Here is a 253,454-nt window from a genome sequence, read left to right on the forward strand (position 1 = left end):
AGTTTTCTGCACACTCAAGTATACTCAGTGATATTACAAGTCACTTCAGTATTTTTCTTTAATTTTATTGATTTCGGCTCCGATTTTCACATGAGTCAAATTAGAATTGCAATTGGCAATCGTTGTTTATTTGTATAACTTAGTGATAGTATTGTTTCTGGTTAGGAATTAGAAATCTTTTCTTAAGAAGTTCTATTAATTTTTTTATTTTTATTTTTATTTTTCTTAAACTACTCTTTTGTGAGATAGTAATGGCATCTTATATAAACACTCATAATCTGTTACATAGTGCTTGTTTGTCTAATTTTGTTTAATGCATTACTAGTTTTTTTAATGATCCCTTCTTTAAGTCCAAAGAAAATAATTTTTTATTATATTTTTTTATTAATCATATATATATGCAACTAGGTAATGGTGGTCTTCTAATCACCCTTGTGTCTAAATATGGTCAAGCAACATGCAATAGAACTATCATTCCCATTATTAAAAAATAAATAAAAATAATCAGAACCATAGACATTAAGTTTATAAATAGGTAATAAAATACCGCAATTATAATTGTAGTAAACTTGTTTAATTCATTCATTTGTTGTATTATATAACTTGGTTATTCATGTAAACTTGTTTTGTTAATTCATTTGAATTTTGTAATACGAATTTTAGTTTTAATTTTTTAGGTAAATGAATCAACTCAACAAGTTGATTTGTAACATGTCAACTAATTGAATTGTAAATGAAATTCACGTAAAAACTTATTTTGTTGTCATTTATAGGGAGCAAGAATATATTTCTTAAACAATAATGCAAGAGATTTTATTTTTTATTTTTTATTTTAAAATCTGATGTCATTAGTTTTATCATATTTATTCTTACTTATGGAAATATTAGTGCCAACTTTGAGGATTGATTTTGAGATCCAATTTGGTCAATTGATTAGTTTATTTGATTATTAACTCATACTATTTATTTTCGAATTAACATTTTAATTAATTTTAAGTCAAAGATTCAACATAAGTACTCATTGCCAGTTTATATTTTTTTGAAATAAGATTTGTTTATGTTTAATGATTTGTTCTATATTCTCTTCTTTTTAATTTTTTTCATGTAGTGCATATTGGTAATGATTTAGAGAGGAATTGAAATTTCTTGGAAACTTTAATTGGCTTCTTTGTGCTTCTAATTTTGTAAGAGGTCAAAAAATATAACTTGGATTTATGCCTATTATTTCATCATAGTTCAAGTAAAATGAAAATTTCACTTAAGTTGAGCTCAATTGTTTTACATTACTACTACAATTAATTAACACAAAAGTTCGAATTCTCTATCCAAAACATTAATCTTGGTTCAAATTGAGTCATGTCTTGAGGTGTAAATGTCATATGCCTCTAAAAATATTGGTTTAAATCATGGTTCATTGTATTATTGTAAAGGCATAAGTGATGTCTATTGGATTGGATCTTAATAGTTCACTTCACAACTTTTTTTGAAATTATAATCATGAGTTGATTTGAAATTTAAGATCAGATAGGCCCTGTAAACCTATTTTCATTTTGTTTATTATGATTTCAATGTTGTATTTTCATATATTATTTTTAAGGTTGTAGAATTTCTATACACTTATTTTCCTATTAAGCAAGCGAGATTAATTTTATTATATAAAGATTTTATTTTTGCTCACCAAGGGTTTGCGTGTCTCAAACGGTTGGCCGCTAATACCAAAGTCAGCTTGTTCGAATGGAATTATGAAACAAAACTCAGATGCATACTATAGTTTGTATCCCTCATTGGTTTCAAGCACACCTCACGGTTCTACATTGACTATAAATGTATAAAAGAAAATCACTACTATGTATGAAGCTTGCAATTTTTCATTGTAAATTATTTTTGATTCAAGATTATATGATCATAATCACAATTATAAGCAACTATTGAAATTGTTTAAATAAACTGTTATAAAGTTTTGTAATGTTTAGATTATAATCTGACACAATTACAAGCAACTACCGTGTTCTGATCTTTAATTGGTGTTTGATAAATAATATAAGAAATTGGGGTGTCAAATTCATTATATATATATGGGAAATGTTCAGCACGAAACATTTTTCAAAACTTCTAACCCCATCAAAAATGGTTTACAAAAAATGGACGGTCCACGATTTTTCAACTTGTAAACATAGGGCTAGAAGTTTTGGAATGGGCTGATTTTTGGTGAAGATGATCTCCTCACCGTAGAGATCATCCTCACAAAAAATCAACCCATTTCAAAACTTTTAACTCATGTAAGACAAAAATGGTTGGCTAAAATGTTTGGTGCTGAACGGGACCTATATATATATAGGGTCCCGTTCAGCACCCTTAGTTTTACCACACACTTTAACAAACGTGTTTTGTCTTACATGGGCTAGAAGTTTTGGAATGGGCTGATTTTTGGTGAGGATGATCTCTATGGTGAGGAGATCATCCTCATCAAAAATCAGCTCATTCCAAAACTTCTAACCCCATCAAAAATGGTTTACAAAAAATGGACGGTTCACAATTTTTCAATGTGTAAACATGGGGCTAAACATTTCGGAATGGGCTGATTTTTGGGGAGGATGATCTTCTAATCATAGAGATCATCCTCACTAAAAATCAGTCCATTCCAAAACTTCTAACCCATGTAGGACAAAAAACGTTTTTTAAAGTGTGTGGTAAAACTTAGGGTGCTGAACATTTCCCATATATATATATATATATATATATATAGGGAAATGTTCAGCAACAAACATTTTGACAAAACATTTTTCAAAACATGGGTTAGAGGTTTTGGAATGGGCTGATTTTTGGTGAGGATGATCTCCCCACCGTAGAGATCATCCTCACCAAAAATCAGCCCATTCCAAAACCTCTAACCCATGTTTTGAAAAATGTTTTGTCAAAATGCTTGTCAAAATGTTTGTTGCTGAACGGGACCTATATATATATATATATATATATATATATATATATATATAAAACAACCACTAAATGTGTTTAAAATAATATTAATTAATTAATGAGTTTAGGAGTTATTATTAAACTGTCTGTAATGGCATTTTATAAAATTGAATATTGTATTTACTAGCAGTTTTATGACTACCACAATAGTTTAAAAAAATAGTTGGAATCATATCTTTACAGGTGATTTTTCAAGAGTCAGACTAGGTAGAATATTAGTGGTGGATCATAAAATTATTAAAAAAATTGCCCCCAAATAGAATTATCGACCCTGGAATTAATGACAATTCCTTAAAATGCCAATATCCACTTCAAGGGTGATTATATACCCTTCACATGTTGTTTAAAAAAACCCCAATTTTTGCATTTTTTTTTTTTTTTTTTTTTGTAGTGTGTGCTAGAATCATAGATTCTTTTCCTTTTGAGATACTAAATTGCACATATTTATGGGAAAGTGTAGTTGTGTATCGTAAAGGGTAAAATCTATAATTCTAACCCATGCCATGATGGGGGCGTATGGGAGTGTGTGTCAGAGGTGGCATTAGAAAATCACTACTCTTTAAATATTAATGTAAATTCCTTAGAAAGAGTTGTCTTTGTGGGAATATGCATTATTTACCTACTCACTTGTATTGGTTTCTGACACATATATCAACTTGTTGAGGGTCTTTTGAGATTTTCCAAAGAGTATGATTTGATTGTGATTTGAAAAATATTTTTGTGACTCTTCCTTTTAATCATAGAAAATAGAATCATATAATTCATTTACGCAAAATGATCAATTTGAAAATTTTATAATAAATGAAAACTTACTAATCAACGAAAGGGTAGAAGATCCAAATATCCAACTTATTTGCTACAATTATTTCATGATTGTAACAATGCGTATCTAGAGCCCCCAAAGACCAGGACACCGGGTCAAAACCTCCCCTCAATAACTACGTGACATGACAGTTATGACTATCGAGTCTAAGGGATGCACATGGTAGATCTTCATTGATTATTGAGTCAAACCCCTTTAACCATTAATAATAATAATAATAATATACTAAGAAGAAGAAGAAGAGCAGCCCCAAACTAGCAAAATTATTAGCATTTGCAATTTATTAGGGTCTCCAAACTTGGGTCCATGTGGACACCACCAACAATAAATACTAAATGAGTAAATAAACTTTAGTTCCTATTGTTCACTTCTGATGTCGAGTCCGACTTTGAAGTGGTCAGCCAGCTTCAAATTTTGAAGAAACCCTCTTCATTATAAGACATGTGGTATTTTTATTTATTTATTTCACACTCTTACAGTATCACTAAAATTTTAAATACGTCCTTGAAATACCATGTGGAATCCAATGGAGAGGGTTTCTTCAAAATTTTGAAGCGGACTATCCACTTCAAAGCTTATTTAATAGACTGTTGATTTTGTAAAACGTAATTATTTTTTGACATCTCTCTGACATATGCCCCCATCAAGGAATCATAAATCGTTTGCCTTGGGATATGCACAATCATAAATCTTTTTCTTATGTATCCTGAGGCAAATGATCTACGATTCTGTGATGGGGGTATGTCTGAGAGGGCATTGTGTGAAAACTGAAAATTTTGACAAGAAAATTCGATGGGCCAAAACCCACAAATTTTAGAAAGGGAACTTTGATGGCCTATAGCCGTTGAAATTTTTGATGATCTCCAATTCGACGGCTTAGAACCATCAAATTTCTCCCATCCTCCATTAATTTAATAGTTTCGATCCGTCAAAAACAAAATTGACAATGAAAATTTTGACACCTTGGTCTATTAAATTTTATGATATTTGACGGCCTTGGATGGTCAAATATAGACTTTTTCACTTTGTGAGGGTGTCATATTATCACATCTCTTTTGTAAATTCAACCTGATAGAAAAACTCAAAAATTCACCGACGTGACATGTGCAAAGAATCGTAGATTTCCTCGAGATACACAAATGTACATGTTTATGAGGATGTGCAGTTGTGTATTTGTATCTCGAGGCAAAAAGTCCACGATTCTTTACACATGCCACATCGGCTCAGTGTTGAATGCAGTGTCGAACGAAGTTACTGTATTATGACTTATAAATAGTGTTGGTCCTACGGGTGTGTGTATCCAGTATTGGTAAAGGCAATTGATTTGGGCCCTAATGGTCCAACATTCTTTACATAATTGCAGCCCAATAATTTCCATTATGGGATATATCATATGAGTCGTGCTAGAGTGACCTTAGCAGGGGACACACGGGGACACCTTGATGTGGTGGCGCGTGTATGTCCATAGATACATTTTACTAGTATCTAAGAGAAAATGCATCTACGGGAATGTGCACGTTACACGTCAAGATGTCCCCGCTGAAGTTACTCCAACATTAATCATATTATAGATAAAGGATCTGTTCCATGGACTCAAGAAACAACACATAATCCTAACCGTGTAGAAATGACACACAATCCTAACTGTGTAAGAACAACATCTGATGGTTGGGATTCTATGAGTATCCCAATAATAAATATCCGATGATACTTATGTGTTTTTCTAATTTCAAGAAAATTTTTAAGAGGACATCAATTATAAATTAAAATGGGGATTTAGCTTAAATGGGTTATTTTCTTCCCTTCTTATTTCTTTACTTTTTGACCAGATGAAACATCAATTGAAGTGATATAAAGTAAAATTATTGGATGACTTGAACCTTAGCTTTAATCAAATATGGTGGCTTATGTTCTCCCTTTTTTCCCACCAATTTCATCTCAAGCTATGATTATGTTACTATTTCACACATTCTACAAGTCCGGCACATGATTTAGGTTATCTGATTCCCTATTAGCAATTTGGAATACAGCAAAAATTAGATACGTGAAAATTTTTGGGTTCTATTTGATTTTAGATTGTAAAAATTCGATCTAAAATTTGATAAATGGAAAATATTCAACATATGCCTCATACATGTATTATCTGTCTCATTTCAAAAATTCCAAAACCAAAAATTCGATAATATGATAGTGATGATAATAGTGATGGTGATGATGAAATTGGTGATGTTAGTGGCGATCATGGTGATAATGAGAGTGTTGAGATTTTTGCTCCACTAGTTTATAAAAGAAAACCAAAGTCAAGGACAAATCATCAATTTGGAAAATTAAAGTATAATCTCAAATAAACATAGGGGGTCACGTCATTATTTTTTTAAAGATAAAAGGGACATTTGTCAACAAAAAAATGTGGATTCCTCCAAAATTTTGAAGTATGACTACTTCAAAGTCAATTTGTGTTACACGTCATAACTTACAAGTTTACACTTTGCAACATACAACAAGTTAACATTTTTTTCGATTGAGTTTTATAAAAATTTGAAAAAGTCGTAGGATTCGCATTTTATTCTTTTTTTAACTTAAAATACATGAATTAAATAATCTGGAGAATAATACTTTAGTTGAAAAAAAGAATAAAAAATTTGTGAATTTTTCAAGAATTGAACGGGAGATTACTAACAAGGGTCTGATTTGCCAAACCATTGGCTGATTGGTGATTGTTAGTGCTTGTAAGATGCCTGGTATTCTTAAGTTGGACTTCAAAAGGTTAAATCAAGAGAGAGTACTTGTAACCAATATTTATCATTGATAAGAGATTGATCCCCCTCTCCTCCGTGGACATTCCTTGCGTTCTTTGTCTACATGAGATGTGTTTCGTTTTTTGCGTGCGCGTGGTTGTTTCAATATGATTCTTGTTCTTGTTCCGCTTCTGCACATTATAAAATCTTGGGCTTAGAGTGGGCGTTATAAGCAACTATATGCTTTTTTTTTTCCTATAATGGGGGTGTCCAAACTTATGTCCGACTAAGGGGATGGGATGAACCAAGGCTAGAACCAAGGCACATGGGACCTTCCTTCTAGTATGTGCAACGCCTACATATCACATGCACCAGGTAAGTGAGGAAACGCCCTCGTGGGTGGTCTCGATGAAGTATTGCTCACATTGGGTGTCGAACACGCAACCTACAGACTCTCAAAGCTTATTGAATTCGAAATTATCATTGAGTCACCCCCTCGACATTAAGCAACTCTATGCTTGATTTTAATGGACTCACGAGTTGATTAGGATAAATCAAATATAAAATTTTAAAAATAATTACAATGATAAAAATTAATAGATTAAAATATATTAAAAATATTTTAAGAAATTAAAAGGATTAGACATCAAACTTCTTTTTTTGGGGAGGGGTCAGGACAAAATCTCATTTCAAAAGTGACGCGCAGTTGAAAACAAGAGAAAACACGAGAGTTGTTGCTCTTACGATAAAAGTTCAATTGAAAGAGAGAAATTAGATTTTATTTTGTTTTGTTATCAATAAGATCAAATACACTCCTAGTTAGAAGAAATATTTAAGGTGAATATCTTGAAAACTTAGAGAAAGACTAGAAAAAAGACTTAAATGGAGACCGTGAATGTAGATATTAACTCATTTAAAAATACTTAATATTAGAAAGCGGTAGCAAGATTTGTCTAGCTAATCTCAATCTTTGGGATAACATTTTATTGTCATTATTCTGAGATTTGTTTTTTGAGTTTAAAGGGATTAATGTATTACAAATCAAGGTTTTTCTTTTAGGAAGAATGATGGACGTCACATGTTGGTCAATACTAGATGAGTTGTGATAATATAACGCCCCCTCTTCTGAGGCATGCCCACATCATAGAACCATAGATCAGTAGTCTCGGGATATACAAGAAAAATATTTATGATTATGTGTATCCCGACACAAGTGATTTATGGTTCTGTGATGAGGGCGTAGGGGGGGCGTATGTCAAAGGTGGGTGTCAAAAAATCATTTTACATATTAGATATGCCCAATATGTGTTTCGTGCTAATGATCTAAATGGCGTCATTTGTAAGCTTTAATTGATTTTCTCCACAAAAAAAAATTGTAATCTTCAATCTTACGATAAAATGTTACTATAATACATTGAAGACGATTAATTAAATATGTTAAAAATAATTTGAAAATGAAAGAATTTTCCCTTCGTCTTCAACATTTAAATAATTTTTTTGCGAAAGAGGATATTTTACAATACATTAAAAATAAGGTTGACTAATTAAGTTAAAAATAATTTACACGAGATTAACAGCTTGAAGATTATAGACTTTGTGAGAGAAAGATGAGAGGATTTTTGTTTTACTAACACTTTCCTTACTAATGTAGTAAGATTTTAAGCGTTACTAAGGGTTGTTTTGCTCAAATCAATAATCACATTGGCAATCTCACACCACTACCCTCTAGATTTTATGGAAAAACTCTAATAAAAAAAGAAAAATCTTTGAACTTGATCCAAGGTTTTGAAAATGGACAGCTACCGAACTTCCACCTAACTCCCAAAATTAAAATTAAAATTCAACATTGAAAAATAATTTTGTTAGAATTATTTTTCAAAAATTCATAGAATGCTATCCTCTTCAACCCTGAAGCATCGAATCATGATTTTGGATGCCACAAGTTGAGTCCAAAGACCCTTAGTAAGGTTGGTCGAACACTTTTTATTTAGAGTCGTGATTTTTAGATTTAAAAATTTTCACTTGGTCTGTACATGGCACGGGTACAAAACCATAGATCTTTTTCTTCAGAATACAAAGAAAAACGATTAATGATTTTATGCCCTTGCCACATCAGCTGAGTACGAAATGAGTGAAAATTTTGAAATTAAAAAATCATTAGTGTTTTGCTTAAGGTTGAAGACAAGGACATTTAAATCATTTTATGTTAATCTCTTAGACAAAACCTATTGTTAAAAATCTTTTTATTAGAGAGAGAGAGAGAGAGAGAGTTGAATGGAAGAAGAGAAGTGGGTCCAAATAGAGAGTGCACAAAGGAAAGAATGGGAGCGCCGCCCACCCATCACGAAACCACGTGCTAATAGTGGGGGGTGGTTTAGTCTAACAAAAACGCGTGCAACAATGTACCCATAACAATAAAAATGCTTATAATCTGTCCCCATTCAATGTAACTCATGAGATGAGACGAAAACTCCCCCCTTGTGCTTCTCTCTCTCTCTCTCTCTATTTGAATGTTGGGAGAGAGGTCTCTGCTTCCTATGTTCCAAGTTCTTTGTGTGTATGTGTGTGTTTTTTGGTTGAATAATGGAGATGTTTTGCTGTGAAGGTTGGCTTGCTTTTGCTTTATCTCTGCTTCTTCTCTTCTATCTTCTTCTTAGTCTAGCTGAAGTTTCCTGGAAATCTATGCCTTCTTCTCTGCCCTCTGATTGTTGCTTCCCAACCTCTATTTCTGTTCCTGTTTCTGGTTGATAGATCAATAATTCTAATTGGAAAGTTGTGTGTAATATTTATTTAGTTTTTTTTTTTTTTTTTTTTCATTCCTTGTAGTTTTACTTAGAAATTCAAATAAGTTGTAAATTACTTCAACAACATGTATACTGCTGGGATGTGAAGGAACCAAAACTTATTGTGATGACGGGTGAATTCTTTTTTTAGGGAATATGATTTCTTAGTAAAATTGGTCATAGGAAATTTTATTTTCTGGAAAATGATTTTGAACTCTACTTTATGATTGCACTAAAGAAAATGTCAAAAAGAGAGTGGGATTTTAGTTTAGGGGGTCTTGGAGGAGGGAAAATCATTTTCCCAGGGGAAAATCTCTTTGGGAAGGAAAATGAATTCCATGAAAAATGTACAATCTTACACATGGAAATTGCATTTTTATTGCAAAATCATTTTCCTGCCCTTTGACATTGACCAGAGTGAGAGACGTTAGTTAAATTAAAGAACTGCTATTGGCACCCAACTTTTACTTTTTATACCCCTAGTTAATTATTTATCACAACGTCATTAAAGATTAAAAAACACTATTCAAACATTACAAACGTTAGGTTCAAGTAATGACCTCAACATTACAAAGCATTATGATACATTCAAACAATGTCAACAATTATTTACAATTAGGATTATGCTCGTAAAAAATCCAAAATCTAACAAATAGATATCTAAGGAGCGCATGATTTTAAAACTTGTTTTGACATCTCGTCTTGTCCACGAACGAGATCAAATTGTCTTGGATGAGTTTTTTGATACATTTGAGTTGTTTCGTTCAACAATAAGACAAGTGAACCATGATTTTAAATCTCATCCAATATGTTTGACTTGTATATCTGTCTTGTTGGTGGACAATATCGAGACATATCGAACCAGATTTAAAACTATGAAGGAAAGAGAGACCTAAACTTTTACTTACTCTCGGCCATGGACTATTTTTAATCAAGACATAATAAATTAAAGATGGGGTGCCAATAGAAACTCCCTAAATTTACAATGAATATGAAGCTGTTTGCTTGGAAGCTTCAACATAAGGGGTGCCCCATATGCCTATAGAAGGGGGAAAAAAAATTCCCACCTATTCGTGAGAAAATTCTTCCTTATGCCATGAGTAGCATGAAAAATCTCTAGTTAGATGGGTCGATCTATTGGGAGAGGGTTGCTTGAGGCAAGGGCAAATTTGTAAAAGAGTCGTGATAATCTAACGCACCCCCTCTCACATACACCCTCATCACAGAACTGTAGATCATTTGCCTTGGGATACAAAAGAAAAAGATTTATAATTCTATGTATCCTGAAGCAAATGATCTACGGTTTTGTAATGGGGGTGTATGTTAGAAGGGGGTATCAGAAAATCATTATTCTTCTTAAAATTGATAAGGATTTATGTACTTTTGCAATTGATAATTGCATCGAAAAAAAAAATCCACTTTGATTGCCCTCACAAGAATTTTTTTAATTTATAACAATTTTAATTGTTCCGAAGTAAATAAAATTTTGGCTTCACCTCTAACTTGAGAATTGCGTTAAATTAAATACTGATGGCTTTTGTTTTAGGAATCCTGGTATTGGGGTGGTGGTGGTAGTGTTGTAAGGGATCAAATGGAAATATGTTTGATTGCATATAGGTTTTTTTTTTTTTTAGATTAATTTTCCAAAAATGTTTGGGCCTTCCACAGATTGTAGGCTAGGCATGGGTCAAAACTAATTCCGGCCCATGCCCAAATGCACCCACAGTTGTACCTGTTTGACCTGACAGGCTCTTGAGTCTTGACCTCTTGACCGTTTAATTAGTACTTGTTTGGACATGGGTTCCTAGTTCCAGCTTCCAACTCCTATGGGAATCTAAAAGTGTTTTTCAGCTAAAATCTGCCTTCTTGGATCAGCTATCAGCAGAACCATATCGCCGTTTCATAAATTCTAAAATTTTCATTCTGTTTAAAATTGATTTAAGTATAAATTAGTTAAAAATTATAAATCTCAAAGAAATGGGTGAGTGCCCAAAAAAATGTACAAAAATTTTTAGGCATGAAAATCTGAATATTTAATTATGAAAATTAATCATAATTTATTCATTTAAAGAAGGGATGAGTTTGGTTTTTTTTTTTTTTTAAATCCATGTTTAATCCTATAAAAAAGATTTAATCCCCACTAAACACATTTAAAACAACCACTCTCTCTGTCTCTCTGATTAGAGAGTTTAACAATCTTTCATTTTTATTGCCAAAACAAACAACAGAGAACAGATATGAATTGATTTGAAAAACATAAATAAGTTAAAACTTAACAAAGTGTATCACAGATATTAAACTGCTTGAGTCCTAGATTTTGATCATAAATTCAAGTTCAATTTTTTTGTTTCCTATTCACAAATAGACAAGGAATCTAAAAACCAAATGAGATATCAAAGCCATTATGATGAATTAAGAGAGAAACTATCGAGGTGATGACTCCGATAACTAATTGAGATCAATATCGACCCGTTCTGGGGTCCCCCTTTCGTTCTGTTGGCCGACAAGTTCTACACCTAACTGCCCTTTGTCCCCAGCACCGAATGCATATAGCTTCCCAGATTCAGTGAGTGCAAATGTGTGAGCGTTCCAATATATCGAATTAGTGAGGCTGATCTGCACCACCCGTTCCTTCACTTGCTTCAACGATGTCACTATCTCTGGACTCAACACGTTCGTGTGCCTATTTCCCTATACATACCGAATACACGTAAGTAATTCTTAATGGAAAGCAGAGCTCTACAAAAACTAATTAAAACACTCTTACCACATTATGTTTATTAATTAGTCTAGATTCCAAAAACAAGTCAGAGCTTTTGAAAAGCGAGATTAAATCATGATTTTTGTAAGTGTTATTATATCATTTAATATATGAAGTACATATTTATTACATTTTTTATACTTAAAAAAAGTATTTTATTTTTAGTTTTATCTTATATTTTCCCGAATTTTTCCAAAGCTTTCTTTAGTCGAATTATTCCCAAACCCTGACTTTGTCCCTATGATGCCAAGAACATGACTCAAAATAATTGTCTCTTCAATTAACCAATGGAAGTCTTTTGAAGAGTTCAGAGCTAAATAAATATTCAGTATAAGGTTTTTCATTTTTTATTTTTGGATGGGGAGAGGTATATAGGAATCATAAAATAACCTCAAAGTTGGGAATAAAAGTGTGCAATTGAACTACCAGAAAATTAAAAATAAACAAAGTCGATTAGATGTAATAAGGAAACTAAAAGGACTGAGTGGCAAAAATGGCAAACCTGTCCTTCGGCACCAGAATTGTGTCCAAGACTAGAGGATTCTCCACACCCAAATGAATAGACATCACCATCTTCAGACACAACAAAGGTTGTGTAATCCCCCGTAGCAACATGAACCGCTTTGACATTGCTCAATGCTTCCACCACCTTGGGAACCGATTCACACTCTTCGTTCCCATGACCTAAGCATCCATATCGCCCCCAACCCCATGTGCAGACACGCCCGTCCCGTCCCACTACAGCCGCGTGCCAAGCACCCGCTGCAACTACCATGGGCTGAAGCTTCAAAGTTTGAAATTGTTCGATCAACCGAGGGTACTTCTCATCAGTTCTTGATCCATGTCCAAGCTTTCCCCCCAGACCACATCCAACAGAGTACACAGACCTGATATGAATCAAACCGAGAGATACAAGGAAATTAAAATCTGGAAATCAAATTATACCATAATTAGCTCATGGAGTTGATAAACATAGTAACAAAAACCTCTATTTTTTTAAGAAATCAGGTTTAAAACATGTTTTCAACGTTTTAAAGGTGTTTTTACGTTTTAAACACATTTTTTTTCAAAAAAATAAAACAAAAACCTATTTATTAATAAGCATAAGGTTAATTTTCATAGCCTTATTGTTGTGTATAATTTGGTCTATAAATGTTGCTTAATGTGGGATTTGATGATAATGTCTTGATGTTAAGGTTTTCAAAAAAATTCAAGTGTTTTCTTCTGCTCAAAAGATATGTTGATGGTTAAATTATTTTAAGAATCATGTGTGGAGAAACGTTATCATGCATAGATATTCAATAGTATTTTTTTACTCAAAAATAGATTGAAAACTTAGAATAAATGTCCAATGTATCATATATATTACATTTTTTCTTTATTTTTATATTTCTCGTTTCTTTTCCGTTTTTTCCAAAGTTTTCCCTTGCTGTTTTATACCAGTATTCCAACTTGGTGACTACGTTGATAAAAATTCAAAATATAAATAGAAATGAATTAATTCGGGGAAGAAATCTTACATGCCACCAGGTTGACAAGCCAAGGCTAGAAGATAACAATAACCAGCCGCGATCTGAACCACGGGAATATTTTCTAGTGGGCCCAAGAGAGGATGCGGCTCCAGATCACTAGGATCAGTTTGATGACCAAGTGTTGCATCGGTGCCCCAAGAAAAAGTATAGACCCTCCCTTCTCTTGAAAGAATGGCAGTAAAAAATTCCCAATAGCCGCTTGAACAACAAATATGTGCTTTAACGACTCAACTTGTTGTGGTGTCGTAACGAGTTTACTTCCCTGAGCCCCATACTCGGCTTCTCCGAACGATTCCTTCCCAAAGGCATAAACCCGTCCAGCATCACTGATTAGCATTGTCCTTCCGGCACCAGCTGTCGCTTGTATAATCCGGATTCCTTGCAGAGAACTGTGCAACATTAATAGAATTTGTTTTAATGACTCAATTTGTTGGGCTTTAAATGTGCAGAGGAATTTACGGACCTGATTTGGCGAGGCCGCCATTCCTCATCCAACGTTCCATGTCCAAGCTGTCCAGAGCTGTTGGAACCAAATGAGTAGACTGCCCCTTTTGAAGTGACGGCAATACTATGACCCGGACCTGCCGTTGCTTGCGATTTCTCCCTCCTACAACATGCTTCGCCAGCCAACAAAAACCTCAAGACTAGCTTCCATGATCCCCCGCACCGTTCCTTCAGAGCCATCCGTTCGTCATCCGTCATCGGCTTAAATATGGCTCTCTTTTGGCACATATCAAGAGCGGCGAGCTCTGATATGGATAACGTGAAATCGGGGGCAAAGTTTGCTGGCTGCCTAAAGAAGGAACATGTTGCCTACAACGACACCCAAAGTAATTTAATCAGCAGCATTATCAATTCTAATAAAGAGAAAAGTTCAACATTATTAAATTTAACCGAAATAATGTACTTGCCTCGAGTTTTGCAAGATCTTGAGGATCCAAATTACATCCTGTGAGGACATGAAGAACAATGGAAGGGTTGGTAGCTAAGGGGAATTCGCCCGGGGTGGAATCCCCGAAGCAATGACGTTGTTGGCGAAGAAATGTTGGTAAAGGTGAGACAATAAGAGAAGTAATGGATTGATCCACGATGTTGTGGTATTGTAGCGACGGGGTTCCACTGGTGGTGGTGTCCATGGGCACTGCGAAAGTTTGCAGTGCCCGAGCTCAGTGTATGATAATAAGATCTTTGATTGCAAAGTGAAAATGAATATCACCACATTACTCTTGTCCACCAATTCGCTCAAATTCTCCTAAAATTCTCAACTTTTTTCTTGTTTCTCGTATTAAATGTAATTTCCGGGGCAGAAGTATCAACTGAGTGTTATTAGCTCATCAACTTATTCCCATTTTCAAACCTATAAACAGAACACGAATTGCAACATTGTCACCAACTTCACCTCGTACAACAATGACAATAAACACGGAATAAAGCGACAAATATTACAATTTAAACTACAAAACGAAGATAATAATTGAACTAAGCACCGGCTAATGTGTAATTTACAAGATTGTGAGAAACCCATTTTAGAAAGGATGTTTAAGATGTAACAAACCCCACCAAATAGAAATCTATATCGAATTCGATGAGAAAAACCAAATCATGTTGAAGAAAATAGGGTAAATTATCAAATTATCCTAAAAATCCTACCTATCAAAACAATTAACTTTGCATGATGTTTGGTGACTAAAACATTGCAGACCATCTAAATCAAGAACAGAAGAGAAACCCAAAACCCCAAATCAAGGATAGAATTTACAGATATCATCAAACACGTTAAGGAAGAAGAAATTTAAAACAAAAGAAAGAATATTCTCAAACTAAAAGAGAGACAGAAAGGAAAGAAACGAATTTCTCCCAGAAAAAAGGATGTTTTTCTTCAATTATTCAGTATAAATCAGAAATTCCAGATTAATCCAACATAGCATAAAATCATCAATTAATCAAAGATTAAATCAAACAAAAAGGGAAACAAAGACCCAAAACAAGGGGGCAACGTTAAAAACTAAAACAGGGGAACTAAATTAATGATTTTAACAAAGAAATTAGCCAAAACCAAACAAACCCAGATAAAAAAATCGGATTTTTAACACATCAAAGATCCAAACACCATAAAAGAATCCCCATAACAAGGTGAAATCAGCTTCCCAGAACTTCACGTAATCAAAGAACCTATCAACAAAACAGATCGATCTCTACATTTTGATCGTTACAGATCGATAAAAAAATAAATCAAAAGCAAGAATTACATCAAAGAGACGAAGAGAATTCCCGAAATCCATCTGCATCTGTGAATCATCGCCAGAAATTTGCGTTTTTTCTTAGAAAAAAGAAATGATTCTGGACTTGAATTGACGTATAAAAGGGTGAGAATCGGATCAGAACCGTTAATTATTCTGAATTTTTAGTCGATCTCAAGGAATTGAATTGTGATGAAATTCGGAAGAATTTGACAAAAAAATTTATTTTTTCGATAACTTTTTTTCCTCTCTTTCTGTGTGTGAGAGAGTACCTCTCTTCTCTCTCTCTCTCTCTCTCTCTCCAAAGCGTTTTAAAAGAGATGAGGTGTCCGCAAAGAGGTGAAGAATCAAAGTTATTCCCAATATATACGCAGCTTCATCTGCCACGTAAGCATTCTCTTAACCATGGTTAACATATTTAACTAGAATGTGCGGTTAAACGCAAAGGATGGCAAGTGAGGTGAAATTCCACCCTAGTTCAAGATAAGAGGAGGGGGTTTACATCAATCATACTTGTCCTCGCACATGGAATTTTACTTGCTTATCTGTATCAAAAGTTTGATACAGATATACCAATATACTTCAACTCATTGTGGATCCTCATTGAAATGGACATTGGCCTAATAAGGAAAAATGTAATTCAACCAAGAAATAAATCAAAACAAAATACAAATCACACATAAAAATATAGAGTTTTACATGATTTCTTTAAGATTGAGATACGTTCACGAATCACATCGATTTCACTATTGAAAAAAAAAATTATAATTACAAATTACACTCTTTCACTTAAAAATGAGAAATATATATATCACAAGAAATCTAACTAAGGTTATTAATAATATTAATGAAATTACGAACCACAACAAGATTAACAGTACCTCCTTATTGGCCAGTACTATTAGGCTTCACAAATCACAACAAACCCATTATCTCTTGAAAAATATAGGTAAAATTAGAATCGTGCTACACTGACATCCTGCAACACTGTTTAGCCAGAGAACCATTGATTTTTGTCGAATGTACAGTACATGTATCTCGAGAAAAAGTATATATGGTTCTTTCTCTGTGCACACCTGCACGTTAGTGCAATGCTAGGGATAGTGTTGTAGAAGGTAAGTTTAGCATAATTTGTAAAATTATTTAATAAATCCTTTTTCTTGTTTGATAAAGAAGCGGGGGTTTGTAAAGTTTTTCAAGGAGATTTCCTTTGGTTTAATGCTCTTGAACTTTAGATCTTTTCTTAGACCATGGAGCATTTTGTTGAAAAAAAATTAATTGTGTTGACTAAGTTAATCAGTTGTCGCTCAAAAATAGAGATTATGTCGAGGAAAAAATTTCTATATTAGGATGTATTAAGTAATTTTCCCAAGAATACACCACAATACCATAATTCTTTCTCACACTCTTAGCTCAAATGCAATGACTATAAATCACCCATGAAAATGCTCAATTGAAAAAAATGTTGGGTGGAATATTTTCGGTGGATGAAATTTCGTGTGGTCAATACGAAATCATTTCCTCTTTATCGTTGAAAATTAATTTATTCTATTTTTATTCTTGTTTAAACTATTTATTCTTCTTGCATAAATATACAATATTTATAGAGTATTATTTTTATTTTTATGATGAAAATTAAAATCCACATATACATTATAGAGAACAAATACACAACTTAGAATCATGCACAAGAGAATATAACAAGGGTAAATTACCATTTCGTGACCAACTTGTGACGAATTTACGATTCCGACTTTATTCATTTTAATTATCAAAACGAGATAGTGCAAAATCGCAGGTTTTTCAAGTGATGAGATCACGGATTTAAAATGACTCGTTGATATTTTCGCCTAAAGTGACAATCTCATTAAAAGTAGCGAAACTTGCAAGATAGTCACTTGAAACCTGCAAAATTGTCATTTTAAACCTTTGAAATTGTCACTTTAAAACCTCCGATATTGTAACCATTCACATTTTGGTAATTAAAATGAACAATGAGCCAAAATCGTAATTTCATCAAAAGTTGGTCATGTTTTCATGAATATCTCATATAATGATCACGTCTTGTTAATAAGAGTAGTCGATCGACTCCAAACTTAGACGAGAATTTTATCTCATTAAAAATAGGGATAGAAGAACATAAAAGAGTAGATGACTTAGAGAAAGGATCCCACGCCTCTCTCAATATGACCCTATGTTAGGACCTTTGGGAAGGAGAAGGCCCTATTGGCATATGCATGAGACTTGTCCCACACCCTTCACATATAGTGGAAGAACAAATCCAATTTCTAAGTAACCACAAACCCTTCTTGTACAAGAAAAATCAAATTTTCTACCTTTTAGTTCTATTTTGACTGAAATTTTAGAAATAAAAAACTTTTGAAACACATGTTTTTGGTGTTGGTACTTGGCTTTGGCGTTGAAATTCTTGTGTCTTCTGAGTTTCCAAATATGTAGAAGCAAGCAAATAAATTTATTTTTAATGTTGGCCTTCTAGCTATTTTAATGTATTTTTAATCTATTTGATCACTTTCTTACTTAAAAAATTGTATCTTTGGCAGATTCATCACGGAATTGATGTTTTTGTTATTTATAAAACATAAAACATTGCTTGGGTGACTGTTACGGGATGAGCTGGGTTACATGGTAAGGTGCAATTGAGTCACGCTGTGTGTAAGAGACTCCGAAGATTTCGGGGACTACTAATTGGATTGTAATTTATCCAAAATTAAGGGTTAATTACCATTTTGTGAGATGAATTTAACAAATTTACGATTCCGATTAACTGTTCATTTTAATTACCAAAATGTGATCGGCATCTAGTTCGTAGGTTTAAAGTGTGACTATCTTGTTGACAATAGCGAAACATGTGAAATAGTCACTTTAAAATCTCTGAATTCGTTATCATTCACGTTTTGATAATTAAAATGAACAGTGAGTTGGAATTGTAAATTCGTCAAAAATTGATCATGTTTTCGTAAATATCTCAAGATTTAAAATCTCGTCTTGAGGTATTATTTCTATCTAGAAATATTTTATGATATTCTAAGTGTTTCAACATTAATATTTCATTCCAATCTCAATCGAAACTTGGATAAACAAAAATCTCGAGCGATGAACGCAGATACACACTTATAATTCACAGCATACAAAGGTTAAGTTTCTCTTCTCAAGCTCTCACAATATGCGTATAACAATAGAAGTAACTACTACTGATCAAACAATTGAGGAAGATAAAATATATGAATAAAAAATATAAATAAGTGAAATAATAATTTTGTAATTAAAATTTAAAATGGATTTTAAGTATTTTATAAACGAGAATTTTAACGTCCAATACTTCATGTGGAGATAAGCATTGTCCAATATATATATTTTTTTAATGCTACTCATCATCATTTTGTCTTTTAGTAAAAAAGATAAAGATTTATTAGTCATTTATACAATAAATGCTTGTTTACCTAATAAATACTATAGTATTTAAATATTTTGAATTAAATATTTTTTTTTGGAAAATGTTGGAATGACACAAACGGAGACACAAAGGTAACAAAAATGATGTGGTGGCGCACACATAACTGTAGATGCTTTTTACTCGTATCTCGTGGAAAAGCATTTACAGTAATGTGTGCAACTCCATAGCATTTTGTCACCTTTGTGTCTCTGTTCGTGTCACCACAACACAACTCTTTTTTTTTTTTTTTTGAATGAATGTCTTGACAATCAATGCCTAACATAATAAATGCATTTATTAATGACATAATGAAAAAGACTAACATGCCCTTACCTTTTTAACTAAAAGATAAAATAAATAGAAGTATTATTAAAAAAAAAAATGTTGGACAATACTAACATCCCAAATGACTAGTAATAAATCAAATCCAATCCAATTTAATTTTATAAGTTAGGATCAAAAAATTGGATTGGTTTTGAATCACCCATATCCTGACCCACGACTGATCTTACATTTAGTGGATCGGTTCCGAATCGACCTTGATCCCATCAAAATCAAATCCATTTGACATCTCAAATAACAACATTATGAAGAAGAGTCGCATCAATATGTTCACTTGACCCAAATTTTAGACAAGGTCCCCCCCACACCCATTATACCATGACCCTTAGAGCAAGTCACGGGTTGAGAATTGTGGGCCATGTTATCGTACTACATGCCTTTCTCATCAATCATCTGTACACCACATTTGGTGCCCATATATCATTGATGAAACCAACTTTATCAGGGAAGATCTCCAAATTACTAATTTAGATTTTTAACATTAATGGTTGAACAATCAATAAAATTATTAGATTAATAGTCCATTAATCAGATGGTTAGGATCGTTCTATCGTTCAATTAACGTAAATTTTGGGCAATCGGCATCATGAGTAGGCCCATCAATAACATGGAACATCTCCATGTGCATATGCATTGATGTGGAAAATGGAGGACATTACGCTATATATGACATTGTTGGTCCACCATACCTTCATTAATGGTAACAAATTGTTGGCCTAATTTGGGAACATTTTAAGACAAATTAAAGTCCTTCAAAACCACCTGTGACACTCCTTTGGCATGCTAAGATGCATTAAAACATGAAATTTGATGATCGCGTACACCTATTTAACAAAAAATATCGTTGGTATTTATTTTTACCAATTATACAATCAATTTGCTGAATTTACTTATAAACCCTATATGTGAATTTTTCACAATGTAAAAGTAAAATCATGAAAGAGAGTGGGTAGCCTTTTCGGTAAAAGAAATAAATACTAAAAGAGTCGTGATTTTCTAACTCAAAAATTTTCACTCGGTTAGTACGCATGGTTAGGGCACATAACCATAGATCGTTTTTTTCGGGATACACAAGGAAAAAGATCAATGGTTTTGTCCCCTTGCCATGTCAGTCGAGTATAGACCAAGTGAAAATTTTCGAGTCAAAAAATCATTGGCGATACAAAAATGGGTTCATAAAAATGAGCATATACACTTTTGACCCATGTTAAAGGCACCCCAATTCTTAGTTAGGACACCCATCTTAGTAAGGGCACTCTTTTAACTTATGTATATGATTTGGGCACCCCAATAGATTTCATCACTCCACTTTCTTTCTTCTTTTTTTTTTTTTTCTCTTTTGTAATGTCAACATTGACCAAGCAATGTCCAAATGCCATAGTGTCGACATGCCTCCTTCCATGTTGACATAAGTGGGGTGTTTTAAGCATGGTAAAACTTAAGCAAAAACTTAAATTTTCAACAGTTTGTCGGCAATTTAAACATTTTGAAAATGTGACTAAATTGGTAATTTTTTAAAAATGCTCCCATATTTTTTTTTAAACACCCCTTTTATCAGTGTCGTTGAGTTGTATTATTAGGAACAGACCATTACTATTATCAAGAGAATTTCAAAAAGATAAAAATACTATTGTAGTTTATATTTATTACATAGAACATTTTGAATATATTAATAGATATATCCAATAATATTTTTGTAATTTAAATTATTATTTTTTATTTTAGATTTCAATCAACAATAAGTATTAGATCTAATAAAGGAACAATTTTTTAATTAATGGTAACGACTATCGAGTACTAATTTTTGTTCCTTCGTTCACTTCTTTAAACAACATTTTCTTATTTTCTCAAAATTAATAAAAATAAAATTTCACGTCCTATATTTATTTAGGATTATACAAATATTTGCATTTGATGTGTACTGATACAAACAACATTCGATGGGTGGCACTGAGGGATGAATTCTAACCATCAAATCACTTACCACAATTACACGTCATCCATACTATCTATTAAAATTCCTACTCATAATGTCCATTTAGATATGAGTCCAACTTTGAAGAGACCAGGCCGCTTCAAAATTTTGAAGGAATCCTCCTCGTAACTTAACACATGGCTTCTTGTGATCATTTCACGCCCCTACTTTTTGGTTAATATTTGGGATATCTCTTTGGAGACACCACATGTAATCCAAAAGAAAGGGTTCTACCGAAATTTTTTGGTCTAGATATCATGTTACATTACCTAAATATGCAATAAATTATTCTTACAAAAAGTTTAATTCACTCTCACATTCATAATGTTCTAGAAAGTTGAGTTTGAATTTGAAAAAAATGAATTGTTATTTTATGTCATTCTTTGGTGATCACCCAAGGTGTTATCCTATGGCCCAACAATTGGGAGTACATGAAACCTGAAATCCAACCCAAAAGCAACCGGAGCCCATCTGGGATTGGCTAGGGTTTGGTCAATTAAGGCCAAATAGAGGCTTCGGGCTAGGCTAATATGCAGCCCAGCTCTTTAGGTTTGGGTTACGACGTCACTCGGCCTGAAAATAGCAAAATGGCATATTTGTGGATCAATATTTCCAACTCTATAGACATCTATTGCTCTTCCACTATCGAAATTCTCGATATAATCATCCTTATCCATGCAAGAGATCAAAATTTTTTAGCTGTCACTATGTCTAAAAATAGTCATGCTAGAGTGACCTCAAGCTGAAACTCATATTGCACTTCTTGACATGAAAGTGGATATGAATCATAGAGGCTTTTTCATTCGTATCTCGATGAAAAGCATCTATGGTTCTTGTTGAGTGTTGTGTTATCCACCTCTGTTCCCGAGTATCACGTGCTCACGTATCATATCCTAGTTTGACTCGTGACCCTCTTATATTCATAGTTGCGCCTTCTCCATCAGATTGATCTTTTGGGGTAAATGGTTGTTAACATGGTATCAGAGCGGGTAATCACAAGGATGTAAAAGACACGTTACATGTGAGGGGGAGTGTGAGAAATAGTCTCACAATTCGTAGGTATCAAGACCTTGGGCTATGTATAAACCTGGAGCAATCTTCACCCTACAAGCCGGTTTTGTGAGGATGAGTTAGGCCCATGGACTTTTACAATTCCCATACACTTTCACGTGAAGAAGTGCGATATGAGATTCCAGCCTGAGTCACTTCAGCATTATTCATGTAAAAAAGCACCTAATTTCTTATGGGGTGTCCCTAATGACTCACTTATTTCCATAATGTCCCTTGATATATATATTGGGGTAATTAAGCATAAAGTCCCTGAATAGTGTAAGACTCTTTCTACTTGTATAATTTTAAAGGTATTTGATTTTTTTATTTGTGTGCAACGACATTGGAAGCTATAATTATAACACACCATTCTTTATTAAATTAAATGATTTACAAGAATGAAGATAGTGTACATTCTTTTCTAATATGACACCCTAATTTTTCTTCTTGTAGAAAATAAACAAATACATTTTCTCTTTTTTTCTTTTTTCGCTTATCGTGGGTATCCCCATCTTTCGGTTGAAATAAATCCCACGATCACACACACCACCCTCTTAAAAAGTGCTACGAACAACTGATTGAGTCGAGGGGCAACCAGACCTTGGACGGTGGCCCCAAGGAATTCAGTGATTCGTGGGGTTTCGAAACGAGAAAGTAGAGAAACCAAACCCATTAGTTCTCCTTCCAATGTTTTCATCAATGACATAGTGGTTGAGTATTTCACGGGAGGGTTGGACCTTTTTTAATGAAAAACAAGATTTTTTAAATATGGTGTCATACGATTTCTTAAATCAAATTTATTTTATTCCTCTCCCTCTTCTTTTTTTTCCACCCTCAACCCTCCTTCCCATTCTCTTTAGATTTCTTCTCTTAGGTGTCTCTTTAATCTTTAATCTTTAATCTTTAATCATATTGGTGTGTAATATGTAATTTAATTAATTGATGTGTTATATGCAAAAGTTCAGTTTTGGTAAACGTTTTGTATATAAAAAATGAGGGATGCATCTTTCCCACACAAATAATAAGGTGATTTAAACATGCTCCTCAAACTTTAGATAAATATTAGAGAGGCTTTGATGACACAAGAGCATTGGCAAGATATCAAAACAAAGCTGATTTTTGGTGTGTGGGTCCTCCACATGGTTTTAAATCTCGTCCAAGTTGTCTCAGCGTTGTCCACCCAAGAGACGAGTTGATAAGTCATCTCAAGACATGGTTTGTTTTAATTCTAAGGCATTTTTTTTTAAATTTTGTTCGAGACGACTTAAATAAATTGGATATCTCGTCTGAGAAGACTTGGTCTTGTTCATGGACGACGATGTCAAAACAAGTTTTAAAATCGTGGTCCTCCATCAAGTATCTAAAAAATCGATGGGTCATTGAACCCTTTAAATTGCAAAGTTCCACATTTTTTTTATGGTATTGTATTATCGAAGATTGATTGATAGAATCATCTATTTTAGGTCTATTTTCTGTCTTTGGGGAATTCATAGATGGATCCTATAGAATTGAGATGAGTCTTGAATTACTGTATACTCTTCAATATGATTTGGCATGAAAATAAAATTCCTCTCAAAGAAGGTAAAGTATCTTTTGTTGTTGTGTATCTTGAAAAGAAAATCTCTTTGGAAAGCGAAGAGCTAATCTTTCACACTTCCATTGAAGGTTTTTGAGTAAATATTGATGTTTACATCCAATTGGAAGATTGTTGAGGTAGGCAATGTCATGACATGTGACTATTGTAGAGTCTCTACCATCGACATTATGGAAGTAGATTAGCACTTTTTCCTGTAACTCTCTGTAGCACTTTCTCTATAGTCGTAAAGGTGACTCATTGATTAAAAAAAACATATTGGAGGACTTACATTTAAGATTGAATTTAAAATTATTAATAAAAAAACCTTGGCATTGAAGATTAATGATCACCGACCTCACAAATTTAAATGGTTGGATTTAGTTGGATCAATGATGTTGCACTCTATCAACAATTGAAAGTTATAATAGGGAACTACAAGAAAAAAGTACTACATATAATCCACTCCCCAATATTATATAAAAGTCATATTTTTATGTCTTTTATTTATAAAAAATATTTTTTTAATAATTAAAATACTTATTATCTATTTATAACATATGATTCTCTTGTAAAATAAATTCATAAGTGAATAATGCCACAACCACAAAAGCTCATTTTATTAAGTGTGAATTTGTAACAAAGTCACTTTTATATAAGGTAAGAGTTTCTACTAACACATCAACTTTTGCTTATAGCACACCAATTATAGGTTAACACTTATTTAATTTCAAAAGGATTGGTTTCTTATAAAGAAGAATCTCTATTTTATTATACTGGGTAATATAATTAGGGACCGACTAGTTGCACACTACCCATTATCAATTGCACTCTATCACTTAAAAAATCCCCTTTGTACTTTTTTTAGATGATTATACTCTAAAAATAATTTAAAAAATTTGCACTTAATTTTTTTTCTTCTTCTTTGTCAACTATAACCAAAGAAATTATTTTTAGTTCAATAACTTTTATGAAAAAAAAAAAAAACATTTTCGTTTTGAAATTATTTTTACAAAATTATGTTTTCTTGAAATACACAGATTCGAACTAAATTTTGAACAAAAATTAAAAATTCAGTGCCTTAATTAAATTGAAGTAAAAGAAATACAAATAAAATCAATTATAAAACATGATTAAAGTAAAATACAAGCAAAGAATACAAAATTTGAAGTTAAAATAAAACTTAAACCCTAAACAGTTAGGTATTGAAGTTCAAATAGTAAATTAAAATAGTGGTCACAAAAATACAAAAGAAATAAGGGATTTTTAAAGGTTGATCTGCATCTAGTTGGTCTCATAATTACAGCAATTATTTATTAGATTTGATGTTATATTTTAGGTATTTCATTTACATAAGCATGACGTCATTAGCTCATATAGATGGGACATAAAAAGTGAAAGTGAAAGATACTTTTGTCCACGTATGCAGCTCAGTTGACATGTAAGCCAAAAATGTATCAAAAGTGGACGACAATGTGGGCCCACTCGTTTTATTTATTAACCACTTTTTCTGTTGCAAGAGCCGTGCTAATCTGATTCAAAAAAAAAATTCAAACACACTCAACTGACGTGGATTTTTACAGAACCATAGATTTTTTCCTCGAGATAGTAATGGAAAATCTATGTCACATGCACATTCCACGTCAGCTGAGTTTATTTGAGTCAATATTTAAGTATTATTGTTGTTGCAATGTGGTGGTGGTTAGCGACTCACTGGTCACAACCCGCAATACATCCAACATGATAACACGTATACGACTCTGCCACGCCACTTGGAGAGTTAGTTACACTAACTAGAGTTAAAGTACTTTAATAAGCAAATAATAGTAAATTATTCTGTTACTTTTCTATTATTTTAATTCTTCTTCAAATTATAAATGGAAGATCTATCTTACCTAAAAAAGAAATCCATCTTCAACTTACCTTTCCCAAAAAATGCTTAAAATTTTCAAAATGATATTAGAAAATGACCAATTTGACAAATTTACGATTCTGAGTAATTGTTCATTTTAATTATCAAAATGTGAACGTACGAAATCGCAGATTTTTCAAGTGATAGATAGTAGGTTTAAGATGACAAACTCGCTGATTTTCCCCTTCAAAGGAACAATCTCGTTGGTTTGTAATTGTATAGTGACGATTTTGTTACAAGTAGTGAAATCTATGAGATAATCACTAGATACTTGCTAGATTGTAACTTTAAACTTGCGAAATTGTCACTCTAAAACCCTCAATATCGTTATCGTCCATGTTTTGGTAATTAAAATGAACAATGAGTCAAAATCGTAAATTCCTCAAAAGTTGCTTATGTTTTCATAAATATCTCTAGAATATTTTGTGATAATTACTCAAACTAATTTTTTTTTAAATTTTATTATTATTATTATTATTTATGACAGGGATGTCCGAACGTACATTTGACGAAGGGGATCGAAAAAGCCAAGGTTGGAGACAAGGCATATGGGTCCCTCCCTAGGCACGTGTAAGTGAGGGTGCACCCTTGCGGGTAGCCATGAGGAAATACTACTCATACTGAGTATCGAACTCACAACCTACGGACTCTCACCTCTTAGTGGATCTGAAATTGCTAAATCTACTATGTTATTATTATTATTATTATTATTATTTACCAAAGGGTTCATATTCTCAATTTCATAGTTCTATTTTTGGATAGTTGGAAGGGTTGAAAACTAATTAAAGAAAATTCCTCATTTATAAAAATAAAAAAAATAAAAAAAAATTGCCCGTCGTTGTTGCACAAATTTTTTTTTTTTAATCAATAAAAAGAAACAAGAAGATTCTCTCTCCTCATATAAATTATTTTATGTGAACATTTGGTCATAGAATCAATATTTGTCATACTAACATCACCATGTCAAGATTGTAATACTGTGTTTCATCAATCTATATTTGTTTTAATTATTTAAGTTTTTTGAGTACTTAATTTAAGACAACTTGATGAATTTTATATGATATCTCATTTGAGGCGCATGTATAAGAAAAAGGTTTGGCCCATATCCTTCAATGATAACGTCACAAGAAGACACTTACTCAAAATACAAAGAAATTAATTATTAAAATGAAATTGTGTATTAAATAGAAATAAATTTAGTCACTCCTCATATTCTATAAATCATGCTGCATAGAAAAGGAATTAGGACTTGTCAGTGCTAAACAACTCCGACTTTCAAATTTCGAAGGAACCCTCTTCATTACAAGCCATGTGGCAATTTATATTAATTTAAGGCCCTTACATTTTCATCAATATTTAGATTACCTCCTTTGAAATGCCACGTGAAATTCAAAGAGAATATGGTTCCTTCGAAAATTTTAAGTGGGCTGGCCGTTTCAAAGTTTTTTTCTGAGCTGAAGTAGTATCTTGATGAAACACATTTATGGTTCTATACATACATCCACGTCAACAATGTGAGAATCGATGTCTATTTTAATATTACTTCGACATTTTCCTAAAAATTTTCTGTCACAGCCTTAAAAACTTCTTCTCAATAGAAGGTTCCACTTAGCTAAGTGGTAAAGGTTTGAGGAGAGGCCATCCCATAACCTAGGTTCAAATCCAGCTGAACACACATTCACCTCCCTTAACGACGAACCACTTGCTTGCCTAGATAAAAAGGAAAAAAGAAAAACTCCACTACAATAGTAATATCACCAATAATGATATAAATAATAATTTTATGAACATTTTGGAACGAGGCTAGCCTTACCAACTTAATTAGTAAGATTTAAAAACTACTAATCAAAAAGAAAGATTTAAAATCTTATTAAGGGCCTTTAAACTCACCTTGTGGCATCCAAAAACATGATCTGATGCCACAAGGATGTAGAGGACAAAATTCTATGAACTTAAAAAAAGGGTTATTTGTCATTGTTAAATTTTAATTTTAAATTTGGGAGTTGGAGGGAGTTCAATAGTTGTCTATTTTCAAAACTTGGATCAAACCCAATATATTTATATATAGGGGCAGATAATGGGGCATAAGTAAAAAATATATGTAAAAACAATCATTTTTCAAAATATAGGTTAGAAGTTTCTGATTGAGTTGATTTTTTTGTGAGGATGATCTCTACGATGAGAAGATCATCTTAAAAATAAAATAAAAATCAGCCCAATCTGAAACTTCTAACCCCATCAAAAGTGATTTAAAATGTGAACCATCAATTTTTTACCAAAATTTGTAAATCACTTTTGATGGATTTAAAAATTTTAGATTGCGTTGATTTTTTGTGAGAATGATTTTCTCATCATAAAGATCATTCTCACAAAAAATCAACTCAATTTGAAACTTTTAACCCATATTTTGAAAAATCATTAGTTTTACATATGTTTTTTACTTATGTCCCAAAATCCGCCCTCTGTATCTCTCCCTCTCTCTCTAGGCCCTTAGTAAGATTTAAAATCTTACCAAGTAAGGAATGTGTTTTCCAACATTTTCTTATGTAAAAATATTTTATTATTAATATATAATGTTCTTCTTAGCTATTACAACGAGATAAGGTGGAGAAGAAGTGGTTCAACACCAAATTTCGAGTGGCTATAAATACCTTCATTTTTATATTTAAATTTGGGAAAGTACCAAAGTTATTCTGTAGGACACTGCATTATACACTGTGTTGACGTGGAGGTGCACACGGAAAAATAAATGTTTTTCCTTGAGATATGAATGAAAAAATCTATAGTTCCGTGTGCACCTCCACATTAACCCAATGTGTAATGCAATGTCTTATGGATTCATTTCGACACAACTCTTAAATTTAATATAATTAGAGTCGTTTTGATCAAAAACAAAGAAAATTGTCGTTACTAACCCAGAATGATGTTGGATGCTTTTCAAAATTACAAAAATATCATTTTTCCTATATAATCTATAAAAACCCTTTAATTAATATTTAAAAGAAAAAATCATTTTCATACGCATGTGTTTGCACATTCCACCATCTAGTAGTCAATAAAAATATTGTTGGTTTGAATGTTCGAATAGGTTTAATAGAATTTTATAATAAAATGATAAATGAATCATTGATTTTTACGAATTTAAATAGAGGTAATTAGGGGTGTCAGGTTCCCTTTTATTAGAACCTATTAAAGCCGGATCTAAAATGGAACCAAGCTAATAGGAACCAAACTGATAGGTTCAGGGTCAGAGCAAGGATTTTGCCATGTGGGGGGCAACCAAAAGTAGAAATATTTTGTGAGGACGACTAAGAGTGAAAAAAAATAGTTGTGGGGGGAAACCAAAAGTAGAAATATTTTGTGAGAACGACTAAGAGTGAAAAGAAATAGTTGTAGGGGGCAACTAAGAGTGTAATTTTATTTATTTATTTATTTTTTATTTTTTATTTTTTATTTTTATGGAGGCAAGTGCACCGACAATCCCCAAGTGTAACTCTGGCCCAAGTTAGGTTCTATTCAGAATTGATTTATTTTATTATTTTTATATACTATAGATGATTTAAGGTTTTCCCACATTTTAAAATTAATATCTATTATACAAAGTTCTTCGATTTTTTAGATAAACTCTAAATTAGAGTTTAAAATGATTCATCTCTTCTAAAATTTAATTACTTATAAAGAAGATAAGTTTCTATTTTTGAAGAAAATCACTAACTCATATTTTAGTACACAAATAATAATTAAGATAATATATTATTTTTTTAAAGAAAAAAATATTTTTAGGAACTGAAAAAAAAAAAAAAAAAAAAACTATATTAATAACAATAAATTGGCCAACCAAATTAAACCAGATCTAATCGTAGTGGTTTAACTTTTCGGTCCAGTTTTTTCATAAGGAAAATGCCGGAAAAGTTACGAAACACGTGAGTATCGTTCAAGAAAAAAAAAACTTACTGTCACACTAAACGCGCATCGAAGCACTGTACGATATCTACAACTTTCCCTGCAAAACCCATCACTGTCAAACAGAAATCCGGATAACAACATAATCTACATCCATATCCAATTCTACTTGCCACGTGTCATAGATTTGACATCCTTCTCCCATCACTCTCACTGATTAGAGGATTGGGTCCCCTCTCTCTCTCTCTCTCTCTCTCCCCACCACCAACTTCAGAAAAAAAAAAAAAAAACAAAAAAGTTTACATTTTTTCCCTCTCTTTCTTCTTCAAGCTTCACTCTAAGAGAGAGAGAGAGAGATTATGAAAAGCAAGAAAACTACCCTTTCCTCAAAATCAGCTCGGAAAACCAGAAAACATAAGTACATCAGTCTCCGGAGAGAACTCTTACAACCAAACTCACCGGATTCCGGCGAAATTACCCAAAACCAACACCAACTCAACGTATTTCCGTTACACCCGGAAAACTACTTTGAAGAAAAAGAATACAACAACGGAGACAACGTGTCGTACTTGTTCGAAGTCGAAGATAGTGCTAGCTTGAACGGTCTTCTATCGGGAGGGAGCGTGGTGTACTCTAAGGAGGAATCGTTGTCTCTGTCGCTAACGTACGCCTATGGGGGACAGGATTGTGAGGAGGGGGTGAGTTGGTTGGAGAGAACGGCTTTGAGGCATAAAGAAAGAGATGCGAGTGAGGAAAAGTGGGTGTGTTATACGGAAGTGGTGGACAAGAAGGAGAAGGAGAAGGTGAAGGAAGAGGAGATGACTAGCTGCTCCGCGGAGTATTGTAATAATCAACATCGGATACAAAAAGGGTTATCGTTGAAGCTTGATTATCAGGAGATCATGAACGTTTGGTCTGATAGGGCCCCATTTTATATAGATGGAGAGTCTCCTTGTGAGATCGTTCCAGATATCTTTGATGATGCCCTTGCGAAGATAGCACCACTGTAAGAAATTATCTTTATCTTATATAAATATTACTAGTTTCTAATGCTATATTTTGTGAATTTGATGTAAACGATCGTGGACTGGTTTTGAAGACCTCGAGATCCGTATAATTGGAACCTACGAGTAGTGAGGAAGCATGAAGCTTCATGCTTGTGCGGCAGGAGGAAATACTATTTTCTCTCCGGCAACTTGCACTTCATGTTGTTGGATTCGTTTATACACTTTTTGTCCTATTTGTGAGGGCCATGTAGCCACAAAATTTCAACTGGCACTCAAGGCGCACTTTAGCAAACACTAACAATTTCCTCACTAACAACATAGTGAAGAAGAAGTCCTTACTAAGCCTCATCCACCCTTAAAAAGACCTCGAGATGAGTAAACAAGACCTTGAGATTTGTTACGAATCCCATGACTTGTTAACAATCTCGAGGTCATTTTGTTAGTAAGGTCACTATTTAGCATATGAGGTCCACGGTGGCCTTAAATCTATACACTTTTGATGGTGACACAAGGCCTACTACACCTATGTTTTAGATGCAAGATCTAGGGCTGTCAATGGGTCGGTTCGGGTCGGGCTGGATTCGGTTAAGACTTAATCCCACATTAGAGGCATGGTAAGAAAGCTCGGATTTTATAATTATTTCAAAGGATTTCAAATCGGTTGATTCGAATGTTTTTAGGAAAATTTTGGGAAACATACAAATGATGTTTTGGAGTTTATTGTCAAAGTCCTTCATCTTCAGCACCCTTTAAAACCTATCTTGTTCTTGAGATTTAAATGTTGAAGAAAATAAATTTTGAGGGTAACATGTAAAAAAATGTTATTATATTTTACGGTCAAGCAATAAGTGATTGATTAATTCTTCGACTCATTGAATTATTCGATTAGTCCCTTATCCAGAGAATTTTATGATTTTTTGAAAAAATTTGAAGAATTTTGTGACTATGCTAAGAGGATCATGTTGTAGCTTAGACTAGTCTTATACCTCTATCGGGCCTAAATTGACTAAATTCAATCCCCAATCTAGTGGTCTCACTAATGTTTAGGGAGTTTTTTGGTGCTATAACAAAAATTAAAATCATGCATTTTATGAAATTATTTGCAGTCATTTGATATTAATTTATATAAAAATAAGGGGTTAAAAAAACAACTTATTAATTTATAACAAAATTAATTACAAACCTAATTATACATTTATGAAGTATAATAACATATTGGAATAGGTATTGTTAAGCTCGATTATGGTCAAGGTTAAATGGGTGTGAAACTTTTGAATGTGACCCTACCTTTTGCGTGCTCAAGATCAAGGCTCTAATCCTTAGTTATTTTCAAGTAAGTCAAATAATGTCTTTATAGTAACCATCATGGGTTAGCTGACATGAGAAGACTGACTGGATTTGCTCCTCAAGTCATGCCTTTAAATCTCTATATGCTCCTCCACAAAAAAGATGATTTTTTTAATGTTGTACATGTGTTGGGTGTACGTGCGGCCTGCCAAAGAAAAATCAAATAAAATAAATGAAATCTTTATAGAAGACAAGAAGTATATATATATATTAAATTAAAATTTTAAATGTAAGGCTGAGATTCATCTGATTTTGCTTAACAGTTTGGGTTGTGATCATGTGTTATGCAGGAGTTAGTTGAAATTGGGAGTGAGGTAAGTGTACCACTGATGAGAATCATCGAGAACAGCAGCAGCAGCACGATGGAGGGTGTTGATGGAGAACAGCAAAACAGACTCTTCTCTAAGAGGATCAGATACCAAGTTAGAAAGATCAACACTGAGAAGTGCCCCCACAATGAAGGTTTGTCCCTTTGACTTTGACTACCCATTAGCTTCTTAGGGTGATGCAAATGATGGGTACCACCGTGATGATCATGTATAAATGACATGTGTGCGGCCGATCTCTGCGTGTATCAGTTCATGATGCCGATATGGTACATTGATCAGCTGCTTTTTATTTGATTTTTCAGAATTTTTTTTATTCAATAGTTTTTTCTCTCTCGTTTTGCAGGGTAGTTTTGTGAAGAAAAGTTAAATCGTATGTTTCTCGAAGAAAAATGGTTAATGAGATTAATGTGATCTAAAGGTTTTTAATTGTATTTTTTGTTGTTTTTTTGCATTTCTTCTATGGTTAGAGGCATAAATGAATTATTTTGCTCATAATTGAAAGGTGGGGCATATTTTTCTTTCTATGTGGCCAATTTTACAATTTTGGGTCCCAAACATTTTTTCCCTTCTATGTTTGTTCACTCCTTTGGGAATTTCACTTTGATTACTATTTTTGAATTTAATCTGACATGTGGTGGTGACTTTGATGCCATTTGATATTAATGCATCTAGATTATATTGGTGTCAAAAGTTTAAGCTTTTATCTCTCATGGGTCATTAAGGTGGTAGCTTGAGCATTACTTTACTGAACTCGATTGATGAATTAATTCACTAAATGGAATAAAATGAATATGCAAAAATCAAACCTAGATATTTAGGAACTCTCCATCATGACCGAAATTGAATGTCACTGCAATGTAACGAAACCCAATCAAATCTCCTAACCATCCCATCTATTGCATGCACTTTTTTTTTTTAATGATTATTTACTTGTGCGCACTTGAGCTTCCACTTATTTTTTCTAACCTTTACTACACAAGTAGAACACAATGTTATATAAAGACAAATCAAATCTTTCTCGTAGTCGATGTGGGATTAAAAGTTTTAAATAACAAAACAACACTCACCACTTGTGTTTTGAAAATATTCAATAGCATCATGATTTTTTTATGCCCCCTCTGACATACAGTCCTTGACATGGCATGGGCTAGAATCGTAGATTTTTCCTCTGGATATACAACTATACATCCCCATATATATGTGAAGTTGTGTATCCCAAGGAAAATCTATGATTCTAGCACATGCCACGTCATGAAGCATATGTCAGAGGAGGGATCATTATTCGACTCAAAATAGTTAAAAAGGAAAAGTACATAGTTCAACATGTTCATATATGCTTTTCTCAATCATCCCATTTATCTCAATTGGCCAAATAATTCTAGTCTTCTTTTCATATGATTAGCATTAAATATAGAGTAAAAAAATAATATTTTAACTAAAAGACCCCACAGACATTCATTGATTTAATTGCAATGACTATTGCCAAAAACATTCTTCTTAGATGTGACCTACGTTCATGTTATCGTTCTCGAGATCAGATATAGGAATGAGTTCCATTATGTTGACGATCGGCTTAAAATTTTATAAATTTTTCAGGATGACGATCAATATGACGTAGGTTAGCTCCATGTTGTCAAACCTTAGTCCTTGACAAAAAATCGAGTTTTGTCTTCCAGAGAAGATCATTATCGAATCCAATTTTCCACTTCACGTTTTGGTCAATGGGATACCCCTTATATTTTCAATTTGACGACAGCCTCCTTTGAGAGATGAACATAAATAACCTAAATGCCTTCATCTTCAACTTTTATCCGAAAACCCTTGATTTTTCTCTCATAAAATCTATCATCTTCAAATTGTTAGCCTCTAGGGCAAACTATTTTTAATTTATTCAACCTTGTCTTCTTTTCTCATAGAAAATCCTTGATTTATCTTTCCAAAAAATCATTACTTTACTTCTCCAAAAATCCAATCTTGCTCTCAAGATTTGAAGGTTGAAGGAGATAGAATTATAAGGTTGAAGACAAGCGTGAAAACCTCTATCCTAAAAATAAGTCATCTTCTAGAAGTTAATCTCTACTATGAACTATTTTTAGAGTGTTCTCCCTCATTTTCAATTTCTTGTAGAAACCCTTGATTTTTCTATCTAAAATTCTATCTTTCAGCTTCTCCAAAACACGGGTAGCTATTATATATTAACTAAAACTTTGAAGGGCGTTTCTAAATCACCCTATACAAAACTAAAAGCAGGAGAATTCCACATGAACCCTTGGATCCTTTTCATTGAAACCATACCCTGGAGTTTGAAAGTAGAAAATTGTCCAGTGAAAACATACCATTTAAAACTTTGAAATACTCAATAAGTCAATATGACATGTGGTATAATAGATCTTAATAGTACAAGGAAGGCTTTAACGACTCCATTACGTTCCATGTTTGGCTCCTTTTTATCCAAACAAAGAAAAAAAGCAAAAACATAAAGGCGCTTTTACATTAGTTTAATTATTATATTTCGATGGACAACTTTCTATATTAAAGTTTAAAGCAATGAAACTTTTAGGTTAATGGGGGTAAAGCAAGGAAACTTTTAGCTTAATGGGGGGTTCTATGGTACAACAATGAATTTAACATGACCTAACCTTCACGCACACAATATCAGACTGATTGATGATATTTGGCCATTTGATTTGAGCAACTTTTAACTTTAGATTTGGTACTAAAGAATGTACAATTATAGATCATGATAATTAAGAATACATACATTGTAATAATGTGCATGAGACGCATTGTGTCATTGCTACTATGTTAGTGAACACTTTTGAGTCTGAAAACCCAATAGGACTAATTTAACCTAATTAAGATTTCAACAAAATTCAATTTCTACATTTGGATACATCCCCAGGGCTTGTTTATAAAACTCATCATAATAATAATAATAAATAAAACATAAATAAGGATCCAACAACTATGTTTTGGCTTGCTTACTAATGGTTGGCAACATAAGAGCCTATTGCCTCATCCAAGGCTTAGCACACCTGGTTGGTTCAAATTCATTAGAACATAATCACATGTTCGCCACAAAACCTACAAGATATGTGTAAGGTCTTCTACGATATAAACATCTGGTTTCAACAATTATGGCAAAAAAAAAAAAAAATCTAATTAATGTTCTTAAACATATGCAGTATAGTATTTAATGTCTTTTTCTTTGTCTTTGTATATAGTTTTGATGAAAAAATTAGCATAGCCAGTGTTCTAATTAAACCCAATTTAGAATTCAAAGTTTTTTCTTTCTCTCTTTGATTGTTTTAGTAATAACAAGTAGGTTCAAAACTTAGAATTAAATAATTAACCAGATAATTGTACATATTAAGTAGTTATGAGTTAAAATCATCAAAATTAATGTAAAGGGTAGTGTTACTTACCTTCATTCAGTTTAAGAGTACTAACAAGAAGCTTCGAAGAAATTAGTTAACAGAAGAAGAGAGAGCACAAGACCGCGCAAACGCAAGCACTTCGTGCGTGTGTTCAGTTGTGCTCTCTATCTTCTGTCAACAAAAACATCAACTTTCTTAGGCCTTCTCCATGCTATCCCTATAACAATTAACAAAGGAGAAACAACTCATCTAAATCAACAACCATATAGAAGGAGAGACAAATATTAAAGATAATTAAAGATGACTAACCTTAGATAATATAATTATGTTCAATTTCATTAATATGAAAATTGAGAAAGATCTCTCTGGTGCAATTTGAAGGTTTTTAAAAGGCAAAAAGAAGTTTCGACATAAGATTCAGAGCTCTAGATAGAGTTGAATGGTGAAAAAAGACTGAACCCAAATATTGGATAGAGTAGCTTTACATATATATATGTAAAAAAGATGGAAGAAACTCTTTTAATTTCTTTAGTTGAGATAAGACTTTTAAGAGAGAGAGAGAAAGAAAGAAGCTTCAAGAGGGCTCCAAGTTGTTGAAAGCTAGGAAGAATGAGCCTTCTTATTAGGTGAGAAGGATAAAGTAATTGAATTCGACTTGTTTTTCCTTTAATTAAGTAGCTTTAATATCAACTTCACAGGTTATGTATCTACAGATATTTTAAGGCTATCGTTTTCTTAGACGATAAGCTTTATCCGTGTTGGTGCATTTACATTGGTCTATCAAACACAATTGCTTGTGGGGTGGCTTGTTTAGTTTGACTAATTGTAAAGTTGACAAGTTCTTATGGTGTCTCTTCTTAGAGAGTTGCTTTCGAGACTTCAAGACTTATTGGTAAGAACAGTGCTGGGGTGACACAGGATTTACTGTGATTCTCACAATTCTGACGTGGACATGCATACATAACCGTACATGGTGTTTACTCATATCTCGAGGAAACACATTTATGGTTATGTGCACATCCCATGTCAGACTTGTGAGAATCGCAGTAAATTCTGTGTCATTTCAGCATTTTCCTATTGATAATGCACTTTGAATTGTTCGATGTATTTGGTTGTGAGTTCTAAGAAGTTAGATTTGAGTTTTGACATGCACTAGGTCACATGCCTAATTCATGTTGAGGATGTGGATAACGCGTAATTACATGTCTCCCTTTTGACGAATCTTAAATGAGTTACCAAACACCATTGACTTAGGGTCTCCGATTAAGTATCACCATTAAAATTCAAATATATGACGTCTACTATCGTTCAAGTGTTAGCTCGAATGGATTCAATGGTCTAAATTAATTCCGAATGTTGACAAGTCAAGCAAATTGTGGCTGGAGTCATCCTAAGCCGGTCAACGAGTGGGTTTGGGCCGAGTTTAGTTGATTCCTAACCCAATCCTAAAGAGGTGGGTTGTACCATAGACCAGTCGTATATCTTTATCAAGCCTAAGTTGATTTTTGAGTTTTATAAAAATGTAAATTCATGCATGTGTCGGGTCTTTCTCTCACTCTTTTAAAATCCTAAATTTTAATATTACTTCTAATTAGAATTGTATAATTGACATCGTTGAACAAGTCAAAACCATTTGAGTAAGCTTTCTTTCAATTTATTACCTATGGGAGTTGTTCCATTTGTCTGACCCACTATCCAATATAAATGAAATAATGACCATGGGCCCAATCTTAGTTCTAGTATTTATTTTCTGTCATTTCTTTCTCATATTGCATAGATAAGATTCTATACTCCCTTGATATTGACTTGGCCAGCAAATTCTCCTACAACTTGTAATGCTGCTTTTGACAAAACTTCTATAAATGATGAATTAAACGACTTCGGTGATTGATAGAAAAGTTTAGATTCCATCTTAGGGGGCATAGAGGTTAGTGTATAAATCTTATATTAGTGTACAATTGTGATGTCTTAATTTCTTAAGCTCCCCTCGTTAACACTGCCATTTGTTCTATAAATCAATGGTAATAATCATCAACCAAGGTCAACTGTTTCACTTTGAATTGATTTAAGTGGATCCAATTGAATGGTGGACCTTGACCTTGACCTTTGATAAATGCTTGGCTCACTTCTTGGTTGACCTAAATAACATATCAGAAGGATTGGTGCTTTCTACTGTAGGATTCCGAAAATTTTCATCATGGGCTTTATAAGTGGTAAGTGAGTGTGAATCCCACAATGAAAATTCCTCATGTCGAATGTCGAATGGATGGAAATCAACGATCAGTCTGATTTTTGTTTTGTAGGCATATAAAAGGGTAGGCCAAATAATCATGGGGACTGGACCCAAAAGGACTGCCCTTTGTCATCTTCCAAGATTCAAGGAGCTAATTAAGCGTATTTATGTTTACAGAAAATATTTTATTATCAAAATCAATTTCTTTTTGAGAAAATACATTTTCTCAAGAAATATTGGCTGGTCACATAGGAAAATATGAAAAAGAGAGTTGACTTTTTATTGAGGTAAGGGGTAATCTTCATGGGATAACATTTGGGTTTTCCTTCCTGACAATCATTTCTCCAAGGATGTTGAATGTGAGATTATTTTCCTGCCAATTAGAGAAAATCATTTTTTTAGAAACTAATTTTCTTCTACAATTCGCTTTTTTCCTCCGATTTTCCCATGAAATCAAACAGATCTTAAGATATTCCACTGTTTTGAACTATTGAGATCAATACAAATTTCTGTTCTAGGCCTTAAATGTATCCTTTGACAATATTTGACTTCTCCATTAAATTAAAATTCTACTGTTTTGGATTTTTTTTCCCCCAGCAATTGTTCTAAATTGAGCCAAAGTATCTCCATATATCTGCTTATAAAGAAATGACCAGTCTTGTAAAAACATAGTAAATCCTTATAACGAAGTAGAAGATCTATAGCCGTAATTAAACCCTTGTTTAATGGTTAGTACTTAGTAGTAAAATACTAAAACGTAACACAAAATCTTAATTCAAATTTAAACACTAATGGTTGGACATGGTTTCCCAATAACTTGGTTTCTTGCCAAGGCATGTAATTTCCTCTCTTTAATAGCTGGATCTTCTAACAATATCACCTTGTCCATGTCTTTAACCCCAACCATGTGTAAGTAATCAACATCTTCTCTTTCTTTCCCTCTAAACAAAAGTCTTTGCTCTCTTGGCTCCAAATTAGTAACCAAAGACAAAATCAATTTCAATTCTCCTGAAAAATAAAGGAAAAAAAAATTGATTAATACCCATTTAAATATAATTCATATTTGTTAGATTCCAAGCTTACCCATTTGTAAAAACATTGAGAAAAATATGAAAGATTTTACCAAAAGTTGAAGTTGATTCAATGGGGATATCATGCCATTGTGAACCCATTGAGATTCTCACAGTGATCATGGTTTCTCCCACACTTCCTTCATCTTCTCTCTTTTGAACAAGCATGCCGCCCGGCCGAAGCTCCCATTTGATCTCACCGCCACCTCCGTACCCTCTATCAACGACTCCATCACCACCACTACTAAGCTTAGAATTGCTCCTGAAAAATCTCTTTGATCTCAACTTAATCATCTCTATCTTCTTACTTTATCTCTAAAATTCTAATGAGGGTGTGGGAGGGAGAAGTTGTTGAAAGGGGGCTAATTATATAGAAAAGGTTGACATGCATTAGTACAAAAAAAGAGGGAAATTAAAAAATCATTCTAGGTTAATAATTGATGAATAAGATGGTGCCACGTGGAAGAATATGGGAGGAGTTTGTAGAGGCACATGGGGGATGGATACCTGCTAACATGCTTGCTTGATTGGCGGGCCATCAATCTTGATATATGAAATATAAATGTTGGAAAAGGGAGGAAGATTAGGTATTTGTCTTGATCACTTGGTTTGAAACTTCAATTTTAGATTCCTCTGATAAGGTTAGGGCTGTCAATGGATCGGGTAAAACTCATATTAGGGTCAATTTGAACCAATAAGGTGAGGATTAGACCCATCGATAAGAATCTTATTGGACCTTTATCGATCGGGTTTTTATATTGAATCTTAAAAATAAGATCCAAATCTAATTCGATAATAATTGGATCAGGTCCAAATTGGATAAGATTGAATTCTATGTACAAAGTATAAATGAACTTAATATATTACATAAGTTTCTTATATTTTATTGGATCACAAACTTATAATATTGGGATAAGATTGTTCCAGAGCTGATCCTTCGAAATCCAAACCCTTGATCCAGATCCAAAGTTATCAGATTGGATTTAGAGTTTGACCCAATGCATTGACATCCCCAAACGGGGGAGACTTTAAATGGCCTTCGTGGGTCAGGTAGGCATGACTTGTATCACTACGGTCGTTACCCACATCAATCTCACCAAACCCCAATCATTTACAATCAAATAAGTCTTGATTGATACTGATATTTAGTAGTAATAAATATTTAATATAACGGTTAAAATTTTCTTGTACTCGAATGTTTCAGTTGATTTTTCTTTAACTATTGTACACTATTATTGTTTCCTTACTAGAATAATCATCAATTTTTGTTACAATCATTGATTTTAGCATATAAAATATCATATCTGTTAAAAATACTGATATAGTAGGTAATGTAATATATGTAGAGGATTTCAATATTTTGGTAGAAAGTTTTGGAGAAATCAACTCTCATAGAGTAGGAATCAGGTCTAAGTACAGGAACAACACCCCTAATAAGAGGATGTAATTACCAATATCAATTTAAGAGTGCAACATGTTTACTAGTGTTGGATTACATAAATAAAAGTTATGGATTAAACATTGTATTTAAATAATTTAGAATGAGACACATATTTATGTATACTACTAAGTTTAAAACTTTGAAAGGATTTGACATACGAACATAAGGTTTTCTTTTTTTGTTATCAAGGGTGTCCGAACTTATGTCCGACTTGGGGAATCGGATGAGCCAAGGCCGGAACCAAGGCATAGGGACTCTCTCCCAGGCACGTGCAACACCCGCACATCACAAGCACCACGTAAGTGAGGAAACGCCCTCTCAGGTAGCCCTGAGAAAATATTGTTCATACTAGATATCGAACACACAACCTACGGACTCTCACCACTTATTGGATTTGAAATTGTCATTGAACCACCCCCCTTGGGGTTATTTATGTATAATAGTGAGTTTAAAACTTTAAAAGAACGTTGCATATGAACATAAGGTGTACATATCTCTTGGAAATAGAATAAGATATATTCAAGGTAGATAAAAAAATAATAATAATAATAAGACTGGCCACCTCCGAAGTTGATAGAAGACAGGATTTAATGGGGAAATATGTTTCATAATGTCACACCTAATATTTGGGATAAGAGGACCACATTGATAAGGATGGTGAATAAGGTTAAGCACAATAAATATGAAGTTCAACACCTTCAACAAGGTGCTAAACTTCAAAAGAAAATCCTGGATTATTTTCATAATCTAAAAGGAATATAATTTGATTAGACAGTTAGATTTACTATCAAAAGAAAATCTAGTTGATGAGATCTATAAAGTGGACAATTTTAAAGTGACTTTTATAATCAGCGATGATAGTGGGTAATTTTAAAGTGACTTTTATAATTAATGAGTTCGCTAATAAATCACGAGCGAGATCGTAGATAATGTTAAAGTCAAATACCCATGATATTTCTGATAGCGAGTTCGTTGCTGTTTTTATCAACGAGATCATCGATTATAAAAATGATAAATTCATTGAAAAACACGTTTTAGGAATTAAAATGAACAGTATATTATGTATCTGATTTGGAATTTCGTCATATTTAGTACATGAAATGGTAATTTGCACATATGTAAACATCTGTTTAACTTCAAAAGAATTGGTGTGTAAATAGAAATGGTAATATTGCAAAATAACAAAGAAGTAAATCCAAAATATAGTAAGTAAATCAAAGAGATAAGAGGAGTGAAGAAGAGTCTACATGTGAAGAGATGATTATGTACGGATGGGTGTAAGCACGCTCGAACAGAGGCAAGGCACGAGATTGATCTTTTCACGTGTTCACCTGATTTGCTTGCTTGTAGTCAAAGATACACATACATGGGGTCTAGTTTGGGTTATCTAACCAAGAAAAAGAAAAAAAAATGTGGTCCATTGCAGCAGAATCCACCATTTTATGGGTCCACCTAGGAGACCACTCTGGTCAAAAATCATCCCCTCAAAATCTGGAGGATAATATTGGCTACAAGCCTACAATCCACACAAAAAGAAGGAAAAAAACAAATTCTTTGTGGATCATTTAGACATGAGAGTCCAAATTTGATAATTTAAAGTTCGACATCCAATGATCGGGATTTATATGTATCCTGATAATACATATCCAATTGATACTTATCTCAAGAACAAATTATATACCCATTTGATTTTGTTTTTGAATAATTACGATACCTCTTGTGTTTTAAAATTAATGATACGATAGGAGACAAATAAAAAAATGATCAAAAACCATCATCTTCAATCTCTTGTCAAAAAATCTTGATCTCTTCAAAGTTTATGATTTACATTCTTTAAGCTAAAATGTTTAGTTTATTAGCCAACTCTTTAGTTTTTGAGTCGTAGTGTTCTAACTCTCTTTTTTCATACGCTCCCATCATAGAATCATAGAATCCATTGCTTCGGGATACTCAAGAAAAAAGATTTATGATTCTGTAACTGCTAGTTCAGGGAGCGTACAAAAGAGAGTCAGAAAATCAATATTGTTATTTTTTCTTTAATTATTTTTAATTTTTTCCCCCAAATGTCCATATTCTTCAACCCCTTTACTTGGCAAAGTCATCTAGGGCGAAAACTTTACTTGTTTTATTTTTATTTTTAAAAAACAAAATATTATAAATTTTTTGAATAATTGATTAAATTTTTGGGGAAAACAAGTGAAAAATTCATCCACCAAAAACCTAAGGTTGAAGATGAAAATATTTCTGAATAAAAAAAAAAATTAAAGATTTTAACAAGAAATTAAAGATAAAAGGATTTTGGTTGTCTTTTGTTAGTTCATCAGAACTACTACCGTCATCAATTTGAAGACATGAGTATCTCAAATATTCAGCAAAGCCAACTTGGGGTATGTCAAAATTGTCAATTTTCTTTACTAGGGTTGTCAATGGAATAGATAAGATTCAAAATCCAACTCATTCTAGTCCAATAATTTGGGTCCGGATCAAGGATTGATAATTCAAATTGAGGGCCTGTTCTTCATTCGATTTGTATCCCAGAACCAATAGAGGGCGTTTAGGTCAAATTGTTAGTTTCTAATAACAAATTGTCAGTCACTATAGAAAATAATTTTCTAAAACTCAAAATCTTGTTTGACTACACTTTCTAAAATATCATTTACAAAATATTGAATTCTTGAAGAAAAACACTCATATCAAATGTATTGTGTTCATTAATCAGGCGAATTTGTAGGTTTCACTGATTCAAAGTTTACGACATTTTATATGAAACTAAGGAAGAATACCCAAATTCGGCAAAGTAATTCTCTTTTTATTAGATATTTATTAATATATTTTGACCAAATTGGTGCTACATTTATTCATATTGGGGATGCTAGAGCTGCGCAACTCGAATCATGGATTCTTCTTTTGGTACTTAGTAGAGTCCTTATGTTGTCCTCTCTTTCGCATGCCAAGAAAGTAGTGAAGAAGACACCAATTGATCAATGTATCAGGCAATGCACGAATCATGCTCCCTTGTATAGAATGTGGCCAATATGGCACACACACGGACTCGTATCCGATCCAACGTAAGCTTGCTTTGCTATACATCTCAGGTGATGGTACAAAGAGTGAAGATCTCCTAATCGATGTCATCTTCGTCGCCACGAGCATGGGTATCTACAAACTTATAAGAATATGTTACTGAACTTTAATAAATCCAGGGTAATATATGAAAATCAATGAATTCTACCTTCGAGAGCATCCATATGCATGCAAGCTATGAAGAGCAAAATAGGAGTTATTAAAGTGTGATATTTGTTGTACCATACAACACCAACAACCAAACATCATCCCAAAGACCCAAGTTGGTTAAAAATGGTTAATTTTATTCCTTCTTTCTATTTGTCAAAAGCCAAGTATTCTGTTAATGAACATTGGTAACTCTGCATTTTCAAACATTTTAATCATTTTTTTCCCGAAAAAATCCAGTATGATAACAACCAATAGTAGTGCTATTATTTCAGGGCTGTGATATCACCGCACCATTAAAATATGAGTAAGAGTAGCGATAAACTAACAAAAAAAAAGCCTTTTGAAATTCACTCGCTGACATGGCATGTGCACAAAATCATAGATCTTTTCCATAGGGATACACAATGAAAAGATCTATGATTCCGTACACACATTTAGGTCAACGAGTGAGTTTCGAGTGACTTTTTTTTAGTCAAGTTCTCATTAGTCTATGAGTAAACCCATAAGTGAATTTGTTATAAAATCACATCATGAGTGAATGGCGATGATATAGTCATAAAATCCCATTCATTTATGGTGTGATTCTATAACTAAAATCACTTATGGGGATTATTCATATTTTTATGGTGTGGGAATATTATGACTCTTATTTAGGCACTTATTTAATTTTATGATTTTTTTTTTATGGTGTGGTAATATTATGACTCTTCGGTTCTTTTCTTGTAAGTTGTAACCAGTCCCCTTAAGAGTTCAAAGGGCTCTTCTCACCCAAGTAGAAATCCAATTGAAAAGCTTCTTTGAAAAATATGAAGAAATGAAAAGGGTGTGTCCATTAAAAAATAAGAATAATGATTTTTTTACACCCCCCTCTAACATACTCTCCCTAACGTGGCATGTGCCAAAATCATAGATTTTTTTTTCTCGAGATATACAACTGCACCTATTTAGGGGGATGCACAGTTGTGTATCCCAATGAAAAAGATCAGTGGTTCTTACCCATGCCACGCCAAGAGGCGTCAAAAAATCACGACTCCAAAAACAAAACAAAAAACCGGTTGCATACAACACAAACCCCACTCTAAGTGCATTAGGCTCGGAAGTAACTGAGCAAGAGAGTAAATGTGATTTGCTCAACACATTGAGTCGTATAAAATCCAAGATGATTCGCCCGATATTATGAAAAAACCAGGCCAAATAGACCATTTTAATGGCTTTAAATATAAAATAATAATCAACTTTCAACAATTTAAATTAATTTCTATCAAACAAAATTGTGTATGTTTGTTTGTATTATAGAACAAGTTGGTTGGAGCAATATAGGCTCCTTTTAATTATGCATGGCTCATATTTCCATCCATGTAACACACAGGACAAGAACTAAACCTGGCACTGGACATCAATCCCATGTTGCTTATACTCCAAAGCAATGCTTCTCGAGAACATTTCCAAGTACCTGTAAACATGCATGTAAGATATTTTGCAAACTCTGTACCTTACAGAATTTAATTCTGGAGTGTCACTCCAGATATTACTTACTTTAGTATATTAGAGTTATAATTCAGAAATACCCCCTCCGACATGGTGAATATTTGAGATACCCCCGTGTTTTCAAACTGATGATGACATAACCCTTCTTAACAGGAAATGACAGAAATATCCTCATCACCTTATCTAACCCTTTATTTATTTGACAAAGTTGTATTGGATAAAAATTTCCCTAGTTTTCTTCTCATCGATTTATTTGGTTCGAAGAATATTCAAGGCTGAAGATGAAAGGCTTTTGAGAAAAAAATAAAAATAACAAGGGCTAATGTGGTCATTTTGTTAGTCTCTCCTATAAGACCATGATCAAGGGTATATGTTGTCAGTTTGAAAACCTATTGAGACTCGCATGCATGAGAACCATGACTTAACAAACTAACGGCTTTTACGCCTATCTACAAGTTGCATGCGAGGCTAACCGAGTCAGCTAATGTCAACTCGGCCACTCACCACCATGACCCAATCCAACTCATTAATCACCACCACCCCTTCACACTGATTTAAGAAAGAAAGAGAGCTTACGCTTTCGTTGTAGCATAGACAGTATGGAGAGGGTAAGAAGGAAGGAGAGTTGCAGATCCAGAACCAATATTGATAATGGCACCCTTCTTCTTCTTCAACATCCCATGAATCACAGCTTTAGTCACCCAAGTTGCACCTTCCACATTCACCCTTATAACACTATTCATCATCTCCAAATCAACTTCATGAAAGAATCTCGCGTAAGGGTACGCCATCCCCGCATTGTTAATCAATATCCCGACGTCGACTCCTTCTATCTTTTCTGCTACCTTCTTCATCACCTCATCTCTAGTATCTTTCAAGAAATCAATAACAATGGTCTTAACTTCAATTTTTTTATCATATTTTTTCCAAATTTCGTTTGAGATATATTCAAGGTTCGACGGGTTTCTGCCGACTAAAACTAGATTGAGACCTTTGGAAGCCAATTCGAAGACGAGGGCCTTACCGATTCCATTTGTAGAGCCAGTGATCAGAGCCCATGAACCATAGTCTTTTAGATTCTTGGGTTGCCTGAAGAATGTGACCCAAACCCACGTTGAAAATGTGACTAGGGTCTTGGTGAAGGAGATGAACCCAATCATAGTCGTTAGAGTAAGGAAGAAAGCTTGTAATTCCATATTTGTGAGGGTTGTTTTGTTGTTATTTGGTGAAAGTGTGAGAGATGATGTATTCTAGTGGAATCAAAATTTAATAGGAGATTTTATAGTTGATGGGGTATTGAGTAGGTGAGGGCCTTTAAACAATAATGAATCCAAAACAATCAATATGGAGCGCTGGGTCCAACTCATGTGGTCCCACACACCCAAAGTGTGCCTGATTGGTGATTTTATAGGTATTGGATTAGACCCATTTTCATCTTGGGCAGAAACTTAAATCTTTTTAAAAGCATGGGAATTACATCTGTGAAATCTCGATAACTTGATCATAACTAACCAAGGTTGATTGTAGAAACAATTACAGAGAATTATATTGGATTAGCTCACATACTGCTTCTCCAAAAGGCTTGCACAGAATGCCAAGTCAAAACGCTCCTCGGGTGGATCTCCAATACAATCAAAGACGGCATCTGCGTTCAAGAAATCCTCATCTGCCGTGTAACTGCAACCAACAATAAAGAAGCCAAATGTAAATAAATTATACTAAAGTACTACATGATCTTCGACCAAAGAGAAGTACCATATGATCTACTTATATTTAACCTTAGTTTTTTTTTTTTTAAAGAGGGACAAAGAGCTCACCCGCTTTTTGTTACGATGCATTTCATTCCAGCAGCTTTGGCAGCTGCAAGACCTATGGCACTGTCCTCTACCACCACACAACTGAGTAAAAAATGAAGAATTAATTAAATATCTAATTCATTATGGGAAATGGAACACCAAATATAAGACCCTCCATAAACTCCATTTAAGGATTTAAATGTATAAAATGGCACAGAAATAACATCAAATTTTATATTATCTATTCAACCTAAAGAAAATTACATGTCTGCCTCATGGTCTCACACTTTCGAGGCATGCTGTCACAGAATTGCAATCCTACTTATATAACTATTGTGAAAAAAAAAAAAAACTAAATAGCAAAGACAACAAAAAAACACAAACATAAGGATTTTCGTGGTTTGGCAGTGTGACTACGTCCACGGATCAGAACAATCACTATTTTCTCTCAAGTTTCACAGCCCTAAAGATCTCTTTATAAAGCTGGGAGTTACTAAAACGTGTTTATCTCCTCAAAACAAACAACCCCCCCCCCCCCCCCCCCCCCCCTCCAAAAAAAGAAAAAGAAAAAGAAAACCCTTAAGAATTTATTACACAATTTCCCTCTTCATAACACTAAAAAATTTAAGCCAGTGGGACCCCCAGCAGGGGTGCTGCACCCTCGCAACTCTACGTAGTGCAACAGAATACAAGACATCTCATACACAATAATCTCCACCTTGGCAACTTCTACTTGTGCACATAGGCACATATGTCATAAGCAACAAAAAATAAAATTTTGTATAGGCCATCAAGTGATACCTTGATGGCTCAACGCCAAGCGTGCTGGCTGCTAATAGGTAGATAGCCTGCCAAAAAAAAACTGGGAATCAGTTTCAAGCTTTCAAATAATTAAACACAAAATTTACGGAAGAAACTTTTGTACATAAATTTCAATCATTAGAAAACTGAACCATATCAATATGTCAATAACCAAAATGCAACGAAAATTTTACTGGATCAGGCTTTTTACGAGGAACCACATCTCCTGCAAATATATCAATCTTCTCCGCTCTCTCGGGACCCAACAAGCAAGAAACTATGGCAGAGACCTGTATTTTCGCAAGTATGTTGGAGTTGTTAAAATGAGAAGTATACTAAGAAATAAGTTTCGTGTAACTCTTCAATGAACTCATTCATTAAGAATAATCAAATTTTAACATTATTCCAAATAAAAATTTTGCCTTCATGACATTCAAAGACTTGATACTATGTTGTTCAAAGTGGCATCTTGTGAGGTTCATTTTTTTCTTCCAGGCTTTATTCTTTTAGTTTGGTTTTTAAACATATAAAGGAGGATTCAGAAGCAATGACACAGACCCTCCTAGACAAACTACCCTATGCTCAATTAAAATAGTAGGACCTGATTGTGCATACCGCCTTCTCATTTGAAGTACTACATACGGCAACTTTGACTCCTTTTGACAAAGCTTGATCAATCAACCTGATTCAATTCAACGATAGAAACTCATCAGATCAGATATGAACTTGGGGAATTAGTCTCGGATAAAATAGGAAACTTCCGAAACATAGAGAAGTAATGATCAAGAAATGTGTTCAGTTTCCGATACAAGTGTTTTTTAATTGAAACATAGAGAAGTTATAACTCAATCAGTAACTCACTTTGCAACACCAGGACGGAGAGGAAGCAACTTCTTCTCAATAAGGGCCATGAACAGTTTTGTCTTCTGCTTGTGAAGTGAAGCTATGAATTCCTTTCTTTCTTCTTCACTTTTTGGAGCTTTTTCAGGCCAACCTGTCTTGTTAAAGTAAGCTGTCATCCTAAAAATACCATGATGGAATCAACAACCAAATCATCCCATAAAGTTAGCTCACATTTCAAAAATAAAAATTCAAGATTTTTTGTATGAAATGTGAAATCATATGGTCCTTTCATAAATATGGGTTTCCGAGATCAGGTTTAGTAATAGTCCTAAATTGTGTGAAACTTAACGTTCAAGTTTGGTGTATCCCCAATTGGTCTCCCACTCCTATGCGAGTGGTGGGTGTTGGTGGGGTAGGGTGGGGGGGAGCTGAGAAATATCATATACATAAAGTGGGAGACGTCCCACATTTTTACCCGTGTATGAAAATCTCATCATATTGTGGGGTATGAAGAGATGAGGATGAAGTAAACTATCCTAATATGATGATGTGAGATCATAAAATTAATTGTTGAAATAATAAGGGCCCCTCCCATTACTTCCTCTTGTTTAGTTTTTTTTTTTCTTTATCTCTAATAGCTAGCGGGGTGACCGTTGGTTTCCAAGTTGGATTTGCATCACATGTGAAAAGACAAGATTAGATTACTACAAGATATCTCAAGGTACACAATTAAAGTGTATTCGATATGTTAATCATGCTAGCTTCATTCTAATTCACGGATTGTTTTGTGCTTCAAATTGTTCATTAAAGTTGTATAACATCATACATGAACCACTAAAATAAGAAAATGCCAATCTCCATTAGCTTAAAAAATTCCAAATAATTAAAAAAGAAGTCCTAACTTCATTAGGGGGAGTTTACCTCTCTTTTCCACCCCCAATTTTGAGCAACTCTCCATACAAATCCACATCCCATGTAACACCCAATTCCCTCTGTGAGACCATTCGACAAAAAGTTAAAAGACATAATTTAATTCACAAATTTAACACAAAATACCAATCCAAAAAATCCCTTTACGGGTCAATCAATCGAGATAAATATCTCGAACCTGAACAACAAAAACAGAACAAATGGAGCAAAATTGCAAATTTAAACTATTCCCAACTCGAAAAACATGAAAATTGAGAAACAAAATTTGCAAGAAATACTCTCAATTAATGTACAATTTTCACTCTGAGACTAACAGATAGAGCAAAATCCAACATTTGTTACCCAATTCTACAAGCAAAACCAACACCCAATCCTGAAATTTTGAAAAAAGGAACAGCTTTTTTATTATTAAAATTGATTTAAAAAAAAACATGAACTTGTAGACCAAGAGATCTTACTTCTGCGAAAGTATCGTTGAACGAAACGCGATGACCATCCTTCTCCGTGTCGACGAGCACACCGTCACAATCGAATAGTAAAGCCGATGGAAGAGTAGAAGAAGCAGAACAGATCACACTCTTACGTGAACTCAGAGGTGTAGTTGTACTTGTGTATTTAATTATACTTCTCCCTCTCAAAGAATTAGAAGAAGAAAAGCTCCTTTCAATGTGAGGAAAGTTAGAAATGGAGATCTTTGAAAAGGGTAGAAGAGTTGTTGAAGAAGATGCAGAGCTTCTTGTTGGAATAAGAGTTCTGGAAGAAGGAGAGACTATTGTTGAAGTTGTAGTCGCCATTAGAAACCCAACTGAGAAACCAAAACTCTCTCTCTCTCTCTCTCTCTCTCTCTCTCTCTCTCGTAATTGTAACGGCTTTCTATCCCAAACTAACTTATCCTTCAACCCGCCACAAATGCTATCGATGCGCATTGCGCACCCTTGTAACTGTTATACAATTCCGTTATCTTCTACATAATTAATGCTCCATCCGTTATACATCCCTTTTACCCATTTTTACTTTTACCTTTATTATAAGCCCCTTTTAAAAATAAGCTGTATGCATATTCTAGGTAAAAGAGACAATTGAAAATGGCGAAATCACCAAATTGTATTTTTTTTTTTTAAATCTCCCCCAACTCACTTTAAAAATAAAAAAAAATTAAAAATTAAAAAAGCTTAAACTTTTTGTTTAATAGTAAGCTATTGAAAATTTTCATTATGATTCGATAGCATCCTGCCAAATCTAATACGATAGGTAGGATATTGAATATTTTTTAATTGATACAATAGAAACCTATTGAATTTTTGTTACAAAATTTGGTATCGACCTATCGAACAGAGCAGGTTTACAGTGGAGGCACTTGATCCCACAAGTATTTTTAAAGTCTATGGATTAGTAAGTTATAGCGAAAGATTTTAATTGTAAATAAAAAAATCGGTCACTATTGTCCCCACACAAAAAAAAATCCACTCTTAATTGCCCTCACAACTATTTTTTTCACTCTTAGTTGTTCTCAGAAAAAAATTTCTACTCTTGGATTGCCCCCCACATGGGCAAAATCCTGGCTCTACCTTGCCATCGAATGAAGTTTTCTTTGATCTTTTTTTTTTTACATTTTCTAATTATCATTTATACCTTACTTTATAAGATTTAAGGATATTAGTTCTTACATTACAAAATTCATGTTCAAATCTTATGCAAATAATAAGAAGAAAAAGAGCATATATCAAATTGTCAGCTAACTTAATTGGTAAAGTCTTTGGGTGATGTTACAAAAGATTTGGATTCAATTCCCACTAGCATCAAGTTACTGAACTCATCAAAAACAAGTTTGTCAATCGAAAAAAAAATAAAGAAGAAGATTAGAGAGTAAGGTATATGATAGAGAAAGAGATGTAAAGAGAGGAGTAAGGTCGAGGATATAGCAGAAGATGTAGAGAGAGAGAGAGAGAGACAATGAATGAAGTTAAACAGAGATGGTAGGTGCAAAGAATACACAAAAAAGTTCGATCAAGCTCATGGGTGTGTTCAGACTAGAGGGATTTTAGGGAGGTACAAAGAATACGTAGGTGCATGAAGTCTAACCTTTAAATGATAATAATTGAATCAAATATATCTAGATGATAATCTTCATCTACTAGAATTTTCTTTGAAGAAGAAATCCTAGAAAAAGAAGATCTCTATCTATTTTTCTTCTTCAAAAATCATAAATAAATAAAAAGTTGAAAATCGTAAGTGAAAATAAAATCACTTCATCTCTTCCTGATTGATCATCCAAAATAAATTTATCTCAATCTGATCGACAAACACTAGTTAAATATTGTATTCACTACTTACTCCATTTATTTGATCTCTATTCTTCTTTTTTGAGAACCTTAGAACTTTCTTCTTCTTTGAAGATCTTTTTTTTTCCTTCAAAAAAGCATCTCTCTCTCTTAAATTCTTACAATTTAATTGCAAATTTTTCTAAAAACAATTCTTATCTAAAATAAAATCCTTTCTTCATGCTTTCATTCTTCTCTTAAACTCTCATTCTTTTTCCAGATTTTTAACTCTACAAATGTGTTTATCTCTATCTCTATCTCTATCCCCTCTCTTCTCTTCCCTCACAACCAATTATGAGTTTGAAATAGGTGGGTGGTGAAAAAAAAATAGTTATCCCCATCCTTTAAATATGTAATCACTTATATGTATGGTGTGTTATGAGAAATGTGACGTGACAATAAAAAGCCTCTTTAGAATAAAAACGGAAGCAAATAAGCAGATCTTCTATCTGCTTCTGTAGCTCACTTTAAATGGTTGGATGAGCGCCACATCAGTGATAAAATTAGATCTTACACTTAAAATTTGGGGATTTCATTAGCTTTTCATTTTTAAAGACAATGATTTGCATAAAAAACTTGTTTTTTTTTAATTTTTTGATTTTTATTTTTAATCAGATCTAAGTCATGATCACAAGAGGTTGAGATGTTAAAACATTTTTTTTTTTTTTAAATACCTCTCTCTTATCCTTTGAAAGTGTGCTACAGGGTTGCTTCAGGAATGTGTGCTATAAAGAATCCGCTTCCAATAATAATAGCCTTTCAATGATTTTACAATAAATTTTAGCAATTAAACAACTTTTCATAAAGGACGGACGATAATCACTATACATATTTTTTCACTATCCACACATATCTTTAAACCTCAAAACTAGGGTTGAATGTGGGTTTTTTTTTTTTTTTTTTCTTCTTCTAAGGTTTATTGTTTAAGTAAAGAAGAACAATTTTGTAACATCCCCCTCTAACATACACTCCCATACGTGGCATTAGGATTGGCAACAGATCAGTTTACTACCGTCAGTGCCACTTTGATTCGATCCGAACAGATTAATGAATATGTGAACCGAATCCAATCCGTTTCATTTCATCCTTAATTTGAAACTGATCCGGTCCAATCCAAACACATGCCTTATTTTCAAATTGTCAATGTTCAAAAATTTTAAAATTTTAAAATTCAAAAAGACTAAAACGTTTTATCTATATATATTTCTATGAAATTAAGAATAAAAAAATAATTGGAATATGTTCGGATTGGATTGGAGTAGATCCGAATCCAATCTAAAATTATTTCGGATCAAAGATTTCAATCCAAATCTGATCTAAAAATCCAATTTTTCATATTTTTCGGATCGGATTGGACTGGTTTGGACATCGGGTATATTTCAGGTCATTACCAGCCCTACGTGGCATGTGCAAAAATCATAGATTTTTCCTTGGAATATACAAAGGCACATATTTATGGAGATGTATAGTTGTATATCTCGGGAGAAAAAACTATAGTTCTAACCTATGCCACGTCAGGGAGAGTATGTCAGAGGTAGCATCAAAAAATCATAGACTCTTAATTAAATCCTATTAAATAAAGATTAAGAGAGAGAGAGAGAGATCAAATATTCATTTAATAACACTAACTTTTTCTTGTACCACACAAACAAAATGAATTTAGATATAAGACATCAAATAACAATAAATGATGACTAAATATCTCTAACTCCTTAGCCTTTTCTATCCGAGTTTTCCTTTAGAAAGAAATCCTACAAGAATTAGTTCCCTTTCCTTCGAAGGAGAGTTCGAAATCTAAATGATTTTTCTTTTTTCAAAATCACTTCTCTCTCTGACTTTGGATTTGAATAAGTCATGCAAGGACCGTGAATAAAAGAAACAATCAACTACTCTAATGTGATAGGTTTGGGAACCGTAGATCTGTGCTCCTTGGGATACATGGCTACACTTCCCCATAAAAAGTGTATCTCAAGGGAACTGTATAATCTAAGGAGTGCAAATCTACGGCTCCCAAACTTGTCCCGTTAGATAGTCGATTGAGTTTATCACGACTCTTTATGTAATTATGTAATTTGGGTGTTATAAGGAAAAGTTGTTTACTAGAAAGTGGTATGTTCAAATGCACATGTATCTAAAAGGTTTATTTGTAATTTAAAATAATAATTAAAATGTGATTTTAAAAATTACATAGGAAAAAAGATATTTCTATAATTTTAAAATTAACCAACTTAATATTAGGGATGTGGGAATGCAATTTTCTTGATTTTTTTTAACAAAGTGACCTAAATTATATTAAATTTAAATGTTAAATTAAGGATATTTCTGAAATCCAAATTTTGATGTCCAACCACTTCTGCTCCACTTTCTCTCATTATATTTGTATAGATTGTTATTCGGTTTGTTATATTTAACTAGTGGATAGCATGTGCACATGCAAATGTACATGTATTACAAAAATTAAAATTTAAATAGTGTCAAAATTAGTTTAGAAATTTTAAATAGATAATTTATTATTATATCATTTTTTATAATTTAATATATTACAAGATTAATTTTAAAAATCAAATTATAATATTAAAGAATAAAAAGGTATTTTTGCAATGAGTCGTGATAATCTGACTACCTCATGTGGCACACTCAAATGACTCTCCTAACATAACAAGTTTGGAACCATAGATTTTTATGCCTTGGGATACACAATTTTATGGGGAAGTGCAATTTTGTATCCCAAGTCATACAAAATTACGATTCCCGACCTTGTCACATCAGGAGAGTCAATTGAGGTTGTCACGTGAGGTAGTCAGATTATCATGATTCTTTTGTAATATCAACAAATTAACTTTGCAAGGTGTTTCTTTGTTACAAGAATTCATGTATTTGCCTCATGAAAAAATATTAAATCCACTGAGAAATCATATGGTGATTAGCGAAGAGCCAAGAAATGAAGAAAACCATATATTATATTTTAAATTTTTTAGAAAAATTGCCACACCAACTCTAACTTTTGTTGTGCTTAATTTTGAGTCACCACCACTACAACCACAATGAGAGATTTTTTCCTCACAGAATTTTGCGAGTCATCTCGGTCTCATTCAACAACGATACAGATATACATTGTGTCTCAATATTCACATCATCTCACGAGATAAATGAGATGTCTTAGACGATATTTTGAAAATCTTGATCGATTCAGTAAAACTCGGTAGAGTCAATCGGGATTTGTAGATTTTAATTAAAATAATTAATTTTTTAGATTTTAAATATTATTATATAAAAAAATTTAATTTAAATATGTGTAAACCAATCAATATAAATCAAGTTTAATGGATTGTCTCACCGAAACGAGTTGATTCGTTTCAGACAACTTGGTCTCGTCCATAGATGAAACAAGATGTCAAACCAAGTTTTGAAACCATGCTTGGGATGGACTAATTATTCTTTGACACAAAATAAAAATTTGAACTTCAAGATGTGAAGTAACACATGTTGACTAGGTGTCAATGGATTGGTTCTAATTCAGTTCCTAAGGTATGTAGAATCATAATCACTATATTTATTTCGATTTCGGTTCTTGTCAGTTTTGGATCCAAGTCCGGGTCTGGTTTTAAAATAAATATAATCGAAATCCATCGAGTCCGATTCTCAAGAATCAAAGGAGAAAAAAATAATATTACAAATCATTATAATAATAAAAAATTCTTTTCAGAAAATTAGCATATTATATACAAAATATTAACTTAGTTATGATTGTTTAAATTAAACATACAAATTAATAATTTTTTTCAAAGATAAAAATTTAGCTTAGTTAAAAGCAATAAATTTTTAGAAGATAAAGCTCATTTTAAGTTTCAATTGATAATTTATATAAAAAATTGAATAATTTTACATAACATGCATTAATTTGATATACGAGAATTCCTTAAATCATTTATAGTATGAAAAAAAAAATGACAACAAATCGATTTCAGTTTTTATCAATTCTGTTCTATTTTAAACCCGACACTAATCAATTCCAATAAAAAGGGAATCGGAACCAGGTTTTCAATTTTGGATCCAATTCTGGTTTCGTACGATTTCGGTTAAATGGGTACCCAACACCACTAATGTCAACCAATGCTCAAATACAAGATAAACCCATCTTGGTTTGGAGTTTTTTTTATTTTGTTTATGTAATCAGACCTGACCCGTTGAGCCTAACCGTTCGATTTCAGATATTTCATCAATGTTTCCAAAGGGACCCACCATTATTAGTTCGTGGGTTGAGAGTTTAGCAACCCATCATCCATGATTGGTTCCAACGTACTTATTATCTCTCTTTCCTCTTTTTTTTTTTTTTTTTTTTTCTTTTTATTGGATCCAAACATTGCCTCAACCCACGTTTGACGGTTGGAAACTAATCTCTAGAAAAAATTTCTTTGAACTTCTTATCTTATCCGTCGGTTTAATCTGGAGCACGGATCGTGGGATGAAACTTAGCAAAGTCTTCTTTCTTTCAATATCTGGTGGACCAAGTCAAAGGTCAGCTATCAGCACAGCATCAAACCGTTACCTCTCTCTCTCACACTCACACTCACACTCACACCCCCACTATCTCCACATCTCTCTCTCTTTCTCTCTCACATAGTAACTAACTCTTAACTTCCCACTTCACCTCACAATCTTTCCTATTAAACCCAATCTTTAAAAAGCCCACAAATCACTCAAACGCACACACACACAATCTCTTACTCACTCTTCTCTAAGAACTTAGAGCTTCCTCAGAGTCAAAGCTGAGAATGGCTTCTTCTCTCTTCATCATGAGTTGCTCTAAACCAATTCTCCTCCTCTTCATCACCTTCTCTTCTCTTCATTTCTTCTATGTTTCTTCTCTTCAGTTCGACGTTGGTGCCACCGACGGTTGGACTGTTCCCCCGGCCAACGACACTAAAATCTACAACAACTGGGCTTCGAAGAACAGGTTCCAGATCGGTGACTCCATTCGTAAGTAGTTAGCTATATAGATTATTTGATGAATATGGTATCTAGGCATAGCTTGATATATAATTAGTCCATTAATTTATTCTCTTTACAATGTATGTCTTTCTTTACTAATTTTGCCCTTAAATCATTTTTATCCATACAAAAAACATTTATAAAATTGTCATTTTACCCTTTTTTTTTTTAAAGTTGAAGATGTTTATTTATTGGTTCAGATTTCAAGTATGGGAAAGATTCAGTTATGTTGGTGACCGAATTGGACTACAAGGAATGCAATTCCACACACCCCTTCTTCTTCTCCAACAATGGCGATACGGTTTTCAAGTTTGACCGTTCGGGGTTGTTTTACTTCATTAGCGGAGTGTCGGGACATTGCGAACGAGGACAGAAGATGATCATCAAGGTGATGGCACCTGAGGACACTCCATCAAGTGGTGATGACGATTCCTCTAGTTCTAGTGGTGTAGTTTCTACTTCAATGGTCATTCTTCAGTTTGCTTTATCATTTCTTGGATCACTTCTTCTTTAGTTTGTATTTAGAATTATTGAACATGTTTTTAAGTCTTTGTAAGTTTAGGTCTAGATATCTGTCTTGTTAGTCTTCTACTTGTTCTCTCTAGAAAATATTAGGGTGATTTTAAATGTTTAAATATGGGAAATTTATGAAGGTATTAAATGGGTAAAATATTTGGATTTTTAAATTTTTATAATTGGTGGTCATGACTCATGAATGAAAATGGACACCCATTTTGATGAGCCACATCAAGCATGGCCAAGGCAACTTGCATGATCTCTCTCTCTCTCAAGCAACATTGAATCTTGGTTAGGAAGAAAACCACTTTAAGTTGTTCATCCAAGAATTGTTCCACAAATTAAAATTTTCTCATGATTTATATTTAATTGGACCGCATAAACATTGATGAATGTAATGTGATATAAATCAATCACCAATGCACCATTCACCTACCCATTGAGGCATATATGTTTGGATGAATTATCATTTCGTGAGTTGAAAATGAGTTATTTACTATTTTGACTAATTATTTATATTAGTTACCAAAATGTGAATTATCACGTTTTTCTTAAAAAGGAAATTCAGACCAATAACAAATTCGATGATTTTAAAATGATTATTACAAAGGTTTAAAGAGATAATTTTCGATTAGTCACTTTTCTAGTTATTTTAAACTTGTGAAATTGTCACTGTAAAATCTCAAAATTTGTGTTCGTTCATGTTTTGGTAATTAAAATGAATAATGAGTCAAAATCATAAATTCCTCAAATTATCACGACTCTTTCGCTTCAAAGTGTGAACATGCCTAATTCAAGATCAATGACTTTTCTATTATTCTAAAAATAATGGTAAAATAAATAAAAATTGGGCTCGACTTGGCTTTTGTATTTTTGATTAATAAATAATAGTTTTTTAATAATTAAAATATTATTACTTATATGGAAATATAATTTTGTGACTTGATAAGAAAATATTATAATGAAATAAAAATAATAATAATGGGAGTTAAATGGTTTGTCTCGTCTGACACGAGATCACTCGGAGAGTGAACTCGGGGTGTGACGAGATACCGGGGCTTAAAACCATGTACACAGCGCGTATCTCGAGTTGCAGAGGAGTCGGCGGCCTGAGTTCGTCTCTGAAGATGAAACGATTCTTCCAACCAGTAGAGAAAGATGGATCGTTCAAGAAACCCACTCTCTCTTCTTCTTCTCCAACACCAAAATCTGAATCGGAATCGCAGCAAAGAGAAGGAAACACCATCGAAAAGGAAGAGGAGAAGAAGAAAGAACCATTAAAATTCCTAACTTGGAACGCTAACAGTTTTCTTCTTCGCGTCAAAAACAACTGGCCCGAGTTTACCAAATTCATCGAAAAGCTCGATCCCGACGTCATTGCAGTACAGGTGATTCACCTTTTTTTGATTACCGATTTTATTTAATTTTTTTCATCCCTAGATATGACAGAGAACTCTGAATGTGTGGTATGTGAAATTGGCTTTCGTGTTAAATTTTGTTGTTTTGGGTGCTTAGAATTTGATGAGTTTTGCAGTTGTGGAGCTCTTAAAGATGGGATTTTGGTTATGGATTTCTCTTTATTGTTGTTTTTGGTAAATGGGTTGTCTCTCTTTCTTGTACTGAGGTAGTTGTTAGCTGCATTTTGTGCATTTGGTGTGGTTTAAGGGTGTGTGGAGTGAACTATGGGTCTGTTTGGTTTGTGTGAGTTGTATTCTTGAGAGTTAGACTTCTGAAGTTAACTTCTGAGAGTTTGCAGTTGTAGAGATCACAAAGATGGTATTTTGGTTTATGGGTTTGTCTTTATTGTTGTTTTTGGTAAATGGGTTGTGTCTCTTTCTTCTAGCGATGTAGTTTGAGCTGCATTTTGTATGGTTTAAGGGTTTTTGGAGTGAACTATGGGTTTGTTTGGTTTGTCGAGTTGGACTTCTGAAGTTCAACTTCTTTGGTTGCAACACTAGTAACTTCTGTGAGTATCCAAGTTTCAACCCCAACTCTCTGCTTCCAAACAGGCACTATGTGTTTTAGGTACTGATATTTTTGTGGGTTTTGTTGTAATGAGGCTTATTGGTCTCCTACTTCCGGTTAGGAGTTCGTTGGATCCTTTAGGATTGTCCTTACAATTGTGAATTTTCTTTCATTTTTGGCTCTTGGTTTGTTACTTCACTTATTTAGTTTGTATTTTAACGTAATTCTTAGCTTGGTTTAGTATGGTTTAAAGGCGTTTTGAGTTGGATTTGTTGTTATTGAGATTAAGGCCCTACTTGGTATGAAGCAAATCATTTCCAAACGCAAATGCTTTGTTGGAATCTAATTTACAGATGCTTGGTAACATCCGGAAGTTTTTTTGCATTGCAAATTATTTGTATGAACTCTTAAACCCTTCACAAAATTCTGCAAATAGTTTGCAGCTCAAAAAGTGCTGCAAATCATTTGCATGGTACCAAGCAGGGCCTAAATGAGATTTGTCGTAGGAATAGTTATAAAATATTATCGTGATTTACAATTGTGTGTTTTGGTTGATGGGCTTAGCAATGTTCTTGTTTTTGTTTGAAGTTTTAAAGTATATAGGGAAGATCAGCAAGGTTCAATAATACACCCAATATACAGACATTTGACCTGGAAGGCTTAGAAATCTGGTTTGACATTTTGATCTAGGAAGGTTGAATATTATTACGGTACTTTCCTTTCTGAGTTTTGTCTTCTTACTAACTATTTTATATTAACCCATTTAGGATTGAATGTTAGAAATTGTATAAGTTATGATCATGAAATTTGAGGTTATATGGAGTCAATTGAGATTGTTTGGTCGTCTATAACAAAGACCAATGACAACACCCCTGGGTGGTTAAAGAGTAAAAAAATGGGGAGAAGGAAAGTTTTTTTTTTTTTTTAAAGTGATGTCTGCTGAGGTTTTAAGAAAAGATACTGAGACTACTGGGATAAAGTGAATGGAAAAATGGGATTCATGTTTCCAACCCCAAATATTTGAGAAAAGCCATCACAGAAAAGATGACGATGAAATTTGAGGAAATGGAGACAGTAGATATGCAGTATGCTTCCTCAATTATTATGTATTGATGAGATGACATACATTGCTACAATAATTTTATTTTCCATAAAAATTACTTGTTCAAACCCACTTTTTTCTTGTAACTAAAAACCCTTATAATAAGAAATCAAGGATAAATTGAGCATAACTGAAGAGAACCATTTAAGGGATCGAGTTTGGGTGATCATAGGACTGGTGATTGATATGGTGCCCAAGGATCTTGGATACATTATATCCATTTCCATAAAAAAAATTAGAAAAAAATAATTCTGGGATACATTTCAATTGGCTTGGACTTAAAGAGTATGTTTGACGGACCAAGCACGCACTAAGGATGGCGAAAATTTCTGGTAGATACGATACAAGAGTAGCATAATTCAATCTTTCTAGTTTAAAAATCTTCTTGAAAGAAATATGATGCAATTTTCAAAGGCTACCTTATGAATGGTGTGTAGATAGGAATCCCTATGAAACTTGCAAATTGTCTTCTATGCAATTTAAGCTTTTTTGGTTTGAAAATCTTGTTTAATGTTCTCTCTCTCTCTCTCTCTCTCTCTCTCTCTCTCTCCTCCCCCCCCCCCCCCCCCCCATGAAACTTTTCAACATGTAAGCTACAGTTCTCTCGATAAAGCAAGTAGTGACGCCAAACTGTTTAGTTGGGTAGTTGTGTCTATAACAGTCTTTCTAATAGTGTGTGATGGTAGGAAGTAAGGATGCCTGCAGCTGGCTCTAAAGGTTCACCTAAAAATCCAGGTGAGCTGAAAGATGATACAAGCTCTTCAAGAGAGGAAAAACAGGTACACATGGTTCCATAGAACTATTTCCTTTTTCTATTTTGGATTCTAATTCAGGTACATATATATGCACATGTTTGTCTGTTTGGGCGTTGTTATTCATATTTAAAATGACAAATCAAAGTTCTATAAATTATGAAAATTTTACATCATATTAGATCAGGGTGCTAGACTATTATTAATTGCCTCGGGTGCATCTTCTATTCAATGGTTCCATGTTTTCTCAACTGAAATTCCAAGATAGGTTTAGATTTTCGGTTGAAGTGTTGATGTAGGAAAAACAATAGTCTAGCACAATGTGATGAACTTGGGTCGGAAAAAAACATGTGCATGCCATGTAATGGCATTCAGCCTCATTACTTAAACGGGAAAATGCGAGTTGTTTCTTTATCCCAGTTGACAGTAGCATGATTTTCCTTGGCTTTTATTTGATGAATGAGGGTTATGTAGCTCTTAAAAGGTTGAAGGGCTTGTTGTAATAGGTTTTGCAAAATATCGAGGGATCAACCCGTCTCATGGAGGAATTTGAAATAAATGTTTATGCAACTTCTGCGTAGATTTAGCAAAATACATATGAAGAATTAAATTGTTTAAATCATGTCATTAAGAGTTGTTATTAATGATGTCTGGTGTTTGTTTTCCCAAAACTATGCAGATATTGATGCGTGCCATTGCAAGTCCTCCATTCCGGAATTATGATGTCTGGTGGTCTCTTGCAGACTCCAAGTATGCAGGGACTGCTTTATTTGTTAAAAAGTGCTTCCAACCAAAAAAGGTCTCATTCTCGCTTGACCGAACAGGTATTTTTTTCATTAAGATACTCGATGACTGCCTAGTACTAAAGTCTATGTCAAGATGTAAAGCTGTAGACTCGCATAGAATTTTGTCTTTTTCACAGTTATAATTATTTTATATATGGTTTAAAAAAATGATTACACTGAACTGCATGTGTACTTGTTCTACATGTCCATTAGCTTTTTAAATGGAAATGCCGATATGTAGAATTTGGTTGCAAGTGTATGTATTCTGACTTGAAAAAACAATAATGTACATAATTAACCTCCTTATTACTGTTTTGTACAGAATTAAAGGAGTTTGGAGTTGGGATATCGAAAGCTAATTTATCTTACTTTCCAATTATCAGTTGTTTGATTTAAAAATTCTAATTTCTGACTCTTGAGGGCAACCATATGCATAAAAAGTTCCTAAAGGAAGGGATTTGAAGTTATTTTTATTTGTTCTAAATGAGGGACCAAGGAGAAAAGAACAAAATCTGCGCCTTATCTGTCCTTGGGATATCACATAGTGCCAAATGGTACAATCTTGAAAAATGGAGCATCCTTGTTACATAGTTTGATTATATATGTAAGAAGAATTGTAATCGCTTTAACTTATGTTGGCTTTTGTTTGTAGCTTCAAAGCATGAGCCAGATGGCCGGGTAATTTTGGCTGAATTTGAGTCGTTCCGTCTACTGAATACATACGCACCTAACAATGGTTGGAAAGAAGAGGAAACTTCATTTCTAAGGAGAAGAAAATGGGATAAAAGAATTCTAGAATTTGTTACTCAGTCTTCAAATAAGCCTTTAATATGGTGCGGCGACCTGAATGTTAGGTAACTACTTTCTGGTAAATTCTTTTTAACAAATTTATTTCGACACATATATTCTATGTTTAAAGTTCCAAACTTTTTCTTCTGTATTAGAAACATTTATTGTGGACATTATTGGCTTGGTATTTTAGATTACAATTGATGGTTTAAGAGGATATTTTAAATCCTGAATAAAGTAGAAAGGATTTCTGTACAGGTCATATATCATTTATTTTTTGTGGTTTGATTATGTAAATATACCTATATTAAAAGGGAAGACATATAATAACTTATTTTCTTTATATATATATAATAGCGTAGTAGTATAGTTAAGTATAAAAATATAGCTACATATCATACAATATTATAATGCATGATTCAGTCAAAGTTTCCTCAACATTTCCTTGAAAATTGTATCATCTTCCACAATGATTCCAGGTTGACTGAAATAGACACTGAAACCAAAATTAAATAACTTGCAATAAACAATAGTTAGATGTTTACTTTTGCAATAGAAGTCCAACAATCTCACCATCAATTTGCACCATTCTTCTCATTTAGGCCTTACTACTTCCAATTCTTATAATGTGAGGACATTCATGTCCTGAATATTTACATTTATCCTTGTTATTTGCAGTCATCAAGATATTGATGTGAGTCATCCAGATTTTTTCAGTAGTGCAAAGCACAATGGCTACGTTCCTCCAAATAAAGAGGTATTCATATTCCATAAAAAATAAAATAAACATTGTCTGACATTCTTGATGCATAGCTGACAAATACATTCTCGATGCATCCAAAGAACCTTTTTTTTTTTTTTTTTTTTTTAAATTTATAAGCTTGATTTGAACCCTTGACCTCAAAAAAAAACTCTTAATTGACTTGCAAAGTGACGAAACAGCAGATTTCTTGTGTCTTAGAAGATTCTCATTCTGGAATGCAAATTTTCTGAGAAACAAACAAACCCATGGTACATAATATTTTCATATATAAAATTGGAATAATTTATTAAAGTTACCCTGATTTATTGGTGATGCAGGATTGTGGACAGCCTGGATTCACGTTGAATGAAAGGAAGCGATTCAGTACTATATTATCCGAGTGAGTTTCTGTTTACATGTTTCTTTGATTCTAGTATCTTCACATGCAAGACTAAGAGGGTCTTGTATCCAACCGAGTTGATTGGTGGCGTTGAGTTGGATTTAGAGTTCAAGAATATAAATATTTGTTATATTTTGTAATTGTTAGATTTTTTTATATTTCCAACTTTTACTTGGCACAAAACACTCAGGGTACAGCTGAGCCATGTCCAACATCCCTATATCGTCCTGTCATGTTGTGATATTGGGGTAGATTCATGTAGCATATATCATGTCCCGTGATCTTTCAAACTCTTATATTATTTATTCCTTTTATCTCCCTATAATAAGTATTTATAGTTTTTAATCCAATTGAAATGTAAGATTTTGATCTTCTCTTTACTTTTCTTTTTTTACCTATAAATTATGTTTCTAAATACAATCCATGGTATGAATTGCTTCAAGTATTTTGCATCATTTTTCAGAGGAAAGATGATGGATGCATACAGATTCCTACATAAGGAGAAAGACATGGATCATGGTTTCTCATGGTCAGGAAATCCTGTTGGAAAGTGAGTGAAATCTTCACTCATTTTATGTATTTTTATGGTGCATTTTATTATCAATATATTCTTTGATTAAGAAAATCTAAGGTTACTGTTGAGTAGATTATAAGAAATAGCAAAGCAGTCCTCATGGTGCACATTTCAATCCCTTTCAGATTTTTCTTCTCGGTTTCTCATCCAAAATTTTCAGGTTTCTTCTTTATTAATTGTTGGTCAGTTGGGCTTGGGCTTTTGTCCACTTGACCAGTAAATGTGTCCCTCAATGTTAAAAAGGATGAAAAACAAATTAATTCAATGTTTGGCCTATTTTATTTTATTTTTGATAAGTAAATGTGCATATTATATTAAACTAGAAGGGGACATGTGCAAACGTACATAGTAAAGTTAAAAAAAAGGATATTTTTATAATTTTGGAGACTAACAATGTGATTACAGAGCCGTGGGATAGCTATTTTCTTGTTTTCTTGACCAAAATGAATGTAAATATAAAAGTGAGGGCATTTATGGCCACTCAAATTTTGGTTTCGAACTACTTCCACTCCGCCTTGTCTCATTATAATAGTAAAGATGTGGTAGAGGTTCTCAACAAAAAGTAAAAAAGACAATTTTACAAGAAAACCTGAGGTACATTCGAGCCTTGAACTCATCAAAGGCTTTTTACACCAACAAAATAAAAAACCTAAAAGACTTTGTCTAGCCGACCCCAAATCTTTTATATAAAACTTTGTTATTGTTTATCTGCTTGTTTTGGCTGAAATGCATTTTATACGTATTGTAGGTATCGAGGTAAGAGAATGAGGATAGATTACTTCATAGTTTCAGAGAAATTCAAAGACAGTATTGTTGGATGTGAGATGCATGGACAAGGGATTGAATTAGAAGGTATGATTTATTTCTTACATTATTTTTTTTAACTAACTTTAATATGCCAATGACGGCGACGTAATTAATGATATATGTGTCTACTCCTTGAACTATATGTAGGATTTTATGGAAGTGACCATTGCCCTGTTTCCCTTGAGTTGTCAGAAACTAAAACAGATTCCAGCCAAAGCTAGTTTACTCTTTCTAAGATAGTTTAGGTGACATTTTAAGGCCAAATATGCCACCCTACCCTCTTTTGTTCTTGGCTTATTTGGTATTTTTCTGAGACTGGTTCTGTAGAATTATCTAATTTGGATTTTTCATGTCACATGTGATCATTGTAAGGCAATTTTTTGTGAAAAACTTAAAAATTCTTCTAATGGGGTAGTTAACACCATTTGTACTCTCTCTCTCTCTCTCTCTCTCTCTCTCTCTCTCTTATTTTTTTCTAAAAATCCATCAGACCCATTGTCTTCAATTTTGATCCTTTTTTCAAAATCATACTAAACACTTTTTAATTTTTATTAAAGGAAAAAAATCATTTATTATTTCACTTGGACTCAAACTGGAGTAAAATTTTATAATTCCTGAATTAAACCAGACAAACTTCCTTTCAATCTGATCTTGTTTACTTTGAGTGCAAAACCATTGATAAATATAGGTGCCCAATTAAGTGGAATCTTTGAAAAAAATGAGCAGATTACACATCTACCCTAGTCGAATTACTCTTTGCCCCCACCATCTAGTCTACCGAATTAAATCCTAACCATCTCACCTTCTTCTCTATTTATTCCCAATCATTCACTTTTTTTTTCTTTTTTTTTTTATTGGGTGTAATGGGTAAAAGTTGAGGTGCCAATGGCAATTCTCAAAGTAAAGTAAAGAGAACTTCCATTGGCACCTCAACTTTTACTTATTACACATCTCAATTAAATTTTGAAAATGAAAAATTAATTGGGTGAGAAAATCATTCTCATTTTAGGAAATAATATTAGATTTGAATACTTTCTTCTCTTTGATGAAGAGATACGGAAGAGCACAAGATCAAGATGATCATCGTTGGCATGTCATTTTGTTCCTTTTTGATCAATAGGCGCTTTTTACCTCGTGTTACGAAGAAAATTTTGATGCAGAAATGATGTTGAGTTGAGGATGGACGTTCTCTAGATCTATAAATTAAATAAAATTAATTTGACTAACTTATAAAAAGTGAACATTAACTCATATTAAAAATCAAAAACAAAATTGTTTCTCAAACATTCGATCTTGTCTTCCAAGTTATACTACAAACCCTCGTTCTATATCAAAATTCATTATCCTCAACTTTCCACAATAAGCCCATTTTATTCTTGAACTACAAAATTTAAAGATATGAAATTATAAATGAAATTTTGGTGGAGCATAAAAATAAAAATATAAGGTTGAAGTGTCAAGTTTTGGAGAGAAATATGAAAGTTTTCAGATGTAGTATTGGATTGCCAATGTGGACCCAAAGACCCCTTAGTAAGGTGTGAAATCTTATCAAGTTAGTTAGGCTAGCCTGACACTTTAATATATATATATTCTCAAATGTAAATCAGTTAATAATAAATTATAAAATATGAAATAAAAAGATTATGTACATAAAACTAAGTTGAAAATATGTTAAAAATATTCAAATCAAGATCATTCATGATATTTTTTAGTATGTCAGTCCATTAAAGGATGCATCCTGTCAAATAATTATAAATAATCTCCATGTATTGCAGAATCTAATGGTTAAATTAGGGATCCTTCAAGTATTTTTAACTTTATGGTGTCGATTGACATTCAAGGTTTTAAAACTCGTTTTGACGGCTCGTCTCGTCTATTAATCAGACCGAGAGTCGTCTTGGACGAGTTTTTCGACATTAAATTTTAAAGGAGTCTATTAATCAGACCGAGAGTCGTCTTGGACGAGTTTTTCGACATTAAATTTTAAAGGAGTCTATTAATCAGACCGAGTCGTCTTGGACGAGTTTTTCGACATTAAATTTTAAATGAATTGACCGTTAAGCATAACACTAGCTCTGTTGTGACTTAAATTTTAAATTAATTGACCGTTTAACACCATTTAAAACCGAGTTAAATTTAAAATTAAGAAGACTGAAGAAACACCATTTAAAACCTCCTGCCTTAAGAAGACTGAAGAAACACCTTTCACTTCAATTTGTATATTATTTTTTAAAATTTATAAGCACACCCCTCCTTTTGATAAATGTTTTGAGTTCTCCTTGTATTTTCCAACAGATTGCATGGTCCTTTGACCATTGTCATATATATATATATATATATATATATATATATATATATAGATATAAAATGACCTAAAAATGAATCAACTTTACTCTTAAGAGTACATTATTTAAAGATATGAAATTAAAGTCATTTAAATGAAATTTTAATGGAGGATGAAAAGAATTTAAGATTGAAGAATGTCAAGTTTTGGAGAGAAAAATTAAAGTTTTTGAGTAGTGGCTGAAGACAAGGGCATTACATCATTTTTTTATTAATTTGTTACAAGCCATCAGTTTGAGAACGCATGGGATTTTATTAGCTATATCTACATCACTCCCTTTCCCCTCCCTCCCTCCACCCCCCTTTCTTTTTTTTAAACTCTAATATTTTAACTGATTCTGCTGCCCCTTCCCTTTTTATCAAAAACAAAAAACAAAAAGAAAACAAAGAAATTTATTGCGACACCAACTTTTGATAATGCCACTCCAATTCCTGTGTAAATCACCAAAGAATTGCACACAGTTGGTGTGGCAATAGTAGCTCTCCAAGAGAATTAACCTTTCCCTTTTTATTAAATTAGTGTTAGCTACGTATCCAGAGTTGAACAAAGCAAAGTTTCAAGTGAGATGCAATTTAAGTACCAAATAAGAACAAAAAACCCGAACAAATTTACAGAGGAAATAAAACTCATATCTACTGTTTAGAACAGTTAATCAAGTCTCCTATTTTGTGAAAATGAAATGAGAGTGATACAATAGAGAAAATTTTACAATATCGTTAAAATTCTAGCACATCTATTTTTCCAGTGACACGACATGAATAATCAATCAAGACTGAACATTGGCCTTGTTTCCAGCAAGGATAATAGAGATCTCAAGGCCACGGCTGAATGCTTGGTTGAAGAGAAGACGAGACTGAAACGTTGATACAAATGGGAACCATGACAACATCGCCACTGGTGCAAATATAATCATACCCATACCAGCATCGTATAGTCTGGCAACCTCGCGCACTGCATCCCATAGTCCCAAACTCTTCACAACTCTCTTCCATGTGATGGATAGCTGTGTCAACAAAACAAAACGTAAGATGTCTCATATGCATAGCTAGTTCAGAAAGACATACAAGGGCCCAAATACAAGGAGCCCTGCCAAAGTGATCCATCCAGGTTAACAACAGTCTTCAAACAGAATCATAACGGGTGATCTTCAATTGTTTGCATTTTCATTTGACCATCAATGAAAAATCTGATTATCGCTTAGTTGAATTATTAGCCAGTTTGGCATATTTTTGGTCCAGAAGGTCCCCCCTATGGGGGTACAGACTTAAATGACGAATCCCAACTTCCCCTGCAAACTACATCAACCACAAAGGCAAGGACAGATATTCCCATTGAAGTAACTCATTCCAATACTCCACATGTTTTTCGCTGTTAAAAAGTGTAAGTAACTCTTTCCAAAACATTATGAAGGAACCGATGTGGATGCAAGCAATGTTTATTGACTTACACAGAGAATGACCCAGCCCGTGGCAATAAATGCCAAGATGCAAGCAAATAAGTCTGGTATCGACAGAGGAGTGAAATAAATGACGAGGCAAAGGGCTGCAAGAAGTCCCAAGGCTGTGACTCCCTGTATTAACCGCATTATTAGCTGAAAACTGTTGGATTTTTTCTGGCTAAAGGTGAAGATCTGCATGGAAATATAAGATACAGACACAAACCGTAAGTATGGCAGCAGAAACCAGCCAACCAGGGAAGAAAATATACAAATAATTGTTCCAAAGGAAAACTCCAAGCAAACATAAATTTCGTACAAAGAAGAGATAGATACATATGTACTAGGATTATAAAATAGGGAATCATCAACAGGAGCAGAAGGCAGACCTGGAATATCATGACAAGTCCAAGCAGCACGACCCATGAGAAGCCATAGATCTGGAGAGAAATGAGGTAGCCATAAGCCAAAGAAAGAGATCACACGTATATATCAAAAGCACAATTAAACAATTCCCTATAGTAACCAAGTATTCATATACCAATCTGTATAACGTCTTACCAATCCTAGAACCCTAAGTGTATGCAAGTATCTTGACCCGAGTGTTCCTTTTCGGTAGTGCCATTTAAAATGTGCTAAGGGTTTCATCTCCGTGGCTACGGGACTCCACAAATGATTTGGTACTAACTTCATAAGCTTATGGCATACCCATGAAAATGTGCTAAGATAATTCATTCTAATGTGTACATCAGGATATTTAATTTAAGTAGCTTTTCATAATCCACACATAAGGAAATTTTCTTCAAGCAGTTTACCATGGGTCAAAAATAGAAAACCATCTTTAGGATCATGTAGACAAGGTGAGTGAGTGCTGGATTAGCATGAGTGGATTCCTAATGCTATTGGTCAGAAATACAAAGCCAACTTCGCCAGTACAATCAATAAATCGGAAATAGCGGAGACCCAAACATGATAAAAGTTGAATGATTCAATCCTTCCTGCTTCGCAAAAAAAGTCAACACAATATATGGTACTATTCAAAGTTGCGGAGGGATCCCAAATAATGACAGGCATCTGTTTATTGTAGATTCCATGTTATAGAACTTTAGAGAATTTTCATACATTAAATCCAGTAAAAGGCACCCATGGTTTCAAAATCTGGTATTTCATATCGTCTCACCCCCCATCAATATTGAGTAGACTTGTAAGAGTCATTCTCATCTCGGAAAAATCAAACCATTGATATTTATCAATTTAAACACACAAACATTAATAATAATGATTTTTTTCTTATTATAGGGTGGATTATCACACACACACACACACACATAATAATAATAATGATTTTTTTCTTATTATAGGGTGGATTATTGGATGATAAATTACAAGATTTTATTTTCATATGGATAGCAAATATTTAAAAAATTGAAAAGTTAATTATATTCTATCAAAAAACACAAAACAGTTGAATCGGCCGAGTTTATATAGATTCGGAGGATTGGACAAGACATCTCGAATCTTGTGGAAGATTCATATTGACCCTCTCTCTTGGTAGCCTCTAAGACCGGGATGACTTGCCCAAATCATCTCGATCTCGGACGAGTTTCCAACCAAGGGCATACCTAGGATCCTATTATTTTCACAAGCATCTTACCCCGATTTAAAACGCACTTATCAAGAAATAATGATTTTCTTCATTCGATATAATGAGAATGGGAAATGTTCAGCAACAAACATTTTGGCAAAACATTTTTCAAAACATGGGTTAGAGGTTTTGGAATGGGCTGATTTTTGGTGAGGATGATCTCCTCACCGTAGAGATCATCCTCACCAAAAATCAGCCCATTCCAAAACCTCTAACCCATGTTTTGAAAAATGTTTTGCCAAAATGTTTGTTGCTGAACGGGACCCAATGAGAATATATGAGCCTTGTACAACACATAAATTGATTGTAGGCATATGAGCTGTGGACAACACATATAAAGTGATCATGATCCCAAGCTTGTCAGGACTTATTCAAGCGCATAAAACATAATTAAGCAATTACTGCTTGTGCATTGCAGCAAGGACCACACACAACAATGATCACAATTGGCACGTTTCAACCAAGAGATATCATTGAAAACAGTACTAACACAAAGAAAACAGTGCAGAACAAGAAGTGTACCGCCAATGAAGTATTATTTCCAGTGAGATGGAGTTTGTAAACAATGCCATACTGAAATATGAGAAACCTCAGAGTCAAGATTGTTTCCAGGATTTGACCTCTCCATGTTTGGATATGCATCTGCAGAAATAAGAAAGCATGTTCAATCACATACCAATCTAAAATGAAGCTTCATACAAGGGCGATAGATGAATTAGCGGAAATCTTTGTTCAACAAATTGGCAGATACAAACATATTTACATACAACCAGTGCAATACATCAGTGATACATTAATGGCATAAATTAGCAAAGACTTGATCTGTTGAAGAGCAACATTAGCACTTATAAAGAAATTCAAAGCTGGATAAATATTTGAAATTTTAAAATGAATAAGTGATATTCCAATCTGAGAACACCTCTCAGTGAAAGAATCCAGTTTTCTAATTCTATTAATTAACATAAAAATAGAACTGAGAAAGGACAAAAAGGATTCTAACAATTCCAGACATGACAGAGACAACAATCATTAATGAAGAGAACATTAAGAGCTCACGAGAATAAAACCAAGAAGATGGTTGTCAGTATCTGGGAGAATGAGCTTAAAGGTGAGATATAAGAAAAAAATAAATAAATAAATAAAGCCTTTTGAAAATAATCAGGAATAACAGAGATATATCATTAATTAAGAAAAAATTATATGGAAGCGGATCTTATGCGTACTACAAGGAATGAAATATTATAGTAGTCAACCTGTTCTTCATCCCACCAAGATTCCCAGCTATTTTCTCCCTTCACCCCGACACCACCTTTATAAAGAAGCCAACTTGTCCAATTATCGAAGTCCTCCACAGTCCTATGCACAGAAAAATTTCACTCACTCAGCGAGGTATATAACGCCGCACGGTTTCAGTTGTGTAAAAATAAATAGGTGACGCCAAAACTGAGAAAATTTGGAAAGGGTAGTGCAGTAAATTCACTTTGGGAAAGCAGCATTATGATTATCAACATGTCATTGACTTACTTCTGCCACTCAAATCCCGAGGGATTAAAGATATAAGGAGCAAAGAGCCATGAGATGACAAGGAACCAACTACTGATGGTTACCAAGATAAAAGTAAGTGCACCTCCCTCTGTAAAACCATAAGCTATATAAACTATAAGGAGCAGTGCCACCTCAAGCCTGCATAAAAGTTTGAAGTTCAGAAGAAAAAGAAAAATAACTTTTTCATGCCAAAAAAGAGGGGGGGAAAGATAGAAGAGAGAGAGAATACATACGCTTTGACAAAATGACTACGAGAGTAAAGCCTGTAATTTTCAGCGAACTTGATATGACGAACAACGAAGCCTCTGCCAGTTGCTTTGTACTAATTCATAAGATTTTAAAACATATTTATCAATGTCCTACCATCCAGTCAAATAAGGCATAAACATCTCTACAAAGTAGATTACATACCTTTGCACCTCCATGCAGGATTGTTCGTCCGAAATAATGAGTTTTGGTTCCCAGTGAGAATGTAAAGAAAACAGAACACAACTGGAGCTGCATGGTAATGAAACTAAATACAGCCTGCAAAAAATAAAAGAAACATTAATAATAACAATAATAATAATAATAATAATAAAGCCCCCAGATAGAAGGAATATGTGAAGTGAATGATCTAAAGAGTGAGTGGAAGACCAAACTGAACATAGATTGTAGTAAGACGTCGACATGAACGTACTAGAATTAAGAGAAGACATGGCTTCAGAAAAAATTGACTGGAAGAACAAGATTCATTTATCCAACCCAAAACTTTTGGGATAAGGCTGTGATGATGATTAAGGGTAAAAAATAACAAGTATTTCATGTTCCTGTGAGAATAAAACTGTTTTTTCTCTGATAATTATGCAAAAGATATGCTGCAAAAGTTTTAAAAAAATCACATAATGCAAATGAAATGCGAGTCATCCAATAACCTTAAAGCATGAGTTAGAATTTCAAAAACCATGAAGCATGAGTTAAAGTAATGGACAATCATTTGACTCCTACGGACCAAGTGTCAGACAAGGTATTCTTAGAGACTGTCCAGGGGACCCGTGCAACTTCAAAAATCCAAATTTCCAAGGTAATGCTGGTGTTAGATTCTGTTCAAATGGGCCCCTAGGAAATCATACAAATGAAGCTAATTCAATGTTTGGAGAAAAACAATGTCTCAGTGCACGCAAACCTTCAGTAGTCCCTGTTCAAGTATAAAACCAATTATCATCGGGACTGCAGTAAAAACCCCGATCTGGACCAAGAATTGAGCATTTAGAACTGCATCCAGAGAAGCATTACCCAACACCTCAGCTTCTTCTGAAATCGCACTATCAAGTCCAGAGAAAGCCTGAAAGATTTGGAAGCATTTGAAACCGAGTCACAATTTTGAGGGAAATCATGTCAAAGTGATTAAAAAGAAAACATAATCAAAGCAACATAAATTCATTAACACTTGGAAGTGAATTACAGCATAGTAAAGAAAAAGTCAAGATAAATAAAATCCATTTGAAAATTGCCTCGGAAACACTGGTAATCAAAGAGAGAAGACAAGCTCATGGTATATGTGGACTTACCAAATAAACCCTTCCATATAAAAACACATACACAGTAAGAACAGTCATCTGCATTATAACAAAACTTTTGTCATACTAGTTATATTACAATAACATCAAATATTGGCGTGGACTGTACTGAGAAAGGAAAGAAAAGAAACTAAAAAAGAAAATGCATACCATTGTGCACACATAATAACCAACAGTTGTGAAATAGAAAGAGAGCATTCTAAAGAAATCAAAAAGTTGTCCAATCCGGTATACATCTCTGCTTAACACTTGTTCTCCATTCCCACCAGCAACTTTACCCTCAAACAGGGCAATTTGGTTCAACCCAACATCTCTCCCTTTTCCAACCTGTGTGGAAAGACAAGACATTAAGAACTTAATGAAAAATTATGTACTTCAAAGAGAGCCGAACACAAGATTCTCTAATATATGGAACCTGAATATATTCATGGTGTGTAATGTTGCCCTGCCTCAATGAGGAATTAAACCCTGCACAAAAATCAAAATCTCAATAACAGAACCAGGAATCTAGAGGTACTAAAACAGGACAAGAAAATGCAAACATCCTTCGAGCATACCTGCATATATATCTTCACTAATATTGATAACACGAGATGCCTTGCTAATTCCACCTCGAGATATATGAAATATCCTGTCAAACACATCTGGATGTCCATAGTGCATGCGTACCCTGTAAGAAAAATATATGCTTAGTACTTCCAAGTTTCATCCAGTAAAAGTCTTTTGTCCTTTCTAAAAGAATTGTCTCACCATGATAAATAGGACCACGTATTAATGGACCGAGGTGAAACAAAACCATAGGAAGGTTAACAAATGAATATTGTTGATCAGTCAATGAATGGAATAACAATATTGTGGGGGAAGTTTATGAACAGAATCTAGCTAATATATTGGCACAACATTCAAATTTGGCAAACTTCATTGAATCGTCGAAGAGTTATGACCAGCAGATGCAAATTTTACACGTAAAATTCCGGAATTCCACTTGCCCAAGACCGAAACTTCAAAAAGATGAGAAGTGTTTTTTTCTACTTTCTTTTCATAGGTGAAAATACACTCCATACTCCATAAAGGTTTTTGGGTGAAAAACAACATAGAATGGTTAAAATCAAGAATAAATGCTCGTTAAGTTGCCTAATTTTAAAATTGTTCTTCACTACAAATGTTCTCCATAATTTCATGTTTAATAAATTTTTTTGCATATGTTACTAATTTATCGCAAATCTCTTTCTTAATGCTCCAATTGCATTGCATGCCAGCAACAACAAGGAACAGAAGAGAAGATAAAAGAGAAGAAGAAGAAGACGATGATGATGATGAGAGAGAGAGAGAGAGAGAGAGAAAGCAGAAAATGCAGTAGATATATAGTTTTAAGAAAAGGGAAAAGATAATTTATGTGGAAAACATACGCCTCAGCTATTTTTACGTTTCTTCCTTGCACTTCAGAGCATTTTTAATGAGCACTTTGAGATGTACACCTCACGCACCTTTGAAAACACTGGTTCCACCTACACCCTTTAATCCCATTTCACGAGCCTCTTTCAGCATCAATTTGACTTTTTCCTAGACCAGTTGCATCTTTTTTAATAGTTGCCAAAAATTAAAACCTCTAATTTGATAAAGGGAATACTACAGAGTTTGATCCCGTTTGCGGTTTGTTGGGGTGTCTAGATGGATAGATACATGGGTTTTTACAGGGAAAGAGCAAGCACCCTATGAGGTCATCATCAACATTATAGGGCCTATTTTCATTTAGTGCAAATTGTAAATCAATTTCAAGGGTCCATTCTTCAAGGATTTCATTTTCAGATGGGAGCTTCTTTGTAAGAATGATATGTAGTCACGTGTTTTGTCCTGTGTTTTTCTTGTCTATTGTCCTTGAAGCCAGTCTCTTCAACCTCTTTTGTGTGCTTCTTACACTTAAAAAAATAAAATTACATGACTTATTAAAAGTAAACTTCAACAAAAGTACATCACCCAAAAAAGAATTTCTATACATAAACCTTAGATTAAAATCATCAATTCATTATTATCTCCAACAACTTTTCCTTCCTAACAGAATTTTTTTGTGCAAAAAAACATATACAAGAAGAGAGTTCATGTGACCTTGATCTAAAGGATTGGTATTGAATAAATATGTATGAGGAGTTAAAGTTGTAAATAACTTACTTGAGAGGATTTGCCAGAACACGTTGACCCAAGGTAACAAAACTAGTTTCTTGATTTGACATAAACCAAGCTAATGAAGAAACACTGCAGAGGTGCCATTTTTCTATAGATAAGATATATTTTCAAGAGAACGGAAACCAAGAAAAGCAATGTGCTGATAGATAATCCATGTCCAACCTTCCCGTAAAGACGTGCTCTCTTACACCAAGAATAGTTGGAGGTCGAAGACCATGATTCGCTCGAAACTCCTCCAGAAGATTTCTCATTTTCATAGCCTCTTCAAGATAGTTGTCCTGTATACCAAAACAACAATATGTTTTCTTAGCAACCACACAGGTCATTCTGTGCTAATACTATAGTAAATGAATAGAAAAACGACAGTGTCAAAAATATACATATCGATCCTGTTTGGAAACAAACAGCAAGACAATATAGTAATATGCTAGTTAAAATATTATATGCAGACAAGAGAACAGAACTATACGTGAAATACAGTAGAAAAAGCACTTATTTCCACAGACATTGTCTTATCACCTGACAAAGGTAAGGAGATAACATAACCTGATGATCAATGACAGGATAATTGCAATTCTCCTCATCTAATTCATGTGATCATGGGTTGCTAGCTCTTTTTTCCCTTTTGCAGGTTAACTTTATTATTTGATTGTCTTGTTCACTACAGAGTTACTTGTACTTCTGTGCCATTCCCTTATTAATACAATCACGTTTAATGAGATACCAGAGTGATCACCTGATTCATGTCAATAGTTTGAATAGCTTCCCCCCGAGTGAAAATTATAGCATGGTTTTGGTTCTCAGGCTTCCCTTCCCCAAGCTTGGGATCTCCTGGAAGCTTGATGGAGTATATTTCCTAGATAAATAAAGTAGATATGAATATTAAATTGAAAAAAGAAAAGATGGTAACCATTCCATAATTCAGAAACAAATTTGTCTACCTGATCCTTTCCATGTACATCAGCTTTAACAAGCTTTGAATAAAATTCCTTCGAAATCTTTCCATCAACTGCACCACTCTCCTCTACATGTATGAAAGCAACTCGAAGTGCCTCATTCCTGGAACAAGGAATGCCAATAAGTAATCAACAACATACAGGTCGCATAGAAGATAAATAGTTCATTCTTCCAACCAAAAACAAACAAACAAAAAAAAAGTGCTAAGAATAAGTAAGCATATCAAATTCCATAATCTATTGCATGACAAGCCATACGACCAGGAAAGAGTGTTTGATGGTACCAAGAATAGTTTATGTTTCCTTGGCAATTTCATAATCCAAATAGGACAATCAGGCTGGAGCCCAAAGACTCTAGGTCAAAAAAAAAAAATCAATAAATAAATAAATAAAAATAACACGCTAACCTCTGCAATAGAAGAGCAATATCAGCTGCCTCTGGAGCTTTCTTCTGTTTCTGCTGCCCATAAATTTGGCACGATACTACGTAAGTAAATTTTAGATCTGCTTGTGCCCGAGCTTCACGAGACAATTCAAATTCTTGCATAGGAAAATTCGCTCCTGAATAGCCATCATTTGTTTCTGAAGAAAGAAAATGGGACACTTGAAATATCGACAAAATACCTTAAAATAAACAATAATAACAATTGCAATTATGATACCTCCCAATGCTCTCCTTTCTAAATAGCTTTGTAGCATTAGAGCCCTCCTATAATACATCATACCACGCACTGCATTTGGATTCAAGAGAATAAGACTGTTACAGAGAAATATCACACAGATACTGGCTAAAGTGCATCTGTAGTAAGCACAAACAATGTCCTGGAAAATAAAGGAAGAACAAAAAAAATTGTGGTTCAATGTCGGGCATTTCTAACCTGTTCTAGCTAATGTCTGGCCTCGATAAGAAGCCCAAAACCTAAGCTCCAAGGAGTCACTAGAGCTCATCTTAAGATCCTCATCCCCAGTTGACTCACCTCGACCAATTCGTTCCAAAAAATTCGCCCATTCATCTGAGAAATGAAATTCATGTAAGCTATACAGCATTAAGAAACAGAAAAATCAACAATAGGACATCAGAAGCATACATAAATAAATGAATGGTCACCGATACTGTTAAAAAAGAACAGGATACGTTTAACAGTATATTTTCCTATCAATTCATAACTTCTCTATAAGTATCCCAAAAGGAGATGCACGTGTAAGCTCTAACAGGAGTTATCAAAAGAACTCTATCGGAATATGTGCAATAAGGGTCTACCTTCTATAAAAGGTATCAGAGTTTTGATTTTATGAACTACTATTTATACATGACTAGAAGAGTTCAGCATAATTATTTAACAGTAAAATCATATTTCGGTTCCAACTGGTAAGTTAACAAATAGTGAAACCTAGACGACTCATGATTAGCAGCTACTAGCAACAAAAAGAAGTGGATAGCAGTGGATCATATTTACCTGGTTCACAACTTACTCACAATCACTAATTTTTATTCATGAAACCATGGGTAAATGCCAAAATTTGGAAAGTGTAATGATTTTCTACCACCCCCTACACCCCCATCACAGAGTCGTAGATCATTTGCATTGGGATACACATGACCATAAATCTTTTCTCGTGTACCCCGAGTTAAATGATCAATGGTTCTGTGATGGAGGCATGTGTCAGAAGGGGGTGTCATATTATCACGACACATTTGGAAATTTAAATCAGTCAGGTCTGTTTGCAATTTGTGAGGATTTTAGGGAATTAGTTTATAAAGGTCATTATTTGTAGTGACAAGCTAGGCTCCATTTACACAAAATGCATAAAAAGCTCTTGTTTACCACCAAGGACATAATTAGGAAGTATGATACCCGGATACTTACAAATAGCCCCGTATCTGTATCAAGAAGTTAGGGTATTGATGCTAACACTAAATAGTGCATGTATACTTCTATGGCACCACCACATTTCCTATTGTACTATGTATTTTTAACTCCTAAGAACTTCCTTTATTAATTTTATCATAAATTAGGAAAAAATACAAATAGTAAATTTTAGCATATAAAACTTGCCATTTTTGGACATTCCCTTACATTTGGCATGATGTGAGAATTAGAAAATAATACTAGATTAAAAAACTAAAAATCAAAGGATGTGGTCAAAAAGAATGGAATTCCCCCATATGTATCGATGTTGTGGAATTCAGGAAATGAAGAGTTGTATCCCCTATTGCCATATGAATGTCCACATCCATAATCATGTCAAGGAAACTAAGATCAAAAGTCATACATCTGCAATTATTCAGTTATATCATACTATTTTCTGTTTAGAAAAGTAATGAAAAATTATTATAGAAAAAAATATTTCACAAAAGACTAGGGGAGAGAATTCCAAATATGCAATGAGTCTTTCTGTACGACATGACTATTTAATGCTATATATGACCATCACAATGCTCTGAAAGTGAAAACAAAACATTAGACACAACGGAGCAGGGATAAATTAGTATCACATTACCTGGAAATATCTTTTGAAGGTAGAAAAGAATAGAGATGCCATCCTCATTTTCAACCCGCAACTCAGACGAGCTATAGATCACAGTCTCGCTATAGTACGGAGTGAAGACACTATTTTCAAACAAAGCAGTAAGTTAAAAAGAATATTTTATACACAAAACTAAAGAACACTATTAAAATCCAAATATTTCTTCAAGAAGGTAGTGAAGATAATTGACATAATTTTTGTGGAAAAGATGGATATATGGGGAAAATTATCACTGAAACTAAAACATATGAGAACACACTCATTGGTCGCAAATGATAATAAGCAAGCATATGAAGTATGTCTTCTTTACATCCTCCATCTCAACTAGATTAAAAATCCAGCTTATGGACATTCCAACCAAGACCTATACCCACCCCCACAAAAAATAAATAAACAATACTTGTATAACCAATAGTGGCTCGAGATTAATCTTCATCATCATCAAAGCCTTATCCCAAAGATTTGGATTTGGCTAAACGAACCTTGTTCCTTAATTCACGTATTATTATATATATTTTACCTTTAAATGTGTATGAATAAATTACTAATATATCCAGCTAATTAGAAAAATGAATGATTATATGTGTGTTCTTATTTAAGTGCAAATATACTTAAAATACATCAAAATAAGATGATATATATAGATACTATACCAATCATAAACTTATTTCTACAAATGAATGAATATTATGTGTAATTTAAAAATCCCTTCTACAAGCAATTCATAGTTTTTCTTATTTTATTAATATTTTAAAAATAAATATATGTTTATCAAAATTTACTGTGTCTCAACATACTTACACCAAATCTTACATTTTCATACCTGAAATTTGATTATTCTGTTGAAATCTAATGTTCATCAAAGTATTTCACGAAGGAAGGTACTTTCCTCCAAAATAGATACTAAAAGAATTGGCAGTTGAATTTCTTGTTAAGGATTGTGGAAATGAAAATATCCATGCTGATATGTCAAAATTCAGTACCAAGACTTCAATGTATATATCTTCCTATGTATGTACCTGAATGGAATCATTTCAGAAACTGGCTTTGCTGAAGGCATATCCATAAAGAGAGAATTTGTGAAAAACTCTAATCTCCTTCTTGCTTCAAGATTCTTTGGAATATTCGCTGCAGAATCCTTTACAGTGAGAAGTAGGTGCAATCGCTTCACCAGCTCCTTCTGTAAAAAGAAACACATACAACTGCTACAGTTAATCATAATCGACACTTCAAGCTTAAATAACAAAAATATAAGGCACGTACAATTTCAGGATCTTTAGGCCATTCTATCCTGGAAAATAGGCGACCTTCATTTCTTGCTCTTGCTAAAATGTTCCATGTATCAAGCTGCTCCCTGACACAGTAAGTTAGATGTCTCAATTATATTGTTGTGGCAAAAACATGTACTTGATATTATCTTTGCAAGCAATAGGGCGTCCCCATGTACCTTAAATCAGATGACAGCAGATCATGTGTAACAACTTCATATAGCTCATACATAGCTTGTGCAGCACCTCTTGCACGTTCAGGAGTCTCATTCCATATCTGCACATCAGTATTTTGTACGAGTAATCATATAGAACTATTACAATGAATACTATAAACAGAGAACCGAGAACAGAAAAGCATGGGATCCATTTCTCAGAAATTGTTATTAAATGGATAGTTTCTAGATAACAGCTATTTCAAATAGTATAGATACTGAATAGCATTAAAGCAGATTTTTTTATTGATAAGCAGCTGAAGGAAGTATTTGATCCCAGGTTTGTGTTATATTACCACTCACAGGCTTTACCAACTCACCTAGCTTGTACCTTCAGAATAAAAATAAAGCGATAGAAACACTACCAATTAAAAAATGTTACCCCCCACCCCACCTCTCCAAAAAATATATATATATAACAGAAATCACACACAAAAATGGCAATATCAAGAAGTGGTCATTATTGTTGCTGATGTTATGACCATGAACAAAGGACTAGTGAAACACATCCTTGCAAATCTCTAGCATTTTCTGCCTCAATTTAGTCCATTGTTATACCATATCACTAAAGCAAGACCTAGTTGTGGAAGAATTACAAAAATCAAATACTAGATGATTGACTTAAAATAATTTAAATTTAAGTACACTTGTTAAAATGAAGAAAATGGAGACACATTAAATCTGTTTTGTTTTTTTGGAGGGGTTTGGTCATCTCGACCACCCTTTTTCTTGTTGTAGCTTTTTCTTCCATTTATCTATCAAAAAAAAATGGAGGCACATTTATGCAACCAGTTGCCAAGGGAAACAAATGGTCAAGTCCAAAGGATCACACCGAATAGAGTGAAAACACAAATATCACTCAATCATGGCTCAAATCCTAACCTATGTAAGCTTTTCTTTTATGAACAGTAATGTCAATTGTACATTGCAGTGCTTACCATTAAAAAAAAATAGAATTGCATTATGTAGAAGAGGTATTACAACTCTTTGCTAAAGAGTTGGGTGACCCTTTTGCACCCTACGGCATTTGCCCAAAAAATAGCTGTTCAACCTCTAATAAGTTATTAAAGGTTGAATTATGTGCTAAAAGTAAGTTCTCGTGTGATCCATCTCAAGCACTAGACATCAAGTAGGATCCTCCGGCCTATTGAACCAACTTATGGCATTCCACACCTTCCACCACTGGTAGTCCAAGAAAAATGCTTTAAAAAGTAGAGGTGACAAGTAAAAATAGCTTCAGTGTCCACTTCATTCAAGACCCCAGTCTCTAATCCCAATCAAACCCAAATAAACCTTCGGTTGATCACCCTTTTCAGTCCTAAAGACCTGACAATTTCAACTGGGGGAGAGTGGACAGCACTTCAGTTAAAGTGATGCATTACCAAACCTCAATCCGAACACTTCCAACGGATTGGTTTCCTAGTCCTCAACGGCAGCACAACATGAATTATGCTGATTTAATTATACTGTGAATATGCCACTTTAAAATCAAAATCATGTATACATTTTTCAATTAGTACCTTAAGGAATTAGTTAAGTCCTTCCCATACATACCAACCGAAGCATAAGAAAGTATCATCTAAAGGATTTTACACCTTTGATGACTGCATGTGCACCAATCAGAACAGGACCCAAGCATTTTAGTTCCAATGAAAATCAGAAACTCGCAAATTTCATTTTGATTTCAGACAATTTCAAATTTTTGATATTTAAAGCTCTTCATCAAATTTTCCAAGCACTGTCAGATTTTCAGGATTTCCTTTTGATTTTGTCCAAGACCAAAATTAATATCAAAGACAAGATTTAAAATCACTTCAACCACAAGAGAAATCGAGAAATTATATTCAAGAAAATTCTGATAAAACCGTAGCCTAATAAAAATTTCCTAGTACAGTACAACAGTAACACTACTTGTATTCCTGCAATTATGGGAAAAACATAATATTAAAAAAAATTACCAGAAGCCCAGTTAATGCTGTAAACCTTGACAGCACCAGTGGAAACTTCTTAAGATTTAAGGTAATAACAAGTGAACCCTCCACCATACTGTTACTCATCTCACGGAAAATCTTTTCAACCCTGCAATCGAACAGGTAATAGGCAAAGCACAGAATTTACAAATGATAGAAGGCGCTATTCTACGCAAACTATGAATTTAGTAAGGAAATAAATTCAAATTGATTAAAAAAGATAAATGCAATGCAAACAGATCCATACCAAAGTCTTCCTTCACCATCAACTAGAGAGTGCAAAATCTTTTCTACACTGTAGTAGCACTCTTGAACAGCATATGCCATGTATTTGTCCCTAGATATTCTGTTCCACAGATCTGCTTGTGTATCCTTGCAGTCCAAGGCCAAATCCATTGCCAACAAGATCTGAAAGATCAGAAAATAATAATAATAATAATGAGGTGGGGGTTGGTTTTTTTACTTTTTTTTGGTGTCGATTTGGGGGGGGGGGGGGGGGGGGGGGGGGGGGGATTATAATGCCAAGAAAGAAATGGACATCAACATATAAATGGTGCCTTGTGCAGTCACAAGGTAATGTCTTAACAATGCACACCTTACTGCTTAGAAGAAACAAAGGCCATTGAACCAATTTCAGAGATCCAGAATTGCTTGGAATAGAAAGCAAGTCCTTCTCCCTGGAAGCAAGTAAAAAAGAAGAGAGACCAATAGGTATGAAATGTAAAATAATAATAATAACAACAATAATAGCTATAAAATAAATTAAAGACCATGAATTTCTTGAGCATGTGACTTACCGATTACTTATATAATCTTCTTCACGCAAGCTTTTGATGATCTCATTCCAAAAGGGAGAGAATATAGATGCATATGCCTTGTTCATCTCCTGAGAAACCTGAATTATCCAAATGGAAATTCTATCTTTATTGATTAAAACACAAATGCCAAACAATTGGTCCAAAATAGAGTGCATGGCCCATCTTGGAAGAACTCAGAGAAGGGTGAGCTAAGCTCAATTTTGATGGTAGCAGCCCCCAGCCAGAATTTTAGGACCTTTAGGAATGAAGATGAGGAGATTCCAAAGGCGTATTTGGGACTACTGGTGATGTCAACTCTACCAAAGCACAAATAAAAAATTGCAACTACAACAGCCTCAAAATATCCAAGGACAAATTTTGGGGCCTCTTCTGATTGAAGGAGAGTAGGAGACTCAAAGAAAGCAATTTAGGTGGGTGAATGACAAAGTAAACTGTTCAAAAAACAAACAGTAACATAAAGCATAATAGAAGATAGCAAATGATATTAATCACAAAGAGAGGAAATATACTATAAAAAATAAAAATAAAATGCAGAGAGGGGGAGGGGGGTATTCATTAGGAGAGAATATTGTATAAAAGTAAACCACCAAGAACAACTAAGAATGAAGGGGAGAACGACTAAGAATGAAGATGAAATGCATTTGGAGAATAATCGTATAACAACCAACACAAAATCAAGGGATGGACTTTGATCTTTCTCAACACTTCAAGGGGAACCAATGATTTGGCTAGTACCCTATCCAAAAAAACAGGGTTGAAGGTAACCTTTTTTGCATGGGGAACACTCTTTCTTAATCAGGAGAGGAAGCCAAGAATGGAGTCCAAAATAGGTTTCTTCATAGGTAGAGACCTCTGGAAAGATCTACCATCTCAAAAGGCGCAAGCCAACAGTAGCATAAGAGAGTCCAGAAAAACGTTGAGGTATATAAGTTTACACTAATCTATAATAATAATAATAAGAAGAAGAAGAAGAACACCAATGTAGAGCCCACACCTGAGATGACTGAGATGATTCTCTATCAAAAGGCATCCTGTAAAAGCACATAAGCAAGGTATCACTCAAAAAGATGTCAGAAAAACATTAAGTATAAAATCTATTACTAAATTAATGCAAATATTCATAACCACCTTTTTGCATTGGAAGAGACAAGATTTTTAACGAAGGCTCCTGGAAAGCTTTCAAATCTTTTATGCACCATTTCAATTGAGCGTATCTGCCATGAATTCAGTATAAAGTTATTTGTGGGTATTCTGAACAACTAGTATAAAGGGGGGAAACGCATTAGGAGAGAAAAGTGTACAACCAATAATACACGAAGGACCTACTGCAAGAAGAAATAAACTCAAAAACTGTCAAGGATAATATCACTACCTCTCCTAAGCGAGCCCGTGCACCAATCACACCACCAACAACAGCAGATAAGAGTGTGTACCATATGTGAATATCCATAAGGTAGATCTGTGACAAACAAAACAAGTAAAATTGTCAAAAGCTGCAGAGGTCGAGAATGTCCATAATGTTTAATACTAAAATAAGCACAAAGTTTCAAATTTCGGTGAAGTTATTAGGGATTATATTAAGAAAAGTGACCACAAGGACAACAATGTGAAGATAAGAAGGGGAATCAATATAGATGCCAATAGGAGACTTCCCCTAACATCAAAATAACAAAAGAAAAGAACAAAAGTAAGGACAAGAAAAGAATTAAAAGAACATGACAAAGGAGGTGAGCCCCAATGGACAACGATGATGATGACCACCATTAGGAAGGCAGACCAAGAGTAATGACAAGAATAGCCCATATTGTGGGATGAGTTGCTCCATTATCTTATTAAGAGATTGTTTTATCGGTGAAGTCCCTCTTCGAGTCTTGGGCGAGTATGGGAGGGGCAAAACGAATTCTGTGATCCATTATTCCGTTTGCAGTTTGTTGGGAAGTTTGGAAAGAATGGAACCATCGAGTGTTTGACGGATTAGAAGCTTCTCTAGAGGAATTTTTTTTGTTTCTATTAAAGGTTTTCTATACTCTTGGTGTAAAGTTTTTGTTGAGTTTAGAGGTGTCTTCTTTGAAGACTTTAAGGGGGAGGTGGGATTGGGTTTGTAGATTGCCTTAGTGTCCGGGCAGTTTTTTTTTTTTTTTTTTTTTTTGGGACTCTTTCTTGTTGGTCTCCTTGACCAAATTTTAATACAAGTTGCATTTACCTATTAAAAAAAAAAACAGGGAGGGGGGGTAAGAAACTAGATTGCATCAACCCTATTGCCTTTACATAGAACATTACAACACTCCAAAAATAGATAAAGAAAATCTAATGAACCTAAGATGCCTTATTTAGAAAATGCTCATTATTATGACACTAATTAGAAGATTCTAAATTATATGAATTGATGTACTAACCTACTAAATAGATCTAGCATCCTAACTTTCAATTGTTTTGTTAATAATATGTTGTATCACATTCACAATTATGTGATACATCTCATTTTCTAACAATGTGCAAGTTGATGAGTCTCAGTCACACCATCTTTCTCGGATGAGATTTTGGACAACTTCAACACTGGATGATAACAACTACTCATACAGTATATTTCCTTTCCTCATTCAAAATGGAACAAACCCCCTTCTTCCATTCATTCCCTATTTAGTAGTTGGTCCTCTCATGTGTTTGATGCTAAAGGCCTGACTTGTCAGAAAATCCTCCATTTTTGCAGTTTGTTGTACTATTTGGAAAGAAAGAATAGAAGCACTTTGATGAGAAGTGAACCTTCGTGATCCATCCTAATGGAGAAAGCAAATTCATTTTTTGGGGAAAAATCCATGATGAGTTTGAAGGCATTGTCTTTGAGGATTGTGTCTTCATTCATCATTACAAGGATATGGATAGGCTTATGTTCTATGTTTTTCTTTTGATAATTCTGTTCTCTTAATCCTCGTAGGTTATCTCAACTTACAGTGAGATTTTTTTTTTCTATTTGAATAAATTTACCACTTCTATCAAAGGAAAAAAAATAGAAAATACTCACAGCCACAACTGGCGCCCATAGGCTAACAACCGTCAAGGTATTATAATTGTCTGTCATAAAAACATCACAAGCATGAATCAGCAAATGGAAACTAATATCTTTCAGCAATCTAATAAGAAGATTATGTGCATAAATTGATATTCAATCAAGAAATGGCAGAAAATAACAATAAAAGCAAACAATCATCAAGACAGACATTATTGTCTGAATTGAGACACGCTAAGAGGCAACTGTGATAGAGTAATCAACAATATAACAAAAATATGTACACGCTCCAAAGGAAGGGACGAGTAAGGAAAAGATACCAATCCTAACAACCTGCACCAACTGAAGATACATTATTTATGTACCTAGAAGAGAAATTCAGATGGCAGCCTATATCTTAGAGTTAGTATACAGAACATAAAATGTGAAATTAGGTAAATATGCTCCTATCTTGTACTCCTATTTTTCTTTCCAGTCAGCCTAAAGTAGATGAGGGAATATTGATCATCACCAAGTTTGAATACTCGATGTTAACTTAATCTTAGGTTGTGTTTGATTAATAGAAATGTAGTCTGCAGAGTGAACAATTTGCCGAACTGCTCAGCAAATCATTTGCCACTGTTTGATCACGCATGGAAAACCGGATTCCAATGAATGACTGATCAGAATTGGGGGAATCAAAATAAGAGAGTCAGCCTCAAATTTTCTTGCCCATGGGAAAATCGGTATTGGTGAGAAAGTCAAATTCTCGGCAAATGGGGAAACAAACGATGCAAATTGTATTTTCCCTGGAAATTAATTTTCCCACCGATCAAACACACCTAGGGTCTGCTTGATTGCATGGAAAGTCATTTTCCATGGAATTTGAATTCCATGAAAAAAAAAAAAAGGTGATTGGAAATGGGTAGGGTTGGAAGATCAAATTCCATTGTTTGATTGCACCTAGACAAAACCAGGGAGGAAATTTTAAGGAAGTAGGAGAGAGAGAAAGAAAGGGAGAGAGGGGAGGAGGGAGGTGGACAGCAATGACGCCGAGGGAGGTGACGATCAAATATGATAGTGGCTATGGTGGTGGTGTGGTGAAGAACAGTTGAGATTAGGGTTGTGATTTGAAGAATGAAATTGCAGGTGGATTTCATTTTCCCATGATGTCATCTTCCAATAGATATAGGTGGGAAAATGAAATCCACATTTTGCTGGATTTTTTGAAGAGGGTGGAAAAATATTTTCCATGACACAAACCAATCAAACTCATGGAAAATGCACGATTTTTCACCCTATTTTCCATGTGCAATCAAACACACCCCAAGTGTTATTCTATGGCTTCATCATATTGCTTTAAGGGAAAATTTGTATTCTTCAATTAATCAACAACCATTACTAGAATATCATTACAATTTTCATGAAATTGACTATGGGGTTGTTTTGAATAACACAGTTTTGCCTTGTTCACGTTGTATCGGTAACATTATTCAATGAAATGTGGAATTCTATTATGATGAGATTGGTATAGTGTGCTTTCAATAAAAACAAGATAATAACTTGGATCTAAAAATTATAAATAAACAAATAAACAGAACTTACTTTTTGAGAAGAGATCATGCCATGAGTATTTCAAGGATGGGAGGTCGTTGACAATAATATGTGTTGGCCGTACTAGGGGTCTAATCTGGAATAAGTGAATAATAAAATCTAATTGTTACTCACAGGTACAGTCCACCGCAAAATGTTTGACATGAGACAGCAATAAAATAAGGACAGTTGAAAATTTGAAATTAAATATAGAGCTAAGGCATTATGGCTTGCCTGGAGAAAGTAGGCAAATGTAAATTTACATGAAAAGATCACCAACCAGAAAAGCACGTATCTGCATTTTGGGACAATACTTAGTTCAATATAGAAACAAATAAAATTTTGTAACATGAGAAATTAGCTAAGAAGTCTTTATAGTAAGATCTTGACAATATACATGACTGATATTAATGTGAACAAAACAAATAAGATAACCACAAGAAGTTAAAAAGATAGCCCAAAAAATAAGAATAAAAATATTATCATTTTTTATATAACCAAAGAATTTATTAAGAAGAGGACAAGGAGTCCTCAAAGAAGAACAGCTAAAGAAGAAGAAACAAAAGAGAAAAAAGAAATAAACAAAAAAAACAACAACCAGACCACCCATCCCCCACAAAAGGATCACCCATTACAAGCAAGATCCCACCTAAACAGAAAGTCTTCAAACCTGAACCCCCTAAATTCGTGAAATTGCTTACACCAATAAAACAACAAATAGTGCTAAAGATTATTTTTACAGAGAATTCTCCTTCCCATCAAAGATTCGCCCATTCCTTTCTTTCCAGGGGCCCCAACAAATAGCCAACGGAATAAAATTCCAAAGAATCCTCTTTCTTCCAACAAAGTCTTTGACCTCCAACAATGAGCAACACCATGACTGCGAGAGGGGCACACAAAGAGAAATTGACCAAGGAAAGGAAGTAAGACCAAAACTGATTAGCCACCCCACAAGGAATGAGGAGATGATTTACAGACTCTCCATTAGACTTGCAAAGAAAACAGAAATACACAAGGACCACAACCCTCGATCTAAGATGATCATGGATGAGAATCTTATCCAAAGCCAATAGCTATAAGAAGGAATTTTTTGAAGGAAGAAACGGGGGCCAAACCGAAGCTACGGGAAAGATTTGTCCACAGAGGCACCAAGATGGGAACAAAACGACTTCTCATTAAATTCCCATTGGAAGTGCCCACCCAAGTCCAGGTATCCTCCGAAAGGATAGGAGACTAGAAAGAAGGTAAAAGTTTAAAAAGTAATGTCACCATTGGAATCTCCCAATCATTTAAGTTTTTTTCTAAATCTAAAGTCCCAAAACACATCATAACCCGTTCGCAATAGAAAGGAAGAGACAAGCATCCTTTTCTCTAAGGGGAATCACCGCACCATCAATCTTACCAAAACCTAACCTTGTCTCCTATCCCCACCTTAAACCTAATAAAATTCTCAAAAGTGGGAGCCACTTTTTGAATGTCGTTCCAGATCCCACAACCATAAGGCCTACTGCAGCCACACTACTCCAACCCAATGGCTCCTCCCCCTACTTTGTCTTGAACTTATTATCTAACAAAGGGATACTTTAGCCCCTATCTATCTATCATTGTAGCAAAGGCTTTAGGAAGAATGTAGTCAAGGGAAGAAGATAACAAGGACATATCAAGCTTTGCAATTGATAGGAATAGTCTAGTAGTAGCTCATCTACATTTTGTCGATGACATGCTTGAACTTCTCGATGCCTCGCTTAGTCAGTTGAGGTTCCAAAGTGGGGTTCGATATTGTTTTGAGGTAGTCTCAGGGCTAGTATTAAATCTTCCAAAGAGCAAGGTATTTGCAATAGCGTGAGTGCCTAACGTGGAGATCGTTGCAACTTCATTAGTTTACCAAAGTTTTATTGAACCTTCCAAAGAAGAGTGGGTTTACAATAGGAAAGATTCAAGTACAGTTCTAGGAAAATAGGTGGTGCTACTCTGCGAAGATAGGTGGAACAATTCCCAATGTTATGTCTCAGTAGAAAGATTTTGAGGTTGTTACCTTCCTTATCAAGTCGAGTGAGAAGGTTTCATGGGATTTTGGTTTTAGAAGGTATTTTAATGATTAGGAGGTCGACCTTGTGGCTTAGTTGATTAATTGTTTATCTTAAATACACCTCCATTTGGAAGAGGATTAAAGGTGGCTATGGGATGCTAGTTGAGATGGGATCTTCTCAGTTAAGTCTTTATATAAATCCATTATGGAATTGCCTCCAAGAGAGGTTTCGTCCATGAGATCTTTCTTTATTTGGTCAATGATGTTAGGCAAGACCCTCATGTTGGATCAACTTCTTTTTCTTTTTCGATAGATAATCGAGACGACCAGCCCAAAACAAGCAACAAAACAAAATTACATCAAGGAAAAACTACAAACGTTGTCTCATCTCACTAAGAAATCTTCAAAGAAAAACCCCCTTTGAATTCTTTAAAAACTTTTCCCCAGAAAGACAAACCCAAGATTGATATTATGAGACTTTGCTCGTGTTGCTCCTTTCCCTCAACTAATTAGGAAGGGTTCCACTATTCTAACCTTTGCCTTTTGTGTAAATAGATCGAGGAGTCAGTGGTTCATATTCTCATCCATTGTAAGTTGACAAAAGAGATCTAAAAGCTCTTTTTTGTCTCTTTGGCACTCCTGCTTGTCTAATAATGACCATAAGGTCCATGTTTGAAAGTTGGTTGCATTTAGGCTTTGCCTTCCAAGCAACTACAAGGATTTTGTGGAGCTAAACCCCTTTCATTGTGTGTTGGGAGATTTGGAGGGAAAAAAATTATCGTGTCTTCAATGATTAGGAGCATTCGGTCCATGACATCATTATCTCAATCTTGGGGTTCTTTTTATTTTGGAGTAAGATATTTAAGGAATTTATGAAATTTTATGAGGATATTTTGGGTCAATGTGATAGGATGTGCAATATTACTCTTGTGGGTTTGGTCATCCTCCCTTCCTCATTTTAATGAATTTTACTTATCAGGGGAAAAAAAATGGCGGCCCCAAAAGAGCCCTTGTTAAGATATACACCTAATCAACTTCTCTGCAGTCCCAAAGATCACCAATCACCCTACCATTCAACTCCTCGAGATTTGACACTTTCCATAAGATGATTTTTGTCTTATAGTCCACAAACACCTTTTTGACAACCTAACTCCAAGACCTCATGTTTTGGCTCCAAGACCTCATGTTTTGGCCTTAATCATACCACGTGAAGGATTCAAATTGTAAGCTACGAGTATACTCACCTCCCTTCTCGGAACTTACCCCTACACCATCCTCTCCATCTCCCCCAACTTCCTCTCTCTCCAGACATCTCCCTGACCACCCATTTCCATCTCCCTATTCAATCGATCCCCATTTAATTAATTACAGGGCATCCTCCACAACGTACTGATTTTTGTGAGAACGATTTCTAAGGTAAAATCATTGTCACCAGAAGTCATCCCTTGATCCACCCTCAGGTGAGCCCCATAGAACAGTTTCATGATGGTGTGTGTGAGCATTCTTGGAAATTCCTAGGTGTAATCGTGATAGCTTCATCATTTCCATTGATGAGTTATGCCAATAAATGAATTTATTCGAAAGAAGTCTCAAGGAAATCAAGCAATAGAAAGGAAGATTAATACAATGGCCAAAAAATACTTAAAAGGCAATCAAGGTAGGGTGTACTATGCATCAGGTTTTCTTTGCTTGGATTTCAGGATGATAAACTATCATTCTCCACATGCTAGTGCCTGAAATTCCTCTAGCAGACAACACTGCAGAGCGTCAAGATAGGATTCTCCTAAATATGGGTATATTGATGATCAGCAACCTACGTTTCAAAAGATTTTAACTATACCTCGCTCCTAAGCTTCATGTGAAGACCAAATGAAACATCACTAGAAAAGGCAACTACAGAAGAACTTTATAAGGTAACAAAAATAAAACCCTGGAGGCTGAATATTTCAAATTAATGAAGTCCAACAGCTGAGAAGAATTAAACAACAAAATCTTGAGGTTTACAGCATCGCAACAAACCTCATATAATCTCTTGTACTTTCAAACAATCCACGACCTACATAGTACCGCTCCTGAAAATGACCACAACATCGTTCAACAAGCACATTCCAGATCCAAAGTATAATTTGGTGAACATTCTTCACACAAAAAAATTTGGACGGCAAGTACCTGATATATCCACTTAAAGAATTGAAAGAAGGACCATCGATCAGACATATCTGACAAAGCATGACAAGCTGGAAACTTAAGCAACAATGACAGGAATATGCGTATACCGGCATAAACACCTAGCACTAGAATGTAAATCCGAAAATAGAAGGAATCTGAGTTCCGGTCATTCCTCTCTTCCAGAAGCTTCCTGAAATTTATTTTGGAAAGCAAATATTAAATACAGAAAATCATTACATGATTACAGGAACTGGGAAGTAATAATGAAGTTTTGGGGAATTATCATCAACAGATGACTTTAAAAAGTCAGAGACTCACAGATAGATGAATGTTACAAAAACTGAACTGATGCCAAACCAAAAAAAACGAATAAAAAGCCTTGAGATCGCCATGCCTCTTGCTGTTGTGTAAGCCCCAAATGTAAGCATGACGTCTAAACTACCTACAGATAGTGAACATACCAATGACAAGAAATAAAAATAAAAAGAAAGAAACCAGGGAAAATATTAAATAAATAAATAAAAAAGCAATGAAGTAGTGTGTTTTGTTCAGCCAAAAGAAACATACTCTCCAGAAAGTTCATGATAGCAAATGTCGGTCCAACGCTAAGTACTTCCTTGAAGGTATCAAGGTTTACATTTCCATGTTTGAAAGCTATAATTGTCAAACCCTGTACTTGATACAACCAAACACATTTATTCACTTGTCCAATAGAAAACCAATATTCAAGAGTAGCAAACTAACATGTGATGAAAGCACATAAATAAACCTGGAACATTAAGATCAAAAAGATCCATAGACGATGAAAACTCCGATATAAGTGAAGATACGTCCGATGCTCAACAAAAGTGCTTTTCCCTGTCTGCAAATTTTCAAGGGGAAAACATGATAAATGATTTTCCCTCATAAAATAGGTAAACATCAAACTTAGAAGAAGAAAAAATACAAAATTACAAAATTTGTTGAAAGGGCCCAATAAGATAATATAAATCTCATTTCCTCTGTATAAAGAACATGTGTACAAACTACGAAGCATTGCCACATCAATATAACAAACAAATATACAGAAGACACAAACACACATAAAACATGTATATGTTGTGACAAATTTCGACTCTCTTCGTAAAGCCAATGGGAAAGATGTCCATCATATCTCATCCATTGTTCCTTTGAGTCAAAAATTTCTTCTCTCTTTTTTTTTTTTTTTCAATTTGATTGGGTATTTCCACATTCCATTTCATCATTATTCCAATCTTGTCAGTCCTTGGCGTTTCTCTCAAAGGAAAGGATCTTATGGAGTATGAATCCTTTTGCATTTTGTTGGGCCATCTAGAGAGAAAGGAATAGCCAGGTTTTTTTAAGAGGAGTACTCAATCCACAAATCTTTTCTTTTGGTGTAAGGAACTTGAGAAATTCAAAGGTCTCTTCTTTGAAATGTTGTTTAGCTGGGATCGGGCTTGGGTTGTTTCAGAAATATTAGGAATTTGGTTTGTATGCTTAATCAACGCATGTATTGGCTCTATTTTTTATTATTTGTAGGTTGCAGCAGGTAGGTTGATCGACCTCCTTTTCCTTTCTTAATAAAATCATCTACTTATCTAAAAAGAAAAAAATAAATTGTATAAATACCACAAAACATTTGCCAATGATGTTGGCAAGTTCAATCATATAAGTAACCATCACTACATGCAGGATATGAAATTGTTTGCTACTAAAGGCTAACGTATGAAGTAACGAGATACACTCAACACAGTGTTATTTCATTTTCTCATGCGGTCAAACCCAAACAGTTTTGACAGTGTGCTAATCACATAAAAAAAGTTAAAGTTAAATCTCATAATTTCATTACCAACATAAGCAAGGAATAAATCTACATATAAACATAAAATGCAGAAACAAAGACATGTCTTATCATGACATAAGTAAATAAACAAACACTGTTCGGAATATCCAGTTACCAAACTAACCTATGAACCAGAAAACATGACCACTAAGCAATTGTGAAGTGTACCAGGCAAAGAGTAGAACAGATAACATGGATTCAAATACCGTCTTTAAATGGTCAAACTCAAATTCAACTTCTTTTTTATCTCCATAAGCAATGGAGTGCAAATTAAAGTGGGACTTTTAAATGGAGCATGAATAATTGAACTCAAACATAGAACTTGAAATGTGTGGCATCAGCAAAATCCAAAGGAAAAGAGAGGAGAATAAGATGGCATGTCATTCCAAAACACCAACCCTTTTCCGTTTATTAGGCTTCATCAGAAATGAAGAATCCTTCTTCGGTGGCCAACTCAACTCAAAGCAAGCAGGTGACCTAAAAACACATTGGGAATGAGACCACAAAATTGTATTTAAGTATTTAAACATTAAAATAGAACAGCAAAGGCGGTGAACAAGAACCAGAAATATTCATTGAAGTCATCATAATTCCTCCACGCCGAGTGTGCAGCTTTCCCATTGTTATTTCTAGCAGCCTCCTGTAAATATAACAACGGATAGAATAATAATAAAAAATGTCAACAGAAAGTAAACTCTAAGAGAGAGAGCTGGAAGAACCACATACAAGGTTTTCAAAAGTCAGCCATAATTTTTTGTAGATTTTTAATCTCTTAAGGATTATGCATATTGGTCCTGAATCTATATGAAGTTTACCATCTGGCTTCTAAATAGGTGATTTCCAGTCATGTTCATCAATTTAGAGAAAGCATTCAAGGTGCATTCCAACAAATACTAGGCAACAGCATAAGAAAGTGAATAGAATAATTCACTACCATAGCATGGTTAAGGGTGATTCATCTTAGTCGACCTGAAAAGCACAACCACGCTCATGAATCTCACCTTAACAGTCCTTGGAAGATGGGAATTTCACCAACCATGGTCAGCAACATGGTTATATTTATAATCAAGACATACTATAGCTGTAGGTGCTAATATTCTGACTTTCAACATGGAAGTCATTGATGAGTTTACAAAGCAACTAGATAATGTTCGAGTTCTTTTGTACTTGCACTAAAACCAGAGAAGTAACATAAAGAAGGCACTGACCGCAGCCATTGTCTCGTAAATAGGACAAATGATTTGATCAAGATAAGACACGGAATCATTTTGATTAATACAGCTAGCAGCTCGTTTAGCCTCCCCGTGGTCTAATATTGCATCCAACTCCTTTGCCATCTGCATATCACATAATGGATACCCTTTTAAGATTATAATAAAGCTCGTTATGGATAAAGATGCATAAAAAAGCTTATTATGGTTAAATGTCCATGATGTGTAAATATAAACCAAACTGCCAAAGAAATGAGGGCTTACGGTTCTAATAAATACCCCTAAAGGTAAAGAATAAGAGACTATTTAGTATCTGAGCCCAGTGAAATAAGTAAAACCTAATAGATGCTTATGTTTATCTCCAACTTGATGAAGGGAGGGTAATACCACAGATTCACAGCTGTGATTTTTCACATCAGCTTCAAACCCCATTGTAACTTAATAGTTACCACTAGTACCTATGGTATGAGTACCCAAGGAACACAAAAAGAGTTGCAAAATCTTAATCGGAAGTGGGAACTAGTAGTTTATGTTCCTTCCTAAGAAGCGGTACAGTGATTAATGAATATGCAAAGGAACGTACAACAAATGATTGTGGGGTAAAGGATCAGCCCATGACAAATGTCAAGCAAATGGTATCAGGTCAGACCAATGCACCAAGACCAAACCATTTCTACACCCAGAAATGTTCAGATTGACAGATCAACAACTTCTTAAGATAATGGGTATTGTGTACCATAACATCTTTAATTTCATAAAAGAGAAACAATTTGATAGGCAAGTACAAGAATCAAACAAATAAGTTATTAAAATTCAGAATGGCAATGGGGAATCGCAGACTAACCAGCAATCTAAGATACTCACATGGTGAAATATATAGCAAATGCATTCGGGAATAAATCGAACATTTGCAGCTTCACCCCAGATGAGAAAGTACAAAGAAACCAAAATAAGCTTCCTGTCCCTATTGATTGCTTCTAAACTGCGGAAGTTGGCATTTTCGATTTGTTAGTTTATGGAAGGATAGAATATAAGATTGCCGAAAAGCAACTAAGTATTAGAAACTACCTGTTCCATGCAAGACGTACATGCAAGTATTTGCACCATTTGATGTAGTTATCCAGAGCCTTCAGAAAAACCTCCGTTATAGCTTTCTCATCTATCTTCTGTATGTGACAAATAATAACAGAGAGATTGTACAATTTAATTAGTATCCTCACCACTCCCTCCATAGCACAAGGCTAGCATAAGGAAATTTTAAATATGAATGCACAACCATGCATAGCATTTTTTTAAAGTTTCGTAAGTATAAACTTCATTAATAGAAAAAGAATAAACAACTCACATGGGAAGAGAGAGAGTACCAAAGACAACAAGAACAGGAAAGAATTATATAACCGTAATTCCATGTGATACTACCTAAAAACAAAATCCTCAAAGAATAACCCCTAGCACTCGGTACCCGTCTTGGACCAGCTGTAGCAAAATCCTAATGTCGAGTATAAAATTGATAATAAGAATGAAAAAAATTATTTGAGGTCAAACTGTCGAAGCATAAGTGTGCCAAATACAAGAGAGATCAAACACCAATCTATAAGAACCCAGGTATTCCAAGTGGTCAAAAAGAAGGCCTAATAAAGGAGGCCATTCACAATGATTTTTTTTTTTTCTGTTATTCATTTATATAAGAAAAAATCAAAGGAGAAACAAAGGAAGTCAAGGCAACCACTCAAAGATGACAACAAAAGGAAAAGAATAAAGAAGAAAAAAAAAAGGGGAGAAAACAACCTCCTGCAAAGTACACACAAAAATCTTACCCTACTCAGAAGCCATATATACCAAATCTCATCTAAAAGGAAAATCTTCAAAAAAGAAACGCTTAAGACACTGGAAAGGCTTTGCTCCAGAAAAATAGAAACTCAAGGATGTTGATGATAATCTCTTGAAACGAATGCTCCCGACACTCAAACATAGCCAGGGCACTAATCTAATATGCTTTCCAACTCACGATATTCAAACAACCCAATTCCCTTTCCAACTAATCACCAACCCCAACCCCAAAGACTCACCTAAAATGTCTTATGCCAAATATTTGGGGTGGGCTAAACGAATCTTGTTCCCCCATTTGGCCATTCCACTCTATCCATAGCCAGGGCCTTTGTTATTTAAAATGAGTTATATCCAAGCCCAAATATGTGGGCAAGTAACGAAAGAAAAAGCGGGAAAAAAGGAACAATTACCAGGAAAAAAGTAAGAAAAAAAAATACTTCGCAACAAAAATTACAAAAACCCAGATTAATGATCCTTTTTGAAAGATTAATCCTAAGACCAAATACTTCACTCTTTTTTGTTTTTTTTTTTTTTTTTTTTTTTGAGAAATCTCCTAATACCAGATACCAACTCAAAAAAACAAAAGATGCCCCTCAAAATCTCATCTGATTACAGGAAGCTCCTAAAAAGTGGAGCGATTTCTTCCCTCCAGATGATAGATTTGACAACCTTGAACCTCCTATCTCAGATAGAAACAAAGCTGAAGAGGTACACAAATTGCCATTTTTTGTATCCAAAAAAAAATAGTAACAATAACAATAATAATGACAATGTGAACATGCAATTTTGGTGTAATACATGTATTTACATTACTTGTAAAAAGGACTGGTGATGTTATGGTATGGTTATATAATTCCAACAATATAGCACACGATAGTTCTACCACTAAAATTCAATATTTGAAGTTCTACATAAATAGAAATCTTCTGGAAAAAATGCAAGATGAGTCAAACTTTTAAGAAATGGATTAGAGAATGTAGGAAATGCTCACCTCAAGAACTAAATCAAATCAATGTCTTTACTAAATCACATCAATTTCTGAACCTAGCATTAGTTACACATTATATCTCTCATGTAGCCCAATTCAGAGGGCTAACTTCAAGACATAATAAATTATAAAGAAATGTATAATACTGATCAAGTTAAAATATCAAACATCTATTCAGATCAAGTGCACTACTCACTGGTTCATTTTGAACAGGTATGCCAAGATGAGATTGGGCATTTGCGATAGAGAGAACTACATTTTCACGCTGGTTCCTGATATTGTCCTTCTGCAAGCAGAGAAGTTGAATGCATCACTGTGTCATTAACCAAGAACCCAGTAAAGAAAATACAAATTACAGAACCACCATACTGTAAATATATGTACTAATAATTATATGGCCTACTAGAATCCACGACATTATTGAATTCTGCACCTTTTTCGTTGTTTGGAGTGACAAGCATTTTTTCAAATTGAGATGCACTTCAATGGAAAAGGCATAGTCAGGCAACAAATAAAATAAAAGAAGAATAAGTACCTTATCTTCCTTCTTTTTCACTCATTATTCTCATACAATTAAAAATTCCCACTATTTCTAATAATGCAATATTGAAAATTTTCCATTCAAATAGGAACAAAATTTCATTAGGATGTGTAAAAAAGGCTAAATTAGAATCTTCTTTCAAGATCTTGCCATCAATCCTAACTATTGTCTCGTCCTTGGGAGTGTCCAAGCTAAAGTTGCATTGAATCATGTTTGGGCCCTAGTTACTTCTAAAACTAGTGTTTTGAACTACCCCTCCAAAGCTATAATTTTCCCTTAAAAGTCCCATTGATCAACACAACATATGCAAATAACACACACCATCAATCAGATATGCTACAGCTAAACGGATACATCGTGTCTGTGCGCACTTGTGTTTATGTACAAAAGTTCATGAGTACAAAAGAGTACATATGTTATGCAGGTACAAAATTGTTCTATGCTCTATATCAATATATCATAACAGCATTTTCCACCACAGGAAAGAACAATAAGCACACAATATTTGGAACCAAGGCATGCATGAATTGATAAGCAAAGATCAGAAGGTACAATATACAAACACACAAACCTGGAAACCAAACACAAACTCCAACAAATCAAATATATCCAGATTTCGTAGCCTAGGCCTCTCAAAATCAGCAGGCAACCTCGGAAAGTGCTCAGTGTATCTTATGGCAAATATTGCCGCTCTAACCTGCACAGATAAACAAAGTCAACAAGTTTATTTTATTTTTGATTAATCAAAAATATCATATAAAGACTATTGTTATAAAGGGAAAAAAAAATACTACTTTCTTTCCTGTCCTTTCCTTTATTGACAGTATAAACTATTCAGCTAAAGAAATAAAAAAGTAAAAAAGCAACAATATAAACTATCACGGATTCCAAATAGTTAAGAGAGAACCTCATGCACAGATAAAATTATTGCACCACTTCTTGCAAACGAATATACTAAGTCATTGAAATTGTGAATAAAGGCATCACATGCATCATGAACTGATTATATTTAGGACGTCGAGTGAATAATATGTAAGCAAGATCTTGGATGAATCCAGCTAAAAGAACACCCTTAAACCATTAACTACAAATCTTGTACTAAATGAGGTTGACACTGACCTCTGGGAAGGTTCCAATAGCATTGGTTAAGGATGGTGCATCCAAGGGTACAATGTTGTATGGTATAAGTTCTCCGGTCAATGTCCCATCTGATTTCTTGATCCTTTGTAGCTGAAATAAACCATAAAAGGCAACTGTGATTACCAGCCAAGAATAAATTCATAACAAATTCCAGCTAACAAATACAAAAGGAGCCTGGCAGTTTGAATAGAAACATGATATAATGATAGAGATAACCTTCAAAATCTTTGAATTCCCCCACGCACGCCGGCCCACCCCCCCCCCCCCACCACACACACACACACACTCTATGACATTCAGGTTATATGAGCTAATAAGCCAAGAATGGCTCACAGGAATCAGGACCAGTGAAGAGCATCTTGAACACAAGATTTGGAAATACATCAGTTCTATATATAGCATAAATTGTGAAAACTCACTATTGAATGAGACAAAAAAAAAACGCTAGAAAATACCAGTCACTAAAAAACACATTTTGCATCTTTGGCGATAGCATTTAAAAGAAAATCTCTTACCTTTCATCCTAAACACATTTTACGTTTTAAACACGTTTTTGTATTTTTTTTTTAAATGGGGTCTTATGGTTGTTTGTGATTTGGTTCATGAATTTTGTGATAAAAAAGATAGGATTCGATGATTCATAAGGGATTTAATGATAGTATCTTAATGTTCTGGTTTTTAATTTTATTCAATAGCGTGTCATTTTGAACAAAAGATATGTTGATTTAACTTTTTTTAGCATTCATAACTATAATTGTGTGAGAAAACACGTTATCAAGAATAGATATTCAACAATGTGTTTTCCTTATCAAAATGATATCAAAGCCTTGGAATAAATATCTAATGTATATTATATGTGTATATATATGGGGAGCATCCGAAGGCCCTAAAGAGAGCCAAACATTTTTCAATATGGGCTAGAAGTTTCAGAATGGGCTGACTTTTTTGTGAAGATGATCTCTATGGTGAGGAGATCATCCTCACAAAAAACCAGCCCATTCTGAAACTTCTAACCCCAGGTTACAAGTTGAAGAATCGTGGATCGTCGATTATTTGTAGACCACTTTTGATGGGGTTAGAAGTTTTAGAATGGGCTGATTTTTTGAGAAAACGATCTCCTCATCATAGAGATCATCCTCACAAAAAATCAGCCCATCCGAAAATTCTATATATTGAAAAATGTTTGGCTCTCTTTAGGGCCTCTGAACGCTTCCTCATATATATACACACACACACGCACTAGAATTTGCTCGTGCCATAATCGCATCTTCTTTGACGTTAAAGGGGTAAAAGAGGAAAGATAGTAATTTAAGGGATATTATTGGAAAAGGGAGGAGGAGAGGAAAGATGATTAAATTGAAGAAGGGTTAAGAGGAAAGACAATAAATTGCGTAGTATGGACCCCACTCCACTATAGTTGGAGTGAGATGTTTATCCCCTACAAAACTGCAGTAGAGTGGGACCCACTCGTGCTATAGTTGTGAGGGATAAACGTCCCATCCAACCACAAGTTTGCCTTTTCTCTTCACCCCTTCAACTTTAGTGTATTTCCTCCCCCCCCCCCAATTTTCAATAATATCCCTCGACTTTTACCACCTACTATCTTTCCTCTTTTACCCTTTTAACCCACTTTATTGTCTTTCCTCTTTTCCCCCTTGCTTAATAATACCTCTCCAACTTCATTGTTTTTTCTATTTTACCCCATTAACCTCAATGATTTTTAATAATACCCCTCCAAAAACAAATTTTCTTTTTTTCGTTTTTACCTCCTTAACCCCATAAAGGATGCATGTGTCGTAGGCACGGGCAAGCTCTAATATAAATATAAATAGGATCGAGTTCCAATGACTCAAGAAGAATGACTAATGAGAAAACACATGTGTAAACACAAAATCCAATGAGTAATGTATTTTTTATTGTTTATTGTTTATGTTATGTGGCTTCTTTCTCGTTTCCCATTTTTTTCGAAGCTTTCCCTAGTTGTTTTAAACTTGTACTCCGACTTTGTAACCATGGGAAGAATACAATTTACTCTTGCATGCTTAAATGTGTACCTCTAAGCAATAACTCAAGAACTAGAAGCATACCTCCTCCATAATTAGTCCCCCCACCCCATCAGGACCTGCATCTTTGCTAAGTGCCTCCATCACCTCAATTAAGGCCCTCAGAGTAGCAAAAACCCTTCTCATTTCCAAAGATCTAAGTTCCAACCTGAAACAAGAAAGAAAAATAAAAAACAACTAAAGAAAGATCCATAATATTTTCTTTTGAAACATACCCCCTTAGAATACAAGACCTTAAAAGAATATTCTCTTGCACTCCTTAAAAAATCATATACTAGAGGAATACTAAAGATTGTAGGCTGCATATGATATTTTGGAGATATCGTTGCCTTCAAAAGCCATACAAACCTTCAAAAGACCCCAATAAGATTGAAGAAAAACCTGCAATGCGCCAGCTACAGCATTCATCCATAACAGAAAGGAATAACATGTAGGCCACATTGAATTGAAGAAAAATACAACACCAAATTCTATGAACAATAGGACAAGGGAGAAAAATATGATTCAAAGCATTCCTATCACATAGGGAACATAAATTTAACACACAAAAGTTCCTTAATCTAAAGTGATCAATGGTAGGGATTTACAGAGGGGTCCAGTCCGAAGGGGGAAAAACCTACCTTGGATGGGATCATAAACTCCAAAACAACAACAAAAAATAATTAAATAAAAATAAATAAATTGGGGTACCTCCCAAGAAGGTCAAATCTCATCAGTTACAGAAACATCTAAGGTAAAACACACCTTGATAAGCCATAAATCCAGGATCTCTTATCCAAAAGATAAATATTGATTAAAACTATAAAGCAATTTGGGATAAGTAAAAAACCGATTTAACTCCCAACCATAATCCTTCTTTTGAAACCAAATTCTCAAGACATATTTTCACCATTCCAAATGTAAAATTCTTAATAAGAAGATCCCTCGTAACCAAGCAAAGGGTAAATGGTTGCGAAAGCACCCATAAGGGGGGCCTCACCACACCATCTATCACGTCCTAGGATCTGGAATCCTTCCTAGCTCTCAAGGTGCAATCAATTTTTTTTGGTAAGTGAATATTATTTATTAACAAGAAAAGTATGGTCGATATGTGACCATAAAAAGGACAAGAAACAAGACACAAACAAAGGAAAAAAAGAAAAAATCAAGTACACAGTGATGTTGCACACCCAATCCCACTACTCAACAAAATCCTGAAAGAAAATTCCCTTTGATTTCTGAAACACTTCACTCCAAAGCAATGAAGACCCCAAAATGGAGAGAATAACGTCTTGCACCGGGTTTTCTCTCCCCTCTGAGGTCGTTATGTTCCTCTCCTTCCAGATCCCCCAAGAGATAGCAGCAGGAGTGATGCTTCGAAGTTTCCTCTTGAACGCTGAGAAACTCATCCCAATAGTTAACCAAACTCCACCAAGCCACGAAACGACCTTGACAGGCACCAAACAACACCAAAAAGGTTCAAGAAACAAGACCAAACTTCTCGAGCCAACTAACAATGAATCAAAATATGATCTCCTTGTCAACCTTGCAGAAACGGCAAAAATTTACTGAGATAATGTTTCTCTTCATTACATCGTCCAAAGTCAAGATTTTCCCAAAAAAGGCCACCCAGATGAAGAAAACCACTCTAAGGGACCCCAAACCTCCACTTCAGGAAGCCTACTCGCTAGCACCTTGGTAATAGCACTTGAACAACCCGCCTCTATCAAGCTCCCAAACATGAGAATCCTCCTCACCTAGGTAAATAGTCACAATCAAGACCAAGTTGGCCACTAAGATGACTTCCCAATCATTAAAACATCTTTTGAAGCTGAAGTCCCAATCCACACTATGACCCGAGAATGACAAAAAGGAGGAGATAGGAGCCTACTTCTTTGAGGACAACTCAAATAGTATCAAAAACTGCTCCTTAAGGGGAACAACACCACACCAACAGTCCTCCCTGAACCTCACCCTTGACCCATTCCCGATCATAAACCTCACACTATCCCTAAACAAAGGGAAGAATCTTTTGAATTCCCTTCCAAACTCCACAACCAAAAGACTCTTCCCCAAATTTAGCCACAATAACCAATCTCCAAAGGCTTTGATTAACCCCAAACCTCCATAACCACTTGCCCAAAAGGTGCAATCAGCACATCTAATAATCTTATCTTATCTCGATTTAGAAACTCAAATCAAACTTTTTTCAACGAAATATTTGGCAGTATCTCCTCCGAATTATACGCTCATGGAGTGTGGATCTTTAATTCAAAATAATCATATTTCCATACGACCATACATATTTATATAAAACTCCATTCACACAATTATATAATTCTCTGAGCAACTATTATAAATATTGATCACACCGTCAGTCCAGGTAAAAGTCCTAAAATATACTATTGAGTGTAATCGTAAGTGTTTTTTTTTATTTTTTATGAATGAAACAAATATGCTAAAGGGCAATGGTCGAGATGACCACTCCAAAAGAAGAAATACAAACAAGAATGAAAGGAAGGAAAAAAAAAACTTAAAAGTTTCTCGTTCTATTACAAACCCACTCTCATTTACCCACGAAATCCTCAAAGAAAATTCCTATGGCTTCAGCAAAGATTGAACTCCAATAGAATAGGAAACCCAAAACATCCATGATGATATCATGATCCTCTCTCTTTTTCCTCGAACACCCTCATGTAACTCATGTTCCTTTCCTTCAACACCCCCCAACACAATGCAAAGGAACGAGACTCCACAATCTCCTTGTGAACACTAAGAAGCCCTACCCACTTGAGACCAACTCGCGAAAACCTCCCACATGGAGCTTGGAAAACAACCTGCCACTCCAAACAAATCAATAAAGTATGACCAAACTTTTGAGGCCACCACACAATGCAGAAAAACATGATTCAAAAAATTCCCTCTCCATCACATTATCCAAAGTCGAAATGTTTCCTCTAACCATCACCTAGATAAAGAAAGTGGCGTTCACACTCCCATAGCAGGAAAACTCTTTAAAGAGCTAGACAAAACCCGATGGAAGGAACGAAATGAAAAGCATTTTTTCCCCAACTCCCAGACTCTGACATCCTCGGCCGAGAAACCCACGAATGGAATCAAATTCCCAATTATTGAATGATCTTATAAAGTCAAAGTCCCAGACCATGCCCCAAGAAAACGAAACAAGGAACTCAAAAATTTTAGTACTTAGTGTACTCCTCAATTAAGTACAAAACAAACTAACAATCCCCCAAAATAATCCAAAATGTATTTTCCTCTGGATATTCTTCACACTTAAGATGAATAAATAAGGGTAAACTTAAAAGCTCAATAAGTACAAATCATGTGGCGAAATTCAATTATAAAAATAAAGCACTAGAAATATATCATATGAAATTACTTACCAAATATATATACATATATGGGTTATGTTCAACAGACAATATTAGGGAGGTAATGTTTGTCCTATATGGGTTAAAAGTTTCGAAAATGGGTCTGGTTGACCCTTGACTCAACCAGTTGCACGTAAGACTTTTCGAGGGGGCAGTGCGTGTAACCGTGGGACTAGTCTCACCTGAAGGTGGGGGTATCTACGATAAGAAAATATATATATTGAAATCATTAGATTTTCATAAAATTCTGAGTTATAGAAGACATTTTCACCGACTCACGTGATAAACGTCTAAATCTAAAAATCATGTTTCTAAAACACATAACCCCATATTGTACCCCGAGTCTTTCAATGGACATATTAGTAGTGTCAAAACTACAAGTCTACAATAACTCATCAACGTACCGCAACCAAGTTTCTGAAAATGTTGAGAACGCCCCTAAAATCATCAACATGACTAGACATCTAATATAACTGTCCAGGCTAACATATAGCTAACATCGGCATCGAATACCTAAGTGTTATCATATACTAATACTCACATATGTGGATCTCACCAACCTCTCCCACCCTAATATTTAGTCATTTTGAAGATTTATGATAAGAACAGAAAACAAAGCTTCGAAACAACATGGGAAAGATCTAAGATTCCTTGGAGTTGAGCAGATGGGATATGATCAAGCTACCACTATCCAAAGAAAAACCTTTCACCAAATTTAAGGCCAATTATTTATTGGTACATTTAAATATCGTAGGAGGCAGAAAAGCATATAAAACGAGGTCAAGAAGACCTATCTTGAAAAACAAAACAAATCCCAAAGAAAGGGAAGGGGGACCAAGCGATAACATTAATTACATTACTCTGAACAAACAAGTGTGCACCTAAAAAAAATCATAGAAGAGAAGAGACTTGAATTCTTCGAAGAGTACGCACAAATAAAGAGCAATATATTGCTGAGCATCTCCTAAACCGGAAGCTCCTTACCATCAAAGGCCTATCCATTCCTCTGCCTCCAAAAGCCCCAATAGGCCACAAACAGCATCAAATGCCACAAGATTTTCTTTCAGAATAAAATGAATTGGAACGCCAATAGTGGAACAACCAGATGATTGATCTAGGTAAAATCCAAGAGATACCAATGCGACAAATAAAATGGGATTAAATAGCTTGAGCAAACTTGCATTTAATGAGAAGATAGTTAACAAAGCGCCCACTTGATTTGCACATGTGGCAAAATTCAATAATCCTCGTACCGAGAAATAAGATGATCGACAATCAAAATCGTATTTGAAGAAGTAGACAAATAATAAAGGTAAGGAAATGGGATTCGAGAAACCCAAATAATGAAAGCTGGAAAGTCGGAAGTGCACGAGCAAGCAAAAGAACCCCAACACCCATTACATATACTCTATAATACAAGTTTGATCCCATCTCCCCACAAAATCATCAAGAAAGACTCCCCAAACTCCCTTAACGCTTTACACCAAAAGAAAAACAAACCCAAAATGGATAAAACCAACTCCCGCATGACTTTTCCACATCCCAATATCATAGTCCGATAGACAGACTGGGGTACCCAATAAGCTGTTGATAAGGCGGAGTATAAATTCAAGGATATAACAAGCGAGCAGGTAAAAGTAGTGGGGAAAGGAGGGGGACAAGCATGGGAGAGAGAGGGATCAACCTGACACAAGTTTTCAAATTTAGCAAGTGTGCAGTGATTGTTCTCTCTAACAGCAACAATATCCAATCCATTAAAAACATCCCATCACAGGAACTCAGAATCTTCAAATCATCCCATAATAATACTTATTGACAAAATTTATCATTAAAAAAACAAAAACAAAAAACTATGAACAAAAAAAAAGAGAATATTTTCCAACAACAACAACAACAAAAAACTTGAAGGTCAAAAACACGAGTTAATAATAGCGGTACAACCATGAAAAGGGTGTTGTATGTTGAGAGACATAGGCTTTAGACAACATAAAAAGGCTAAGAACATAAGAAGAAATTAGTAACAAGTGAAAATAAATAAATAAGCTTCCAACTCTATAAGTTTTGGTCTTTATTGGAATTTGTAGGCTCGTTTTTAAGGAATTTGCACATCTCATATGTCTTCATGATGAATGATGCACAAACTATTGTTCATTTTTTCTTCTTTTATTGATAGAGAAAAGATGTTTATTAGTAGACAGTCAATTTCAAGGAAGTTAAATTAAGAAGAAATACATAAAAGCTACACGTACTCTCCCAGATTGGCACTGAATGTTCCAGATTCCCTCCATTTTTGCTCCTCTCTTTGGATATCATCCACTCTATGTTTTCTCTTATAGAGCTGGTAAAATTTCCACAAATGCTCAATATCACGATAACGATCGATTCTTTCCCCCTCTCTCTTGGCGAGTTTTTGCTGCACAATGTCCAGCAAATAGCTAAAGTCCCACAAGTTCAGCAAAACATATGAAGCTTAAATGAAAAGTGAAGCTTGAATAAACGAACCATCCGAAAGCTTATCAGATTTTACGTATGTACAATGACACCAACAATAAACATGTACAAAATCTGTATATGAGACAATCAATGTCGAAGTTGATTACTTGAGGAATACCTTAATCACAGACATTAAACCAGTCTTGAATTGAAGTACACCTCTACCAGCACTGCTGGGGTCCAGGCCTTGCGCCATTGAATATGCTTGCTCGCATACTAATCATCAAGAGAAGTGATTTAGTGAAAAATACAACCATAATTTTATCAAAAGTACAAAGAAGAAAAAAACATTTTAATAACAAAGCCAGCGAAGAATTGCACAGAAACTAGACTTCTATGTTATAACGTTCAGTACCAAAAATGAGTCTAAAAAAATTGACAATTTGTATAAATGGCATAGAAATACCAACACAAGAGTCATCTGATTGCTGAACCCTGTTGGATCGTGGTTTATTTTGTGAGGACTTAGTATTGAATAGGATATATTATTGTAGGGTGCAAATAAGTCTTTGATACCTAATTGCTGACCACATCTGTCTTGCTCGTATATCTATGATCAGAAGTGCCCAAGTGTTTAGGTTGGATTTCTCAACCACCTAACATTGTATTTTGGCTTACTGGTAATGACATCTATACACATAAAATAATTACAATTACAACTGCAACAAGCCACACTAAACTGGAGAACCAAATTAAGAATGAACACTAGCAAACTCAAAGAATTGTAAAATTGGTGAAAGGTAAGACAGTGCCCAACCCGCTCAGCAATTAAACATCAAATTGAGCCAACACCAACAGAGCAGATGTCCTGTGTCGGAAAATAATTGCAGCAAAAAAAAAAAATATGAAGGTGGATGATAAAAATGTTATCATATTCTATGATTAATTGAGGAGTAGTTAATTAATTCGTCGATTTGCTCTGCTAACACCTAATTTGGAGAATTTTACGACTTTTCTGAAGAATTGGGAGAATTTTGCGACTATTGTGGCAACCCTGGAGCATGGATCTCATCATACAGCCATCACCCCACTTTGATTAATGATCACTATATATACTTGGGCTTTTGTTCTAATGAACTATAGGAGCTATTGTTTTGTATATTTTCTTTCTAGTTTGGATAGCTTAAATGCTTGATGGTTCTTTGCTTATATGTAATTTGTTGGTTCTCTTTTAGTCTTTATTGATGTTCACTGAAGAGTAGTTAGTTTTTAATATTTGGTTCCTTAATTCCCCATTTTTATCCAAATAAAGCTTCCACTTTTAACAATAAAGAAACCAATCTCATTGGACAACTTATTATCCACTAGAATGTTAGTTCTTTTCAACCACGCTACTGTATCTGAAATCTGAAATTCGAGACAAAAATAAATAAACTTACAGGCCCAAATAAAGCTTCCTCTTTTTTTTTTTCTAATGATATCTTTTTATAAATATATAAAGCTTCATCATTTACCACTAAAGAAACCAAACTCATTGGACAACTTATTATCTAATCTACTAAAATTTACGTTCGTTTCAATCACACTACTGTATCTAAACTCTGAAATTCGAGACGAAAATAAATAAACTTACAGATCCTCGCAACATTTGGATCTTCGGGTTGTATCTCGTCCGCTGCCTGTAAAATTGCATCGATGTTCGTCGTCTTCTTCAGCGAAGGAGGGACAGCACCAGCAATCCCACTTGAAGTTCTTTCGTGACCTTGCCCAGCACTACGAAGCTGTTCTCTCTGTAAGGTCGCTCGAACCAGTCTCTCCCAGTTGCCTCGAACCCTCGCCATTGTTACAACCTTGAATCCCTAAATTTAAATAAAATTAGAGCTCCGGAGTCCTCGAAATCCTATGTTTCCATCGAATTAGAGCTCTGGAACCCTAATTTGACCAAAACTGGAGCTCTGCAACGGATTCTAAATCAGATCTAAGACGAATAGTATTGAATTGATGGTTTCGAATGTGGAGAGATTCTAGTATTCAGGTTGACGTGTTGGAGAGAAGAAACGCGGCTTAGAAACTAAGCAGACAACGCGGGAAAAAGAGATCGCTGAAAGAAACTTTCGGAAGAAAATGGAGGGAGAAACAAAGCAAAAAGTGACGAGGTCTTCGATCTTTTTTTTTTTATGATTATCTATGACGAAAACTGTATGATTTCTTAAACGTCGCGTTCGAATATTCTCAGACGACAATGCATCATTATATCTCTCTCCCCTTTACACGTTGAAGGTCTATCGAAGAATCCAGGTTGTGTATATTACCAAATTGGTCATTCTTTCTATAGTTATATCTGATTTCGTAATTATATTATTTTCAAAAAAGGTCATGTGATCAATATTATTTTTCAATGGGAGTAAGGATCAAATGAAATAAAATCTGAGCTATCCAAAAATAATATATATATATATATATATATATATATATATCTTTATTTGGTTTTAAGGTTTGGTTTCTACCGATTTTGATTCTTAATCTATTAGATTCCAAGAGACCGGTAATTATATTATTTGTGAAAATGGTCATGTGATGTATGATCAATATTATTTTTCAATAGGAGTGAGAATCAAATGAAATAAAATCTGAATTACCAAAAAAAAATTTCTCTTTAATTGTTTCTAAGGTTTGATTTCTACCAATTTTGATCCTTTATCTATTCGATTCCAAGAGATCGACCGTAATTATATTATTTTCGAAAACGGTAATGTGATGTATGATCAATGTTATTTTTCAATGGGAATAAGAATCAAATGGAATAAAATCTGAACCACCCAAAAAAAAAAATTATCTTTATTTGATTCTAAGGCTCGATTTCTACCGATTTTGATTCTTAATCTATTCGATTCCAAGAGACCCATAATTATATTATTTTGGAAAATGGTTATGTGATGTATGATCAATGTTATTTTTCAATGGGAGTGAGAATCAAATGGAATAAAATCTGAACCACTCAAAAAAAAAAAAATTCTCTTTATTTGGTTCTAAGGCTCGATTTCTATCGATTTTGATTCTTAATCTATGATTCCAAGAGACCCGTAATTATATTATTTTCGAAAATGGTTATGTGATGTGTGGTCAATGTTATTTTTCAATGGGAGTGAGAATCAAATGGAATAAAATCTGAACTACCCACAAAAAAAAAATCCTCTTTAGTTGGTTCTAAGGTTCAATTTCTACCGATTTTGATTCTTATTCTATTCGATTCGAAGAGACCTGATTCTAATCGACTCCAGTAGAAAGGGTTGGATTCGGTTTTGGATATATGGGTAGCAATTGACATCCTTGTCAAATTGCCATCGTTGTTCATCATACCAGTTCAATACCTTACAAATCCTGAATCAAGATCCAATCTAATGGATCAAATACATTGATTGGGGTCCAATATTATGAGATCATATAATCCTGTCGATCCTATAAGTTTTTTTTAATGGATCACTCTATTAGCACCAATGTTTTGACGTAAGTGCATCACCTTAATATAAATAAATAAATTATCCAATGTCCCACAATTTTTTATAAGTGCACCAACCGCATTTAAAAAGAAATCCCAACATTCTTGTTCATGTCTCACGTATAAAAGACGAAACGAGTAACTCACATTTTTGTATTTTCGGTTCATTCCTCGTCTCTAAAACTTTCAAGGTTCAGATTTTGAAAATTACATCAAGGGATGTTGATTTTTACATAATTTTATTTTGATTTTTGTAGACATAAAAATGGTTTTTTATTCCTGTGTCACAACCACCTCTTGATATGGATTTATCGAGGTGCCTATCAACATAGACAAAGCCATGTACGTGGTGCCTATCAACATGGGATTTTTATTTATTTTTTCCCAATATCAATAGACCAATGTCGACATAACCAAAGTTATGTCGACACTGGAATATGGAATATTGACATAGTTTTTTTTTTCTTTTCTTTTCTTTTCTTTTTTTTTAAACCATGTTTAAAACGGATTGAGTTGATCGTATTCTAAGGATATTGATTCTTGTATCATGAAATCGTCATTGAAACCGTAATATATGCAAATAACAAGAAGCTTGAATGAATGAGAAAGAGATGGAGAGTCGAGAAGAACAAGATCAAGACTACGTGAGAAATGTAAATCCGTATAGAAAAGGATTTGGTAGGTTAGTGCACCTAGTACGAGAGGTGTATCCATTCAATTGCTATAATTTATTAAAGTACACTTACATCAAATGGTGGGTGTAACAAGAACTACCTTTTTTTTTAAATATACAATGTTATCAAGATAATGAATGTAGTCAAAAGAAGTTTCATATTTCATTATATTCCCCCATCCAAGTTCGTGGCCGTGTTCTTTTGACATTTTTCATTTGCTTTTGGATCCTTCGGGGTCAGTGAAAAACTCTTGAAATGGTCTCAAGTCCCTACACACATTCAAATTTCAAATGTCGTTTCTTTTATCCATGAATTTTCAACCCAACTTTAGTGGACTATCACACTATAATGATTTATATCTTCTATATTTGTTTTCTCGAAGTCCTTTAGATACATACTTTGAATCCTCATTTTGATTCACAATGAAAAAGCAGCGATGACCATAAATCACTCGTTAATGTGAAGGTCCGCCATGGAGTGGGTGGGCCAAAAGTAAATAGATCAATGACCAAAGGAAATGCATGGTGGAACTGGTAATGATGGTCACAACTAAAAACTTAGCACCCTAGGCTATCATTCTTGTTTTTATTTTCCATAACCCACATGTCTTTTACATTGCATGGGGCGGATCGTAATTCATTCAATTTAATAACCACAATTTTCTAAACATTTCAAAAACTCAATATCTCTATATTTTCGACCAACCAACCTTATGGTGGTGGAAAAATATTTGAAAAACCAATATGATCGGATATTTCCACATACATTCTACAATGAAAGTCTATTGAAATGATTTGATCATGTGTAACAAAGATTTGCTACAATCAATCAGAGCATTGGGTGCAGTGACCAAGTATCCCTCCCACAAAGGTGAGGTCTTGAGTTTAAACCCCCTTGTTGGCTACCCATATGTATTTATCTTCCTTATCTGATATGTGTGGTTTGTAGGGGGAATTGGGATATGAGGCTGGATCATGGGACATGTGTAAAAACAATAATTTTTTAAAATATGGGTTAGAAGTTTTGGATTGAGTTGATTTTTTGTGAGGATGGTCTATATGACGAGAAGATCATCCTAAAAAAAAAACCAACTCAATCCGAAGCTTCTAAGTCCATCAAAAGTAGTTTACAAATTATTGGTAAAACATTGACAGTCCAAATTCTAAATCACTTTTGATGGGGTTAGAAATTTCCGATTGGACTAATTTATTTTAGGATGATCTTCTCATCATAGAGATCATCATCGCAAAAAATCAACTCAATCTGAAACTTTTAACCCATATTTTGAAAAATTATTATTATTACATTATTTTTACGTATGTCCCATGATCCATCCCCTTGGGATATTGTATGTACCTAGGGGATTCGGGTAGGGTATGGTGTTCTAAGCATGGTTTTTGAACTTGTTATCGCGTCTCGTCTCGTTCAGCTCCAATACCAAGTTGACTTGGACAATACGTATCATCTTGTTTGAGTTGTCTCGTTCGATATTGAGATGATGGTTTTTAACCATTTTAAAATTTTGAAAAAATTCATAAATGATTCTTATTAAAAAATGAATCCAAAAAAATATATAAACAAAAAACAAAATTTATATTGTACCTATCAATTATTTGGAGGTGAAATAATTGAAAATTGAGGCAAAACTCGTTTATCTCGTTCATCACTCGAGTTTTTTGAAAATATCATCCGAGACGACTCGCTTATCTTATGATACGCGGTTGTCTCATGACACATTGTGAGCTGGTCTCGTTAGGCTTTGATATCGAGTTAACTCGGATGATACGTCTCGATCTCGGACGAGTTTAAAAATCATGGTTTTAAGAGGCCAATTGCCTCACCCCTCTTAGTCAGACCAACAAATTTGAAACCCCTGGCATTAGGGGAAGAAGAAGAAGAAGACAAGCTACACTCATAGTCAGAAGAAATATATAGTGAAGTTTATGAAACAATAGGAAGATCGACGAAATAAAAGATAAATAAAATTGTGAAAATGGGATATGAACATATTAGAATTAACAAAAGATGCATCTTTAGATGTAATGAAAATGGACTAATTAGAATCGTCTAGTTGACTCTAAAATTTTCAGATTTGTCCTTGACGATGAAGATGGTACTAACAAATGATAAAAAAACATCAATGAAAAATACACAAAATAGTTAATGGTGGTATTTATTTCGGGGCTGTGATATTATCATATTGGTAGGTTACAAATAAACATCATAAGTGATTATATTGTAAATTCACACAATATAATAAAAAAAAATTAATTATCTTAGAAAGAATTTGGTGCGATGTTCAGGGATTTATTCATTAATAAAACGTGAAGGTGGCATATGCAAGAGTACATGTATCTAAGGGACTCATTTATAATTTAAAATATTGATTAAAAGATTTTTACGATTGCATAGTAAAACAAAAAATGATACTTTTTTTAACTTTGAAAATTAAGTAACTTCATGTTGGTTGCAATTATTTTTATTTTATTTTTATTAAAATGACTCTGATTATCTTAAATTTAAGGAAAATACAAAAGCAATCAGTCTTGCTAAGATCACCCCAATATGGAGGTTAATACGAGAGAGCTGTTATTGCCGCACTAACTCTTACTGATGGCGCACCAATTCCTACAATAAATTACCAAATAATTGTTTTGGTGTGGTATTAGCAACAGTTGGTGTGGCAATAGTAACTATCTAATTCTATCATATGAATTGGAGTGCTCTTAGCAAAAAAAGGAAATTTCGATGCAAATTGCGTAAACGTCTTCGTGGTATTTGTCTTTCCAACAACTGTTGTGCGACTGCGAGCAAACCACGCTCCAAAATCAATTAAGGGATTGACAGACGCCACGTAGACATATAACAGCCGATAAACAAGAAAGAAACTAGTGAGAGAAAGAAACTATTAAGGTTCAAATACCGAAACAACCCCTCCAATGCCTTTATTATTACTAGTTTTATTTTGCTGCAAAATAAATTTTAAGATTTGTTTTTCTTAAGTTCTCTAACATGCCAATGAGGGGTTTGATTGGACGAGTCAAATCCTATAAAATTCATTTAATTTTGTTAATAAGTATTTTTTACATTTAAATAATAATTATTTTTTATAAATAAGCTAGTATACATTTTATTTTATATAGATCATAAAATTTTAATTTATAATATTAAATATTTTATATAAAAGTAAAAAAATTAATTGATTGGATTGGCATTTTTAAATTAATAATTAAGTCATCTTCGACGAGATATTTGTGAATCAAAATGACTTCCTCGCTAGATTGCCTTCGATATTAAGATGACTCAAGCAAGTCATCTAAGTTGATTGAACCCATTTGATAGTAAGACCTCTCAATGTTTATGAATTTTTTCTATTTGAAGAAGATTTTCACCTTGGAACTGATTTGAACTTTAATCGATTCATTCTCTAAAATATTAGTCATTCTTAAAAATATTATTCATTCACTTGAAAAAATTGAAATGAAATTAATAGAAAAATAGAAAATAAAAATAAAATAGGTAGTTAAAAAAGATGAATAATAATTTAGAGAAACCCTTCAAAATTTATTCAGTTCTTTATATTTTAAGACATGAATAAGTATATAGAGGGAGTTTCTCTAAAATAGAGATCGATTGAAGTAAGGTTTGGATATCTACCCTATAATTTTAACAGACCAGTTTCCTTGTCCTTGTTGGTTGGGTTTACGGGTCTAAACACGCCTTCATAAAAAATAAAAAAATTACATTATTAGTGATTTTCTAAAAACAAAATCAAATTATACCATGATTTTAAAATTTGGTTTTCGTCTCGTCTCATCCAAGCCCGATACCGAGTCATCTCAAACGAGGTTTTCGATATGTTTGAGACATCTCGTTCAAAAAATTAAACATAATATATTAAATCTCGATAAAAAAAGTAACTTGTGAGTTGGTCTCGTTCAGCTCTGATATCGAGTTTGCTCAAGCGATATGTCTCGGTCTCAAATGAGTTGTAAAACCATGAACCATACAAAATGAAATTTTGTGACGGTTGCATCCATTCCGTCTTCGATCCTGGTAATATATAAACGATCCTTTATTACTTTATTCATTTATTATTTTAGGTCTGTTAATAAGAAAATAAAAAGGTTACTTTAGTAATTTCACATATGAGAACCGAAACCCGAACCGCCTATCATTTTCCTTCGTTATTTGTTCTCAAAAACACGTTTGTTTCTCCAATTGCTGAAGTCACTTGCAGGTGCAGCACCTCTTCTTCTTCAATTGTTTCTCTTAGTTCTGATAATCTCCGCAGCCATGGCGAGCGGTCTTGTTCGCAGAGCAATTTCTAGGCTTTCTGCTCCAACATCAAACCTAATTAGGGTTCGAGCTCACGCATCCGAAGCTCAAGCCCAAAAAATCCAATCTAAAGCCGAAGGCCATTCCAAGCTCAAGACCTTCTCCATCTACAGATGGAACCCAGACAATCCTTCCAAACCTCAACTCCAAGACTTCGAGATCGATCTCAAAGACTGTGGACCCATGGTTCTAGACGCCCTAATCAAGATCAAGAACGAAGTCGATCCATCGGTCACCTTCCGTAGATCATGCCGAGAAGGGATCTGTGGGTCTTGCGCCATGAACATCGACGGTTGTAATGGCCTCGCGTGCCTAACCAAGATCACATCTGGTACGCCCACCACTATCACACCATTGCCACATATGTTCGTGATCAAGGATTTGGTCGTCGACATGACCAATTTTTACAATCAGTATAAGAGTATCGAGCCGTGGTTGAAGAGGAAGAACCCACCGTCGGTGCCTGGGAAGGAGATTTTGCAGAGCAAGAAGGATCGAGCGAAGCTCGATGGGATGTACGAGTGTATCTTGTGCGCTTGTTGCAGTACGTCATGCCCGAGTTATTGGTGGAACCCCGAGTCGTATCTCGGACCCGCTGCGCTACTCCACGCACACAGGTAATTTGATTTCTTGGCCATTTCTGTTTGTGGGTTTGGTTTGGTTTGGTTTAATTTTGTTATTAATTAAATATTGTGGTATGAGTGGCATTAGTGGGAAAATATATGTTTTATAGTTTATGTTAGACTTTAGGGTAGTTTTGTTAAATTCTTTATATTTGTGGAGTTCAGGGTATTTCTTGTTTTATCGTAATTTTTAAACTTTTGGTTTTGGTTTTATTTTTGTTTGGTTTACCATTACATTGACCAATACCCTGAAATGTGAGATTTTATGGTCGATATTTGCTTGAAATGCCGTAAATCAATAAATTTGTGATTATGGCATTCTGATAGAGTGGAATGGAGGAACATTCTTTGTTTAAATGATCCCAAATTATTGAGATGAGGATTTGAGGATGATTATGGCATCATTATTTTGTGTTTCTTTTATGTTTAATTTGTTGAAATGATCAATTATTTTTTTACACACATTTTTTTGTGTTTTATGAGAACCCAATGCATACTCAAAAGTATCTAGGTGTTAGTTGTGTGGAAAGTTAAGCCCATACTTCTTTCGGATCGTAACACACCTCCACGCTCACAGTTGACGTCGCACGTCTCACATGTCTTTCATTCTGGTACCCTTATTTCGGGTCGTCAGGTAACTTTCTACAAAATTATGTGTCTGCTTTCATTCAGGCATCCTTCTCAAGTTCCCAATTGACCATTTCCCCAGGTTGGCCCTTCTACTGACTTCATCGGTGGAGAAGGTTGCCCTTTCTCTAGATAGCTTCTTTTGAGGTTTATACCAGAGAGGTGGCGCTGGCTCTGATACCAAATGATACAAACCCAATCAATAAATCAAAAGCACCTTGGTGGTGCAGAAAGTTAATCCCATATCTCTTTGGGATTGAATCAATGTTGTTTGATGGGGATAATTAGGAAATAAGCATCAGTTGGTTTGGTACTTTTGTAGATTTGGTTCTAATGAAATAGAAAAGATTCTTTGTATATCATTCTAAATCCAAACACTGTTTTTTATCAATCTTATGTCATCGAGTTACTGGATACATGTATTACCTTGTATCTATGAATAAAGGGTTGGAATTTAGTTCATTCATAAATGGTCATAAGTAAGTTCGAGTACTATCCATGACCTGCTTCTTGATTTCATTTTTATTCTAAATACCATTTGCTTGGGTTGTCCATGCTGTTTTTGATGTTCGCATTGACTGGCATTGGCAAATACAATGTTCTAGAGTTTTGTTTTTTTCTAGTTGTTTTTGTTGCTAATCTGATTATTATTTTGGCATTATTTGTGTGGTTGATGATTTTGTTTTAATTTTTGTATTCTTATCAATACATTTCTAGGACTTGGTTATTTGGGTGCATAGATTGCAAAGATGAAAGTACACATGTATTATGTATGGAATGGACATTAATCTAGAAATAAACACAGCTAAGTGCACTATTAATTGATTGGTCAAATGAAATGACTTTTGAATAATATTTATTCAGAGCCAGAGCTTGGGAATGTGCGTTATATTTGGGCCTCATTGCTTCAAAAATAGTTTTTGAGGAAAAGTTCTGAGCCAATTTGCTACCTGGCAATTTGGACAAGTGGAAATAGGAATGGCCTGATGTCTTTAAAATCTCAAATGTTTGCCAAGAAAACTTGAAATTGATTGTTTTCCATTTTGAAATCTTATGTGGGCCTCAGAAAGTTCTTGTTTATTTGTTGAAATGATGATCATGCATAGATAGATGTTCTTGTCGTTGGTGCATTTTGGGTCCTGCACTACATGGTGTGAATTTTTACATGTCTGCCTAGAAGCCATCGAAATTCCATGTCGACCAATCAAGTAATTCAATGGGACACATTGTAGTAGGTGCCAGATACCATGATCTACCATATGACGTGCTCTACCAACATAGTAGCTCATTATGTGGGTCGATTGGTGCATGGAAAAAGATAAATGGTATGTTCTGGTGGTGTTTGGAGAGAAAATCCGTTATGGGTACCTCATGATGTTGTGGGACCCATTTCAATATTGACAAGTATATATATGAGGTCACTCATAGGAAAGGAGCAAGTTGACACAAATCTTGATTCATCATCGGTAAAAAAAAGTCTTGACACATCCCTTTATGCTAGAAGTTTGGAGGAGGGTTTAGATTCAAGGTTATTAAGGAGGTAAGGTAAATTTGGGAATATTTGTTTTCGTGAAACTTTGTTAAAAGTAGTCTTCCCATCTTTCTATGCTATGTTGGGCAAGAAAGAAGCTTTAATTCAAGATCTCACAATTTAAAATGGTAGAGTATTTGTCTTGAGATTTCAATTTTAGAAGAGGTTTGAATGGTTGGAAACTTGATATTGGTTTTGCGCTATTCTATTCACTATCCTTAGTTCTTTTGAGTCGGATAAGAGGTTTCATGTGCGTTAAAAGTATTGGAAAAAAATGCGGTAAAATCTACAAATGGTGTTTTTCTCCCAAAAAAAACTTGTTGACTTCAACCTCCCTAAAAACGTGTGGTTCTTGAGATTTGAAGGTTGAAGAAGATATAATCTCGAGGTTCAAGAGGGGATTAATTGGCAACTTTCTGACTAATTTGTTGATTCGCCAATTTTATCTATTGGTCCCTTATTTGGAGAATCTTTCTGAATTTTCAGAGAAATTCACCAAATATTGTGACAATGCTTGTGTATGAGTAATGCTTGTTCTTACACTATCATATCACGAATCCATCTGGGTCTCTTTTTTCTAGACAGTACGTTGTGGGTTGGGTCTTACGTAATTGTGTTCTTTAGGTTTGGAAAAGTTGGCACATTGCCTCCCCTGGAGGTGGTCTTGACTGTATTGGCTTTGTTGTTTTTTTTGTTTTGTGTAAGGTTTAGAAGGTATTTAGGGGCATCTTCTTTGAAGATGTTCTTGTGAGATGGGAGAGGGTTTGCAACCTTAATGGATGGTAGATCTTTATATTAGGGTTGTTTTTGTTTTCCTGTTTGTATTTCCTGGGTTGGTCACCTCAACCTCCCTTTTAATAAAATCGATCTTTGCCTATAAAAAAAATTCGGGACTTCTTTCCTTTGTCCATGTTCTGGATAATTTGCAAGGAGAAAATTCACAACACCTTTGAAGGGGCAAGGAAGAAAATGCGCAAAACATTACATCTAAGGCTTTAGTATTTCATTGGTTTTGTACGTTCAAGGACCTTATAAGGATTTTTCTGAGGATCTTGTATTTAGTGAGATATGATTTTTAGTAGGGGTTCTTCGTTTTTAGTTTTCTTCTTCTTTTTCTGTTTGCTTTTGTGTCTTTGATGAGTCATCCTGAGTCCTGACATACGAAGCTGTTGTATATTATTTTTTTATCTTTTAACAATATTCTTACATTTATCAAAAAAAGAAAAAAGAAGGCTCTGAATTATGAGTTAAGGGCATTCTTGTTCTTTCACATAAACCCACACTTTTATAAATTGGCCATCTAGGCTTATGTAAAAGAAGGAACACTACATAGAGATTACAACTCTGCTGAAGAACTCTCTTGGACTAGCCTCAATCCTTTTCTTGATCTTTTCTCTCCCTTACATTACACACTCTCTCTTCAACTGTAGTTGAGGCCATGGTGGCTGAATAAATGTCCACGTGATTTATGTCAAAATCTGATTCACTCACCCAACCTGTCAACAAATATGTGAATGACGACTGTCGTGCAACATCAAGTGCAAACTGCATCTAATGTGTATACTCACCTACACAGGATCTTATCGGCACCCCTTATATCCTAGTTTTTCATATTTTGTTGTAGTTTTGACAAACGAAAGGAGAAGAAATTGCGTCTAGTGGATTCTGTTTATTGCTAACTTGTTGGTTGTTGTAGAACAAGAATTTGAACACCTATGACTGACGACTACTGATGATTTAATTAGAGGGAAGTGTGGTGACCTGAACTAGAAAACAAGCCACCTTAAGTATAAGCTGTCATCATTAGAAGAAGTAACAAGAAATTTAGCTCACTGTTTACCACCTTCACCTTGTTCTCTCAACTCAATAGAGCAATACTACGTTGGCAACATTCCCTAGAAAATGTCATGGTTCTACTCTGAAAATCACATCATCGGTTGTTGAAAAGTGCAAAAAATGTTGGAAAAAAAAAGAAAAATCTTTACATTTGACTTTTAAAACACCAATAAAAAAAGTATCTACGTTTATTTTGGAGTTAGGAATATAGATTATTATAGTTATACTAAGCTTTTGAGGGTTCATTTATATTTAGTAAGTAGCCTACTCCTTGCTTCATGCTCTCATGCATGGAGTAAGCTTGAAGGGAGAGATTTTAAATACTAGGTGCCAACTTCTTGTTATAGGCTGATATTAGATTGAGATACAATAGAGTTTTTTTTTAAATCTTTTTCAAGGCTAGGGATGGCTAGTGGAGTGGATTCAACTGCTTTCCTTTTCCTGGAGGACCCCTAGAGTAGTTACTATAAAAGGTTGGTCAATTTCTTGACATCCAGTTCAATTTCTTTCCTCTTCTCTTTACTTCACTTGTAACAGTTATTTTTTGTTGTAAGAGTTAAGAATTTTTGTTTCTCTTTATTTCACTACGTTACATTCAGAGAAGATCATGTTGCATTCGTTGGTTATCAGAATTGAGTTGAGACCATTTATTATTGCAAATTCTTGATTCTTTACTTTATTCGTTGGGCCTACACTTGCTTTCTATTGTGGCCTCAAATCTTAACTGTAGACAGATCTTGGGCTGCACCATGAAGTTGAACTCTGGCTTTACGTTACTTGGGCCATGGTGTAACGGCCATGTACTCCGACACCTAGAGTTTAGGTGTAGCTCGCCCCGGAGTCACCCGGGAGCCCCTATGTAATGCTATGTAAGGCTCGTTATGAAGCCATGTCAGCCCCCGTACCAAGGGCATATCTGTTAGCTTAGGGTACGTGTCAGCCCCGTGCCAGGGCATCCTTGTTAGCTTAGTGGCATTTTAGTAATAAGAGAGTATGACCGGCCTCTACTTTTGATGTTCCCTTCTGGAAATCTAGTAAAGACTTAGCATACACTTTGTAGGAAGGGTGTCAGTGCTATCCCAATCCCCGGCCTACACCCACGTTGTTGAAGCCTTGAAGCCCTGAAGCCCAGCTCCGTGGAAGTCCCGCGTGTCATAGGATCATCAATTGCTTGTAACGCACCTATTTGCTTTTGTAACGCGTTACACCGTGTAATCAATATTATATCAACAAAGTTGCCTCCGGGCTTTATCTCGTGTTGCCTCGTTTACTTGTTTGCTAGCTACGTGTGTGTGGTGTACGATCATTTTACAGGCTTGCAAGTGGATTTGACCCCCTTGCGCCGCACGACCCCGCTTCGAAAGAATAGGGCCGTGACACATGGGCCACTCAAAGTCCGTGGACCGGTCCAGTTTTGTTAAGTAATTTCTTCATGCATGAGCCATCACCCATGTAGCTAAATCATCTTCTGGGGGCCTCATTCCAGCTCTGTGGGTTTTTATTTTTTTATCTCTAATTCTCCATTACTTTTCCAATATCTTCATTGTGATATGATCCTCCATTGTGGACCCTCTGTGGCATCCAAATTTAGTGGAATGAATTTGCACAAAAGAGTCATACCTAATTATCCATTACTCACCTTATGTTACTTCTCCGTATACTTTCTGCTTGTGTCAATAGTCATTTATTTCTGTGAACCAATTCAATCGATATGCCTGTTACATGATCTGTGACTTTTCTTGAACTTAATTTGAAAGTTCTTTCATATGTACGCCTGAACTGTAAGTTGATGCTGTAACGACTGAAATCTCATTAATTTGGAGCTCCTCACTATAATATCTGTGTTCTGAACAGCATTTGATAGGATTTTCCGTGCTAGCCTGCCTTGTGATGATTATGTTTTTGAATTTGTGTATACAGGTGGATAAGTGATAGCCGAGACGAGTACACAAAGGAGCGATTGGATGCAATATGTGATGAGTTCAAGCTGTATCGCTGCCACACAATATTGAACTGTGCCCGTGCCTGCCCCAAGGGATTGAACCCTGGAAAGCAGATTGCTACCATCAAGAAGCTCCAGATCAGCACCTAATTTAGTCTCTCTTTTTTTTTTTCAAAAAAAAAGAAAAGGAAAATGAGTGGATATGGCACTTCATTAATGGAAAATAGTTTTATCAGCTTTTTTCAGATAATGAAATTGGAGAAAATAATATCTGCATTAGTTGCATTTTCTTATCCAACTTCAACTTTTGTGTACTTTGACATGTGGGCTTGGAACTTCCCCTCGTTGTTTGCAATAAAGTGTTTATAGAGCTTCACTTGATCTATTTTGGTTGGTTGTGTTTTGTAGTTGAATCATTAATCACTTTAATTAGATGGATGTATTGCTCGTTTAAAAGATTCGATTAATTTTATTTTGTGGGATTATTTTATTCTTAATTGTAATTGCTGTGGTACAGCAAATATTGTTTGGATTGAGAGAAGTGGAGAGAAGAGAAGGAAAACTCAGTTTCTCTCCACCATGTTTGAATTGATAAGAGAGAAATTATGATATTTTTGAAATTTTAAAATATCTTTAAAGAGATTCAGGAGCAGAGTTGAAATTATAAAACATTTTAAAATTTTGGAGAGAAAGAAAACTCACATTTTTTTCCTTTCTCTTCTTTCCCCCACCTCTCTTTGGGTCAGTTTAGTTTGGTGGAAAAGAGAAAAAAAATATAAGATCATAAGAATTTTCTTATTTTAGTCAGGTGGTTCAAATCTGACGGGAAGAATATTTTACTTACGACTCATTTAATTGAAATAAACCCACTTTTCATCTTTTAGTAAATCGACTAATCATGATCGTTAAGATAATTGAATATTCTCCATGTTTGAAAAATCACTTACATTAAGATAATTGAATTTCTCTATGCTTTTTCAACCTTATATTCTTTAGAAGACCAATTGAACATAATTAGGTTCTCTCCCAATTTAACCAATTGGGTTGGTTGGATTAAAAATCAGGCAAATAAGTGCTAAAATTTCAATATTACAGACTGATGGAAGGTTACCTTCCAAGTAGAAAGTTGGACGATTGACTTGGTCAAGGTCAATCTAGACAGGTATGTGTTGAAAATTAGGAAGGATCCTTGGGTTGAAACTTGCTGGAAAAAGGTTGACATGGACTCCTTTTTTGGTCCCACCATTCCAAATATTTCTATGCTATTTTGCAGTCTTCAAAGTCTGCAATGACAACTGAAAAAAAAATAGTTGTAACTAACCCAGTGGGTCCCACACGCCCACCAATCCAGATCATCCGGTAGATTGGCCACGTGGGATCGATTACATGGTTATGTTGTCCAATTAATGTTACATTGTTACTCTCACTTTTAGGATCCACGTGAAAGTATGGTTTTAAAACTCATTTTGGATGAGTTTTTCGACACGTTTGAATCATCTTGTTCAACCATGAGAAAAATGAACTCTGATTTTAAATCTCGTTTGATATGTTTGACTTGTTTATCCGTCTCGTTGGTGGATGATACTGAGACATATCAAATGAGTTGTCTCGGCTTGGATGAGATTTAAAATCATGTGTAAAAAACCAATGTAGACAATCTAACCCCTACCCCCCAAAAAAATAAAAAATAAAAAAATAAAAAAATAAATCTATCTAATTGCACGAAGAAGTTTTCATGCTTTGAAGGCCATCCTCACGAAATTTTAATATATCCTTACGTAACTCTTCTTCTATAAAACACGAATAATTTAGATTAATCACCTAAATAGTTAATCTAAGGTAGTAAAACTTAATTAGTTATGATTTTCTCAATTATTTTGTTTTCTAGATGAGAAAAAAATGAACAAATTTTTGAAGATTATGTTTTTCTAAGAATAGAAAATCAAAGTTTTGGGAAAGAAAATACTAGGGATTGCAAAATAAATACAATTTTTTATCCGAAAGTTAGAAGATGATGGATTTTAAAAGAAAAATTAAAGGATTTTCAATTAGGGATTGAGGAGGAGGGCATTTAAATCATTTTCTATTAGTCTCTCATTATAGACAGAGGTCCAACTAAATGTTTCTGTTTGAAAACATGCCGGACTATGTTAAATATGGGTCTTGCTAAGGTGTGCCCTTATGTCGGCACACCTTAAAATGCAATAAATACATTTTGAAAATTGAAATTTGTATTTAAAATATCTTTAAAAAATTATTTTTTTTTTATCAAAATATCCGAGATGGTTATTCTCAAGGTGTATTTATTGCACTTTTAAATATTTTTGAGGTTATTGATATTTATTGTACTTTAACGTGTGCCCTTGACGTGTGCTATAAGCACACGTTAACCTGACTGTACTCTTCAAATATTTATCAAAAGAGATACCTTTTTCTTCAATAATGGAAACATGTCATTGACTTTAAAGCGGGTTGCCCGGCTTCAACATTTAAGATTGGAAAATGCTGAAGTAATATTGAAATTGACATCGTTTCAGACATTGATGACTTGGAAGTGTTTATAGAACTATAAATACTTTCATCAAGATACGAGCAAGAAGTTTCTATGGTTCCGTGCACACCAATGTCTGAATCGATGTCAATTTCAATGTTAATGGTACTTCAGCACGACACTTAGAGATAACAACATTTGACCCACATCATCCATGAGAATGCTTATAAATTTATAGATAAACCCCTCCAAAACTAGTGAATATTTGAATTACCCGATTTTTTTCAAACTGATGACATACCACTTCACCCTTATCTTCTCTAATATACAAAAGAAAATCCTTTCTTGTAAATTATTTACCAATGAGATCAAAGGATTTGAAGATGACTGATTTTAAGAAGAAGAAAAAAAATGGTTTTTGGAGGATGAGAGCATTAATATCATTTGTCATTAACCAATAAAAGAGGACTGAAGTCAAGGGGTGTATCATCAGTTTGAAAACATAAGGGGTGTTCATATATTACCCAAAATGTGGAGCACATGTCGTCAAATTTGAAAACAAAATGATACCCCCATTTATTTGAACAGCCGCTTCAAAGCTTTTCCGAGTTGGACTTTGCAGTTTACCAAAACGTGGAAGACGAGTCAAGTAATCTAATGCTGAGTCCAACACGTTAGATGAGGTTTAGATATGTTATTTTCTTTTTATAAAAAAAAAAACAAAAAATTGGTGGATTTATACAAAAACAATCAACTTTAATAATGAAGAAAGTTGTAAGATTTAATAATTTTTCATAGTGGATTAGTATTCATTCATTTTTATCTTTTTAGTTTTTGTTTTTTAAAACCATTAGATTAATTAACCAAACCATTACTTCGTAATTCTAGGGAGATAAATCTCAACAAATCTTGGGAGAAGTGGATGTAAAGGTTCCCTATGAAGCCAACATGTCATTAAAGGCTTAAATTTGTCATTTTATTTGTGTAAATAGTTGGATATCCTTGATCTTGAAAATATCATTAAAGATTTAAATTTATTGTCGGACACCGAATTCACGACAGACATGCAAGTTATATGTGCTTTTGTAATGGATTCATAATCAATGACTTTTTATCAAATTTTTATATGTATTAACTATATACAATCAATCAAATTAATTTTCCTTTTATTTGTAGTTTTAATAAAAAGGGAGAAGTCTTTAGTTCAAGCCCCTTAATTGGCCACATGTAGGGATTTAGCCCTGCTTACCTGGTATGTGTGGTTTGGGGGGGCATTGCATATACTTGAGAGATTTAGATGGGATATGATGTTCTAAGAGATCAATTGCCTTGCCCCTACTAGTTAGGCTTACTGATTTGAAATCCCGTCATAAAAAGAAACAACATAAAGACCATAGGATTATGAAAACCATTTGATTGTGTCATAGTACATTTTTAAAGGATTGTATCAAACTTTCAATGCTAATGTACCTGTAACATTGTAGTTGCCTTGGTCAGAGAGTTGGATTAGAGTCATTGTTGTTGGAGTTTTTACATCAGTGAGGGGTTAGGGTTTTTGGGTTGAGCTATTAAAAGAAGAGAAGAGTGAAGAGAGGGGAATTAGGTTGCTCGATGGAATATAACAAATGAGTCTTGAGATAACTTAGCACCGTTAGATCCTTGCAGTTCTAATGACTAGATTTCATTGTAAAAAAACGTGGTCTCCTAATCATGATCTAGATATATTGTATATGAGTGTTAATATCACAAGGCATTCTCACATCCTTTGAGATGAAACTAGTCCTTACTGTCCCATGCCCCAACCTCATGAAAGCTTTCCAACATGTAATAGAATGAGTCGAGAGGCTACCTAATTTAGAACATATGAAGGAAGGGAGCAAACTCTATCGTTAATTTTGTAGCCAAGCCATTCCTCTAGGGGTAAGTATTTTTTTTACATCGATGAATTTTTCATACTTAAAACATCTCTAACAAGCTCTTTAAAGTTTGTGGCCTCTTTATTTTAAAGAGTGAAAAGTGAAAAAACCAGTTCTAAGAGACTACTTAAAAATAAATGTTAAAATAAAGAGTGGGGTTCCAATCTATAGATGAAGAGATCCTCCAAGATTAGTTATTTTAATGTTAAAAAATGAAAAATACTTTTTTTACTAACTTAGTAAGAGTTCAAATCTTAACTAAGGGTCGTTGAGTTCACATGGATTACCACATTGGCAATCCAACGCACATGTATCTTTCTAGATTTCATATAAAAACTCATATCCAAATTTTATTATTTATTTATTTATATTTTTTTTTGAACTTGGTCCAATGTGTTGAAAATAGACGACTACCAAACTCTCAAAACTTAAAATTAAAATTTAACTGTGAAATATAGTGTGTTTTTAATTAATATATTTTTTTTCAAAATTCTTAGAATTTTATTCTCTACACGCTGCTAACATCGAATCATTGTTTTGGATGCCAAGATGTGAGCTCACATGACCCTTGGTATGATTTAAGTAAATTTTAACAAATGTAAAATAATATAAAATATTAATAGTAAAATAAGATTTGTTGAGTATGTTGAAACAATCAATAAATTTTAGGGTAGTTAAAATAATATTTATCACTTTTTGACAAAAGACATTTTTTTACTTTAAAGATCATTGTTGGCGATGCTATGATGATGTAAAAAATTAAATTCTTTACATGACAGGTGGTTCCAACGCGGAACTGATGTTAATGTTTGGCCAACCCCCATATGGTTATATGTCTTTAAGTACCTAATATATTAGTCTTGGAGCCCCCAGATTGACCAAAAGAGTATGCTTTGGTGACCTGTTTGAGACTTTTTAGAGCATTTGGAGAAGAAAAGTCTAATCATCATCAACTACAAATAAAATAAAATAAAATAAACCAATGTTTCTCTTTCTAATCTTGCTTCTCTCGTTATAATTAGACGAGTAGTCAATCTTTGATTATAAATTTCACGTTTAAAATATTGATTAAACAACTTCGGTCTGTTACAAGCGTTGAATGCGGAAATAAGAGAAATATAACTAATTTTATTGCGTGAAAAGTATGTATTGTTGAAGGTGAATTTTCTTTAGTATAAGAAATTCTGGTCGTTTTAATTGGTGGAAAAATACCAAATTGTTGAAAATTTGTATGTCAAAGACGTTAAAATTTCAAATTTCCAGAAAAATTGGATCACTTCTGTTAAATTTCGTGGAAAGAAATAATAAGAAAAACAAGGATCAAGACAAACCATTTCTTTTCACATTGGTAGATGTTTTCAAGTCGTACTAATCAAAATTAGTCCCTATATAAGCTTTAATCTCTTCTATGTGTTGTATCAGCTTTTCTTTCTTTCTCTCTCTCTCTCTCTCACAATTGCAATAAACATGTCTGCTAATGTTGAAGCATGGTTGCATGTACAAAAGGGTCATAAATTATTTATATTATTAGTGTTGATTATCGAATGTATCGTAATCACGTCGAGTGCCCCAGTTGGAGTGCAATTGCATATACAAGACCGACATGTAAAATTTAATTTCTAATACTGTTACATTGATTTTTTTGTTCTTATTATCATTTTATTTTAATAACAAAATACGTGACTCTGAATTGAGTTTAATGAAGAAACACTATTCATGATTCATTTTAATGAAATTTGAATTTGATATATTTCATATTTGGTGATGGATTGATTTATGAAGGTTGTGATGGATAATGGGTTGGTTCAAGTAACCTTATCGAATCCTGAGGGCATCGTTACTGGAGTACGGTATAATGGCATCGAGAACTTACTCGAAGTGAATAATGAGGAAGATAATAGAGGGTATGTGTGTAGTTTTATGTGATTAATTATTTATTCATAATTTCATTTATTATTATTATTATTATTGGAGGATGCTTAATAATGGTGCTACAATGGGTTAAACTAAACTTTTTCTTTAATGATTTTATTTTTATTGTAATATATTGCACAAAAAAAAAAATCCTTAAAAAATTAATTTTCCAAGAAAATGTAATTTGCAAGTGTACGATTTCGTAAAATTGTTTTAGTCGTTTGTATTCTCGACAATGAAATTTCTCCGACCAAATCGTTTTGGTGTTAAAAATCCTAATTTTCTTTTTTCGTTTGACTAATTATCTCTTTTACATTTTCCTACGTGCAATCGATTTCTTTGACAAACAATTTTGGAAAAAAAGAAGAAGAAAATGCATTTTTCAAAGAAATTGATTTTGTTTAATCTGCAATCTTTTCATGTTTGTCCAATAAAAATTTATGACCCCTCTTGATTGGACTTAAATTCTTTGATTGATCTATAGGTACTGGGATCTCTATTGGAGCGATCAGGGACGCACTGGAATGCATGACGTGTAAGCTTCTCGTTCCTTTCGTTATATCTGATCTTATATCACAACTGGTGATGTTTCTTAAATCACTCCCATATTATATCGTTCAAACCCGACAAAACAATTGTCGATCATCGAGTTAATAGGCCTTGAAAGAGGTTTTCCATAATTAATAGTTTTTCTAATAAAACTGTTCTTATTGTCATGCAGGATTAAAGGGACTAAATTTAGTGTAATATTGCAAAACGAAAAGCAATTGGAGATTTCCTTCACAAGAACATGGAGTCCCTCCCTCAAAGGCTCCCTTGCCCCACTAAATATAGATAAAAGGTGTGTGTTTCGTGATTTCGATCGAGATCAGACTATAAAATTGACCCACAAACGTTGAATGTTTCGAAAATATATTGAGAAGTTCGATTTTTCTTATTGTCCTAACTAAAATTTACCTTAAGATAGGATTTTAAACTTTATGAATGTTGACTATATAAATTGTTTTAATAATTATGAATCTTGATCTTTTACTTCTTGGTCTCCTTCAATAGATCATTGACCCATCATGATTGTTTGGTGGGCCTACATACAAAAAAAATCAGCTAAAGTGTTGATTTCTAACCAATAAAATAAAAGCAAAATTTTAAATTTATAATAATAATAATAATAATTATTAGGAATATTAAAGATAATTAATAATTTTTTTTTTTTGCAGGTTTATAATGCTTAAAGGTTCTCGTGGTTTCTACTCGTATTCGATATTCGATCACTTAAAGGGATGGCCAGATTTCACTCTCAATGTAACCAGACTTACTTTCAAGCTTAGAAAAGACAGGTATAATACTTATAACATTATATCACAAAAATGTGGTTTTATAAGTTTTAATTATATTTTTAAAACAAATTTATTTGTATAATACTTATAACATTATTGATTTTATTTTTTTTTCCATATGTTTTTAATTATATGACATCTATGATGTGGGGTTTGTAATGCAATTAGGTTTCGATACATGGCCATGTCTGAGGAGCGACAACGACGAATGCCCTTACCTGATGATCGTTTATCAGGACAAGCCCTTGCGTACCCAGAAGCCGTTCGTCTCGTAGACCCGATCGAACCACAATTCACTGGGGAGGTAAAAATGGATCATTTTGTATAAAAACTCAAAAATTAAATAAATAAATGGATGATTTGAATTTTTTTTATACTAAAAATGTTTTTTAAAAAATTTAATTTATGTATAATTCATGTGTAAAATGTTAAGTCCATACAAGGACAAAAAAAAAAAAAAAAAAAGAATGAATCTTGGAAAAGTTTAGCAGTTATTTATTGAATCTTTTATTCCCCCCTCAGTTTAAGAAAATTTGGAGTTTGATTCTTAAAAGTTGACCTTGACCAAGTCAAGTGACACACCATATGACAGTCTTCTTCTCCATTGACTCATAAAAAAAGTAACAAATCTATGATGTCTACTTAAGGTTGATCAAACATTCTAGGGTCCAGCCTAGAGCAGATCATGATAGTCTGCCTTCGAGGTGGGCCACCAATCGGATGGTCCTGATCGATGAAATAAGTTGGCCATATGAGATGTAGAACATCAAATTTTGATGTCTATATTGTTTTATGTGTAGGTGGATGACAAGTACCAGTATTCATGCAATAACGAAGACAACAAAGTTCATGGTTGGGTCACTTCGGGTCAACCAGTGGGCTTCTGGCACATCACCCCGAGTCACGAGTTTCGAACCGGTGGGCCTCTCAAGCAGGAACTCACCTCCCATGTTGGTCCCACCACTCTTACCGTAAGTACACCAATCAAGGCCATCCATCACAAAATGGGACCCATCTATATTTGATTATCATATAAAGTTTTTTGATCAAAGTATGATGATCACATATCTTGTTTGTTATAAATTCAGGTTTTTGTTAGCCCACACTACATGGGACAGGAAGCCATACCGATCTTTGGAAATGGTGAAGGATGGAAGAAAGTTTTTGGTCCGGTTTTTATTTATCTTAATTCCGGTCCGACCGGTACAAGTGAGCGTACACTCTGGGCGAATGCAAATGACCAGGTTCGATTCGGTTCAATCATTCTTGTTATATATTTCGAACTCATCAGAGTCAACTCGGATTGATTTAATTAATTTTGAAATCTTTCAGTCAAGATTTTGGACCTTGGGCATGTTAGTGACATTATGGTTTAAAATCTTTGTCTCTAGACAATGTTTAGGAAATTAAAATCTAATTATCTTGACCAAGACATTTCACGATGAACAAAAATGTTCTTGAGAAATTGAATGTTTTGGAGTCAATGTTTCATTCAGATTCGTTGAAATATGAATGTCTAGGGTCGAAATGTTTTGAGATGGTACGAAACTTACATTTTGGTTTTCATCGATCAGTTGCAGAGTGAAACCCTAAGTTGGCCATACAATTTCCCAGTTTCGATTGACTTCCCTAAATCCGAGCAAAGGGGTTCTGTTCTTGGTCGATTATTGGTTCGGGATAGGTATCTCTCTCTCTCATTATAAATATGTTTAATTTTTTTAATAAATGTAAATTGGTCGAACCAAATTGAACCAAGGTGCGGTCATAGATTTACCAATTTAGAGAATAAAATTTTTTTTTTTTTGGTGCTACTTTCTTGTCTTCAGGTACATTAACATACATGATATATCAGCTAAGGCTGCTTATGTTGGATTAGCCTTACCTGGTGAAGTTGGATCATGGCAGAGGGAATCCAAGGTTATCTTTATTCCTGCAGCCAAACATGTTATTAACCCTTTTATATTAGTTTGTAACAATAGTTTCTTAAATTATTAAAATTACATGTTACTCATCCTATTATTATTATTTTTCAGGGCTACCAATTTTGGACTAGAGCTGGTTCCGATGGTTCTTTCGCCATTAATAACGTTAGGGCCGGAATCTATAATCTCTATGCATCGGTCCCTGGTTTTATAGGAGATTACAAATCTAACACGATTATTACCGTCACACCAGGTAAATTCCTGGCTTCGTGTTGTTGTAATAATCTAGTTGATGATTGATCGCATTAGGTGAGAGAGCGAATTTATACAAGAAATAAAAAAAATCCCAAACGATAGTTTCTTTTGGGTTAGTGAATCGCTCTGATCATCTCATCCATGGACGTAGACACTAATCGAATCATTTAAATCATTATGATTCTTATATGGAGATTTGATATTCCAGAAATATGAAATTTAAGTTAACTAAAATTATGTCATCATGGTCGTATTCCAAATATTTGGGGTTGGCTAAATTAATCTTGGGTTTTGTTAACTTGTGCCCTAAGGGTGTACGTTAAAGTGCAATAAATACACCTTGTGAATAAGAATTTCATGGTATTTTGGTTAAAAAAATATTTTTTAAGGGTATTTTTGGTACAAAATCTAATTTTCAAAGTGAATTTATTGCACTTTAAGTACACGTTAACAAAACCCATTAATCTTATTTTTTATTTAATTCTGTCCAGACCCATATGTTCTATTATTGAAATTTTGTTCATATCTACTTTCACAATCTCAATTCTCATTCTTTTTAGATATTTTTTTCGCTCTTTTAGAATCATAAGCTTGTATATTTTTCGTCGAACTAACATGATGAGATTAAAATTTTGAAAACAGGAGGAAAAATTGATTTGGGTGATCTTGTATATGAGCCACCAAGAGACGGTCCAACATTATGGGAGATAGGGGTACCTGATCGAATGGCCGCTGAGTTCTTCATCCCAAATACCAGTCCCCACTATGTCAATCCACTCTACCTAAAGATCGACAGATTTAGGCAATATGGGCTGTGGGAGCAGTACAGTCTTTTATATCCTACCAAAGATCTTGTTTACACGATCGACGCCAGTGATTACCGACGAGATTGGTTCTTTGCACATGTTCCACGGTGAGGATTACTTTAATCTTATGTTTTCAAGTAGATTAATTTCATAATTCAAGAATTTATGGTAATTATGATCATTGTTTACATTGCAGAAAGATTGGAAACACATACAAAGCAACTACATGGCAGATTAAATTCAAACTTAACAATGTGGGCCGAAGTGGTATCTATAAATTGAGATTAGCGCTTGCATCCGCCAGTGGGGCCGAATTGCAGGTATGGTACTTTTAAAGTTTGATAATTAGGTCGTTACTATGGAAAAAAAAAACGAAATAGCACAGATAACACAATCACACAAAATACAAGGATTTACGTGGTTCGGTACTGTGCCTACGTCCACAAAATAGAAAAAGAATAATCACTATTTTCTCATAAGTTTTATAACCCTAGAAATCTTTATTTATATAACTAAGAGTTACCAAAACATGTAAAACTCCCCAAAATAGAAAATCCTTAAGAAAATATTAGACGACTGCCCTTTTTATACCTCTCAAAAGAATTCAAGTTGAGGGCTCCTTGTACCCCTTGAACCCCTCAGCTCTGCCTAACGTAACAGAATATAAGACATTTACACAATAATTGTCAAACAGGACGAGCAAGACATTAAAATTATTATGTCATTCACATTTTTCAAAATATTTGGCATATAGGAGATATCTCCTATTTGGTAAAGAATTTTTTTACCAAGTAGGATGATTCTTGTACTTTTTATGCACTTTTTTTCTTAAAATTTCAAATAAAATGAGAAAGAGTATGAAAGTAAACATATGTAAATGTTTATTTATATTGTAGTAATCAAAATTTGTTTTTGGGTTCAAGGTACGGTTCAACGACGTGATTGTGAATCCTCCTCACTTCACAACTGGGCTAATTGGTAAGGATAATGCGATCGCGAGACATGGAATACATGGGATGTATTGGTTGTTTAATATTGATGTGAAGAGCGAGTGGTTGGTCGAAGGAGACAATGTCATGTTTCTCACACAAGCAAGAAGCTTAAGCCCATTGGCCGGGGTCATGTATGATTATATTCGTTTCGAAGGGCTCTCTACTCCCAACCTGAATAAGAAACCGTGATTAAATACATCCGAGTCATAAAATTTATGACTCGCACGTAAATAAAGAAATGTACATCTTCTGCAAAATGATAGTTGGATGGAATACGGAACGAGGGTATACAAATACGAAGATTCGTTGATTCGATTTACGCAATAAATCTCTTTTGAATGAAAAGTAAATAACAAAAGAGGGGTCCAATATTTTTTAATATATTTGTTGTTATGGGTTATATGTAATTCAGTTAAATTAAATTGAACATTAGAAATTTAACTTTGTTAAATAGGTTATAGATTCATTATTTGAAAAAAAAAAACCAAATTTCATGTAAATTGGTTTTCCTATAGTGATTCAAATCTTGTACTCCAAGCTACACTCTCAATTTCCAGTTCAATCTTCTGCATTTTTTGATTGTTCATCTTGTTTGGTGTTGGTGGCAAGTTTCAAATTGCTGGTCTTAACTAATCATAGTCACAAAGTCAGAGTACGGGCTGAAAACAACAAGGGAAAACTTCGGAAAAAAAAAAAAAAAAAACACCAGAAAAAATGATAAAAAAATATATATAAAAATTATAATATATATATATATATATATATATATATATATATATATATATATATATATATGGGAACGGTTCAGCAGGCCCTTATGGTGTCATGCATTTTTTGTAAATTACTTTTGATGGGGTTACAAGTTTTGGAATAGGCTGATTTTTTGTGAGGATGATCTCTATGGTGAAGAGATCATCCTCACCAAAAATCAACTCATTTTGAAACTTCTAACCCAAGTTTACAAGTTGAAGAATCGTGGACCATCTAATTTTTGTAAATCACTTTTGATGGGATTAGAAGTTTTGAAATATGCTGATTTTTGGTGAGGATGATCTCCTCATCATAGAGATCATCCTCACAAAAAATCAGCTCATTCCAAAGCTTGTAACCCATGTTTTGAAAAATGCGTGGTACCATGTGGGGCACCATAATGGGCTGTTGAACCGCTCCCTCTCTATATATATATATATATATGGGTCCCGTTCGGCACCCTAAGTTTTACCACACACTTTAGCAAACGCGTTTTGTCCTACATGGGTTAGAAGTTTCGGAATGGGCTGAGTTTTGGTGAGGATGATCTCTATGGTGAGGAGATCATCCTTACCAAAAATCAGCTCATTCCAAAACTTCTAACCCCATCAGAAATGATTTACAAAAAATGGACGGTCCACGATTTTTCGACTTGTAAACATGGGGCTAAACATTTCGGAATGGGCCGATTTTTGGGGAGGATGATCTCCTCACCATAGAGATCATCCTCACCAAAAATCAGCCCATTCCAAAACTTCTAACCCATGTAGGACAAAAAACGTTTGTTAAAGTGTGTGGTAAAACTTAGGGTGCTGAACATTTCCCTATATATATATATGGGTCCCGTTCGCCACCCTTAGTTTTACCACACACTTTAACAAACGCGTTTTGTCTTACATGGGTTAGAAGTTTCGGAATGAGCTGATTTTTGGTGAGGATGATCTCTATGGTGAGGAGATCATCCTCACCAAAAATCAGCTCATTCCAAAACTTCTAACCCCATCAAAATTGATTTACAAAAAATGGACGGTCCACGATTTTTCAACGTGTAAACATGGGGCTAAACATTTCGGAATGGGCTGATTTTTGGGGAGGATGATCTTCTAATCATAGAGATCATCCTCACCAAAAATCAGCTCATTCCAAAACTTCTAACCCATGTAAGACAAAAAACGTTTGTTAAAGTGTGTGGTAAAACTTAGGGTGCTGAACATTTCCCTATATATATATATATAGGGAAATGTTCAGCACCCTAAGTTTTACCACACACTTTAACAAACGTTTTTTGTCCTACATGGGTTAGAAGTTTTGGAATGAGCTGATTTTTGGTGAGGATGATCTCTATGATTAGAAGATCATCCTCCCCAAAAATCAGCCCATTCCGAAATGTTTAGCCCCATGTTTACACGTTGAAAAATCGTGGACCGTCCATTTTTTGTAAATCAATTTTGATGGGGTTAGAAGTTTTGGAATGAGCTGATTTTTGGTGAGGATGATCTCCTCACCATAGAGATCATCCTCACCAAAAATCAGCTCATTCCGAAACTTCTAACCCATGTAAGACAAAACACGTTTGTTAAAGTGTGTGGTAAAACTAAGGGTGGCGAACGGGACCCATATATATATATGAATCACCAAATTCTAGTATGTTTCAAATTCCACATTAAAAAAATAAGAAAATATTTAATTTTTTTTTGTGGAAAAAAGGGGAATAAAATGACAAAATTTTTTTTTGTTCGTGTTTTTTAATTGTCAAAGATGCAAGACTCGTTTTTTTGTTACTATGTAACATTATGAGCGATGCAATATGGGAGGCCCCACAAAATTCATGCAAGGAGACGACACTTTGCTTCCATGTGGTATTTATTTGTTAAAGAAGCATTGTAATACAGTGCATACAAGTGTATCTAATCACCAGCAGGAGATTTCTTAAGTCTCAATGAGGATGCTAATCGTCAAATACAATACTTGACAATTCTATAGTAATAACTAGTAAACAAATATTGGTGATTGGCTAAGTACGACCTCCTTTTTCTCATGTTTGAAAAAACTGACTTATTAGTCTCAAAATTATTATTTTTTGAGAAAATTACTTAAAGGACACCTTGATAGAGGGATTTATTTCTAAATAATCCCCAAGCTTTGAATGGTAGATTTTTTATTTTTATTTCTTAATGATCCCTCATTAGTAGTAAACTCACCGCTTATTATTGAGTTCACCACTTTTTATTTATTTATAGTCGAACTTGATGCTAGTTATTTATTGTCGAGTTTACCACTTTTTAAATAAAAAGTGGAGAATTCACTAGTAAAATTTACCCATTTTCAATTTTCAATTATTTTTTAATTACTAAAATATATGAAAAGATCGACTAAAAATTAGAGATAAATACTTGTTTAGATGATTCAACCCGAAAGAATCATTCTCCATCGATTTTCATTCAAAAACTAAGAAAAAAAAATGAAAAACCCTACTTTTTTTCATACATCTTCAAAATGTTTGAAAACATCCCTTGAAAATAATTTTTTTTTTCCTTACTAAAATCTTTTCCACTGGAATGGAGTCTCCGAAAGTCATTTGAGATACTAAAAATCCAATTTTTTTAGATGAAAAATGATGAATTTGAACAGTTAGGACATTCTATCGTGAGAAATGTCGGGAATGAGATCCAGGGATTGTTAAGAAAATAAAAGTTTACTAAATGAACTATTCAGAGACCGTCCAAAACTTAGGGACTACGTAAAAAAAATCCCTTCACCACGGTCCTTTAGATAATTTTTCCTTATTTTGATAAGCAAGAAGTTTAGTGGTTAGTTATTAGAGGTTTAAGGTGGTGGATTCTAAACCCAGGTCGTGGAAGCCACATACAGCCTTTAACAAGTTGGCACCATCTATTGGGGACAGTATTAAGAGGGGCTTTAGAAAAAAAATAAATCAAATGCAGGGGCACAAAAAAAATGTCAAAAACAAGCTATGCAACCCAATGCCATTGGTAAAGCTCAAATAAGTGGCTCAATCTACATAAAATTTATATTCCATTTCAATTATCAAATGTCAGAAGCTCTCCACTTGCATGAAGGCATGGATTCTCCGTAAACTCTAAAACATGGTTGCAGAGAATCAAGAAAATACAATAGAAAGATTATTAAGCACACATGCACAAAAGCGCAAGACCAACTTACATCTATGTTACAACTTGTAGATCATATATAGAGAGGAAGTGGAAATGTAGAGATCACAGGATTAGTTACAAAATGGTACCCAATAGCCATATATGCAAGAAAAGCCAGTAGGCGATGAGGCCAATTCTTGCTCTAGGCTGACTCATCAGAACCCGACCTCCTGATACCCTGCAGTCCATAGATTCAAATGGAATTAGTTCTTTGTGTAGTGCACAAGGAAGCAATATTCTTCTTATAGTGCAAATTATCTAAATTGTGGAACACAATTAATAGGTTTCCAATGATGGAATTCAGACTCATCGAATGATCTTAACTATCGAACCAATTGTATTCTTTTTAGATAGTTGGAGTGTAACAAAAGAAAAAAACTTTTATTGGATGGTTGAAGTCATCGGATGATCAATCTGATTTTTGTTCAAGGAGGGTCTCTCACACGGGGTCCACTGATTAGACAGTTTTGATTAACAAGAACCAAGCACCATTTGCTAGATATAGAGCATAAGTTGCCATATGTATGGAATCTAATAATATAAATAAGTAGATTGACAAATTTACCAGATTCCATCAATCCGATCTGCTATAAGCTTTCCTTGTCTTGGGATAAGACCTGATGTATTGAGAGATTTGAATACATGACCTGCAAGAGAGAGAGAGAGAGTAAAAAATTTGCCACCCAAACTTCTGAATGCTTACTTCTATTGGGAAAAAAAAAAAAAAAAAACAGCCAGTAAAAAATCAAACCTTTATCATCATCAGCTTCAGGGTGTTTGATTAGACTATCAGATTCAGAATCGATATTGAGGGCCAGATGTTCACTTGATCCTTTCCGCATTGTTCTCACATGAGCAGCAGAAGGGACAGGAGAGATTGTGTTCACTCCAACTGGGCTCTACATTAACACAAGTGATGGAAATAGGATTCAAAACATTTCTACCAAAAACCATGAAAATAAAATAAAACAAAGAGAACCTACAAAGGGAGTGCCATAATGTGTAATTTTCAGGACAAACATCTAACAACTCATTACCTACTCAAGTGGTCTCATGAGTTGCAGACTTGGTGATTTTTTGGAATTAAATACAACTCTCACTTATCAACAACAGAAAACATGTATGAGTATGCTATTTATACTTACCACATCATTTATTTCAGATATCTCTGACCCAGTTGTAGCCAATGAAGATGCTTCAAAGATGCTCCTTTCCTGGACAGTATCTGGTGGAGGCGGCCTACCATGAATCGAACCTTCGAGAAGTGTTACTTTGGCTGCCAATTCGTCTACCAACTTTTGGTTCCCATGCAATTTGACACCAAGTTCCAGAGCTTCTGTTTTTGATGTTTGACATTCCTGAATTAAATCCGTGACCATCTTTTCTAAGACAAAAAAGTGTCCCTTCACACCAACAGATTTCTTATCTTCAACTAAATTATTTCCTCCCATATTCTGAATCATTTTCTTCAATCCCAATGTTAATTCAGTTAAGTCAATCTTCACATTTTCTAAATCCTGGTTATTGCTGGTAACAATTTCAGCTTCTTTCTTCAAATGTTCAATTTCACGAACATGAGTCACCAGACTTGACTGCAGCTTTTCTTTGTCGCGAGATAAGGTTTCCATCTGATGCTGCAACTCAACAACCTTATCGATAATGTAAAACAATTTCTTTACATTAGCTGAACTATGGGAATCTGGGTAATCTAGTTCTGAATCTTCGAAAGACATTTCAATCCCATTTATCTTTTCAAAGAGGCTTTTAACTTCGCCTTCTGACAAGAGAGACTCCTCAGCCTCTGAATCGATAAAGATAAACAAAAAGATTAAATCATAACACCGAACGATAATAACTAAACTCAGGTACTCTAAAATAATTTAGGGCTGCAACTCGGGTGGGGTGGGCCGGGTTGGGGATCAACCCATGTCCAACCCACATTTGACAAACACCAACCTGACCTCAGGCATAAAATGCTTAACCCAAGCCCAACCCAAGTTGGATCGACTCATTCCTCATTAATACTAGGTAATTTAGTATCAATAATGACTTATATAAAGATAAGTAGTAGGTAAAAAAATATAAAATTTACAACTATTTTTCCTAAAAAGGATAATGATGATTAACTAAAATTTGAAATGTGAATTGTGGATGAGAAAGAAACAAAGATAATTAAAAATATTTTAAAGTTATAACCCTAATACATTCGGGTTCAGGCAATCCGAAGCCTATGCCCGAACCCAACCCAATTTGATTCGGTCAAATTCTTTTTTGCCCGACCCCTAGTTAATTGTGCCCATACCTGACCCAACGTCTGGTTGAACCCATCAGGTTCGTGTTTGGCTCGCCCAAGTTGCAGCCCTATAAAATATAATATTAAGCAAACACACCTTGTTTTTTCATCGCCACAATACTATGCAACGATGAAAGTTCTGCTTCTCTTTCCTTCAATGTATCTTCTATGGCACCATAATCGTCTAGTTTAAGATTTAGCTCACTGCAGGTATTTTGCAATGTTTCCAAATCACTCTCCAACTGAGAAGCTCTTTTTTGATATAAGTCCCTTTCTTTTATGAGATTTTCCGAGGTCATTTCTACCTCTTTCAATTTATTTTGCAGATCTTCAATGATTTCCTGTGATGCATTCTTTATGTTCTCAAACTGTTTTGTTTGAATTCGATTTTTTCTTGCAGCCAGTAACAACTTCTCTGCTGCCTTAACACATTCGGTGCTTCCAACTCTTTCCTGCTCCAACTTTTCCAGTTCGGCACTGGAGCTTGGATTCGATACATCGACATCAAACTGAAGTTCTTCAGCAACATCTGTGCATGCAGAGAGCAGCATAGTTAAATCATTCTGTAAAGTAGATACTGCTGCCTCTTGAGCTTGGTTATGAGCTTCTAAATTCTCCACTTTCAGCTTCAAGGATTCCATAGATTCAAGCACAAGAATGACTTCATCCCTTGTTACTTGTAATGCCCTCAACATAACTACAAAAAGCTCATCCATGGAACTAAAGAAACCTTCAGACTTATCTTTAATAAGTTTGTTCTTCATATTAAATCCTTCTAATATCTTTACAAAATATGAAGAGATACCGTCAAGGTCCGCTGCACTTGTTTCACTGTTATTTATTGTACCATTAGGGACGTTCTCAAATTCTGCTGGAAAAGGCTTTTCTACATAGGGATCCGTCTGAAATTCAGAAACCAACAATCCAATCAAGTAAAGCCCTCCCAGATTTAAAAATAAAAAACTAAAAAAATAAAAAAATTGGGGAGTTTGAAAGTAGTGAAACACTTTCCTTACTAACATAGTAATATTTTAAGCTTTACTAAGGGTCGTTTTGCTCAAATGGATTACCACATCAACAATCCAACACCACAGCCCTCTAAGTTTCATTGAAAAACTCAGATCCATTCATTTTTTTTTTTTTTTTTTAGCTTGATCCAAGGTTTTGAAAATGGATGGCTACCAACTTCCAAATAACTCCCAAACTTAAAATTGAAATTCAACGGTGAAAAATAACTTTTTTTGGAACATTTTTTTATCAAAGTTCATAGAATTTTGTCCTCTACAACCCTGAAGCATCAGATCATGTTTTTGGATGCCACAAGGTGAGCCCAAGGACCCTTAGTAAGGGTGAAATCCTTACTAACTTAGTAAGGCTAGTCGGACTCAAAGAAGTATGTCCAACTATAGAGAACTCTCATCGTTATTGTGCAATGAACTAATTTTGTTTCTAGGTTTAAAAAGGTTCACATAACAAGCAGGGTTAGATATTACCTCATTCCCAATCTGAAAACGCATTGGATCTGAACCTTTCTTGACAAACAGACCTTGTATACTTTCCAGAACAAGGTGCATCTCTCTCAAGCTCTTAAATTTTTTCTTAAACCCTTGCGTCAATGAGGATGATAAATCTTCATCTTTCATAAGCATGTCAAGATGATTAAGGTGACTCAGAAGCTCCACAGACCGGCTTTCTACGCTTCCATGAGTACCAGTCAACTCTTCCATGCATGTACTTAATTTAGCATTTATTGTAATTATCTCCTCTTCGGCACTTCTCTTTTCTTTGACAAGTTCTGAAATATTACTCTCCGCCTGTGATAATGCATCTTTTACCTTTCCCAGCTCATTCTCCAAAGAAGTTTTACCAACTTGTGCATCGTTCTTTTCTTTAACAAGTACAGAGACATTCTTCTCCACCTGAGATAATGCATCTTCAAGTGATTTTATAGTTAAGTATGACTCTTCTAACTTGCTAGCCTCAGAAAAAGCTGCTTCTTTTGCTTTCTCTAGCTCTTTCTCTGCACAAGCTTTATCAACTTGTGAAGCTTTCGTCTCTTCAGTAAGTACAGAGATATTGTTCTCTGACACTGAAAGTGCTTCTTCAAGTGACTTGATAGTTATGCAAGCTTCGGTAAACTTGCTTTGATAATTATTAAAGCACGTGGCAAGCCATTTTACCTTTTCTACGGGCTCCTTGAAAACCGCATCAACCGGAAGAACAATACTCTCTATAGACTCCATTACTCTCTGTAACATACGGTTGCTCTCTAGCAAGAACTGCTCAAGTTGATCCCTTTGAGCTTTCATATCAGCAAGATCAGACTCCAACTTTGAGATGAGACCCAATTCACCAATCAATCTATTGATCTCATCTTTGCCTTCGTCGACTGCAGATTCTTGCCGCTGTAACTCCAGCTTTAATTTCTCAATTTCCGTGTTTTTTTCATCAAGAGAACGTTTCAGGCCTTCCCGTTCTTGAACTATCCCTTTGCCTTTCTTAATTGCCATGGAGAGTTTTTCTCTAAGTAGAATGGATTTCTCCTCAGATCTTTCAAGATCTTTAAGCAGGTAATCTTTTTCATCTTTCAATGCAACTACTTCTCTAGATACCCTTTCTAATTCTTCTGACAGATTAGTAATCTCTGCTCTGGATTTCTCCTCAGATCTTTCAAGATCTTTTAGCAGGGAATCTTTTTCACCTTTCAATGCGACTCCTTCTTGAGATACCCTTTGCAATTCTTCTGAGAGATTAGTAATCTCTCCTTTCACCAGCATATCCTCCTCTAAGATTTCCTCGAACAACGTTAATTCTTGATTCCTTACATACAATAAACTCTGGATTCCTTCGAACTTTTCCATACCAACACGAGAAGACTCAGAAGAGTCATTGATACACTCTTCGATCTTCCCCACACATTTCTTTATAAGCATATCCATATCAGAGTGATCAACCCACTCTTGATCATCAACTCCAGAAGCTTCTAAGAACTTTCTCATTATTCTGTCCTTCTCAGAGGAGGCCCGAAACTCCTTTTCAACAATTGCCTCATATTTACAAGACAAATCTTCCAATCCTATTTGAAGAGTACTTTTTTCCTGTTTTTCTGCTGAAAGAGATGCGGTCAAGCTGTCAATCTCATTACGTGCTTCAGCCAATTCAACTTGAAACTTGATTATATCTCCTTTAGCGTGGGAAAATGATTCCCAAAGCCAGTTAATTTGGGATTCTCTCCCATCAGCTAAAATTGTTTCTGGTAGGTCAATTGAAGACAAAGCACGTACAATTTCGTGGTATTCCAAGGAAACATTCTCCAATATATGCTTCTGATCCACAAGCCACCTTACTTGATCTATGATATCCAAGGAGCGGAGTTCACCAGTGGTATCAATCTGAAACAGGATATCGTAAATATCCTTGAGGGTCGTGTCCCTTTCCACGAACGATTCATTTAGTGAGGTAGCCAAGTCCTGGCTTTTGACCAATTTAAGTTCAGCAACCTCAAGGGCATTTGATTTCTCCTGTAATTCATGCACACATCTCTCAACCTCATTCGATTTCTCAGCCCAAGCCTGCTTCAATGAGTCCCGCTGTTGAACCAGTGCCTTACCCTTTGTAACAGCCAAGCTAAGCTTTTCTTTGGTTGTAGCAGACTTAATCTTTTCCTGCTCAAGTTCCATACTGGTTTTGTTCGCCTCTGCTGTCGCCACTTGAACCCGTTCTTTCTCCCTCTCTAATTGCTCCAACAATTTCTTGTTTTCATCTTCGAGTTGATTTAGTCTCTCGACAAAATCAAGTTCCTTCCTTTTGCACTCAAGCAGCTCATCACGGGCTTTGTCGAAAACAATCCCAAGTTCATTGTCAGGGATTGTAAAATCCAACCCGACTTCAGTTAAACACTGACTAAGACCATTGACTTCAGAGAGGAACTCGTTATAGTTCTGAATCATCTGAGAGGTACCCTTCTCAACAAGAGATAGTCTCTCGGCAACAGAATGATCTGACAAGTCGTCTGGTTGAACGACCGTCGAAAGGGAATCTAACAACCTCTTTGTAACAGCCTCGAGATGCCGGTCCCTTTCAAGCTGACCCTCGGATGATTCTTTCAAAGAAGAAACAACAACGTCATGGGATACTGAAAACTCAGTGACTTTTGTACTGAGATCTTCAATCTCTTGATCTTTTGTAAAAAGAATGGCATGAAGTTCTCTAATTGTTTCCTCCGATTTCAACTGTTCATTTAAAGCACTTTTGAGAAGTGCGACAAACTTGTTACAATCACTGACCATAACCTCCATTGGGGTGTCGGAGATGTGGGACTTGTTCTGCCCATCATGCCCATTGTCATTCTGGATAAGAAACGATGGTTGATTAGTACTCATAACTTCAAGCTGTTGGTGAAGATTAGCAAATTCTCTCGTAATCGTTTCTCTTTCTTCCTGCATTGCAAATGTATATTTCAATAACCCTTTTAATTTGAAAAAAAGAAAAAAGAAAACATGCAAATTAAGATAATCAACCTCATATCGCTGCGCCATAATTTCTTTTTCGTCCGCTGTTTTGTCCAGCATAGCCCGCAGTTGAGCAACCTCGTCCATCAGTTGATAAGACTTCTCCTCCAGCTTCTCTTGGATCTCAGAATTCAATTCACGGTCCACAATATCGGCATTTCTCCCATCGCCCACAACTAACTCTTCTTGAGCATCAACAAAAGCTTCTTCCTTTCCTGCATCTTCGGTTTGATTTTCGTCTTCTGGGTCATCTCGTAAAGATTCATCTCTACTTATGGGTGCCTCATTATTGTGATCGACAAGCAAAGAACTTGGTTCTTCATCATTGATTATGCTTTCGGTTTCGGTTTTGACATTGGAAGATTCAGAATCAACGAAACCACTTGATTCTTCCTCAGTGGAAACAGGCATTTCAAGTACGGAACTTTGCTCGAGCTCCGAAGATTTTAGCGAATTTGCATCCAAACCCGAATAGATAACTCCTTCACCAGAAGAAAACCCTAGATCGACCTTTGGGGTATCCTCACCTTCGTTTTCCTTCCCATCAATCCCTCCATCACCAGTTTCGATAGATCCTGAAACTTCCAAAGTCTGATCTGTAACGAAATTTTCAGAACTCTCAGACATTTCGATCTAACATAATCGAATTGCCCCAACGAATCACCAATTCTAATCTGTAAACAACGAATCAGAAACACACTAAAACACACAAATTCCCAAATTCTTTAACAAACAGTAACAGATCACACCTTATGTATAAAAAAAATAGAAGAATTTTACAAGAAATAGAACCAGAGCTCAAGAAACAAGAACCCTAAAAATCAAGAAGAAAACAGTACAAAACGAATCCCTAAAATCAATAAGAAAACTGAGAGATAAGTGAAATTGATGATGATCTACCTGTGAGAGAGAATCCGAACTGGCTTCTATTGCTTCGATTTATCGGATCGAATCTGCGTTTCTGTCTTAGTTTCTTGGGATTTCTTTATCGAATATCGAATAGCAGTAAAAAGTAAAAAAGTAAAAAAAATAGAGGGTTAAGTAAAAATTAAAAAAATAAATGGGGTTTAATTGAGACTGAAAGTAAATAGTTGTTAGAAAAGAACACTCCTGCAGGAGGGTATGGAGTATATCAAGAAATGTTTGGAGATGGTTCCGAGAACCGGGTTTTTTTTTTGGGATCAACTCGATAGGTGCCGAACCCGGATTAGACAGGTCGAGTCAACCCCTCATCCCAATAAAATAGGTTTTATAAAGATAATTCGTTTCTTCTTGATAAAAAGTTGGGATTAATAGATTCCCAATCTAAATATTAATAGAGAAATCATTTTCTTACTAAGATAGCAAGGGAAACGGCCTTACTAAGCCTCATCGACCGATTAAAAAGTTCTCGAGATTTGTTACTAATCTTTAGGACCTGTTAAATGAATCTCGAGGTCGTTTTTTTACTGTGGATGAGGCTTAGTAAAGCCTTTTTTTTCCTCACTATCCTAGTAAAACTAGTTATCTAATGAAAAATATTTAAATTCTCAAAAATAATCAGGATTTCAGATCTCGTCTGACCGAGTCATTTTGCTATTATTCTATAATGAAATGGATTTATATACTGTGTCTTAGGTTTCACTTCATTTTGTAAGACAAACAAGAGGACTTGAATGATATTTTGAAACTCTCCATTAAGACAATAAAATGTGGTCGAGTCAATTGGGATTTAGTATTTTAATTAATATAATTAGTTTTTAAAGAAAAAAATAAATTTGTGATTAATGATCTTGTAATCTATATTATTTTCTAATGAGTAGTATGTAATATACATTTAATAAATGATTATAAACCAAGTTAAATGGTTTATCTCTTTCAAGACAGGATGACTCATCTAAGACAACTCGGTCTTGTCCATGACGAACAATCCTTCGACCACCATTCATAGTGTCGATCTATTTATCTATATTTCATCAATTCCTTAATTCTTAGCTCTAAATTCAATCAAGCAATCAACACATCTCAATTTTTTGGCAGTACATCACCACTATCATCAATCAAGAAATCGCCTTTTAGTACCTATTTATTTCTTTCCTAACCCAATTTTTTGACAACTTAACAACACAAATTTTTTAGATGTCTCAAGTGAGCCGGTTGGCCCAGTAATCCGACCTCACTTGACCTAAAGAAAAAGAGTTAGGGCCTTGATCTTGAGCTTGCAAAGGTAGAGTTGGGCTCGAAGGCTTGGCCCGTTAGGGCCAGGTCCAGGCATAGCCAATTTAGCCCTATAGGAGCATAAGAGTCGTCTAGGTGTAGCCTCTCACTCTCTCTCTCCAAGGCTAGGTAAGGACTCAACCAAGACCGATCCAAATCTGCCCATTAATAGCCCTACCATCTTTGGACAATCAATCATCTATCCATCCATCTTTTTTGGTTTTAGGTGAAGACGGTGAAAGAACGAGATGTCACACAATTTTTTATAGAAAAGCTATCCCCACACCTTCATAATCCATTAAATTTTAGAGTTTTTTTAATACAAAATTTCCCTTAAAATTGAAGCAACTCCATTCAAACCTTTTTTTTCAAAACTTCGTTACAAAATCTCCCTTCATACCCATTAAAATCTTAACGAAAAAATTGCCCTTCTCTATAACTGTTGAGAAAGAAATTACAAAAAGACTTCCTAATACTATATTTAATATAATAAATATTGGTTTGGTTCTCGATTTGATTCAATTCTAAGACACCCTTATATTGAGAATCGAACTAAGTCAATCAGTTATTCAAATTTTCAACTCAGAATCAAATTGATTGCCTATAAAACTAAACTAAACCAACCCTTACTATCTGGGTATGGTTCGATTCTTAGTTTGGCCCGATCCGATGGCATCCCTAGTATTGACAATGGTGATCCCAAGGAGAACTACTCCCGAGGAGAAACATCATACTTTTAACTGATGTGGCTCATGGGCTTATTATATTTGTCTCTTCTACATTAGGGGAACTCCAATAGGATATCAAATGTGGGACCCGTTTGGTTTTAGCGTCTAGTCACCCTTACATTAATGCGCTTCTACGAGAATCAGTTATGAACAAGTCGAGGATTTCGTCCAAATTCACTACGTTGGTGTAACGCCGTAAAGTTGGAAACAAAACGAACTCCCGAAATACCTTCAAATCTTTTGGAAATCTACTCTTGGCACCCTAACTTTTACTTATTGCACCCTAGCTTTTTTAATCGTTTATCACACACTAATTAAAGATTAAAGTTTGGTTGAAATTTATTACTTCAACTTGACAAAAGCAATGTAAGCTACAACTCTCAAGTCTCAACCACTGATATATTTTTTTAAATTAGAATGTAATAAGTAAAAGTTGGGTTGCCAATAACAACTCTCATCTTTCAAGAGTGGTGATTTCTTATTTATGTCATACCTTCAGAAACAGAGCTAAATCGCTCAAGTTCTTTGTTTTTTTTTCTTGATCAGGTGAAGTGGGAGAGAAAATGGCGTCTTGGAATTCTTTTCCGCTCGAAGTCACATACCAAGTTCTGGGTTGGATCGCTTTTTTCTCATGGTCTTTCAGTTTCTATCCTCAAGTCATCTTAAATTACAGAAGAAAAAGGTTTGTTTTTTGTTTTTGATTTTTGCGATTTTTCTGGCTTAAAAAATGTGTTTTTTTTTAATATTTCGATTCGAATTTCTCAATTGGGTATTGTTTAATTTCTGTTTTTGAAGTGTTGTGGGATTGAATTTCGACTTCTTGCTCTTGAATTTGACGAAGCACTCGTCCTATCTCATCTACAACGTGTCTCTCTTCTTTAGCCCTGTTGTTCAGAGGCAATACCACGAAAAGTATGGATTTGGGGAGGTTCGTTTTGTTAATTTTTATATGTTTCTTTATTTTTTTCAATATGGGTTCTGTGATTTTGTTCATGATTTTTTTAATTTTTTTAATTTTTTTTAAAGGTATTATTGGTTGTTATTCTTTGAAGCTTAAATTCTGATTTGGGATTGAGGGAAAATTCCCAAAAAGGTCGACAAAAATTGAAAAATTCCGAAAACAGTACACTATTCATTTTAATTCCGAATTTGGTAAATAACCGTTTTCAAAATTAAAATATTTTCGTTAAAGTGGGGAAAAATCATTGTTTTATGAAACATAACTTTTTTAAAACTGTTTTACTGAAATTAAAATGGGAAAGTATTTACTGTAAAATGAACACTGCCGTTTTGGTAATTTTTCAATTTTCAGTGCATGTTTTGGTAAATCACCCTTTTGAAATTTCATTTTTGATAACTGTTACTTGGTTTTTGGTCCACAATTCATATTATTTTTGGTAGAACCAAAAGAAAATAAATTCATTTTGATAACTAGAGATACTAAATTGGTTTGTATTTTGGGATTGGGGGTGGTGGAATTTTCAAACTTTGTTTTGTGATAATTATTTGAAGTTGGTTTCCCTTTTTTGCTAAGCAATTGAGGTTAAGTGGTGAGTAATTAGATGGTGAAGGCGGGTTTGAACCAAGGTCGTGGTATCAACACTTACAGACTTTAACCAAACAACTTTGCGAGCTGCCACATTTATTAAGTTGGTTACCTCTTAACATAGAATTGTTGGTAGGAAATTGCCGTTGATCATGGAGTTTCCAAAAACTTGAAGCAATTGGAAATTGTTTGCGATGATTTAAGGCAAGAGTCAGTTTAACTATATGGGCGAGGTCTTATTAATGGTTATTTATTAGGAATCCACCAGCTTTATCTTTTTAAGCTATTTCAAGGAGTCACGGTCCGGTAAGGTGTCGTGTTGCTGTAAATAGGAACGGTGTCTACTTGGCACCTTTTAATTAGAGATTAAACACATCGGGATGCATGCCATGTAGATGACTTAGTTAGGAGCCTAATATGTGTTAAACTCTAATTAAAATGTCCCGCATAGACACCGTTCCTATTCTATAGGAACGGGAAACCTTACATGATCCTGATTCTTTTTCATGAATATCTGTTGGGACTAAGTCACTAGAGAAAGGAGAAAAAAAGGAAAAGAAAAGAAAAACAAAAAAACATGGTAACCTTGTAGGTCATTAATGTGGGAAGATTCTGCTAAGTGTTTTCTTTAAAACACCAATTTTACTTGGCAAGAGATAATTTTCCCGAGATCTTATTAAAATATCTGTTTGGTTGTGCTCCTTCTCATGGCCAACATATCCATACGTAAGGACTTGAGTATTTTGTTGTGAAACGAAGTGAGGATAGCGTACACAATAATATACATGCAGTCAGTAAGTGCATGACCTTGTTAAGCAGAACTTGTATTTAAATTGTAAGGGTATGATAAAAGATGAGAACTTCTATTTGCACACCATATCTGCTAATTCTTTGGTGATTTACATTTGAATTGGGGGTGATGTTAGCAAAAGTTGGTGTGACAATAGAATCTTTCTAAAAGATTGTTTAAAAAAAAAAATTGGTATCTCTAAAATATTATTGGTTAATTAGAAAAGATGTTACAACTTATGAGAAATGCAAAAGGCTAAAATTTTGGGTAAATATCATCAGAAACGATCTCTAAGATACTTTTCAAATACACCGTATTTACTATTTAGTTGGTGTATGTGCAGATGATCCCAGTTGCTGCCAATGACGTAGCTTTCTCAACTCATGCTGTTCTTTTGACAGCATTTACACTGTACCAAGTTCTCATATATGACGTTAGTGATTCTTTCTTTCGTCAACAATTGACATTTGCTTTCATTTTGACATTATTAACCCATCATTCCTTTCCCAACTAGATTTCATATTTTAATTGCATGTGTTAATGTGTTCTATATAGCGTGGAAGTCAGAAGGTGTCAAAGATTAGTATGGCAATCACTTCGATAGTATGGATTTCTCTTGCAGTTTGTGTGTGCATAGCTTGGCCAAGTCATTCTTGGCTTTGGTTAGTTTCTGTTTTCAAGTAAGTTGCACTCTTTTTAAATAAATGGTTTTGAGCTTTCATTTCAACTTATGTGAATGAATGAGAACGAAGAAGACTTGGTTACAAATGAGGAACTCTCACCCTTATATAGAATTGAGGCGGAATGAATGCGGAATGCCCATGATCAAACCATATGAAAACAATCCAACGGACGTGGAACTCTCCTAAACTAGAGCTAGAATTCTTCTACTATATACAAGTAGAAGGTGGCATGTGCAAATGCACACTTTGTGAAAATTGAAAATTTTGACACGAAAATTTGACGGGGCCAAAACTCACAAATTTTAGAAACTGAATTTTGATGACCCATGACTGTAGAAATTTTTTATGTTCCCCAATTCGATGGCTTAGAGCCATGAAATTTCTGACATCCTCCATTAATTTGACGAGTTTGGTCCATTGAAAAAAAATATTTGACAATGAAAATTTTGACGCCTTGGTCCATCGAATTTTGTGAAATTGGACGGCCTTGGGCTGTCAAATATAAGTTTTTTTCACATTGTGGCACATGTATCTGAAGGGCTTATTTGTATTTTAAAATATTAATTAAATGGTGGTTTTGAAGATTACATAGTAAAAGGGTATTTTTCTAATTTTGAAAACTAACCAACGTGATTTAAGGGATGTGCAATTGCAATTTTCTTGGTTTTTGACCAAAATGAACCTGGTTATATTAGTAAAGATTATTATGGAATGGCATAAGAAACCCCTAGAATTTTCATATTGGACCTTTTGTTTTTCAAAGGAGAGCATGTTGTAGAGCTTTCTATGCACTCCTGGACTTTTATTCGAAATAAATGAGAGAATACCCATCTTATTTTATAAAACATTTGCATTAGAAATTGGAATATTCTCTAAAACCTTTAGTGAAAAATTATGCTGTAGAATAATCTCCATATTCTCGTGGGAACAAGTTATGATGCTTCTTTCTGTTCAATTTATTTAGAAATAGTTTGTGCAACTTTTATGTGGTTTCATCTAATAAGTTAAATTTTAATTTGTTCCAGTTTCATGTCTCACAATTTCATTCCCATTGCAGCACAGTACAAGTTATCATGACGGTCATCAAATACATTCCCCAGGTTAGCTTTACCTCCCATTCCCTCGTTTTAAGACAAAATAAACTCTTTTAGATATTTTTATTATAAATTGATTTGTTAATTAACATCAAAAGACACATTTTGTACCATAATTTTATGCAGAATGTTTCTATATTTTCTGCAATCTGATAGTTGAGATTGTTTATCAACATGGCTTTGATGCATTACACAATAGCTTTCTTAAGTGTATCCTATCGGACATACGAAAACTAAAATCTACGGTTTATATCTTGATTGTCTCCAACTCATGAGAGATCCAAAACAGAACTTATACACCCATTAATGCTTTATATTTTATTTGCGAAGATGGCGCAAAAGGTTGGTCCTTTTGATACTTGTTAAACCTTAATATTAATCATCCATTTAAATTAAAAGACAACGTCATGGAATACAGGCCTTCATGAACTTTCGGCGAAAGAGCACAAAGGGGTGGAGCATTGGCAACATTTTACTTGATTTACTTGGAGGTTTGACAAACTACGCACAGATGGCAGTGCAGTCTATAGACCAAGGTCTGTTATCTCTTCCATTAACAACAGAGTTGTACCATTTGGAATTAATGCTCAAGTTTATGCAATTTTTTTTTTTTTTTTTAATGTTTTAATTTCTCGTTTTATGCAGGTTCTTGGGTTAACTTTTATGGGAATATAGGGAAGACCCTACTTTCCTTGGTATGAAATATGTTTCCCTTCTGCTTATAGAAATTTATTTTCTATTTTATTTTAATTTCAATCTCTCTATAGTTGGGATGCCCGATATATATTTCATAATGAGCGATAGTTGCCACCTAACATAGAAGTCATAATCGAGAGCCCAAGGGTTTAGGAACTTGTACTAATTTTGCAAGGAAATAGTTCTGAAATTTAGTTAACAATAGTGAATGTGTTTCAAAATGGTTGTTTGTTTTATTGCTGAAAGCATGCTATAAATGACATATTATATATATATATTTTTTTAATGAGGAAGCTGTAGATATGTGATTCTCAAAAACCATATTTCTACGAAGGATTTTGGTGTCGTCATAATTTTCAAATGTTTTGGCCTTTTGATGATTTTTGGATTTTCTCGAGTGGGTTCGTTTAAATTGAGGTGTCTACAGAAGCATTCTTAGCTTCTCTATTTGAAAGTGAAATTCTTTTGTAGGTATCCGTCTTCTTTGACCTTCTCTTCATGTTCCAACATTACGTACTATATCGTCCCAAGGAAAAGAAGATTCCGTCGAAGATTGATGGGGAAAACACCGCTCCACTGCTGAAGTCGTACGATCCTTCTCAATCGGAAAATGTGTGAGGCCCCCTACCCTATCTTAGTATCTATTTCAAGTGGAATTCTTGATACTTCTCAATAATTAAATTTGTAAGAAACATGTAAGATGATGTAAATAAATCTGGGTGTTTTATTTTATTTTATTTTTATAATTTTCTAGTTTAATTTTCGTTGGGCATCTGAAAACTAGTTGATGTACTTAAAAAGTGTACATAGTGGACATGATTATTCAGAACAAGTACACAGAAAACTTAAAATGCTTCCCATGGACATGATTATTGGTTTTAAAAACCGTCTACAGAGTTGGTGGTTGTGATCAACTTTATGCTGATATTTTGATGCGTAATCACAAAGGGGAGGCAAAACACATATACTGTGTCAGTGAGCACATAACAAATTGCGAAAATTACTTAAAGAACCCTCACGGATTGGTTTTTTTTCTAAATAGTCTTTAAGTTTCGTGCAGTTGCTTAACTGGACATTTAGTAAATTTTTTCTTTCTAAATGGTCTCTCGTACTATCGAGTTTAAAATTTTTACCGTCTCAAACTCATCACTATTTAGTGTCAAGTTTACCACTTTTTTACGTAGTGTCGAGTTCACCACTTTTTACTATTGAGTTCAATACTTATTAAATAATAAGTGGTGAACTAGACACCGGTAAAACTCACCCATTTTCAAGTTTTTCCGATTAAAATACATGGAAAGATTCACTAAAATTTTGAGATAATGACTTATTTAGATGATTTCAACCAGAAGAACCATTCTTGATCGATTTTCATCCAAAAATTAAGAAAAAAAAAGTGAAAAAAATCCTCGGATATTGCTTCTTTCTTAAATTCTTTAAGATGAAATGGAGTTTTTGAAACTCGATTGAGATGTCAAAAATCTAATTTTTGGATGAAAACAATGAGTTCACACGGTTAGGACATTCAATCGTGAGAAATATGGGAGATGAGGCCTACAAACCATTTAGAATGAAAAAGTTACTAAATGTCTTGTTAAGCAACCGTTGAAAACTTATTCCGTGAGGGACCTTTAAGCAATTTTTTCAAACAAATTACCTTTGTGAATAATAAATCTAGCGTGCCATACATGCACAGCCATGTTGATTTATATCTAAAAAAATAATAATTTGTTTCTTCTACTTAAAGGCTGAAATCGTAGACGCTACAATCACAATTTCTTTATAACAACTCAATAATAAATGGGTTGTGATAATCTCACACCCCCTCTGACCCATGCTCCTATCACAGAATCATAGATCATTTTCCTTGGGATACACAAGAAAAGATTTATAATTCTATGTATCCCAAGGCAAATGATCTACGATTTTGTGAGGGGGGGTAGGTCAGAGGGGTGTTAGAAAATCATTATTCATAATAAATAGTTAAATTCTTCCAAAATCATTATCTACAAAAGATTTTTGGAGATCCCATACTCTCATTGGTCCACATGTATTGAAAAGCATCCAAATTTATCAAAATACCCATATTTTATCCACTGAGATGCCTTCAATGCACAAGAGCCAATGAGAATCTAGGTCTCAAAAATTGAACTTTAAAAGAATAGAAACATTTCAAACATTTGAAACTAATCTACTTGGTTTGAGTTAATCGTTCGTGTTATGACTTGACCAAGTTTTCAAAAGACTTGCATACTCAATTGAGCCTCATATGAGTCAATCCGGGTATGATTTTATTTTGGGAATTTGGAATTTGCTTGGGCATAAATAAGGGAATTTCTTTTTCACATAAAAATAAATTTGAGATTTCATAGAATTCAAAACAAACCAAAACACGAACCCACGTGTATTAAAGGCATCCCCAATTTACAAAATTTCCCTTGCTAGACTTCTTGCAATTAGTTATCAATGATTCTCTGAAATCTTGGATTGACTTTTCTCTGAGCAAAAAATCTCTCAGAAAGAGAAATAAAAAGGAACTTGTACGATGCCGTATGAAAATAAGAAACACTTATAATTAACGAATTTAAGGGTTGGTTCACATTTGAGTACAAGAATTATGTTCAGTCATTCTTAATTTTTTATCCAAAAATCAATCAACATTAGCAGATAAATTTTTTGAAAATAGGGGTATTTAAGTTATTTTACATTAGTCTCTATTCCATAACCTAGGTCAAGAGGCATATCATCAGTTATGAAATACAGGAGGGTTTCTCTAATATTATCCAAAATGTAGAGGGGTATGTCTAAATCACCTTTATAAATTTACACATCCCAAGGTGGGACACATTGGAATATACGTGCGGTGACTGGTGGGCGTGGAATCTTACATTGGAATCTAAGGTAACATTGGAGCGAAATCGCTGAAATTCTTCATGATCAGGTGAAGTGGGAGAGTAAAAAATGGCGTCTTGGAACTCTTTTCCTCTCGAACTCACATACCAGATTCTGGGTTGGATCGCTTTCTTCTCATGGTCTTTAAGTTGGTACCCTCAAGTCATCTTAAATTATAGAAGAAAAAGGTCTGTTTTTTTATTCGGTTTTATTATAAAATTTGCGATTTTCTGGCTTAAAAAGTGTGTTTTTATCATATTTTGATCCGATTTTCTCATATGGATGTTGTTCAATTTCTGTTTTTGAAGTGTTGTGGGGTTGAATTTCGACTATTTAGTCCTGAATTTGACGAAGCACATATCCTATCTCACCTACAACGCGTCTCTCTTCTTTATCCCTGTTGTTCAGAGGCAATATCGCGAAAAGTACGGATATGGGGAGGTTCGTTTTCTAGTTAGTTTTTATAGGTTTCGTCGTTTTCTATTATGGGTTTCTTGATTTTGGTAGATTTATGCGAGGCTGATGATGATTCTGATGGTCATGTTGTTTATGGAGTTCGAAACCAGTCCAACATGGTCTAGATTTTGAAGTTTAATTTCGAATTGGCTTCTTGAAAATTCATTTTCTCAACCACATTTACCTTGTTTATAGTCCACATTTGATCAATTTTTAGTGGAATTAAGTAGAACATCTAATTTGACAAATAGAAATTTGTGGCTGTGGGTGGGGGGATTTGCAAACATTGTCATCTTATAATTATTTTAAGTTGATTTGCTTGTTTGGAATTAGACACAATTATTTATGTGTGTTGAGTGTATATTTTTTCCACTCTCGGGAGTGTCATATCCCCAGTTAAGTCCCGTGACCGTCTTATATTCATAGTTCTCCCCCACTTCAAAAGATTGGTCTTTTGGAGTAGTTGGTTGGTTAGCATGGTATCAGAGCGCCAAGTTTGTATAGGTCACGGGTTCGATTCTTTCCACCCTTATGGGTGATGGGGAGTATTGAGTGTATATTTTCCTCCACTCTTGGGTGTGTCATACCCCAGATAACCCCCGTGACTTTCTTATATTCATAGTTCTCCCCTTCTCCAAAAGATCGGTCTTTTGGAGTAGTGGGTTGGTTAACAATGTGCATTTACACCATTAGGTGTTTTTTTTATTATATATATATGAAGGGTGAAGAAGGTTACTACCTTCGGCTTGGTTTATGTGCAGATGATCCCAGTAGCTGCAAGTGATGTAGCTTTCTCAACTCATTCTGTTGTTTTAGTAACATTTTCACTGTACCAAGTTCTCATATATGAAGTTAGTGATTCTATCCTTCAATAAGTGACAATTGCTTTCCTTTAACTTTCATTTCTTAGACAACGATGTTTCATGTTTTATTTGCATGTGTTGATATGTTATGTACAGCGTGGAACTCAGAAGGTCTCAAAGACTTGTATGGCAATAACGTCGGTAGTATGGGTTTTTGCTGCAGTTTGTTTGTTCATAGCTTGGCCAACCCATTCTTGGCTTTGGCTTGTCTCCACCTTCAAGTAAGTTGCCTTGTTTTTGAAGAACTGATTTTGAGCTTTTATTTAATCTTTATGTGAACAACAAGAACGTTTATTGTTGACTCCGTGAGATTTATTTAGTACAAGACATCATATTCCTAGCCTCTTCAAGTATAGATTCCGTAAGATACTCGAGGTGGCTCCCCTCATAGTCCTATTCAACTTTCCTTGCTTTGTTCTATGAATTCACTTTCCTTGCTTTGTCCTCGGAATTCACTTCTAACTCCCAAGGCATGCACCCACTCAACAGATCACTCCAAGATAACACAAGTGAGTTGGAAAAACAAACAAGAATTGTTTTGTAACTCTTGCTTTGCTCACTCTTTGATCTTGGTTATAAATGAGGGTCAATCCCCCCTATATAGACCAGGGGAGGTTGACGGAATAACTTGTATCGGACCACATGGCTGGAATCCAACAGACGTGGAACTCTCTAGACAACTCCCCTAAACAATACACCTCTAGAATCTTCCTGCGGACCCTCTAGACTTCTTTTTGGCCTCTTCTAGATTCTCCAAGACTTGGCGGAAGGACAAAACCTAAGGTTCTGCAAGATCATGACAAAGAAGACCCTAAGTAGGCGTTTGGATAGGACTCCTTGGCTACTTCTGACTCTTGCGGGGAGTTAGAAGTCGTTTGGATGCGTTTTGATGAACAACTCCTTCGAAGAGTTACTCCGCGCAAGAGCAAGAATTTACTCTTTGTGAAGAAGTCGAGAAAACCTATTTCTCAAAACTCATCTTGCGGGGAGTCAAAATCTAACGGTTCGTTTTACCAAAATACCCTTAACTTTATTAATTTTCTATGAAAATATTCCTAATTCATTTGCCCTTAAATCAAATGAAAGAAACATTTATTAATATTAAAAAAAATAATTTAATTTTGAGTATAATGGATTTAAACACATTATATTAATATTTAATATTTAAAATATTATATTATATTATATTAATATTTATAGTTAAACACATTATATTAATATTTAATATTTAATATTTAAAATATTATATTATATTATATTAATATTTATAGTTAAAATGTCAAAAACAATATAGTTTGAAGGCATATTATGACATTAAAAGACAGTCTGTCAATTTTTTTTTTTAAATTTTGAGTATAATGGATTTAAACACATTATATTAATATTTAATATTTAAAATATTATATTAATATCTATAGTTAAAATGTCAAAAACAGTATAGTTTGAAGGCATATTATGACACTAAAAGACAGTCTGTCAATTTTTTTTTTAATATTATGTCATACTATGTCAAAAATAGTCTGTCAAATTTTTTTAAAATTTTGAGTATAATGGATTTAAACATATTATATTAATATTTAATATTTAAAATATTATATTAATATTTAATATTTAAAATATTATATTATATTATATTATATTATATTAATAGTTATTATATTATATTATATTAATATTTATAGTTAAAATGTCAAAAACAGTATAGTTTGAAGGCATATTATGACACTAAAAGATAAAAAACAGTAACTGGTATAATATAAGGGTATTCTGGTCTTTTTTCTAGAAGTCATGAGAAGTCAGTATGGTTCCCAAACAGACTTCCAGCACAAAAGTACTTCTGCCAGTACTTCACAAAGTTGATTGCCAAACGCCCTTTCTACACAGAATTACTTTTCCAGCTCCTCCATAGAGTACTTCAGCTCCTGTTCTTTGGAAGAGTAGTTCTGCTCCTGGTATCCAAACAGGCCCTAAGCTTCTCAAGTGACTTTTAGTGCAGAAAATATAGTTTTTTTTTGGATATCAACCAATGTCATTTCATAAAGCGTTTACATTAAAAATATGTGCAGCCTTATGTTCATATTTTTTCTTGATCAATAACAAGAATCTTCCTAATTTTTCTTGTTTACGAAGAGGTGACAATTTTTTTTCACTAGGCAAGCAAGGGTGGTTAGGGGTCAACATGTATGTGGGTTCAACTATAGTTGAACCTAGGTTGTGGGATCAATGTTGAGTTTATATTTTCCTCTACTCTCCGGTGTGTCATACCCCAGTTACACCCTGTGACCCTCTTATGTCATGCTTCTCCCCCTCTCCAATAGATTGGTTCTTTGGAATAGTTGGTTAACATGATATCAGAGTGCTAGGTTCATATAGGTCATGGGTTTGATTCTTTCCACCATTATGTGTGAGGGGGAGTGTTGAGCGTATATTTTCCTCCACTCTCGGGTGTGTCATACCCAGTTAAGCTTTGTGACCCTCTTATATTCATAGTTCTCCCCCTCTCCAACATATCAGTCTTTTGGATCAACACTCCACACTCCTTTACTAACTTAGCTAAGTTGGCACCTTCAAGGAGGTGACCATGATTTGCGACTCTTGTACAAGTTGTATAGATCTCTGAGCTTCATATGGATGGAAGTTATAGGTTAGAGCTGATGTGTTTAGTTTGTTTGAATTATCCACAATTGATGTTAGATTTGATTATGTGATAGTTCACAACCCAACTGATGAACATTCTCCAAAATAGTTAGTGAAAATTTAAGCAGTAGAAGATCAAATTAGAATTTGTTTAATGTCTTCTTTTTGTTCAATTTATGTGGAAATGGTTTGTGTGACTTCTATGTGGTTTCATCAAATAAGTTGAAGTTTAATGAGATTCTGTCTCATTTCTCACAATTGCATTCCCATTGCAGCAAAATACAAGTTTTCATGACAGTCATCAAATACACTCCCCAGGTTAGAGTTACCATTTCTTTTGAATTCTTTGCTTTACACATTTTCTATTTTACATTTTGCAGTCTTTTATCAATTTAGTTGTCTTTTAAACTTTTAGATGATGCACTTCAATTGGATGTTGTGACTTTGAGATTATATTAAGAAATGGAACTCTTCCCTCATTTTAAACAAAATAAATATTTTTAGATAATTTTTTTCTTCAAATTAGTTTCTTAATTCAAGTGCAAAAGGTACATTTTGTAAATTTACACAGAATGGGTCCTTTTCTAGCTTTGATTCCTTATGTATGTGACACTTCTTGCTGCAATATCATGATTAAAATGCACTACATGAGAGCTTTCTTTAGTGCATCCTATTGGTCAAAGGATAACTTTTGAACCTATTATTTATAAAACAAAATTCATATAGGCCTTCATGAACTTCAAGCGAAAGAGCACATTAGGGTGGAGCATTTACAACGTTTTACTTGATTTACTTGGAGGTGTGACAACCTACACACAGATGGCTATGCAATCTATAGATCAAGGTGCGCTACCTCTTCCATCAACAAAGAGTTTCACCATTTGAAATTAATTAATGCTTGAGCTTATGAACTATGTTATGTTTTAATTTCTCATTTTATAATGCAGGTTCTTGGCTTAACTTTTATGGGAATATAGGGAAGACCCTGCTTTCCTTGGTATGAATATGTTCTCTTTGTTCTTGGAACACCTCATATAGGACTAAACCTCAACATACAATAAACACTATATTTAAATTTTATTTCTCAATCACACACATGACCCATATGCCTTAGCTTGTTGAATGGTTTGGGGCTTGGGTTAGATTTAGGCGGGTCCGCACTTAACCTGAAACAACAAGTGTCAAGAACCAGCTTTCTTTTGAACCAAAATTTGATGTAGAAAGTGCATTAATGAAGTTCTTTTTCAGGTATCTATTTTCTTTGACCTTATCTTCATGTTCCAACATTACGTCTTATATCCTTCCAAGAAAGAGAAGATTCCTTTGAAGGCTGATTGGGAAAGTGAGGCTCCAATGCTGAAGTCTTCTGATCCTTCTCAATCGGAAAATAAGTGAAGCGAAGCGTATCCTTCTCAAGAATTAAATTTGCATGAAGTATGTAAGATGACTTAAAAAATGATTGTTTGATATAAAAAATGATTGTTTTCTAGTTTCATTTCCTCCGAGTATTGTTAAGTGAGGAAACAATTTGGAAACTAGTTGATGTACTTCAAACCTGTAAATATCATTGTTCATGATTGTTTCGGATGAAGGACGCAGAAGCTAAAATAATTGGAAAACTTTATGCTTCTTGTTAATAAAATTATTGGTTTTAATAAAGAATAATGCTGAAGTGACCTCAATATTGTACCTCATCACTCATTAGGAACCTTAAAATTCTTTTCATCAAGATACGAGTCAAGAAGCATTTATGGTTCTTACACACTTTCACGTTAGGATGAGTGATATGGGAACAATCTTGAGGTCACAAAATACTAATAAACTCCCATTACATCTTATTATATTTCCCCTAATTGAATCTATTTAATTCTAGACTACTTTGCCTCAAAACTAAACAAAAACAAGAGTTTATTCCGTTCGTGCTAAGGTGTTCCAAATTTTCAATAACAGAAAACTTGGCTTTGGACCATAAAATGGAGGAACAAGATTCGTTTATAGGCTAAGACACATAGCTTAGCTGGATTGACTCACTGCAAAGCAACTTTGAGGTTGTGGGTTCAAGTCTTGCTTACCCATCCCCCAAAAAAAAAAGAAAAACAAGATTCGTTTGGTCCACCTAAAATCTTAGGGATAGCGGACATGATTGATTATTCAGATGGAGGACACAGGAGTGCTTCTTGTGGACATAATTATTGGTTTTAAGAATACTGAGACATACTAGGTGGTAGTTATTAATTTTATGTTGATATTTGGGTCTTGTTAACATCGGCCTTAAGGGCACACATTAAAGTGCAATAAAAATGCTTTGGAAATTAGAATTAGAGGGTACTTTGGTAAAAAATAAATTTTAAAGGGTATTTCCGATACAAAATTCAATTTTCAAAGTGTATTTTAAGGGTTGACAATCTTAACATGACCCACAAACATGACTCGTAAATGACACGGAATTAGAGGGTTTGAAGTCAAGTCTTATTAGGTTTGTGTCATACTCATAATAGTTGTCAACCCTTCTAACTGATTATTAAATGGGTTGTGTCCAGGTTAGGGGCATCAACTCACTTAACCCGTTTTGACACGTTTAATTATTCTATCATTAATTAGTATTTTTAAATATATTAATAATTATTTAAGAACTTTTTAAATTATCCATTTTTTTTTGCTAGAATTTCCAATAACTTTTTCATAGTACAATTTTTTTTTTTTTTAATTCTATAAAATATAAATGATATTTTAAGTTATTTTTCAAATAATTAATGATTAAGATTTTATTTTATGAAAGAAAAAACACTTTCCTTACTAAGTTATTTATTTATATTTATATTTTTTTATTCTATTTTTTTCATTTAAATTTAGAGACATGTAGTATTTAATTTCTAACATGGTGATCCATTCGAGAAAAATTACCTTAAATTAGTAATAATTTTTTTCTAACCACATCATCTTATGACATCCAAAAACATGATTTGTTGCAATATGGTTGTAGAGGACAAAATTATATTTAGTGGTGGAAATGGAACTTATTTTTTTCAATAAAAATTAGAATTTTATGAAACCTGATATATATGGGTTGCGTCAGTTATATCTATTAATGGGTTGGGTTTAAGTTTTTGACACGATTATTAAATGGGTCGGATTTGGTAAATTTTCATAATACCCTTAGTGCCTCAACAAGATATGGACCCGACCCGACCCGACCGGGCAACTATTGTCATCCCTAAATTTTCACAAAGGGATGCAAAATACATATAATGTGTGGGTGGGCTCAAAACAAACAGCCTTCATAAATAAAGCCGTTGTGAAAGACAATTAGACATGCAAGGGCCCAAATAATAATATGTTTTTTTTGGGTAAATTACATTTTGACCCTCTGATTTGGTATAATTCTATATTGATCCCCTGACATTTTGACAATTGCACTTACCTCTCTTTTATGGAGGGTGTTAAAGATCAGATGCTATTTTGCTCTCTTACCCTCTCATTACCCCTTTAAGAAGATGAGGTTGAAGACTGGAAACTTTAAACTCTGTAGGAATGGTCTTGAGAAATGAGAATACAGTGGTTTATATTAAAAAATAATTTTTTTTATATCTAAAATGAATCGGATATTATCGAATCAAATTTATCAATATTTGAAATACTACCGAGTATTAAAAAAATGTCAGAATTCAAATCTACTATCCAAAACTTTCGGATAATATTCGATTTTTTGGATACGAATTCGAATTCGAATTCGTATTATCCATTGAAAGGCCTATACAGAAGTACAGGTGAACATGATTTGGATTTTGGCAAAATTGGAATCAAATCAAACATGATCGGTTTTATAAATTTGAACGAACCAATTCAAACCAACCTTGATTCGGATCAATTTTCGGTTCTCATACTTGTTATTTTCAATAGTAAAATTAAAATAGTTAATAATTAAAATTTAAAACTAAGCAAAATAAAAAATTAGAGAATAAAAATCATTTAACACTTACCTTGTAAGGGATGATTCTAGATCAAAGTCATTTTTAACACCAATATCAAGAACCTGCATCAAAGTGTTTTTAAAATTTGAATGTGAAGAAGATCACAGAAATTAACTCCAAAAATAGAAGAAAGAAAAGCTGAATCCACTTTCAAAATAAGTTTTTTATTATGAAATTTGCTTCAAAAACATAAAAAATGAGAGTGAATTTTCAAACTCAAATAATTAAAAAAATACATTAAATTTGTTTTTAAGCTACATTTATTGTTAAAATCTTTAGCTATCAAGTAAATAAGTATGAAGATTCAAACTCAGATTAATTAACCAAACATAAAATTTTGTGATTAAACAATTTCTAAAATTTTAAAAATAAACAAAGCTAAAATTTAAAATAGAAAAACTAGTATTTTTTCTTTCAAAAGATGAACCCTTTGGATCAAATCATAAATAATGCCTATTTTTAAAATGAAAATGCTTTTATGATTAAATTTTGACTGAAATTTGTATAAATTGAAAATTAGAGGAAGTTTAATGAGACTAAAAAAAAAAAAAATTACAATTTTAAAATTGATATTTTGGATGGATTAGTGAGGAAACTAATCTAGAAATGGTAGATTAACGAATCCAAGTCTAGGTTTATAGTATATCTCATCTAACAAACCCGGTATAAAGGTTTTCATAAAAAAACAAGAAATCAAATTCTTTGAGAAAGTTTTTCCATAAATGGATAGATCCATTTGAGAGTTGAGAGAGAGATTTGTGTACATTTTTATGAGTTTTTGTTAGAAAAAAATAGAGGAGATGAAGTAGAAGACTTTGATAAGCTACCTCTTCGTAACATACTAACACAGTTGAGAGAGAGAGAGAGAGAGAGAGAGAGAGAGAGAGAGAGAGAGAGAGAGAGAGAGAGAGAGAGAAAGAGAGAGAGAGATGGGTTACCTTTTCATTTTCCGACGAGGTGGCGAGGTAAGGGGGACGAACGACGATTAGGTTTTCTTCAAACTTGAGAAGAGAGAAATAGAGAATAGAAGAACGAAACTAAAAAATGATTTTATTTTTAAATAAATAAATAAATATAATATAATAGATATTTCGGATTGGTTTGGTTTTATTATACCCCTAATTTGGAACCGAGCCAAATCACTCAGAATTTTTTTTATTTTATTTTATACAATTTACACCTGAATCAAACCATGCTCAATTCGAACCAATTCGAACCAATCCAATCCAATTCAAAAGACTTCAGATTTATTCGATTATCGGATTTACTCAATCCAATGTGCACCCCTAGACAGAAGGGAGTAAATGAGTCTGTTAGATCATTATAGGGGAGGTAAGTGCAATTGTTAAAATGTATGGGGTCGCCATACAATTATGCCTAACCACATGGGTGAAAGCATAATTTAACATTTTTTTTTTTCTATTTAAAAGCTGAAATAGTAGATGCTAGCACCACAATTTTTATCTTTTATAACAAATAATAAATAGCTAAATTCTTCAAAAATCATTATATGTAAAAGATTAAGAACGTTTCCAACATTTGAAATCAATCTACTCAGTTTGACCCAATCAACCTATTATGATCTGACCAACTTTTCAAAAGACTTGGATGTTCAACCGATTCTCGTGTGAGTTAATTTGAGTATGATTTTATTTTTGAAACTTGGAATTAAGAAGAAAAAATTTTCACTCTTAAAAAAGTCAATATGAGATTTTATAAAATTCTAAACGAACTAATTACATAAGCCCACGTGTATTGAAACATTCTCAAAATGACTCTCTCTCTCTCTATTTTTTTTTTGTTAGACTTTTTTTATTTTCTATTTCTTTCATTTAATCCGAAGGTGACCTGTGGAATATATGTGGTGAGTGGTGGCTGACGTGTCAAGAACACGCAACCATAGATCGTTTTAATCGAGATACTCAATGAAAGAGACGCGGATCTGTTCCTTTGCCACGTCATCCGCGTATCCAATCGCGTACCAAGACCGCCGTGAGTTCAGATTATTCAAACTATATATATATAGAAGGAAATCTAAACCTCTACAGTAACTCGGAAATCCTTGGCAAATATTTACAGTTCTTCATGATCAGGTGAAGTGGGAGAGATAGAAATGGTGTCTTGGAACTTGCATACCATATTCTGGGTTGTATTGCATTCTTCAAACGGTTGATAAGTTGGTATCCTCAAGTCAGCTTAAATTATATAAGAAAAAGGTCTGTTTTTTATTCAATTTTATTCTAAAATTTTCATTTTTTTTTCTGGCTTATTTTGATCTGATTTTCTCATCTGCATGTTGGCAAATTTCTGTTTTTGAAGCGTTGTGGGGATGAATTTCGACTATTTAGTCCTGAATTTGACAAAACATTTATGTTATATCACTTACAACGCGTCTCTGTTCTTTAGCCCTGTTGTTCAGAAGCAATATCGCGAAAAGTACGGATATGGAGAGGTTCGTTTTTTTTTTTTATTTGTTTCGTCGTTTTTATCACTTGTTTCTTGATTTTGGTAGATTTATGGGACGCTGATGGTCATGTTGCTTTTGGAGTTCGAAATCAGTCCAACATGGTCTAGATTTTGAAGTTGAATTTCGAATTGGGTTCTTGAAAACTCATTTTTTTCGACCACGTTTACCTTGTTTAATCGATTTTAAGTGGAATTAAATAGAAAATCTAATTTTATAAATAGAAATTTTGGTTGTGGGGGGATTTGCAAACAATCGTTATCTTATAATTATTTGAAGTTCATTTGCTTGTTTAGAATTTGGCACAATTATTAATGTGTGTTAAGCATCGTGACTCTCTTATATTCATAGTTCTCCACTACTTCAAAAGATCGGTCTTTTGGAGTTGCTGGTTGATTAACATGGTCTCAGAGCGCTAAGTTTGTATAGGTCACGGGTCCACCCTTATAGGTGAGGGAAGTATTGAACTTGAGTGTATATTTTCCTCTACTCTCGAGTGTGTCATACCCCAGTTAAACCTTGTGACTCTTTGATATTCATAATTCTCCCCTTCTCCAATAGATTGGTCTTTTGGAGTAGTTGTTGGGCTTTGTGGAGCCTAGTTATGTTTGATCCGATTGACGACCCGACCCAATCCGAATAATGCTGATGCCCCCGAAAATGTTTTTTTGACCCGTTTTGCAGTCTATTGTGAATCTTGTGCGCAGTATATAGAAATCATTTTTTTGGTGATTAGGACTTCTTTTGGGTCTTGATTGTCATTTTTGAGACTGTAGCCGTACTTTGTATTTCTTCCTTGATAATGGTAAAATCTCTGCAATTCCGTGGACGTAGACAAATTGTCAAATCACGAAAATACTATCTTGTACGTGTAATTATTTATTTTTATTTTTTGACGTGTGTTTTTTTCTCTATTTTTATTTCTTACAAGTCGGAAATTTCGGGTTGAATTCCCTACAGCAGTGGGTTGGTTAACAAAGTGCATTTACTCCATTAGGTGTATTGTTTTGGAAGAGTGAAGGAAATTACGATTTTTGACTTGGTTTATGTGCAGATGATCCCAGTAGCTGCAAGTGATGTAGTTTTGTCAACTCATTCTCTTCTTATAGTAACATTTACATTGTACCAAGTTCTCATATACGATGTTAGTGATTCTATCCTTTAATAAGTGACAATTGCTTTCCTTTTACTTTCATTTCTTAGACAATGATGTTTCATGTTTTATTTGCATGTGTTGATGCGTTATGTACAGCGTGGAACTTAGAAGGTCTCGAAGATTTGTATTGCAATAACGTTGGCAATATGGTTTTTTGCTGCAGTTTGTTTTTTCATAGCTTTGCCAACCCATTCTTGGCTTTGGCTTGTCTCCATCTTCAAGTAAGTTGCCTTGTTATTGAAGAACCGATTTTGAGCTTTTATTTAATCTTTATGTGAACAAATGGGAACAACAAGAACGTTTAGATCACATGGTTGGAATCCAACGGACATGGAACTCTCTAGACTTCTTTTTGGCGTCTTCTAGATTCTGTAGCTTCTCCAAGACTTGGTGGAAGGACAAATCCAAGGCTGTTATGCAAGATCATGACAAAGAGGACCCTAAGCTGCTCAAGTGATTTTTAGTGCAGAAAATATAGTTTTTAATTAGAAATAAACCAACGTCATCTTGTTAAGCGTTTACATTAAAAATATGTGAAGCCTTATATGCTTATTTTCTCTTGATTAATAAGAAGAATCTTCCTAATTTTTTCTTGTTTGGGAGGATGTGAAATTTTTTTATTTTGCGATGCAAGCAAGGGTGGTTATTGGTCAAGCATGAACGTGGGTTTAACGATATTTGAACCTAGGTCGTGGGATAATTGTTGCTTGTATATTTTCCTCTACTCTTGGGGTGTGTCATATCCCAATTAAGCCCTATGACCCTCTTATATTTATAGTTCTCCCCCTCTCCAATAGACCAGTCTTTGGGAGTAGTTCGTTAAGATGGTATCAGAGTGCTAGGTTCGTAAAGGTCATGGGTTTGATTCTTTCCACCCTTAGAGGTGAGGGGGAGTGTTGAGTGCATTTTTTCCTCTACTCTCGAGTGTGTCATATCCTAGTTGAGTCCTATGACCCTCTTATATTAATAGTTCTCCTCCTCTCTAAAAGATCGGTCTGTTGGATTAGTTGGTTAGTTAACAATCAACACTTCACACTCCTTTACCAACTTAGCTAAGTTGGCACCTTCAAGGTGGTGACCATGATTTGCGACTCTTCTACAAGTTGTATAGATCTCTGAGCCATATGGATGGAAGTCATAGGTTATATTTGATTATGTGATAGTTCACAACCCAACTGATCAACATTTTCCAAAATAGTTAGTGAAAAATTAAGCAATAGAAGATCAAATTAGAATTTTTTTTTATTCACCCATTCTAGTTGCAACACTTTGTAATGCTTCCTTTTATGTCTTTTTTCTGTTCAATTTATGTGGAAATGGTTTGTGTGACTTCTATGTGGTTTCATCAAATAAGTTGAAGTTCAATGAGATTCTATCTCATTTCTCATGGTTGCATTCCCATTGCAGTGAAATACAAGTTTCCTTGACAGTCATCAAATTCACTCCCCAAGTTAGTGATACCTACCATTTCCAATTAACATTTTGTAGCCTTTTTTAGGATTTTATTTTTGGTTATTTTTATCAGTTTAGTTATATCTTTTAACCTTTTAGATAATGCACTTCAATGGGATGTCGAGAGTTGAGATAATGATAGGAAATGGAACTCTTCCCTCATTTTAAATAAAATAAATATTTTTAGATTTTTTTTTTCAGTGAGAGTTCATGCTCGAGGACCTTAACAACTTTTAGTTCGGGGGGAGTTTTATCCTCAAATATTCGAACGCCTCGATGAATTGCTGAATCAGGTTGCAAAATGAACTGTCAGTAGTTTTGACATTCAGACATCGCACTATTTACTAAAGTAGATTTACTATCTAGTTTACTTCAATTCTCTATCAAAGATGGGTATCCATTTTTGCACTCGCTTAATTAATGTTTTTTTGTTGTTTCTAGATGTGTTTTCAAAACTCGGATGAAATATTTCAAGTAAGCAAAACATTAAAAATTATGCCACGCTAGGAAAATATAAATAAAAAATATAGAAATCATCATTTTCAGATAAAAAGAAGCTTTATAAGAAAAATCACAAAAAATGATCAAATTACTAAAATACCCCTGACATCAGAACATCCCTAGAGCCTACATTACGTTTAGGATAATCATTTTGAATACATAAAACAACAAACTAAAATCAAATAAATTGTTTTACTAATTTTCACCAAATTCGACAAAATTACGAAAACTCTCCTCAGAGGGTCCACAATCATTTCACGCGGAAAACACATAAGTGATACAAATCAATACTCTTATTGAATTCTTTACAAAAAAAAATGACTAAAAAATATTTCAAAACATTGAAAATTAACTTCTTAATACAAAAGCCCTCTTTCAGGGCAAAACAGTAATTTTTCAAACTCTAAAAATAATAATAATAATAATTAAAGCATTAATTATGGTAAAGTGAAATCTTAATAAATCAAATTAAATTTTTTGAACAAATAAAATCAATTAATTAGCCCACGGGACAAATTTTAAATGGTAGCCCATTTACTTAAGTTTAATAAAGAACTCTCCACTGGGGGTCCAAAAGAATTAAAAATATAATTTAATAAAAAACCCTCCATTTGAAGGTTCTCTAAAAAATAAAAAAAATTCATTTTACTTAAGTCAAAATAGGAAGAGAGAGGGAAAGAACATGTCTTGATCCGAAAAAAAACAGCGAGGAAGCTAAATCTAAGGAGATATATTGGGATCTTTAGTGCCAAACAAGAAAATTTACATGATTTTGTAAGATGTATGTGCATGCGTGTGTATCCAATATAGATTGGAACATTTTCAATTGAACTGGAGAATGTGAGTTTTGGTAGATTTGACTATAATAAAAAAAAGAGAATTAAAAAAATAAAAAATAAAAAATAACACTTTTGAACCTACTATTTATATCTTTGTTCGTCTCCTAATCACTTGAGATGTAGGCCTACATGAACTTTAAGCGAAAGAGCACATTAGGGTGGAGCATTTACAAAGTTTTACTTGATTTCCTTGGAAGTGTGTTTACCTACACACAGATGGCTGTGCAATCTATAGATCAAGGTGCACTGCCTCTTCAATCATCAGAGAATTGTACCATTTGAAATTAATTAATGCTTGAGCTTATAAACTTTGTTATGTTTTAATTTCTCGTTTTATTATGCAGGTTCTTGGGTTAACTTTTATGGGAATATACGGAAGACCCTTCCTCCCTTGGTATGGATATATTCTCTTAGTTCTTGGAACACCTCATATAGGACTAAACCTCAACATACAATAAACACTATACTTAAATTTTATTTCTCAATCACACACGACCCATATGCCTTAGCTTGTTGAATGGTGTGGGGCTTGGGTTAGATTTAGGTGAGTCTGCACTCAACTTGACCCAACCCCTCGACCGCGAGCCAGCTTTCTTTTGAACCAAAATTTGACATAGGAAGTGCATTAATGAAATTCTTTTTTAGGTATCTATTTTCTTTAACCTCGTCTTCATGTTCCAACATTTCATCTTATATCCTTCTAAGAAAGAGATGATTATTCCTTTGACGATTGATGGGGAAAGCACAGATCCACTGCTGAATTCTTCCAATCCTCAATTGGAAAATTAGTGAAGTGTCTCCTACACAAGAATTCAACTTGCATGAAGTATGTAAGATGATGTAAAAACTGATTGTTGTATTTCCATTTTCTACTCTCATTGTTCATTATCGTTTGGATGAAGGACTTGGAAGCTTCTGATGTGGTTGTAAAGTGATTGGACAACTTTATCCCACTTGTTAATAAAATTATTGGTTTTAATAAAAGTGTACATAGTAGATGGTAACTATTTAATTTACATTTCTTAATAATTAGTAATAAACTCTTATTATATCTTATCATACTTCCCTTAATTGTATCTATTTAATTCTACAATAACGTGGCTCAAACTAAACAAAAACAAGATTTCCTTCTGTTCATGCTAAGGCATTTCAAATTTCCAATTACAAAAGACTTGGCTTTGGACTGTGAAATGGAGGAACAAGATTCGTTTATAGGCTAAGAGCCATAGCTTAGTTGGTTTGACACATTGAAAAAGCAACTTTGGGGTTGTGTTTTCAATTCTTGCTAATCCATCCACAAAAAAAAAAAGATTCGTTTGGTTGACCTCAAATCTTTGGGATGATGGGCATGATTGTTTAGATGAAGGACACAAGAATGCTTCTCGTGGACATAATTATTTGTTTTAAGAATAATCAACGGAGTAGGTGGTTGTATCAATTTTATGCTGATATTTGGATCTTGTTAACGTGTGCCCTAACTAATTTTTAAGTTATAAATATACTTTGGAAATTAGAATCAGTGGGTATTTTGGTAAAAATAATTTTATAAAGGGCATTTTTGATATAAAATCCAATTTCCAAAGTGTATTTTAGGGGTATCAATCTTAACACGACCCACGAACACAACACGAAATTAGTGGGGTTTGGATCAAGTCTTATTGGGTTTGGGTCCTAATAGTGTAAACCCATCTAATAGATTACTAAATGTATAGTTTTAAATTTATCAATAATTATTTAAGAAAGTTTTATATTATCCATTTTGTTGTTAGAATTTCCAATAATTTTTCATCGAGATACGTGTGCAAAAGCATATATGTTTCCTATCCACTTTCACGTCAAGAAGTGCAATATGAGATTCCAACCTTAGGCCAATCTAGCACAACTCTTTTGTAAAACGTCCAATGACTTTTCTCTGAGCAAAAAATTCTCTTAGAAAGAGAAACGAGAAGGAACTCATAAGATGCCATATGAAAATAAAGAAACATTTATAATATTTTAAATTTTCTTAGTGATGGAATGAATTCTAAAAATGAACATTATACCATAACAATTTAATGAAACTTAATGAACCTCATGAATTCTTTTTCGATGGGTTTAATGCATTTTTAGGTAAAATAATATTTTTTAACTAATCAAACATCGAGTTGGTTCGGATGTGAGCATAGGAATTATCTTCAATCATTCATTATTTTTTCTCCATAAATCTATTAACTTCAACTAATAAAGATTTTGAAGATAAGGGCATTTCAGTTATTTTACATTAATGTCTATTAAATATCCTAGCTTTTTGGAAACATGGGAGGGTATTTCTAGCATTGACCAAAATATTATGATAAAAAACAAGGCATGCTTGATTGGTTAATAATAAAATAGTTTTAAAGAATATAGATTTTAAAGTAACTTTCTTTTATTATAAAATACATATTTGTCAATTGTTGTAACAAGCACTTACACAATAAAAAGTACCAAAGAAGGAAGAACAGATAATAGGATGAATTGAAAGATACCTCTCTGTCTCTCTCTCTACTTAATCAAATACAACAAGAAAAATCTGTCACACTTTGTCTCTCCCCATGTCTATTTATCTCTTTTTTAATTAGAATTTTGTTATTTTATGTTTTTTTAATCTATGATTGTCATTGGAACTTGTAGTCTTTCATTCTTACAAGTATGTGTTCAATAATAATTGAAAAACTTTATAATAATCTTTTAATCAATGTGTTTCCGACTTACCACTAAATTTTTCTGATTTTTTTTTAAAGTTTTTCTTAGCCGAATTATTTTTGAATCTCAAATTTGTCAGTATGCTTCTGCTTATAGAAATGTATTTTCTATTTTATTTTAATTTCAATGTCTCTATAGTTGGGATGCCCGATATATATTTCATAAGAGTTGTGATAACATGATGCCCCCCTCTGACGAACGCCTAATCACAGAACCATAGATCAATTGCCTTGGGATACATAGAAAATAATTTATGATTATGTATATCCCTAGGCAACTGATCTACGATTCTGTGATAGGGTCGTAGGGGGTGTGTGTCCGAGAGGGGCGTCAAAAAATCATTATCCATTTCATAAGGAGCTATAGTTGCCACCTAACTTAGAAATCATGATCAAGAGTCCAATGGTTTAAGAACTTGTGCTAATTTTGCCAAGAAATAGTTCTGAAATTTAATTAAAATTGGTTAATGTGTTGCAAAGTGGTTGTTTGTTTTATTGCCAAAAGCATGCTATAAATGCCATAATACATTTTTTTTTAATGAGGAAGCATTCTTAGCTTCTCCTCAAGTCTAAAATTGAAATTCTTTTGAAGGTATCTGTCTTCTTTGACCTTGTCTTCATGTTCTAACATTACGTACTATATCGTCCCAAGGAAAAGAAGATTCCATCGAAGATTGATGGGAAAGACACCACTCTACTGTTGAAATCATACGATCCTTCTCAATTAGAAAGCGTGTGAAGCCTCCTACTCTATCTTAATATCTGTAGAGGGTAAAATCAATATTAGATACGTGACGTAAATAAGATGAATATTAGTTACATGACATATTTAATACGTATCTCGATAGATCAATTGATATATTTTGAATAGTTGATTGAGAATCCCTTGATTGGAGGGAGATTGACTCATTTTATTGGGGTTTAGTTTCATCTTTTGTATCTATATAAGATGATCTACCATGTAAAAGAGGGAGGCTATTGGGAGAAGGAAAAAAGCAAAGGAGACTAGATTTTGTAAATCTTGTATTAACTTCAAGAACAATGGAATGACTCTTCAGACTCTGGGGACGAGTTCGATTTTGGGACGAATCTTGTGAATAAATATTGTGTTTTACCTTATTTCTATTTTTTTCTTTCTTTTTCTTTGATTATATTTTTATGTTTTTATTATTTTTTATTATTATCATTCCTGTGCATAAATAATGGTGTAGATCGATTGTTAAAAGTAAATCTCGAGAAATCGACAGGATCCGAGATTTTACCTCTACAATATCTTTTTCAGACATAATTCTTGATCTTTCTCACAAATTAAATTTATAAGAAACATATAAGATGATGATGTAAATAAATTTGGGTGTTTTATTTTATTTTCATAATTTTCTAGTTTAATTTTCATTGGGCACCCAAAAATTAGTTGGTGTCTGTAAAAAAGTGGACATGATCATTTAAATGAAGTACATAGGAAACTTAATGCTTCTTGTGGACATAATTATTGGTTTTAAGAATAGTGATAATAGGGTACGTGGTTGTAATCAATTGATTTAACAAAAAGAACATGTCAAAGGAGGTCTAATTCAATTCCTCATCCATGGATTGATTTGATCTAGACATACATTAAATCAAGATCAAATCAAAGAGTTGTGAAAACCAAATTTGATATTGAGTGCTTCACAATGGATCATCTCTTTGTTTATTATTATTTTTCGAGTCATGTTGGGGTGACACAATAGCCACACGGGTGAGACATCTGACATGGTGGCACGCAAATAACTGTAGATACTTTTTTGCGAGATACAAGTAAAAAAATCATATATAGTTATGTGCACACAATCATATCAGATGTCCACCCGGGGCATGTGGCCCCTCGTATGTCACTCCAGCGGTTAGGTTGGCCGATTGAGTTTTTATTATTCAATCTTTGCGTGGCTAGCTAGTCTTTGTGACTTGGCTCACAAGTAGAGAACTTGCTAACCAAGCTTTCATTAAATTTCTATAAAGAGGAAGGAGAGACACAATGGCTTTCATCACTATTTCCTATTAGCCTCCGATACAAAAAAGGAGAGATGAAGAGAGAGGGTCGACAACATGGGATGGTTAGAACCTACATGGTCTTACCATCTCCATTGAATCCAAGACCCAACACCAAAGTAATCAATAAATTTGAATCCCCCCCGACTGCTGGATTATTCACGAACGTGTCGCGTAAGCCCACCAATCACTCGAAATTCACTGGAAAATGTGGGTGTCACACACACCCAACTTCAAAATCTAAAAATAAGGCTAAGGGGACCCAAAGGTTGAAAGCTTGTGATTATGCCATAGATAAGGGACATAAATTAAATTATGCTGGAAAATCCGCGACGACGATTCTACGTCGTATTTCGGGTGATTACTTGGACAATATGGTTGACAATGATGATGATGATGATGATGATGCTGATGATGATGATGGAATGAGTTTTTGTGATGTTGGGTTTGTGTGGGACCAAGTAGAAGAAGATGAAGCTTGGTTTGCAGTGGGAAATTTGTGAAGGTTGTATCAATCTTACTGTGTTAGGGAAGACATATGGGTGATCTTTTATTTGATCTGAAGCACTTGTTTCCCTTTGTATGAGTCTTGTTATTTGAATTTGAATCCGTTTAGGCAAATTTATCAAATAAAGTGTCAGCTTCATGTAGATTTCATTCACTTAGCTAATGTTTGACTTGGGACTTATTCTGAATTATATTGTACTATATATCCCCTATAATACTCACAATCAGATCTCCCTTTAAAATTCTTCTAATCAATCCAACCTGTTTCCTATCTTTTCCCACTTAATCTTTATTTTCTCTATCTACACCATGGTTTTAAAATTCGTTTTGACATTTCGTCTCATCCATGACAAGACCAAGTCATCTTCGACAGGTTGTCCGATTTATTCGAGTCCTCTCGTTCAATAATGAGACAATGGAGTGACTTCTGAGAAACATGTCATGTTTGAGATGATGACTTGTCAACCTAACTTATTGGTGGACGATACCGAGATGAATTGGATGAGATTGAATACCATGATCTATTCATGCATTGACAGCACATTGTCTTCACCTGCAAATTACTCATATACATCCACATTTTGGTGAATATTTGGGATATCGATGTGTTTTTTAATAATGACAAACCCTTGACCTCAACCTTTCATTATAGATCAATACTAAATGATTAAAATGCCTTACTTTTTATTTTTATTTTTTATTTTTTATGAAACATAGGACCACCTGACTAATCCTTGGGGCATAAGCATTCCCCTTTAGGGTTGGCAACGGATCGGTACTGGATCAATATCTCTCCAATACCGATCTGAAATATTTTAATCATGTACCTGATCCAATCCAAACGGATCAATGAATATATGAACTGAATCCAATCCGTTTTATTTCATCTTTAATCCGAAATCGAATCGCTCCGATCCGAACGCATGCCTTATTTTCAAATGATCAATGTTCTAAGAATTTAGAAAAATATAAAATCATATAAAATTAAAAAATATATAGTTTTCAACTAGAAATACAAAGGGAAATGAAAAAGACTAAAACGTTTTATCTATATGTATTTATATGAAATTAAGAATAATAAAAAAAAAATTATTAAAATATGTTCAGATCGGATTTTTTTCAGAGCGAATGGGGTAAATCCTAATCCGATCCAATCCGCTTTGAAATTGTTTCGGATCTAAGATTCCAATCCGATCCAAAAATATGATTTTTCTTATTTTTTTATATCAGATCGGTTTGGACATCGAGTATATTTCAAATCATTGCTAGCTTTAATCCCCTCCCCCCTTCGTAGATTGAAAATGAGGGAAAAAAATTTTACACTAAAAAAAATATATAAAATAAAAACTTATTTTGCATTGAGGTTTGTTGTCAATAAAATCTTAAGATTGAAAATGAGGGTAAATTTTTTTATTCAAATGGTTGAAGATTACTTGTTTTGACAATTAGAAAAAAAAAAAAAACAAAGAAAATAATAAAGTTGGCTAGAGGTTGGAGATGAGAGTATTCAAGTAATTTTCTATCAGTCTATCAGAGAAGACCGAGTTCAAGAGGGCATACCATTAGTTTGAAAACATGGAGGGACTATATATAATATCTGAAATCTGAATTTTAGGCTTGGTTTGAATTGAGAGAAGAGAAACTCATTTTTTTCTCCACCATGTTTGGATTGTGAGGAGAGAATTTAGGACAAGTTTAAAATTTTAAAATATTGGGCAGAATTGAAATTATATAATATTTTAAAAGTGTTTCTCCCCATTTCTCTACTCTTCTCTCCATTTTTGGAGAGAAAGAAAACTCTTTTTTTTTTCTCTTCTCTTCTCTCCGTTTCTCTCAATCCAAACACAGCCTTCTGCTTCATTTTGCATTTTCGATCCTGACAACGACAGGAGTCGATCACGTGACAGAGAGAAGCTCTGAAACACTGATAAAGAAGAGGATGGAAAAACGAAAGAAACCGATCTTCATTTGACCCTAATCGCCATGAATTTACCTGAAAAGCTCATCTTCAAATTACAGAGAGAGAGAGAGAGAGAGAGAGAGAGAGAGATGCCAAGCGTCGCTGTAAAACTCTACAGTGTGTTCTGCAAATTGCTTCTAAAACACAGATTACAGAACCGAATTCAAACCCAATTTGATGATAACGATCTCTTCGGCATTACTTCTCGACCCGAAGAATCCATCTCCGCTGCTAATCCTTCCTTCACAGACGGCGTAGCCACCAAAGATATTCACATTGATCCCTTAACTTCTCTCTCGATTCGAATTTTCCTCCCCGATACTGCTATTGCTACATCTGATTCAGATTCCCAATCTCACTCTAGGGTTAGGGTTTTCGACACCAATCACAATAATGTTGAAGGGTTGAATTAAAAAATGAACTTTATGAATTTCTTGAAAAAATGCTGCATGGAGAAAGCCTATTGTGATTTAGATTTGGTCGATAACTATGGATAAACATAGCGACAATGTTGTTTAAATCATACAATTGTAGGGTTTTGATTCTATGCAACTCACTGAACATCCAAAAATTCAATTTAAATCCTATTTGATTAAATTTCAATTGAGGGAAAATTGGTTTCTTAGCTTTTTTATTCCAAAAAAATAGTAGTTAGCTTTTTTTTATTTTTTATTCATATCTTTTCTTTGTTTGGATTTGTTGTTCTAATAATGCAACACTTCATTGAAACAGGTGTGTTCTCCTTGGAGTGAGCTGCGGTGCAAACATTGCAGACTATGTGGCTCGAAAGACAGTGGAGTCAGGTAACCATCTGGATGCCGTCAAAGTTGTGGCTCAGGTCCTTATGTACCCATTCTTCATTGGGAGTATCCCGACACATTCGGAGATCAAGCTGGCAAATTCCTACTTCTATGACAAGGCCACGTGCATACTTGCATGGAAGCTTTTCCTACCCGAGAAGGAGTTCAGCCTGGACCACCCTGCTGCAAATCCTCTCATTCCTGGTCGGGAACCTCCACTGAAGTCCATGCCGCCAACATTGACAGTAGTGGCAGAACTTGATTGGATGCGAGAACGTGCAATCACATACTCAGAGGAGCTACGAAAAGTGAATGTTGATGCACCAGTCCTTGAGTACAAGGATGCTGTGCATGAATTCGCCACTCTTGACATGCTCCTCAAGACCCCGCAAGCCCATGCCTGTGCCGAGGACATTGCAATCTGGGTCAAGAAGTATATCTCGCTTCGAGGCCATGAGTTCTCTTACTGAGTTGGAGAAGACAAGGCAATTCTGTTGTATATTTGTGTTGTATAAGATTTGAGGTCAGTGTCACCCAATCATTATGTGGGATCTACAATCATCGTTTGATCAATCCAAGTGGCAGCACAAGAGCAAGGTACGGTCCCCATTAGTACAGCGTGGGCATTGTTCTTGAGTGAGGTTCTTCAAGGCCTGTTTTGGAAAGTGTTGGGGTATACCTGCGCTTCTGTAAGATTAAAAAATTTCTGATGCTCTGAGAGACATTTCTCTCCTGTTCAATATTTGATTATTTGATTGTTCATTTTCTCTCCGCCCACTTCGGATGTATTCTTTATCATGAGCATAAAATTAGTGAAATGAAATGCTCTAATTTCCATTCTTTTAGCTCCTTTTTTCATAATTAATTTACATTTATTAAAGATGTAAGACTACCTGTTACTCAGTTGATCTTGTTGTGAAGGGGCCCTACTCCCACCAAATCATCAAACACATCTTCATGTTTCTTCCCCAAACCCATCATCTTCAGCCTCCCCAAAACGATTATCTTATTCTTGAGATTTGAATGTTGAAGATGATAAAATATTGAGGTTGAAGGGTAAAATTTTTACGTTATTTGGTGATTAATTGAGAAATTGTTGATTCGCCAATTAATTGGCTGATCTCTTATTTGTTAATTCTTTTCCGAATTTTGTAAACATTTGGAGAACTTTGTGACAGTGCCGATGTTGGATTGTTATATGGTTGTCAAACAATGCAACGCGGTCTCTGACTGATTCAAGAGCAGATTTGTCTATTTTATTTCATTTTTGGCCATTGCACAAGATGTATAAAATAGGTAGTTGTGGGACCATGGTATATACTCCAAGGATTATTTCGGAAATTTCAAGGAGAATCCATAGTTCTTGTTCATAAAATTTTAAACCACCTAAGATGCCATGATTAGATACAAAAGTTAAAAAATACCTAAGATGCTATGATATATAATATGAATAATTTCTTAGTATAGTCGGTGCAGAATCCTCATACTCCATACATGGTAAAGATGGGAATCTTCTTGTTGCCGACCTCAGTAAATTCTGTTTTTTTTTTTTTTTACTGTACTTTAATGTTTACTTTTAACTTCCATGTGAAGAGATTTAGTCAGTTTTTATTCCAAGGCCGGCTATAGGGGCAAAAAATGGTTCATTTGGGCTTTATCTATGGTTTTACAATACTATTGTCATTTACAAGCTATGGAATGTGTCACAACATATGTTGGGCCCTACCGACTTTACCAATCACGCCAAATGATCAACCTTAACATATGATTTTGATCTTCCAATCTCCATTGTTCTTTTGAACGTAAACAAGATAGAGAAGACGATGATTGGTTCGGATAAGTAGGTGATCGTTAACCCTACAATTAAAGTGGGATGTTGAGCAAATGTGCTAGCCATCACACACGAGGCTCGTACCATCTAGGCTAGGGGCCAAAATGCGAGACCTGATCAGTTTTTAACTGGATCACAATCATTAAAATTTTCAAAAATACAAAATAAAGAACATAGACTAATTCATTGGCCAATGAAGATTCTACATTATATAATTAGTGTCCAACTATGCCGGAAACAGATTAAGAGAGAGACAAATTATAAAGGTCCAAAAGCTTTGTAAGAATACTATGAATGGGATGGGCAACCATGTGATATCATTGCTTACTCTCTTCTGCTTCTCTCAAGGGAGGCAAAATTCGATTTTTGATTTTTGATTTTAATATTACAACATAGTTAATGTCACCCTGCCTATGAAAACCATGAGAGAGCTATAAATCTACATACATTTTAGATGAGACTTTGGGGCTTTATTGTATATCTTTAGAAAAAAGAGAGAGAAAAACACAAAAGTTTCTTAAGATGTCTGCTGGTCTCTACATGGTAAATGAGCTCTACAATGATGAGAGGAGTGATGTTATGGGTGGTTGTCTTGATCTTAGTCTTTCAGCCATGGCTTTCTATCCTTTCCCTTATCTACCCACATTGGAGAACAGTGGGTCCACTTGGTTCCTCCCGGCGTCGGAAGACACAAGGAACCATAAGAAGCTCAGGCTAACACTAAGCGGTGACGAATCAATTGGCAGTAATAGTGGGCTTTATAGTGGTGGTACTAATAGTGGGCCTTATAGTGGTGGAAGCAATAATATCAGCCGCACGAGTAGTACTAATAGCTTGAATAGCTTGCCAAGGCTCCAGTTCCGTGATCACGTACGGACTTATACACAAAGGTTCATGGCAGCCGAGGCCGTTGAAGAGGCAGCAGAGGCCATGATTGGAAGAGATAGCAATAAAGTTGAGGAAGGAAGCGGAGATGGGATGAGATTGGTTCAATTACTCATTGCTTGTGCCGAGGCTGTGGCATGTCGTGACAGGTCTCATGCCTCGGCACTATTGTCTGAACTTCGGGCCAATGCTTTGGTTTTTGGTACTTCTTTCCAACGTGTTGCATCTTGTTTTGTTCAAGGCCTAGCCGACCGCCTTGCTTTGGTTCAACCACTTGGGGCAGTCGGTGTTGTAGCCCCCACGATGAATTCGATAGGTGTTGCCTTGGAGAAGAGAGAAGAGGCTTTAGGCCTTGTTTATGATGTTTGCCCGTATATTCAATTCGGACACTTTGTGGCAAATACATCAATATTGGAAGTCTTTGAGGGAGAGAGTTTGGTTCATGTGGTTGACTTGGGAATGACAATGGGTCTACCACATGGCCATCAGTGGCGTAAGCTGATCGACAGCCTCGCCAATCGTGCAGGTCAACCGCCTCACCGTCTTCGCATAACGGGTGTCGGACAATGTGCTGCCCATCTCCAAACCATTGGCGATGAGCTAGAGGCTTACGCACAAATCTTGGGAATAAATTTTGAGTTCTCAGCAGTGGAAAGTAATTTAGAGAACTTGAATCCTAACGACATCAAGTGCTTCGAGGGTGAGGTGCTTGTTGTCAATAGCATCCTACAATTGCATTGTGTGGTGAAAGAGAGTCGAGGAGCACTCAACTCTGTCTTACAAATAATTCACGAGCTCTCACCGAAGGTTCTAGTTCTAGTTGAGCAGGACTCAAGCCATAACGGACCTTTTTTTCTAGGGAGGTTTATGGAAGCATTGCATTACTATTCTGCAATTTTCGACTCACTCGATGCCATGCTACCAAAGTATGACACACGACGTGCCAAGATGGAACAATTCTACTTTGCAGAGGAGATTAAGAACATAGTGAGCTGCGAGGGACCAGCGAGGGTTGAGCGGCACGAAAGGGTTGACCAGTGGCGTAGGAGGATGAGTAGGGCAGGGTTTCAACCTTCACCGATTAAGATGATGGCACAGGCCAAGAATTGGCTTGGGAAGGTTAAGGTTTGTGAAGGTTACACAATTGTGGAAGAGAAGGGATGTTTGGTACTTGGATGGAAATTGAAGCCCATCGTCGCCGCTTCTTGCTGGAAGTGTTAATCAAAGTTACCTAACAATAAAGCTTGGCACGTACCCGTTGATAGAAATAAGTCTGAATTTGATATAATCTTCGGGGTTTGTGGGAAATTGGTGAATTATGTAACTAAAAGTAGGATTTGCTATGAATAAGTCTCGTCCGCTACTACGATGTATATGTAGCAGTAAACGATTTTCAGTGGGAGCCAGCACTGAATTTCGGAGAGAAATAACAAATGTGTGTGGTGTGTTTCTGTTGTTGAACGGTTGAAATAAAGAGGAAGCATTAGTGCTTTGGTGTGCAAGAAGGTCTTTGTGTCCATGTACATAGACATTCTTTTTGGTTGTTTTAAGACCAAAAACATTCTGTAAGTTGTCTACTTGATGAACGCAGGAAACTCACAATCTGATTAAATTTTCTGACTCTAGCTGATCTTTGAGGCAATAGTTTAAAGTTTTGTATCATTTCAGAATATTTCGTCATATGAATTCTGGTTTCGGCCGAGACCAGGACAAAAAATTGACCCCGAAACATTAAAATTGTCTCAGAATGTTTCAGTTGTGATTGCCTTGGGTTTTTTTCCCGACTGAAACATTGCATCGAGGCAATCATTGAACTATTGTTTTCTCATGGATTGGAGTGCCTATGATGTTGAGATGGATAAGAAATTGAGGCAACTAATTGTTTATGTTACACTTCAAACAATCATTGAAAATTGGAGATTTGGGGATGATATAAATTTAGTTGATGTTGATACGATGGATCTTGAGCTACAAAACTTAAATTGGGACCCATCACCAATCTTTGACAAAAATATGAACAATGAAGAAGTTGTTCGTCTAAGCAAGGAAAAAAACATAATTAATTAATCAAAAGGGATGAATGATCAGATAAATGCATATTGTTATCCTCATCGACTTGCATCAATCTGCTTTTATCAAATTTTTTGAAAAGTTCTTTAACGGATGAGGAGATATGTGATATTTTGTAGGGGTGCACACGGTTTGGTTTGGTTTAATGCGAGTTGGGGATAAAATTGGAACTGAACTGAACTTGATCGGTTCTACAAATTCAAAACTGGAACCAAACCGACTACCCCTTAGAACTAACCCAAACCGACCTTAGTTTGGTTTGGCACCGCTTGATTCTCAGATCTCCTAAACGAAAAAATAAATTACTCGCAGAGCTCACAGAAATCTTGGATCCACCAATTGCATATACCCGCGTGTATTGAATAGCATTACTAATTTACAAAAGTACCCTTGTTAATTACAAAACTACGCTTGTATGTTTGACATGGCAAGCATTGAGGAGTCTGTGGAGTCTATGAGAAAAAAATGACTCCTCCTAAACATAGATATCAAGGCACCAATTATCAAATCTTACGGCTAAAAAATCTACGGCCATCAATGATTTCAGTCAAAAGGCGCAACAAAGAGAATGGCATTGGCAATATAATATTAATATCTCTATAACCTCAATTATCTAGTTAACAACATGAGTGATTTTTCCAAAATTGAAACTCATTAGATGATTAAGGCTATGTCATTTGAAACACTCAGATTGGTGATTAAATTTGTTAGAATACAGAAAGCACACAGTGAGAGCTCTTTTTGTTATATTTAGTTTTATTTGTTAAATAAATGTACATATATGTAGGGTGGCATTCAGTAGCCAACCTTAGAGAGCCAACACATTTATCCTATGTGGCTTAAAAGTTTCGTATTGAGCTGATTTTTTGTGAGGATGATCTCTATGGTGAGGAGATCCTCCTCACCAAAAATCAGCCGAATTTGAAACTTCTAAGTCCCTCAAAAGTGATTTACAAATTTTCGGTAAAAAATCGACGGTTCATAATTCTAAACCACTTTTGATGGACTTAGAAGTGTCATATTTGCCTGATTTTTAGTAAGGATGATCTCCTCACCAAAAATCAACTCAATCCGAAACTTTTAAGTCACATAGGACAAACGTCTTGGCTCCCTAACGTTGGCTGTCGAACCTGCCCCCTATAAAATTGTAAATCAGAATAGAACCGATGAGCTAAAACCAAACCAAACCAATCTGAAATGCCTTGGTTTGGTTTGGTTCTCGGTTTGACCCAATCCAATGTGCACCCTTAATATCATTTCGTATTATTTTAAAGAAATGAGTCAAAGTAAGCATGTATAGGACTCAATCATAAATGTTTTCCAAAATACGTGTTCAATCAAACTTGAGGACGAGTTTTACTCCATGAGGAAAATGTCATACTTATGTAGCAGCTCTACTAGCATCACTGCAACTATATATCACTAAGCTTTAGTGTACATATGGGATATAACCATTTAAGCACATTTAGAAGTATAAGAACTTACTTCAAAGCATCACCTCCCTTGAACTCATACTCCTTATTGATTATTGGTATAAGAACTAGTGAAACTTTCTTTCTAGTGGCTAGCCCGAAAATCTCACTCAAGTCCACATCATCAGCTCCGACGCCATGTGGCAATGCCCAATCGAAATGATACAGTAGCCTCGCGAGAGCAATCTCTATTGTAGCCAACCCAAAGGAATATCCCGGGCAACCCCTCCTCCCTCCTCCAAAGGGTAGTAATTCAAAGTCTTGACCCTTAACATCAATGTTAGTGCCAATGAACCTATCAGGATTGTAGTCTAAAGGCTTGTCCCATGATTGTGGATCGCGCCCAATTGTAAAAGTGTTGATAAAGACTCGGGTTTTTGCAGGTATATCGTAGCCATCGATGGTGCATTTCTCTATAGATTCTCGAGGAACAAGGAGTGGGACCGGAGGGTGTAACCGTAGAGTTTCCTTTATAACAGACTTCATGTAGGTAAGTTGAGGGAGATCGCTTTCGTCGACTTCTCCTTTCTTCCTAGCAACATTTCTCACTTCTTCTTGTGCTTTCTTCATCACACTTGGGTGTCTAGCTAGCTCTGTCATGGTCCATTCTAGTGTAGCTGAGGTTGTATCAGTTCCAGCAACAAACATGTCCTATTACACAATTATGTGCAATAATTAGTAATATAATTTGCAATTTGACATTCGACAAGAAAGGACAACAATAACAAAGACAAAGTCTTATCCCAAAGATTTGGGATTGGCTAAACGAATTATCTTCCTCCGTTACACTATGTCCAAAGCCCAGTCTTCCTATATTGAGAACGAGTTCTTATCTAGTTTTACTGTCTACATTTACATTATTTTAGGTCTTACTTTCGTTCTTTTAGAATCTTCAACTTAAATATTTCTTATAACAGATGTTATAATTGATCTCCGTTGAATTTGTCCAAACCATCTCAATTGACTTTCTCATAGTTTATCAGCAAAGATGATTTAAGTCAAAATCAAATCATGTGATATGCATATAATTCTTAAATAATCAAGTAAACAAATTTTACCAAATAATTGAAAGTTCTCAATATAACATATTCTTTCACATTTAAAAAACAAAAAAAAAAAAGGATTTTCTAATCTTAAACGATCCACGATGATGTTTGTCAAACGATTGAGATGGGAGTAAAAACACAAATTTCCTACGGATTAGTACATTTTCTAGGGATACTCTTTTCCATGAACATCTTTCCTTCTCATACTTGAGGGTAGCATTTTTTGAATAAAGGAGATGTAAAAATCCACCACCTCCTAACATGAAACTTGATCTAACATTTCATTCCATCCATGATTTTTCGAAAAATAAAAAGTCATGATTTTTTGACTCCCCATAAATATCTATAGTTGTGTATCCCAAGGAAAAAGATCTATGGTTCTAACCCATGCCACATCAGGAAGTGTATGTTAGAGAGGGTGACACATAAAATTCATGAACTTGGTAACAAATATGGGCCCATGGGTGTGTGTACCTTTTGTAATAATAGTGTCAAAGATAGCTTATTCAAGTGTTAAACATTGTTTTGACAACCACAACAAAAAGGTATGAAATTTCATTACTAATTGGCTTCTCCTACCCTTTTTAGGGGATATACTCAAGACTTTAAAGGCAAAGATACCTCTCTTGTCAACAACACATCTTACAACTTCACAATACGCTATAGTGACATTCACAAAACGAAAATGCTGGAATGACACAAATGTAGACACAAAAGTGATAAAAATGATGTGGTGGCGCGCACATAACCGTAGATGCTTTTTACTCATATCTCGCGGAAAAGCATCTACGGCCACTCTTGTGGCTCCCGTTGTGTCACCCCAGCACGACTCTTCACAAAAAGGTAGAGAGAAAATTCCTTAACCACAATAACACGCCAAAGTCGTGAGTTTATAAACACTTTCGGTGGGTCCCACATGTTCTTGACTTTAGATTCGTTCGTATATAGAATTTTATACGTATCTCGAAACAAAATTTCGAGATACGTTTACGCACTAGTCCTCTTGATATTCCTAAAAGTCGTCATTAACAGATCCCTAAGAAATATGTACGGTGTTTGTTCTAGACCAGATTTACTACGTGGGACCAAGTGGACACGTGTCTTAAATAGATAGGATAAAAGTTAAGAAACACAAAAGAAAGAAAACTTGGGAAGTACCAGAACAAGTGCTTTAAGATTATCGTCTGTGATCGGCACCTCCAAGTCCCCACTCTTTTGCACACGAAGCAAAACGTCTACGAAATCTTCTCGTCCCGACATATCGCCCGTTACGTTTCTCTTCTCGAGATGCTCACCAATGATCTCGTCACAAACCGCTCGCAAATCACTCAAGTTCTTCATCAACCTCCGTTTCAACCCGGTCACCGAGTTGACCCACTCCAATCCTGGATAAAAATCGGCGACACTAAAGCCGGCAAACAACGCTTGGGACTCAGTCAGAATTTCTGGTAACCGATTCGACTCGCCCATGAATCTCTTCCCAAACGCGACACGACACAAGACGTCATTAGCTAAGTCAAAGAATCGCTCGCTCATATCTGTTTCGGACCCAGACGCCTTTGAGACAGAACTGAGTAAACGGTTCACTTCTTCGTTTCGGACGAGTTGAAAAGAGCTGACTCGTTTGAGGTTGAGTAACTCGGTCACGCAAATCTTCCTGGCTTGGCGCCAGTAAGGACCGTAAGGGGAGAAAGTGATGTCTGAGCAGCCGAAGGAGAGATACTGAGCTGAGATGAGTTGGGGTCGGCTTGCGAAGGCTTGATCATGGGTTTTGAGGATTTCTCGGGCGAGTCGAGCGGATGAGATGACGAGAGTCGGGATTTGGCCGAGTTGGAGATAGATGATGGGTCCCAGTTTGTTGGAGAGATGGAAGAGAGAGTGGTGTGGCATGTCCGTGAGGAGGTGGAGATGGCCGAGTATGGGGAGCTTTCGAGGTGACGGAGGAGTAACAGTGGTTGACGGTTTCCGCTTACGATTGACGTATATGAGGAAGACGATGAGGATGAGTGACAGTGAGAGGGAGAGAGGGGTAAAATCGTCCATTTTTGTCTATCTGAGTGATTAAGAAGAAGAGTACGCAGTTTTAGTTATATATAAAGCCCATCATATATGCTCTCCGGGGCCCACTTAATATTAAAATTTTTTTTTAAAGAGAAAAAATTACATTGATACCCTCATCGAATTACTTTCCACACCCACCATCTTCTCCACAACCCAAGGGATAAAAAACTCACTACTTCTTCTTCTTCTTCTTCTCTTCTTTTCTCTCTCTCTCTCTCTCTCTCTCTCTTTATATTTATCTCCTTTTGAATTTTGTGAGGGATTGAATCAATAGATATTAGGTTTTAGAGTTTTTTTCTTTTAAAAGTTTTTTTCTTTACCTTTTTTATTTAATCATAAAAAAAGATAGAAAAATTACTATTAAAATCTTCAAAATTGAAGATTTTGAATCAAAGAACTTGGTGTGTGTTTTTTACAGTTCTATTTGGTAGGTACCTTCTAAACATAACTTCCTACTGAACATTACAAAATCGTTCGATGGGAGCTTACCAAGCCAATTTTTTCTCGTGTAACCCTAATATCTCCAATCACTATCTATCGAATCTATTTTGTAATGCTCGGTAAGTATCTACCGAATCGAATTTGTAATGTTTGATAGAAAGTTATGCCCAAAAGAATAATCACCAAAACTTCTTAAGCAAGTTTGATCTGAACATATCGATAGTATCTATCAAAAAATCAATATTTGCTTTGATAGGTTCCCACTAAAATAATTTTGTAATGTTCGATTGGAAGTAATGTTTGGGAGGTATCTACCAAATTTGTTAAAATAAGTTTGATCTAAACCTATCGAATATAACTATAAAAAAAAACTATGCGTTCTTTGATTCGAAATCATCATTTTTTTAAGGTTTTAATAGTGGTTTTTCCATCTTGTTTAATGATTAAATGTAAAAAAAAAAAAAAAAAAACTAACGTTAGAAAAAATTGAAAAAAAAAAACCCTAAGACCTAATCTCTATTGATTCAACTTCTCACAAAATCAAAAGGAGATTAATTTGTAGAAGAAGAACGAGAAGATTGAAGGTAGGGGAGAGGTAAATGATAAAGGAAAATGAGAGAACATATTGAGAATATGGTTTGGATTTTTCGATCGATAAATGGAGAGGATGGTGTGTGTATGGAGAAGAGTAAAATTGTAATGTCCTATTTTAGTTAAACTTAAGTGAGCTTGGAGACCATATATGGTGGGCGCGCTAGTAGCACGACTATAGAAATAATGGTGATTTAGAATAATCTTTCAAGGTTTGGTGATATACACCTGGACCATAATTTTCTCTAAAAGATTAAAGTAAAATGGCAAAAATAATATCCTTTAATCTGGATGTAACAATAGCCGATTGTTTTTTGCAAGATTTAATTAATTATTTGATTTTTCTTATGCTTCAATTATTTAATCAATAAGAAAGAAAAATAATTTAAAAAAATCATTAAAAGACTTGACCAAATGAATTAAGGGTTGAAAATCAATATCATCAATTGATCTCAATATTAAGATTCAAATCTATTCTAATAAAAATCGGGAAAAAGTGATAAAAAAAAACCTAAATAAACTTCATATTTATATTTATATAGTCTAGGATGTTGCCATGTGTGATCCTGGGATTATGTACATAGCAAGCATTACGAGCATTTGAGTATACCATCTTAAAGTTAATATGCTCAGGGATTCGAAAGTCGGTATTTTGATGCATCTATGAGACGATAAGTCCGAACCACCTCAACGCAATAGATCAGATCAAATCTCAAAAAAGAAAAAAAAAATCAAATGTTCCTTGAGTCTGTTTCTATCTAATGCGAGATTCACGAAAATAATTTGGAGAAACAGATTAAGTCAAATAGGTAATTGAAAATTTTTAGAAAGACCAATTTAGGAATAAGGGATTCAATCAAGATCCCCCACATTCTCTATTGAAGGAGTCGTTTCTCACTGAAGAAGGTATGTAATTTCTTTGACCCTACACCCTTACTCTTCCATTTCTGCTACTCTTTTATAACTAAAACATCGGAATAGTTGTGGTGCAAAAACATTCAACTAAGAGGAAAACTTGTCAAGAGCAAATCTTTAGGTGGATCGATGGTGAGCGGATTTATGCCTCCACACTTCTACAATAGATTTATGCACCTTTACACATTTTTATTAGTTCCATCCTTATCACTTGTACATGACTAATCCATAATTGATTCAATAGGTTATCAAATTTGATCTTTATAAGAATCCAAATCCTTGTTAGGGATCTAATTTTTTTTTTTTTTGTCTTTTTTAGTGTGCGTGTGTGGGTGGGGGCAAAAGTAAAGGTTTTGAGCAAGTGATAGAAGAAAAGGGTATTTCAGTCATTTTATTATTCTCTTTAGAAGACCACAGGTCAGGGGTGTTTCGTAAATTTGAAAACGGATAGTGGTATCTCAAATATTCACCAAAATGGAGAAAGAACCAAAAGACTTAAAAGAAACGTGACGTGTTTCCCTTGCTAGCTGAGTGATCCTATAGTGTTAGCACTGTAAAGTAAGTCGTACGAGTCACACATGGCGACCTTCTATTGGATAGAAAACACTTTGAGCTTCTATTATTAAAGGCCTAACAAATGTAAGTTGTGGTACAACTTATCACGCAAGAGCTTTTTACAATAGAGCTAACATGACAAGACTGATTTTTTTTTTTTTTACTCACAGTACAATACCCATTTGACATGTGGCGCAAGTGACAGATAATAAGAAAGAGAATTTATCTCTCCTGACCTAAGTAAAAAAAAAAACTCATCATTAAATTTTAATTTTAAATTTAATTATTTTATAACAGTCTATTTTTAATATCTTGGATTAATTTTAACTTTTTTAATTGTTTTTTTTATATAAAATTTAGACAAATGTGGTGTTAGATAGAAAAAGTTATAATCCATGAGGCCAAAAGGCATTTTTTTAAGAATTGAAAAAAAAAAAAAAATTGTGGGCAGCAACATGCGGGCAGGTGAGAGAATTTTTCTCATTGAGTTGTGAGCAAATTTAATCACATTGTTGTGAGCGAAAAATTACTCGATAGGACAACCTCACTGAAAATCATGTCACCTCTCGTGTACGTCTGGATATTAATTTGCTTTATGTACGAGTGATTGTTGACTGTAGACCAACAAGTTGACTAACTTATTTATATATCTCCACCACACTTTTTTTGAATAATTATAAGATAGGTCATCGCACATAATTCTCAATGAGGTGATGCGTGCATGTTCGTAGATGCGTTATTTTCAAAATATTAGTCAAATATATGTACAGAAATACACACGTCACCACATCAAGGTGTCTCCGTGTGTCTCTGCCGAGGTCACTCTAGAACAATTCAAATAAAATATCTATCCATTAAAAGGTGCTTTGTAGAGGTTTAGGTTTTCAAAAAAAATAAAATATTTGCAACTCCACAGGCGAAGGAAAAAAAATTGAAATTTCTATCTCATCAAAGAAGAATTTAATTTCGATCGATATTCTATCAAGGATACGATTAGGAGATGATTCTTGATCTTCGAAGAGCTGGTTATTTCTTTCTCGCCAAATATGATGACCAGAAGAACAAAGGCTGAATGAGATCATTTCACAGATAACGTAACTAGAGAGCTTTGAAGCATGGATAGCAAGTGCTTCAATTTCTACGGTATCCATATGACTGATTTCCAAGGAACTTTATCAATATGGCCTAGTAAACATTTGAAAACACTTTTGGTACGAGGACTCAAACATAATTAGTTTAGCCTGATTTATTATTTACCAAAACGGTCGTACGAGGCCCAAATTATTATTATTATTATTATTATTATTTCTTAAATATTGATGAAAATAATGATAAATTCATTTTGGTATTTATATATTTGTACTAAAATGGATATGCGGTGTATCATCACATTTTGTGTTTTTTTTAAACCCTTCTTCTGAACCTCAAATAAAATTAATTTATTTTCTACAAAATTATGGAAGTATAAAAAAAATTTATATCTAGGATTTAGGATTTATTTCAAGTTGAGAATTGTTATAAAATTAGGTGAATGGGGTTTTTTTTTTTTTTTTTTAAGTTCTAAATTAAGTATAGGACCCATTCGATACATATTTTTAAGACGTGATTGATCCAATAATTTCAAGAAGAATAATAATTTTCTAACCCCCCCCCCCCTTCTAACATAGGCCCCAACACAGACCCATAGATCATTTGCCTTGGGATACGTAGAATCATAAATATTTTATTGTGTATCCCGATGCCAATGACCTATGGTTCTGTGATGGGGGTGTATGTCAGAGGGGGTGTCAAATTATCACGACTCTTTCAAAAAAGTTTCATAATACACCATAAATTAAAGTTTATAAAGCTGGCCCACGAACCTCCTGCCTGGCCCGACTGAAGCCTGTATACAGTTGGATGGGCCTAGGCTTAGGGCTTCCACGTTTCATAATACACTCCAAATTAAAGGTTTATTGGAAATAAATCTGGCCCGCAAACCTCCAGCATGGCCTGACCAAAGCCTGAACATAGTTGGATTGGCCTAATCTTAGACTTTGGAAGCCCGGCCCAAAATCTCAGCATTTTTTTTAATGTGAGCACTTGGTTCACTGTACAGGTCTATTAACCTTGTTGTTGGGAAGAGAAACTTTACCTACATGGATCTTAGATAACTGCTTTTTTTTTAAAGATTACATATATATATATAAAAGCCCAACCCCCGCACGCTTTGCAAGTCAGTCCAAAGCCCATTGTATGGGCTTGCTATGGGTCAGTTTTGGGCTTGTCTTTGGCCATGTGGCCCAGAACGAGCCATTTGCATCCCTTTGTAAAGTATCTATACGTTGTGTGGATTTAGAAAGAATTTCATAAAACATTGAAATCATTTAAAGAAGAGAGATTCTATTGGCACACTAAATTTTTGTTACAACACACCATTCAGATGACATTAAACAAATGTTTATATGCAGTTGGTGTTTTATAAGTAAACATTGGTGTGTGGGAAGACTACCAATTTCTAAAGATAAGTTTATTTTGAATAATGATTTTCTGACGCCCCCCTCTAACATACGCCCCCTGATGTGGCATGGGCTAGAGTCATAGATCTTTTTCCTCTGGATACACAAATACACATATTTACAGGGATGTGCAGTTGTGTATCCCAAGTAAAAAAAAAGATCTATGATTCTAGCCCATGCCTCGTTAGGGAGTGTATGTCAAAGGGAGCATGGGAAAATTATGAATCTTTTATTTTATCTCATAACCAAGATTCGAAAAGGGTTCTTTGAGATTCTTTTAACTCAAGGAGCTCAAGATCATTTTAAAATCGATGGAACTCAACGAACAATCCCGATTAGAAGGAAAGTTCATAATTAAAACTCTAAAAACGTGAGAAGGGAAACAAAGAAGACGGTAGTTGCGACTTGCGATAATGAAAATCAATGTGACCAAACTTTAATTAACAAGAGACATGACTCTATTCAAAATTAAATGGATGAGAAAGGATATAAAATAAATGCAAGACTATTGTTTGTGTTTTAATATAAAAATACGATTCATCTGCATTTGGTTGGGCTCCTTATTATATGCTTTGTGACCCTACTCCAATTTTATAGATGGGTATCAAAAGATTATTTATGGCCTTATGAGTATAATCTCACATTTCTCTAGGTCTGCCATTGGACCAGATTCGAATTGGGTCAAATTTGATTTGATATAAATAAATAAATAAACATCACATGCTCAAAGAAAATATATGATATAATTTACATACTTTATCATATTTCAATATGAATAATGATTTTCATGGGGTCGGGGTTCTATTGAATTTGGACGTACGTTTTGTCTAGAATTGATCCAATGGGTTATCAATCAAATCCTTATCAGAACCCAAATACTTGATCCGAAAGTTATTGGATCGGTATAGATTAGTTTCAGATCTGATCCAATCCATTAACTGCCCTGGCTCAAGGAAAAAAAAAAAAATTGAGAGGAGAATACTTGTTTTTGTTTTTTTTTTCATTTTGTTGTAAATTATTTGATTAGAGCACATGATCTAGTGTAGCAAGGCTGACTCATCACTCATCACGATATGTCGATTTTGGGTTTATGTGGAGCTGTATTATATAAACTAAGGTGCTTGAGATATACTTAATCGCTACGTGTATATCAAATTGTAATACAAGTTGTTGGGTAATAAAATAGAGAGATAAGATCTAGCAGCCTATGTCACCATATCTTTCACATGTTCAACTTGACAGGGAAGAACTACATTTTAATAAATAATCCTTGTTGAAAAACGTGGGTAAATAAAGCGTATTTGTATAATGAGTCATGATCGTATACACCTGGATGGACGATTGAAACCCTCCTCCCACACCTCATGTAACCACAATACATGCCACGAAGTCATAATTCCAAGTCCTTGAGTATTAAGTTTAGTCCCAAATCGGTTACTCATTACCTCATCGCTATCCTTATAAGCTCCTGGGCCTCTCGATAAATTATCAATTGGTTTTCAATTAAACCCCCAAACTATCATGGTATCTCTCCTCCACGTCACCCAGTTCATAATTCCACGTGCTTTGGCCTAGTCCGATCCACACGTGCGGCGACGTGTTAAGTTTAGTTAACATCGGACACTCATTGCCTTGTCTCTATCCTTGTAAACTCCTAAGCCTCTTCACTCATTGAAACTTAAAAAACAAAAACAAAAAAAAGTTTAGTCAACATCGAACACTCATTGCCTAAGCCTCTTCACTCATTAACAAAAACAAAAAACAAAAAGTTTAGTCAACATCAAACGCTCATTACCTTGTCTCTATCCTTGTAAATTCTTGAGCCTCTTCACTCATTGAAACTTAAAAAACAAATTTTCTCTAACTTGAAAGAGATTCTATTAAAAAAGAGAAAGTATACAAAATATTTATGATTTGCATTATAGTCCCATCATTCAAATTCAGTATCGGGATCTCATACAACAATGTATGCAAACTAATTTAAATGTACATCAAGAATGTCATCTTCAACTATTGTCCAAGTTTAGCAAAGACTATCAAATTTGAGTAGAAGCGCCAATAATAAGTTATATATGATAAATAAATTCATCTAAAAATAGAAATCATTGCATTTTGAAAACAGATCTTTATCTTGAGGATCCATGTAATTATGAGTCATCGAGTTCAAATTTAACCCCCACTAACAGTCCCTGCTCATATCACCCGATATATTGTTATGGTAACTCGATCCATCAACTATAAAAGAAAACATGAAATTTTACCCCCCCCCCCCTTCTTTTCGAAATTGATAATATTAGCTATATCCCCTACAAAATGTAAGATTAAGCTTATACTTTCACTGAAAGTCAACGTCTCTTTTTATTGATGAATTGACAATAAAATTTTGATTTAATTCAAAATACCCTTAAAATATTTAAATCACTTCATCAAAAGTTATATAAAATCACTATTTCACCATTAATTCATCATAAAAAAGGGTGTTGACTTTTTTGTCAAGGGTAAACCTAATCTTGCATTTTGGAAGAAGTAAATCTAATATCAACAGGTTCAAAAACCCTTACAATCAATCAATACAAATTGGTTCATTGGTTAGACCATATCCACTCGATCATTCATGGATTGGTGCAATGATTTTGATTGATGGGTCACACATTTCGTACGATATTTTTCTTAACATCAAACAACATTTGACATAGAACATCAAAATTTGAGTGAGATGAGAGAAGATAATATGAGACAAGGGTTTGTTATCTCTTATCGTGTGTTTGAAACCTAGGTGGACTTTTGACTTACCCTGTCACATATTGAAAAACATCTGTTGGTTAGGGCATACGACCATAAGGACTAGTCTCATCCTGAAAGGTGTGTGAGATACCTAGTTTTATTAAAAATAAAATACAGCAAACCCCAAGGGGTTAGCTCAATGGAAATTTCGTATCAATAAGAGGTGAAAATTCATAGGTCGTGAGTTCGATACCCAGTATGAGCAATAATTCCTCGAGGCCACCCGTGAGGGCACACCCTCACTTACCCGGCGTGTGTGATGTGGGGGCGTTGCATGTGCCCGAGGGATGAGACCCACAAGCCTTGGCTCGGCCTCTAGCTTTGATCCTGGTTCTTTTAGTCCCACTAGTTAGAAGTAAGTTTGAATACCCCCATCATAAAAATAAGTAAAATGCTATCGAATGGGACAAATATTAAAGATGTTTTCTAGGGTTAGGTATGGTTTTCTGAAGAATCCATTTTCATGAGAAAACATCCTCCCATTTAGTAAAATGTTTGACCCATGTCCAACTATCCTTTGAAATTATATAAATAAATCCCCTTTTCCCCCTTTAGGAAGCATATTTAGTGGTAGGTAGATGTATTATTTTTTAAGAGAGTTGTTATTGCCACACCAACTTTTGCTAATGCCATCTATGTAGTGACCTTTTAGGAGTTTATTCTAATTTAAAACTCATGCCACTCTCATTCCAATTAATAATGTAGATGTATTGTTAGTTGGACTTCCCATCTAAAAAATAGAAATCATTGCATTTTGAAAATAGATCTTTATCTTGAGGATCCATGTAATTATAAGTCATCAAGTTCACATTTAGCCCCCACCAACATAAAATCCTAGTTCCGTCCCTGCTCATATCACCCGATATATTGTTATGGTAACCCAATCCATCAACTATAATAGCAAACATGAAAAAAAAAAAATTAATTTAAAAATTATGGGAGAGTAATACAATCATGACTTGTGAGAATTTCAACAATCCCCCCCCCCCCCTTTCAAAATTGATATCCCCTACAAATGTTAGATTAGGCTTATCCTTTCACCGAAAATCAATGTCTCTTTTTTTTTTTTTTTTAATGAATTGACAATAAAATTTTGATTTGATTCAAAATACCCTTAAAATATTTAAATCACTTCATCAAATTTTGTATAAAATCAATATTTCACCATTAATTCATCATAAAAAAGGGTGGGTAAACCTAATCTTGCATTTTGGAAGAAGTAAATCTAATATCACCAAGTTCACAAACCCTTACAATCAATCAATACCAATTGGTTCATTGGTTAGACCATATCCACTCGATCATTCATGGGTTGGTGCAATGATTTTGATTAATGGGTCATGCATTTCGTACGATGTTTTTTCTTAACATCGAACGACATTTGACACAGAACATCAAAATTTGAGTGAGATGAGAGAAGATAAAATGGGACAAGGGTTTGTTATCTCTTATCGTGTGATTGAAACTAGGTGGACTTCTGACTTACCTTGTCGAATATTAGAAAACTTTTGTGGGGTTAAGGCATACGATCCTAAGGGTTAGTCTCATCCCAAAAGGTGCATGGGATACCCAGTTTTATCAAAAATAAAATGCAACAAATCCCAAGGGATTGGCTCAATGGCAATTTTGTACCGATAAATGGTGAAAATTCATAGGTTGTGAGTTCGATACCCAATATAAGCAATAATTCCTCGAGGCCACCCATGAAGGTGCACCCTCACTTACCCAACATGTGTGATGTGGGGGCGTTGCACGTGCCCGAGGGATGAGACCCACAAGCCTTGGCTCACCCTCTGACTTTGGTTCTGGTTCTTTTAGTCCCACTAGTCGAAGGTAAGTTCGAATACCCTTATCATAAAAATAAATAAAATGGTACCGAATGGGACAAATATCAAAGATGTTTTCTTGGGTTAGGTATAGTTTCTTGAGAATCCATTTTCATGAGAAAATATCCTCCCATTTCAGTAAAATGTTTGACCCATGTTCAAATATCCTTTGAAACTATATGATAAAAAAAATCCCCTTTTCCCCCTTTAGGAAGCATATTTAATGGTAGTTAGGTGGTCTGTCTTTTAAGAGAGCTGTTATTGCCACACTAACTTTTGCTAACACCACCCCATTTCATATGCTAATCACCAAAGAGTTAGCACACACTTGGGACTTTATAATAAATCTATAACCCTTGTTAACTATATAGTGTCCTTTTTGGACTTTATTCTAATTTAAAACTCATGCCACTTTCATTCCAATTATTAATGTAGAAGTATTGTTGGTTGGACTTCCCATCAATGTTTTTTTTTTTTTTAATGTTTTGAGGGATTTGTCTAGTGGGAACCAGCATATCCTTTCACCAACTACCCCCCTGGCCTGCAATTGGACCTTTGAAAGGGGTGGGCCCACTTCAAAAAAAAATTGAGGTTGCCCTTGTAAGGGACACGCAAACGATCATGATTTTTTCGGAACTCACTTCCGACAATCACGAATTAACATGCAAACATCAGATTGTCCGACACCAAAATTTAGATCTCACAAATGCCCCCACATTTACATTTAAACTTAAAATAATCAAGGTCATTTTTGTTAAGAACCAAGAAAGTTGTAACCCACGACTTTACGATCTGATTCGTTAGTTTTTAAAATTACAAAAATATCTTTTTTAACAAAATAATTCTTAAAAAACCTTTAATTAATATTGTATATTACAAATAAGCTCTTCTGATACATGTGCGTTTGCACATATCACCTTCTAGTTTAAAAATGACTAAAGTAACGAGTGTTTGGGAGTAAAAAATTCGATTGAATTTAGAGTTTAGAATTGTGGACCGTCGATTTTTTATTGTTAATTTGTAAATCACCTTTGATGGAGTCAAAAGTTTCATATTGGACTGATTTTTTGCGAGGATGATCTCTAGATTAGATAATCTCTCAACTACGAATAAAATATCTTTCGATTTTAAATTTTTAACGTACAAATCTTACGAGTGATTTAGTCGATAAGGGTCCTTTCGATATTGTTTTCGAGGTTGGATCTATTTACCATCAGATATGATTGTATAATGAGGTACACCTACCCAACCTAAGTTAGTTATAGTTTATTACTTCCCATAAAACCCATTCAATATGTGGGCCTATCAAGACTATAGCCTAATTAATTAATACAAACTTTGACTTATTCAAAATATCTACATTTCAAAGAAAATCTAGAAGGGCATTTTTCGTCTTTATATTATTAGAAGTATTACCTCTTTGACTTCTCACCCTACACTACCAAAATACAATTGGTGGCTATCTCATGAATCAAGACCGTTAATCGCTGAGAAAATTACTAGAATCCATGCATGATCAATTACATTTATGCCTTTTTTTTGGGCCCGTCCTTGGAATGGCTCTACTGTCTTATCAATTTTAATGCTTCGGTGAGATCAGTAAATATTGGATTTCCCTCGAAATTTGTGTTGTGACATTAGTAGGGGTGAAGCTAGGGTTTTGTTGTTGTGTGGGCAATCAAGAGCAAAAATGTTTATGTGGGGACAACCAATAGAATATTTTATTTTATTTTTGTGGAGGCAATAGCAGTGGATTTTTTTTATCTGTAGTTGTGGGGGTAGGTGCCCCCACTGCCCCAAATGTAAATCAACTAGCTCTTGTCTCAAAGGTTCATGGTCTTAAGATTCATATACGAACAACTCTTGGGCCCATAACCAAAGTGGATAAAATGCCAACTACTCTTAGGCTATTAATATTGTGTTCCAAACAGGTTGGTGGGTACAACCACCAAGAGTGGCCCCACAATGGTCAGTGTGTCGAAAATATTATGCCACGCAGTGAAAAAAAATACATAATTTTTATTTTAAAGAAAATATTGTGTTAACTCATATCATTTTATAAATTGTAATTAAGTTCTTAATACATTGCATTTGTAGAAAGACTAATGATAATCTGACTCGAAAATTTTCACTTGGTCTGCACTTGATCGATCTAGCAAGTGCACAGAATTGTAGATCTTTTTCCCTTGTGCATCTCGTAGACAAAGATCTATGGTTTTATGCACTTGCCACGTTGACTGAGTATAGATCAAGTGAGAATATCGTTACTCTTGTAGAAAATGTGTTGTGTTCTTGAAAGGGAAAAAAAATTATAATGATTTTTCTCATTTTTGAAAATTAGAACTGAGGAAGGCGATTTTGATTTTAACTCCACTTATTTTAGATTTGAAATCAATAATTTATTTTAAATAATGGTTTTAATTCAAAATATCTACTCTTTACTTTTATAATGAGAAAAAGTAGAATAAAAGTGGTTCAACAAGAAAGTTTGGATCCCATAAATGCCCCCACATTTACATTTAATTTTAACACAATAAAGTCATTTTAATCAAAAATAAAGAAAATAACACCTTATCACATCAATCGTGTATAGACCGTGTATGTTTTGCCATGTCGATTTAATTATTAATCTAATTTTTAACACACACTTTTAAATTCCAAATATTAAATTGAAGGATTTTGATGTCTTTATCATTTGACACTCTCTCTATCCTCTAGTCTCACTACAAGACTTGCAGGTAAAAGTCTTGGAAAGGGAGGAGAGAAAAAGAAATATAACGTTAAAATTATGAATCGTGATAATCTAATTGTCCTATGTGGCACACTCAACCGATTCTCCTGACGTGACAAGCTCGGGACCATAGATCTGTACGCATCAAGATACAAAACTGCACTTTCTCATAAAAATATGTATTTCAATGGAATCGTGTATCCCGATACGTACATATTTACGATTCTTGAACTTTTCACGTCAGGAGAGTCACTTGAGTGTGCCACGTGGGGTAGTCAGATTATCACGATTCAAAATAAAATAATTTGTTGTGAAAGCATGTGAAATTTTTGGTTAAGTTGAATATAAATATCTTCTAATAATCAAGGATGATATATTATTTTTATTTATAGATCTAAATTTAATTTATATATATATATATAATTGGAGTGATGGGGCCAAATGTACTGTGTACGAGGCCATCATGTGCCTATACTTTAAGCAAATAATAAATTCGTACATTTAATGACGTGTAGCCATTAGCAGACATCACATAGATTTTCTTATCCATCCGAAAATGATGGAGCATGAAGAGATTATATTGCCAGACCAACTTTTACTAATAGCAACTCAAGACGTGGTAATTTTTCATATGAATTGGGGTGCTTTTAGTAAAAGTTCATGTGATAGTAGAATATTCTTCATTGGGTGCGTACTAGGCACCTCAAAGCAAGTTAGAAAACTAATATTATTATTCAAATGCGTCGAGTGTCGACCACGGCTGCTAGTAAAGAACACGGAGAGAGTTGGTGACCAACGAACCCGTTAAAATCAAGGACAAAAAAACACATTTTTTTCTCTTCGAGGATCGCATTCCAAAAGGTTCCCTAATCGTTTCTACTTCTCCAATTTTCCTTTTTTGTTTCCGAATCTTGGTAGAGTTTTTTATTTTGATTTGTTTAAGACTTTAATCTCGTTTTGCATCAGCTTTAGTAGTTTTTTTCAGTTGAAATTCGATTAAATCAGTTGGTTAGTTTCAAAGTAATTTCATTTGAGTTATTTTGATTCGTGAAGTAGTAGCTCATCGATTTCTTTCGCAATTTTTGATCTTGAGTTCGACTTTTGAACTCTGGATCTCTCTGTTTTATATGTTTCAGCAAATTTAGATGACAAAGTTAACTTTTGATCTGATATGATATTTTAGAAAAATATTGAATCTTCTATTGTTTTTTGTTCATTTTTGCCTCTGTTACTAAGGGATCCATGTATATAGTACTGAATCGCTCTGTTTTTTTTTTTTTTTTTTCTTTAAATTCAGATTTACAAGGACGTTTTTGTTCTTGTCTGATTCACAATGGTATCGTCGATCGAAAGAAGATCTAGTTTCAGGAGTGACTATCTCTCTCAATTATTGTGCTTGGTGCTTCAGGTGATCTTGCCAAGAAGAAAACATTTCCAGCTCTTTACAATCTTTACCGACAGGTTTGTTTGTCTCTACTATTAGAAATGTTCATATTGTAAATCAAAATGAAACAAATGTGCCCTTTCGATTGTTCATCCAGTTTTGTTGGGTAAACTAACTACCAGTATCATTTTTGGTGGATACATTAGTAGATGAGATCTTTTTGATCTCTTTAAGCACACTAAGTACTATAGCCATGTTGCACTATGGTGGTGACTCATTGTCTCCACCTCGATTTTTGAAACCATGGGTTGTTCCCCCAACCTTGAGAATTATCACCTTCTCTACTTGTATGATGAATGTTGGAACATAACAGGGGTTTGAGTTCACAAATCAATGAGACTTAACTAAGTGATCACTTTGATTGAATACTAATAGTAAATTTTATAGTTCTCTTTGTTTTTTTAATTGTTTGAATAAACCCATTATGTTCATGTGCTAATTCTTGTTGGGGTCGCTGCAGGGTTTCCTACAACCAAGTGAATTTCACATTTTTGGTTATGCAAGAACCAAGATTTCAGATGATGAGTTAAGGGATCGCATACGTGGGTGAGATATCTTACTCAAGGTTTTATCTTCATGTGGTTCACCTAAAGTTATTTTCTTATATCATAATTTAGGAATAAAAAAATGTGTATACCATGACTCATCTTATTCTAGTTTATGATATGTTAGTTATCCTTACAGTATTCGTGCTTGTTTATTTGCTAGGCAGAAACTTGATTCATGGTATTAATAATTCCTTTTAATGGACTATATATTTTGTTTCTTACTGTATCTGATACTCTCTCTGGTTTTATCCTAAGTTCCTAACCCAGAAAACTTTTGTTGCCATAACTTTTTTACTGATATACATATATACCTGTTCGGGTGCCTAAAACAGCTAATGGAACCCACTTGTGAATAATAACTGCAGACATCTTGTCCATGGCAAGGGATCTTCATCTGATCACTCAGAAGAAATATCTAAGTTTTTGCAATTGGTACTACTCTACCTGAATTATTCTGTTAGCATCTATCAACCATGTACTAATTTAGTAACTTTAATTGCTCTCGACGTTCATTTTGCAGTTCAAATATGTTAGTGGCTCTTATGATTCTGAGGAGGGTTTTCGGTTATTGGACAAGGAAATTTCAGTGCATGAAATATCTAAAAATAGTAAAGAAGGATCGTCTCGGAGGCTTTTTTATCTTGCGCTTCCTCCATCAGTATATCCATCTGTATGCAAAATGATCAGGAGTTTTTGCATGAATAAATGTAAGTTTCCTTTGTGAACTTGATCATCCAGACTCAAATCTTCTATGCTATTTTTAGAGTGGTATTATAGAACCGTTAACCTGGCAAAGATTGGAATGAAAGAACAAGATTTGTTTATCTGACCCCAAATCTTTGGGTTGACTTTGTTGTAAGACCAGAAAATCTTGAACACGCATGAGAAAATATGAACCTTGCTTTTCTAGCTTCTAAAATTTACTTAGAAATGCTGCTGAAGTGGTAATTTTAGATAAAAGATCTTTAAGTGCAACTCTGTGCTGCAGGAGGAAATTGGCTTATATATTCACATCTACCTTTTTAATGTAAAATGCCATTGGTTTTTATAATTTTATACCGGTTTTTATAATTTTATACCACTCCTGTGTTCAGAGAATCTGAGCAAATTAAAGTGAAATTCAATTTTCACTTCTCAAGGGCAGACTGGATTAAGTCATTATGTGTTGGAAAAGTATTTGTCTTTATATTCATGCTCCAATTTAAGGAGGTATAGTTAGAGAGCTATATATTGTTCTGTACATACATAATATTGGAATGCAACATTGCATATTGTATGTATTTGAAATTGGGTTTAATACTAGTGAAACATCAGCACTTCAAAATATCAAATTTCATAAGTTTCTTACGTGCATAGTTTATCCCGAAGGTGCCAACTTGGTTAAAGTCTGTTGATACCACGATCTGGGTTTTGAAAAAAATATTATAGTTTATCCTCTTATTTTCTTCCTTTTGTGGTTTATTTATGGCTTTTTTTTCTGACTTAATCATTTGCATTTTTTTTTTTTTTGCGGACAAATCAAAGATCCTGTTGAATTTAGGTATTTTTGGTCAGTCCAGATCATTTCATGGTAGAAACCATGATTGTCCTGTATACAATACAGACTGGATCTTTCCTTTTTGAGTTTCCCTATATTTGATCTCAATGAAGATCCTTATGGATATGTATGTTTCCCTTTACAGCTGATCTTGGTGGATGGACTCGGATTGTTGTTGAGAAGCCTTTTGGCAAGGATTTGGATTCTGCGGAGGAACTCAGTACCCAGCTTGGGGAGTTATTTGATGAAAAACAGCTTTATCGTATTGATCACTATCTTGGAAAGGAATTGGTACAGAACCTGGTAAGGTGGTTTCAGGGCTTCAATTTTGTTTATCTCAAGTATTCCTACTTCGTACTTATCTTCATCTCCTACATCCACTTGAATTGGCAGTTGGTGCTTCGTTTCGCAAATCGCTTCTTTTTGCCCCTTTGGAATCGCGATAACATCGATAACGTCCAGGTGAGGATTTCTTTGAAACTCTCTTTTATTGGTTTTTATAATTTACTCTCTCTCTCTCTCTCTCAATGATCTCTTGGTTCTCTCCACTCAACGTAATCTAGATCGGTGGAAGTAAGTTATCATTAATAAAGGGTATTTTGATTTTTCTATTCCTCCCAAGATCACCTAAAAAATTCTTTGCCCCTTTTCTAATATATAGGTTGTTATCTTAGTTGTCATAATCCATAGTGTTGTAACATTGCGCTCTTGGGCCAACTCCAGCTCACACAATTGAAAAGAAAATCTGTGAATGTTTCTCTTCAAATTTGACACAGTATAATGAGAGTATTCTTGTTTTGCTTGAATACTACTAATCACTTCAAAAAGCTCGCTTTAACACTTATTGTGTTTCTTGTAGATTGTGTTCAGGGAGGATTTTGGAACTGAAGGCCGGGGTGGATATTTTGATGAATATGGGTATTAACTCTGACTTCTAATACTTTGTATGTAACAGTTTCAAATATCTTAGTTTGTCATCTAGAATCAATTCGTCATGCCTCACCTCATCATTAAGATTGCAAAGTTTATCCTTTACAATACCATCTTATGTCCCACTAACTTGGTAGATTCATGATTTTTCTTTCTTGGATTCCCAGAGACTTTGATCCTTTCTTCCAATGGATCAAGGAGGTTTCTAAATTGTGGAGTATATATGCTTAATTATTCGTTTTTTCTCCATTAGATGACAGGTATGCTTTGATCATTTTGCAGAATCATTCGTGATATCATTCAGAACCATCTGTTACAGGCAAGTCCACTCGATAGTTCATGACATAAAATTCTGAAAACCTACATGAATTTTATTTCCATCTCTCGATATTCAGCAATGCATATTATTCTCTGTAGTAACATCAGACTATATTGGTTCTCTATATTGTTGTTATGGAAAAAAAAAATCCTATTGCACTTCGATTTAGTTGATGATTTACGATTCTGAGCTAGAGTTTAAGCTTTACTTACAAGTGTACTCAATACCAATGTGTAGGTTCTCTGCTTGGTGGCCATGGAGAAACCTGTTTCTCTTCGACCTGAGCACATCCGTGATGAGAAAGTGAAGGTTCATATATTTAGCTTATTTTCTAATAAAAAACTTCGGTATCCATTGTTCTTTCCTTCTATATGTGATAGGATCTTATTTATTATGATACCAAATTTGTAGGTTCTTCAATCAGTCCTGCCCATAGAACCTGAAGAAATTGTTCTTGGACAGTATGAGGGCTACACAGATGACTCAACAGTTCCAGATCATTCAAACACCCCAACTTTTGCAACTGTGGTTCTGCGTATACACAATGAAAGATGGGAAGGTGTGATAAGTCTCTATATTTGCATTTTATACTAATAGAAAGTAGAAACTGATGGGTTTTGTCTCAATCTGTTCTTAATGCATTTGTGTTTTGCACCACTTCTGCTTGTAATAATGACAACCTTTCTGCAGGTGTTCCTTTTATACTTAAGGCTGGAAAAGCTTTAAATTCAAGAAAAGCTGAGATTCGTGTTCAATTTAAGGAGGTTCCTGGTGACATCTTCAAATGTATGATATTTTAATTTTATTTTCTTTTATTCCATAATTATCCATTTAACTCTTGGTTGATCCTCTCCTTAAGTCTACATCGTTCAAATGCCCATGCCAATACATGATATTGCATTGAGAGACGACTTGTCTTTTTCTAGAAAACTTCTGATTCTTGAAGAACCCATGGTAGTCAGCTTAATGGCTATTATCATTCCATCTTTTTCTACCCATTTTGGACTCAATTTTTCTTTTTCTTTTTTTCGGTTGTGGAACTTCATGGTATTTCTATTTAACGCTATTCTATTAATGCGCATTTAGACCTCTCTTGGGATTTTGGATGCTATACGGTTGCTCTTATACTTATAAATGTTAGAAAACTTAGTACTCGGATGATCTTAAAGTACCATCATAAAGAAATAGTGAAGATACTTAATGAGCATCTAGTTTTATGTCATTACTTTATAGATCTTCTTCTTGGTACTTTACGAGAATTTTCATTTTAGTGATGATTTAATTATCAAATGCATGACTGATTGTCTTATGCTTCATATTCTTATTTTTCATAGGTAAAAAACAAGGAAGAAATGAGTTTGTTATACGTCTGCAGCCTTTAGAAGCCATGTACATGAAACTTACGGTATGTCTTTGATTCTATGATATCTGGTTAGCGAATTACTTTGTAAGAGCGTTCGGTTGCACGTTGGAATATGCTTATAGTATATATGATTGGAAAATGCTGAAGTAATGTTGAAATTGACCTTGATTCACACATTGCTGACATGAATGTGTGTACGGTGCCGTAGATGCTTTTCATCGAGATTCAAGTAAAAAGCATCTATGGTTATGTGCGCACCTCCACATCAGCCATGTGTGAATCGATGTCAATTCCAATGTCTCTCCAGCACGACTCTATGTGATTCTATTCCAATTACTAATCTAAGTCCCTCCTCTATTGTAGGTCAAGCAACCTGGACTGGAAATGTCGACCATACAAAGCGAACTAGACTTGTCTTACGGGCAACGGTACCAAGGAGTTACAATTCCCGAGGCTTATGAACGCTTAATTCTCGACACGTAGGCCCCCGTCTCGTTATATCTTCTGAATATGCCTATATTTTGGTTGTTTGCACTATTAGTATGAACTACATACATTTAGATAAGCCATTGTACATGAAAAACGAAGACGAACATTAAAGACATTTACTGGACACGGATCCTTTTTTCTGCAGAATACGAGGGGACCAACAACATTTTGTCCGCAGAGATGAGTTGAAGGTAAGTAAATTCTATACCTGGGACTGAAATCTCAATAAACAATGGAAGGGTTCTCTTATTGACAAATGTGATGTTTCAATCATCAGGCGGCGTGGGAGATATTCACTCCTATGTTACACAAAATCGACGATGGGGAACTGAAGCCGCTCCCATATAAACCAGGCAGCCGAGGTCCAGTTGAAGCTGATGAGTTGCTAGCAAAAGCTGGTTACGTGCAAACACATGGCTATATTTGGATCCCACCTAGTCTGTAATTGCACGGCGTTGTTAGACGAATAAGGCTATATTTGGATCCCACCTAGTCTGTAATTGCACGGTGTTGTTAGACGAATAATGTTGTTGTAGTTGGTATGTAAGCTGGGTTTTGGTTTGGGTCTAGTTTCCATCAACTCGTACTTTTCCTTCGGCTTGTTAAGATGAAAATGAAAATAATAATGGAAATAATGTGTTGTAAGAGTATATCTTGGTTTCATATGAGAGTGTTTTTGGTCTATGATGCTATGGTGATCAATTTTCTTTCCTCTAATCGGATGGTCTAAGCCATGGCCCTTTATAGAGCATGGTTTTAAATCTCGTCCACCACCGATGAGACAAGCTGACAAGTTGTCTCAAAGACATTGTTTGTTTTAATTGTAAGGCATTTTTTTAAATCGCATTCGAGACACTCAAATAAATCGAATATCTCATCCGGGATGACTTGGTCTTGTTCATGGACGAGATGAGATATCAAAACGAGTTTTAAAACCATGTTATAGAGACAGGTAGAGCTATCGTGTGTAGGCGGAGGAGGTACATTTCTGGTACTGGTGGTATTGAACAAGCTCTCAGGGAATAAAGAATTTTTATGGTCCAAACCAAATTGGACTCTGTTTTAAGGGATTTCTCTATATTTTACAATTATACAATATTTTGGGAAACTGAGTTAGTCATATTAATTGATTTTTAGATTAACTTTAAGTGGCTCTACACAATATCTATTTTAGTAAAAATCATTTTTCTTTTTTTTTTTTTTTTTTGAAAAATTCACTTTTTCAATCATTTATGGTAGGAGTTTATTTATTTTTATTTTTTACAAGGGTGGCTCTATTTGGACAAACCGAGATGGCTGATTGTACTTACTTTGTGTGAAAAATATTTTTTTTAAAGGAAAATTATATTTTTACACTTTTTACTCATTGCACACACCACAATCTATCGAACCAAAAATCCACTTCTTCTTCCTCTCTCTCTCTCTTTATATTTTTCTCCTTTTGAGTTTTGTGAGAGGTTGAATAAGGAGATTAAGTTTCAAGATTTTTTATTTCAAATTATCTTTTTTTTTTTTTAATTTCTTTTATTTTATTTTTTTGACATTTAATTGCAAGGAATGGAATAACCATTATTAAAACCTCCAAAATAATGATTTTGAATTGAAGAACTCGGATATTTTTTTTGATAAATTTTATTCAGTAGGTTCCGATTGAACTTGTTTTTGCAAATTCAGTAGATACCGATTGAATACTACAGAACAAAACTTTATACTAAATGTTACAATTCTGATTCGGTAGGTACCTACCGAATATTACACAATAAGTTTAGAAAGTACTTACCGAATAAAACTTTCTCATGTGATTGACTTCAACTTTGTTGGAAGTTTTAAGATCAAAGCTTAAAATCCTCATTGAAAATTTTCTAGTTTCAAAAAAAAAAAAAAAAATGAGAGAGAGAGATAGATGAAGAAGAAATCGTTCGATACCTATTGGTGGGTGCAATGAGTATTAGATGTTAAAACTGAATAATTATGGGTGTGCAATTACTTATTTTTATTTTTAGGTAGGTCTCACGAGTAAGTAGGTACAATGAGACATTTTGGTGCGTGCAAATAGAACCACCCTTTTTATAATACATTTTTCTTTATTGTCAAATGTAACTCTAATAAAGCAATCCTAATGATTTGATTTACTTAAAGATGGTTACTATTTCTTCATTTTTCACCACTATTTGTACAATGATAATTAATAACTATATTAAATATGCTTATTCAAAAATTTATTGTAATATAATTATAATTTTTTTTTAACACAACCAACCAACGCTAATGGATGTGAAAGGTAATATACATATCCTACTTACCCATCTATTTGTTTTTGAGTTGTGATACTCAGACTCCCCCATATGGCATACTCAAAATACTCTCCTGACGTGATATGTGCTAGAACCATATATTTTATGCTTCAGGATACACATCTGCATATTCCCATAAATATGTGCAATTGTGTATCCCTAAGAGTAAAGATCTATGGTTCTAACACATGCCACATCAGGAGAGTATTTTGAATATTCCATGTGGGGGAGTAAAAAAATCGTTACTCTTTATTTATACATTTAAAATGCCAAATTTTATCTGTCCTATTCTTTCGAATATTGTCTTACCTTCTACATTTGTCATTTTCGATCTTCCTCTTACATTTTCAAATATATATTTATGTACAAATTAAACTATTATTCTCATTCATTAATTATTGATATATTTTCTTATTGTGGACGCTCGTACTTCTTAGAAGCACTAACAAACATGATATGATCAAATTACTAAGTGTATAGTCATGATCATCAATTGAAGGGACTCGTGATGCTAATGTGTCAGAAGTATCAGAGTTTCCAACTCATTAATGTAATTATTGGTATTTTTTTCATTATTAAATTATATTAAAATTTATTTTTTTAATCAATTTCTTGTAACTTAAGAAGTTGAAATTGGTGAGCAAAGAGCTTGGACTTGGACCCAAGCCCACAGGCTGCCAAAAAACGAGTAAATCTATCCTCAAACCGACACGTGTCCACTTCACACTCCGCGTCCTTCTCTTTCTTATTTTACGCAATCGGTTTCCATTTAGGATTCTATTTCCAATTTTCCATCTCCATCTCCATCTCAGATATTTCTATTTTTTTCTTCTTCTCTTCAGTCTGATCTCTCTCTCTCTCTCTCTCTCTATTTAATTTTCCTTTTTTTTTTTCTTATTTGGAGTCGATTGATCGAAGAATCCGCGTTTCATACCGAAATCTGATCGAATTATTTTTCTTTTAGGATTCGAAAACAAGAAAATCGATCTCTCTATCCGTTCTTCAATCTTTTTCGATTGCATTCGTGCGGGTCACTAGGGTTTGGGGTTGTTGGAGTAGGGTCGTTTGATTTGTTTCGATTCTCGTGTAAAAGGTCTGTTTTTTCTCGTTTAATTAGTTCTTAAAAAAATTTTGATTCTTTATTACTTGTTACCTTAGTTCTTTATAAGTTTCTTAGGTTATTTAAAAATAAAAAAAAAAAGAAAAGAGTTTCTTAGGTTTTTTCTTTATTTGATCGATCATAGTTCTGATGATAAGTTCTGAACAAGAAACTCGGTGAAATTTTGGTGCTTTGTTTTAGTTTGCTATCTGAAATCGAGGGTTTTCTTGAGGAATTTTCTAGGTTTAGGGTTTGGGTTTAATCTAGGGATCCTTATTTACTTTTATTTTTCCTTTTTTGCTCCTTTTTCAGAAAAATAGATCAATTTCTAGGTGTGTTCTAGGTTTCTTTATCTCTGCAAAAATAGTTATTGAATTAGTGCGAAAGGGATGACTTTGAATCTTTTTTATCGTCCAACCTTTCCTGTGAACTCATCTGAAGAAAAATTAGTTTCCTCTATGAGGATCGCCGATGGTTTTGTTGGGGAGGGAATTCCATATACCAACGTTGATGCTTGTGTTAAGTCTCAATGCCATGATTGGGAAATTGAGGAATACGTTGATCGTCGAAGGGATAGAGTTGATAGAGGAGGATCTTGTGAGCCAATTGTCAATGAAATTCTCGACCTTTTGCCATCAGATCCATTTGGCATGAATGTGGATGCTACATTTACGGCATTCAAGGGTTGGATCGAGGATCTTGAAACTGATGGGTTGAATTATATTTTGGATCAGGCAATGATGTTTGAGGCAGAGCTGGGGAACACATGGTTCTACGAGAGATCAAATCAAGCCGGTAAATTTGATGGTTGGGTGGAGGAGAAGGGATTAGAGGATGGTTCATGCAATGGCAGGTTCATGTCAATTTGCAATGAATACACTTGGGATGCTAGTCGTCGAACCGGAGAACCCGCAGAGTCCACCGGAAGTGCCTCTTATGAAAGTGGAGGAGACCCACATGAGAGTTTATTTTATGCCCTTGGTTATATGGGCATACAGGATCTTCTTTCGGTTGAAAGGGTTTGCAAATCAATGCGATCTGCAGTTCAAGATGACCCCCTTCTATGGAAGAGCATTCACATTAATCATCCATTAAGTGAGAGGATCAATGATGATGCTCTTTTACGGATAACTAGCAGGGCTCAAGGCAATTTGCGATGCTTGAGTCTAATGAATTGTGCGAGGATCACTGATGATGGTCTGAAACGTGTGCTTGAAAGCAATCCGAGAATAATGAAGGTTAGAATCTGAAAATGTGATATTGAGTTTCTTGAATCAATGTGCCTTTTATGTTTTTATGTTCATTCTGTTCTATGGGTCGCTAACATCTTTGATGCAATTAAAATTTTAATCTCATATTTGTAGTCCCCCCCTCCCTAAATTTCTTGTGATTTTTTACTTAAAAAGATGCATTGGTTACACCTAGGCCTGTCAACGGATATGTATCCGATCGGATACTACTATATCCGAATTCGAATCCGAAAAAAAATAATACTATCCGAATTCGAATTCGAATCCGATCGGATATCCCTAACAAACATTCGAATTCGAATCCGAAAAATATATCGGATATCCGATTCGAAAAAAAAACCTGCAAAATGCCATCGTCTTCGATCTGTCGGAGTTCGCACAGTCGAAACCCTCGAAAAATCACTCCGACTGGTTCGGAGAGAGAGAGCGAGAGTGAGTGAATATGTACCTGTAATCTGACCGGAGAAGATGTGTCGGAGTTCGCACAGTCGAAACTCGAAACCCTCAGATTTTATCCTAAAAAATCACGACTGGTTCGAATCAAATCGGAGAGAGAGAGAGAGGGGTACCTGATGATCGCCGGCCGGAGAAGACAGTGTTGTGGAGTTCGATCGAAATTCATCGTTCCGAATCCATCCCTGTGGTTTGTCTCGTTTAGCTGGTTAGAGAAGATGAAGTTTAAAAGAAAACATTTCGTTGTATAACACGAATACGCATCACCATATATACATATGTAAAACTTTTGTTGTAAAACATAAATACATGGTATATATATTATATCGGAGCGGATATTATCGAATCGGATATCGTGATATCCGAATTCGTATCCGAAATGCATTCGAATATTCAAATGACATCCGAATTCGAATCCGAAATCCGAAAATTTCGGATAATATCCGATTTTTCGAATTCGAATTCAAATTCGGATTTCGGCTATCCATTGACACCCCTAGTTACACCTGATACTTTATATCACTATGGGCCTTTGATCCTTTCTTTCAAAGACAGAGGCGTGCAATAAATATTACAAAGGAAAACTACGAGTCTAGGATATAATTGTGTGTAAGGAAATTTGTTGAACCATAGGATTTGACTGATTGACATCCGTGATGTTGCGTGTGTATGGTGTGCCCATTACAGCTTAGGTTGTTATTACCTTTTGTTTCCTCCTCATCCTGCGTTCACTGTGTGATAATTATTTGAAGTATAATCATCTTTATTTATTAAATTTTTTATTTTAAGTTGTTTCACATTATTTTATTACATGACATTCTGACAATTATACTCTCTCTCTCTCTCTCTCTTCATACAGCTGAGTGTGCCAGGATGTACAAGACTCAGTGTCGAGGGCATCATGAACAACTTAAAGGCTTTTAATTCTTCAGCTGATCTTGGGATAAAGTACCTAAAACTTGGTGGGCGTTATGGTGTAACAAACAATCACTTTGAAGAGTTGAAGGCCTTACTGGGTGCAGACAACTGCATACCTCCCAAAGCTCATAAGCCACGGTTCTATCACGATGGGCACTCATCTATCTGCGGTGATGACAATCGTGCCATTGACATTGAGATGTGCCCTAAATGCAAGAACTTGAGGCTCGTTTATGATTGCCCAGCCGAGAGCTGCCAAGGGAAACAGTCTGCCACTCAGCTCTGCAAGGCATGCAAAATCTGCATTGCACGGTGTTTCCAGTGTGGACGGTGCATCAACGATGGTGAATACGAAGAGACATTCTATCTTGACTTGCTTTGTTTGGATTGTTTGAAGCTGGTGGTCCAGTGCCAAGAGAGACAGGAGGAAAAGGGTGCACCACCAGCCAAGCCCACCATTTTCCACCGCCAAGAGACAAGGTGCCACCTTCGGCTATGTGGCTAGGGAATATGCTTTTGGATTCAGATTATGGACAACAATGTGCATGGTTGGCTGCTTAAATATTTAATAAGAAACTAGAAGACAGTTACATCATATATGATGTTCTTAGTTTCTCTAACTGCGGCTTCTGAGTTGGCAGATTTAATTGGTTGAGCTATTCAAATTGTCTTGGCTTGGATGGGTCGGCTGGCTTGGGTTTGGCACGATCCAAGATCATTATTTTGGGGAGAATAAAAAAAGGAATAAAAAAAGATTGGAAAAAGGGGTTTGAAAAGAAAAGAAGGAATATACAGGAAAAAAAAAAAGTTATCAGGAAGGGGAATATTCCAGTTATCTTTCTTGTTAGTCCCTTACAAAAAGTGGGGTATTTGATCATATATAGTATCAGTCAGCTATCAATTGTTATGGATTTCAATGTTTGGACAAGTGAATATGTTATAAGCAAAGAAGGGAGTCATTTATTTGTTGATGATTCTATTGAGAAGTTACGATGCAGTGAGAATGCAAGTTACTTGTTATCCGTGTTGACAGTTCAATGGATTGGGTCAACATCTATGTCGTGCCATCTGATGTGTGGCATTAATGCCGAGTGTTAATCTACTCCATGTTTTCAGTTGGCTATTATGTTCATTATTATTCTGTGTTGCAGAGATGATGATTTGCCTGTTAGCCATTGAAAGGTGGGAGAGGCGGCGTGGCGATGTGGGTTTTTATGCTGTGTGCTGCACCCTTTCGATGTGTTTTTACATTTTGGTTATTTGGACCCCAACTATATGTTTGTTTATTTGTTACTGGGTAACATGTGGCTTTGTCCATGTTCTGTAATTCATGATTGAGAATAAATGTCATCTGTTTCCATTAAAATGTGACTTTTTTCCGTTTCTCTCTCTGTGTCTCGTGGTGTATGATCTTTGATGTCGTGGGCATGTCAGGTATTATAGAAGTTGACACCCTTTTATTGATCCCCAATTATTTATGATGGAACCTTTATCTTTTCTGCTAAAACATTGTGGATGTTTTTTGACTCAACATGAAGATCTGTCGGCAGACAACAAAAATAGCGAAAATAATTTTGTATTTTAATTGATAGTGTTCTTATTTAAGACTATAAGTGAATCCCTTTTCCTTCAAGTCGATAATACTAATAGAACTTGTTCCTTCAGAAGTGGCATTGCCCTTTTTCACTTTTTTTAGCTGAAAGTTTGTGTAGGAAAGTCGACTTGTTTTTAAAAAGAAAATCAACGTTTTCAGAATATATTATGACTTAAAAAGAAAAAAAAATTAACAATTAGTATCGATGTATATATCATTACAAACTAATATTTAGTTGGTTTGAAAAAAAAAAAAGAAAGGGAAAAGTTTCAAAGGGTCACTTTGTGAAGGGAATTTTTGTTTGGAAACAAAGTTAAGGAACTTCAAGAAAAACCTATAAAATATATGAACAAATCTAGACCTACAAGATCAATCACAGTGAAACGATTTTGAAAGGAAGTGTGAAGTTATTATGTATATAATTCAACTGTTTGGGAAGGGTAGGTTAAGTGTTCGAAACCCCACGAAGCAATGAATTCTTGGTGGCCACCCCTCCAGGGACTAGTTGACCCTCAACTCAATCAGTTGCACGTAAAACTTTCTGAGGGAGAGGTGCGTGTGACCGTGGGATAAAGGGTGGGGATAAGGGGGAAAAAATGTAATAAAATACCAACAAACAATTTTTGAGGTAACTAAATGGGCCTTGTAACACTTCCCAAATACGGTCCAATACAGTTTGACAGGTTGGGCCTAAACAAAATCCAGCCCAAGCATTAAAAAGCATCTTCACGCATATCACCTTTATCAAGGTGTTTTGTTGATAGGAAAAAAAAAAAAAAAAACATTGTTGATATATATGAAAATTTTGGTGTAAGGTGGGGACAATTGGGGAAACCAAAATTTTGGTGTCGACGCCTTCTCTTAATATAATTAGGGGTGCACATGGTTCGGATTTTGATAAAATTGGAACCGAATCAAACATGATCGGTTCTACAAATTTGGAACCGATCCAATCTAATTATCCTATGGAACCGAACCAATCCAATCCAATCTTGGTTCGGATTGGTTTGGATCAGTTCTCGGTTTTCATACTTATTATTTTTAATAGTAATAAAAATCATGAAAAAAATCATGAGTTTGTTAATTCTTGATTTCAATGCTCACAACCTTCTCACCTAATATCTTTTTCCTAAAAACAAAATTCAATGAAAAATGTTAACAATAAAAGGAAATTATTTAGATACATCTGGGTTAAAAATGGGTCAAATAACCATCAATCAATATGATTTTCTAGATGAGAAATTACAATAGGATTATAAAAAATAAAAAAATTCGTAAAAGAGGGAACTTAATCGGTTAATCCTATCGAATATAAATTATGAAAAAGAACAAACAAGAATATTCAAGATCCATCATTTTCAAAGTCTACAATAGAATTCGAGAAGGAAAATCTTCGTTAATTACTTTACTAGACCTAAAATTGCGCAAGATCTTCATTAAAATCGTTAATATTTATAATTGAGAGACAAAAGAAGAGCAAGAATTCAGATGCAACTGTAACCCTAATATCAGTAAGATAAGAAGAAAGAAAAACCTTAATTGTAGGAGATTTGAAACCTTAGAAAATCAAAAGATTTAAAGAGAGAGAGAGAGAGAGAGATGGATTTTGTACCTTTGCGATTGGAGAACGAAGATCAATGACGTTTCTCCATCCAAACAAGAATACCTCTCCGTTTTCCGATGAGCTACCGAGGTGGCGAGGCGACGAAAAGACGAATGAGAAAGACGGTTAGGTTTTCTATTTTCAGTTCTTCTAACAAGAAGAAGAAGAGACAAAATGAGAAATAAAACGAAATTTTATTTTTAAATAATTAAATATATATATAATTGGTTCGACTTTCGGATTGGTTCGATTCTATATATCTCTAATCCGAAACCGAACCAAATTAATCGGATTTATTTTTTTCTGATCCGTACCCGAACTGTGAGTGTGCTCAATCCGAATCAATTTAATCCAAAAGCTTCGAATTGGTTTGGTTATCGGATTTACCTGGTCCAATGTGCACCTCTAAATATAATAGTAAAGATTTCATTGGAATCCGTTATATTTGCGCCCACCATGTATGCTTAGTGAACACACTCATGTCTAAAGATGAGCACAAATGGTGGGTGCAAGTCCCATCTAGAAATACTAAATGTTTTTGATAAAGACATCTTTATCATAAATTCAGAAAAGAGCACGTGCGTCACAACTCACAAGAAGCTATAAAGGTCAAAGCGGAATCGTGTGTAAGAGATCTCGTGAAACTTTTCAGTCCAGTTTTAGATTTTTTAGTGCGAATTCTAACTGTCCGATCTAAATCCAAGGGTGTAGAAAGAAACACGTTTAAAACCATTTTATCACATAGATTTACAGAGTTAACGGTCAGGATTTGACAAATGGAGTACGGACAAGGTGGCCGTGGGCATTATAAATAGAGGCTCTCGCGCTCGAAGAGGTATCTCTAATTCTCTCTTTCTCTCTCTCTCTAGAAGAGCGAAGAAGATTTTTCTAGGGTTTCTTTAGCTGCGAACGGCTGTGCTCGAGATCCAGGTTGTGTTGGATTTCTTGAAGCATTTCTAGAGTTTTTTTTTCCTTTCATTGTAGATTCTTGGATTGAGAAGTTAGATTTTTTTTTCAGAGAGGAGGCCATGGATTTAAGTAGAAGAGCGAACTAAGCGAGTGATCGCTGGTTTTGTTTTTCTTTTTCGCGTGTTTTGTGTTTCTTTCTCTAAGAGAACGAAGGAGATTTTCTAGGGTTTCTTTCGCTGCAAACGGCTCTACTTGAGATCCAGGTTTTGTATTGGATTTCTTGAAGCATTTTTTTAGGGTTTCCGCCATTGTTTCCTATCTTTAAAATTTTGGTAGAGCTTCGATTCATTCTTTCTATCTCTTTCTCTATATGTATCTCTATATATTTCCCTATTTATATAATTCTCTCATTCTGATCTTGGGGTTTGTATGTGTGGGGTGTCTATGCTTGAGTTAGGCTTGGGTTATATGTATCGGGGGAACTTTCTACCTCATTTCTTCAACAATTCTCCCTTTTTACCCCCATTTTGGTGAAGAGTTCAGCATTTGAGCCGAGGGGTTTCTACTTAGTTGAACAATTGGCGAATCAGTTTTTTGTTTATGGTAATTTCGGATTTGATTTGTGTCTTTTTTCCACGCTTTTTTATAAGAATTTGTCTTTGTTGTACTTGTTTGTTTTTAACCTGTAAATCTTTGAAGGGTGGGTTTGTTTTGAGTGTGTTATTAATCAAAATTCTTTTACTGATATATCAAAATTCTATCTTTTTATAACAGGATTTTAACTAAAATCTTTAATTCTAACTCCAGTCTTGTTCTTAGTCTTAATTGGAGAAAACAAGTGTGGTGGGGTTTAGGAGAATATCTGGATTTTGATCTCATTTGCAAAGAAACAGTACTTAAACAACAGCTCCTCTCAATGCAAATCTTGAATTGAACCTTATTCTGATTAAGAAACGCCGGATTATGGTTCAAACAGTAGTTTCTCACATTTCCCTCCAAGAACGCAAAACAGGGTGTTAATAGGAGTAATCTCGGGAATGAATTACAGTCCCGCGGTTGATATGTGCAGATTTTGGGGACTAAACTTATGGCACCTGCGATTCTTGTAGATTACACTGGACAGAAAGATTTGAACAAATACTCACACAAGCAATTAGTCCCAATGATGGGAAAGTCTCAGAGGTCCTCTAAAGGGTATTCATCTGGTTTTGTTTCAGATTACCGTCATGTGGTTGAGACTATGGCTGAATCTGAAGGGTTTGGTAGCTCGGGTAGAGTAGATATGGAAATGACCGGTTCAGAGGATTCCTCTACCCGAAAAAGGAAATGTATCAGTTTGAATTTTGGTAATTGTAATGGTTATGACTTCCCTGCACAAGTTCACTCGATATCAAAGATGTCTACATCTGAAAGGAAAGAGCTTGAGCTGAGGCTGAGAGCAGAGCTCGAACAGGTACAGACTCTAAACAAGAAAATTGCCCTGCGGTCTACAAATGTCGTCGAATTGTCGGCTTGTAGTGATATTCGCAGTGGTAATGATGGACCTAAGAGGCCCCCTCCCTTAAAATTTTCGTCTGGGCAGGGTAAGAAACGGGTTCCTCCGAGTCGGTATGGTCAACACATGAAACGTGGTCTTTCAGGAAGATTTGAATCTGTGAAAAAGGATCCTCCATCAAGCAACTCTCACAAAAAGTTGATGAACCAGTGTGATACACTGCTAAATTGTATGATGACTCATAAGTTTGGTTGGGTTTTTAATGACCCCGTCGACATTGTGAAGCTAAACATTCCAGATTACTTCACTGTTATTAAACATCCAATGGACTTTGGGACTGTAAAGAGAAAGATAACTTTGGGTGAGTACTCGAGTCCATTAGGGTTTCTTGCTGATGTGAGGCTTACCTTTTCCAATGCAATGACCTATAATCCACCCGATAATGATTTTCATATTATTGCCAAACAACTCAGCCAATTTTTCGAAATGAGATGGAAAGCTGTTGAGAAGAAACTCACAGTGACGGATTCTGTATCAACGCTCGTGCTATCTAGGGTCCCTAGAGAATTTGAAGCTGATAAGCGGAGCCCGCCGGTAAAAAAGAAGAAACTTTCTTCGACAAACCAAGATGTTAAGATGGACCCTGTTAAGCGGCTTATGACCAGTGAGGAGAAACATAATCTGAGCAAAGATTTAGAGTCTTTGAGTGCGGAGTTGCCTACAAATATTATTGATTTCCTGAGAGGACATAGTTCTAGTGAAAACCAACCTGGCGAGGAGGAGATGGAGGTTGATATTTATGTCCTTAGTGATGATACCTTGTTCACATTACGGAAGCTTGTCGATGACTATTTGCAAGAGAAACGAGTGAACCAGGCAAAAGCTGAGCCTTGCGAAATGGAGGTATCTTTGTCTTTCTTGAGTTCATGAAATGTGGTTTATTCTTTTGTTCAACGAGTCTCAGAAATATGTATGCGACCAATACTGTTTCTTTGATTGCAGATCTTGAACGAATCGGGACTTAGCAATTCATCGATGCAACCTTGCAAAGGTAATTTTCTATTTTTGTGAGAAATAATTATTAATGCATGATATTTGTGTTAAGTGGATTTTAGTGACAGTTGTTCTCATATATCTTGTTTGTTCACAGGAAATGATCCCGTCGATGAGGATGTAGATATTGGTGGGAACGATCCTCCCATCACAAGCTATCCTCCAGTAGAGATTGAAAAAGATACATCCCACAAGAATAGCAAATGCAGTAGTTCAAGTAGCTCCAGTAGTGATTCTGGTTCTTCATCTAGTGGTTTGTGCTTGTTTTTGGTGTACTTTTTCATTTTTTATTTTCCTTGCGTAATTGAGGATTGTGACGGACAAATTTTAATATTTTATTTGAGACTTTATTTTAGATCAGCAACTTTGTTGGAAGGCAATATGTATTCCTCAATAAATCGCCCACATCTATGCGTGTCCCAATAACATATTTGAAGCACATCATATACATCTCTTCCCTTTCCAATATTAATACTGCCAGTGTATTTCTATTGGAATTTGTTGTGGTATTGGAGTAATTTTTGTTCATTTGTTTCTTGATGCTTATTTTGATGAAAGTTCATGAGGTTTGAATGATTTATATCATTAAAACAGTCACAAGGGCCTTTGGCTACACCAAAAATAGCATGCCCTCTCTGAGGATGTTAAGGTCAACTTATTAGGATAGTTGCAACCTTAGAAATTCTTTTCAAGTCATTGATTGGATAAGGTCAAACATATTCTAGACGTCATCCTTGAACGTTTTGGTTTCCTATAAGAGAAGGGTTGTCACTGTAATCTATGTTAGTTCTAGTATCCTTCAGATGCAATTCCCCGACGTAGTGGACTTAGGAAGGTACATGTAAGGTTTTCTATTGAGGTAGTAGCTGATTGAGAAATAGGAATTAACTTTGGAGGCCATTGGGGGGTATAACTGAAAATTTATATGGAATGTAATTAATTTTTGTTTAATCTCAATGTTTACCCTTCAAAGTGTTGAGATTGGTTGAGTGTCTTTTTGGGCAAAACTAATCTATTCTTCTGTGTTGGGATTTGTGGGGACCTCCTTAAAACCTAGATTTGAATAGGTTTTTGGCAGAGGTTAAATTAATGTGCATAAAAAATAATCTGGGTTATATTTTGTATTGGGTTTTCATTGGTTTTTATGGGTTGGCCAAATTTATTATGGGAAACCAGAGGAGCAAGTTGCATTATAAGTGAGACTCCTTCACAATGACAAGTAAATCTAGGTAACCGTTAGATGAACAACCTTGATAGCTATTTTGGTGTAGAATTTTTTTGTTTCTTGTTATCCCAATTTATCCCGTGAAGTGCCTCCAAAATTGGCATGAGACATCACTCCATTTGATATTGAAGGTCTGACAACTTAGTCATTTACTTTAAAAAATGTATATGATTAAGTTTTAATATTCATGGGTCTTGTGGACTCTTTATGGAATTCCTGTTCATGTGAATGATAATACAAAAATACGATTTTGATATTTGTGGGTCTTGTGGACTCTTGACTCTTCACTGAATTCATGTGCATTTGAAAGTAATTGGATAATACATTTTCCATTAAAATAAAAGACATGAATGAAGAAATTAAGAAAGTATTTTGTAGCTTGTAAGACAAAAAGAATAAATTATTGGAAGCTTGGTAGGAAGGTGGACATCTGTTCAACAACCAAAGGTTTTTTTTTTGTATTCTATGGCCCTCATCGGTTGATGATGTCGACGGTTAAATGTCTAAAACAATATAAAAATACAACAATCTTTCATCGTGTTGGAAATAAATGAAAAAAATTGAACTACTTGTCCCTTTTCATCTTGGGTTTAGTAGTTGATTGAAAAACGATAACTCAATTCTTAAGAGGAGCCTAATTAGTTCTCTCCTAATCTCGATGGTTTACCCTCCAACAAACAATGAATCCTGAAATTGGTTGGGTGTCCTTTAGGGAACTAGTCAATTCTTTATGTTCAAGATTGAAGTGGAACACACCAAGTCCTAGGCTTCGAATTGTTTGGGGGAGATTCAATTGGAGCTTACCATGTTTCTATAAAAATTATGGGTGATGATTACTTGTTTACATAAAAATAAATGAATTGTATTGTCAGTGAAAGTTTTACCAATATTATGGACATAAATTCCTTTTGTTGAGTTACCTCTTGAGGTGACTCTCCTGAAGGGACTCTTTCTTGAGAACAAATATTCAAGGTAACCATTTGATGAGCAAAGCTTGATATATTTTAGGTGTCATATTCTTGGGGCCTTTTCCCCTATGTATGCCATGAAGTGCTCCTAAATTTTCATGGGACCTACTCCATTCGATATTGAAGATTTGAAACCTTAGTCATTTCCTTCCCATTTTGGAAGAAGTGTGGTTGGAGGTTTTGATATTTGTGGGTCCTGTGGACTCTTGATTGAATTCATGTTCATGTGAAGGTAATAGTGCTATGTTTCTTCTATGAAATTTCTTCTTCCTTTATCTCACTCTTTCAAATTGGCTGGGCCCAAAGAAAGGATGCTTTGGTCTATTATCCTTTTGCTATTTGTTGGGGCATTTGGAAGGAGAGGATCTCGAGAATGTTTGAGGGAAAGCTAATTCGATGCAGAACATTATCCTCAATATCTTGGGTTTTATCTTTTTTTGGTCGATGTTGTTTCCAACTGTATAGAGTTTTTCTTTGCGGACTTTCTTTTTAGATGGGACCAAATTTGTGGGTCCTAGTTTCCTGTTTGTATTTTTCTTGTAGGTTCAGCCTCCTCTTTTTTTTCTCATTAACAAATTTCTTGATCTATAAAAAAGGAAAGAAGGTATTTGGTAGTTTTGAAGACAGGAAGTATAAGTCGTTGAAGGCTCTCAAACCAAAGTTGGTAGGAAGGTATGAAGAGGGAATAATTTAATGAGACAACGAAGGGTGCTTTTTTATCTGTAGCCCATATCTAGAAAATTACTTGTTGGCAAAGTCAGTTGTTTAAGTGCTAAAATGATATAAAAATACAAAATCACCAAACTTGTTGCCAACTGAGAGGAAAAGATTGAGCAACGCATCCTATGTTATGTTGTGTTAGTTATTGATTGTGAAAGAGGAGCATATTTAGGGAGATGATATGGTGTTACAACTCAAATTTTATATGGAGCATAATTGGTTATTGCTTAATCTCAATTGTTTACCCTTCAAGTAATTGTTGAATCCTGATGTTGTTGAGTGTCCTTTTGAGATGGGTTTTTGTAAATTTGCTCTGCCATCATGTAACTAAAAGCACTGGCTTGCTTCTTGTCTACTATTTTGTCTCAATTTCAAAGCTTGTTTTTTATTTAGAATGTTCTTTGCAGATTCCGACTCCAGTAATTCTTCTGGCAGTGACTCAGATCCTGCTAAAGCTTCATCTCCAGTGAATGCTACAAAGGTATATCCTGGTTTTGAGTATTGAATAAATTCATTAACATGGTTATTTGGTTGGTTTTTGGAGAGTCATCATATGCTATATGACCTTAATCTCTCTCTTACACCTGCCTTCTTCATTGGTATCTAAACTGTAATAATTTCTGTCTCCCTTTGACACAGGAGACTAGTGTTCCTGGAGCACCTTTAGATCAACAGACAACTAATCTTGTTAATCAAGATGGAGATGGTAAATTTTCAAGTTCTATTTTATTCTGTCAAGTAAGCTTTTCATGTTGGTGCGTGGTACATGGTATATTGATGATGTTATTCTTGAATACATGCAGAACCTCTTAGTGTGTTGGATCAATTTGAGCAGAATTCTCAGCCAAAGCAAATTTCTGTTGTGGCAGATAATCGTCAAGAAGGTAAGTATATAGATGTTATAGAAGAGAATTGTCTGCTGGTGAGTGTAAATCTTTCACTTTTGGTACATCCTCCTCTCAGCTGATCTTCTACAAATTTTTTAGGGGAGAGTGATCCACCAGAGAGGCCGGTCTCTCCAGAAAAGCTATACCGGGCAGCTTTGTTGAGGAGCCGTTTTGCTGACACCATTCTTAAAGCTCGAGAAAAGACACTAAACCAGGTCGGTTACAAATTTGGGCTGGTTATTGAAAATTTACCCTATTTGTACCTGTCCATTTTTCAAGTGTATTCTACTCCGGATATGATCGGGTACAACTATATCTGCTGAGGTCAGGGTGAAAAGGGGGATCCTGAGAAACTGCGGCGTGAGAGGGAAGAACTAGAAAGGCAACAAAGGGAAGGTTTGGACTTGCAACACTTACAACTCGAACTTCTTTATAAGTTTGTTTTGTGTGATCAATGTTTACTCCATCATGGGTGTCTTTAGGATAAATGATTCTTAATTTTGAAGTATTGTGGTTTTTCTTGTAATCAGAAAAAGCTCGGCTGCAAGCTGAAGCCAAAGCTGCTGAAGATGCTCGGAGGCAAGCCGAAGAAGAGGCTGCTGCTGAAGCAAGACGTAAGAGGGAACGCGATAGAGAAGCGGCACGTCAGGCATTGCAGAAGGTAAGAAATATTCAGTTATGCTTAGTTTTCCTTTGGTTTTCAGTTTGACATAAGATCTTGTCATCCGTCCCCATGTGCAGATGGAAAAAACAGTCGAAATTAACGAGAATTGCCAATTTCTTGAAGATTTAGAAATGCTTAGTTCTGGTCCTGTTCCGCATTTAGCAATAGATGAGACAGGCTCAGATCAGTCCCTAAATGGCATTGGTGGTTTCAATCTCCAGGGAAGTAGTAACCCATTGGAGCAACTCGGATTATACATGAAAATGGATGATGATGAAGAGGAAGAAGGTGAACTCGACAGTGTTCCAGAAGCAACAAATAGTATTCCGGAAAAGAAAAATAATGATGTCGAGGAAGGAGAAATCGATTAACAAGAACCCATGCATGTGCTGCCTGCATATTGATTTATGATCCAAGGAACCGAAAATGGATTAATTCATCTCAACCCTTGGGCAGGTACTATGGTTCTTTTCTTTCGTGCTGGCCTTTTTGTTTTTTTTTTCCTTCAAGGGCCTGTGCATATGTATTTGCTACTGTTCACAGTAGCTTCAAGAGAAGAGAGTTCGTAGTCGAGTTTTGGATGGAAATACTTTTGGCTTTGAATGGAAATGGTGTGGGTTCTCATGGAAGAAGAAAGAAATCTAATGATAGATGGTTATGCATGGAGACTGGCTGATCTGTGTATTTGTTGTAAGAGATGCCCATCTGTAGCACATCCAAGCATCATAGGAAGAGATACGTGTGATGTTAAAATATTGGCGATGAGATCTTGACTAAATGAGAATCTATTTTGCGAAGAGAATGACGACCAATGGTTCAATGGAGATTTAAGAAGATAAGCATAGATTTGCAGGGAAACTCTGTACACTTATTCTGCTTCAGCCAAACCTCTTTTCAACCATGTGATGAATGTGTGCCCCAGCTCACGATTTCTTCCTCCTATTTCTCATCTTTATTGCTTCCAAATGTCTGATAAAACAAGATTGCAGGGGACAGAAACATGAGAGAAAAAAAAGAATATTGAAATTTTGGGTGGTTCTGTTTGGGTTATGGGTTGTGGTGGTGGTGGCATAGTGTATGAGTTTTGATAGTTTAATAATATGGTCTCAGTAGAATGTATGTCTCTTAAGATTTATTATAGAATGAAATTGATTTATTTCATGTTTGATTTCCCCTTGTAGAACAATGTTAATTGTATAGATAAGTCTAGGGTTTTAAGTACCTTTGAACCACCATCATCCTTCTCTGGTTTTCTTTTGTTGATGATGGCCTGTGCTTCCTTCTTTGGACCCAAAAATGGGTTCACGGTTTCACTCATTGGTGCCACAGCGAGCGAGCCCATCCAAATCAACATGTTTTTTCGGTTGATAGTGCCCACCACATCATACTTCTACTGTACCCACAAAATAGGTGTATGTGTTATACTTGTTGATGTTTTCATTGCGTTTGGATAGAACTTCTTGACGACTTCTGCTCCCGTGGAGAGTAGTATACGTTTGGATAGGTTTTTGCTCTTGTGCGTAGTTCAGCATTTGTGGAATGTCAATTTTGTTAAATTATTTTACTGCACAATATCGTACAAGCCCAAAATCTTCCAATAGATGATCTTGTCAGTAATGTTGCAAGGTTCTTCTCAAAAGATAGATTTTCTTGAAGAATCCATTTTGATGCCTTGTGAGTTGTGACAAGGTTCGCAAAGTTTAGGAACCTATCTACAATTTTTCGAAGTTCAAGAACCTATTGACAAGAGTCGTTATAATGTGACTCGAAAAAAGTACCTAGTCTATACGCAGTTGATGTGGCAAATGCATAGAACCATAGATCACTTTCTTCAAGATACACAAGGAAAAAGATCTACGGTTCTATGCACTTGCCATGTCAACCATGTACAGACTGTGTATGTTTTAACAAGTCATTTTATCATTAATCTGACTAATTGACAATTATGACAAAATCCAGGGACCAATTCATAAAAAATAAAAAATAAATCTTGTTTTTTAACAATTGTTTTATCTTATGGCCTATTGTTGTAGGGCTTGTGATGGACTATGTTACCTGGTTCAATGGTTCCCTCAAGAAAAATAAATGACATACAAGGAAAAATTAATTGTGAAAAATTGAAGGAACACTTGGATAAAATATTCGACTTTATAAATAAAGAAAGCCCGAGTTGGACACATTCTTCGCTTCGATATCAGAAACACTGGACAATCCATCTCTTTGGGTCAGTTTCATTGTGCCATCGTTAGCACCGATTGCTCGTAATCATGGTGTGGCTGTGGTCTGTTAACTTGGTCATCCACTGTGAGACCTTGTGCACCGAAACAAAAATACTGGTTCATCAACCTCTTATTGACTAAGGTTGATTTGTCGGCTGCACTCTTACTTCCATTATACACACCTTTTAGCTTATCTAATGAAGTAGGCGAAGACATTGACGATCTTGAGAAATAACTACAAGGTGACTGTAATGAAGCTGTTAAATGTGGTGTGGGTTGGATGACACCATGCATTAGTCCCAAAGCGAATTTCTTCTTAGTAGATGGACTCGGATAATTGTTGCCGACTGAAAAAACCCGTTTGTTGTTTGTAAGTGATGATTGTTTCGAGAATCTCTGTCGGAGTGGGGTTGGAGTGTCCTCAAAATCACCCCATTTGTTGTATGACCTCAATGAGTCCTCATCTCCCAACTTCTCTACGCCTTCAGATTTCTTCCCTTTCTGCTTAGGCCACCAGAGTAGAATCTTGAGACGCCTTGCAGAACCTAACTTTTTATTTTCCGAGAAATGTCTTTGTTCGCTCGAGCAAGAACTCAACCTCACGTTGACTTGATCATCATTGCCATCTGTTGTTTCAATGCCTGAGTACAAAAAAATCTCAGCGTCGGGGATTCTAAAGGTAGTTCCAGGACTACTTCCCACACCTTGCATCTTTAGGTGGGAAACAATGGCACTTCTTGCCATGTGATCTTGACAATTAGAAATACCCCCAGCCGAAATCAAATGTTTGATGAGTATTTCTGATGATGCAGAATGTCTCCGTTGCTTGAGTAGATCTAGAGGGGTCATGCCATCGACATCAGGGATGTTTAGATCAATCGATGGCATTGTCATCAATAGTTCGACCAAATCAGAGTGAATGTTCCCAACGACAGCCATATGAAGAGCGGTTCTTCCGTGGTTGTTTCTCATATTGATGACATCTTGCATGTTTACAATCTTTCCATAGACCAATTGCTTCATGAGCTCAATTTGTCGGTCCAACCTTCGGAAACCAGGAGTGCAGAAACTGGTTACAACCATATGGAGGAAAGTATCGCCCGAGTTGTTTGTTAAAGAGGTGGATCCGGGAGATGAGAGAATTAGAGCCTCCACCACGGCTAAGTGACCCTGGTAAGCGGCCACGTGCAATGCAGTGTTCCCTTGATTATCTGTAGAGGTAATGATGTCGAACGATGACACGAGATACTCTACCACCTGCATTGATGAACAAAATGGGTTACAAGTTCGAAAAAAAAAAGAGGCTAAAATATTGTTTGAATGTCTCCTGAGTTCCACCCCCATGAGTGCTACTTGAGAGATGCAACTTTGATGCCCTTTTCAAGAAACAATCTATCTGTCAAGAATCTGGGTATCAGTTTCTGTTCGTTATCAATGTTACTATCGACAGTCGATCACAATAATGTTAGATATTTACAATGGAATCGGCTTGTTTGGGGGAGAAAAATTGGGGCAAGATAATACAAGTCAAGAAAGATTTTGTTTGGAACCGTTTTGAAAACAAGTTTTTCCCACACAAGACTATCGGTTTTAGGCCAATTTATGGATCAAATATTTAAAGGAAATTTAGGAAATAATTGCGAAAAAAATTTCTCTAGAGCACACAGTAGTAGTGGAAGCCTCACCTCAACCTGTCCTCTGCTAGAGGCAGCATGCAAGATAGTAGAGCCTTGAACATCTCTATAAACCAAAACATCAGGACAATCTCCAATTAGTTCTTTCAAAATCTCCAAATTCCCTCCTCTTGCCACAGCATGAACAGCTCTATTCATCATCTCCCACCTAAAAACCAAAGGAAGCTCCCCTGACTTCTCTTCTAATTCTCCACGGTCACTGTTCATCAAACACTTTGGTGAAAGCGACAAATCAAACAAGAGCATGAAAACCTCATAATTCTTGCCCCTCGCAGCGGCGTAAAATATATCAGAGATACCATATTCTCCTTCTCCAAATACAAGGAAAGGGTCTCTCTCAAGTAATTCCTGAACAAACCCCATATCTCCTGCCGAGGCAGCGGTGTATAAAAGCCATCCACCGTAGCGGGCTCGGATGAGAGAGTTGTTTCCTCTCTTTGTTTCACATTCAAGGAAGAGTTTCCGGGCAACTTGAGAGCGACATTGGGCAATGTCATCAAATTGGGCTTCATCGTCCCATACGGTCTCAAGGCGGCGAATTCGGCGGAGGGAAGTGAGTTTGATGAGGAGGTTGGTGTCAAGGTAGAGGAGCTCCAAGACCACGTCGTAGTAGCCATTGGCAGCAGCCCAGTCAATGGGGGAAGCATACCACCATTGGTCTCCAGTGCTCTCCCATCGGAGAGGGAAGTATGAAGGAGGCATTAGGAGTCGAAATAGGGAGGAAGTTTGAGATTAATGGAGGAAAAATTAGAGGAAATTAAGCAAACCCAATTGATATAACATCAAGAAAATACAGCCAAAAAGAAAATTAAAATTCAAGAGGGCAATTGAGGTACCCACCAAAGAAAACTTTGCAGACAAATTAATGCTCTAGAAGAGAGGGGGAAAAACGAAGAAAAATCAGAGGAGATTAAGCAACCCCAACTGATATAACATCAAGAAAATACAGAAAAAAATAAAATAAAAATTCAAGAGGGCAATTGATGAACCCACCAAAGAAAAACTGCTAAATTGCAGAAAAATTAATGCTTTAGAAGAGAGTTCAAATATAAGTAAGAAAAACTAACTCTTAAGATCTATCAGAGTTCAAATATAAGTATAAAAAGAGAGGAACCACAGAACTAGTTAGCAGATTAAAGAAGACCCATTAAAGATTATCCAAAGAGAAAACATAAATACCAATAACATGGTCCATTAGAGCTCAGAGAATGTAAAAGAAGAAGAATCAGACCAAATTACACACAAAACAATAAAAATAAATAAAATAAGTGAGAGTAGGAGATAGATCTTAGAGCTGAAAGAAGAAGTAGTAAGTGTTACAGATAAGGAAGAAGACACTTCAAGATAAGTTGGGTGGACTTAAAGATTCAGAATTAAAAGCAACAAACCTCAACTGTATTTCAGAGGTCAGAGATGTGGAGAATGGTCTCTTTCTGGTTTTTTTGGAGTGATTTAATGGTGGAGAAGAAATGATGAAAATGTTGAAAGAATGTATGAAAAAGGCGAAAGATTCCCTTTGGTCCGTGAAGACACAGTGTTGTACTGTAATAGCATCCCAATGCTCTACCAATATCTACCTATTTTTTTACCAAAAAAAAAAAATTAGTCCAAATGAATCTCTAATTTTTTATTTTAATATTTTTTTAGGGGGGAGGAGTTAACAATGTCAGAAGAGAGTTGGTTTTAATTTGTAGATTTGAGTAATTCTGAGAAAAAAGATGTTACCACATTTTCCCAGAAGGGTCAGGTTGATGAACATATTTCATCCTTATAGGAAAATAATTCTTCTTCTGGAAAATAATTTTGCATAAACAAGATTGATTTTTAATCGTATCTCGGAGAAATGCATCTACTGGCATGCATGCGCCACCATGTCAAGATGTCCCCCATGTATCCCCTACTAAGGTCACTCCAGCATTAATCTAGATTTTATTCTTAAAAGAAAAAAAAAACATTTTAACAGCAATTTGCAAAAGAGAACTTCTATTGCCACACCAATTCTTATATAAATCACCAAAGATGATCCTCCAGTCTTTTAGAAAACATGAGCGTATTTTAATGCTAATAATGGCTGGCGAGATTCAAAGGGAACGACTACTTGCAGATCGCTTAGAACCAATTGCATCTCGTCACTAAAAAGTTCCTTCTTGCACTCGATGATTGCGTGCCAAAAGAAAATTTCTTCTAGAGAGAGAGAGTGATGGTTCCCAGGGTCGGATGTCTGATTCTTACAGCACAAAACACATAAAAACTACCCAAATATTCACCTCAAAGATGCTGTTACAGCACAAGACACAAAATGCCATACAAAAGAGGAAAAATTCGGCGCTGAAATTTGAAGATTGAACCCAAGAAACATCAAATTTGGGCTGAATAAAATAGCAAAAAACTACAAACAATTGTATTTCTTTCAAATAGAGAGAATATTGTGCATTGTATTTCTTTCAAACAGAAACAAATAATTGGTTTGCATTTTTCCTACAATGCCATTTCGTCATTTTGCAATCACGCAAAATGAGTTAATTTCCATTCGTATCTGTGCTCAGTTCTTGGCCTTCACAGAGTTGTTTTCCTTGATCCTCTCTCTGTTGTCCAGCTTAACAAAACGTTTGAGATCTTCATAGGAGAGAGTTTCCATGTTCTTCCTTCGTAGTTCACTCAATGCAGGCCGTTTATCAAGCAAGTGCGACAACCAATCAGGGTATTCAGAGTCTGCCATGATCTTAGGGTCCGCTCCATCCTTGAGGATATTGGCACCAACCACTGTTGTGGACTTTATGTCTTTGGTGAGTAGGGATGCTTTTGGAGAATCACCAGCTGCACCTCCTTTCGCACCCTTCTTTGCTTTACTACCACCTGCAGCTTTACTACCTCCCGCTGAAAATGTTCTGCAACCCACCACCCTGATAGCCTCCTTGGTGACGGTGATACTTCTCAACAATCTGGTACACCTCATCGCCATTTCTTCACTCATGAAACATTAGAATTTAAATTTTTTTTTGATATAATGGTTTCTAGGTTAGAGGGAATAATCAACTGTTGCATCATAATCACAAAGTCGGAGTACAGATTTAAAACGGCAAGGGAAAACTACAGAGAAAGCATAAAAAACGGAAAAAAAAAAAACGAGAAAGAAACATTAAAAATGTATACATATAAAATTTATCTTAATTTATTCTATGCTTTCAATATAACATGTTCTCAAACATAATAATACATGTTATAATGCCCAAAAAAAGAAGTTTACTCATCAACATATCTTTTGTTCAAAATAATACAATATGGAGAAAAAAATGAGAAAAATATCAAGATATTATCATCAAATCCCATATTTTTACATTTATGAATCAACAAATTCTATTATGTATCAAATCCCACATTATAAAACATTAATGAACAAAATCACAAACAACTATAAGGCAACAATGAAAGTGTTTATTATTTTATTTTTTCTTTAAAAAAATGTGTTTAAAATTGAAAAAACACGGCTTCTTTAAAATAAAATAAAAAAACGCATTTTTTATCGTTTTAATCGTCGGAGGTGTAAGATGTGTTTTAAATGTGTTTTCTTTTCTTAAAAAAAAAAAAAAACGCCTTTATTGTTACTATGGTTTGCGTAAATGCATTTATTTCATACAGACATACTTAACACTTGTGCAGTTTGGGAGACATGGTTGGTTTCTTTTTATCTCATCATCTACAAGCAATTAAATTTGATTCAAAAGGCATAATATAGGTTTTTTTTTTCTTTCTGATTTGTTGTATACTTCATATTGTACATAACTCAGCTAGTTTTGACTTCCCCTCTCCTTTCAGTTGAGTCTGTAGTCAAAATCTTAAGTGTGAATATACCTAAGATTTTCAGTAAAGAGAATAACCTCCTAGAAGAACAGTCCACCTTTTACTAAAATCTTCGAGAAACTTTTGATGTGTTAATAACAGGTTTCCTGGGGATGAACATGGTGGTGTCTTCTGTTTCAAGTTTAAATTTGCTACGAATAAAGAAAATGAGTGTTCCATAAAAGTCCAAATTTCTAGATTTTTTTTTTTTGATAATTGTAATATATTAATAAAAAGGAGAGAAACAACAATCAAGGAGGCCGAGATGGCCTCTAAGAGAAACCAAACAAGGAAAAAAAATAAAAAATCACAAAAAAGTGTTCCATCTAAAAACAAAGTCTTCAAAAGTAATCCCAGCAAAGTCTATGTTTTGTTTTAAAATTTCTAGATTTTAAACCTCATAAGGATCAAAATGTTTTTTGTTGATCGCATTCAAGCTAAACTAGCTTCTTATAACTTAACTAAGGGTTACAAGCAGTGTTAGCTTGGCACTTCCAATTTGAAATTTTTTGTTGTCCGAGCATGTCAACACGACATGGAACTTTTGGGTAATTACCAGCATATGGTAGAACTAATTTTTCCAAAAATAAAAAAAATAAAAAAATTCTAAAACAAATGAACATTGAGAATGTGTATCATAAACTCTAATAATGTGGATAGCTATCCAACTCAAAGTTTCTTTCATGCACCACTAATTACTTGATTACTACCTAGAAAATTTGTTGTACCTGAATTTAATATTTGTATGGCCATGCCACCGTATTGGAATTTTCCAAGGTTGTCTTAGCAGGCACCTAGCACCCGTGCCATGTGTCAAGCAGGGGCAGAGCTATTGGGGGCAATTGCCCCCACAAAACTATGAGATACACCTGTATTTTCAACTAATTACAAGCCCCATTTTCCCCCACCCCCTCACCTCTCTCCAATTCCCCCTCCCTGCATTCCTCCCCCCTTCAATTTTTTGAAGTTGACACTGCCTCTTAAGCGGGCCCTCTCTCATAGACTAATTGGAAATGACCTAACTATCGTTTTCTTCAAGTTCTAACTCAAAACCTAAATAGTTTGCCCCCACTACTAGAAAATCCTGGCTCCGCCCCTGGTGTAAAGGTAACATTGGTTACAGGGAACAAAAAAAAAAAATTAAAAATTAAAACTTTTGAATTACTACTCTATACCTACACTAACACATGCGTATAAGGTGAAGTGGTAAACACCTTTAAAGGTGAGCTTTGATGCGTAAGCTTCAGACATCTATTTAAAAAACAGACCTAAATTTCTAATACATCAATGTCTTAATAGAATCCATCCAAAACCCTAACTCAGGTCAATCCTTATAAGGACTTTAGCAATTGTTTTAAGCACGATTAGAAGAAATTACTCTCGCAAATTTCATTTCCCACCCAATATTATACCACTTCTTCTCGATGTCCAATTTTATAGACGGAAATTTCCTCTATTTTAGGCAAAACCATACAAAAATTCTTAGAAGAGTGAAGTAAATTACAATTACGGTTTATGATTGGTTATTGATCCAACAGAAAACAATATGATCTCTAAAGTTTGAATTTTACAAATTAAACTAATCTGAGAAAAAGAAAAAAATAATAAGGGTGTGTTTGGAAGGGGGAGTTGGAATTGGTGGATTTTGTTGCAATTCCTAAAATAAACATCCACGTTTGGTTGTCCGCCGTGGGAATTTAGTTAAGGAATTGTACACAACTCCAACTTCGGCGTTTGGACAACCAACTTGGAATTGAAGTTGATATATATATTTGAATAAATAATCTATATTTGAACCCATGACTTCAAAGTTGCATTATAGTATGTCAATCAACTCATCTATCGGTCTAATAACATAACTCTTACTCAAAAAAAAAGAAAAGTAAACCCTGTCAATAAAATCGAACAACATTCCTTATTCAAATAAAATAGTAAATCCTACAAATTAAATGTAAAATTGTCCAAAAATAAACGATCCAATGTTCCTTATTCAAGTAAAATAGTAAATCCACCAGCTAGATATACTCTTAAGATCAAGTTTCTGAAGATATTCCAAGAAATGGTCGTATTACTATTTTAGATTTGAGTAAAATACATACTAATGGGTTAATAGTTGGTGTCTTGGCTGATATGAAAATTCAGTTCTATTTTAGCTATACTAATAATACAGGCTCATTCTGATGTTATTTCAAAATAAAATGCTCTTTATGAGTTACTTAATCTAAGAAAGCCCCACGAACCTAAGATAGATTTTTCCTTCATATTAGACCAACAATGGAAGTGAATAAATGATTTTTTAGCTAATTTGATGTTACATATAAACTTATATTTCAAATGTACACCAACTATGCAGCCAAAGGCTCCATAAAACTAAGGGTAATTACTAGCTTAATAAATGTGCCATAACTATGCACCCCAAAACTCTATAAAATTAACAGGGTTAACTACTTACTTAAGGACTTAGACCCATAGCTCAGTTGGCTCAGTTGGTTTGAAACATTGCAAAACAACTTTAAGGTCGTGGGTTCATGTCCAGCTTACCCAAAAAAAAAAAAAAAACTAGTTTGAACATAGCAAACATTGTGGTGCACCTTAAAATTTATTCTAACGAACTTCTGTGTTACAATTCCACCTATACTTTGGAACCAGGTCTGAATTACTATAAGAAAGATCCAGATACATTTAAGGTGCCATCAAGTATCAATTTGAACATCTATTTCTCACATTAACAATAAAGGGACCACTTACTAAGAACCATGCATTAGAGATCAGCAATGGCGAGTTACGTTGATAAACTACAAGACCCCCAAATTTGTGGGATGAGGCATTTATGACAATGATGACGATTAAGCCAATAAAAAATGCCTCAAAATTTATAAAAACTTGAGAACTTGATATGTTCTAATGACTTTCTTCTGCAATTAGTGATACTTAAGAATCAATATCATAATTTTTGTTCTATATTGTCCCCAAACTTTCTATGTTTATTTACAGATCAAAAGATATTTACTTTGTTCTTTAATACTATTTTTTAGTGGAAAAATAACCATACCCACATCATAAAATTACCTAATTTTGACTGCAACAGTTATCAAACATTCGGAGAGAGGGCTTCGTATCGTTACACACACACACACACAGACCCTAAGAGATTTCAGGGAAGAATTCAATCTCACAGATACAGAAAAGAAATCGAGTGATATGTAGTTCATACCTGGTTTGAACTTGGCTCTCCTTTCGATTGATAAATTGGGGGAGAGAGAAAGAAAATTAGGGTTTTGAGGGTTTTTGCAGGGTGTACTAGTGTGGACATTTGTGTCAATGCGTATCTCGATACGTGTTGTGAGATTCCAACCTAGATCCGATTCCATAGGCACAACCTAGGGTAATCCATGGATCAGGTCAACCCGACAACCCTGTTTTTCCATTCCAGCAGATCACATAAAAAAAATAAAGAGATACTATTACCCCACCAACTTTTACTAACGCCACACCAACCGTGTGCAATTCTTGGATGCTTTATAAAGAAATTGGTGTGACGTTAGTAATTCTCTAAACAGATGGGATCTGAGCTTTCGAATAATGTATTAGTCCATTGCATCGGGTCTGGATAGGGGAATTAGGATCCAATACACCTACTAAATTGTTCTAGATTAAATCTTATTTAATATTTGTATAGATAAAAGACCAAAAGACTTCATAATCGTACATTAGTCACCTTGAGATTCATGTCAACGATGAATCAATAAATCACATCTTGAATCATTATAAAGTATCTCACATTATCTTGGTCCCACTTTAACTTTTTTTTTTTTCCCTTTAATTTTATGGGTCTTGTTAAGGTGTGCCCACTTTTTTTTTCCCCTTTAATTTTATGAGTCTTGTTAAGGTGTGCCCTAAGACACACGTTAAAGTGCATTAAATACACCTTAGAAACAAGCTCTAGGGTATTTTTGGTTAAAAAATATACTTTTTGGGGATAGTTTCGATTCAAAAATCAGATCCCAAGGCACATTTAATGAACTTTAACTGTGCCCGTAACAAAATCCTAATTATATAGACGGGGGAGGCCTACTTGAAGTCCCTAGAAAAGATGATCCCTTGACGAGGAAGATGATTGCTCACCTTAAGTTGATTGAGAATGGAGATCACGAGAATAAGGGGGATAAGAGGTTATAAAAAGTTTATTTTTTTTAAGTAAAAAAGAAAAAATCGATGGTTAATTATATATCATATATAAAATTATAATATTTATTTTATAAAATCGGATGGAATGTAAATGCCTATCCGAAATATGTTCGATTACCAAAACAATATTTGATTTCCTATCCGAGATCTGAAATTTTCGGATAATAGTCAAAATTTCGAATATAAATTCAAATTGATTCAAATTTTCGATTATCCATTGATAGGCTTAGAAAATTCATTAAGTGGGGTGCAGTTTGTACTCACTTTTCAAGTGAGGTGACATTATGAAGGCAAAGGTGATGGAGAGTGGCTTTTAATTTGGATAATGCTGAAGTAACATTAAAATGTACATCGTGGGACATTTCTGACGTGCTTGCATGTTAGAAGCATACTTCCATCAAAAACATCTATGATTCTGGCACACATCCATGTCAGAAATGTCCCCACGATGCATATTTCAATGTTACTCCAGCTAGACTCTTTTAATTTTGAACAAATTGAAGAAAGCAAAAAAGTTAATGACGGAACTTAAAATGAGTCGAAGATCCCAATTTTTTTTTAATTATTATTTTTATACTAAGATTCAAATCTATAACTGATACTGACAAGGTTGTTTCATTCGATTCGGGTTGGATCGAATAATTATAGACCATTCAACATTTTTCTACTATACTTCTTTAGTAATTGCTAAATTATTTTATTTTATTTACACACCTAGAAAATTTCATGTTATATTAAAATAGTAGAAAATGATATTTTGAAAAACTTAAAAAATGTAAGTCTTAAAGCAATATATCATTCATATCTAACGGATTTAGGAATGGATCTGTATTTAACTCGGATCAAGGGACATCAAACCATATTCGACCTTTTTTTTATTAGGATCTATGCCAAGTATTCAAACCCGCTAAATTCGGATAAAATCTGACCCATTTTATGCCCCAAATGATTGACTCTTTGACAAGAAATTATCAACATTAGGGATGTTGTGATTGACTACTTAAGGGAAGACATATTTGATCTTCACTTAAAGTAAGGATATGCTTGATAAAGAATGAAAATGGGTGGAAAGTGCATTTTCGATGAAATTACTAAAAATCACGCAGTGTTGGATATCATTTTTCCACCTCACAGTCTCACTCCGTGAGAAATAACAAAATTACACTCTCTCTCCTCTTTTTTTTTACGAGTATTTTCTAGGTGTTTTGAAGGATTTTTGAATTCCATGAAAAACAAATTTCCATCCAATCAAACAAACCCTAAGTGAATTTATGGTTTAAAGATCCCATGAATGTGGATCCATGTTCTCAGTGATGCAAGATAAACTTTTTTCTTATATGTTATTGTTGTTAAAAAGTGTGGTTGGATGTTTAATAAAGGAATGGGTTAATATGCTTTCACAATTGAGGTTTAAAATCTCATCTTGAGGTAGTGTTGCAATCTATTTGGTTTCGGCAATATAAAATCACCATCTTTTGTTTCTTAAGATTGATGGGTATTCTGGGAAAAGTCGTTTCATTAGTTTATAGAAACAAAAGAGTCCCTAGATGATAGTAATGATCCATAAAAGAGAATTATCTCTTTGGTAGAGAGTATGAGAAAGTATTGAGTCTCTGCATATGTATTTTTCTTCTCTTATAAAATTTAGAAGTTCAAGGTTCTTGAGATTGATCTTCACATAGTTGTTACAAGTTTGTGACACAAGAGTGAGATCGGGACTTCTTGTTTAGGTTCTTATTAAAGTTGGGGGTGTAGAGATTTTATAGGTTCCACCGAAGTGTTGGAGGTAAGTATAGACCTCCATACTCGTAATTTTTTTTTTTTTTTTTTTTGAGTAATAAATTTATATTTATCGGCTTGCCTGTAATACTGTGATTGTATTCATTTTTCTACTTTTTTATTATTTTATATTTACTTTACAACACTCATCGAAGTCAATGTTTGTTTCTAGCTTTAAACAAAATCAGATTATCTTAGATGAAATATCCCAAACTGGTTCAAAATTAACCTTGCTCATAGGATATTTCCAAAGATCTTAAGCTTCCAAGCGAATTTCCTGTAATTTCAACTTGAGAGCCCCCAAATGGTCCTCACTCCTCTAATTTGAACTTGTGAACCCCACAATTCCTTCAAAAAGCCTCTAATTTGTACCTATCTCCAATTCACAGTTGCAACAATTAAATAGAGAAAAAGAAAATGACACACACACACACACACAGCTTTTCAGATTGAGTCGGGATAAAATATGCATACGTGGCAAAGGCACAGAATCATAGAACCTTTCTTTGGGATACACAAGGAAAAATATCTACAATTCTGTGCCCTTGCCACATCAACCACGCATGTGTCAAGGTGTCATTTTATCATTAGTCTTTCAGATCAGACCAGATGCTCCGGCACAACATCCATTTTCCCCAAAACATAGCAAATCAACGTAAAAGCAATACAGAGAGCAGAAAAGATTAATAGTAGAAAAGCTAACTTCAACATACCAATAATCCAAAACATTGGGGAAAAACGAGTCCCCCATCACTTAATTCAACAAAACGAGAGTCCGAACCTCTATCAATAGTTCTAACTCAACTTATTCAAAATCATCTCTTCTTAACCGCGGACAGAGACTAAAACCGCAAGACACCAAAAATGGAGAACAACATCAGGCATATCAAGTTCACTGAGTAGAGGCCATGTGGACGATTAAGTCAATTACACGTGAGCTGCAAGACACAAGCACATCTCAAATTCTTGGATAAAACAAACAAAAAAGATAACGTGCAAGAAGGGGCAAACGATGATGCATATTGCAACCTCTACTCTTTAAGCATAAATCTTCCCCATCTTATTCATGGGGGTTGGCCACCAAAACAAAAGCCTTGATTCGATTAGGTGTCCATCACGAGTGAACTGCATTATGTCCATTGGAAGAAAAATGTGCACCTTTGGCTATCTGAATGAAACCCAACATGCAATTTTGTCCAACAAGAGGCACCACCTTACTTATAAGGGACTCTTACGGACACCTAATGGGATCACCACTCGTTTCAGATACCCCTCCAAGTACAAATATACAGGGTTGAGAGCATGGTTTTAAATCTCGTCCGAGACTGAGATGACTCGTCCGATACGTCTAGGTATCGTCCACCAACAAGACGGATAGATAAGTAGATAAGTCAAAGGTATCAGACAAGATTTAAGACCATGCGTCATTTGTCTCATTCTTGAACAAGACGACTCAAACGTATCGAAAAACTCGTCTGAGATGCAAAACGAGTTTTAAAACCATGGTTGAGAGAGCTGATAGAACCATTTATTTTCCAAGTGACACGTTGAAATGAAAAAAAAAAATGCACAGAGAACAAACAGAAAATGATAATTACCTGTAACCCCATTCATTGTCGTACCAAGAGACAACCTTTACAAACTTCTCGCTCAAAGCAATTCCAGCCTTGGCATCAAATATGCTTGATCTGGGAACACAAATAATTTGAAAATAATTCAAGAGGTGATGAAGTCAAAAAAGACAAAAGTGATGGGAAAAAGCCAAGTGAGAAACGAATGGAAAGAGCAAAAACCATTTTTGGGGCATGCAAGCAGAAAGAGCAGTTAATAGTAATAGAACGGTATCACTAAATACCAAATACTTAAAACAAGAAAGGACGTCAGGGTCGGGCAAGAACCTAATAAATAGAGCTGCTTCAAGGATTTTAAATAACTCCAAAATAATGTTGGAATTTCTTGAAAAGATCATCACAATTGAGAAATATCCAACTAACTTGATTTTGGGCACATTGCGTAAAAGCCAATCAAGATATCTTCAATAGCCTCTCTCAATATGAGAATAAAAATTGGACAAATTTAACACATTTGGGCAATGTGCATGAGAATAAACCAACTTAGCCGGGCTCTCTAGATTGATGGGTACAAAGACACCAATTCCATTGGGAACACACCATAACAATAAAAAATTAGAAGAGTTATCCTTACCTGCTGTCACCGAGAAAGTCAGTCGAAACCACGTCATCTTCCGTGTAACCCAAAATTCCCTTCATCTTTCCCTCAGACTCCTCCCTGAGCACCCACAGAATAAAAATAAAGGAGCAGTTAGTAACAAGTGAGCCATCAGTGTTCAATAGTAAAGGAGAATCCATTTGAGCGCTAAATAAAATAAATTGAAAACAAAATATTTCGTTTGTTACTTGATTGCAGCTTTGATTTGATCATAGGTGGCCGCCTTCTCAAGCCTCACAGTGAGATCCACAACAGAGACATCCACAGTAGGAACACGGAAAGCCATTCCAGTCAACTTCCCATTCAATGCTGGCAACACTTTTCCAACAGCCTTCAACAATCACAATGTAAGACATAATTAATAATTTAATATAGAATAATAACAAGTACCTAGGCAATTAACAACAAACTACGACATGAAATTAAGGGTTCAAGAATGGGTCTTTATAACATTTCCAAATTTCATCTCTCTATAGAAGTAATTCTACAGCCATGTTAGCTACCTTAGCGGCTCCAGTGCTGCTGGGGATGATGTTGAATGAAGCAGCTCTTCCACCTCTCCAGTCCTTGCTTGATGGCCCATCAACGGTCTTCTGAGTGGCTGAATCACAAAGATTATTGAGAGGAACAATAAATCAATCTACAGGACAAACCTCTCAACCCAGTAAAATAATTAATCAATTTAGTAATAAAGCCTACCAGTGATGGAGTGGACAGTGGTCATAAGACCTTCAACGATGCCAAATCTGTCATTAATAACCTGTGAAAATTCAAGACAAGCAAAATAGAAATATAAGCAAACCAAAATTACAAATTTAAAAAAAATAAAAATAAAACAAGTATCATATAAGGAAAAAAAAAACCTTGGCAAGGGGAGCGAGGCAGTTGGTAGTGCAGCTAGCGTTGGAAACAATGTTAACATCGGATTTGTATTCATGCTCATTGACACCCACAACAAACATAGGAGCATCTTTGCTAGGAGCTGAAATTACAACCTTCTTAGCACCACCCTGATGTATCAATTCAACTGAATTAGTACTTTCTCATAGATTAAACATAACTAATCTACAATCAACGATAAGAGTTGAAAAAGACACAAACTTTTAAAGCCAACAAATTAACAGTAATCAAAGAGCACCAAAATGTATAAAAATGAATAACATCCAAAGAACCCATAGTTTAATTACTGGGTAATATTTTGTATTTGTAACAATTACCTTGAACTAATGGAGAATTTATGGGCAAAACTACTTATAACAAACAAACCTACCCAAATGAATCTAAATAAGACACCAAATCAAAGAATAAAGAATAATTTGAGGCAGTGAGTGAAATTATTAACATCAAAATCATCTAATTCATCCACCTATTTGAAGTTCCAAATCAAAACATTATTAAAATAGTCCAAAAACCAATAATTTCTTAAAATGGTCCTACAACCATTAATTGCTACAATTAAAATAAAATGCACACATAGTCCTTGTTTTCCAAGAATCCACCCATTTATACTTCATTATCAAAATTAATTTAAAACGGTGGTCCTACAACCATAAATTGCTACAATTAAAATAAAATGCACCCATATTCCCTCTTATTTGTGAGACAAACAAAAAACTCAATCAAACATAAATTTGGCAAAAGAATATAGCAAACCTTCAAATGGGCAGCAGCCTTGTCCTTGTCAGTAAACACTCCTGTTGATTCCACAACAAACTCTGCTCCAGTCTCAGCCCATGGGATCTCCTCTGGGTTCCTTTATTTACCCAAAAAAACAAACAAAATCTCAATAATCTAAATTCTTAGACTCGTATTTAAAATAACCAAAATTTAAAAAAAAATATGGACAATCGTACCTGACACCGAACACGGTGACTGGTTTCTCACCAAAGAGAAGGGTCTTTGAGTCCTTCAACTTAATGTCGTTATGCTTCCATTGACCATGAACACTGTCGTACTTAAACATGTACGTCTGCACAACAGAATAACAAAACTCCATTTAACCAAATAAAAAGCGCTTTTATTATTGATCGACGGTCACAAATCTGATTAACATGCAAAGGTCCAGGGATCCAAACCGTAAATTAAAATACTAGATCAGAACTAAAGTTGTTGATCAGATCTGACGGTTAGAATCATCTGATGTACATGATTCTTTTTTATCCAAAGTAGCAAATTTTAAAAAAAAAGAGAGATCTCTAAACAGAGTGAGATCATATAAATCATTCATGTATGGCACCTGAGACATACATGCATTTCACATACGTGTATGCATGCATGTATGTATGTATGTATGATTTTGGATAGATGGATCATGGATGGATGATATTACCATGTAATCTGTGGTGATAAAGGGATCATTAACAGCGACAAGTTCAACATCATCTCTCTGAAGAGCAACTCTCGCAACCAATCGACCAATCCTTCCAAAACCTAATTTTTTGGGGGGAAAAACGATCAGATTTCGATCTAAAAACAAAAATAATAAACAAATCAGCATTAAAAAAAATATAGTTGAGTTCGATCGAGTACCATTGATTCCGATCTTGATCTTTCCAGATCCTGTAAAATTAATTAAAATAACACAAAAAAAAAAAAAAAAAATTCAGATCAATCTTAGATCATAAACTATAGAAGAAAAGCTTGCTCATGAATTCGAACAAGAAATGAAGAAAGGAAAAGACGGATCTACCCATGATTCAGAAAAATGAGTATCCGAGAGGTTGAGGGGTATAAAAGGAAGAAAAAAAATAACAGAAGAACAGCTCAGAAACAAAAATGATGAGTGGAGAAGACGAAATGGGAAGTAGAGTGAGTTATATAGTGAGGAAGAATGGCGTGATCAACAAGGGTTGCGGCGGATTTGTCGAAGCCCAGTGGTCTAGGTCACGTGAGCGAGAGCTGCTATTGCCACACCAACTTTTCTTAATGCTACACCAACTTTTGTTAATGCCACACCAATTCCTATGCAAATATCCACAAACAGTTTGGGGTGGCGTTAGCAAAAGTTGGTCTGAGAAGAGTGGGTGTTAGAGTTTGTGGTGGATCGCCTCTTGCGTTTGTAGATCACCGTTGAAATAAAGACTGGTCATCGCTTTGAACCTTCTTTGTTTGACTTTTTGAAATTTTATGATTTTATTTTGGATACCTTTCCATATTTTGGTCAAATGTTAATGATACCCATGTGTTTTAAAAGTGATGACGATATGCCCCCTTGACCTAGGTTTTATAAAAGAGACTAGTGTAAAATGATCTAAATGTCCTTGTCTTCACCCTTTGAGCTATTAAACCTCAATGGTAAATGATTTTTAAATTATTCATCATCATTTTCTACCTCACATTAACCTCTTTGTAAGAAACCCTTTGATTTCTCTACCCAACAATTCATCATATTTTATTTTCTAAAAAATCTATCTGATGAAGGTATAAGAGATTTTACCTTAGAGGTTGAAGATGACTAATATTGGATGAATCCATCCTTGTATTTCTTCAAATGTCCTATCTTGTGATTGAGATTTGAAGATAAATAATATAGAGTTTTGAAGTTTAACATTAAGAACAAAAAACCTTTACTCTATAATAGAAAATCAAGGATTTTTAGCTAAAGATTTAAAATTAGAGCATTAAGTAATTTATTTAACTTTCGTAGAAGACCTAGGTCAAGAGGGTTATGTCATCAATTTGAAAAATATGAGGTGTCTCTATACATACCAAAACATAGAGGGGCATGTCTAAGTCAACCATTTTTTCCTCGTAAATTATAAATACTCCATTTTTTTATGAATATTTAAGTTACCCTTATATTTTCAAATCAAGACATGCCGCCCTTGATCTCAATATTCTCTTACATAAACCTCGAGGGGTTGGTTCAATGGAAATTTCTGATCGATAAGCGGTTAATGCTTATAGGGTGTGAGTTCGATACCCAGTATGAGCATTAATTCCTCATGGGCCACTTGTTAGACCGCATCCTCACTTACCTAATGTGTGTGATATGCGGGTGTTGTATTTGCCTCGGTATAAGTTCTTGGACAAGATCATGGTCTATGGACTGGAAAAGCTTAGATACAAACTCGGTCTGCTGTCTACAGGGATACACGATTATCAACAAAACAAAAAAACAATTCTCTTACGTATTAAAGAATATAACTTAAATGCTCTTATTTTTAACCTCCAATAAAAAATTATTGAATTTTCTCTTAAAAACATGTCTTCTCCATGTTCTTCAACTTTCCAGGAGAATTATTTTGAATCTATTCAATCTCATCTTAATCCTTTACAAAAAAAACCCTTTAGAAGTACTTTCATCATTTAAGAATTGATGTTATGATTAGACGATTTCAAGAGAGAATTTGTAACCAAGTTAAAACAAATGAGATTTAAGAGTAGTGCTCTACCACAAAGTCCAAAGCTATCGAACTTAGGTTACAAAAAGCTCAACCTCTTGGTTGCTTCAATTACTTAATGGTGGCATTAGACTCGTAAGTAGCCATAAAATGCATAGAAGACTCACTCCTCTAGGTTTTAGTGAATATTTGAGAAATCCTTATGTGCTAAAACTGACGACATGCCCCTCAACCTTAGTTTTTCCTACGTAACAAACAAACAATGAGTTAATTGTCCTTGTCTTCAAACTCTAGCCTATATGTTGAAATTTTTACCCTAATCTTCATTCAATCTCAAGATCTGTTACTCTTCATCTTTTGAACTTCAAGGATAATATATAATTTTCAGCCGTTGAAAACATTGGATATTTTAATTAAAAAATCCAGTGTTTTGTAAAAGTGGTTGAACACAACAGCTAGAAGGTGAGATCAAATAATATAGTTTAAGAAAAATAAAAGGATTCAAAAATGATAAATTTTTGGAAGATTTGGCAATAGATTGAACATGAGGGCATTTAGATAATTTCAATTTATCTCAATACAAGAACAAGGTCAAGTGGGTGTGTTATCAGTTTGAAAGTTAAAAAGGTCTCTCAATAAATGGTGTTTCTCATCTCTTCAAGTTTCATCATCATCAACTTCTCTTAATTACAAAAACACCCACCATGTAATAAATTATTTTCTTTAAGACATTTTCAAAGTTAGGCGTGAGTCGTGAGGCGCAAATAAGGCCAAATGTTCTGTGATTTGGTCAAATGGCCCTCTAATTTATAGAGAATATGCCGAGCAACCCAAGTATATTCTCATTTGCAATACTAAATATCAGCACGTGCACGTCACACCTAACGTGTCACATCTAATTAAAGACTCAAAGAGGGACTTTTAAGTAATTTCAAAGTAAAACATTTAAGAAGGATAAAATGGCGTCGCCCGGGTTCGAACCGGAGACCTTCAGTGTGTTAGACTGACGTGATAACCAACTACACCACGACACCTTTATGATGTCTAGCCAAGGATATATATTTATAATCAATACTATTCAGTGGTGGTGTCTCATTCTTGATTTTTCTACCTCATTATTGAAACCTGCACGTTTGTGGAAGTAGATATATATACCCATAAAATTAATGTTTGAAAACAGGAGTAATTTTGGAAAAAATTTCAAATTATTGGAAGAAGAATAGTGTGGAAGTGACTTCAAGATTGTACCTCATATTGCATATCATGACGTGAAAGTGCATAGGAACCATAGATGCTTTTCATTGAGGTACAAGTTAAAATGCATTTATGGTTCCTACACAACTTCACGTCACGATGTGCAATATGAGGTACGATCTTGAGGTCACTCCAACACAACTCTTTGATGAGTGTTCCCACTTCCCATTGGTTAGATTTCTATATAACCTATTGTTGACTTAATGACTTTTACTTGATTCATTACGATTTTCCATGGTTTTTGTATCTCTACTGCACGTGTATGTGGGATTACATTACATTATTTCAAATAAAATGACCTCGAATGCCCTTGAGTCCGACTATAGTTTTTTAGTCATTTTGAAAAATTGTCTCTTGAATGGCCGTTCAAGATTCTTTTTTGTAATTTTAAAGAATTTGTTAGTTTTATTAAAAATATTGTTTTAATTAAGTTTTTTCTTTAAAAAAATACCCATATAAATAAATTATGATTTTATGACTAAACATCTTATAATATGCCTTATTTTATTAAAAAATCATAATTATTTTAATTTAAATATTCGCAAAATCAATCATTATAAACTGAGTTAAAAGGTTTGAAGCGTTCCGAAATGGGTTGACTCGTCTGAGATAAGTTGATTTCGTCTATGGACGAGACGAGACGTCAAACCGAATTTTGAAACCATGCAACAAAGTGAACTCTCTCGGATTTGAGGTCAAAACCACACAATAGAGCCGTTGTATTTGTGAGATTACCTCTCTATTCCAGTTGAAGATCTTCTTCTCCCTCTCGTAAGTTATAAGTACTTTCTTCTCCCTCTTTATCGTCTCGATTTAATAGTGGGTTTCCATGGTTAATTAGGATTTTCAATCTCTATATTTCATGCAAGTTTTTGAAGGTATTATTAGAAAACACCATGTGTTTCAATGGAGGTTTCTGTTAGACTGCAAATATTTACGTTGTGTTTGGATTGAGAGAAATGGAGACGAGGATATAAATTTCTCTCCATTTCTCTTGTTTGATTTGTTATGTGGGGAGAGGAGAGAAAAAGGTGAGTTTTCTTTCTCTCCAAAAGTGTGGAGAGATTTGAAGAGAAAGGGAGAAAAACCTTTTAAAAATATTTTATAATTCCAACTCTACCCCTAGATCTCTTTCAAGACATTTTAAAATTTCAAAGTTGTCCCAAATTCTCTTTTGCAATCCAAACATTGTAGAGAGAAATTGAGTTTATCTTCTCTTCTCTTAATGAGTTTCTCTTCTCTCCACTTCTCTTAACCCAAACAAAGTGTTAGGGTTTCGAAATTTGTATTTATGAATTTTAATTTGGAATGGCTTGATTTGTGCATTCTCAACATGGAAATTCAAGTTGTTTTCCTTGTAACAGATGTCAATATTGGTTTTCTCAGGTCTACAATTACTACTAATTAGGTAATGATCTTGCCCATTGTTTTGATTTTGTTATTTTTTTTCTCATATATTAAGATGTTTAATTTGATATAAAATAATCCCTTGTTTTAGAAACAAATTCATTTTACCTATGTTGTTTTTCTTGAACACTCAAGACTTATGAGATGCTAAACCAAGTACTAGAGCAAAGTTTGTATTTATTAATTTATATTCGTAATGTATTTATATATATTTGTATAAATTATGAGAAATTAGGTTTTTAGGATAAAACCCATAGGTTGCAAAAGGTCCCATGTGTGACTCATTTTGTCTTGTAATGTTGGCTGTGGGGGTGTCTCACTTTTCTTAGTAATTTTATGCTATTAATTAGTCTTCTTTAATATATACAAAAGTTTTTGGTATTTCCGGAATATTAACAATTCGATAACATTTTGTCAACATTACATGGTAGTTGTGTCAACATTAGAATTTACCCTTTTTTTTTCAAATAACACTGACTATTAATCTGCCTTTTGTGGATTAGTAATGATTGAAGAACAATTCTTGGTGCAATTCAGCTTATAGTATATGCAACCAATTAAAATTGACCCCGAAAAATGGCAAGAAACAGCCTGAAGTGCAACTCGAAACAAGTTGGAACACCTTTACAATATAAAAAATGGCATCATTGATGGTTTTAAATCTCGCGAGTTCTGGCGTTATGGCATTTCCAGGCCAGGCCAGTTTTCGAGCATTTTGTCATTTAGGATTGGATTATGTTGAATGAAATTTGGGATGAAATGTGGATGATAAAAAGTACAACACATAAGAAAAGTGGGCTTTGAATGTCTTAAAGAAACCGAGATTGTGATTATGGAATTTCTAAGAGCAAAATCATAAAGATTCAGCTCCACCTCTACTCAACTGGGAAATGTTGCGTCCTCAATCCCCTCTTGGCTTTAATTTACTTCAGCAAGTCTTCTTCTCTAAATGTCTTTTGGCTTGCTGGTAAAGAACTTTTTGAAGAGGCCAAGTGCCTGGTTACCGACTTTTCCGAAAGACACCATTTGAAGATTTGCGTCGCTAGACAGCTTGAGTCCATAACCATTTGCACGAATCTGAGGCGACAAGTATGCTCAGGAGAAGTCCGAGATCACGATACGAGTGACAAGTATGCTATCAGTCCATAGTGGAACCTCCCATTTTTTAAGATATGGTCCAATGGGATCCCATTGTTTGTCTGCTTCAAATACATCAAAATCATTTATAAACTTAGTTCCCTTCTTGTGTTACGGATACTTTTAAACATCTTGGCTACAAAATGGGAACTTTGGGCTGGATTTAATTAATCCTCTAAGAATTGCGAATTGCACTAGTGAATGTTGCAAGGGTTGGGGTCCAATTAAGCTAAGGAAATGTGAAATAAAGATTTAGATAAATCCTAGCTTAGTATAGTTAACTTAAAGGTGGACAAGGCCCTGTTGGAAGTGGACTTGGAGGTGCAACTTCTGCAACCAAACTCTAATTCAGCAGATTGGGCTGCAAATTCTCAGGAGTTGCAAGTCCCACAGAAAATATGAGAGTTACAACTTCGTTGTTCCATATTCTGTTAAACCTACATTTAGTGCGGGTCAATAAGCCTCCATGTTTTGAGAATTTATTATAAAACAATTGGATCTCTTGAGATGTAATTAGATTCTAAGATCTTGATCGATTCATAAAAAAATAAAAATAAAAAATCTGCATTATGTTGTTTAATTAATTGATAGGGATTTGTTAATTAGAGAAAAACATGAAGAACAACTTGGGCAAGTTTGGTAAAAATCCTAGCAAGATCCCAACCAGGCCCAGACTCCAGAGCAGGTTGGCTTTGGCTGCTCACATACTTGCGAGAAGCCCAAGACCACGACACGACTGACAAGTATGCTCTTACTAGGGCTGCAAACTGGGCTGGCCGGCAAGAACTCAACCCGATTAATGGGCTAGCCTGGGTTGGAAGATCTCAACCCGAACCCGAAGCTACGTACACTCTACCCAAATTGCAACTTTTTAATTTTTTATTTTTAATATAAATAAAATACTCTTCTTGATAACTCTACAATGAATAAAAGAAAAAGCTTATAACTACCAAATCATACCAATCAACTTTCATGTTTTAGCTACCCTTTAATATCAAGGATTAATCTCTACTTAAACTTAATGAAAATGGAAGCTTTGGGTCCATGATACTCTCAGTATGCAAATTCTAATGGGCAGTCAAACAGTCTTCTTGCCTTGTTCTTTGAATGTCCAACATCCCATTTTCTAAGGTATGGCCTTGCATGTTCAGAATTATGGACTCATATGATCATCCCATTTCTTGTCTGCTTCGAATACATCAAAAGCATTTATAAACTTTGTTTCTTTCATATGTTATGGATACATTCAAGTCTCTTTTTTTTCTTTTCATGGTAATCTTTTCTTACTATAAAATGGGAATTTTGATTTGATTTCAGCTAATCCAGTTTTGAGATACTTGGCTAACTAATTACAATTCGATCAGTGAAGTCTCATGAGAAGTGACGTACATTGGTTACAAGAAATTGTTATTTGATCAACGTTTGGGGTGTGTTAAGCCGTAATTATTGACAAGTTACAAAGGGGGATGAAAATAAGTATTTAATCCTGTATGGTACATTATGCAATTATTATCTTTTATTGGTTAAGATGTCTAGTATTCTTATTGGGCTTGGACTTCAAGAGGCAAGGCAGTATCAAAAGTGAGTTCGGCCCGAAGTATTTTCAAGTAGGATTTTCTTAATGTATTTTGTTCTGTGAGGTTCCTTGTGACTGTGGACAGAGAGTCTGTAATCTTTATCATTGATAGTGATTTTTTTCCTCTCTCCTCCTTGGATGTAGGCAGTTTGTCGAATCATGTGAACCTTGTGTGTTTGTTTTTGTTTTTTTATCTTTATTATTGTTACGGTTCCACACAACCGGCTAATTAATATTTCTTGAAAGTTGAACGTAATTAAGAGAGCACTAGTGAATCTTGCTACAGTTTGGGTCCTATTAGGCTAAGAAAATGTGAAAGAAAAGTTTAGATAAATCCTATCTTAGTTTAGTTCAAGGTAGACAAGGGCATGTTTCGAAGAGGTGTTGGCGATGAACGTCCACAACTCAACTCCAAGCCTCTCCATATTTGTCCATTTCAATGCTACCCATAATGCCCGCTCGCACAGCACCCAACCTTATGAATTATCTCGACAACTTGTGACTAGGCCAACCCTCCGCCTGATGAACCCACAAGCTAAACTATATTTGATGACCAATGCCGACATTTCATGTTGGGTAGCACAAAATGATACAGACCACTCCCAAGAACAGCTTTGTTGATTCAATAACCAAATCCAAGAGTTAATTTTAGAAATAGTTCTCTACTCTTCTAAGAAATCTAATTCTCATAACTTTGCCTTCTAAACAGGCTCTAAGTTACTAGTGGAGCTAAGTACACCCTAATAGTAAATCAAATAACATTCATTGAATGGAGACAAAAGGAAAAAAAACCACCATGGGTATCACATGCTAATAAATACAAGTAAGGATACTGGGCCCAAATAAACACATTCTCACATGGCATTGCACATGAAGAACTCCTGTTTGAGACAAGGACCAGTCATGCACACTCTCTCACACACACATAGGGTTCTAATTCCAAGTTTCAAAATATTAAAATCTTACCTACTTAGAGTCCTTTCTTTAATTAATTTGCCAGCAAAGTTATCTTACCCATTTCTTTCCATTTTATTTCCAAAACAAACCCAATCATCCTATCTACAATACCTTAGAGCAGTAAGTAAGACTCTTAATCACAAAATAGATGACTTTAGATAATCCCCCAACTAAATATTAGATAAGACAAGTTGGTTGGACACCACTTCTTAACTTTGCCTTTTTCAAATCATTTGGCTCTTGGGTTTGATAAGTTCTTTTAGAATTCCACTACCATTTATGGTTTTAAATCTCGTTCGAGACTGAGACGACTCATCTGATACGTCTTGGTATCGTTCACCAACGAGACAAATAGACAAGTCAAACGTATCGGATGAGATTTCAAATCATGGTTCATTTCTCTCATTATTGAACGAGACGACTCAAATGTATCAAAAAAACTCATCCGAGGCGAGATGTCAAAACAAGTTTTAAAACCATGCTACCATTAAGTCCTTAGTGTTTATATTAAACTAAGGTAGCAATGAGGAGATGGGACATGTCCTCGGTGATTTGGGCAATCGAAAAATCAAGAATGGACAGAAGTGAGAAGTTGTCACAATCAACTTTTGACTTTCGAAGTGGGTAAGAAATTAGGCTAATTGACCTTAAGATCACAGAATATTTGGATGATAATACCCATATTTAAAAATAAAAATAAATTAATTACCCTCTAGACCCGATTTGAAAACACCGTCTAAACATGTAAAAATTTTGCACACAAAAAAAGTCGATTCAAGATTTCAAAAAATCTGGATTGATCAATTGCAAGATGACATATGTATTGAAGGCATCTTCAATTTACAAAAATAATTACGTTAAAAAAATTTTCAATACACACAGCATCTTGCGATTGGTCAATTCAGAATTTTATGAATCCAAAGTAATACAAAATTACCAACTAAACGACTACTAGCCTAAACAACACTTATTAAAAAAAAAAACACCTAAACACCCACTCAATGACAAATTTACAACACTAAAAGTTAAGAGGGAGAGAGATGAGATTGGGAGATTATTTATTTATTAAATATCAAAACATGCATAAAAGACAAGTGTGATTAAGACAGAGATATGTGTGAAAAAATAAAACAAAACTTAAAGTTCTATAAATGAGGAAATATTGCACAAGCTTTGCCTGCATTGGGTTCTAGCTTCTAAGTAGCGGTAGCTTACTAAAAGAGAAGTGTGAGTACATATTATAAGGTTTTGAGTTAGGAGAATATAATGAAGTCTAAGGTAGTGGAGGAATCGATGATGAAGAAGAGGCAACAACATCATCTTGATCATCAACAGAAGCATATGCAGTGTAACAAAGGAAAAGCTTCCAAGTTCAAGAGGAGCTGCTTTAATGGTGTCGACGACGGTGCTTCCTCTGCCATTCTCTTGCTTGCTTGTATTGCTTGTGCCCCCTCCTTCTCCTCCACATAAATTGCACAACTGTGTGTGTGTGTAAATCACTGTTGCTATGATCTATAAGATCTTCTTTATCAACATTAGAGAACTGCTATTGGCATCCCAACTTTTACTCATTACACCCAAATTATAAAAGATTGAGAGCTCTATTGCCGTACTAACTTTTGCTAATGCTACCTCAGGATGTGTGCTAATTCTTTCTTGAATTAGTGTGGCATTAGCAAAAGGTGGTGTGGTAATAGAATATTTGGAAAATTATAAATCAATGATTCAGATTAGTGTAATGATTTTCTGACACCCCTTTGACACACGACCCCATCATAAAACCGTAAATCATTTGCCTTGAGATACACATAATCATAAATCTTTTCTTATATATCCCGAGGCAAATAATGTATGGTTCTATGATGGGGGAATGTACTAGAAGGGGCGTCATATTATCATGGCTCGTTAGATTTAAGTAAAATTTGAGGTGCCAATAAAAACTCTCTTATCTATCTCTTTAGATTTCCACTGGTTAGATTTAGGATTTTATTTGAGTCTAGGCCTAATTGTAAACAACTGTTGAAGTTGATTGAATGTGTTATTATACTTTGTAATGTAACATAAAAACTTGAACTAAACCTCTGTAATGTTTGAATAGTGGGGATGACAGATCGTTCGTAGCTCATTTTTCCTTATGGCTGAGATGGTGAGATGTTCTTGGGGAATCAATGTATTCTTAGAAAATCTGTGCCGATCTCTAGAAAACTTGCTTCGCCTTCTTAGTGATGTAACTTGGTTCAGTTTGGGGCCTCCAAGTCAGAATTCAAATCAAAATAGGTAGGTTCCACAAAATAAGAATCAGAACCGAACCATATAGCCCATAGAAAACTTGCTTGGAAGCAACTTATTTTTAATGAAAAAATAAATAAATAAATTATGAACAAGAAATTTCATATAATAAGTAATAATAAAAAAAAAAGGCATTAATCTATGTCCTAACTCATAAAAAGTAATTTTTCATTAAGAGTTTAATTCGATTTTATACAAACCTTGAATCAAGAATCAAACTGACTGATTGTTCCTCCATTTTCTTAATCCAGAATCAAACTGCATCCAAGGTTTAAAAATGGTCAAGTTTAGTTC

At 34.5% G+C, this 253,454-nt stretch overlaps 20 protein-coding genes, 2 long non-coding RNA genes, 1 other non-coding gene and 3 pseudogenes across 39 annotated transcripts; 14 read left to right on the forward strand and 12 right to left on the reverse strand.

The window, feature by feature from the left end:
* Window positions 1-11,543: 11,543 nt before the first annotated feature.
* Window positions 11,544-16,175, reverse strand: LOC147395046 (ultraviolet-B receptor UVR8-like; annotated as a pseudogene). Its single transcript, XR_015181388.1, has 6 exons — window positions 15,863-16,175; window positions 14,525-14,970; window positions 14,077-14,426; window positions 13,602-14,002; window positions 12,584-12,968; window positions 11,544-12,011 (listed from the first exon to the last, which is right to left on the reverse strand). The product of XR_015181388.1 is annotated as an ultraviolet-B receptor UVR8-like (transcript).
* Window positions 16,176-30,361: 14,186 nt separating this feature from the next.
* On the forward strand, window positions 30,362-33,171 carry LOC147395047 (uncharacterized). Of its 2 annotated transcripts, XR_015181585.1 has the most exons (3): window positions 30,362-31,068; window positions 32,707-32,878; window positions 33,089-33,171. XR_015181585.1 is itself a non-coding variant. In XM_086454340.1 (2 exons), the coding sequence occupies exons 1-2, from the start codon at window positions 30,422-30,424 to the stop codon at window positions 32,711-32,713; spliced, it is 654 nt and encodes a 217-aa protein (XP_086310466.1). In that variant the 5' UTR covers window positions 30,362-30,421; the 3' UTR covers window positions 32,714-33,171. The 2 variants fall into 2 exon arrangements, 1 of the variants encoding a protein (XP_086310466.1); XM_086454340.1 differs by having other exon boundaries at window positions 32,707-33,171.
* On the reverse strand, window positions 32,848-36,765 carry LOC147395048 (uncharacterized). Its single transcript, XR_015181586.1, has 3 exons — window positions 36,432-36,765; window positions 36,171-36,339; window positions 32,848-32,981 (listed from the first exon to the last, which is right to left on the reverse strand). It is a non-coding gene; the product is annotated as an uncharacterized LOC147395048 (long non-coding RNA).
* A 2,291-nt stretch (window positions 36,766-39,056) lies between these two features.
* LOC147395049 (uncharacterized) lies at window positions 39,057-40,292 on the reverse strand. Its single transcript, XR_015181547.1, has 2 exons — window positions 39,479-40,292; window positions 39,057-39,363 (listed from the first exon to the last, which is right to left on the reverse strand). It is a non-coding gene; the product is annotated as an uncharacterized LOC147395049 (long non-coding RNA).
* Window positions 40,293-43,654: 3,362 nt separating this feature from the next.
* Window positions 43,655-46,847, reverse strand: LOC147395050 (very-long-chain 3-oxoacyl-CoA reductase 1-like). Of its 3 annotated transcripts, none has more exons than XM_086454259.1 (4): window positions 46,613-46,847; window positions 46,165-46,459; window positions 45,484-45,553; window positions 43,655-44,025 (listed from the first exon to the last, which is right to left on the reverse strand). In XM_086454259.1, the coding sequence occupies exons 1-4, from the start codon at window positions 46,782-46,784 to the stop codon at window positions 43,759-43,761; spliced, it is 804 nt and encodes a 267-aa protein (XP_086310385.1). In that variant the 5' UTR covers window positions 46,785-46,847; the 3' UTR covers window positions 43,655-43,758. The 3 variants fall into 3 exon arrangements, with proteins under 3 accessions (XP_086310385.1, XP_086310384.1, XP_086310386.1); XM_086454260.1 differs by having other exon boundaries at window positions 43,848-44,032; XM_086454258.1 differs by having other exon boundaries at window positions 46,165-46,847.
* A 155-nt stretch (window positions 46,848-47,002) lies between these two features.
* LOC147395051 (Haloacid dehalogenase-like hydrolase (HAD) superfamily protein) lies at window positions 47,003-50,812 on the reverse strand. Its single transcript, XM_086454257.1, has 8 exons — window positions 50,417-50,812; window positions 49,950-50,020; window positions 49,047-49,205; window positions 48,801-48,867; window positions 48,380-48,475; window positions 48,186-48,232; window positions 47,406-47,486; window positions 47,003-47,265 (listed from the first exon to the last, which is right to left on the reverse strand). Exons 1-8 carry the CDS (start codon window positions 50,750-50,752, stop codon window positions 47,142-47,144), a joined length of 981 nt encoding a protein of 326 aa, XP_086310383.1. The 5' UTR covers window positions 50,753-50,812; the 3' UTR covers window positions 47,003-47,141.
* Window positions 50,813-57,000: 6,188 nt separating this feature from the next.
* LOC147395052 (early nodulin-like protein 21) lies at window positions 57,001-57,906 on the forward strand. Its single transcript, XM_086454547.1, has 2 exons — window positions 57,001-57,259; window positions 57,472-57,906. The coding sequence occupies exons 1-2, from the start codon at window positions 57,055-57,057 to the stop codon at window positions 57,783-57,785; spliced, it is 519 nt and encodes a 172-aa protein (XP_086310673.1). The 5' UTR covers window positions 57,001-57,054; the 3' UTR covers window positions 57,786-57,906.
* A 933-nt stretch (window positions 57,907-58,839) lies between these two features.
* LOC147395053 (DNAse I-like superfamily protein) lies at window positions 58,840-66,138 on the forward strand. 2 transcript variants are annotated; one of them, XM_086454241.1, is made up of 9 exons: window positions 58,862-59,175; window positions 61,541-61,633; window positions 62,286-62,430; window positions 63,044-63,245; window positions 63,859-63,937; window positions 64,261-64,322; window positions 64,786-64,872; window positions 65,645-65,748; window positions 65,851-66,138. In XM_086454241.1, exons 1-9 carry the CDS (start codon window positions 58,915-58,917, stop codon window positions 65,922-65,924), a joined length of 1,107 nt encoding a protein of 368 aa, XP_086310367.1. In that variant the 5' UTR covers window positions 58,862-58,914; the 3' UTR covers window positions 65,925-66,138. The 2 variants fall into 2 exon arrangements, with proteins under 2 accessions (XP_086310368.1, XP_086310367.1); XM_086454242.1 differs by lacking the exon at window positions 64,786-64,872 and having other exon boundaries at window positions 58,840-59,175.
* Window positions 66,139-68,633: 2,495 nt separating this feature from the next.
* On the reverse strand, window positions 68,634-110,620 carry GSL8 (glucan synthase-like 8). The gene is made up of 51 exons (XM_086453128.1): window positions 110,002-110,620; window positions 108,547-108,644; window positions 108,185-108,348; window positions 102,589-102,712; window positions 100,481-100,591; window positions 99,933-100,058; window positions 99,017-99,106; window positions 97,071-97,168; window positions 96,867-96,984; window positions 96,000-96,128; window positions 95,355-95,431; window positions 95,190-95,268; window positions 93,718-93,810; window positions 93,516-93,618; window positions 93,267-93,390; window positions 92,949-93,138; window positions 92,799-92,851; window positions 88,985-89,045; window positions 88,763-88,847; window positions 87,194-87,243; window positions 85,544-85,630; window positions 85,300-85,385; window positions 85,166-85,202; window positions 84,151-84,248; window positions 83,949-84,030; window positions 83,601-83,761; window positions 83,342-83,462; window positions 81,348-81,445; window positions 81,164-81,254; window positions 80,920-81,080; window positions 79,874-79,983; window positions 78,250-78,384; window positions 78,034-78,102; window positions 77,779-77,953; window positions 77,357-77,474; window positions 77,152-77,271; window positions 76,578-76,693; window positions 76,401-76,484; window positions 74,789-74,901; window positions 74,647-74,699; window positions 74,382-74,558; window positions 74,223-74,270; window positions 73,838-73,996; window positions 73,084-73,197; window positions 72,906-72,994; window positions 72,652-72,810; window positions 72,381-72,483; window positions 71,650-71,769; window positions 69,872-69,922; window positions 69,495-69,677; window positions 68,634-69,050 (listed from the first exon to the last, which is right to left on the reverse strand). Exons 1-51 carry the CDS (start codon window positions 110,207-110,209, stop codon window positions 68,814-68,816), a joined length of 5,736 nt encoding a protein of 1,911 aa, XP_086309254.1. The 5' UTR covers window positions 110,210-110,620; the 3' UTR covers window positions 68,634-68,813.
* A 6,126-nt stretch (window positions 110,621-116,746) lies between these two features.
* LOC147395055 (succinate dehydrogenase [ubiquinone] iron-sulfur subunit 2, mitochondrial-like) lies at window positions 116,747-123,823 on the forward strand. Its single transcript, XM_086453566.1, has 2 exons — window positions 116,747-117,496; window positions 123,417-123,823. Exons 1-2 carry the CDS (start codon window positions 116,838-116,840, stop codon window positions 123,586-123,588), a joined length of 831 nt encoding a protein of 276 aa, XP_086309692.1. The 5' UTR covers window positions 116,747-116,837; the 3' UTR covers window positions 123,589-123,823.
* Window positions 123,824-129,281: 5,458 nt separating this feature from the next.
* Window positions 129,282-135,594, forward strand: LOC147395056 (uncharacterized). Of its 2 annotated transcripts, XM_086454412.1 has the most exons (14): window positions 129,283-129,450; window positions 129,628-129,749; window positions 130,244-130,294; window positions 130,481-130,600; window positions 130,977-131,096; window positions 131,265-131,400; window positions 131,897-132,067; window positions 132,185-132,340; window positions 132,671-132,777; window positions 132,923-133,013; window positions 133,130-133,271; window positions 133,916-134,186; window positions 134,276-134,399; window positions 135,003-135,594. In XM_086454412.1, exons 1-14 carry the CDS (start codon window positions 129,313-129,315, stop codon window positions 135,258-135,260), a joined length of 2,007 nt encoding a protein of 668 aa, XP_086310538.1. In that variant the 5' UTR covers window positions 129,283-129,312; the 3' UTR covers window positions 135,261-135,594. The 2 variants fall into 2 exon arrangements, with proteins under 2 accessions (XP_086310539.1, XP_086310538.1); XM_086454413.1 differs by lacking the exons at window positions 134,276-134,399; window positions 135,003-135,594 and having other exon boundaries at window positions 129,282-129,450; window positions 133,916-134,190.
* A 3,246-nt stretch (window positions 135,595-138,840) lies between these two features.
* Window positions 138,841-146,858, reverse strand: LOC147395057 (trans-Golgi network-localized SYP41-interacting protein 1-like). The gene is made up of 8 exons (XM_086453217.1): window positions 146,699-146,858; window positions 145,808-146,472; window positions 142,781-145,726; window positions 141,385-142,189; window positions 140,140-140,795; window positions 139,746-139,893; window positions 139,560-139,641; window positions 138,841-139,172 (listed from the first exon to the last, which is right to left on the reverse strand). Exons 2-8 carry the CDS (start codon window positions 146,423-146,425, stop codon window positions 139,070-139,072), a joined length of 5,358 nt encoding a protein of 1,785 aa, XP_086309343.1. The 5' UTR covers window positions 146,426-146,472; window positions 146,699-146,858; the 3' UTR covers window positions 138,841-139,069.
* Window positions 146,859-149,245: 2,387 nt separating this feature from the next.
* Window positions 149,246-162,021, forward strand: LOC147395058 (cystinosin homolog). Of its 2 annotated transcripts, XM_086453646.1 has the most exons (9): window positions 149,246-149,284; window positions 156,488-156,611; window positions 156,732-156,864; window positions 157,641-157,730; window positions 157,839-157,963; window positions 160,655-160,697; window positions 161,106-161,223; window positions 161,327-161,376; window positions 161,628-162,021. In XM_086453646.1, the coding sequence occupies exons 2-9, from the start codon at window positions 156,493-156,495 to the stop codon at window positions 161,772-161,774; spliced, it is 825 nt and encodes a 274-aa protein (XP_086309772.1). In that variant the 5' UTR covers window positions 149,246-149,284; window positions 156,488-156,492; the 3' UTR covers window positions 161,775-162,021. The 2 variants fall into 2 exon arrangements, with proteins under 2 accessions (XP_086309772.1, XP_086309771.1); XM_086453645.1 differs by lacking the exon at window positions 149,246-149,284 and having other exon boundaries at window positions 156,390-156,611.
* On the forward strand, window positions 149,253-154,284 carry LOC147395059 (cystinosin homolog). Its single transcript, XM_086453644.1, has 8 exons — window positions 149,253-149,404; window positions 149,518-149,650; window positions 151,402-151,491; window positions 151,614-151,738; window positions 152,799-152,841; window positions 153,254-153,371; window positions 153,481-153,530; window positions 154,003-154,284. The coding sequence occupies exons 1-8, from the start codon at window positions 149,286-149,288 to the stop codon at window positions 154,147-154,149; spliced, it is 825 nt and encodes a 274-aa protein (XP_086309770.1). The 5' UTR covers window positions 149,253-149,285; the 3' UTR covers window positions 154,150-154,284.
* A 4,188-nt stretch (window positions 162,022-166,209) lies between the features above and the next one.
* LOC147395060 (cystinosin homolog) lies at window positions 166,210-171,799 on the forward strand (annotated as a pseudogene). Its single transcript, XR_015181321.1, has 10 exons — window positions 166,210-166,214; window positions 166,450-166,566; window positions 166,670-166,802; window positions 167,869-167,958; window positions 168,018-168,032; window positions 168,067-168,191; window positions 169,378-169,420; window positions 170,886-171,003; window positions 171,107-171,156; window positions 171,408-171,799. The product of XR_015181321.1 is annotated as a cystinosin homolog (transcript).
* A 3,721-nt stretch (window positions 171,800-175,520) lies between these two features.
* On the forward strand, window positions 175,521-176,185 carry LOC147395061 (histone-lysine N-methyltransferase trithorax-like protein). The gene has a single exon (XM_086454723.1). The coding sequence runs from the start codon at window positions 175,549-175,551 to the stop codon at window positions 176,014-176,016; it is 468 nt and encodes a 155-aa protein (XP_086310849.1). The 5' UTR covers window positions 175,521-175,548; the 3' UTR covers window positions 176,017-176,185.
* A 1,638-nt stretch (window positions 176,186-177,823) lies between these two features.
* Window positions 177,824-179,899, forward strand: LOC147395062 (putative carboxylesterase 11 pseudogene; annotated as a pseudogene).
* Window positions 179,900-181,123: 1,224 nt separating this feature from the next.
* LOC147395063 (GRAS family protein RAD1-like) lies at window positions 181,124-183,101 on the forward strand. Its single transcript, XM_086454355.1, has one exon. The coding sequence runs from the start codon at window positions 181,134-181,136 to the stop codon at window positions 182,715-182,717; it is 1,584 nt and encodes a 527-aa protein (XP_086310481.1). The 5' UTR covers window positions 181,124-181,133; the 3' UTR covers window positions 182,718-183,101.
* A 1,797-nt stretch (window positions 183,102-184,898) lies between these two features.
* Window positions 184,899-188,168, reverse strand: LOC147395064 (tryptamine 5-hydroxylase-like). Its single transcript, XM_086453890.1, has 2 exons — window positions 187,243-188,168; window positions 184,899-185,689 (listed from the first exon to the last, which is right to left on the reverse strand). Exons 1-2 carry the CDS (start codon window positions 188,125-188,127, stop codon window positions 185,048-185,050), a joined length of 1,527 nt encoding a protein of 508 aa, XP_086310016.1. The 5' UTR covers window positions 188,128-188,168; the 3' UTR covers window positions 184,899-185,047.
* A 13,692-nt stretch (window positions 188,169-201,860) lies between these two features.
* Window positions 201,861-207,779, forward strand: LOC147395065 (glucose-6-phosphate 1-dehydrogenase, cytoplasmic isoform; the record flags this gene model as incomplete). Its single annotated transcript, XM_086453347.1, has 15 exons — window positions 201,861-201,947; window positions 202,391-202,476; window positions 202,844-202,910; window positions 202,999-203,185; window positions 204,161-204,318; window positions 204,409-204,477; window positions 204,875-204,933; window positions 205,228-205,264; window positions 205,502-205,573; window positions 205,676-205,823; window positions 205,955-206,050; window positions 206,599-206,669; window positions 206,991-207,106; window positions 207,262-207,307; window positions 207,394-207,779. Coding segments are annotated over 15 exons (1,467 nt in total), but the record flags the coding sequence as incomplete, so codon positions are not given.
* Window positions 207,780-210,267: 2,488 nt separating this feature from the next.
* Window positions 210,268-214,515, forward strand: LOC147395066 (F-box protein SKIP14-like). Its single transcript, XM_086453685.1, has 2 exons — window positions 210,268-211,747; window positions 213,072-214,515. The coding sequence occupies exons 1-2, from the start codon at window positions 210,899-210,901 to the stop codon at window positions 213,633-213,635; spliced, it is 1,413 nt and encodes a 470-aa protein (XP_086309811.1). The 5' UTR covers window positions 210,268-210,898; the 3' UTR covers window positions 213,636-214,515.
* Window positions 214,516-217,115: 2,600 nt separating this feature from the next.
* LOC147395067 (transcription factor GTE10-like) lies at window positions 217,116-225,409 on the forward strand. Of its 8 annotated transcripts, none has more exons than XM_086453963.1 (11): window positions 217,116-217,257; window positions 217,346-219,634; window positions 219,734-219,782; window positions 219,882-220,037; window positions 223,105-223,178; window positions 223,337-223,403; window positions 223,501-223,581; window positions 223,684-223,799; window positions 223,914-223,980; window positions 224,115-224,245; window positions 224,326-225,409. In XM_086453963.1, exons 2-11 carry the CDS (start codon window positions 218,324-218,326, stop codon window positions 224,617-224,619), a joined length of 2,346 nt encoding a protein of 781 aa, XP_086310089.1. In that variant the 5' UTR covers window positions 217,116-217,257; window positions 217,346-218,323; the 3' UTR covers window positions 224,620-225,409. The 8 variants fall into 8 exon arrangements, with proteins under 8 accessions (XP_086310089.1, XP_086310091.1, XP_086310093.1 ...); XM_086453965.1 differs by having other exon boundaries at window positions 217,167-217,839; window positions 218,011-219,634; XM_086453967.1 differs by having other exon boundaries at window positions 217,167-217,839; window positions 218,044-219,634.
* An 837-nt stretch (window positions 225,410-226,246) lies between these two features.
* Window positions 226,247-229,675, reverse strand: LOC147395068 (uncharacterized). The gene is made up of 2 exons (XM_086453972.1): window positions 228,153-229,675; window positions 226,247-227,724 (listed from the first exon to the last, which is right to left on the reverse strand). Exons 1-2 carry the CDS (start codon window positions 228,861-228,863, stop codon window positions 226,480-226,482), a joined length of 1,956 nt encoding a protein of 651 aa, XP_086310098.1. The 5' UTR covers window positions 228,864-229,675; the 3' UTR covers window positions 226,247-226,479.
* An 828-nt stretch (window positions 229,676-230,503) lies between these two features.
* On the reverse strand, window positions 230,504-235,367 carry LOC147395069 (uncharacterized). Of its 2 annotated transcripts, none has more exons than XM_086453973.1 (2): window positions 235,216-235,367; window positions 230,504-231,125 (listed from the first exon to the last, which is right to left on the reverse strand). In XM_086453973.1, the coding sequence occupies exon 2, from the start codon at window positions 231,121-231,123 to the stop codon at window positions 230,704-230,706; it is 420 nt and encodes a 139-aa protein (XP_086310099.1). In that variant the 5' UTR covers window positions 231,124-231,125; window positions 235,216-235,367; the 3' UTR covers window positions 230,504-230,703. The 2 variants fall into 2 exon arrangements, with proteins under 2 accessions (XP_086310099.1, XP_086310100.1); XM_086453974.1 differs by lacking the exon at window positions 235,216-235,367 and adding an exon at window positions 235,071-235,186.
* A 3,270-nt stretch (window positions 235,368-238,637) lies between these two features.
* LOC147395070 (glyceraldehyde-3-phosphate dehydrogenase GAPC1, cytosolic-like) lies at window positions 238,638-243,013 on the reverse strand. The gene is made up of 12 exons (XM_086453945.1): window positions 242,887-243,013; window positions 242,727-242,756; window positions 242,527-242,627; window positions 242,051-242,166; window positions 241,851-241,950; window positions 241,061-241,207; window positions 240,897-240,957; window positions 240,701-240,798; window positions 240,386-240,528; window positions 240,174-240,257; window positions 239,567-239,656; window positions 238,638-238,906 (listed from the first exon to the last, which is right to left on the reverse strand). Exons 1-12 carry the CDS (start codon window positions 242,888-242,890, stop codon window positions 238,861-238,863), a joined length of 1,020 nt encoding a protein of 339 aa, XP_086310071.1. The 5' UTR covers window positions 242,891-243,013; the 3' UTR covers window positions 238,638-238,860.
* Window positions 243,014-245,500: 2,487 nt separating this feature from the next.
* On the reverse strand, window positions 245,501-245,574 carry TRNAV-AAC (transfer RNA valine (anticodon AAC)). The gene has a single exon. It is a non-coding gene; the product is annotated as a tRNA-Val (tRNA).
* Between the last annotated feature and the right edge of the window lie 7,880 nt (window positions 245,575-253,454).

Source organism: Akebia trifoliata, chromosome 9 (genome assembly GCF_017979445.1).
Source record: "Akebia trifoliata isolate Shusen 1 chromosome 9, ASM1797944v1, whole genome shotgun sequence".
NCBI classification, from domain to species: Eukaryota; Viridiplantae; Streptophyta; class Magnoliopsida; order Ranunculales; family Lardizabalaceae; genus Akebia; species Akebia trifoliata.

Excerpts from the sequence above, each read along its gene's own strand:
- LOC147395047 (XM_086454340.1), top strand. The coding sequence starts at position 30,422 with ATGAAAAGCAAGAAAACTACCCTTTCCTCAAAATCAGCTCGGAAAACC.
- LOC147395050 (XM_086454258.1), bottom strand. The coding sequence starts at position 46,784 with ATGGAATTACAAGCTTTCTTCCTTACTCTAACGACTATGATTGGGTTC. Across the intron at positions 45,554-46,164 it reads GTCTATGCTACAACGAAAGC|GTACTTGGAAATGTTCTCGA; the intron begins GTAAGCTCTCTT and ends GCATGTTTACAG. Across the intron at positions 44,026-45,483 it reads GGATTGATGTCCAGTGCCAG|ATACCCATGCTCGTGGCGAC; the intron begins GTTTAGTTCTTG and ends ATAAGTTTGTAG.
- LOC147395051 (XM_086454257.1), bottom strand. The coding sequence starts at position 50,752 with ATGGCGACTACAACTTCAACAATAGTCTCTCCTTCTTCCAGAACTCTT. Across the intron at positions 48,476-48,800 it reads GTACTTCAAATGAGAAGGCG|GTCTCTGCCATAGTTTCTTG; the intron begins GTATGCACAATC and ends GCGAAAATACAG. Across the intron at positions 47,266-47,405 it reads TGCATCGTAACAAAAAGCGG|TTACACGGCAGATGAGGATT; the intron begins GTGAGCTCTTTG and ends TGTTGGTTGCAG.
- LOC147395052 (XM_086454547.1), top strand. The coding sequence starts at position 57,055 with ATGGCTTCTTCTCTCTTCATCATGAGTTGCTCTAAACCAATTCTCCTC. Across the intron at positions 57,260-57,471 it reads CCAGATCGGTGACTCCATTC|ATTTCAAGTATGGGAAAGAT; the intron begins GTAAGTAGTTAG and ends TTATTGGTTCAG.
- LOC147395053 (XM_086454241.1), top strand. The coding sequence starts at position 58,915 with ATGAAACGATTCTTCCAACCAGTAGAGAAAGATGGATCGTTCAAGAAA. Across the intron at positions 59,176-61,540 it reads CCGACGTCATTGCAGTACAG|GAAGTAAGGATGCCTGCAGC; the intron begins GTGATTCACCTT and ends GTGTGATGGTAG. Across the intron at positions 62,431-63,043 it reads ATTCTCGCTTGACCGAACAG|CTTCAAAGCATGAGCCAGAT; the intron begins GTATTTTTTTCA and ends TTTTGTTTGTAG.
- GSL8 (XM_086453128.1), bottom strand. The coding sequence starts at position 110,209 with ATGGCGAGGGTTCGAGGCAACTGGGAGAGACTGGTTCGAGCGACCTTA. Across the intron at positions 85,203-85,299 it reads GTCTCTTCCAATGCAAAAAG|GATGCCTTTTGATAGAGAAT; the intron begins GTGGTTATGAAT and ends GTGCTTTTACAG. Across the intron at positions 69,051-69,494 it reads CGGGCTGGGTCATTCTCTGT|CTATCCATCACATGGAAGAG; the intron begins GTAAGTCAATAA and ends TTGTTGACACAG.
- LOC147395055 (XM_086453566.1), top strand. The coding sequence starts at position 116,838 with ATGGCGAGCGGTCTTGTTCGCAGAGCAATTTCTAGGCTTTCTGCTCCA. Across the intron at positions 117,497-123,416 it reads GCGCTACTCCACGCACACAG|GTGGATAAGTGATAGCCGAG; the intron begins GTAATTTGATTT and ends TTGTGTATACAG.
- LOC147395056 (XM_086454412.1), top strand. The coding sequence starts at position 129,313 with ATGTCTGCTAATGTTGAAGCATGGTTGCATGTACAAAAGGGTCATAAA. Across the intron at positions 132,778-132,922 it reads CGATTATTGGTTCGGGATAG|GTACATTAACATACATGATA; the intron begins GTATCTCTCTCT and ends TCTTGTCTTCAG. Across the intron at positions 133,014-133,129 it reads CATGGCAGAGGGAATCCAAG|GGCTACCAATTTTGGACTAG; the intron begins GTTATCTTTATT and ends ATTATTTTTCAG.
- LOC147395057 (XM_086453217.1), bottom strand. The coding sequence starts at position 146,425 with ATGTCTGAGAGTTCTGAAAATTTCGTTACAGATCAGACTTTGGAAGTT. Across the intron at positions 142,190-142,780 it reads GTTTTCAGATTGGGAATGAG|ACGGATCCCTATGTAGAAAA; the intron begins GTAATATCTAAC and ends TCTGAATTTCAG. Across the intron at positions 139,173-139,559 it reads GATCGGATTGATGGAATCTG|GGTATCAGGAGGTCGGGTTC; the intron begins GTAAATTTGTCA and ends TATGGACTGCAG.
- LOC147395059 (XM_086453644.1), top strand. The coding sequence starts at position 149,286 with ATGGCGTCTTGGAATTCTTTTCCGCTCGAAGTCACATACCAAGTTCTG. Across the intron at positions 152,842-153,253 it reads TCATCAAATACATTCCCCAG|GCCTTCATGAACTTTCGGCG; the intron begins GTTAGCTTTACC and ends CATGGAATACAG. Across the intron at positions 153,531-154,002 it reads GGAAGACCCTACTTTCCTTG|GTATCCGTCTTCTTTGACCT; the intron begins GTATGAAATATG and ends ATTCTTTTGTAG.
- LOC147395058 (XM_086453646.1), top strand. The coding sequence starts at position 156,493 with ATGGCGTCTTGGAACTCTTTTCCTCTCGAACTCACATACCAGATTCTG. Across the intron at positions 157,731-157,838 it reads ACCAAGTTCTCATATATGAA|CGTGGAACTCAGAAGGTCTC; the intron begins GTTAGTGATTCT and ends TGTTATGTACAG. Across the intron at positions 161,377-161,627 it reads GGAAGACCCTGCTTTCCTTG|GTATCTATTTTCTTTGACCT; the intron begins GTATGAATATGT and ends GTTCTTTTTCAG.
- LOC147395061 (XM_086454723.1), top strand. The coding sequence starts at position 175,549 with ATGAAGAGAGAGGGTCGACAACATGGGATGGTTAGAACCTACATGGTC.
- LOC147395063 (XM_086454355.1), top strand. The coding sequence starts at position 181,134 with ATGTCTGCTGGTCTCTACATGGTAAATGAGCTCTACAATGATGAGAGG.
- LOC147395064 (XM_086453890.1), bottom strand. The coding sequence starts at position 188,127 with ATGGACGATTTTACCCCTCTCTCCCTCTCACTGTCACTCATCCTCATC. Across the intron at positions 185,690-187,242 it reads ATCTTAAAGCACTTGTTCTG|GACATGTTTGTTGCTGGAAC; the intron begins GTACTTCCCAAG and ends ATTGTGTAATAG.
- LOC147395066 (XM_086453685.1), top strand. The coding sequence starts at position 210,899 with ATGACTTTGAATCTTTTTTATCGTCCAACCTTTCCTGTGAACTCATCT. Across the intron at positions 211,748-213,071 it reads GCAATCCGAGAATAATGAAG|CTGAGTGTGCCAGGATGTAC; the intron begins GTTAGAATCTGA and ends CTCTTCATACAG.
- LOC147395067 (XM_086453963.1), top strand. The coding sequence starts at position 218,324 with ATGGCACCTGCGATTCTTGTAGATTACACTGGACAGAAAGATTTGAAC. Across the intron at positions 219,783-219,881 it reads ATCGATGCAACCTTGCAAAG|GAAATGATCCCGTCGATGAG; the intron begins GTAATTTTCTAT and ends GTTTGTTCACAG. Across the intron at positions 223,800-223,913 it reads GAGAAAAGACACTAAACCAG|GGTGAAAAGGGGGATCCTGA; the intron begins GTCGGTTACAAA and ends TGCTGAGGTCAG.
- LOC147395068 (XM_086453972.1), bottom strand. The coding sequence starts at position 228,863 with ATGCCTCCTTCATACTTCCCTCTCCGATGGGAGAGCACTGGAGACCAA. Across the intron at positions 227,725-228,152 it reads CTAGCAGAGGACAGGTTGAG|GTGGTAGAGTATCTCGTGTC; the intron begins GTGAGGCTTCCA and ends TCATCAATGCAG.
- LOC147395069 (XM_086453973.1), bottom strand. The coding sequence starts at position 231,123 with ATGGCGATGAGGTGTACCAGATTGTTGAGAAGTATCACCGTCACCAAG.
- LOC147395070 (XM_086453945.1), bottom strand. Across the intron at positions 242,628-242,726 it reads GATCAAGATCGGAATCAATG|GTTTTGGAAGGATTGGTCGA; the intron begins GTACTCGATCGA and ends CCAAAAAATTAG. Across the intron at positions 241,951-242,050 it reads GTCACCGTGTTCGGTGTCAG|GAACCCAGAGGAGATCCCAT; the intron begins GTACGATTGTCC and ends GGGTAAATAAAG.